Source organism: Cotesia glomerata, linkage group LG2, assembly GCF_020080835.1.
Source record: "Cotesia glomerata isolate CgM1 linkage group LG2, MPM_Cglom_v2.3, whole genome shotgun sequence".
Taxonomy (NCBI): Eukaryota; Metazoa; Arthropoda; class Insecta; order Hymenoptera; family Braconidae; genus Cotesia; species Cotesia glomerata.
In genome coordinates, this window is record NC_058159.1 from 7048546 (window position 1) to 7336903 (window position 288358).

The 288358-nt window shown below is 30.8% G+C and overlaps 9 protein-coding genes and 5 long non-coding RNA genes across 18 annotated transcripts in view; 9 read left to right on the top strand and 5 right to left on the bottom strand.

Moving 5' to 3' along the window:
- Positions 1-9861: 9861 nt before the first annotated feature.
- Positions 9862-130394, bottom strand: LOC123259864 (probable G-protein coupled receptor CG31760). 2 transcript variants are annotated; one of them, XM_044720636.1, is made up of 13 exons: positions 128420-130394; positions 77893-78076; positions 64596-64719; positions 63816-63959; positions 53879-54079; positions 42094-42162; positions 41566-41675; positions 36288-36502; positions 34256-34394; positions 26947-27052; positions 26624-26791; positions 24104-24751; positions 9862-9873 (listed from the first exon to the last, which is right to left on the bottom strand). In XM_044720636.1, the coding sequence occupies exons 1-12, from the start codon at positions 129792-129794 to the stop codon at positions 24116-24118; spliced, it is 3471 nt and encodes a 1156-aa protein (XP_044576571.1). In that variant the 5' UTR covers positions 129795-130394; the 3' UTR covers positions 9862-9873; positions 24104-24115. The 2 variants fall into 2 exon arrangements, with proteins under 2 accessions (XP_044576571.1, XP_044576570.1); XM_044720635.1 differs by lacking the exon at positions 9862-9873 and having other exon boundaries at positions 23629-24751.
- On the top strand, positions 124866-127958 carry LOC123259869. The gene is made up of 3 exons (XR_006508332.1): positions 124866-124878; positions 125233-125238; positions 127857-127958. It is a non-coding gene; the product is annotated as an uncharacterized LOC123259869 (long non-coding RNA).
- Positions 130395-141811: 11417 nt separating the features above from the next.
- On the bottom strand, positions 141812-145880 carry LOC123259866 (unconventional prefoldin RPB5 interactor-like protein). Its single transcript, XM_044720639.1, has 6 exons — positions 145612-145880; positions 145003-145252; positions 144774-144923; positions 144550-144700; positions 142041-142797; positions 141812-141967 (listed from the first exon to the last, which is right to left on the bottom strand). The coding sequence occupies exons 1-6, from the start codon at positions 145669-145671 to the stop codon at positions 141830-141832; spliced, it is 1506 nt and encodes a 501-aa protein (XP_044576574.1). The 5' UTR covers positions 145672-145880; the 3' UTR covers positions 141812-141829.
- Positions 145881-146642: 762 nt separating this feature from the next.
- Positions 146643-147259, top strand: LOC123259868. Its single transcript, XR_006508331.1, has 2 exons — positions 146643-146867; positions 146968-147259. It is a non-coding gene; the product is annotated as an uncharacterized LOC123259868 (long non-coding RNA).
- On the bottom strand, positions 147167-163851 carry LOC123259867. 3 transcript variants are annotated; one of them, XM_044720640.1, is made up of 7 exons: positions 163615-163851; positions 162698-162919; positions 162403-162612; positions 162126-162335; positions 148353-148454; positions 148066-148278; positions 147167-147367 (listed from the first exon to the last, which is right to left on the bottom strand). In XM_044720640.1, exons 1-4 carry the CDS (start codon positions 163766-163768, stop codon positions 162193-162195), a joined length of 729 nt encoding a protein of 242 aa, XP_044576575.1. In that variant the 5' UTR covers positions 163769-163851; the 3' UTR covers positions 147167-147367; positions 148066-148278; positions 148353-148454; positions 162126-162192. The 3 variants fall into 3 exon arrangements, with proteins under 3 accessions (XP_044576575.1, XP_044576576.1, XP_044576577.1); XM_044720641.1 differs by lacking the exon at positions 148353-148454; XM_044720642.1 differs by lacking the exons at positions 147167-147367; positions 148066-148278; positions 148353-148454 and adding an exon at positions 161248-161388.
- Positions 152318-158946, top strand: LOC123259865 (protein artichoke). The gene is made up of 8 exons (XM_044720637.1): positions 152318-153559; positions 155232-155400; positions 155925-156058; positions 156568-156829; positions 157046-157318; positions 157393-157638; positions 158013-158214; positions 158438-158946. The coding sequence occupies exons 1-8, from the start codon at positions 153057-153059 to the stop codon at positions 158668-158670; spliced, it is 2022 nt and encodes a 673-aa protein (XP_044576572.1). The 5' UTR covers positions 152318-153056; the 3' UTR covers positions 158671-158946.
- Positions 163852-168085: 4234 nt separating the features above from the next.
- On the top strand, positions 168086-169319 carry LOC123258850. The gene is made up of 3 exons (XM_044719092.1): positions 168086-168273; positions 168350-168421; positions 169005-169319. The coding sequence occupies exons 1-3, from the start codon at positions 168169-168171 to the stop codon at positions 169233-169235; spliced, it is 408 nt and encodes a 135-aa protein (XP_044575027.1). The 5' UTR covers positions 168086-168168; the 3' UTR covers positions 169236-169319.
- Positions 169320-174315: 4996 nt separating this feature from the next.
- Positions 174316-175007, top strand: LOC123259495. The gene is made up of 2 exons (XM_044720046.1): positions 174316-174399; positions 174469-175007. Exons 1-2 carry the CDS (start codon positions 174349-174351, stop codon positions 174841-174843), a joined length of 426 nt encoding a protein of 141 aa, XP_044575981.1. The 5' UTR covers positions 174316-174348; the 3' UTR covers positions 174844-175007.
- A 570-nt stretch (positions 175008-175577) lies between these two features.
- LOC123259493 lies at positions 175578-176178 on the top strand. Its single transcript, XM_044720045.1, has 2 exons — positions 175578-175678; positions 175746-176178. Exons 1-2 carry the CDS (start codon positions 175626-175628, stop codon positions 176161-176163), a joined length of 471 nt encoding a protein of 156 aa, XP_044575980.1. The 5' UTR covers positions 175578-175625; the 3' UTR covers positions 176164-176178.
- A 1358-nt stretch (positions 176179-177536) lies between these two features.
- Positions 177537-178023, top strand: LOC123259496. Its single transcript, XR_006508248.1, has 2 exons — positions 177537-177755; positions 177825-178023. It is a non-coding gene; the product is annotated as an uncharacterized LOC123259496 (long non-coding RNA).
- Positions 178024-186060: 8037 nt separating this feature from the next.
- LOC123258790 lies at positions 186061-187427 on the bottom strand. Its single transcript, XR_006508143.1, has 2 exons — positions 187240-187427; positions 186061-187068 (listed from the first exon to the last, which is right to left on the bottom strand). It is a non-coding gene; the product is annotated as an uncharacterized LOC123258790 (long non-coding RNA).
- Positions 187428-192567: 5140 nt separating this feature from the next.
- Positions 192568-200565, top strand: LOC123259321 (large proline-rich protein bag6-B). 2 transcript variants are annotated; one of them, XM_044719687.1, is made up of 10 exons: positions 192568-193052; positions 193146-193263; positions 193359-193571; positions 194741-196412; positions 197563-197695; positions 197773-198076; positions 198153-198274; positions 198366-198563; positions 199700-199801; positions 199898-200565. In XM_044719687.1, the coding sequence occupies exons 1-10, from the start codon at positions 192990-192992 to the stop codon at positions 200318-200320; spliced, it is 3348 nt and encodes a 1115-aa protein (XP_044575622.1). In that variant the 5' UTR covers positions 192568-192989; the 3' UTR covers positions 200321-200565. The 2 variants fall into 2 exon arrangements, with proteins under 2 accessions (XP_044575622.1, XP_044575623.1); XM_044719688.1 differs by having other exon boundaries at positions 193359-193565.
- Positions 200566-209868: 9303 nt separating this feature from the next.
- LOC123259322 (protein groucho-like) lies at positions 209869-246182 on the top strand. Its single transcript, XM_044719689.1, has 11 exons — positions 209869-210303; positions 226472-226569; positions 227437-227500; positions 229270-229314; positions 231605-231742; positions 237335-237614; positions 239201-239226; positions 241051-241188; positions 242265-242800; positions 243340-244222; positions 245326-246182. The coding sequence occupies exons 1-11, from the start codon at positions 210241-210243 to the stop codon at positions 245431-245433; spliced, it is 2379 nt and encodes a 792-aa protein (XP_044575624.1). The 5' UTR covers positions 209869-210240; the 3' UTR covers positions 245434-246182.
- The window catches only part of LOC123259325, a 103909-nt gene continuing 44029 nt past the window's right edge, over positions 228479-288358 (bottom strand). Inside the window, exons 3-4 of the long non-coding RNA XR_006508219.1 lie at positions 278379-278460; positions 228479-228567 (exon numbers count right to left, since the gene is read on the bottom strand). This is a non-coding gene — a long non-coding RNA (uncharacterized LOC123259325). The remainder of the gene's footprint in view (positions 228568-278378; positions 278461-288358) is intronic.

The following is a 288358-nucleotide window of genomic DNA, read 5'->3' on the forward strand; positions in this document are numbered from 1 at the left end:
TTAAATCCTTTTACTCTCTTTTCCATTAACACTTTGAATAAAAAAGTTTATGGTATGAATGCTTTTATTCCACTATTCACATCAATTATGACTAAGTTGGTTTCACTTTTTTTGTTTTATTATACTTATTTTATCGTTCACTGCACACTAAAATTTATTCACCCGTGTACATGATTTATTTATTTTAAGAAATTTCTTTGTACAACCCTATAATAATAATAGTAACTAAATTTCTATCCCATTGTTACTGTGATATAATATTTAATAAATATTAAATGCCTGAAAGAGTAAATGCCCATTTTCAGCTTATTTTATTTTTCTGGTCGAGTATAAAAAATATAAAAAACGTATGCTCATACACAGTAATAGTATATTACAACCCAAGGCCAGAAAGTTGGATTTCCTGGCCATCATATCACATACGTCAGGGTATCCAACATTCTGGTCATAGGTTGTATACTATTTTTCTTGCTCTCCAGCCGAAAGTACGTAACCCCGTGGAAGGGGTTTTGCAAAACCGAGGCGAAGCCGAGGTTTTGCCGGGCGTGAGGGGGGCGCTGCCCGACTTTTGCAAAGCCGAGGCTTTGCTGGTCGGGGCAGGTATAAAAAAAAAAAAAAAAGTGAATGTTAATAAATCGAAAAAAAATGTTATTTTAAACTTTACTAACAAATGCTCTGATTAAGAGTGATATCATGCACAGAATTTGTCACAAATATTTAAACTCATTCTAATTACAGAATTTATTTTTTTTAGTTGATTAAAAATTAGTTTTTAATTAGTAATCGACGGCTAAGAAAGATTGAAATTAAATTATTACAAGTTTGTAGAGTACATGGATCGTTTTATAAACATTGCTTTACTAACTATCAAAATATAAAAAAAAAAGCAAATAAAATTCACAAAACTATTATGTTTTATTTTTTAAACTTTTTATATAAATTATTTGTGCAGTATTATTATTAAATATTTTATTAACAATGATCTAGTTGAAAATTATTTTTATTTTTTTGACATTTTTTGGTTAGTTTATGCGCTGACATGTTACATACAGACGATGTTGTGACTGTTATATATACAGTTGAAACTCGCTGTATAGGCCGGTCGCGCCACGAAAATACGAAAGAAAGCAAGGTTCTGTGCTGCCGAGCCAGAAAATATGCGTAGCGCGCATGCGTTAGTGCAGGCCATAAAAATTGCTCTTCCTGGAGTAAATTGCTGCTAGGAAGAGCGTACTTTCGGCTAGGAGAGCAAGAAATAGTATATTACATACCTAGGCCAGTAAAATAAGAAAAGTCTTAGATCACATGTAATTGTTGGCCGAGGCGAAGCCGAGGTTGACAAACATGTGATCTGAGGCTTTCTTATTTACTGGCCAAGGTGTGTATACTATTTTTCTGCTCGACGTAGCCGGAATGTGGCAACTTTGTTTAGCGCAGCGGCCATAAAGTTGCCACTTTCCGGTCGGAGGGCAGAAAAAAATTTTTCGTCATTTTGTAGAGTGTTAAAATTTGTGTGTTGAATATTACACTCTAGTATGTAGAATTTACCATTCTTGTGTGTTAAAACATTAAATCAACACATGAGAATGTTAAATTCTACACACTAGAGTGTAATAATCAACGCACAAATTTTAACACTCAACAAAATAACGAAAAATTTTTTACTGTGTAGATATATTTACAAGGTATCACAAGCATTATAATATATAACACTACTTTCACCATATTTATATACAATATATACCATCAATAGGATTACTTTTTTTTTTTAGGTTGATGATATTGGAGTACTTGCATTACAGTAAATGCATGAGATAATCTGAGCGAAAGCTTTCAGATATTGAGCATATTTATATCGGTAAATCTTATAAATTTATTATTAAAATTAGTTTTAATGAAAAAAAATATTTTTTTTATCCGGAGTAATATCAAGTACCAAGTTTATTTGCATAAAACTTTACAAGGTTGAATTTTTATTATATTTAAGAAGATAAATTAATAATTTTAATGAGTTTTGGTAGACTTGTATTAGGACGAAAATAATTATGCAAATTGTACTAAATATTTGTGCATACAGTATCGACGGAAAGTTTCCGGACAACCTTCTTGTTTACTTTTTAATTTAAATATGAGACATAAATAAATTAACTAGATCTATAAAGAAAATGCTATTTTATTTTATAAAGTATGTGCGATCGTGTAATTGACTTTCTTCTTGATTTATTTTACTTATAATAATAGTTTTGATAAATTTTCATCTTGTTCGGAAACTTTCTGTCGGTATAGTGTATAATTGAAATAATTTTTATTTTTTTCTTAAAAATTAATATCAATTTTTTTATTCATAAAAAATCACCGTCCGAAAAATCACTTAATATATTTATAAAATAAAAACAAAAATCATGAATTTTTTCTCAAATATCATCTTTAAAATTTCCAATAAAAATTTTATCTTCAATAATTATATTTTTTACTTAGAAAAAAAAAAATTCAACTAATAATTTGCTTAAAAAGGATAATAAACCAAAAACTAATTACCGCGTCTAAGAGCTAGTAAAAATAGTAGTACCTTAAAACAAAATTATAAAACCACGAAGACCTTAATGTAACTTAAACTAGCGAGCGGTGACTTGAAGTATTAAGCAGCTTAAAAATACTTTATCGATTATAGAAGATCGATGCATTAACAATGATTATGTATACCGGATATCTGAAAGTGTCTAAAAGTTCCTTTGTTGCACATGAGACACTCGAGGGATATCTACGTTTCTGTCTGCCAGCAAACTCCCCTACCACTCCGGCAGTAACGCCCGACATACTCCATAAACCACCTCTAATTATGCCTAGGAGGAATGCAATTGAAGACACTGCATATTATACCAGAGACCAGCACAAGAGCTACCTCCACTTCACCCTCAATCAACATCTCTGCGATCTGATACCCGCTAAATGTCAAACACACCGCATGATTTCCGACCCCTTCCCTCGTTCTTGGTACAATATTTTTTTTGCAACACTAAATGTGCGTCTCATTAATCATTCAAAACCTCGCTTGGTGCTCTATGAATTATTAATACTGAGACATTATACGCACAATCTTTCATTTACATACTACATACATTCGTACGTACATATGTTAATAATTTTATTTAACATCAACCCGCGGAGAAAGTCTCCCGAGTTTTCGCGAATATTTATAACTATTTTTCCAACTTGTCATTTACATTGTTTTAACCTTATACTCGTACAAATATATACAATATACACATATGTTTTTTGGTAGAGATAAATGCAAATGTCGGGTAATGATATATTTAAATTTGAAACATCTTTCCAAGTAAAAGTAAAGTACTCCTTCTTATTTTCTTGCTTTTTTCTCTGACGATTTTCTCCATCTTTTCGTATAAAACCGTGTTGTAATTTTTTTATATTATTATTAAGGTCTACTCTTCCTTTTTCCTTGGCTTTTACTGCGAAATTTTTTCTATATATAAGGAAATAAAATAACTGTACTAAGTAAACCAGTTAATAAATAAGTTAAATTAAATATTTAAGTAAAAATAGTTGTAGTAATTTTTGAAAATATTAACTTGCTATTTATTAAATTCAAAGTATACATTTTTTTTTTTAATAAAAAGATATTATTTAGAATTAGAAAATGTGAAACTATATTAATAAAATTATTCAAATTAAATTTGAGGATAATGGACAGCTGTACGAAATAAAATTTTATAAGTATGTTATTAAAAATCGAAGGAACAAAATTTCATAAAATTTATCAATTTAAAAAATTAAAAGTTTATTGATACCATTTTAATAAATAATTTCAACAGAATTGGAAAAAAAAGTACACAGTAAAAAATTTTGCGTCAAAAAATTTTGTGTTAAAAATTTTTATGTTAAATATTTAACACTTTTTTGTGTTGATTTAACAGAATAAATGTTAAATTTACACATAAAAGTGTTAAATATTCAACACAAAAATTTTTACACACTAAATTTTTTGACGCAATGACGCAAAATTTTTGACTGTGTAATATTGATAAATTTATTCAAATTGAAAGCAAAATAAAAGAAATAGGGTGAAAATTTTGAGAACAAAGGACGGCAGAGTGCGACAGCAGAGACTGCACTGTTTGTATATATTATGCATTACATGTACGTTGTATATATTGTACGATGATAGTCTCCAGTGTAAAAAGTCGGGGATATGGATATTCATGAATGCTCATTTGCGTGCATACGCTGCCGCTGAATTAAAGTTGTTAAGGCACAAAAGAGACCGTGGTAAAAAACGCTCTTGTCCGCATAATACCGCAGCGATGAGCCTGAAAACACTCCCGTTGTTTTGGTTTTAGATTTTTCGTCAGAAGTGTTGATTTTAAAATAAAGTCACCGAGGCGTAATTGGCTGTAAAAAACGCCTATTAGCTGGAGATTAATCGGCGTGGCTGTGAAATATTTCTAATTTAATTTATGGGCAGAGGGAGCCCGTATATATAGACATCTATAGACATGTGTGTGTGTTTAAGGTGGCGAGTTGTACAGTTTGAATTTCATTAATCAGAATTTATCCGTGTGAAAATTATAAAAGCCATTGGGCTTTACGTGATGCGATAAATCTTGCCTCGGTAAATCTCGGTGAGTCATTTTCCTTATTCAGTCTGAACACCTACTACCTAGTTTATTAAGTACTCTTGAGTCAATTACCCACCTTCTGCATGTTTCCTCACTTCATATTATATATATATATATATATATAACTATACTATTCCTAATTTATTTCGACACCTTTATTCAAAAATATCTCTATTTAATATTCTCCTTTGTCGGTAATTATTTTCTTAATAATTTTTTTTTTTTTTTTTTATTAATTAAACTAATTTTCTCGCTGCAATTTTCTAATAAAATTTTAACGAAATTTTAATGAGAATTCTTCTGGATTTTAATTAAATTTGTTTATAAATTTTTCTTTTAAAAATTCATTAAAAATATAACATTATTAAATTTAATTGGAAAAAATTGATGTGACCTGCCGGAAAATTTTAATTATTAAACAATTAATTATTTTTGAACTTTTTTATTAATAAAACTCTCATCTTACCTAGCATATTTTTGATAAAATTTTAATGAACATCCTTCTGGCTTTTGATTACATTTATTTATAAATTTATGAATAATAATAATAATAATAATAATAATAATAATAATAATAATAATACCCTTATTAAACTGGAAAAATTGTCGTGCACTGTAGAAAAATTTTCATTATTAAGTATTTATTTTTTTAATTTTTTATCGATAAAACTCATTTTATGTCGCAAATTTTTAATAAATATCCTTTTGACTTTTAATTAAAAGTTTTTTTATAAATTCATTTATTAATAATAATACTATTATTAAATGAAATTGAAAAAACAACTGTGACCTGTAGAACAATTTTTATTATTAAATTTTCAATCATTTTTGAACCTTTTGAAATTTGACGAATTTAATATTTTATCACTTAATTTATTTTAAAGTAGACTCGTGAAATTAAATATTAAAAATCCTTGAAATTTCAATATTTGAGCTTTTCACATACAAGCTTACATCGTTGCCTTTGATAAATATTAAAAATTCCGTTTCATCATATCTTATTACAGCGAACAGATAAAATAAAAAATGAATATTAATAAAATAGCAGTGTGCTGTATTGTATGCTGAACCATGCATCGACTATTGAAAGGTCGTTTTCGTTCTAAATAAATTGAACATTCCCATAATAAATTGCGTAGTTCTTAAACAAGATCTCCAGCATTTCCGAGGGTCCAAAATAAAAAACAAGGCAGCCATTTACCCGGAAAACTAAATAAGCTTTTGAAAAAATCAAACCTTTCATTTACTTTCCCAATGAAGGTTTCCTTCCGGAGTTCTACTTTCAGAACATTACTCCTCACTTTCCGGTAAAAAAGACTTTTATAATTTACCGTGCAATGATTTTTAAATTGGTAACTACTAATTACTTTTTAAATGAAAATTTTAGTCGATAAATAACCGAGCTTTAATGACTTTTCTGAAAAACCATCAAACTTTGAGATGAAAATAATTTCAGGCTGATATTTATTTTAATATTATAATAAATTGTAATTAAAACGCGAGCGGAAGAGAGTAAGAGTAGGTAAATTTAGTAAAATGTAATATAAGGTTGGGTGATTTTATGAGGATCTCTAGCATAGAAGATGTTCCGAGAGTTACAAACGTGACGGGGATAAAACGGGAGATTCCAGAGCTGGCTGAAGTAAGATAGTCACGTTTCTCTCAGTAGCAGTACCCCAGCACTGAGTGCGGAAAATACCGCGGGGATGGATATCATATTAATCGCTTTCGTTTAGTTTTATTTTATAAAGATCGTTACGATATCGTGTTAACACGTGATAAAACTTGCTAATAAAACTTCACGACATTGTACGGCTGCCTAGTCTCATTACATCTGTTCCCGTCGCTCATACTTCTGATTATACAAAGTCACTATCAGGACTCGGAACTTATTTCTCACAATTACTCAGAGATATATTAGATCCACGTTCTACCGTCTCAGTTGATAAATCTTCCGACATAACCGGGAGAATAGAACTCATAAGCGTGGTATTATATTTTAAACTTAAAATGATAATATTTTTACGTTAGACAACTTTTTATCCGGCAACAGAATAAATAATGAAAAACTATTTTTATGCAAAGGCATTAAATAAACCAGAAGAAAGTGTTCATAACTTTTCATTATTTTTCAATAACTTTTTGTTTATTTTGATTTTTCTTCAGGTTCTTACCGGGAAAATATATAGTCCAATGATATTTTAAGATATTTAATTTCATATCTCATTGAGCAATAGTTTTTCAATATTTTTCTTCACATCAAATTATTTATTTTATTACTATTATTATTATTTTCTATTATATTTTCTCTTCAATTAGTATGGAATTATTTTGTAGTTGACTTCGGGGATTATAAATTTTAATAGACGGTAGATTGGAAATCAAGTATGAATGTATATAATAGCTTTCTTGAATGATATCTTGAATTTATAAAAAAAAAAAACTTCTTCCTTTTATAGCTATACTAATTATTTGGATATAAAGCTCCACCGTTTTTCGACCATAACTGGCCAATTAACTAAATATTAAAAAACTATATAGCTGTTATTCGCTCGCTCCGCTGAGCGCTTTATAGAATTGCATTTTTGGATCTAGACTTGAAATTTAATTAGAGTATTGTTTTTACTTGCACAGATTTCCAATTCTATTGAATTGGCATGCACCTTTTATTCATGTAATTATTCTAGCTAATATTCGTTGTAACTTTCAATGGGCAATCATTATAACATTCCCGTGTCTTTCTTACAAAAATGAATAATAATTGATATGAGAAAAAAAATTTTTAATGAGCATTGAAAGTTTCAGTTAAAGAAGTTGCAGGTCTCATAAGTGAAGAAATCTGCCTAGTATGTAAGCATAACCAATAGAATTAAAAAATTTTTTAAACAAATGACAACCGAATAGAATAAATTTAGTTACAATAAATTCATTATTTCTAAGTCAAAAAAATCTATGTTCCGGATAAGTAATCACCACCATATCATATACTAAAACTTTCTCCGAAACACGTTGCATCTTATATATGGTATAAGTATTATTCCGATCAGTTCAGTAGTTTTTTCACACTATAACCGGACAAAAAAAACCGGCTCTCCATTTATTGCTATAGAAGGTATTAAAAAGTATTAAAAATATTAAAAGTATTAAAAATATTAAAAAATATTAAAATATTAAAAAATAATCGTACACGGAAAGAAAAATATGGGAACTGTTCCCATAATTATAGGAAATTTTCCCAGAATTATGGGAACATTTCCCATAACGGTGGGAATAATTCCCATAATTGTATAGGAATGGTTTCTATAATTATAGGAATGATTCCTATACAATTATAGGAACCATTCCCATAATATTATAGGAAATATTCCCATAATGATATAGTAATGGTACCTATATCATTATGGGAACTATTCCCATAATGGTATAGGAAGGATTCCTAGAATATTATAGGAATCATACCTATACCATTATGGTAATCATTCTCAAAATAAAAAAAAGATAAAATCTTCGTGCGGAGTGAGTTCGAAATGATTCCTATAATATATACACGGAAAAAAAAAATGATACATTCCTGTGGCAGCCACATGATTTTTTCATGGGGCAGCCACATGATTTTCATGTGGTAGGCAATAATAGTTAAAACAACAATAATAATTAAATAATAATAATAATAATAATAATAATAATAATAATAATAATAATAATAATAATCTATATTATTAAGAGAATAAGAAAAATTTTCTGGCCAGTGTATTTTTATGATGAAATGGGTTTTTGTTTGGAGTTGTGCCTTTTCAAGGCTTCATATCATTCTCACCAATAGTCAATTTATTATAATAAGAATTTAGGCTGCATTCGAAAATGCTCTGTGTCTAGACACATAATGACGAAATGACCTTGTATCTGGTAAACTATTGACATTTTTGAAGATATAAGCTCATCCCGATGTTACACTCATCAAGAGCTTTCATTTGAATACCCACATGCATTTTGATATATTTTTCATATATACATATATATAATATATATAAATATATGAAAAATTGATGTAGGTACTCAAATGAAAGGTCTCGATGAGTGTAACATCGAGATGAGCTTATTTCTTTAAAAATGTCAATAGTTCACAAGAAACAAGGTCATTTCTCAATTATATGTTTAGAGATAGAGCATTTTCGAATGCAACCTAAATATCTATCATCATAAATTGAATATCGACAAGAATGATATGAAACCTTAAAAAGGCACAAATTCAAGTCGTCCTTTGCAATGACACTAAATTTCACTAAAAAAATCGATTTCATCATGTGACTATCCCGGAGACAAAATTGCTCTTATTCTCTTAATAATATAAATTATTATTATTATTATTTAATTATTATTGTTGTTTTAACTATTATAGCTTGCCACATGAAAATCATGTCGCTGTCACATGAAAGTCATGTATCTTCCACAGGAATATATCATGTGGCAGCCCCAATTTTTTTTTTCCGCGTAGGATTTAAACCTATATATTGTGGGAACCATTCCTATACTATTATGGGAATGGTTCCCATAAATTATGGAACCATTCCTCTAATAGTATAGGAATGATTCCTATAGCATTATGGGAACCATTTCCATAATATTAAAGGAATAGTTCCCATAATATTATGGGATTAGTTCCCATAATGATATAGGAATAGTTTCTATAATGGTATAGGAATAGTTCCCATAATTTTCTTTCCGTGTATGAATTTTTGAACATCAAAACTTTAAAGTTTTTTAAAAACCTCAAGTATAAAAATTTATTTCTTAAAAAAAATAAATAAAGCCGTCTAATTTTAGAAACTCGTTTTCATCAGTTGTCTGGGATTTGAAGTGAATTTTAAACTACTTTCAATGTACGACTGAAGTTTATTAGATGTAATACTCATATCTGGGAAAATTCAGCAAAGCTTTTAACCCCCAGCAGCATATAAAGTGTACCAAGTGCCTTAAGATCGACAAACAGAGTAAAAAACATAAAAAAAGTAGCAAAATAAATATAAATTCGAGATCCGAGATGAGTTTATTATTACCACCCAAGTGGTAGCAGTAAAGTACTTGTCGGTAAAAATCAATAGACCAAGTGGAATCAGGTCTATGCATCTCTGAAAGAAAGTAGTAAAGTGCAAAGCACGTATTGATGCTTTTATACTGATCGATAGACAAGTTTTAGTCTCCAGTATTAGTATATATTCACAATCTACCTAAAACTCTTTTATTAATAGTTGCCCAAACCCATTGTTCGCTCATCTTGTGCTGGTTAGTTAAGACCCATTACTTTCACACCTATTCACCAATACACAACTTTAAAACTTAACATTCTTTTCGTACATAAAAAAATAAACTCAACTCCAAGTACAAGAGGTCCAAATACTATTAATTTATTCCTTATCCCATTTTTCGACTCCTATTTTATTCGATTCACGTTCTCAGTTTTAAAGTGATTTTTTAAATTCATTTTTAAAGAACAAACAGAAAACCCGACATCATAATCACAATAAATGTAATTCACTTTTTTTTTGTTTTTGCAGTCCTTCAGGTTACGGCAGTTAATTAGTTTGTTTATTCATGAAAATTTCGTTCTTTTGTTATCAAACAAAATAAGTCAACTCATCATAAATTCATATTCCAATTCAAACTCACTATTTTCATAAATGAATGATAATTTTGAATAAACAAAATTTAAAAATCACTCTATTAAGAGCAAAAATACCGAGTCAATTTTTATCTCTTCAAAGAATTTAATTAGCTAAAAAATTACAATAGAATTTTCGTTGGTTTTTTTTACGTGGAAAGTTTTTAGAAAAAGTTGTGAAGAAGTTTCGAGTAGATGTACCACACATATTTTTCTCTTGTTGAAAAGATCTTGTAATTTTATTTTTATTCAAAAGAGTTTCAATTTTTCTTAATAAATTAATACTATGCTAATAATTTTATTTATTTAAAAACAATTTATTAATTTTTAAAGTGTAAAAATTTTTTTTTTTAACTTTTGATAAAAATTTTTTGGAGTTAATTATATTAATTAAAAATTAACACATATTTATAATAAATATATTTGAATTGTTTATTTGAGAAACCCCATAAGTCAAAAACACTAAATTTTTCAGGAGAAGCAAGAAACATTTTTCTCGGTTAAGTTTGCATTAACATCATGAACCAATGATGAATAATAATAATATTAGTATCCCGAAAAAATATTCGAGCATGAAAAAATTTAATTGTTAATCACTTCTATTCATTATAATGATTTGAAGTTATGAAGTTATTGACTTATGCACGGAAAAAAGTAAACTGTAATATTCACTCGGATTCCGGTTAATTTTTATAGTTTCAAACAGTAAAGCGGACATCGGGGTGGCAAAAATATAAATATTACAGAACTTAATGTAGTAAGTATAAAAGCCACAATTTATAATTTAATATCCAAAATAAGTGATTAGTAGCTGTCACTATTGTAAATAACGACTCTTTCATCTTTAAAAATTACAGTTTCAAACAATAAAAATTGCCATTTCAATATATAGTCCATATTATGAGGAGAAAGGGAACTTAGATGAAAGAGAAGGGGGTCTCACTTTGGGAGAATTTAACATTTCAAACAGTAAAAATTATACTTTTAAAATATACATTTTACCAATCCAAGCAAGTCAATAATTACAGTTTGATTTTTAGCGTTGCGTTTAAAATTTACCATTTTACTTTGTAAATATTGACGTTGCTTGTATTAGAAATTTACTAACTTTATTTTATACTTTTTACATATCATAAGATCATTTTTTAGGTACGAAATGATAAATATCAAAGTCTGAATTCTTAATTATCATACTTTAACATTTTAGACATTTACATCGCGAATATTACTATTTGAAATAGTATTTTCTTCCATGTAAAGAGTAAATTGTAACGTTTAAATGGTAAATATTATATAGTGAATAGTAAAATCAGAATTTTAATGTTTGAAATGGTAATTTTTAGCAGTTGATCATTACTTATTATGTATCGACTGTTATTTATTACAGTTTACTTTTTTCCGTGTGGGGTTTCTCAAATAAACGAACAAAATAGTAATAAAATCATTAATTTATTAATTTTTCTCCGTCAATCATTTATTATATTTATAAAATAAAGTACAAAATATGTATTGGAACCAAAATTAATGAAAATTATTATAAGTCATCTATTTTTAATTTCGAATTAGTGAACTGAGAGTCAACAATAAAACAACATTTTAAGTTATCACAATCTAACTTCTTAATACTAAAATTGCAAAAATTATTAAAATTAAAGTATTTAACAGTAAATATAATATATTTTTATTTGGTTATCATTAATTGCAGAATTTAAATCAGTTAAATCAGAGTCAACAATAAAACAACATATTTTTAATTTTAATTCATCAAGCTAATATTATAAAACTCATTGAAATTCAAGTATTTAACAGTAAATTTAGTTTCTAATTATCTAATAATCAATCATTTTAAAATTATAGTCAATGAAATCGCATCAAACAATAAAACAATAATTTAATTTAATTTTTATAAACCCACACTGTGAAAATTATTAAAATTTAAGTGTTTTGCATTGAATGTTTATTCGAAAAACCCCTTAAGTCACTGATTTATGGGGTTTCTCAACTAAACGAGATTTTTATCGACCGATTGGTTAGGTCTTGAACACGGATTTAATATTTTTTTGTGCTGGTATAAGTGAGGGGAAATTCAAAGAATCGAAAAATGCAATAAAATCGATTTCGAAAAAAATATGACTTATGGGGTTTCTCAAATAAACGATTCATTTAGAATGAATGGTTCTTATTTATAAAATTACCATTTAAAAAATAATTTATTGAATAAAAAAAAAATAAAATTAATAATTTATCACAAAATTCCAAATAATTATTTTAATAAAAACAATATAAATCGTTGAAAGAACAAGATATTTCGATTCACTTGGCATAAACTAGTTGACTTAAGTGTTACCCGAGGGATCTATTCGTGAACCGACAGCTTTTCCGGGTGACTTTTATAACAACTCGACAGGTTAGATAGCTTCCAACAAAGCAGAAAGCAGAGAACTGGAGAAGGAGAAGTTTGATACGCCGAGTCGAATATAAGTATGCAACTTTTCGAATTAAAGAGTTAACATTTGTCAGTCGGCGGCTGGCATCTTCGACCCAATTTCTTCCCAGAGTCTACTGGAAGCGGAAGAGGGGGGATCTGATATTTTTCACGGGGAGTTAAAAGCCGAGGAGTCATTAGTCAGGTAAAATTTAGTCGATATTACTTAGAGATATTAAAATAGTCTGGATGGGCGGATGGCGGATGGTGAATGGGTAGACGGGTGGTGATTCAATTAAATAGAAACGGTCGCCGGTGTCGGGATTAACTGAAATAATCCGTGTATCAAAGCCGATGGGGTGTGCAAGGACGTAAAGCCAAAAGTAAATTAAATAGGCCAACAGCTTTATAGATTTACACACAGGAGAATTGAAAGTAGATCTCGTAAATCCCATACAAAGACAAATTGTTGATCGAGTTTCTGCATCGAAGTTCATTCCAGTTTCCACCGGCAGTATTATACGTGTATGCCCGATACATACCATCACTTTAGTCGCTTCTCTTCTATTGTACTCTCTTCTCTCTTATTTTAGTTAATTAATTCAAACTGCTCACTTTGTATCTTTCTGATCTGCTTTCATGAGTATATCGATTTCCCGATGTTTTTACTTGTCATTCGAGATTTAGACACCCTCTATCATACTATAACTATTTACATTTATGCTTTTGGTTACAATCAGAGAAAGGATATCTTATTTCAAAAAACAGTAACTATGATATTAAAGTTCGCAGTCACTTTACAATTTTTTTTATTTTATTTAAGGGGCATTCCATGTGAAATGGGAAAATGACTAAAATTTTAAAATTTCTCTAATTCATTCTAATTTAGTCCTAATTTATTATTAAAAGTTTATATTTTACTAATTTGTAAAAAAATTTTTTGTAATCAACAAGAAAATCGATTTTTCTCTCCTAGTAACTTTTCAGCCGTACTAACTTATATCCGGTACAAATTTTGTTTTAATAGTTTTAAGAACAAATTTTTTTATGTTCGTTATTAATTAACACCTATAAGTTTATCAAAATCGTGTTGTCAGCATGCTAAATCCTTTATTTGTGTTTTTTAATTAGTTTTTTTTTAATTGTCTTAAATAATTTATAGTTAAATATATAAACTATAATGTTTCTAAGGTTGAAATAATATAAAATTCTTTTTAATAAACAACTTCATGTAGACATTTTGTACTTGTCCCACCAGTCACAAATGCCTGTCCCAGCAGTATCAATAAAAAAATTTTTTTAAATTGTTTCTACGTAGGTAATCAGTCTAATTCTTCATAATATTGAATGCTTGTAGGATAAATTTTGTATTGCGAGGGAAGTATTTTTTAAAAGTTTAATGGTCGAACTGAAATTCGACTTTGAGTATACCGCGGTAAAAGAGAGAAGGATTTTTCGATGTCCCACCAGTCACATTCAGTCAAATGATAATTATGAGAAACTTAAAAAGTATTGAAGGTTTTTGACAAAGGAATGTTGTTAATTAGTTATTCTTCTGTATTATAAGATAAATTTTACTATAGAATAAGTTTCAGTCACATAATTAGAGCTTATAATTGATGAAATTCCAGAGTCAAATGTCCCACCAGTTACTATGGAATGCCCCTTTACAAAAAAATTTATTCGAAAAAATTATTTAAAAAAAATTGCATTTTTTATTTTTTTTGCCCTAATTTTTTTGTTCTAAATTTTTTTTAATTATTAAATATATACTAAATTAATTTTCATTCAATAACTGCAAAATTTTGTACTTTTTTTCGGTATTGTATTTTTGAGTATTTTCAGTAAGCAATTTTATGTTTTTGTTTTATTTTATTATTTTTAAATATAGTGTTACTATAGTATTATAATACAAAAATATCAAATTTATACATTTTTATATTGTAAAAAAATTTTTTTACCAATGTCCTGGTTTTAAAAAATTTTTATTAATAAATTCAATTCACCCTATGAATATTTCTTAATAATAAATTATTCTAATAATTTTTTTATTTCATGACTTGTAAAATAAAATTTTTATTTATTAAATTAACTGGAAAATCTTAAAATAATTTATTTTTTTATTGGCAGTATCGGGAGAAATATTTCAATTAAAGTTAATCCTCAAAAAATGATTTTTCATTGTCACCAACAATCTATAAAATAAATATAGAAAGTAAGTAATCAAAAAAAAAAAAAGGTAAAATTGTTCCAGCAAAAGTCACGTAGAGCCTGCCATTTCTAGTCGCGTAATTTTATCTCCAACAATAGCAGCACGTACAATAAAATATAGCCAAAGTAATCCAGTGACTGGTGCACTAAAAGAAAATGGAAAATAATTCAAGACTAAACTTTAATACTTTATATGAATTTGTTTTTAATTTTATTGTTTTATGGCTATACTTTGTTGCTGACAAATTTTTTACAATCATTAATTTATGATTTTTAGTGCAATAAATTTTCAACTCAGAATAATAATAATAATAATAATAATAATAATAATAATAATATGTTCACCATAATTAAAGGAATGTAGCTGTAAATAATACAGTGTCCATTAGAGATTATGATTGAGGAGATCTCTTGGGTTTTCAGTAGATAGTACGTAGTAAACATGAGCTACGATGCTTACTTGGTTAAACTAAATTCATCACTCATAAGCATGTTTAACATAGAAGGAGTGATCAAACACCAGGCGGACATATATATCAACTGTCAGCTTAAATAATTAATTGATAGATTAAAACTATTTCGAGGAAATTAAAATTAATAATTAATCAAACTAAATCTCACCGAAAGATCTATTGAATTTAAAATTTTCAAAAGTTTATGGCTTGAGTAAGTACAAAACATAATAATAATAATAATAATAATAATAATAATAATAATAATAATAATAATAATAATAATAATAATAATAATAATAATAATAATAATAATAATAATAATAATAATAATAATAATAATAATAATAATAATAATAATAATAATAATAACAATTTCTAAAATATTTCAATAACATAAATGACTATTATTATTATCATTATTAATTGTAAATACATATCGAACAATAGCAGCAATTGAGCTTGAGCTAGGAAATCATTACGTTCGTCAATGGATTTTGCGGTGATTAGATAGTATAGAGAGAAGATCAAAGTACCCTTATACACCAAATTAATCTGTATGCAAATGTAATCGGATATACATAGTGTTATATCTCTAACTTTTTAATTCAGGTAAAATTTAAAAATCGAACTAAAAGTGAATATACGTGTAATAATTGGAAAAATAAACAAGCAAAAATAATCCGTAAAAAATCTTTAATTGAAGCAAAAAACATTGGTGAGCTTCCGAGAGATTTTCTCAATTATCGTAATGTAGAAAGTAACATTAAGGCGATTTATTCCGAGACCGGAAAAGCTTATTGAATTTCCCGGAGGATAAAATAACTATAGACTAAAAAAAATCAAGAGCTTTTGTAATTCTTGTGTTTTCTCTGAAATCTCTCTCAAGATTTTAAGAATTATAGTTATTGTTATTTAATGATATTCTTTTTAGTGAACAATAAATTTTATTATATATATAATACCTAGGCAAAAATATGTACCTTGAATCAGAGTGCATGCCTGGCTTTTATGGCTTATCGATCTATATTTAGTACCAATATATTAACATATTAATATAACGCTATTAATAGAAGCAAGCCTTAGACACGATTCACCTACGCAATCCTATAACTAAATTTCAGAGAAGTTGCTTGTAGGATTTCCGTTAGCTGATACTCCGTCGGACTATTAATTAATGCCATATTATGCGACATACTAGTAACTAATACAGAATCACTAATAATATTATCAGTAATAAATTACTATGTCGATGAAAGCAACATAATTTCATTTATACAAAAAAATCCTGCACAATAATCAGCCTAGATTTCAATAAAATTTTATAATAATTTGTTTCAAAAAAAGATCATTTATTTAATTGGCCAATTAACGCCTCACATTACTATCTAAGACCCTAGATATTGCTCAACTCTTTATGATTCCATTACACCAGTAAAAAATCTAAAACGATAAAATTTAATCAAAATTATTTGGATCGTATATGGTTTATGGTATTGCATTGAAAGTAGCGCGTATGTTTCGGATGTTCTCTATTGGAAACAAATTATCTGGAACAAACGCAGATTGGTTGACGGATAAGCTATCAAGTTCAACAAATACAAGCACAGGACTCTTGCTGAGAGAATTCCCGAGTATAACCAATCAACACATAACTGTGTACACACAATATTGCAATTTTTATTTAAAACTTTAGTTTTTGTCGTATTGGAAGTATAAATTTTATCGGTAAAATCCATTTTTGATAGAGTGCTCAAGCTTCGGACCGAAAAACACCGAAATCACTGGTAGCACAAAATTAAAACAGAAACGTCAGTGGTGTTGAATTTTTTTATGACTTTCAGCTGGCAGAAGTCCCGATCAAAGAGAGAGAACTCTATCGATTCGGGGAAATCGAAATATCACTGCCAGCTGTCACGGATACAACAAATTGTCAAGCCTCGGTGTATAGGTACAGTCTACAGTGACGTGATCGAAAATAGTTAATGGGCCACTTTCGATTGAGTAACGTTCACCGCTACAATTGCGGTTACAATATACGATTATTATCATTCCCAAATGACCTGCCCGCAGCAATTTAATATATTAGCACATGCATACTCCGGATGTCAAAAACTGTTTAATTAATATCTTCTTATACAATCGTTTCAATTAGATTTTTTGTTTTATTGTTCAACTAGTATTGATTATAGGGCATTTTGTGACGAATCAGGCAATTTGAAAAATTTTTTACACACGGAAAAAAGTAAACTATAATATTCACTCGGATTTCGGTTAATTTTTATAGTTTCAAACAGTAAAGCGGACATTGGGGTGGCAAAAATATAAATATTACAGAACTTAATGTAGAAAGTATAAAAGCCACAATTTATAATTTAATATCCGAAATATTATATGTGAATAACTATAGTAAATAACGACTCTTTCATCTTAAAAAATTACAGTTTCAAACAATAAAAATTGCCATTTCAATATATAATCCATAATATTAGGAGAAGGGGAACTCAGATGAAAGAGAAGGGGGTCTCACTCGGAGAATTTATTTACATTTGAAACAGTAAAAATTATACTTTTAAAATATACATTTTACCAGTCCAAGTAAGTCAATAATTACAGTTTGATTTTTAGCGTTGCGTTTAAAATTTATCATTTTACTTTGTAAATATTGACGTTGCTTGTATTAGAAATTTACTAACTTTATTTTATACTTTTTACATATCATAAGATCATTTTTTAGGTATAAAATGATAAATACCAAAGTCTGAATTCTTAATTATTATATTTTAACATTTTAGACATATACATAACGAATATTACTGTTTGAAATAGTATTTTCTTCCATGTAAAAAGTAAATTGTAACGCTTAAATGGTAAATATTATATAGTGAATAGTAAAATCACGATTTTACTGTTTGGAATGGTAATTTTTAGCAGTTGATCATTATTTATTATAAATCGACTATTATTTATTACAGTTTACTTTTTTCCGTGAATCAAAAAACTTTTCCTGATAAATTTTTAGATTTTTTTTAATTACCGAAAGTGTTTGCATATGTGATTTTTGAAAAGTTGATTAGTTTATTATTTTTTTTAGAAATTTAGAATTTTTATAGTTACATCCCCACGTGTCCTTAATGAGAGATTATAAGAAATGATACGGGATTATAGGCTTTAAAACTCTCATTAAATTAATTTTCAATGATTACTTTAATTATTATTATTATAATATTTTTTCTAATTATTCACAAATATTTAAGACTTTACTCAGCAAACTGAGCAAAATCTGTCAAAAAATTGTTGAGAGCCCTCTGTCTTTTTTAATCAACAAACTGGAAACTTATCCCTTATTTATACAAATTAAAGCACGCAAATGAAACCTCTACATAAAAAAAAAATTAACCTGAATCAAGTAAATCATTTTGAAGAACTTGATCTTCTTGATTTGAGTAGAAAAATTTTTAAATTAAACTAAAAAAATTTTCTTTATTTAAATTATTTAAAATTATTTTCTCAATTCAAGAATTTTTCTCTTGATTCAAGTTAATTTCTTTTTTCAGTGTAGTGAATAAATAAAAAAAAAACAAGGCCAACTTATAGAGAAGAATCGCGTGAATTATTTCGTAAACGCGCGTGTGATTCCGACGCTCGCCCCGAATTCACATCACCGGACCTCACTGAATCGGATGAAAAGTAGAATCGGATTATTGCGTATATATCACAAATGAAATATGCATAATCTATAATCCGACATTCAACAATGATACTCAATGGATCATCATGTGTCTTGACGATAACGCGTCCCTCTGCGAGCAGAATCCTCATAATCCTCGGTACACGTTATATAGAACAGATAATCCGATGTATTCATCTCAATGTTGCTTTGCTTCATATCCACATATATCATTGGCATCTTGGTCAACCATACCTTCACGGTTTCTATCGACCGTGACTCTGTTCCATAGTGCTCTGGATCAAATCTCGGTTTGCATTTCTCGCATAATCAATGCTCTCCCTTCTCTTGTTTCAATCGTAATTTTGTAATAGTCTAAATGTACTCTAAAATTGTCCCAAAAAAATATTTAAAAATTTGCATTTTTAATTTTTTTAACTTTCTAAATGTCAATTTTTTTTGCAATAGGGTAGGGCGGAGCTAGTTGATCGTAGGGGCAAGTTGTGCAATCGAAATATCTCGAAAACTAAGCAACTTACAACAAAAGTGTAAATGATGAAAAGAAAGGGTTACAAAAGGAGAACACATCACGCGAGAGTCAACTGCTGTCCGATGTTTAGACCAACTGACAAAATGTTTTCTTTTTTTTTGCGTTAAAAAAAAAAACAGGTCTTTAGAATTTTTCTCCTACACTCGCTTAAAAATGCTATTTCGTGATCACGAAAGTATTCAAAGATGACTTAATGTTTGCCCTTTCGATTATATATGAATCGTTTATTTGAGAAACCCCATAAGTCATATGAGGTTTCGATATAACTTGTGGGGTTTCTCAAATAAACGATTCATATGATTGTTTATTTTTAATTCTTATCATTCTTTTATAACCTTACTTTTATTTTGTTGCCTCAATTGGGGCTAGTTGAGCAAAGCGCTGACTGCATGTTAAACCAGCCCTACTAGATTTTCAATTTTGAAAAATGAAATTTTTCTTTAGTAAAATAATAATTATCAATTGATTTATACATGTGATGATTTAATATAATGTGTAAAAATTAAAATAACTCATATTGATATTATATTAATAAATATATAACATAATTATAATTAATACTATTATGTTTATAATTATTATTATAATCATAATTATACGTATGTAGAATTATAATTAATTAAATATTTGCTTGTTAATTACAATTTTATTTTGTTTTCATATCATTCTATACAGTCAAGTTATATACACCTAAGTTACACCTAATTACTACTTTTTTTTTTCTTTTTTTTTTTTTGCTACTGACCGTATACCTGTCCCTGCATGAAAACACACCGCACGGGAGGGGTATACTGAGGTGGACCTACAACCCCGCTGTCCACCTTACAGCAACAAAGAGAGTTTATTTCTAATGTATTTTTAATATTAAGTAGCAAGTAACAAGTAGCAAGTAGCAAATTTACTCCTAATTTACACCTAAGTTACACCTAATTACTACTTTTTTTTTTTTTTTTTTAGTCATTGCACAACTAGCCTCATACCCATGCTCAACTAGCCTCACTAGTGGGGCATGTTGAGCAATTTGGAGCACTCGCGTATTTCCGGGAATAACTTGAAAATTTGGACTCGGATCGTTTCTGTGTTGCTAGACCTTTTAAAGAAGACTAAATTACGAACCTAACAGTATATGACTTGATTAAATCCAATACATCGTCTTAAAGTTATGGAAGGTTGAACCAAAAAGTGATCAACTAGCCCCGCCCTACCCTAATTTATTTGTTAAAAAATTATTAAATATCTGCTGAATTAATTTTTTTAATAATTTTTAAAAAATTTTCACATTTGGAATTTTTTTATAATAATAATTGCTATAAAATTATAAAAAAATTCTTTATGTCTGTCAACTTCAGTATTAATAATAAAAATTAATAAATAATATTTAATTTTTATTTCAGAATAGAAAACTCCAAAATATTAATTTTAGCCGCAATAGTGATAACTTTAGTAAATAAAAGTAAAAATGAAAAAATTTTTTGAATTCTCAAAATATTTTCTTTGATTTTAAAATTATTCTCAATGCTTCTCGACCAATATCAATAATTCAATTATAAACACTATTTTTTTACTCTTTCTAGAATAAATATAAATATAAATTTGATTTTGATAAGTAGTGACCTAAGATCGAATAAACACGTTAACTTGTCTCGAGTAGCAGCTAAATTTGAACATTCGGAATTTTACGGTACTGTCGATACCACAACTATAACTTACAATATTTATTTATAACGCTGTTACATGAGATATATTGCACATAAATATTGCTCTATATCCCGTCTACAAGTACTTTCCTTCGTATTTTCTAACGATTTACGTTCTGTATGTATAAAATAAAAATAGGTGTTACTTTTTATAAACTGTCTGAGAACTTTTCCGTGTTTTTCATTTTTCGACCAACATTATTTATACGTTTCTTCTAAATAATGACTTTTTAGCCGAAAATTATTTTTTACTTACCTTCTTTTCCAATAAAAAAAAAATCCTTAATCAATAAAAAGGTAAAAATTTGAAAAAATAAATTTTTTTAATCGTATCGATAGAGTTTTATTTAAATATTTATATAATACACAATAAATCGGCAATTATAATTATTATGCCAGTTAACATTTCATAAATAATTCAATTATTCATCATCATATCAATAATTACAGTATTTCAATGCCTCGATAACTTATACAAAGATATCCATTAGCTTTCAAAATAACATAAACACTCCCAGAGTTTCGTCCAAAATGTCCGATATCGCGATCGCATCAAATAGTATCGAGTTTTCAGAATAAATCAGCCCGAGCACAAATTCTACATTGGCTCCCTCCAGCTAAAATTACTCATTTTAAATTCCAAGCTTTTAATTTATTTTTTAAATCACCAAATATCTCGTTAAATTCTAGTAATTGATTGTTAAATTTAATTTGCCTATTTATTTACAGTATTTGAAACAATTTACAATTTAAATTCAAACGTTTGAATTGATATGAATTTGATATTTCAATAAAAGTAATTTAATTTAATTTTAAATACAATAACTGATTGTGATTTTAGGCGTAAGCTAGTCGTCATTATACACTTATTTACATTTTTATTTTTATTATTAGCATGAGCAATCATTAATTAAATATCTTAGTATCACTAGTGTAATTTTATCTCAAATATTCGCGACTTAAACCTTTACAATAAACTCAATATTAAACTTCAAAATTATCACAACAAAAATAAAAATCTCTAGCCGGCGAATTTAAAAATATTAACAGTAATAATTTAGAAAAATTATTTACAATTACTTAATTTATTTACAGCTAAAATAATCATGAAAATTTTTAAAAACGGGGCTCAGTTTTTATTTTTCACGATTATTTTATCCAATCGATAATATATTATATATGTAATTCTTTAAATTCCAAGTCATGAGTCACTTTAATGTTAGTGATAAGCTATGACGTATATAATTGTTTATTCAACCGAATTCGAAGAAGAACAAAGTTAGACTAGGTCAGACTATACCTTACTTTTCTTTTCCTCTTCAGCATTGCATGTTATACATGCACGTATGAATAATACTTATAACAAGCACATGCCCTGTCACCAACAATGCCGTCATTTAATTTAGACTTTCAACAAACAAACTAAACTGAGCAACTCCTGTCCGACCGAATAAAGTTTGCTCTACTCAGATTTTTCCATTAATTATTTCCGCTCATTCTTACTCCACAAATATATATTAAGAGAGTTTTTGCTTTAAGCAGACGTCAATGTAGTTTAAAATTTTTTAATTATCAACTGTCCACAGACCAGATATATACAATTCGGTTTATGTACATGATATATACAAAAATTCTAATACGCTAGCAAGCAAATTAGTTTATTTTATTCATTTTTTTAAGTTAAAGCAGTTGTAGGTCTTTATAAAATTCTGCTATGTATTTACAAATAATACTGATAACTAATGTATGTACACTTTTCACAAGCGTGAGCGTTTGCGTATTAATTATGTAATTTTAATTGTAATTATGATAATGCCGAAATAGAAAATCAATGTAATTTAATCAAGCTGAAATTTATTTAAAGGTTTAAAATGATGTTTTGGTACAAAATCAATTTATTAATAATATTCGCGTTTCGTGCCGCGATTCTGTAGATTATTAATGAAACCATTTTGATCACGTAAAATATCAATTTATTCACTTTAATTAATTAGCATGGTGGTTTAATTAGCAAAATTGAAAACAAATATTGTATTACTGTTAGTATTATTATTATTAGCAAGAGAATATTTTAACTCCTCAGTTTAAAAGTATTAAATAATTTTTATTTTGCAATTAAAATTTTCTATAAAGCTCAATTGCAAAAAATTTAATAAATTAAACTAACAGAAAGATTTTTTATAACTTAGAAAAAATATTTTTTTTGTTAAAAATGTTAATTTTATTCAATTAAATATTTTGAATTAATAAAAAAATGTTTATTTAAAAAAAAAGCATTTAAATAAATTACAACAAATTAATTAATCAATCTTTAAAAAATCCTTCTATCAGCATGTATAAAAAGCCATAGCGAAGAATAAAATAAATTCAATAAAAAATGATTAAGTATATAAATAAAGAAAAAAAAAAATTGGTAAAATCCAAGTGCTTAATCTGACCCAGCCGGATATTTTTTGGGGTTATTCTGTAACAAGGTTACTTTGTGCAAAGGTCAGTTGTGCGGTCACTGTAATTGTGTACAAGCGTAAGCGACTTTTATTTTAAAAAAAAAAAAAAAAATACTTTAATTTTATCACATCGTTAGAAAAATGAGTTAGAAAAAAAATTTGGGCGTTTAGCAGAGTATAAATTATAAATAACTACTAGTGACCATTATTCTGCCTAGTTACTGCGCTATTGGTTAATTATCAACCCTGAAGTTGATAAATAAAAAATATTTATAGAAAAAAGAGTTGAATTTGAAAAAGTTTTTGTCGTAAAATTTAAAATCTGATGCATTTAATTAACAAGTTAATTATAAACGGTACTTATAACTTAGACGGTAACTTCTTCGGAGCATCTACTTTTATCATCTAAATTAATAATGATCGCGTGAGTACGGGCATGCCCGGATTTGTTTTTATTTCTGTCCTTGTCCTTAACTTTATTTTCATTATTTTTAGCGGGTGACAAGTTCCCGATATTTTCCTCCTTTCTATCGGCGGAGTCTCTGGCCTGGGGCTCGTCATCAATATTCCTGTCACCGTCGGTGATTTTAGAATTTTTAAAATGCCCCGAAGTCGAAGGAAAAGGAATTTCATTACCCGAATCAGTTATCAACAAACTATCGGATTGCGGAGTTATCAAATCTCCTCCCTCTGCTAATTTTTTCCCATTTGTTTTTGTACAATCACTAGCACTGGTGGGTCCATTGTCGTGATAAACGTCGACGTTTAATTTACTGACGTTTGTCTCGACTACTGCTGTCGGAGTGGATGTTGACGACGTCGTTATGTTTAAGTTACTTAATTTAAGCGTCGCTGAAATACCCTGTATGCTGGGTACCGGTGTTATAGAACGGTTTGACGCTTCTTGCATCGCCAAAATTTTAGCCGCCAAGTGACGGTTTCCCAGTCGCATGTTTTTTTCTCGCAACATTTCTAATTGTGTGTAAAGGCGACGAAATTCTTCCTGAAATATTAAATAAAAATTTTATTATTATTTATTTATTCATTTTATTTAAAATATGACCATAAAATTTATTTAACTCATTCAGAACTATTTACATTATTTATTTTTCCAAGAGTAAATCCTCTTTATTTTACGAAACGGGCTTAAAATAATTAAAAAGCTCGCTTTTTATAAATAAATGCTAAAAAAAAAATATTTAACATCGGAATGTCAATAAAAAAAAATCCATCGCTTCAAGCTCGCAAGCTACTTAGTATTCTGTTGAAATTTTTTATTCAAAAATAAATCCCCTGTTTACTAAAAAAAAATAATATTATTAAAGGATAAGTATTTTAAATGAAATAATAAAGCTAACTCCATTATCTAGAGAATATATTTTTATAAATTTTTCGCTCATTAGCCCTAACAAACAATCCTGTTTCATTGTCTGGATAATTATACTGCTGTAAGCTACTGGTCATTAAATACTAAATACATCCCTTTGGTCAGTTGAAATTACTTCAGAATAAAATTATTCAAACATACTGAAAAAACAGTTTATTAATAACTGCTTATGAATTTATTTATAGATTTTTAAATAATTATTTTTTAACTGCTAATAAATATTTGTTTACTTAAAAAAAAAAAAAAAAAAAAAAAAAAAAATACTACACTGTAAAAAATTTTTTGGTGTGAAAATCGCACTAAGTATAATGTTAAATTTGAACGGTGTGAATCCTAAATTTTACACCACCAAGCGTGTAAATGTATTTCCTGAAAATTTCTCATTAATTAATTTGATTGTTTAGTTTCAGACTTGTACGAAATTAGATTATAAATATAAACATGTTGAAATAAATATTCAAACTGTTAAAAATTTATCTAATTATATGGTGGATCCTATGTTAGAATCTATTGATAAAAATGCGAATGTTTATAGTGTTAAATATATTTTTAAAGATATAAGCTCTTCCCGATATTACACTCATCAAGACCTTTCATTTGAATACCCAAATACCCACATGCATTTTGATATATTTTTCATATATACATATATATGTAATATATATAAATATATAATAAATTGATGTGGGTACTCAAATGAAAGGTTTTGATGAGTGTAACATCGGGATGAGCTTGTATCTTTAAAAACGTCAATAGTTAAAAAAGTACAGTGCAATTTAACAAAAGTCATTATTTAAGAAAGCAAAATTTTATTTATTTGTAGTTCACAAGTCACGACAGTCACATAGAGACTCCAAGGTTGCTAGTAATAGTTATTAAATTTTTAAAGCTATGAATAATAACAATATGAATAACACGGAATAGTGTAAAACAGTAAATTACACCGTGTTAAATGTATACGAGTGAAAATTTCATACGGAGGAAATTTTACACCGACATTTCACACTTACACGGCGGTGTAAAAGTCCCTGGGTCCAACTTTACACCGAAATTTTTTACAGTGTATATATTGTGATAAATTTTGGCACGTGTCTTGTAAAAAAATAGTTTTATGAGATCGTAAAGTTAATTGATGATTAAATGGAATGAAACAAAGAAAGTGAGTGTAAAGGAAAATAATAAGGAATACGATAATATAATAAGTAAAAACATTTATAAAATCAGTGTATGGCAGTACGCCAGGCATTTGTATGATAATTAATCATCAAGTCAACGAGGCGTGGCTCGTTACCTCTTGCTTGTGGTTTACAAATACATTGTATTTTAACAACTATACTGTGTCGTGTCATGCGTTATATATACCTAGAGGCGGTGTACCTACTAAATTGCTTAAACTTTAAAGTACATGTACGTATAGAAGTATATATCAGCAGTAAGTAGAAACAAAAAGAGCTGGGGAGTAAAGAAGTCGCATTAAATGTTTCTTACCATAACTCCGTCACCTTCCTCTGTGAAATTGGCCTGTTGCAGAGAAATAGAGTTCGTTTGGTTGCTGGATGCTTGCGCTCGACACGTCTTGCCAATAAATTTACCCGTTGCACCCGGAAGCTTCCCAATAGCGTCTTCTTTCCCACCACCGCGAAATACGACGTACGCCTGTCATACAAATTACAACAAATTTACTGATTTGCTTCGTCAACAGGAAAGTCCTAAATAAATAGAATGGGACAAGGATATTCTATTCATTGTTTACTTTTTTCAGCCAATCAGCTGTTGTTTCAATAAAAATATCTATTTAGGAGGTTTTTTACCTTGCTGCCGAAAATCAGCCCCAAAAGCGGCGTCACCGTCAATTGAGTGTGACAGAAGAATATTATGTACATCAGGTCGGGATTTGCCGGTGACTGGAGGAACAACCTGTTTTTTTTTGGTATTATTATTATTATTATTGTTAAACATTATTCCTAAGATCGGTGATTTTACTTAATAAAGAGAATTGTTATTATTGTAAGCCAACTTTCCCGATCCAGTTGATGGTAGACTATAATTTAATAGTAGACTAATTTAATTTTCATTAAATTTTTATTTATTAACTATTTTCATCACATTATTGTCGGTTATCGAAAAAAGTTTCACTGAGTAAAAAATAACATCTTTAACTTAATCTTAACAAAAATTGTCAATTAAATAAAAAATTTTTAATTATTGGATTAATTCACCCGAGGATGGTATGAGTGCTCATACCGACGATAATGTGGTGAAAATAGTTAATAAATAAAAATTTAATGAAAATTAAATTTGTCTACCATCAACTGGATCGGGAAAGTTGGCTTACAATAGTAACAATTCTCTTTATTATTTATTATTATTAATAAAGTTTAACGTGTAAATATAAATAATAAAATTTTTTTATATTTTGCATTTTATTTCAATATTCTATCTAAAATGTGAAAGATATGAAAAAATTGATAAGAACCTTTTTTATAAAAAATTTAATTTCCTAGAAAAAAATTCTCTTATCATTTTGAATAATCTGTCCAAAATAATTATAATAGTAATAATAAGAATAATGATGAAATTTTTGATTTTTTTTTTTTTTTTTAATATCGCAATACCATAAATTATAATTATTATTCTTATGAATAATTAGGAATAAATACATATAGTTGTTATTATTGTTATTAAATCCACCTGGATATTGCTCGTTAAAATGATACATTTACATCGGTGACTAAATAATCTCCCAAGAGTGTTACATACTGCACAATAAGCCAATTTAATTTACCATTCAGGAAGTATAAAATTCGAGTACCGGTCATTCAGTTAATTGAATATAGTTAATTTAGATTTTAGAATATAATTAAGTGGTCAACGTGTGTTAATTGTTTTAATGTCGCGGTTTCCGTAATTTTACTGTAGGGGCATTCCATAGTGACTGGTGGGACATTTGACTCTGGAATTCTATCAATTATAAGCTATAATTATGTGACTGAAACTTATACTATAGTAAAATTTACCTCATAATATAGAAGAATAACTAATTAATAACATCCCTTTGTCAAAAACCTCGATTAGTTTTTAAGTTTTTTCGTAATTATCATTTGACTGAGTGTGACTAATGGGACATCGAAAAATCCTTCTCTCTTACCGCGGTATACCCGTGTATAAAAAAATCGTCTTAAAATTGTATTTCATTTAAGATCTTAAACGTGACACAAACCAAAACTATTTTAAGACTCTTTTAAGACGCCAAAAAAAAATTTCGAGAGCAAATTTTTAGAAATTTGGTTTTCGAAATTGTTATGAAAATTAAATTTTAGACATTTTTTAGACGATTTTACGATTTTCTAACCGCATTTTTGAGTACGCTCTTTTTAAATTGAATTTAAAATTGTTGAAAAATTATTATCGGACAATTTTAAGGCTTTTTTAAGATCATTTTGAGACTATTTTAAGACGCTCTATAATAATTTTCTGGAGCTGTCACTGTGATATTATCTTAAAACAGTCTGAAAATTTTTTAATGATTTTTTTAAGACTATTTTAAGATTTTTTCAAGACTATTTTAAGATTTTTTAAAGTCTATTTTAAGATGTTTTTCAAAACTATTTTAAGATGAGCTTACAGCCACAGAGCCTCGTAACATTAAAACGGATCGTCTTGAAATAGTCTTAAAATAGTCTTGAATAAATCTTAAAATTGTCTTGAAAAAATCTTAAAAAAGTCTTAAAAAAATCTTAAAATAGTCTTAAAAAAATCATTAAAAAATTTTCAGACTGTTTTAAGATGATATTACAGTGACAGCTCCGAAAAATTATTATAGAGCGTCTTAAAATATTCGCAAAATGATCTTAAAAAAGTCTTAAAGTTGTCCGATAGTAATTTTTCAACAATTTTAAATTCAATTTAAAAAGAGCGTACTCAAAAATGCGGTTAGAAAGTCGTAAAACCGTCTAAAAAATGTCTAAAAATTAATTTTCATAACAAATTCGAGAACCAAATTTCTAAAAATTTGCTCTCGAAATTTTTTTTTGGCGTCTTAAAATAATCTTAAAATAGTCTTGGTTTGTGTCACGTTTAAGATCTTAAACGAATGACAATTTAAGACGATTTTTTTTTACACAGGTACTTAAAGTTGAATTTCAGTTTGACCATTAAACTTTCAAAAAATGCTTCCCTCGTAATACAAAATTTATCCTACAAACATTCAATATTATGAAGAATTAGACTGATTACCTACGTAGAAACAATTAAAAAAATTTTTTTTATTGTGACTGGTGGGACAGGCATTTGTGATTGGTGGGACAAGTACAAAATGTCTACATGAAGTTGTTTATTAAAAAGATTATTATATTATTTCAACCTTAGAAACATTATTGTTTATATATTTAACTATAAATTATTTAGGATAATCAAAAAAAAACTAATTAAAAAACACAAATAAAGGATTTAGCATGCTGACAACACGATCTTGATAAACTTAGGTGTTAATTACACCGGCACACAAAAAAAAGTTGTCTGTACTTGGGACGCGCCACATATATTCCCATGTAATTTGACCCGCTGAACCCGAATTTGAGGTCCGTTTGGCCCCTACACCCTAGGATTTTGAGAAAACTGTAAAAAACCGAAAAAAAACGGGAAAATTGGGGGTTTTGGTGATTGAAAAATTTTTTTAGATTCTAACTATGCATGATTTTCATGTATTTCGATCTGCTTTATACTTATCTGAAGTGTACTCAGACCAGCAGCCATTAAAAGTCTAAGTAAATCCCGAAAAACCCATGAAAATTGCGAAAAAAACAAAAAATTCCCAATATTGTGATAAAAAATGTATTGAGCTAAATATATGATGATTTTCATGTAGGTTTATCGACGACATATAAATCTCCAACTTTTATAACTCAGACGTCTCGAAAACATCAAACAAATGTGCAAAAAACCCCGAAAATTGGAAAAAAATCAAATGTAATATAATAAAAATCGAGTTATTATTCAAAATAAATAAAAAAAATCATATCATTCGATCTGTGGTGCATAAAAAAAAAGTATTTCGTCCTAAGACTTAAAAAAAATTAATTTTTTCGGAAAATATCATCAAAACCCTTTGGATTTGAATTTTAATTCGTTCTCCGCTTATATCTCACCCTTTTATCTTCAAACGTCCTGCATAAAGGGTTTCTCTTTCGTTTCCTCTCTTCTTCGGGTAAATCTCTCTTCAGAGTCCAACAATGATCTGCCATCATATTTACATCCCACGTTCCTTGATATCGTTTTCCATCACACTAATGTCTTGATGGAATCTCTCCTGCTGCTCTTCACTAAAATCACCAAGATTTTCAGGAAAGTGTGAAAGATGAGAATGTAAATAGTGCAATTTTGTATTCATTAAGCAACCTAAAGTATTATAGTTGTATAACAACTCGTCAACTAAAGTTGCGTAGTTATCACTTTTCGTATTCCCTAAAAATTGCTGTGATACTTCCTTAAAACTTCCCCAAGCTGCTCTCTCAATCTCGTTCATCTCATATTCAAGATTAGCATCCTGGAATAGAGTCCGAATTTGGGGTCCATCAAAAATTCCTTCTTTTAATTTAGCGTCACTTATAGCTGGAAATTTTTCGCCCAAGTACTTAAAACAGTTTCCATCTTTATCCAGAGCTTTGACAAATTGCTTCATAAGGCCAAGCTTGATATGAAGTGGGGGCAGCAAGTACTTGGAAGGATCAATTAGAGATTGTCGCGTAACATTGTGAGAACCAGGATTCAAATTTGTTCTTGTTGGCCATTCTTTTTGAATGTAATGATTCTTTCGGTCTCGGCTATCCCACAAACATAAGAAGCAGGGGTACTTTGTGAACCCTGATTGTTTGGCGAACAATATTGTTGCAATTTTCAGATCACCACAAACCTTCCATTGATGTTCTGAATAGTTTATTTTATCTAATACAACCTGTAAATTGTCATAAGTCTCCTTTAGTTTAGTCGAATGAGCTACTGGAATCGGTGCCAATAAGTTTCCATTATGAAGAAGCACAGCTTTAAGACTTCGCCTAGAGGAGTCAAAAAAAGCCTCCATTCTTCGTCTTTGTAAGTGTTTGGCTTCAACTCATCGATCAGTCCTTTTACATCTGAACAGTACACAAATGAATTTTCGCTGTCTTTTGTAAAATACTTCCGGAACTCTTTTTCCCTATCACGATAAAAATAAGCTGTTGTATTTTTAGCTAATAAATTTTTCCTTAAAGCTGAGGCTAAATGTTCAGCTTTTACCTTAGATAGTCCTAAGTCTCGTACAAGGTCATTCAATTCAAGTTGATCGAAGACTTCAGGGTCTTTACTTCTAGGAACACCACTCGGGATGTATTCTTCATCCTCAGAATGGATCTCTTCGGGTTCAGGATCGATTTCTTCAAAGTTATCTTCAACTTCCATCTCTTCATGTTCATTCACTGGTTCAGGAGCTGCAGGTTCTTCGACATTCAAAACTCTTTCTGCTGGCACAACTGATGTTACGTTGGCATATTGAATTTTATGTTTGGTTGTCGAAGAAAAACCTGAAACTTCCGTCGTGCAAAAATAGCAGTTTTGACTCGTTGGTGCAGACCAAATCACAGGTTTTGAAAATTTCAAGCACTGTTTACTTTTCGTCTGCTCCCAACGAGTAAGCATCGTGTGACACCGATTGCAAAGTGAATGTGGTACCCAAGTTGCTTCCCAGTTCGTAATCTGGATACCGAAGCAGGTTTCGTAGACATTTTTCAATTTGTTTGAAAAAGATCTACGACTTTTCGTTACTTCAAATTCTCCACATATGTAACAGAAGCAATTGGAGTTTTTGTTACATATGTGAGAGACACTTCTTGTCATATTAAACGCTTCAGAAGCCAAGTCACCCACTAATGAAGAGCTGCAGTCACTTGATGACGACGCCTGCGAGCCTGCTTTCTCACTCTGACCAGACGCCGATACTGGGATTCCGGGTCCCTGCATCGTAAAACACTTATTACTTGTGCCTGCCATGACGGCATTCAAGCCGTTAACCCAGGGACTATGCCAGACGGTCCTGTTGCCCGCCGTCACCACGTGGAGGTGCCCTGGTTACAGGCACAAGCATTTAAGCAAGAAATCGATTCTGAGCCCAAAAAGTTCCTAGAAGTGAAAACCCTGAAACATCAGCTTAAAGAAAAAAAAAAATTTATTAACTAAAAATACAACAGCTTATTTTTATCGTGATAGGGAAAAAAATCTGATAACATTTTTAAAACGGCGAAAATTCATTAGTGGACTGTTCAGATGTAAGAAGTTTGATTGATGAGTTAAAGCCGAACACTTTCAGGACGAGGAGTGAAAGTTTTTCATTGCTTTGTCTAAGCGAAGTCTCAAAGCACCGACTCCAGTAGCTCATTTGACCAAAAATCATTGAAAAGTTTGTGGTGATCTGAAAATTGCTACACTAGTTAAGCCAACAATCTGGTTCACAATATATCCCTTCTTGTATGTTTGTAGGATAGTCACGATCGGAAAATTCCCTACAGTAGAAAAAGAACGGCCAACAAGAAAAGAATTTGAATCATGGTTCTCACAACGTTATGCGAGAATCTCTCATTAATCCTTACAAGTACTTGCTGCCACCACTTTATATCAAGCTTGACCTTATGAAGCATTTTGTCAAAGCTCTCGATAAAAATGGCAACTGTGTTAAGTACTTGGACGAAAATTTCCAGCTATAAGTGACAATAAATTGAAAGAAGGAATTTTCTTGCCCCAAATTCGGACTCAATTCCAGGATGCTAATCTTGAGTATGAGATGCACAAGATTGAGAGAGCAGCTTGGGGAAGTTTTAAGGAAGTATCTGAAACAGGGAATGTGAATACAAAATTGCACTATTTACAATCTCATCTTTCACACTTTCCTGAAAATCTTGGTATTCAGTGAAGAAAGAGAAGAAACATTCCATCAAAACATGAGTGGATGTCAATATGATGGTAGATCATTGTTGGACTCTGAAGAGAGATTTACCCGAAGAAGAGAGGAAACGAAAGAGAAACCCTTTATGCAGGACGTTTGAAGATAAAAAGGGTGAGATATAAGCGGGAGAACGAATTAAAATTCAAATCCAAAGGGTTTTGATGATATTTTCCGAAAAATTAATTTTTAAGTCTTAAGACGAAATACTTTTTTTATGCACCACAGATCGAATGATATGATTTTTTATTTATTTTGAATAATAATCCTCGATTTTTATTATATTACATTTGATTTTTTCCAATTTTCGGGGTTTTTGCACATTTGTTTGATGTTTTCGAGACGTCTGAGTTATAAAAGTTGGAGATTTATATGTCGTCGATAAACCTACATGAAAATCATCATATATTTAGCTCAATACATTTTTTTTTATCACAATATTGGGAATTTTTTGTTTTTTTTCGCAATTTTCATGGGTTTTTCGGGATTTACTTAGACTTTTAATGGCTGCTGGTCTGAGTACACTTCAGATAAGTATAAAGCAGATCGAAATACATGAAAATCATGCATAGTTAGAATCTAAAAAAATTTTTCAATCACCAAAACCCCCAATTTTCCAGTTTTTCGGTTTTACAGTTTTCTCAAAATCCTAGGGTGTAGGGGCCAAACGGACCTCAAATTCGGGTTCAGCGGGTCAAATTACATGGGAATATATGTGGCGCGTCCCAAGTACAGACAACTTTTTTTTTTTTGTGTGCCGGTGTTAATAATGAACATAAAAAAATTTGTTCTTAAAACTATTGAAATAACATTTGACCCGGATACAAGTTAGTACGGCTGAAAAGTTACTAGGAGAGAAAAAACGATTTTTTTATTGATTAAAAAAAATTTTTTTTACAAATTAGTAAAATATAGACTTTTAATAATAAATTAGGACTAAATTGGTATGAATCAGAGAAATTTTAAAATTTTAGTCATTTTCCCATTTCGCATGGAATGCCCCTATAATTTTTTCGTTTATATTTGATTGGTTTTATTTTGCTAGTATTTTAAATTACCAATTACCGTCTCTGATATTGAATAGTTAATTTTTATTGATAATTGTTAAAAAAAAAAATAAAAAATTTGTTTTAATAAATAAAAGTACTTACATTGAAACATTTAAAAATACAGAGAGTAAGAATTCATTGTAAATAGCCATTGAAATGAATCTACTTTCATTGAACTCCGAGGGAGCTTTCCTGACAACAATGCAGAGTCGTATTCCCCAGACTAGAAACATTACTTCCACTGAAAATATAAAGTTAAATTATTGTTTTAATTCCGGTCACAATAAATATATTCTAAGGAAGATCTAAAGTTCTTACAATTAATTACTTTTTATCTTGAAACTTACAATATCTTTAATTAATTAAATTATAATCAAGATGAAGGATAAAGCGACGACTCTGAAAATTCTGATAGATTGAGATTAAAGTTGATTAAAAATATATCCGAACAAAAATAGTTTCACTGTAAAAAAATCGCGCCAAGTCCACGTTCATAAGACTATTAAGAATAAAAAATTTGTTTTTTTCTTTACAAAAATATATAAAATAAAAAAATTAAAAAATCCATGTAACCGATATGATTGTTTATGATTTTCGGAAATTAAAAAAAATTTTGTTACAAATTAAAAAATTAAAAAAAAAATTTGGAACGTATTTAGTGTGCGCGGTTGCAAAATATTTTACTTTTAATAAAATTCGTAAAATCTATTTACTAGGACTTTAAAAAAATTGAAATACACAATGACGCACACTAAGTACGTTCAAAAATTTTTTTCTTAATTTTTAAATTTATAACACAATTTTTTTTAATTTCCGAAAATCATAAACAATCATATCGGTTACTTGGATTTTTTAATTTTTTTATTTTATATATTTTTGTAAAGAAAAAAACAAATTTTTTTTTCTTAATAGTCTTATGAACGTGGACTTGGCGCGATTTTTTTTACAGTGAAACTGTTTTTGTTCGGATTTTAGTATTTTTTGTAATTATAATAAAAATTTACAATTGGTTCCAACTAAAATCTCGCGTTGGTTGCATTTTTTATAGCAAACTATCCCCTTGAAACTACAGTTTATGTAAAAATAATTCCAGCGCACCTTGACGGGTGTAGATGCAAGCTGTGAAATATCTTTTTTTAACTGTAGTTTCCCATCTAATAAAGGATTACTATGCATTCTCGAATTATTTAGTCTGTGGCAGATCACTTTGCTCATCGAAAAAAAGTCAGGATCGAAATTTTTGCGTTGCTATAGTTTGTGCGGATTAAATTTAATAATTTCAAGTAGATTAATTGTTATAAGTGAATATAATTAATTAATAACAGTCAAATAAAGTATTAATTACTGTTATAATATACAATTTAGGAATAAAAAGTACCGTAGAATTAAATAAAATTTTGCAACCTCAAAATACCGTTCTGCTTACAGTAAGCACAGTCGGTAGTCTGGCGCTCCGTTTACAGCAGATTTGAACGGAACTTGGCGCCAGATTCTACCGAATCTGTGGATTCCAAGGTTACTAACTTATAAAGTTATTTTTAATATTAAAATAATAATGAACTTTCAGAGTTTTATGATCTTTACTTTAAGACTAGTAATGAAAAATATTTAATAAAATAACAGTGTCTTTTCTTAGAGTTTTTTGCTTGGAGAAACTATACAGAAGGTAAATTAATTATATAGAAAATATAATTCCGGAAAAAATTCAAATTAAATCTTGACAATAGCACCAATTTTATTCTATTGAAGTTATTAAATGCACTAATAGAATTTGTAAAGAAAAAATAATTATAATTTTATCTAAATTACAGATGTAAAAATGAAAAAAAAAAATGTTCCCGAGGTAATAATAATCCTGAAAGTTAATGAATATCATTGCAATGCAGTTAATGTTTTTTATCTCTCTTGTTACCCGATGGAATCAGCAAACGATTTTATGGGCGCACTTGTTGCACGAAACAGATCTGTGAATATCCATTTTAGTGATGTTTGGTTTTAGATGAATTATATAACTCTATTCGGTTATTTATTGACTAGTAATTTAATAAAAATAAACTACTATATTTTTTGGCCTTTTTGAGACCCAAATAATTTATTCTCAGAGTAAAAAAAGGTAAATTACATAATAACTTACGTGTAGTGAAACTATGATCCCACCAGTCTGTTTTACATAAATAGGCTTTGAGATCATCAGCAGTTCGGCCGACGATAACAACCGGCGGTGCAACGATTGTTCGAATTCCCAGAAAGACGGTGAATATCGTGACTATTATCCCCAGACGTTTCAATAAGTTCATGTCTGTTATTTTTACTGCTTTTGCTGATTTTACTCGGAATATCACTGATATTCTACAATAAAAAAATTTTATTAATTATTTTTTTTTGTTTTTAATCACAATATATAAATTTTAAAAATGATTCACTATTATAAGATCAATTTTTGAAAATTAATTTTCTTTACTAAAAAAAAAATTTTTTTTTGTTCTAAAATTGATTAAAATTTTTCGGTGCAAGTAAACTTTTTTTTTGTATAAAAATTATTTATTTTTACAATAAAAAATTCAATGAATAAAATATTGCGATAAATAAATATCAGGATTGACAAATTTTTTATCGGAAAAATGTTTTACCCGTAAAAAAACAAATACACAGCTAAAAATAAGGTTAATTAATGCAATTTTTTTCAGTACAACAAACAACCAATCCATTATTTGGATACGAATAAAATCAACTGTGCTCGACAATATTTGAACTTTTACCTCTCATTAAAATTAATCCCTGGGAATCAGAAGCTTTTTATAATATAAAACGTGATATTCACTGGCTGTTTGCTTTCTGAAGCAAGCATCCCACTGGTTAATTATGCTATTTTTTTTCGTAAAAATGATAAAAGGAGTATTTGTTTTAGCATTGACGCTGCGAAGGAAAGGTCGAAAAGTGGAGGGGTGGATGGGTGGGATGAAATCCCGTAAATATGTAGAATCCAGGATGTAGGGTATCGGGAGGGAAATAAAATTAAAATTAGTTAAGTCTACGACAGGAGAAGTATAACCAGCGATACGTGTGACGCGATTATCACCGGTAACGTTGTTACTGTCAGTTAATTGATTACCAGTGCCGGCGGGCGAAATGGCTTTAAAGATATCGCCCCTCTAACTTTCACTGAAATTCGATTTACTTTAGTAATAAATTAACGTCAGTACTACCCACTAACTTCATAAATCACTAACTATTAATTTTTTCATACCTTCGTTTTTGCTCTTACATTTATTTCACTTCTAATATAGTCAACAACGCTACAATCATGCGAGAATTTTTTGATATTTAATAAGCTTCATTGCCTGTTTTATAAATGGGCGATTCCGTACTCGCAGGTGCAACATTTAGACTCACTCAAGGCTTCTTACTAAGAAAAAAATAATAGTTTAAAAAAACTAAAAACACGCTTTTTATAGAAAACCAAACTAAAAAATAGAAAATAAATTTAAATTAAGAATAGTGTAAATAAAAAAAATGTATTTTATTTTAAAAAAAGCGTGAGGTGCATGGTGTCAATAGTTATAAATATTTTATTGACAGATATGAGTAGAGTGATTATCATTTTGATAATATCTTAAAAAGCACCCCATGCTTTTTTTAAAATAAAATACATTTTTTTTATTTACACTATTATTAATTTATATTTATTGAAATTTTTAACACTATTCTTAATTTAAATTTATTTTCTATTTTTAGTTTGGTTTTCTATAAAAGCGTGTTTTAGTTCTTTAAACTATTATTTATTTTTACTTTTAGTTTGGTTTATTTATAAAAGCGTGATTTTTAGTTTTTTAAACTATTATTTGTTGATTATCAAAAATATTCAGGCGCGCAAATTACCCACGGAGAGTTACATACTGACATACTGACATACTGACATACAAGTGAAGCTAATAAAAAATAATTATTTATAAATATTATAAATACGGGGAATCAGAGTTCGATTTCGGAGAGCGAGCCTGAGAAACGGCTACCAGAACCAAGGAAGGCCGCAGGCGCGCAGATTACCCACGGAGAGTTACTGACATACTGACAAACTGACATACAAGTGAAGCTAATATAAAGCGTGTAATAAAAACTCTTTTTAAAGAAATGACTGGTCGCAGGATTACATTGTAATCTATTTTACAAAAATTAATATAAAAAACATTTAATAAAATGTCTAAATAGACACAGGAGAGGTTCAAAGTGCTATCGCGGGTGCAACGAAATCGGCCCACCATTAAAGGTCATGAAGCTAGAATGAAAAAAGTCTGTTAATTATGGAATATTTATTAAATTATTTTTACATTCTTTAAAAGAATACAAAACAAACTAATTTTTAATTTAAATAAAATTATTAAAAGAAATAAATGTTATAAATTATTCACTTTTTATCCAGTCGCGGGTGCACGTAAACTATCGCGGGTGCAACATGTCTCACTGTAGTAAATATAAACATTTCCATGTAACTTTAAATTAAAGATATGAGATCATAGATGCTGTATCACTAATTAGCACTTTCCTATGTAACTAAAATAAATTATTTGTTTGGAATGGTCGGCGATTTATCAGACTTAAGGTTCATCTTCAGAATCGCTGTAAACATCAGAAACGCGTAACTTTTGCGTAACTTTTTTTGCAACTTTTCTACGTTTTTTTTTTAGTAGCAGTTATCAAAACTAATTTGCTTTTCAAATTAGACTTCGACGTTCGTGCAACACAAATGCTCTTACCCTTCTCAAATTGAAAAAAATTGGTATAAAAAAAGTAACAAATACTGTGATTTAAAAATTTATGTCAAAAATCGTCTCCCGCGGAATCGCCCAAATGTTTATTAATACTTAATCAGTTATTTATTAAATTAAAATTATGAAAAATTCATAAATTTTATTAAAAATAATATATTAATTGATAATAAATATTTATTTGAACTCTTGAATAAAAAATTAGTGTCATATTTCCGTATAAAAATTTTTTACAACCCCATGATTCGCATGTAAATGTAAATTAATAATTTTTTTTTCTAAAATCTATTAAAATATGTTTTTTTCCAGTACCCGAGTCGAAAAAATAAACTTAGATGAGCTTAAATCAATTATTTTAGTATAGCAGTGAGATTCATTTAAGTTAATTTTTTCAACTCGGGTATTATTGTATTTTTTATCACTTCAAATAAACAAACTGATATTTCTTTTGTTTAAAAAATTTTTTTTGTATATTTTTTATGTACAAATAAAATTGTTTTTAATTTGTAAACTTTTTTTTTTGCCAAAAAATTTAAGAAAAGTCTCTTATTTAATTAATTATTCAAAGTTAAAAAAAATTTCTTATAAATAAATTTATCTAAAAATCAAACTTAGATAAATTAAAATTTTTTTACAGAATTTGATTTTTTTTCTAATTCCTTCTCTCACCAAAAAGTCCCCAGAGAGCATTAACCCCTAATTTAAATATTCAAAAAATTTCAATAAATATTCCTTACTGACTCGCGAAATTCCCCGAAAAGTGACAAGTAATGCTTCACCCTTTGAACTAACTGTCAATCGATCATCTTCGTCTCGCAGGCACATTTTCTCATTTTAATTTCTGCCCTCTCTTCCGTCCGTCAACCGAGGAAGTTATTGTCGTGACAGGAGTACCAAAACGCACGAGGGATGTCAAAAACCCCAGACATAATAAAATGGGCTTATAGTCCCTCTTCCTCTTTATTATTTCTACCCGTCTGACACTCTATCTCGAATACGTTTTTCCTCCCAAATATCCAACGAGTTTTTCCAACAAACCACACATAATAATGATAATAATAATATATATCTATATAAATTATGTTACCACAGTAATTTATATTCACATCTATCGTTCGCTGCAATCAGACTCACCATGAATTTAAATGTCCTCATAAAACTACATTGTCCCTTTTTATTTAAACTTTAATTTATATTTTACTAATTCAGTAATTTTAGATTAAAAATTTTATAAATTACAATTGTGTTTTATTCAGTCCGCGACTTTATCAGCTTATTTAAATTTCCCTAATTTTATATTTAACAATCATAATTATAAAATTTTAATTCTATTAAGCGTTTAAATAAAATAAGAAAAAAAAATAATAAAATTCACTTTAATTCCCTGTCGAAACGTTACGAATTATTTATCTCCATACTTTTGATAGAATTTTTTTATTCATATTTATTTTATATATTTATACTATTATTTTTCACATTTATATATTTTTTTTATTATCTGATTCGTAATAAAACTAAATCATTTATATTTATCTTCATTCCAGTATTTCAGCCCGCGCAATTTAATAAAAAAATAAATATTTCCCCAATAAAAATTTAAAATAAATTTTATTTTTCAAGGCTCTAAAGCTTGTAGTGCTGAAATTTAATTTTTTACCCTTCAGAGTTATAAAAAAAAAAAAATCATGTGAAGTTAATTACATATGCGTGACACTGCGCAGCGAATTACGAATTTTCTTTAGATCTCGGCAAAATACGTCTCTACTATGTGGCGAAACTCAAAGAGTAGTTGATGAATAATTATAAAGTCGGCTGTGCTTTTCCTTGCGAGTCTTATTTTCTCGGTACAATTTATAATTATATTAACTATTTTTTATTTTATTTCCTGAGTCGACACCTCTTGACAGATAGTTTCTCTCTCAGAACTTGAAAGGAATATCAAGCTCACTAAATACTCTAATAAAGGGTACGGTTCAAGAAATTCAAGACAAGTGTCTTTATACGTGTCGCTTTCTGCTCTTTCACTTTTGCTCTCTACTCATAATTTATATCACATTATATTACATTCAAGTCTATGTTTTAGTATGCTAGTTGAATTCATGAGTATTTTATCTCAAAGTTAATGCACCATTGCGTCCATTATTTCTCCGACGAATTGGTTACTCTTGTCTTCTCAGATATCTTGAACTTTATAGCTTTTTTATTTCCTCCTAAATAAAATTCGAAATAAATATTTATCGCAACTTATTAATTTTTTTTTATTTTATTAAAAAATGCGTCGAATAAAATTTTTTTCTTAAAACGTGACCTAAAATAATTAGCTTTTTTCAATAGAGTATATTTTTTTTAAGCTTTCGTATTTTTGTGAGATGTTGAATAGAATCCCAGAAATGTCTTTTATTTTCATTCAAGCAATTTTTTTTCCATAAAAAAATAATCCAACTCTTTTGAATTTTTTTTTCTTAAGTACGAGAAAATATTTTCTAAAAAAAAATTACGAAGGCTAATATGAATTAATCTTTAAAAATAAATGAATACAATTAATAATATTCAAAATAAAATGAGATTCTTCTTATCTTCTAATTCTTGGCTTCAAGAATTTTTCTCTTGATTCAAGATAATTTTTTTTCGTGTATGTTTACATACCTCCAGGTTTTGAGCATCAAAGCGCCATAAGTAAGAGAAAATCCGATTTCCCTGAGCCAAACGCGGATCGTGCAAGTTACCACATTTGGGCGGGGGTACATCACAATTGTCTGAAAGTTTTAAATTAATTGATTACTTTTTTAATAATAACGGTAAAAAAATTTTTTTATTAAAAATTCCAATGGATTTTTTGATCTCGAGTTGCGACGATTTTTTTTTTATCAAGCAAAGTATATTTTTCAATCAAACGTTTAATAGATATTCATATTGAAAAATTTCATGCCTCGCAATTATCAATGAAAGTCACGAGAATTCTATTGGATATTCCATATTATATTTTAAATATAAAAGATTTATTGAATGTTATTACTGGGGCTTGTAAATACGGTAGAGATATTTCAAAAATTAAAAATAAAATAACGGGTTCGGTCTCTGACTTTGAATGAGCTTTAGAAGATTATTACTTTTTCAACAGTTCTCCAGCCGGATAAACAAACATATTTGATAAAAAATTCAATATGTACTTACTGTGAAGTAAATGAAAAATGCGCCGAGAACAATGACACGCAGCAGAACCGGGCTCGCAGCTTTCACCACCTGGAATTTCAGTTTTAAATTTAAATGTTAATCGTTTCGGGGAAAACAAGCCGGCTTTGTTTCATTTTCAGCGAACGGGAATCGATAAATGACCGGTTCTCCAGATAGTTTAGTTTCTTGAAATCGGCGATTATATATATGCATGCATAATGGATATTATATATATCTAGGGGTATCGATTTCACCCGGCGGTAAGGTAAATAATTGAAGGAAATTGAACTGACTGGTAGTACGGCTACGGCTATGGCCACGGCTACGGTCGTGTGGTCAACAAGTAGAGCTTCTGTTCTATTCTAGTTTGTACTACTCCCAGTACCAGCAAGTAGAATTACCTGACGGGGTTTACTGTCGTCGTTCGATACTGCTGACCATGCTATATATAATTATGTCTCTTGGTCATTTTATTGACCCTTTATACCAAACTCAAGAATTCAATTAATTTCATATCAATTAATATTCATTTTAGCTCCGACTGTTTTATTTTTTAAAAAGCTTTTATTTTTAATCAAGTAAAATTTACTTTTTTCTTTTGATAAATTTTAAAATGTATTTAAGAAAACATTTTTTTTTTTAAGTAAATCAATCTTACACGGAAAAAAATTTCTGGGAAAATTTACGATATAACTATTGTAAAGCTGGACTATACTTTAATTATTATTATGAATCGTCAAATATTTTAGAAGAAAATTTACTATTTATTCATGAAATTTTACAACTTACTATTGTAATTTCACCCAATAATTATTGTATTAAGGAAGTTCGAGCGTAACTAATGAGTCAAAATAGTGTTAAAATTTTTTTTAAATTTTAGTTTTCCCAATATTCGTCAAAATTCTTTATTTTAATTTAAAATAATTTAAACAATTCAATAATTGATGATTTTTACTTATTTAATAAAGTAAAGTACTAAAATGACTTTCGTATTTATTTCAGCCGTTGACGCAATGTTGTCAAATCTTTATTCGAATAAATGGCTGACGATAAACGAGTTACAAACATAAAATTTGGCTTTAAATAATTCCAAAATTATATCGGTAATGTATTATTATTAAATTGTTTTTATATTTTGCAATAATCCAAGTTTCTTATGTATACCCGACTAGAAATTTCAGTGAGGCAGTGATTTGGTGCAAGTAAGGCATGCCGAATTCCAAACTTGCGGTAAGTGAGGCATCTAAACCAGTCTTGGCCCAACGATATTTCACGATACTCGGCCGATACTTAAAGATCGGTTACCAGTCTTGGCCCAGTATCGGGCCGATCTTCATTTTTTGTATGGCTTGCATGAAATCACAGTTACCAAAGATTTGCCGAAGTACGGTTTACCGAATTTGGGCGTAGCTTGGAAAAACTACGGCAGTGCCGAACTTTGGCTTACCTATATTGGAATTAATAAGGCGTCAATTAGGCTTGCCAAAGTTCAGAAAGCCAAACTTGCCCCGAATTGATTGTTCGGCAATGCTTCACGAAATTTCTAGTCGGGTAGTTTTTTATCCGTTAAAGTTGGGAGATTAATATTGAAAAAAATAATTAAAGTCTCGACAAAATTTTGTCCGCCATAAAAACCCGTGTATAAGGAGATAAAATATGTGATTTTTAAAATTTAATATCTAAGTAACTAAATGGTGAATCTTTTTTAAATTTTGAGATTAGATAAATGACGTATTTATTTATACGTATACTTAATTTCAAAGCTCAAAGTTGGAAATTATCTTTTACATTAGATTCGCTCGAACCTCCTTAAATTTGATTAGAAAAAATACGATATTACTATTGTAAAAAGTAAGAAATTAAAATTTCCAGTGCTGACTCTGTTTCTTTCCAATAGAAGTATAGCAAATTTTGCAATACTTGAATTGGAATGTTTTTCAATTAATGTAAATGATGGCCGTGCACAGCGCTAAATTTTGAATTTACCTAAATGTTGAAGGACATTGATAGTAGTTTACCTCGGATAGCGTAGAGGGAAAGTCTCTGACTGTCAACAAAGAGTTCTGAGTTTGGTCCCCGGATTGGACGAAAGTTCTGATTCCTTTTGTCGGTTACTGTAAAGGTACCAATTAGTCCAACCTCCGATCTTTCTCCCTCCCCAAAATTTCTTTTAAAAAAACCGATTGTAAATTTTTACAATAGTTCAATTGTAAAGTTCACAAATACATATTGTATAATTTTCTCTATAGTATTTGACTTTTTAAGTCTCTTGCTAGTCTTGTTTGTTGGATAAAATTTACAATAGTAGATAATAAAATAGTAAAAATCCCTTCAATTTTCTTTCCGTGTACATTTGATTTATTTTGTTAAATTTTTTACCTCAGTAATTTGATCATAATTATTTTCTTATTAGCAAAAAAATTATTTATATTATTTTATTTTATTTTAATGGAAATTATTAATGCAAAATATAAAATTTTTAATAATTATATAATTTTTTAATTAATATTTATTTTAAAATATTAATTTAAAAATTTTATTTTATTGTTGAAATAAAATTATTATTAATATAAAAGTTAATTATTAGGCAATGTATCAATTTAAAAAGAGTTAATATTAAATATTCAAAAGATGTAAATTAAAATGTAAAATTCCCAAAGCGCTGAGAAATAGAGCCATAATCTAACCGAAAATAACAAACAGTATCTACAATAGAGTAAAATATAAAGTGTACGGTGGTCAGAATTTATATCCTTAGGATTGGAGATAACTCTCACGAGTAAAGGCGTAAATTAAACGTCTAATAAATTCCAAAAACAAAGATTTAAATTCAGCCTATTAAATAACATATTTTTCATTCTAAAAGTAGTTAATGTGCATGGGTTACTTTTAACAAGAATGTGATCATAAATCGCTCGACGAGCTGGCTCATAAATAACCCCTGGATGTCTAATATTTTGATAATTAACATGTAATTTATGCGTATAAATATATGGAGGTTAGTGTAATAATAATTGGAAACAAATGACGTCGACATTCTCGGGGTTACATTGCAAGAGCGTAAATTGGGTGTCATCCCTGATTTGATAGGTAGCATTATGATCTGCCCCAGAATATAGCTGACATGTGAGTGCACTCGACAGTAGTCAAACAATAATTCTGTTAATGCCAGCAGACGTGCGTCAAATTCATATTAGTTTGACGAATGTTCATTACGTATATAAATAACTTGTAAGTGTTATCCATTTCAAATGTAGATACATCAAACATCATACATCTCGGTTAACTTCAAATCAATACACGTATCAGTTATAATTAATCGACTATTGTATCAACAACACTTGCCGTCACTCATATGTCGGTTTTTAAGTGTTTATACGCTTATAAATTACAATTTCAATTTTTAACTTCCCGCTAAGAAAATTGAAAATTTTCAAAAATCGGGAAGTTATTGTTTTAACCCCGTTTTTCGAAAATCAAGTTTTCATCAGATCTCGACATTTTGAGGTCCTAGGAAGCTTTCCTGACTATTTTCGCGGTGATGTCACCGTGTGTGTGTGTGTGTGTGTGTGTGTGTGTGTGTGTGTGTGTGTGTGTGTGTGTGTGTGTGTGTGTGTGTAAATCTCTCATAACTTTTGAACAGATCATCCGATTCGATCGAAATAAGCGGCGTTTTGAAGAGTTCCTTTGCCCCTAAAATTCTGATACTAATTTACAGAATTTGAGTCGATCAATTTTGAGAAATCTCAAAAATAAAATTTCCAAAAATTCGTTTTTTTGAAATATCTTTTAAACGGCTAAACCGATCAATTCCAAAAACTAATCAGCTCTTAACCTCAAAAAACCACGTCAATTGCCACTAGCCCGATCAAAATCGGTTAATTTGTTCGTGAGATATCGTTGTCGACAAAATTGAAAAAAATTTTTTTTTTTCAGAATTTCTATGAAATTTTTAGTCTGATCAGTTTACGCTTAAAGATTTTTAAAAGAACTAAAAAAACTGCGTTGAATGCCGTAAACCGCGAGAAAATCGGTTAATTCATTCAAAAGTTATTGCGGTTTGAAAATTCAAAAAATAGTGTTCTATAAAACTTCCATTAGCCTTTTGAGCTCGAAGAGCTCAAAAACACAGAACAGCGGTTTATTTGAGCTCGGAGAGCTCAAAATTACACATAAATTATATTTTTGAGCTCGAAGAGCTTAAAAAATAAGTGAATTGATGAGCACTTAGGTATGAAGGTAGCGGGAAGTTGCAGGGATGGCCTTTAGGGTCAACCGTTTTCCTAATTTTTTTTTATATAAAAAAAAATGTTTTTTAATGGTTCTACTTTTGAGTAATTAAAAATATGGTCTAAAAAATTTTTAAGTTTAAATTCTGGGTTAAGTTTTGATGATACGAAAAAAATATTATGAGATCTTTTTTGTAGAAAATTTAACTCTCTATACAAAAATAGTACTTGTCAATTTTTTTATATCTCGTAGTCTTGAGCTGGAATATTAAATCAAACTGAAAATTCCATGAAAGTACTGAATAAAATTTTGAATATCCAAAAATTTTTACGGATTAAAGTATTTAAATAAAAAAAAAAAAAAATAATTTATGATAAAAATGAAATTTATTTCCATATGAAAGAAAACCCTCGGTTGAATTCACCAAATTTTTTAGCGTTGTTAAATTTAACGTGAATTCAGAAGCGGCAATAAAAATATAAGAGGTTCAATATTATATGACGATATAAAAAAAGTACAAGAGAATCTCATTGATGCACAGAGCAGCTATCACAGTTCAAAGATCACTCAGATGTTACCGGAGCTCACTTATATCCTAAGTGAGTTTCTCGAAAGCCGCAGTACAAAATAAAAAAATTCTAAAAAAAGTTTAAGCCCGTTCAGGAGTGTGAGAGTGTAGTTGGGTGTGTAATGAAAAAGAAAGTAAATAGCGGACCAACGGGAAAAGGGAAGCTCGATGCTGGAAGATGGATAAAGGGCGAAAGAGGAAAAAGTACGTTAACCGGAAACTATCCGAGACTCTGTGGAGCCAGCCGAGAGCAGGTGGCTTCCTACTGAACTTATTAGCTGGAAGCCGGAGTCGAGTAGTGACGAACGATGAGAGCCCTCTCGACACAATGGGATGCCATCAGCAATGTAAAACGATTTTCCTCCAAGTTCATTGTCGAACCGCGATCAATTCTACCCACAAGAGACTTTTAATTTTTTACTCTCCGTACTTTTTTAAATTTACCTTCATTAATATTTATTGTCTTTGCTTTCTTCCTATCTGTGAATTTTTCCTGTCCTTCTCTTTACGCATCGCCCTCTTCATTATAATTGCAATTACCAATTATCATTTAGATCGACACTGAAATTTTTATTTTTAAAAATAATCGTTTTTACAGATTGTTTATTTACAGGAATGAATTATTGGAATCCTTGACATTCCACTAAATTTCCCAGAGGACTCTGCATAACATTATCTTTTATTACAGCTTATGTGTCGTTTATTTTTATTACTTATTGTTTTTATAATGTCACGACGCATAGACTCGGTTTAAATTTCCTTCTTTTAAATGAGGGTGCTTTTATTAAATTAAAAATTTTTATTTTTTTTAAATAATAATTTTAATTTTAAATTTTTATCGAACGTTGAAAAAAATATTTCGCGGTATTAAGGTAGTACCCTCGCCAAAGTCGTTTTCTTAGGATTTTTTTTTTAATTTTGGCAGATTAATGTTCATATAATTCTGCGTCGATTGGCGCAATTTGAGAATTTTTGACCATCTAGTTTCCGAGATATTTAATTTCAAAGTTTGAGTTTTGAACGCTCTCATACATTACAGTATACGGGATATCGAAAAATTTACCTACAAATATTTTTATATCTTAGAAACTTTTCTTAGGATCTTTTTAAAAAACTAGAGTAACGTTAACTAACAACTTAACAATTTAAAAAAAAAAAATTAATTGATAATTACCACACAGTTTCAGAGATATTTATTAATAAGTAATGAAAAATTTACCAGACTTTAACCGAGGAGGGGATACGTTAATAAAGCTGTGGCAACAGCGCAAGTTTTGTGAGCCGCAAAAGAAGTATGAGACGCGCATGCGCTGACAAATTTGAAAAGTTTAATTTACGTTAGGTGTAATATTATAGTTATTAATTTTATTTATTTAAAAAAAAAAAAAAACTATGATTATTTTATGAAAATAAGTATTTTTTTATGATACTAAAGTTAGTCGACATTTTTAATTTTTTTTTTTTTTTTTTAATAATTAAATAAGAAAAAAATTTTTTTTTTATATTGTATTTACAGTTTTTCAAGTTTTTTTCAAGTGAAATTTTTTTTTATTTTTTTGTAATCATTTTTTCAATAAAAAAAAATTCTAAAAATTTTTAAATGTCGGCTGAATTATTTTAATTTTTTTATATTTATTAAAAATTCAAAAGTTAACAATTTTAATATAATAATATATATTAATCTTTCATAAGTTATAAAAATAATAGTCAGATGAAATAATAAAAAATACTTAAATTTAAAATCAGTTAATACATATAAACACAAAAATTTAATTACTTATTTTTCTGAAAAAACAAAACAATATTGTCAATTATTTTTTTTCTATTTGTTATTTGTATAGTTATTTCCATATGTGCTAGAGATTTCTGTCGTTTTTCAAGGACTTTTTTTCATGAATCGTCTTTTATATGTCGATTTTTCAGACATTGTTACTATATTTCCAAATAAATGTATGTAAATAAATAAATAAACGCATGTATCAAAACAGAGGTTAGTCTACAGCTAGTCCAAAACACTACAGTATAACCACTATAAAATATCTTAATGCTCACGCAGTGTTGCCAGATTTTTCAAACGATCAGTTTTTCGTTCGTGATTGGCTGAAATAAGTACATAAACAGCAAAAAGTTTTAGGCTTGTCAATAATGACTATCCGGTATGTGTACCGTATACTCTAGCATAAACTTTTGACGACGGAAGTCGCGAGGGTAATACCTTAAAGCAATAATAATAATAAATAATATTTTTTTCCGCAATTACTTCAGAAATATTAAAATTTACTGAAATAATTGAAAACAAAAAGTTTTTTCAATGTGTTGAAAAAAAAATTGTAAAACAAAAATTATTTTTAAGAAAAAAAAATTTTGAATGTTACAATTTTTTTTATTGGAAAAAAATTCTACTATAAATCATTAAAGAGACGATTTAAATTTATGAAGAAAAAAATCTCATTAAAATAGCAAAAAAATAAATGACATATAGTTTAAATAAATGGTTAAATCTGAATAAAAAAAATTAATAAACCAAAAGAGTTTCTTTGAGTATTTGATTTAGCCTGGGGCAAGTTTTTTTTACAATAATTGAATACTCTTGGCATAAAGTTTAACCCAGGAATTCAATTTCAGTTATAATCAAAAGTTATATTAAATATATATTCAAGTACAAATAACGTTTTTTAGATTTAAATTATCCATTGTATCGATTATTTAGTAAGATTAAATTTAAAAAGACAAGAAATAAGTAGGACAAACTGGTGGCTCGAGAAACTGGGTGAAAAGTTTCCGTAAAAAGTATCGGTTATTTTAAAAAACAGAATAATAGAAGATTAACAGAGAATTCAATAAAGAAAGGATAATTAGAAACGTGATTAATTGTAGACGGAAACTTTTTAATTTGCTCAGGTTAACTTTTATTTCTTTAATTAAATTCTCAGTGAGAGAATACACTATCTAAATATATTCTTAAATAAACTAAAAAAATATTGAGCAGCGAAAGACCGAATCGATTTTAGGTCACTCTCGCTGAGACCCGAAGAAATAAACTATTATTTTTATTAAGAGCAATTAAATTGTCAGCGGCAACCGGATGCATGTGTAGATTAAATGTTTGGTGTATTTGTTTCTCCCCCCCCCCCCCCTACTAAGCCCTGTTAGACGTTACTTGTAACGTGTAATGCAGCCAAGTGCACCAGTCTTATGCAGAGACAAACCTTTCGTGCTAGACCGGCTTTTCAATTTCAAGAAGCGTGAGCTAACATTAATTATCACGACACCATGCTCGTAAAACTTACTTTTACATAACACCTTCTTTGTACATATATGCACAATCTGTCCTCTAACTTTTCATCGGATTTGTTCCTTCAATCCTTTACTTAATAGTTAACTGATAATCTCTTATCACTTATTCAATATTCCTTGATATCGTTATTAATTAATAAGTATAATATTTATTTAATAATATGGCTGCATAAACGCGGAAAAAAATTAAAAAATTAATTTTACAGTTTGAAATAATATTTTTATAAATTTAATTTTGAATATTTATTTTTACAGTTTAATTAAAATATTTTTTTTATAGAGTTGGAAAAATTATAATCCAAAAATTTAATAATAATAAAAGAGAGTAATTTTCAATACAAAATATTATTAAAAAAATTCTAGAAAATTTTTTATTTATGTTACAATTTAAAAAAAAGTAAAAATTTTCATAATTTAAAATAATTTTATAAAAAAAAAATTTATATCAATTTTTTTTCACTAAGAATTCAGTGAATATTATTTTAACTACTAAATTAGGAATTTTTTTTTTGTAATTTTCGAAATTCTGTCAATAAACTTTACCGAGCCTACCATAAAATGAATAAATTATTATTTTCTAACTTTAACGAATCAGAAGTCGCGCAATTACCATAATAATTTTTATTAAAAATTTCTATTCATGTACGTTTTTCTAAAGCATCAAATAACTTTCGATATTTTTTAACGAGTCCTCACTTCTGAATGCTGATACCTGAAATATTTTCATATTTTTTTCCAGCTCGATAAAGTATACTCTGCACATCATAGAATATGTCACTAATGCGTGTAAAATTTTTTTCCAAATTCAATGAGTTCACGTCGACTCAAGCTTCAATATTCAACATTATTTATTATTTAAAACTTTTAAAAAGTTTCGCTTATTAAAAATTATTATAAAACTTGTTTCTAGCGACGCCATTAATCATACGAAGTAAAGAATTGATGTAGCATTAACAAGTACCCGAGAAAACTGTAATGTTTTCCGACTGAAAAGGGTGAAAAAAAGTTTTTCAATAAATTACCGTCCGATTGAAACTCCAAACCTGAAACGTATTACACAAAATTTTCAATTACAATGTAATGAGAGAAACGGATTGTCAAGTTCTGCTTAACAATTTGCAATTTACAATTCGATTTCCATTTCCCTTCGCGCACTCATTACATTACCGAGACTTTTTCGTCATTCTCCTTCGAGAAAGCAATTGTTCACCCGGTAATTCTATAAGTTAAAAGTGTGACAAAAGGAGCCGTCATACCCAAGAAAATGCTTCTCAGAAGCATCCAGTCGAGTGAAATTTTTTGTTGGCTCAACACTTGACACATAAATTCGCCGCTGCACTTTTTAAATTCCTTAATTGTTTAAATTTATTATTTTCCTCGGTCTGTGTTTCACGATGGTGCTTTTAATCAAGAAAATGATGTAAAAAAAAACCAATACAATTTGAAATAATTTTCATGTATATTTCATCGTAACAATTCCAAACGATTGAACAGGAAATAAATATATCCTTGCTCGAGAAAGTAAAATGAAATAAGACAATGTATTTGTCTAGTGGACTGTAACTGCTTATAAAGTACCGGTCCTTTTACTTTGTCTTTTTCTCCCGAGTCCTGAGAAAGTAAAGCGAAGGAAAACTCGAAAAAAAGCTTACCTCTACTCTCCAGTGACATAACTCTCGAGAAACCTCACCGAGTTAACTATATTTATTTTATTTATTTTTTAACAGTATCAACCAGCGAGTTTTCTGGTTCTGACATCCCAGTAGTTGTCACCGCTGTGTGTGGTCAACTGTGAATTACCGGAATTAATTCAACCAGTACACAATGTACATCCAACCAAACCGTCCAGTGAGTCTATGGATGGACTGTGAGAGATATACCTCCGATTACTTTAATTCAACAAAAAAATCAGGAACAGTTACTTATAAAATAAAAAATCCTTCCAACGTAATCCCACATAAATTTTTTTCATTTTAAAATCCCCTTTGTAGCATTCGTATTCGTGTATCAATTCGCTCCGATGCACCATTTATTTTAATATTCTACATCGTAAAGCCGATTCTGAGTGAACTAAAAAATTTCATCAAACTCAGCGGTTCTATTCTCTGTCGGCTTAATTCTCCAGCATTTTCCTCATGGATAAAAGTGAAAAGTAACGTATAACACCGGTTATTTAATAACCGGAAATTAGTAGTTGAGAGCAAATAAAGGAAAGGAAAGGATTTAATGATTAATTTGTGAGGAAAAGTATTAAGTTTCGATAAGCACTTTTAAAACAATCGCGTGGTATCGGGCTCGCGGATCTAAACTCACCAAGGTTAACCCGGGAACCTTGACTCGTTTAATAATCAAATAAAATTCATCACCTATCAACTCTTTAGATGGATTATATCTCGACTTACATACTGGTTATCGATAAAAGCTACCCGTTAGGAATTATTAACAACTAAATAAATTTTATTTTTTAATTAGAAGCGTGAAATGTTCGATTTTTTTTTATTTAATTCTTGAATTTTTTAATTTTGGTTAATTTTTATTTACAAATAATTCTTATGATCGGATAAAAAATTAATAAATATTTATTTTGTTAATTATTGACATTGTCTTTGCCAAAATCATTTATTGTAAAAATACACGGAAAAAAGAAAACTCGAAAAATTACAGTATATAATGCAATGTGGCGCTTCGTGATGAAAACTGGAAAAATTACAGTTTCAGATTGTAATTATTACAGATTTTATAAGAATCACATTGCAGAATGTAATATTTACATTGAAAGCTCTGAATATTAAATTAAAAAATTAAATTTAGAAAAATGTTATTTCAAACTGTAATTTTTTTACACAGTAAAAAATTTTGCTTCATTACGTCAAAAAATTTTGTGTTAAATATTTAACACTTTTATGTATAAATTTAACATTTATTGTGTTGAATTAACACAGAAAAGTGTTAAATTAACACAAAAAAGTGTTAAATATTTAACATAAAAATTTTTAACACAAAATTTTTTGACGTATTGACGTAAAATTTTTTACTGTGTCGTTTTGATTACGACGGGGCCGATTTTACATTTTATACTGTAATTTTTCGAGTTTTCTTTTTTCCGTGTATATATTCAAATTTTGCCTAACTTTTTTGTGTACATTTTATATATTTTTAAATATAATTGAAGTATGTAAAAAATACAAATATAAAATTATTAAAAAAATATATTTTATAAAAATTACAATAAATATTTTTCATAGAAACAAAAAAGCTTTATTAATTAAATCATCATTTTTATAATAATAATAATGAAAAAAATCAAACCGTTGGCACAATTAGATTACATTACATTGCAAACTCGTCTAACAAATTTAATAAAATGAATAATATTTACTCTATTAGAAGCAGAGTTGTTAATAAAGCTGTAAGTTAGTTAAAGCAAATTAGTATTCGGAAATCTATAGCCAACCGGAGTAAGTTTGACGAAGTAACCGGACACCGGACAGGAAAACATAAGCCATATATCTATAGCTGAATAGAAAGAACAAGGTAGACGTCAAGTGGATATTTGATAAGAGCAAACATTAAACGCCGGAGCTGGCGTGAATTAAAAATAAGCATATGCATAAGCCAGTCTGTATGAATGTTTGAATGTCTGAATGTATATATAATATATAAATATAGAATAGATGTGAGCAGACTGACCTTAACATTTCCATACTTCCACGTGAAAAGGATAACAACTGGGAGACACGCTATGACACAGCATTCCAGAATAAGCAGCGCCGTCCTCATAAGCCAATTTAAGGATACCACACACGGAGACCCATTTTCGCAGTACTCGCAGCCTTCTGCACACGGAAGACACTCGAAAATTCCGTCCATCGAGTACTGGCTGTGCTCGCCCTGTGGAAACAATTTAAATAATTAATTATTTCCCGACTGGAATAACATTTGTTCTCAGGCTATGTGTCTCCTTACCACTACTACTATTCTGGTCTCTATTTTAGCAACAGAAGCAGAGAAGAGGTTACTCTATAGCTTGTTGATTTTATTAAAAAAAATTTTGATCAAAACTTTAATTTTTTTTTTTATCAATCTCATTATAATTATGATTATGATTGCTATTGTCTAATATTTATTATTAAAAATCTAAAAGGAGCTTAAGCTTCAGGAGCAAATAAAATTATTTATCAGAACTAATTGCGGGATTAATATGTTTTATTTTATTAACTTGAGTGAAAATGAATCCGAGATTTGCTGTCTCTGTCTGCGATAAATATTTCGGGCGAACTTTAACTCGTGAAACCACCGCTTAAGATTCATAAATTATAACTCATTTGACCTGTGTCCCTCCAACTCTATATCCGGCGGTCGGATACTCACGTATATTCATTAAACATCCTATCACGAAAGCTTCTCTGGTTCATGCGACTGTTGTTTAGTTGTATTCCACCACAACGGCACAACGCCGGACAACAGTGTAATTATTTTGCCTCATGTACTCTGTTATCGGCTATATTTACATTTTTTAACGTTAAATATGTATGATAATAGAGTTTATAACTTGCTATTATTAATGAGAAAGAGTATAACTATTATTCCATGATATTATCCGTTTATAGTTAGTTGTTCCGCTTTTTTATTCCTCATTATATTTTTATAAGGGATAGTTAACATTTGTAATTATTTATATAATAGGTTTAAATTAAAATTCCAGATTAAATATCAAACAAATGATATTGTAAACTACCAGTTGACCCGTCTGAACATTTTACACGACACCGTGATCAAATAACGAGTGAAAATTTTATACTAGAGTAATGAAACTGCTATTAAAAATAAAAAACTGTTTTAATAAATATTTACATCTAATTATTTTCTCCTAAAAATGTTATTTTAATTTTATTTTAATTAATCTATATATATATATATATATATATATATATATATATATATATATATATATATATATATATATAGGAGCTATTCTATAGATAAATTGACTCATCACGATATCTCTGGAACTATCAGACCTAGAGACTTGAAATTTGATAGGAATATTACTTTTGCCATGTAGAGGTCAGCTAAGAACGGATTTAAAGAAATTCCTCCCCCAAAGGGATTTGCGGGGGCGTTAACAATGAAAAATTCCCGTTTTTAAACTATAGCTCCTATCGACTCCAAATTTGGTAGGAATCTTCTGTAAGAGATGTAGAAATAATCTATGAAGGAATTTTACGATATCTCACCTCCACAGGGGGTTGCGGGGGTGGCTATTAACAATGAAAATTTTTAATTTTGAGGCTATAGCTCCTATCGACTTAAAATTTGATAGGAATCTTCTGAAAGTGATGTAAAAATAATTTATGAACGAATTTCACTATATCTCACCCCTACAGGGGGTTGCGGGGATGGCTGTTAACAATGAAAATTTTTAATTTTCAAGCTATAGCTCCTATCAACTTCAAATTTGGTAGGAATCTTCTGTAAGTGATGTAAAAATAATTTATGAACGAATTTTACGATATTTTACTCCCACAGGAGGTTGCGAGGTTGGGTGTTAACAATAAAAATTTAAAATTTCTGAGCTGTAGCTTTTATAAGCTCCAAATTTGGTAAGAATCTTCTGTATGTGATGTGAAAATGATCTAAAAGCGGATTTTATGACAACCTACTCCCAATATGGATTGCGGAGATGGGTGTTAACAATTAAAATTTTAAATTTCCAAGCTATAGCTCCTTTAAGTTCCAAATTTAGTGAGAATCTGCAATATGTGAGGTAGAAATCATCTAAGAGCGGATTTTATGACAACCTACTCCCAATATGAATTGCGGGGGTGGGTGTTAACAATGAAAGTTTTAAATTTCCAAGCTATGGGTCCGACATGCTCCAAATTTGGTAGCCGTCTTCTATATGTGATGTAGAAATAATTCATGAACGAATTTTACCGTATCCCACCCCAAAAAAGATTGCGGGGGCGTTAACAATGAAAAATTCCCGATTTCATACTATAGCTCTATAGACTCCAAATTGGGTAGGAATTTTCTGTAATAGATATAGAAATAATTTAGGAACGAATTTTACGATAGCTCACCTCACAGGGGTTTGCGGGAGTGGGTGTTAACTATTAAAATTTTTTAATTTCCAAGCTACAGCTCCTATAGTCACCAAATTTGGTAGGAGTTTTCTATTTGTGACTTAGAAATGATCTAAGAGCGGATTTTACGACGAACCACCCCTAATAAGAATCGCGGGGTGGGGGTGTTAACAATAAAAAATCTTAATTTCGAAATATAGCCTCTGAAAACTCAAAATTTGGTAGGAATATTTTATTTCTCATGTAGAGATCATCTCAAAATGAATTACAATAAAGTCTACTCCCGATACGGATTGCGGGGGTGGGTGTTAAAATCTAAAATTTTAATTTCCAAACTGTAACTTCTACAGACTCTAAATTTGGTAGAAATCTCCGTGTATAATATCAAGTTCAACTGAGAATGGATTTTCTCGAATTCTAACTCCAAAAGGAATTGCGGGGGCATTAACAATGAGAAGTTCCCTTTTGTAATAGCTCTTATAGACTCCAAATTTGGTAATAATCTTCTATATGTGATGTTGAAATAATCTAAGCAGATTTTACGATGAACCACTTCTAATAAAGATTGCGAGGGTGGGTTAATAATAAAAAAATTTTAATTTCCAAAATATAGCTTCTAAAAGCTGTAAATTTGGTAAGAATCTTTTATTTGTCATGAGGAGATCATCTCAAAACGGATTTATATTAGCAAAGCTTGAAAAAGTAGTGATATGACACATCCCGAGGCAATACCGAAATATTTTCCGTAAGTGTTTGACGTGTCGAGATGAAAAAATTTTCGTTTATAGTTCTGTATTGTTTTGTGTCGATATTATATTTCACTCGAGGATATCCTGCTCGCTTTTTTAAATACAAATACGAAAAAGTCATTTCGACCAATATTTCCATCTGCTGATATAAATTATCAACTTTCAATCAAATTCGTGATTAATTGAAGCATGTGTGTAATTATTACGATTTATTGACTGGCATGAATAATTATGAAATATGTCATTTTCATTTGATCTTCGAAACAAATAGATTAAGATTAATAAAAATTCAATTAGTGTAAAATGAAATTATCGTCGCAGGATTATTATAATATAAAATTAATAATATTTTGTCAATGATTAAACAGTTATTTCAGCAATTCACATACAATTATTGATACAATTAAACCCACATGAGATATCCCATTTTTTTTAACGATTAATTTCTATTGATGAAAATTTTAAATGAAAATAGCAGCTATTTAATGTCTTTTTCATTAATTAACTATTATATTGGTAAAGTCAATTGAATAGATATTTTGCAGTTAAAAGTACACATTGCAACATGTATGATTAAATAATGACCAATTAGCAGTAAAATACTGGTCAATTCACATGAATTTTGACAGGTTCAATTCAAATAATACCAATTCAATATCAATATATTTAATTGCCGAATAATTCACATTGACAAAATGATCAAAGAAACTTTGAATTAAAATTGAATTAAAATTTTTATAAAAAACTATCAATTAGTTTTTATTAATAAAAATTAATTAACCTTTTGATCAATTAAATTCAACCCCATAAATATTATCGACATCCGGGAAACTTTCATTACTCGGTAACTTTTAGAATATCAGAGAACTAATGTAATATAGAGAAAGTAATAGTAAATGACGTTAACAATAAATAATATATATAAAAATCTGGAAAAGTTTGATGTGACTAACCCACGAGAGGTTTCTCGAGTAGATGAAATCACAAAAGTTTCCTTCCTTTCTTCTCAGATATGTTCCAATGAAGTGGAAAGTTCGGAGTGTAACACACTTGAGGTTGGGAGCCCAAATGGACTAAGGGATTAGCTTTTATTGCTCGGGGAATTTGATAATTACTGAGTAGCCACTACACTCTCTGTCTTTATCTCGACGTGCATGCAGTCTACACCTACGACCACGTTTCTAGATTCTAGACTCTGGATTCTCTGCTATACTGCTATGCGACTCTCTGCCTGAGAGTAATGTTGATCCTGAGGTGTTATCTCCAAATTACACCGATAGAATCGCTGGTATAAACAAGCGATTGATTTTATCCGCCACGAATTTAAGATCTAGGCTCGAAAGCTCGTCTGTGATTAAAGACAAATTGAATTTTATTGCTGAGATTTTGAATTTATATTTGCAAAGATTAATCGAGAAAATTCCCGTAAGCTAAAGCTTTGAAGTTTTTACTGAGAAATTTTTTTTAAAAAATCGCTGCTCATAATTGACAAGCCGTTGAATGTCTTAGCACAAAAAAATTTTTGATTCAAGTAAAGATTGTCTGACAATGATAAAATAAATGTCAGAAAAAAAAAAAGAAAATCCTGGAAGGCATTACGTGAAGAATATCATGTCCGCTTCATCTGTGATGTTATTATGATTTTTTTTATTGTCTGTGTATGTAAAGAATAAAAAGCAAAGGAGATTTAAATTCCCGTGGGGTTTTTGAAATGTGGAAAATGACTTGAGGCAACTTGGCAGATTTATATTACTCGACTCAGCAGTCTTACCTACTAAGAATGAACTTTCTGACGTCTGACAGCTCCTTTACATGTACTACTCTTTATCGTTATCTTATTATTTTAATTTTGAATTACTATACTATACAAAAATTACTATACTATACAAAAATAGTAACTCCTACTATCTAAAATGGTAATAAAATTAATTAGTAACAAAATAATAGGTGGTATCATTGACAATCGTAATAGTTACTATTAATAATGGTAACGATTACTATCGGAAATAATAATTTTAATTATTATAAATTATAACTGTTACAATCAAAGATGGTAACTGTAACCACCTCAGATTGTAAAAATTCTGAAAGAAAAAATAATATAAATTTACTTAATTAAATTCTTTATTTACATCCATATTTTAGCTATTGTACATTTTTTTCTTTGAAATATTAAAATATTTAAAATTTCCTTCAAAATTTTTTTTTGAAAATTTGATTTTTTTGAGGATTTAAATTTTTTTTTTTAATTTGAATTTTATTGATAATTTTGTTTTTTTTTGAAATTTCAAATTCTTTTTGAAAAATTTGGCGTTGAAACTTATTTTAGACAAATAAAAATTTATAAATATAATTTAAATCCGAATTTAATCCCGATTTTTTGTGCACTACACTGCACTACAGCTGCTTTTAGTTTATTCAGAAATTCATCCACGGTAACGCAGACTCTTAATTTTTTAAATATTTTTTACTAGCTTAAATAGTAGTTATTATTATTACTGATGGTAACTGCAACCATCAGGTTATATTAGGAATTACGATTTTAATAATAGTAGTAACTAATTAAAATAATAACAGTTATTATTACTGATTACCATCATAATAGTAGTAGCTACTATCAGGATTGTAAATACTACAATTCAGATGGTTTATTTAATTATTTAAATAATATTTACTACTATCGAATTCAGTTAATAGATTTTAACATAACTAGATAATAAACTCTACTATAAAATTTTCTCCGTGTAATATTATTATTATTATTATTTTATGAAAATTCAATTGATTTTATTATATTTATTGGTAAAGTTAAACAGTAACATTATTTAACATAAACATTATGATTATAATAGATCGATACTCGATTATTGGTTAAAGTTTTGACAAATAAAAACGTAAATTATTATTTGAATTCTTGGCGTGAATCATTTTTGACCTAACTTTATTTTTGTTGAACAAGTCGGAAACAGAAGACGTGGATGGAGCAAAAATAAGAATAAAGCGAAGTTTGGCAAGCGAAGAGCGGAAAGTGAGTGAGAATCGAGAACATTGCATGCCGCGATTTAAATTTTATACACATATATGTATATTATGTGCTTGTAAACTTTCTGTCATCGTGGATATGTTCGTGAACGAGCAGTCTACTATTGTGAGTAACAACCAAGGCAAAATAATAATAATAATAATAATAATAATAATAATAATAATAATGATGATGAATTAATTATTTGAGATGAATATTAACCGATTTTAAATTATGTTAATTTAATTCATAATTAAGGGGGCGTCCATAAATTACGTGAGGCATTTTTGAGAATTTTTTAACCCCCCCCCTCCTCCCTTGATAAGATTTCGTCAGATTTTTCTCAACTCCCTCCCCCCTCCCCTAATCTCACGCGAGATTATTCAAAATTTATGTTTTGGCTGTAAACGGGTTGGATTATTGAGAAAAAAAGTGCCATTCGGCTACACCCGACATGGATAGGTAGATTTCTTGTTTGAATATTGAAAAAAACACGTTATTAAAAGGCCGTGATGTCCTAAAATTTATTTTTTATTATATTTTTGCAAATAACGATATGAGACTGACTACAGCAAATAGATATTTAAAGACATCTACCTAAAAAATAGGATTTTTTACATATAAAAGTCATTTGATGATAAAAGCTAAAATTTAATTTATTATTGATTTTTTTTTAATTTTCTCAACTACGAAATAAATTGAAAAAAGTATTAAAAGTCGACGAACAATAGTTTAAATTGAAGATAATTAAACATATTATGACAAAATTGCATTAAAATTACGACATGAGACCGGCTACCACCGATAGATTTCTAAAGAAATCTATACCAAAAAAATTAGTGAATCCTATCGATCAATAATCAAATTAAACAATCGAGCGCTACTTTGCTGCTCTGCAGGGTTCAGACGAATACGACAAACACTATTGTGTCAAATTTGGCCATATTTTATTATAGAAATACTTTTTCACGCAATTTTACACTATTTTCTGCTAGAGAAAAAATTACGTGATATTTGTTAAGATCCCCCCCTTCTCCCTAAGTGAGATTTGGTAAGATTTAGCATGATCCACTCCCCCCCTAGAACACCTCACGTAATTAATGGACGCCCCCTAATACTCTATTTTATATATTTCAATAATCGGTAGTAAATAAATTTAATTATTTTATTATTAATATGAGCTTTACTTGTATACCGTTTTCTGGTTTTTACAAGGTTACTTTCCGCTCTATATTATCAATTCAGTTTTTTCAACCCTTTTTTATAATCACCATATTCTCCGCTCTTTTTATACTCAACCAACATGTTCTCCACTTTTTATTATCAACATGTTCTCCACTTTTTATAATCAACATATAATTTCATTCCAATGCGGCTGTGGACCGACTTGTGCTTTCTGTACTGCATTTACTCTATTCCTCACCCCTTTCTATCGGTTGTTGGAATAGTGGCGATGGGGAAACCACTGAGAAAACCCATACCAGTACAGTTCAGCTACTGGAGCGACCCCCGACGGTTGGTGTTGAAACTATTCGAACAACCGTCGGGGCTCGAACCCTCGCCTCACGACATGATGCACGAACGAACTATTGGGATAATGACTTAGTCCACTCGGCCGTCATGCCGCTTTAGTAAATAAATTTAAATTAATTTTATTGTAATAACTATAATAATAATGAAATTTTTAAAAAATAATTTATTCAGAAAAAAAACATTTTATGTGACTGTATTAATTTTTACATGATTTTAGATAATTATTTTTTGCAATGTAAAATTTACATTTTTAGGTTGACCGTAACTCTGTAAGCACATTATTCGCATCTATTAATGTTAATTGCATATGTAAATAGCAATGCTTTGATAAACATTATTTGTATAATTCTCCCTCAATATCATAATTTCAAGAGCGTTTACATAAGGGTTATATTCTCGAAATAAATATACATTTGAATTTGATATGTTTAATAGAAATTTGTTCCCTATACGGTAACTGTTCAATTAATATCAATATTGGGGTCTAATTGAATAACATTATTGACAGACATCAGTTGTCTATATTGTTGAAATCTGCGTCCACTAATTTAGTTCTACATTAATTAAATATTCAACCAATTTATTTTTATCCAATTAATGCAAGCCTATTGTATTACTAAAATTATTCATATCCATATCAGTGAATTAAAATAATTATAGGAATATTTTAGTTAATAACCCGCAAATTAAAGTAAAATTTAACTTATCATTATTTATACAAATGATGTTTACTGACGGAAGAAATTTAAATAAATTATTTTCCGGGGTAGAATTAAAAGTTACAAATATATTGATTGGAAAAATTTTTCTGTAAATTCTTCAGTGAAAATAAAATAAAATAGTTGAGTAAAAATTCTATCGATTAAATTTTACATTAAAAGTTAACTTTTACGTGCACTGGCTCATAAGTTTATCGACCTTAAGCAAACTTATAATTTATTCCCAACATTTAAATTGGACTTTTCCAATTCAGTTTATTATATAACCACTAAATATAATCTTGAATTAGTTACAATGAAAATTAAGAAGAATTCTTATATTATGATTTAATAAAACGGAGTTTAAACTCAAGAGAAACTTAAAATTAAGCATGCAGTTTAAATGAAAGTTCGGGAGAGTATGAAATAATTTAATTATATTTGAATCGAATAAGAAAAAATACTCTTTAATTTACTCTAGCATTAGTTATAGCTTATAGTATATTGTGCAGCAAGTACGACAACGTCGCACGAGTTGCACATACTATTTTGTATTACAAATGCGGTGATGTATGTAGGTACAAAATTGGGGTCCCGGGGCAGAGCCCCCCCCCCCCAGTCCCTAAAACAAATAAAAATTTAAAAAAAAAGAAACAAATGTAAATCAGATAATAAATGCAAAGTAATTAATATTAATTAACAAAAAATAAATTTACACACTGAAATAATCAACACATAAAATTAAATGACATTAAATTTAGCTGCCACTACAATTTTTTAATTTTCTTTAACAAACAAATTTGTTCCAAAAAATTATTCATAAAAATTGTATTATTTATTTTGTAAAATTCTTACATGTCAATTTAAAAAAAAAAAATTTTCATGTCATTAATTTATTTTTCACCAAAATTATTAAAATTATCATATTTCTGCTAAATTAATTTTCGTCACAATTAAACAGCTCAATATTAATAAATTATTTTTACTATCGTTAAAAATATTGAAATGTCAACCTCACTTCTTTAATATTGACAGTTAGATTGTGTTTTTTTTTGTTATTTATTTTAATTTTAGCAGTTTTCACAGTCAATTGAATGCGACAAGGATAGTTTGAGTCGGCCAAGAATAATTTGCGTGCGACAAGTAAACTTGTCGCACTCAAATAACAGTTTAATTTATGAAAAAACTCACGCGTAATTTTAAAATGGGCAAACGGCTCTTTTTCAGCCGCAACAGCGAGCGTCAAGATACTACTTTTCCCGCATGAGTAATACAAAATAAATTAACGACGTAATTAAAAGTTGGCGGTTGAATTGGCGATCGAGTGAATGACTCAACTTGGTTGTTATTATCCATTATTCATTATCCATTCCAATGTCGTATGAGTTTTCAACAATTAAATGGAGCTTAAATGCCAGTGGAGATGATAAGTTACTTTTAGTTGAGGGAGTACAAAATAAAAATACCAGTAAGGTGTATGTGTGCGCTGTTTAAGCTTAAGCTCCTTATTATATTTGAAAGTTGGAAAAGTGTACTTACCAGCATGAGCTTTTCAAATTCCTCTTCCACAACCGTACCGTTATAATAACGTTCTGTAGACTTAATATCTGGATAATAAAAGCCACGTTTGCAAATGCAGCGATAACTTCCACGGCGAAATCCCAGTCCTGGTATTGCGATACACTGTTTTTTCATTAATTTATTATTTTTTTTTTTTTTTTTTTTTTTTCAAGTCATAATAGTAATTTAAAATAGATTAATAAAGGTAATTGCAGGGTTGGGATATTTTTAATGAGAAAATAATATATTAAATTATTAAATTTAATTTTATAATGAAAATATTTGAGGTTGAAAAATTAAATTAAAAATTAGCAACAATATTTTGCATAAAAAATTGAATTTTAAAATTACTGGAAATATTTTTAATTAAAAAATTCAATTGAATAATTAATATGATTATTATCCTTTGAAAAATTAAATTTAATAATTAATAAATATATTTTTTATTAAAAAATAAAAAGTATGATGAATAAAAATATTAATTTATTAATTAAAACTCTATTTAATTAATTATTAAGATTTAAAATTAATTAATGAAGCAATTGTCGGTCTACAAAAAATTAATGATTAATAATAGTAACGTAAAAAATTCACGAAATAAAAAATGTATGAGCATTGTTAGTCAAGAACCAAATTTATACAGTCTCAAGTAGAACTATTTTTATTTTAATAATTTAAAACTTTCCATGAAGAAAAAGAATAAAAATTAAGTAAAAAGTTTGAATGAATTTTCCTTCCTGAGAAAAAATGGCAACTTACTTCAGTCGTACGTTTCTTGCATTTATCACTGGCTGCAAAAATGTTAAGTTGAAGAGACCCAGGCGGCAGCGGACACTGATCGATGTCTACTCTCCGAAGGTCAATATCGATTCCGCTGGTGCCTCTGGCATAAAACAAACACAAAAAATAAATCTTTTAAAAGTTATCTCTCCTCATTATTTCTGGAATCGAAAATCCACAATACGCAACCAGTTTTTTTTTGTAAAATACGATGCGAAAACCTAATTAGTCTTTACTTCTAAAAGGTACATGTTACGCCTGAAAAATTTATTGATTTTTTTTTATTTTTTAGAAAATAATTTTTATTTTTCTCTCTTTCATTTTTTTTTATTTTAGTTTAAAATTCCCGGTGATCATAAAACTTAATCTTTATTTCTTTAAACTTAAAATAAGAATCTAAAATAAACACTTAATGCACTTTAATGACTCTCGTCTAAGATAAAGAACTTTTTTTAAGCCCCTAATGAAAATTAAATCGATAAAGAAAGGCCCAAAAGACGAAAAAGAGCCTTATCTAATAGGGGGTAATAAAAGTCTCAGGCTAAAAGGACAGGATATTTCCTCGAAATAATAAAACCGAGAAAATATCTTTTTTGCACTCCGGCGGAAAGTGGCAACTTTCGTCCCGCTGCGCTAAACAAAGTTGCCGCTTTCCGCCTTCGTCGAGCAAAAAAATAGTATACACTCCACGGGAAGTAAATAAGAAAGCCTCAGATCACATGTTTGTCAACCTCGGCTTCGCCTCGGCCGACAATTACATGTGATCTGAGACATTTCTTACTTTACTTCCCTAGGTGTGTAATATACTATTTCTTGCTCTCCTAGCCGAAAGTACGCTCTTCCTGGCAACAATTTACTCCAGGAAGAGCAACTTTTATGGCCTGCTCTAACGCATGCGCGCTACGCATATTTTCTGGCTCGGCAGCACAGAACCTTGCTTTCTTTCGTATTTTCGTGGCGCGACCGGCCGATACAGCGAGTTTCAACTGTATATATAACAGTCACAACATCGTCTGTATGTAACATGTCAGCGCATAAACTAACCAAAAAATGTCAAAAAAATAAAAATAATTTTTAACTAGATCATTGTTAATAAAATATTTAATAATAATACTGCACAAATAATTTATATAAAAAGTTTAAAAAATAAAACATAATAGTTTTGTGAATTTTATTTGCTTTTTTTTTATATTTTGATAGTTAGTAAAGCAATGTTTATAAAACGATCCATGTACTCTACAAACTTGTAATAATTTAATTTCAATCTTTCTTAGCCGTCGATTACTAATTAAAAACTAATTTTTAATCAACTAAAAAAAATAAATTCTATAATTAGAATGAGTTTAAATATTTGTGACAAATTCTGTGCATGATATCACTCTTAATCAGAGCATTTGTTAGTAAAGTTTAAAATAACATTTTTTTTCGATTTATTAACATTCACTTTTTTTTTTTTTTTTATACCCGCCCCGACCAGCAAAGCCTCGGCTTTGCAAAAGTCGGGCGGCGCCCCCCTCACGCCCGGCAAAACCCCTTCCACGGGGTTACGTACTTTCGGCTGGAGAGCAAGAAAAATAGTATACAATCCATGACCAGAATGTTGGATACCCTGACGTATGTGATATGATGGCCGAGGCTACGCCTCGGCCATCATATCTCATACGCCAGGAAATCCGAATTTCTGGCCTTGGGTTGTAATATACCATATCCAGATGTCCATCCAAGATAGCATTAACAAATATGATAAAAACTAAGACTAATTTTTTTTGTTCGTTTCAACTATCTAAATAAAAATAAATTTCTTTATCTCACTAAAATTACTAACTAATCAAGAAAAGAGAAAGGTTCTACAAACGAAATTTTATTTTCTAAAATAATTAAAATAAAATTTTATAGTACATTTCCAATTTCCAAAAAAAACAAAAACAAAAATTCTATAGTAAATTTCTAATTTCTAAAATAACTAAAATAGAAATTCTATAATCTCTAATTTCTAAAATAACTAAAATGAAATTTTATAGTAAATTTTAATTTCTAAAATAACAAAAAAAGAAATTCCATAATAAATTCCTAATTTCTCAAATAACTAAAATAGAAATTCTATAACAAATCTCTAATTTCTAAAATAACTAAAATAAAATTCTATAGTAAATTTTTATTTCTAAAATAATTAAAAATAAAATTCCATAATAAATTTCTAAAAGAGATGATTGACACCCTAAAATTTAAATTTCACAATCGTTAATAATTGATATTAAAATGTGAAATGAAATGAGGGAATTAAATAAAGTCAAAAGTTACACTGATCACAAAAATTAATAAATTTTTGTTTAACTAAAAAATGTAATTAATTTTAAGATTTTATAATTTTCATAATATAAAATAGGATAATTTCAACGTAAGATTTTAAAATAAATAAATAAGTATGTACATGTCGGTATGTGTGTGGTTGCGTACACATATAGGCTTGCATTAGGGCGTGTCCTATTCGCTTTCCCAAAGAAAATGGGACTAGAGTCTGGAAAACTGTATCCTCATTGGATAGAAGTTTCCCCCGGAAAATATACAATCTGGGTCTGACTTCAAAACTATAAAAGGGTACGTTTCCCTCAAAAGGGGGGCTTTACTAATATATTCTTTTTCGAGTTCTGAGTGACCAGCTCGGTCATCCAGTTTAGTCATTATGTAGAATTTCTAAAGAAGCGTGGCTACCCCGCTCGTACTATGTCTACTAAAATATTCGAGCTTCTAGTGAGTGGTTCGATTTATACTAAATTCAATTTTGTCTAAAAGCGTGGTCCTACCGCTTATATCTAAAATTCTATAACAACGTGGTCATTCCGTTTGTGTATTTTCAAAAATTTAATAAGTGATTAGTGAGAACTAAGAGGTACTGTACTATTTGTAATCATTTATAAACCGTTCATTGTTTTCTATCTCAATTTAATCAATTTAGTTTTGTATTGTATACTTTCACCCCCACGAAAAAAATTTATAATTAGAATATAAAAAAAATATATTTCATTTTATACACAAAATATATGTGAAATATATTTGAATTATATTCAAAATATACTTGCATATATTTCAAGTATATTTCAAATATAAGCAAATTATAATCGGTTTACTGAACTTTTGGCTGTTTTTGGTATATGAGAAATATATTTCAAATGAAAGTAAAATATATTATTAATATATTTTTAAGCCTGGGCGGAAAGTGACAACTTTCTGTCCCGCTGCGCTAAACTAAGTTGCCGCTTTCCGCCTTCGTTGGACAAAAATAGTATACACTCCACGGGAGTAAATAAGAAAGCCTCAGATCACATGTTTGTTGACCTCGGCTTCGCCTCGGCCAACAATTACATGTGATCTGAGACATTTCTTACTTTACTTCCCTAGGTGTGTAATATATTTATTTTATATGATAAATATAAGTTATGAAATATAATCGGAACATATAAGAAACATACTTACTGTGAATGAAAAATACAAGCTGCAAAATAAATTCAAAATATATCCGAATTATAATTTTTTTATATGAAAAGTATAATAAAAATATACGGAAATTATAGTTAGAATATGTGCGTCATGAGTCGTGCACTTGATAACATATTCATTTAAATAAACATTAGTTCTGATCAGTTTCTGGTGCATCCGAAAATTTCAGACATTTAAAATTTTAATACATATTTCAAATATATAATTTTCGTTTATTTTTTATATAAACAAATTATAATTCGAATATATTTTGCAGCTTATATTTTTAATATACAGTGAGTTTATTTCTCATATATTCCGATTATATTTCATAACTTACATTTATCATATTATATTATTATTATTATTATTATATTATTATATTATATTATATTATTATATTATATTATATTATTATATAATAATATTATATTATTATTATTATTATAAATTATTATAAATTATATAATATTATATTATATTATTATAATATTATATTATTATTATTATCATATCATATTATTATCATATCACACGAAGAATCAAGAACAATAACAATAAAATTTTTTGTCATTATTATATTCATTAACACTTATTATATTATGTTATTTATCATTTTACTTATCATGTTATAATTTCTATAATTAATCTATTATATTCTATTATCCTAATATTACATTAATTTATATGTACTCATTATGTAATGTACTTAATTCTGATGGTCCTTAGGGAGCACTTGCTCTAGGATCAAAATTTAATAAATAAATAAATAAAAAATCATATAAAATAAATATATTAATAATATATTTTACTTTTATTTGAAATATATTTCTCATATATCAAAAACGGCCAAAAGTTCAGTAAGCCGAATATAATTTGCTTACATTTGAAATATACTTGAAATATATGCAAGTATATTTTGAATATAGTTCAAATATGTTTCAAATATATTTTGTGTATAAAATGAAATATATTTTTTCTATATTCTAATTATAAGTTTTTTTCGTGGGGGCAATTTCATTAATTTGTGTTCAATATATTTTATAATTGAGAATTCTAATCGTATCATTTATAATAACCTTTCCAGACAAAATTAAATTAAGATCCCGGTCTATAGGTCGAAAGACTTGAGCCGAAATAAAATTAATTAATTAAGTCCGATCTGGACATAACATACAATTGAATAAAAAATTGACAATGCTATCACGACGATCATTATCGTGAACAATCGTATCTCCATTCATTTCATAAAAATCTGGATTGTTTTGAGGAAACATTTGCTAACAATTTTTTATATTTTTTTTTTTTTTATGAATAAAACTTTTGTACGAATCCTGTTATTTTTTTCAAGAGAATCGTTATTTGTCGATTTCGTTATTTTTATATTGGAACGTAATATTTCAATACCAATAATAATAATAATAATAATAATAATAATAGAAACGAATACAGTATAAGTTAATTAAAAGGGGAAGATATTCAGGTAAAAACGAATTTCATATTCAATATACGAATTTTAACAAGCAGTAAATTGAATTTTTTCCATTATAAAATATTTTATTTTTATCATCCCGTATTGATACCTTATTTATTCAAAAATAATAACATTCAATCTCAATAGAACTAAATTTATTATCATTGAAATACAAATTTTTTTTTTTAATTTTTTATCTCAATGTTCAATTTTTGAAAGAATCAAGCGACAAAATTCTTCGAGCACAGTTTTGAACCAGGTCAGAAATCCAAAAGAATCTTACAAATGGAAAGCATTTAGAGAACTATCAACCTGGTCCAGAGATTTCGGGAATTGTTTGAATTACTCGAGGAAATCCGGTAACTTCTTGGAATCTCAATTAAGACCGTGGAGTACTGGCCGAGAATTCGAAAGAATTCTCGTTGAATAATTTAAATGTTTCGCCGCATCCTTGTTATTGTCTTGGTGAATGATTGCGCTTCCTTACAATTTTAATTGCCGCTTCAATGGCCTCAAAAAAATTTTTTTTAACACTTTAAATTTTCATTCTTTAAACAAAATAAAATTCTTAAATCAAACTCATAAAAAATTTATTGTTTACTCTACAAAAACTTTGTATCTTCTAGTTCTCCAATATTTACTCGTTAGAACAATTATTTCGAACCTGAGCAACGATTTATCTGGGTAATTACCATTAATCTCCGAGACACCGGAACTGATTGCCCCATCCGAACTTTTCTTCCCATTGGCGGGTCTATTATACCGAGGAGCACTGCAGATCAGGGTCTTTTTTCACCCATCTTATATGCACAGCTCAAAATATTAATGAGGACAGCAAACTGCATTATTATGTACAACATTTATTTGTCTTCCATTAAATTTTAAGTATCCCAACATTGTTGGTAATTTACTGGCTTATTAAATAGATAATTTTGTCGGTTAAAAATCTCCGACGATAAAATGTTTTTAAAAAGTTGTACGTTTAAAGTTTTACGAAGCCGGAAAAAAGTAATCTTTGATGCTACTTGATGAAAATAATAACGAGAGCAAAGCTTGAACATTAATTACCATGTAAATCTTTAAAAAGAATACAGTAACTTTACAATATTTATATTAAACAACTTTTATAATATTTAATCATGCGAAATTTATGGCATACCCCCACCCTGGTAACTTTTTTTAAAAAGACCGTCTTTTTTAGAAGTATTTTTATTTTAGAGTATTAATCGCTCTTCTTTTTTATGTAATAAAATATTTAAACTCGGTAATTATACATTCGTTTCAGAATTTTTTAAAATTACAAGTAAAGTTTTAGTATAATTCAAAAGCGATACTAATGGAACATCAAACGGATTTTAAATTAGTATTGAAAAATTTTCTGAAAGTTTGTAAGCAGCTTTGGATTTGAAGCTAATTACTCTTCATCGAAACTATAGTTTGGAATAAAACTTTCGATAAAATAAACGCTCTGGTGCGTTAGCATTTCGATAGAATGAAACTTATAATGCTCTAATGGTCAAAATACTTGCTAAATCCACGGGTATTAAAATCTAAACACTGGCTCTGTTATCGCGAATAAATCAAAAGCCTTTAGCTAGTAAAATAATTTACTAGGTGATAAAAAAAGTCTCACAAATAACCCTTACGCCGAAGATGTGAACATCTGGCAAGATAAAAATTTTTCACTTTCGGACTTGTCGCAATAACTTTTCTTTTTCTGGTTATCCTTATATTTACAACCCGAGAAATTGAAAACCTTTTTTTATTAGCTCCGTCCGAGGGGACCATGCTTTTTCCTCGCTTTTTTATCAATCAATTTATCTCGTTGCTAACTTTGACAAGTTATCAATTAAATCGCAATCTCTAAAACGACAAATTCGTCATGTTGGATATTAATTAAAATAAACAGTTTCAAATTAATTAAACTGACAATTAATTAAACTTCCTAAGGACTTTAATGCCAGTACTTGGACATAAAAATCACCTTCGCTTCAACTTAAAACTAGAATTTTTATTGAGCCTGGGAAAAGTCGATAAATTATTTTTACCTTCGTATAAATATAAACCTTAAAAATGTTAAAAAAAGTTTTAATATTCTTATAAATTTATTTCCAGCTTCTCTTTTATTCTCGGTTCAAATATTAATATAAGAATTTTAGCATTTCACTCGCCGGTTGTAGGGAAGAAATGAAATAAATTATTCATTGATTTTAAAAATTCGAAAATAATATATCCTGTTCCTTTGATTTAAAATGTTCAACTAATTCCGGTTATCTGAATTATTTTTTAAATTTCTTATCACACTGAAAAGGATTTTTTAATATTTAATGTCTTATCAACTGTTAATAAATATTTATTTAGAATGTTGAATAAAAAGTGAGTGTAAACATTGAACTTTGAAATTTTTCATAACTTTTTGACACGAGAAAGTTCTGTTAGATAAAGTACATTAATAAATTTCGAATAAAAATATATATAAGATAAAATAAATTATATAACAATGGTTCTCAGAAGTTATAAACATTTTTTTTTATTTTTTAGTGATAATAATTCAAGTATTGTCTCTTTAGTGTAAAAAATTTTTGCTCAATTTATTTATGAATAATCTTCTCAAAAAAAATAAAAATTTATTACAATAAATAATTAATTAATTATATTCAATAAATAAATTTATATAAATTAATTTTACTAATCAAAAATTAAAAAATAAATTTTGCTACTAATAAATTGATAAATTAATTGTTACAAATAAATTTTTAAATAAAAAAAAATGAAAATGTTAATTGTAAAAATGACACGTCCTAGAAATAGATGTCCAAAAAATAACATCCTGCATATAGAAAATGAAACTAGAAAGTCCTTTTGTTAAAGTGAGGAATTTAATTATCAGGAAATTAAATACTAACGACTAAAATGTGAAGTTAACTAAAAAATATTGAATGACACTGTAATTAATAAAACGTCACGCGCATATAATGTTTACCGAGAAAGGAATAAGTGTTAGCTACAAATGAGGTCCTTTGAATCTGTCAGGCGTCTATATAAGCATCAGCCAATAGAAGCGAAAAAGAAGTTTTTAAATAAGCCAGAGGGAAAAGTAACAGGAGGTCGTTAATCCAATGTTAAGCCAAGCCAATCGGAGCGTTACTTTAAAGGATCATGAATACTTTTAGTGTCTTTACTTGTATATCTGCCGGAAGGGCCTTAAACCCCAGCTCACCTACACAAACACCACTGTGAGAAAATCGCTTTTTATTTTATCTCGATAAGCTTCCATGGATAAGATTGACATTTGAATACAGATTGAGGTCATCATACGTAACGAGTGACCTGCTGGATTTAAATAAATCGGATCTATTTTTTCCCCGAAAATCTTTCAATCAATCTGTCTTTCAGTGCTAGATTGCATCTCGAGCAAATTCGCTTCATTTTTTTCTTCTTTTAATGATTCGGCCAATAAAGTAATTGGAAACTTTTTTAAAATAATGCGTCAGCATTCATAAATTCGAAACTCTGACGGAAGTTAATTTACACTTTTCGAGAGTAATTTATTAACTGTCAATAAATTCATTTATTTATTTACCATAAGCATTTTTTTTTTTCATTTTAATTAATATTTTTTTCAGAAGGAAATTATATTTATTGATATTAAAAAAATATTTTTTAATAGTTAATAAATATTAAATTAATAATTTACAACATTAATTAATTTGTTCATTATAATTTTTTTATAGAAAAACTATCAACCTAAGGATGTATTAAAATTTTTCATTTTTTTTTTTTCAAGTTATAAATTTATAAGAAAACACTTATTTTTTATTCAAGGGTCTAAATTTGTAAATTTTTATTAACAAAAAATAATTATTCACCAGTAATTAATTTATTGTGTTTAATAATAATATTGTGTTTAATTAAAAAATTTTTATTTGTTACTAATTATTTTTCAACTATTAAAAAAAAAAACTGCATTTAAAAGACAAAAATTATGACGCTTAATTAGGTATCTAACAAGATGAAGATATACACCAAAAATAAATTACAGTCGCCAGTTGTCTCGTCAACAACTGTAGTCAAGATAACCCCAAATTAGTGTAAAGTAAGGACAACAGCAACTTGTCGTAACCTTAATAACAGGTTGTACTATTAATATAGTATCCAGAACGACTATTTGGGAGCAGAAGAGCCTCAATTTACCTTCCATGACTGTCTTGACAAATTGCCTAATCCAAGAGATCAAAAGGATCTTTAACTAATTTGTAACACCCAAGACGTTAAGAAAGACATTAGAAAGGCTGTAGATGCGACCAGCGAAACAGAAACTTATAAATCCTCGGGGATAATTAAAAATGAATTGGTCGGTTCGTGAAACACGAGGATCAGAACCGCCTCTGCAGTGTCGACAGAACGTTTATTTCACTTGTGTTCAAAGTGACATAAGCAGAACTCATAATTCTCCGGCAATTAATTAACAGCAGAAAAAATTAACTAGTTTTTTAAATTAATTCTGGCCGATAGTTTGTAATTTGTACAAAAATTTAGTAAATTTATTTATGTTTATTATGTTTTTCCGTCATTTTTCTTCAACGCTGATCTAGACATAATAATTAAAATTCTGTCGATATCAGATATTACAGAAAACATTGGCTATTATTAGCTTGGAGAGCTTTATAATTTTTAATTTATTCATGAACATTGATCCGAGTATTTTAAATATTAAGTTGCCCGACGCTCGCAGTATTAAATTCCATTTTCCATCAATAATAATCAACGCCGATGCTGTCTAAGTTATATTGAGAGGATTTCAATTTTTTAATTCATTTTATGCAGACTTGAAAACAAATAGTGAGCATTAACAATATTTCCAATATTAATATTGCTCATTTTTCTTAAAATTTAATTATAATTATTAATTTAAAAATAAAATTGGCAAATTTTTTTTATTAATAATTTTAGAACATAAATTATATTTTCTGTGATGAATAATTTTTTTAAAAAATTTATAGCACTAAATTTTTTTACCAAGAAATTTTATTGTCTAACTATTTTTTTTTTAAACAATTAAAAATTTTATTTTTTAAATCTCAATTTTTTCCAACCATTATTTCGTTAGAAAAAAAAAATATTTTTTCCCAATTTTAAATTCACAAAAATTTATAATTATTTTTCTAATTCAATAATAAAAATTTTATTTGCTTGGAACTAAAGTCTAAAATTTAGTCACTAGCTTTTGAGAATTACTGGGAACAACAAGCAACACAATATTAAATTGTACACCTGATATTTGTCGGATGTAATGCAACAAAGGAGTGAAGCAAAGGTGAAGACAAATCATGTCGCTGTGGAATTATTATGCTCTAATACGAAACTGTGAAAATCTAAATGTAATAGCAAGATGCCGTCAGTTGGACAAACTTTCATGATACGACACAACTCTATCCTAAAAGACTTTGTACTCTGGAGTACCAACACACGTCTTTATTAATTCACCCTCCGGTGACTGGATCCACGCTCGTCGTTCCAGATTTTCATCTCACACCTACTATTGTCTTGGACTGAACCTTTGTGCCAACACAAACTAAACTCTTTGAAATAGTTTCAAAACATCGTGGATTTTGTTCCGAGCTCTTGCACGCGGTAATTTTGTAACCTTGTGTTTTCCTCTTAATCCATTAACTCAAGTGTTTTTTAAGAGCTCAATGAAATTTCCTCCGAGTTTCTGTTTAATTTTTAACGACTTTATTTATTTATGACAAAAAAGCGTTTGTAGTGCCGGAGACATTTTAATTAAAAGTTACATCGAAAACTGTCCTTCAAACAACTGAAAAGTACACTTTTTAATTATATAAATTATGTTTTTGCAATTTTTATTTTTATAATTAATCTATTATTTAAGTATTTTTCCGCTTCAGCGCGAGTTATTGATTAAAAGTTATTTAAAACTCAATCTCAATTATTGCTATGGTCGGTAGACCAATAATAGAAAGTCTCTACATTGCAAGCTTAGCCACATAATTTTAGAGATTAATCAATGAAAAATAATTAATATTAAAAAGAAAATAATAATAAGTTAATTTAATAAAGTAATTAAAAAGTCTCTTATAAAAATATTTAAAATTATGCGGCAATTAATAAATCCCCAAGAAGTCTGCGCAATAAAAAACCGAGATTATATTTCTTATACCGGTTATATAATTTAAAACTGATGGACTTAATCTTGAGTTTTATTACGACTATTTTTCACGTATAATCCTTGAAATTAATAATCTGGGCGATTAGCCAGAAGCAAGTATTAAAAATATTATTCACTCGGTTCATACATAATAAATAATAAATAATATAAATAAAATATTGTTCGGTAGTTAAACTTTTGGGTAACTAAAGTGAACATGAGATCAGCTCAGGGCTTTATTGCATTATCCACTCCGGAGTTTTAGCTTGAAAACACGGTGACTAACTTTAATGCTAAGTAGATTTTTCAATTAAATTCACAGCTGATGAGTATGAGCCATTGTATCTGTTATCTCCCCTATGTACTGTTTTTCTGGTTAATTTTCAAGTACTAACCTCTTTTTTAATAAAATTTTTTCACGATCTATTAAACCCTCGGTTGTAAAAATAAAAAAAAATTATTAAAGGATTTCGAGATAGTAGGCGAGTTAATAATTATTGATTAAAGGTAATTTAATTTTTATTCCATTAATCCTCGCTATCACGCTCAAGGTTATCGAGTTTACTTCATTTATAATCAATTATCAATTTTTTTGCTGAATTGAATTAATTTAACGATGATTTGTGTTACTTTTTTCTGGCGAGTCTGCCAGAGCTCCGTGCCAATTTTAAATGATGACAAAATTACTTTTTTATTCTCCTGCAGATTACTTATTTTTGGTAAAATTATTATTATTAAAAATTCAATCAATTTATATAAAATAAATTAAATCTTGAAGACATTTTTTTTATAATTAAAAGCGATATCAATTTCGTGCAGCTTAAAAAAAATTAGCGACAATATTTCTGATCAGTGAGCCATTATTTATTTATAAAATATTTCCTGTGGTCATCATCTTCTCTACTGACTCAAATAATCTGCAGACAGATAAATCAAAGCTCCGAGCTACAATACTGGTATATTGTGAGACCAGGGATGAAACAAGAAGGGTTCAGATAAGGGTGAGTTGACGCGCATCATACTCCTCTGTTTCCTTTATTTTGCGTCATATTAAATTTTGTGCTAGTGTTTGAACTCCAAGTCCGATAACTCCATGCAAAAAACCTTCATGAATAGTTGTCAAAGTTTATCACTTTGTACTTACTAGGTGAATGCAATTCTACCAGAATTTATATCCGAACATCTTTTGAAACTTATTAAAAAAAGCTGATTAGTATTTGGTCTTGCAGATTAATTTTAAAATATTTAATTAAAAAAAAAAAATTAAATTTTTTTTGATTTAAAAATGGCTCTCTTGAATCGAGCTAATTTTAACAAATTAATAAATAAATTTTTCTCATAAAGGTCATCATTTTTGGCTATCAGTGAAAAGCCGTCGAATGTACTATTTAGCATGTTATTTTTATAAATTGTTGAATATAGGTAAACCTAGCCAATTACGAGAACTATTTATTGAAGATATTGATACTAGACATTCTGTAAGACTTGCAGCAAAAAAGAATTATGTAAATTTCAAGTTACCTAAATTTACGACAGCTATTTATGAGTTATCATTTGTAGTTACTTGCATTCGTCTTTGGGAAGATTTACCAATCGATATGATAAATGCTCCCAGTTTAGAAATTTTTAAAAATAAGCTTTATGATTACCTTTTTAATCTAGACTTCTAAATCCAAACTAAATTTTCAGTTAAATCTCTAAAATTATTAAAATCAGTAAAAGTTATTAAATCACTAAAATTATTAAAATTAAAATCTTTAAAATCATAATCATAAATATTGTAATCTATTAGTTCTAATTCTCACTTAAACAGTTTCTTCATAATTAGCATATAAGCAATATTACCTTTACTAATATTTTATTATGTATAATTATATATAAGTTCTAATTATTATGTTTAGATTAAAAATTTAAAAATGTATTGTATTCACAAAATGTATATTTTTCTTTTGCCATCTGGCCAGTGAAGACTTTGGCATAAATCAATAAATTCAATTCAATTCAATTCAATTTTTAGATCACCAAATTATTAAAATCTCTTGAAGCGCTGGTACTTGATGCAAGATTTATAATGAGGACCTAGATGTTATAGAAGTGCTGGATTTTTGAATGCTCAGAAACAAGAAACATATGTGTATTTATATACTTAAACTTACTTGAAAAAATATGTATCATTAGCGTAGCCGAAGAAGGGCACAGTGTAAGTGAGCATCCAGATGTTGCCTCCACCGCAATCATAATAAGGCTTTGACCATCGACCGTCCTCGTATCTCACTGTTAGAATTTCGTCTTCAATGCGATCCGTGTGAGTGCTTTCGTTCAAAGTGTAGCTGTGGTACCCTGAAACGAAGTTTTTAATTTAACTTAATTAAAAATATCTCGTTAGATACTGCAAACTCAAGAGGAACAATTAAAAATGGTAATTTAACGCTTCTCTGGAAGTGCAAGCCTAATTTTGATTTCAATGCTACATTTTTTAAGACGCATTTTTTCTGTGGGTAGAAAAAATAATTGAACTTTCGAAGTGGAAGGCTCGAAGGAAGTAAAATGCACTGAATATTCTTCATTCAAAAGTCAACAGCATGAACGAACAAAAGTTCGTGAGAAGAAAAGAGTGATGCTGGAGTGTGTGGTATAAAAAGATTCCAAACAAAAGAACATACAGGTCTCGCAAAGTGTGACACGGTATTGAAATTTGAACCCGCGTAATATCGCGGTAAATCGTCGCAACTCGGGGAAAATAAATAAACAAAATGGAGGGTTCAACAAAAAAAAAAAAATACTGAGATAATGTCACACTGCTGTGGAATGAAAGTTTTAATGGGATCGCAAGAAGTTCTTTCAGTAAATATAAACAACTCGATATGAGAATTTTTTTTTCACAAATGCTAAACAACCTGTAATCTCGTTTCATTTTATTATTATTTTTATTATACTTTTTCCCTACAGAAAGATTTTTTTAATCGTCCAAAGTGTTTGTTACAATTCCAATGTTTAAAATTTTGAAGTGAAGATATCTTTATTTAATTCGAATAAATGTTCACAGAAAAAAAAATTAACTTGAATTAAGTAAATAATTTTGAAGGACTTCATCTTCTTGATTTAAGTAGAAAAATTCTTAAGCTAAAAAATTTTTCTTGGCTTAGGGGAGAAGGGGGTCAATTGAACCGAAAAAAGTTTAGTAATTTTTTACTATTCGAATTGAAACTGAATAATAATTTTTAACTTCCCGCTAAGAAAATTGAAAATTTTTAAAAATCGGGAAGTTATTGGTTTTACCCCGTTTTTCGAAAATCGAGTTTTCATCAGATCTCGATGTTTTGAAGTCACAGGAAGCTTCCCTGACTATTCCCGCGATGGTATCCATGCGGCTGTATGTATGTATATATGTATGTATGTATGTGTGTGTGTGTGTGTGTGTATGTATGTATGTATGAATGTAAACCTCTTATAACTTTTGAACGGCTAGGCCGATCGGATCGAAATAGGTGGCGATCCAAATAGTATCATTGCCATTAAATTTCGTGAAAATTTGAATCAATTCGGTTCGCTAGATTTTGAGAAATCTCAAAAATAAAATTTTCAAAAAATCGTTTTTTTGGAATAACTTCTAAACGGCTCCACCGATCAATTCCAAAAAACTAATCAGCTCTTAAGTTAAAAAAATTACGTTGATTGCCACCAGTCCCGTCAAAATCGGTTGATTCGTTCGAGAGTTATCGAAAACGAAAAATTTCAAAAAAAGTGTTTTTTTCACATAACTTCGACATTTCTTTTTGGATCGTTTTTGACGAAATAAAATAATCATAAGAGTCCAAAAAATTACGTCGATCGCCATCAAGAACTTGAAAATCGGTTGATTGGTTCATGAGTTATCGTTGTCGAAATAATTCGGAAAAAGTGAATTTTTCAAATTTCTCTAAGATTTTCGGTTTGATCAGATTGTGTTCAAAAGTATATCATAGATTCTAAAAATCTGTGTGGATGACTGCCAACCGCGTGAAAATCGATTCATTCATTCAGAAATTATTGCAGTTTGAAAATTCAAAAAATACTGTTTTATTAAACTTCTATCAGACTTTTGAGCTCGAAGAGCTCAAAAGCTTAGAACAGCTTACTCTGTGAGCTCAGAGAACTCGAAATAACATATAAATTATATTTTTGAGCTCGAAGAGCTCAAAAACATCATAGGTGCAGTTTTAAGAGCATATTTATGGAATTAGCGGGAATTTGCAGGGATGGCCTTTAGGGTCAACCGTTTTCCAGATTTTTTTTCTCTTGGAATAGTAGTTTATTAAGTCTACTATCATTATCAATATATAAATTAGTTAATAAACAACGTGAATTTTAAAAAATTATGAATCTATCCAAACGCGTCGAATGGTTCAATTGACCCCCGCTCGAGGGCAATTGAACCAATACTATTTAAAATTCAAACCCGAACTTTTAATAAATAACATATTAATTGTTACTTGCTAATATTACTATTGCACATTTTTAATGCATAGATGTTATATTAAAAAAATTAAAAATCAATTTAAAAATAATTTTCATTATAAATTTAGTTCATCAAATTGTTAGGTTATTTCCTTAAGTATTTTTCACGCATAGTCAAGGTGCGCGCGCATGTCCCATGCTTCTCCGTACGGTTCAATCGTCCCCGGGACTGCTGGTTCAATTGACCCCATATAATTTTAAAACAATTAATAGTAAATAATAAACAAATAAACTATTATATCACTATAAACAAAGTTGAGAATTATAAAGTATTAGTATATACAACTACTACAATTCAAACTTTATCAATTAATTAAAAAATTGATATATTATTAAACAATTTGTCACCAGTCGAAAAAAAGTGTACATGCCTAAAAATAAAAAAATTTCAATTTTTAAAAATTTATTAATCGCAATGATTTCAAATTTTGATCATATCCGAGTTTAACATATTAGAATCTAATTCTGAGAGCATGAAGCGTTTTTTCAATTCTTTCGATTTTTTAAGTCGAGTGGTTCAATTGCCCCATGGTTCAATTGAACCCTTTCTCCCCTACGTAAATTTTACTTGATTCAAGACAATGAAACTCTTGAAAATAATTTTTTTGTTTCAAGAATATTTCTCTTGATTCAAGTTAATTTTTTTTCAGTGTTGAAAATTAAATGAAGAAACAGTAACTCTAAAATCCTAAATCCATTTTATCTGATGAGATAAAAGAATAACAATGGTTTGTAGAGAATAGTATGTGGGCACATAATTTGGGAAATTGGAAATAACGTTACTGAAACCAATGTCGAGTGTTAATTAACCAAATTCTCAACAAAAGCTTACACGGAACTTGTTCGATTAACTCGCTTTGCGGAATTACGTTTGTGGGTTTTATCCGCTTTAAAATCTCCTGGATTTGAATCTACATCCGGTTTATTGTAAAATGGTTTTACCTTACAAATATCATGAGCTCACTGGTGAGCTTGTTACTCTGGATTTATTTTTAAGTAACATAATATTGTATAATGTATAATAAATAACAGCTAATGCACTATAAGAGTTTCGCTGTTATTATGAATTATTTAGACTTCAAAGAGCTTCTTGCTTGGGAGTGGATAATCTGTAAGCGTAACATCTGTATCAGTTATCGCTGACGCTACTTCGCATACAATCGTATCAAATTTATTCATGTTTTGTTTATTATTATCAATTAGACGGAGCTTCTGTGGCTCACTTGCTCAGTCGCATTTGTTTCATTTATTTTTTAGTTTCAATAATATTTATTTTACTAATTTTAAACTAATTACTCATTTTATTATTATATGCCTGTAAGTATTAGTTGAAAAAAATATAAGATTATTTTGGAAGATACTCGAGTAGTTTTATCTTCACAACTTCAGAAAACATTGAAAAACAGAAGAATTCAATAAGAAACACTGGAATACTTTCGATAACACTCGAAATCACTTGAAAAACACTTGAACATGTCAGACAACGACGAAAATATTTTATAATGCCAGAATTTAGAGATAAATAACAAAGTACTTTGGAAAATGCTTCAGAAAAAATTTGAAGAAATTTTTAAAAGTTAATTGTATAGATATATAAAAAATTTAAAAATTGTGTTTTTACATTTTTATTTTATTAGCAAATTTTTTTTTATAATTTAATTGAATTGTGTATTATTGATGAAAAAATTTTTATTTTATTAAATTTACTTTTCAGAGCTTGCAGCTTCAATAAATAGAGATATAAACTTAAAATAAAATTTTTGGATCAAGAAAATTATTCTTAAAAGTTAATCTTGGATAAAATAAAATAATTCTTTAACTAAAAAATTTTTCTTACAAATTTGATGAATCTTACTCAAGTTTATTATCAGTGTATGCATTATCCAACAAAGCTCCTTAACTTGAAAACGAGGATTATTTTTTTTGATAAATCCGTTAGCTTATGTAAGTATTAACGATACTAAAAAGCATACATTGCGAGAGCTTATGTCCCTTAAATTAAATTAATACCTTAAAGAACGAGACAGCTGGTAGCATGGTAATAAAAAAGAAACGTAAAAAAAAAAAAAAAAAATAAAATAAAAGTTAAACAGACGGTATTGAATTTGAATCGGAGTTTTCGATATTGGCGCTACATGAAAATGAAAATATACGAGGTGGTGTTGAATGAAAATTTATAAGACAATAACAACGATACCAATGCAACAGCTCGCTATAAATACAACGTCTGTGGAAGTAAATTCCAGTTAAGTTGGGTTCTTTATTTCAGTTGATTAATTTTTTCAACGTTAGATTCATATTATGGGAATTTTATTAAGCGTGTCAGTATATAAAATTATATTACAGCAAATCTTTGTCAGAATCCAGTTTATAAAGCGGTCAAGAAGCGCTAAAATCAATCCCAGCTTGTGAATAAAACACAAAAATTCAATTGGTTTGACGACTATTACAATAAAAGTCGAATCGATAAAAAGGACAGTGCGAGGATGCTGTTACCGGTAAAACTGTATAAAAAACGTCACGTCGAGAACGAGAAATCAATTCTAGTGTAAAAATAAATGAAAAAAAGTATTTGAATCATGGCATTGTTTTATTTTAATTAATACCCAGAGTAATTGGATCGAAATATTGGGAACTAAATTAGCCGACTGTTTCTCTTTTAACCGAACAAATACTTTAATTTGCGACTTATCCTCCATGAAATAGATATATAAATAATTTTTCTACACGGAGAGAAAAATATGGAAATCATTCCTATAATTTTAATGAAATGTTTTTCTATACCATTTTAGGAGCGATTACCTAAATTATGGGAACTGTACCCATAATTTTTGGGAAATGTTACTATAATTATGGGAATGATTCCTATAATTATAGGAACGATACCTATAATTATAACTGTAATATCGGCATGATTCCCATAACATATAGGAATGGTTCCCATAATATTATAGGAACCATTACTATAATATTATAGGATCCATTCCTATAATATTATAAGAACCATTACCATAATATTATAGGAACCATTACTATAATATTATAGGAACCATTCCTATATTATGGGAACCATTCCCACAATATTATAGTGATGATGCCTAATAATATTGAGATATTTATCATTACAACTCAAGTTATTTGTGACTCGATGACTACTTTGAAGCATTTGAAATTATTAGTAATTTCGATAATTTTACTTGCTTCCCAATAACATCATTTGAAATATGTAAAATAAGTAATATTGTACATATAAATAATAAAAGTTACATACCCAAAGGGTGGATTTAATAAATATTCAACGTATGTATTGTAAATAAATAATTTGTTTTAAAAATAAAATGAAATTGTAAAAATAAACAATGAATTTCCATATCTACTTTGCTCCTCTAATTGTATAGTGAGAAAATATCCCTTTTATTAAAAAAACTTTAGAATTGCTACAATATTTTTCAATATTATCTAACACAATAATAACTGAGTTAGAATAAACAATTTAAGATTAAGTACACACGTGAATAAAAATTATGAAAGAGAAATTTTTTCACTCTAGTGAAAGATCAATTTTTATTTACAAAAAAAAATTTATTAGCAAAAAAATATATGATAATTACTTTATATTTTTGATGTGATTGCTTCATTATTATGAACATAAACATTTTCCTATTATTATGTGCGTCATTCCCATAATATTATAGGAACCATTCCTATAATATTATAGGAACCATTTCTATTATATTATAGGAACCATTCCTATTATATTATAGGAACCATTCCTTTAATAATATAGGGACCATTTCTATAATATTATAGAAACCATTCCCATAATATATTGAAGCTATTCCATTATTGTATAGGAATGTTTCCAATAAAATATGGGCATGGTTCCCATAATGAGTATAGGATTGATACCCATAATGATCATTTTATTATAGGAACCATTCCCATAATTTTTATACATTATTTTTTGTAATTCTATCCAAATTAAAAATTCTTAATAGCACAATTTTTAAGATATTTAAGTTCAAAGTTTTATCAATTTACAACACTGAAAAAATTATTATTTTTTATTTATTTAAAAAAAATTTTAATTTAAGGAAAAAATTCTTAAACAAAAAATAATATTTTAATTTATTCAATAATTTTTTACGGTTATTTAATATACTAAAATTTTTTTTAGTTCGACTTTTTTAAAAATTTTTTTTTTTAAAGTCCTTGAAAATTTTGATGAGTAATGAGCTAATGAGTAATAATAAAAATGACAGTGAAAAATAGAATAAGCAATAATTTCTTAATTTTCCACGATTTTTTGAATAGATATAATAGATATAATACATAATAGCAATGTATGCTTAATATTAGTGCATAAGAGGATAATAGCTTTATAAGCCATTCATGTTTATATTTATTTTTATACTTGTCTGGCAAAACCGATATGTTTTCAGAGTTCATGAATGGAAAATGGTTTCTCCATCTCCGGTATTGAATCGCTTGGAGTATCTTGCTGAAATCTCCGAATTATATTTTAAGGGGCTCCGGGTTATCATCCAGTCATCGCAAACAGAACTATTTTATTTTTATCTCTGATAAATATATCCTACTCCATACTGGGAAATAAAAAAAAGCATTACTATTATTATTATCCTTACACTGGATTTAAAAGTTTAGTGCTTTTAACGTTAAGTTTATCATATTGCATGCTATGAATTCCTCTAGCCTCTAGTAATATTTATTTAAGGCGATTGCTTCATAAACAGCATAAATATGTCACGATAACATGTATTTATTGATCGTAACATTTGATATCATTTCTACGCAAGAAAAAACGGAGCTTTTTTTCCTGGAAGCTTATCAATTCTGGTTGTAATACTTCTATTCATTTTTCCGAGGAAAATAATTAATTGGACGAAATCCTGTACGCTTTTGAATAAATTATTGTTGCGCAATTTTTCGCGGTCCATAAATCTCGGCAGCAGTGACGAATAGGCAGTAGCATAAAAATCCAATTTGTCAATGACTCAAAACTTAAAATTTTAAATTTTAAATCCGGGTGCATTTGGTATTAAATAACACTTATTCTTGTTGGCACTTTCAGATATACTATTTATATTTATTTAGCTGAGTTGCGACAATGCGTCAATTGAAATGCGACTCTTCCGAAAAAGTAATGCGCTCCAGCTTTATATTCAACAATGCTGTCGTATTATCTGGCGATAAATAAAATGTCTGGTATAAAATGGAGAATATTATTCGCAACCTTTTTATCGGGTTTCGATTATTTGAGACATTAGCTTAACTGATTCAACCATCAGCTTTTTACGGTCGATCATTGTGAATAAATGCACTAGAACTCTTAATATTAAAGTACTCTTTTGAATGGACTCATAACTTTAACGCTCGATAAGTTCCCTTTAAATTAACTCTATTCACCTTTTTATTCATAATTAGCTATTCAACTGTACATATTTATTAAAATTCGTGTGATAAATTGTTTCTGAGAGATGTCATGCTAAGTTTTTTATAAAAATTGACAACTGAAGAGTTGCTGGTACGGTGAGTTTGTTTGAAGTTAAAACGTTTTAGGTGAACCTTTCAAAGAGAATTGTTCTCGAGGAGAAAACTTTTGAGTAGACTTTCAAGTAGATTTCCTTTTTTACCTCTTATATTTTTTTATAAATATTTTTGTTAAAACTACTTTGACAATACTTATGAGATCAACTTTTAACTTTTTTTTAATAACTATTTTTTATATTTTTTAAAAATTTTTTCAAGTTAATAACAAAAAAAAAGAATGAAGCTATAAATTATCCAAAATCCATTTTCTTAATAAAAAAAATTCGATAGAAGCTTGTTAACCAAAGCCTCGACAGCATAAAATTTCGAGACCAGCAAATCAGCATTCAGACCAGGAAGTCATAAACAAGTTTATCGTAAACATGTAAACCAAACAATTCTGCCATAAAATAATTTCCGACTGTCATAAACTCTCGGATGAAGAGCACATCTCAAGAACAATGTCCCTCTTTTGCATGACGTCATAAAAGCATCACCATAAACAGAGACATAAATTCTGATAGAACTTCTCGAATCTGCAACCTCCTTACTAACGATTTCAGAATTTTTATTTCTTTATTTCATTGCTCTAGACATACAGTGATACTTTTCTTCGTCTATTATATTACAAATAACATTTACCTCAATACAGATCGCGCGAATCATGGATTTGTTTGCATTACACTGCACCAGCATATTTACTGGTTTACCGGCGGGGTTTTATTGCTATTTATGCTGCTTTGAGGGATGAATAAATATAAATAAAAATATAGAACAGAAACGGGGGATAAATAATGTCAACGGAACGATATTGGATGAAAAATGATGTACGAAAATTGAAGATTGATGGCAGTGTTTATAAAATTTTATAAGCTGTTTTATGGAAACACATATTCGGGTCGTTATTGCTGTGTTTTAAGTGTGATTTATTGAACAAATGCCTCGGCAAGCTGTTACTTTGGGGGATAATAAACGTTTGTCGGTGATTTAAAACCTTTATATTGCTTGTTAGTATTTATTCATTGATATTCAATAATATTGAGAATTAAATATCGAAAAATGATTTTTTAAAATCAGATGTCAGAAATCAGATCAAAAATTATGTGAATGGTTCCTATAATAAAATGATCATTATATAGGTATCAATTCTATGCTCATTATAGAAACCATACCCATAGTTTATTGGAAACGTTCCTATAAAATAATGGAATAGCTTCAATATATTATGGGAATGGTTCCTATAATATTATATGAATGGTCCCTATATTATTATCCTTATATTATCCTATAATTTATGTTCATAATAATAAAGCAATCACTTCAAAAATATAAAGTAATTATTATATATTTTTTTGTTAATAAATTTTTTTTTGTAAATAAAAATTGATCTTTCACTAGAGTGAAAAAATTTCTTTTTCATAATTTTTATTCACGTGTGTACTTAATCTTAAATTGTTTATTCCAACTCAGTTATTATTGTGTTAGATAATATTGAAAAATATTTATTTATTTATTCATTCATACGCCAATCGGCTTTATACATTAGATTTACATCAATTAAATTTGGTTATGGGTGAAAAAATAAAATAAAAATAAAAATAAAGTAAAAAGAGTATTAACATTTCAATAGAATTAAATTTAAATTAAATTGAATTAAATCAATTTCATTTACTTTATAAGTTTAAATTATTAGTATTATATAAAAATATTTCTAAGAGTAGTTGTTACAAGATGAAATGAAATTGTACTTTTTAAGAGGCTAGTGGTTATTGGTTAGAAGCAGTCTTTTAACCGATGATACAAACGATGTGATCGAAGTGTCAAATAATTTGAGGTGCGAGCAATTATCCATTGATTAGATTAGCGATCCTATTTCTCGGGCTATTATATATATAACTTTTGGTAGTTTTAATTGTCTCTATCAATCGATTTGCTCTTAAGTTTGACCTAAGACAGATGATTCCTACTTTCTCGAGAATCTCTGGAGAGTCGATGTGCCCGTTAATAATTTTGAAAGCAAAAATTAAGTCCGATATTTGTCTTCTCTGGGAAAGCTTGCTGATCTGGAAGTTACTGTAGGCTTCCTGAGCTGTAGACAAAAACGTACGATTTGCCAGATGCTTGCACAGTTTGTATTGTATTATTTCTAGTCTATTAGTAGCTTGTGTCGTACTTGGTGACCTGATTACAGTGCAATATTCTAAAATCGGTCTGACCAGGGTATTGAATAGACGTATTAATGTTCTTTCGTTCTTGAAGTCTTTGCCTGATCTGATTATGTACCCTAGAGTTTTATACGCCTTTGATACTGTTTTATCTACATGCTTATTGAAGCTTAACTTGGTGTCAACCAGCACACCTAAGTCTTTCATGACAGGAGGTTTAGGTAATGGCTGGCCATTTATATTGTAGTCGACCGGGAAGATTCCATGAGATCTATTAAACATCATAACAGCGCATTTATCGATGTTTAACTTTAACTTATTTTCTAGGCACCATTGGTAGAGCTTATCCAGATCTTGCTGTAGTGCTCTTATATCATCTTCAGCAGCTATTTTTCGATATATCTTCATGTCGTAGCAATTCTAAAGTTTCTCCAATAAAAGGGATATTTTGTCACTATACAATTAGAGGAGCAAAATAGATATGGAAATTCATTGTTTATATTTATTAAATCCATCTTTTGGGAATGTAATTTTTATTGTTTATATGAACAATATTACTTATTTTACATACTTCAAATGATGTTATTGGGAAGCAAGTAAATTTATCTAAATTACTAATAATTTCAAATGCTACAAAGTGGTCATTGAAGTCACAAATAACTTAAGTTGTGATGATAACTATCTCAATATTATAAGGCATCAACACTATAATATTATAGGAATGGTTCCTTTAATATTATAGAAACTTTTCCTATATATTATGGCAACCGTTCCTATATATTATGGGGATCATGCCGATATTACAGTTATAATTATAGGTATCGTTTTTATAATTATAGTAACCATTCCCATAATTATAGTAACATTTTTCAAAAATTATGGATACAATTCCGATAATTTAAGTAATCGCTCCTAAAATGGTATAGGAAAACATTTTATTAAAATTATAGGAATGATTTTCACATTTATCTCTCCGTGAAAGTTAATAAATATTTAATCATACAATGAGAAAAAAATTATTGTCAAGACAAAAATTTCTTAGCTTAAAAATTTTGTGACATTAATTATTTAAATGTATGTTTATTTTTTTATAATAATAATAGTAGTTTTTTCTTTTATTCAAGTTTTAAAATATTAATTAACAGTTTAAAAATCGTTTATTAAGCTAACATATAAAATATTTCAATAAATCAAGTGGGTCATTAATAAATTCAATAAACAATTAAAAGAAATAATGAAAATTGTTTATCAAAAGTTAAAAAATAATAAATTGTTTGCATAAATCAATTTAATAATTAAAAAATTCTTCCATCAGTGTTTCTTTGTAAAAATAAAACCTCAATTGGAAGCGTAGTTAATTAGCTATCAAAAATTGGAAGCCGATCAATTGATGAGTTGTTGGTATTGCATATTGGAGGGAATTTATTGCCTCAGGAATAAAAAGACAATTACCAATCGATAATTATTGAGTGGAATGAGGTGTTTTAATGAACAGGTGTAATTTACTAATAACAATAAGTATAATATAATAAAAGGAGAGGATGCAACAATGTAGGCGCAATATACGCATAATGAAAGGCGTATTATTACAACCGAAAATCCATCTAACTACCATTAAGTGCTACAGTAGAGGGCCATTATCGCATACGGATACAATGCACCGTTGGTTATCCCAACATGAGAGTACATTGTAGCTACGATCTGCAGTAACTTTAATAGGTTCCAACCTACACACTCCCCGCTGAGAGAAACACTGTGCTGAAATGCGAGTAGTCAAAGGTTTAATTTAATTTATCCTGAAATTTCAATTCTAGTTAGTGGTAAGGAGAATCTAATATCTTATATATTCCACAAATATGTCCACGAATATTTAAATATTATACACAGCATGATTTTATCAAATGTAGCTTTCGTTTGTGGGATAAGATAAAACTCACGCGGAAAAACTTTTACGCCTCTGCTTGAATTCGGGCGCTGACGAGCCTCTCGGCAAACAAACATCAAATACACTTAAACATTCGTCGAGTGCTTATGCAAATTCTGGAAAATGGCTTAGATTTGTTGGGAAATATTAATCAAACAAAGACAAACTTAAAAAATAATCTTTCCTGTCATTTGCTTTTAAAATTTTACTATAATTTTGTCCAGTTATATTTTTTTAACTCCGTTAATTTATTTTAAAAATTATATATGGTCAAAACTTTTTTAAAATTTACAAAAATACTTTTCAGTTAATTTTCATTTTTAATTTAACAAAATGAAAAAAATTATTGCGAAAACGTCGATTAAAATTTTCAATTAAAAATTGTATAAAATTAAAGTATTAAAAAAGCTTTTAATAATTAAAAAATTAATGTTACAAATTAAAAATTAAAAATACGACACAAAATAGCTGTGTAATGTTTCCACAATTATTTTTATAATTATTTTTATCTGGACTACATAAATATTTACGTTAAATACAGTGAAGCTTTAACCAACAACAATTAAAGTTTTGGTTAGTAGATGAAAATTAGCATTTACTGTAAGAGGTCAGAAGATCATTGACTTAATTAATTCGAGAAGGAATAGGGTCGACCGAGTTGATCAGAATAGACATGTACAGGTTGAGTAAGAACAAGGACGTCTAAGTGACTTGCTCTCAAGAGAAACTTAGTCGTCGTCTTTTGAGTATTGAACCTGTCATTCAATAGCTTTATTCCGTTGCTCTCCGGCATTTATACCCCACTTTGACTTTATATAAACTCCTATTTAAATCCAGTACCTTTATGAAATTCTTTCTATGCCCGAATTCCAATTTAATTCGACATCAACCGTTATTTAATTTATATACTTCCAAACTTTTAAATTTATTTCTTTCAAGATCGACTTTTAAATTCCAGGCAGTTACCAATTTACTCCTATTGTTCTTCGCTCTAAAGTTGTTTGCTTCCCCTGAAACTTATCTTCATCATCATCATCATCTTCATCTTGATTTAATTAATTCAAATAGAACCCCAAATAGAATAACAACTGCATCGAAGCATTCTATAACGTGAGTAAGTAATTCACGTGAATAAATACCGATAAATTGTTCGTGATAACGAGGGAACTTTTAGTCACCCAAGTCTGTTCCATTGTTGCTGCTTTAATATCTAAAGGATAATGCGTTTTTCCATAATTTTCATTTTTTATCCCCTTTAAAAACATTTTTATTTTTATATGGAGCATTTCAACCGGCACTAAGTTCCTCAGAGCTTTCTTTGATCTAAGTGACAAGTAATACACAATATAATATTTCAGTTGTCATATCCATCTGAAGCTAAAATGCATTTCAGTTCTTTGTCCAAATACGCTGACAATTTACGCTTCGTCAACTCTTATACGTCTCCTTTTTTTATTATTTTCACCCTTTCATCTTCGGTTTTAAATAAACTTTTATTAAAATTCTGATTAAATTCTATTCATAGAAATTAATACTCCTCACTAAGTATTTTTAATTGATTTCTTTTCGGTAAAATAACGGGCTTCATTATAATAAAAGTTGAGAATATTGAAATCAAACTTACCATACATTCATACTTTTCAGTCATTTATATATTTTTCCTATTTGTATCCTTCAATCATTGTTAAAATATCATCCAAAAAATAAAAAGAAATTTTTTTACCTTAAACTCTTAAATTATTTTTTTAATTTGAAATTTTATTACTCAATGACGGATCAACGGATTGTAAAAAATGATGTATATTTTTATAGAAAATTGAACGGTCTACAAAAAAAGTCTGATACAGTGTAACCTCAATATACACAGAAAAAAAATTAGGAAAACGGTTGACCCTAAAGGCCATCCCTACAATTTCCCGCTAATTCCGTTAATACCTGGCCGCTTTTTTGAGCTCTTTGCGCTCAAAAGTACAATCTGTGTGTTGTTTTAAGCTCTCCGAGCTCAAAAAGATACCTTTTCTATGCTTTTGAGCTCTTTGAGCTCAAAAGTCTGATAGAAGTTTCATAGAACACTATTTTTTGAATGTTCATACCGCAATAACTTTTGAATGAATGAACCGATTTTTACGCGGTTGGCGGCATTCTACGTAGTTTTTTAAGCCTTATAAATAATTTCTAAGTTTCAATTGGTCAAACTAGAAATTTCGGAGTAACTCTGAAAAAAAAACCCTTTTTTCGGTTTTCTTTCGTTCACGATATCTCTCGAACGAATCAACCGATTTTGACCGGATTGGCGGCGATCGACGTGGTTTTTCAAGGTTGAGAGCTGATTAGTTTTTGGAATCGATCGATTGAGCCGTTTAAAAGTTATCCCAAAAAAACCACTTCAGAAAAAATTTTTTTTCCTACTTTTTTTTAGATTTCTTCAAATTTCTCAAAATCTATCGGTCCGAATCGGTTCAAATTAACAGGAAATCTAAGTTTGGCAAAGCCCTTTCGAATGGCACCAACCGCGATGAAATCAGTTCAACCGTTCAAAAGTTATAAGAGGTTTACACACACACACACACACACACACACACACACAGACATAGTGACACCCTCGCGGGAATAGTCAGGAAAGCTTCCTAGGACCTCAAAACGTCGAGATCTGATGAAAACTCGATTTTCGAAAAACGGGGTAAAACCAATAACTTCCCGATTTTTGAAAATTTTCAATTTTCTTAGCGGGAAGTTAAAAATAATTATTTGTCTCAAATAAATCAATTTATTTGAGTCGTTTTTTTAAATATTTCTTTATGACAACTATATACATTTGGTACAAGTAAATATAACAGTTGACTCGAATTATTTTATTATTTATCAGAAATATATCATTTATTTGTGGTAAAGATGCTAAGTTTGTTAAGCTACAGCGATGTTTCAAAAAATAGTTTATTTGCATACATAATAGTGTTTGCATAAATAATATTAATTAATAACTATTCATTAATTGGGGATTAAAAAAAGTAATATCTAACATATAAGGTAAGGTGTTTAAAACATTATATTTTACGAAAACAAATCTAAATTATCCTTAACCTACAATTAAAACTTTCATTCAAATGATAGACATGGAAAATATTTCATTATTCAACTAAAAGAATAGAAAATAATTTTTTTTTTAATTTTAAAGCCATTATAATTTCTGAAAATTGATAAAATTAATTTAGCAGATATTTAATCATTTTTAGAACTTTTGTTAACAAAAAAATAAGAAAAAAAAATTGACATGTAGGAATTTAAAAAAATAAAAAATGCAATTTTTAAAAAATAATTTTTTAGAATTAATTTATTTGTTAAATAAAATTAAAAATTGGTCTAAAAGGTTAAAAAGTGACAGCTAACTTTAATGTTACAATAAATTTTAAAAGTTCATTAGTGTCGTCAACTATGATTTATTTGCCACAAATAAACCATATCTTTACCATGAATAAACTATTTATTTTACGCAACTAAATCGCTCAAATATATTATATATTTACCAGAAATAAATATTTATTTGGCCATATCCCAATATCTTATATATTTGGCACAAATAAATCTTATTTTGATCAAATATTTCTTTTTTTCTGTGTAACGAGCCTCAATGTAACGAATTCCTCGATTTAACGAATTTTTCAAAATCCCTCAAAACTGCCCGTAAGAGTCTATGTCAAATATACCTTTATATTACGAATATATTTTTCAAACAACCTCACTATAACGAAAGTTCAATCATTGCAAAATATAGATAGAAACTATTATTGACTTTTATATAACGAATTTTGCAGCTATAACCTCTACATAACGTATTCTACAAATTATCCCCACTTAATTCCACAATAACTAATGTCTTAACGAGTGCTGAAACGTTTAATTTTTCATAAGTCGATATAGCAAAAAAATTTGAAATTCCCAGTAGTACACTGGTTACAATTTTGAAGCCTAAAGAAAGATTTAGGAAAGATTAAGCTAATATCATTTTGACCTTAAACTGATTTAAATGTTTTCAAATAAATAATTCTGTGTTTTGATTTAAATGAGTTGTTATTCATTAGTGGAAATTTTCTTACCTTGTTATAACGAATTAAGTTTAATCTAGTCTCTGTTGAGAATATTGAAACCAAATTTATTATACATTCATACTTTTCAGTCATTTATATATTTTTCCTATTTGTATCCTTCAATCATTGTTAAAATATCATCCAAAAAATAAAAAAAAAATTTTTTTACCTTAAACTCTTAAATTATTTTTTTAATTTAAAATTTTATTACTCAATGACTGATCAACGGATTGTAAAAAATGATGCATATTTTTATAGAAAATTAAACGGTCTACAAAAAAAGTCTGATATAATTTTTCGCTAAATTTATTTGTTCAAAAGTTATCTAGAGTCTAAAGTAAAATTTACCAAATTTAAGCTTTATTTTTTGATTTTACAAAAAAATTAATTTTATGATAATTGAAGAAAATAAGACCTAATTTTGTTGAACATGAAAATAAGGCCCAATTCACAAGAGTGCTTAAATTAAATGTAACTTGAAATGCCCGCGAATGAAATGAGCAAATAGACAGCTGATAATTAGCAAACATTGACATGATAGACGGTTTATAATAATTGGTAATCAGAGATCGGGCTTTAGGATAATTGTATAATTGTACGTGAAACACCTGTATCAATTGGCGTGAGATGGAAAATTAGGTGTGATGTGTGCATACTTTGTATGCTTCCAGCCAGAGATACAGACGTAAAATGGGAGGTGAAACGTCGCTAGCAGTTAACACAAACACGTATCTATATCTCGACACACACCCACGTCCGCTGGTGTACTCTATCCCCGACAGTCAGCGCCCAGTATAAGTGGCGTCAGTGTGTGCTTACGTCGGGAAATGTGCCATGTGTTGACAATTATTTATTTAAGCCCGTACGATTGAGGCCGCTGCGATTAGACTGACTATCCACGGCATTTGAACAGAGATAAATGCCTTACGCCCGATCGATACCACTCGATTCCGCAAACAGAGACAAAGGACTTTACGATATTGTTTTCCCATCGATAAATGTCAAGGAAAAACATCCCTGATGAGTAGTTGATATCATCCATCACTTATCACTTATCATTTATTAAACTTAGTACTTTGCTTGTTTATTTACTAGTTTGTTGTTTATTTATTTATTTATCCCTTGAAAAAACTTTCTTCGGCCTGACATAGCTACACAGAAAAAAAAAATTAGAAAAACAGTTGACCCTGAAGGTCATCCCTGAAACTTCCTGTTATTTTCATAATTAAGCGCTCAAAATTGCACTTATTACGTTTTTGAACTTTTCGAGCACGAAAATATAATTTTCGTATATAATTTTGAGCTCTTCGAGCTCAAAAGACTGATAAAAGTTTAATAAAACACTATTTTTTGAATTTTCAAACCGCAATAACTTTTGAATGAATAAACCGACTTTCACGCAGTTGGCGGCATTCGACGCAGTTTTTCGAATTCTATGATATACTTTTGAACACAAATTGATCAGACCGGAAATTTCAGTGTAATTAGAAAAAAAACACTTTTTTTCGTCAACGATAACTCACGAATGAATCAACCGATTTTGACCGGCTTGGTGGCGATCAACGTGGTTTTTCGATGTTAAGAGCTAATTAGTTTTTGGAATTGATCGGTCAAGCCGTTTAAGAGTTATTAAAAAAAAAACCACATTTGAAAAAATTTTTTTCGTAGTTTTTTCGAGATTTCTCAAAATCTATCAGTCCAAATTAGTCCAAATCGTATTCAAAATTTAAGTTCAGTCAAGCCCTTTCGAATGGTGTCAACCACGATGAAATCGGTAAAGCCGTTCAAAAGTTATGAGGTTTACATACATCCATACACACACACACACACACACACACACACACACATACAGGCACCATCGCGGGGATAGTCAGGGAAGCTTTCTAGGACCTCAAAACGTCGAGATCTGATGAAAACTCGATTTTCGAAATACGGGGTAAAACCAATAACTTCCCGATTTTTGAAAATCTTTCGATGTTTACCAAACTTTAATAATTGTTTTCATTCTGATCCTCATTTATTTATTAACTCATATTTTCGCTTAAATGAACCCCTAGCTTCGCATAAACTCCCGAGTCTTTAAATCTACTTTTGCAGACTGAGTCGAATACTTTCTTTGCTAATTCAATTTTTTAAATTCTTTTTCTCTGTGATTTTATATAAAAGTATGCAATAATTTAATTAAGAATGGAATTTATCTCTATAATTGACATAGAGAACTCAATAAAATAAAAAGTAATGTACGATAATTATCGCATTTGCATTCCTCGCTAAATATTTACCTCTAAAAGTAACGAGTTCTATTAAAACAATATTTTACATTTAATAAATCAAAATGAAAAATCTCCATGCTGTGTAGTTTAGCTCCCATTCAAATCATAAAAGCTAATCAAAAGCTTTTTTCCGTACAGAAATATCCGAGTATTAATTTAAAAATAAAATTTTATCAGAGGAATTTATCTTCAATATTAATTAACAAAATAATAGCAAAAATCGAATGCAATATATACCACGTGAGTCGATTAAGATGTCGTGGAGTATCCATTCATATCAGAAAATTTCTGGACTGAATTAAATTTCACATTTTTCTTACCGTAAAAAATTTGACACGTCCAGCGAAGCGTGTCCGTCCCTAAGGACCGAATTCTATCGGCATAATCAGCAATAAATTCAGTTCATGCCTGAATAGTGAAAAATCGGGTTTATCACTTATCTGAGTGCCGATGCATCCACTGTTGACCCAAATTTCCAACAAGGTAAGCCCATGCTATTCCTGTTGAATATTTTTATAAAGTCACTCGTGAGAAGAATATTGCATTTGCAGTGGTAAGAAAATGTTCTGTAAGACCCAAATTGAGGGGAATAAGGAGGTTTATTGGTTTTATTTCCGCACACGAAAAAAAAAATCCATTTAATTAAATAAAATTTTTTTTGCTCGACGGGCAGAAAGCGTCAACTTTCGGCCCGCTGCGCTAAACGAAAGTGCCGCTTTCTGCCTTCGTCGAGCAAAAAAATAGTATACACTCCATGGGAAGTAAATAAGAAAGCCTCAGATCACATGTTTGTCAACCTCGGCTTCGCCTCGGCCGACAATTACATGTGATCTGAGACATTTCTTACTTTACTTCCCTAGGTGTGTAATATACTATTTTTCTTACTACGCCGGTCGAAAGTACGGGGTTCCCGCTGCGATTTCACGGCAGAAAGCCTCAGTTTTACGCCGTGATCAAGTCACGCATGCGCCCTACGACGGGGAGCCGAAATAATGTATTCATGCACTGACAACGAGACACGAGGCGGCCGAAAGTCCGAAAGTCAGTAGTCGCGCTCACTCTATTACTTATGTTTATAAGCCTAACCTTACTTGTGATTGTTATGAATGTATCTGTCTTGTTATGTGTCGATGATTTTAGGTTGAAACTAAGTTAATTAAAGAAAATAAATATTTATTTTAATGAAATGAGACTTATTAAATATTTATATTACAAAAAAAAAAAAACGAGAAATATTTTTTATTCTGATAGATATTTTCAAATAAATTAATTCATTATTGAATAAATAATTATTTGAAAAAATACACAGATTTTTTTCTTAATTTTTTTTTTCCATGTATTTTACGATTATTATTTCATTTTTCTATTTTTTTTTATTTTTAAAATCAGAGTTAATTTATATTATATTTATAATTTTAAATTTATTTAATTAAATTAAGATCTTTTCTCAAAAGAAAGTAGTAATATGATAGATTATAAATTAATATCTTTATTGACAGGTGTATTTGATGCCTGCCCCCCCGCCCCCCTCGACCAGCAGCACTCGTTTCGCTCGTGCCGCAAATGTCGGGGGCAGGCATCAATTTTTTTCAACGCAATTTTTTGCGTACTTTCGACCGGATAGCAAGAAAACTAGTATACACTACGAGGGCAGAAATTTGAGAGCCCTGAACTGCCCGCCATGATGCCCTCGGCTTCGCCTCGGGCACATGGCGCGCAGTGCAGGAATCTCAACTTTCTGCCCTTGTAGTGTAATATACTATTATTTGGTTAAGAAAAATATGATTCAATTCTCAAACTAACAAAAATATTTTCAGAATAAATTTTTTTATACTCATTCAAGTGTAACGTTTGCTTTAATTAAAACATGTAAATATTTTGAAACAAGACTAAAATTTTGAAAAAAAAATATTTACTTTAACTAAGTTATTTTTTTCTCTGTGTATCAACTTTCCGCTCTCATGTGCAGTACAAGGCAACTTTTTTTAATGTTTCCATATTTTTATTATTTTTATGTGTATAACTTATCAACTCTTCATAATCGACAGATAAAACTTTTATTTTGTTTGCTGAAAAATTTTTAGTTTTGTAGTTGACAAACAAATTTAATGCTATATACATGTTTGCGAAAGCTCCTCGTTATTTCGTGATTTTATTTCACTCATGAGTTGCGCTACATAACGAATTAAAGTAAACAAAAATGTAAATGGAGTTTTGCTACTGCAGATAGTTCCAGTCCAAAAGGACATTCCGCTAAAAGGGATATCTAAATTAATTGAATCGCAGGACGGTAATAGTGAAATAATTTTTAAGTTTTAGCTGTGACAAATAATAAAAGTTCATTTAATTTTTTAAATTTGCTTATTTCAAAAATAAAAAATATTATTTTTAATAAAAAATTTAATGCTTCTACACAGGAAAAATTTTATACACAAAACTGTTTAACGATACATGATAGCTATATATTTTTGAGTATTTTTTGAATAAACGCTTAATCTATTACACATAAAATTTTTTGTCGGAATATTGAAAATATTTTATTGTGTATTAATAGACTGTTGAAATAAAAAATAAATTAATCCGTCAATATACTCGACGAAAAAAAAAAATTAACATTTAGAGAGATAACTCTTGGAAGTAACAATTAAATAATAATAATAAAGTTAAAAAGCGTAGAAAAAACACTAATGGAGAGATAATGGATGATAATCCATCTGCGTAAAACCAAAAACGGTGAAATAAAAACAAAAATGGTCTAGAGACCAGAGCCCTTGGAAAAGTATCCCCCGGAGTACATTATCGTAAAAAAGTTGCTGACCAAAGTACATAAGCCTCAGCTGCGCGTGTTCGCTATCATTATCACAGTGGCGTGGCCCCTCCTCCTCCTCCTCTTCTGGCTCCGATATAACCAAACCGAGACAATTCGCAAATAAAACCCACCGAGAACTTACATATAGTATAGAGTATATATTTACAGATATAGATAAGATTTCTATTCTTCCCCCGGGAAAAAGCTCTCGGTTAACTTTTAACCAAATAATCCGAAAGGATATAAATAAGTACAAATACCAAGCAAAGGTTGACGATCGTAAATACTCTCACCGCAATAAATATACGGATTGATTTTTTTATTTAATTCTACAAAAATATTACTCGTTTTTTCGGCTAACATATCATGTTAAATATATACAGTACATATTGTAAAATCGATGAAAATTAATATTAAGTTAGATGAAATTTTATTGAAAAGAAAAATTAAATAAAATTTTTTTATCGCGACCCAAAGAATTTTGTTATTAAATTTGATTTTCTTTTTTATTTTATGTAATATAATATTTAAATTTATGACTGTGATATAAGAGTACATTATAATATCCCTTAAAGTTAAATTCAAAAAGTTAAAGTAAGTTTTAAGTGAATAAATTCATACAGGAGTTTATATTTATTTATTATTATCGTCGTAAATTTATCCCAATTTATATTTATATAGGTAAAATATGTTGACAAAATAATAAAGGGTAGATATAATTGAATAATGCAGATGAGTTTCAATAAAGGAGTTTATAAAGCTTTGCCGAGCGGTGATTTAAATCATACCCATCTGCGTTGATATCTTTTTGAAAAGGTCTTGCATTTTATCCTTTCTTTACTCTCCTTCACTTTGTTATTTTTTCAGCTCCTTTACTTAGACTTAGACTTTTCTTTGTTGAAAGTTGATTGTCTTATATCCGGAGATAAATCACCGGAGTCCCGGCTCCATAAATTTGTTACGGATTCCGAGGGTTTTCTATGATATTTCCATTTAAAGTATTTTCACACGCAGATAAAAGAAATAAGTTCAATCGTTTGTTTTATTTTAGATTTTTTACCAAATAAACTGCCTGGATTTTCCAAATGAACACATTTAAGACTGTTTAAAATATTACTCTTTTTTTTATAGATAAAAAGTATACTAATATACTCAAAATTTCTGTTTTAACATTAATTTATTTACAACTTTTTTTTTTTAAATAAAATTGACTCAATTTTAATAATTTTTTTCAATGCTTGAAAAATTTGAAAAAAAATTTTTTTCAAAAATTATTTCGGGTCTTTATTTTCAATTAACTTTTAAATTATGCTGATATTTATTTCTTTAATTAAGTGAGAGACAAATTATTAATTTGAATTATTATTAAAATTAATTAAATTATGGAGCGACTGCCCATTATTTATAATCAAAGCATTAAACACAAATAAAGTTCAATTATTGGTATTATTAATTAATTAATTAATTAATTAATTAATTAGTTCATTATTTAACACGCTGTTAAAAACCACAGCCCATGGCATTACGTAAATGTTGATAGAATAATAAATTATTAATATGCATATATATCTATAAATATTATACTTTTACAAAAGTGAATGGAATATTTAATTGAAATAACGTAGACAAGAAAAGTAATCTAATTAAGTAACAAAATTTTGATCTGGCTTCTCGTTGTTTCGCATTGCATTCAATTAATACAGAAAGATTGGAATTTGTATCCGGCAGAGAGTAAGAAACTTGGAGAGGAAACAAAACAAAGTTAATTTGTGTATAATTTATTATTATAAATCGCGAGATATCGAGTAAACTGAAAAGAAATGGATGCAACGAAGCTAGTTGGCTTCCAGCCAGCAACGACAACTAGATTCTACTCTATTGAATATACGAGGAACTTGAACAAGCTAAATCCGAGATTATCTCTACAATATAATCCTATCAAACATTGTACAAACAATACTTGACCTATGATTTAATTCTGTGTTTATCGAACTTTAGTAATTGTTTTCATTTTGATTCTCATTTATTTAATGACTTATATTTTCGTTTGAATGAACCCTCAGCTTCGCGTAAACTCACGAGTCTTTAATTATAATCTACTTTTGCAGACTGATTCGAATACTTTCTTTGCTAATTCAATTTTTAAAATTCTTCTTCTCTGTGATTTTATATAAAAGTATCCAATAATTTAATTAAGAATGGAATTTATCTCTATAATTGACGTAGAGAGCTCAATTAATTGAAAAGTAATGTACATTAAATAGCGTGTTTGCATTGCTCGCTAAATATTTACCTATAAACGAGTTCTATTTAAAAAATATTTTACATTTATTTATTTCGATTTTTACTTGTATACCGTTCTTGGTTTTTACAAGGCTGGGTAGATGGTAGCTGTCGCATTCCGCAAGTTCGCCACCGTCCTGTGTTTTTATACTGTCCTTGTTTATTCAACGCTTTTTTGGACCCCAGCACATCCTCTTTTCACTCCTGTATTTTCACTACATAATCAACCTTATTTTTCGCACATTTGTATACTCAACTCTTTATTATTATCACGCGGCTGTCGACCGACTTGTGCTTTCTGTACTGTATTTACCCTATTTTTCACCCCTTTCTATCGGTTGTTGGAATAGTGGCGATGGGGAAACCACAGAGAAAACCCATGCCAGTACAGTTCGGCTACCGGAGCGACCCCCGACGGTTGGTGTTGGAACTATTCGAACAACCGTCGGGGCTCGAACCCTCGCCTCACGGCATGATGTGCGAGCGAACTAACGGGATAATGATTTAACCCGCTCGGCGATCATGCCGCTAAAAATATTTTACATTTAATAATTCAAAATGAAAAATATCCATGCTGTGTAGTTTAGCTCTCATTCAAATCATAAAAGCTAACTAAAAGCTTTTTTCCATACAGAAATATCTGAGTACTAATTTAAAAATAAAATTTTATCAGTGGAATTTATATTCAATATTTATTATCAAAAAAGAAAACTACATCTTTACGAATTTCATTTTTAAAAAATATTCTTTATTCCCAATAAAAGCGTTTATTACATAAATTTCGCCCTTTGATTCCAACTCGAGTTTATTGTTCTGTACAAAATATCCGAAAATTAAATTAATAATGTCCTTTTTGATACCCACACTGAAAAAATATATATGCGCATATATGCTGACAAAAATACATATACGTCGCACATATAAAATATATACGCCACATACTTTTTTTTTGCCCCCGTATATGCGGCATATATTTTTTTTCAGTACGGGTATGACTTGTCGTCCGATATTAATAAGCGAAATTTAATATTGACAAAACTACGCATTCTTGTTCAGTACAAAAATCCTAGTTCCCTTCAAAAGCATTCTTTAGCAAACGAGAATTAACTCCAATTCAATAAATAAACCCAGCGCTGCAGAGATAATAATTTTTATAAAATTTAATAATTTTGTTATTCAAATATAAAGAAAAAAAATTGCAGCAGGTATTCAATATTAAATTCTTTAAACAAAACCGTAAAAATTCGCTTTATGAGTAGGATCGTGAAATAAAAGCTCTCAGCAGGAAATTTTTCCACCCGAAAAATCTAACGAATTTGTAAAACCGTGGAACAATACCGGGAAATTCCTCGTAAATGAATAATAAAAAGGAGTAAATAAACAAAAATGGGCTTGCGGAATGAAAAGGCATGAAATGACAAAGTAGAATACGAAAAATACATAAATAGTAAAAACCCCGCAATCTTTCCCTGCCGGGCCGGGAAATCCTCAGGGTATGCTCAACGTTGGTTGCGTTGCCAACTCTACACACCATTTCTCAAGTTAGCAATCCTATCCCGCAACAATTTAGCATCATTCTTCCTTACTTTTATTTCTGAATAGAACACATCCGGCGTTTTAAAGACCGAGAGGTATTTAAAACTACAAATCTTTATTTTTTTCTTTTTCTGCTCCTTATTTTTCTCTTTTCTCTCTACTTCTACTATTATTAAGCACATCTTAAAGTTGTATTCTCCTCACCAGAGCTTTTAACTTGATTTTAACCTCAACAGTGCTCGCTGTTGATTTTCCAGCGGCGTTCTTGGCGGCTGGTGGGTAAATAGACTTAAATTATAAAAAAAGTAAATTATTTTAAGCCGAACAGCGGCTGAAGGTTCCACTCCAGGCATTCATCCTTAGAAACTAAAATTTAAACAGCATTTCTAGTGCGGTAAATGATAAATGGGTTTCTTTGTTTAGACGGAGCGAGTAAATTTTTAATTGTTCTCACGGGTTCAATTTATTTTTCCCTTTCCGGGTGTAGGGAGTTCTCGGAAAACAAAAAAATTAAATAAATTGGACAATAAGTACGCCGGCGGATAAACAGTATTTTATTGTAGTTTAGTTTATTTTGTTATTTCTTTGGGGTCTTCCGTGTGAAATGAACCGTTGTAAAATATAAATTGGCTCGTCCGATGAGATCGTTTATTGTTCCTCTAAAAAGTTTACTGCTCACAAAATTTTGCTATTCTCGGCTGGATTTTAAACTACTGAGAAATGATATTGGAACGTTTGCTGGTTTACTTTATTTTTCCGTTTATGTGTCTACTGTGTGTGAGAATAGAATTTGGATTCGTATCGGTGGATGGAAAGAACAGGCCGAGAGATAACAAATATCAACGGATATTCGCCTGTGGGTTCCCAACCGAACTTCGTTTTTTATCCCTTACTTTACCCTAAGAGCCATTTCCTCATTAACATATATATACTTGACGTTTAATTTATAATATATAATTAAACTTTTAAAATTAACTTTTATATTATTCCGCTATATTTTACTCCATTTGTTATTAAATTTAAATTTATGAATTATTTAATATTTAAATTGAATTATTTTATGATAAATTTAATTTAATGTCCGTACAAAAAAAAATTTATGTGAAGATGACAAAAATGAGTGTTTGAAAAATGAACGGTCATTTTTTTTTTAATTTCAAAAAAAAAATGTTAATTTATGTTAATTAAAAATTTTTTAATACATACTAAATTTATACTTTTTGCAATGTAAAATTTACGTTTTTCTTTTAATGGAAAATTAATATTTTTCAGTTGAAAATTTTTAGAATGTAAAAATGTAATTTTAACAAATTTTTCTGTAATTTTTTTTCCGTGCAGAAAAAAATTATATTGTAATAAAAAATAAAATTCTACGACTTATATATTTAAAAAATAATTTTGAATTATATTTGATATAAATTTTTCACGCTCAATTAAGAGGTAATAAAAAAAAAAAAAATAACGGGAGCATTAAATAATTGATTGGTAACACTTGATCACCCAATTATCAAGAATTAAGATGAAATGTAGAACAATAAATCCGCTGGGGAAAAATAATATTTTCAACACATTGAAAAATAAAATATGAATTGATTGGAAAATACTGACGGTACCGGTTGGAAAATTTAATGGAAATTGCTGGTGTAGTAATTTCCAAGTAATCTCCAGGATTCACGTTCAACATTCATTTCCAACAACTACATATACAGGCACACCTGACACATACATACCCGGCAAATCACCTCGCGTAATTTCTCGGCGGTAAAGAAATATTAAAATTATAAAATATTAAAATTTAAAAAAACATTATCCCCACTGAAAATATAAATTCACAGATGGAAATTAAAACTCTAATTTACTGCGGCCCTTATTACCTTAATTTACGCCCAGGGATTAATTTTTTTTATTTTATTTTTTGATTTAAATTACTCCGTAAATAAAATAGTATTTACGAAATACAGTTAATAAACAGACTGATAAAACAAATAAAAATATAATAAAACCAACAAAATACCACCGGCGATTTACTTTTTTTATGGGGTTTGTGTAACATCTAAATCTTACAAACGTGTTACGCTTGTAAAACGGTATATACTTTAAGGATAAAATTACTCGAAAGTAGATTCACAGGACCTTTATTCAGACCTGCGAATAAAAAACCTTGTAAACTCAACAATAAAAATAAACGTGGCTAGAATTTTCTATCAGAAAATTTCCATTAACGAAAAAACCGTGGCGAAATTTTTTTAACGATAATCTTCAGCTGTTTTTCCTCGAGTAAAACAGTAAAAAAAAATTTTTTTCACCCACCAGATATTGTTATCTCAATGAAAAATAATCTGTATTAAAATTTAAATCACCCGAGGAAGAGCAACAGTCCAATTTGATTAAAGTTGTAAATCAATTTAAAATTTCATTACGAACAAACAAAAACACTTATTTAAATTTCACCCCACAGATCTATTAATTATTTTCGCCTGGCATTTTTTAGGGTTGGATATCATCGATTTTACACGCCTCAAAACCAGTCCTCGAACTTCGTAACACTTTCTCAAGGTCATGAGATAAAAAGTTCCCAAATATCAATTTTAGTACAATGTATCTCCAAAAATTGAATAAATTTGCATGATTTTTTTTATTATAGCTCGCGATTTTTGTTTTGTAGAGAACAAACAGCGACATTGATGAAAAATTCCACAATCGATGATGAAATCTTTTTCACATAAAAAATCTTTCTCGTTTCTTTTAATGAAAAACTTTAAAGCGTATCCTTGTGGATTTCTCGGACAAATTTCACCGAAGCATAAATAATTTGGACTATTTGAAATTTTATTAACTCTGATCAAACAGATTATGCATACAACAAGATCGGAAACGAAAAATCCGTGTCAATACGTCCACGCTCGAGAGCTCGGGTTTCAAATAGATATTTCGTTTTATTTAATAAATAATATTTACTTTGAATAAAATCGTTCCACTTTGAGATGAGCTAGCAAAGCTATTTTTTATTTACTTTGCTACTAAAAAATTATCAAAGCGAATTTCAATATCGAAAATTCACGTCTGTATAAATTCAAATCACAGAAATATCAAAGGCTTAAAAGGGTGACTTTAAAGGGAAGAGAAATTCGAGGGCTTAATTTATTGGACTGGAGAGTTATCGGATATGGCGTGGAACAAAAAATCATGGAGGACGCAAAACACGAGGACTCTACACTGGCAGGTGTCTGTAAACTATATCCAATTAATAGTTAAAAATTATCGATACACGTCAATTGTGATTAATGGTTTTATTTGGCAGATATATAGATATATATCGAAGAGCCATCGTAATCGGACAAATTTGACGCACAAAGGCCTGCAAAACCGGCGACTGCAGCGGCATGACTCAAATCGAATCCAACGATCGTCAGATTAGAATAGGTAGTAATGGTTCGGTGGAGCTCAACCACATCCGATGTGTATGCGTCCGAATGCCTTAACCACGTTTATCCAGTTATTTCATAATAAACGTTACACACAGTATTTATATTATTTTTTTTTAATATTTTTAAATGCACAATTAAATTTACTTTTTGTAAATATTCTATGATGCTCGAATTCTGACACTATTTACCTTTCAATATTTCAATAAATTCACTAAACTCACCAAAGGGAACATAAGACATAAATACATAAATTTACGATAATAAAAAATATTTAAAATCCCCCGCAGATAAAAAAAAATTTACTATTGATATTTGCACGAATATTTTTATTTATTCAATGTTATTTTTAACAAAAATATTTTACTTTTTATTTTTTCTGTAAAAATAGTACAGTTTTAAATTAAAAAAAACATCGTCGCAATTTATTTATTATTTACTCAACTATCCACATTTTCTTATTTACTTTATTAAATTAAACAGCTAAACGCAATTACTTAAAATAATTTTTTTTTTACCTCGTGTAAATTTATTTATTAATTTCTTAATATTTTAATTTAGCTAATGGACAATTTTGATTATTTAACAATTCAATTTACTCTTGAAAAATAAACAATTAATTAATTAACGGTGTAAACGAATATACATTTATTTAACGAGTTTTTTTGGCACAAAGTAAGACGTATCTTACGAGACAAGCCCAAAAAATCTGCCGCAAATGAGTAGTAATGAATTGTCAGTGAAAAAGGAGAAAAAAACTATCAATGTTGCCTAATCAGGTGGTCGTTGATTGTCGAATTACCGAGAAAATTGTGTTGTTAGCTCGGGTTTGGGGCTTCTCCAGTTCCGGGGTTAAAAGGGCCAGCTTTGTTTCAGAAATAAAAGCCACACAGCTAATCGACCTTAAATTTACCGAAATAAATGTTTTATGCCGTCGGGAAATTACCCAAAGCCTCGCCGGTTTGACTTGGCTATATTTTATCCATTCATTTCTCAGGGGCAGGATGAAATATATTTATGAATAGAAAAAAGTACTGTGTACTATTACTGAGTCGCGATAAAACTTTAAACTGAAATCTGCGGCTGTCATTCATATTCACGGTCTATTTTCACAATTGTATCCTTGTTACCTCCATGCTTCGCATATTTATACTCTCACCACTATAAGGGGTAATATTACAAACAATAAATCCGCGTGAATGCACCAAGTGGCTTTATGTTACTCTAGCTGGTTCGCTGACTGGCTTCATGCTCTTTACTTTCTCTGCAGTGTGTATATTTGTTTGTTTATTTTGTTACTAAGCTACTGTTTTAATTTATATTAAAGATAATATTTTGTTAACGATTATTATTAATATTCTCATTTTTTGAAGTAAAACTTCTTTAGGCGACTAAAACATATTAAATTGAATAATTATAAAAATCGTACAATAGAATTAATTATTTATTAATTATACATACACTGTAAAAAATCCGGAGTGAATCGGGAGTGAATTTCACTCCCATCACTTGGAGTTCCGGAGTGAAGTAATTAATCACTCCGCGTAGGGAGTGAATCCGGAGTTTTTATTTGCGGAGTGATTTCAGAGTGATTTCGAATTTCACTCCGAAAAACATCCGCGTTCGGAGTTTTTAAAATAAATAAAATAAGGATGAATTTTCGTTCTATAAAAAAAAATCTCCAAATTAATCTTTATATATATATTTCGTCAGTGCGTGTGTTTGTCACTGAACTCTTCCTAAACGGCTGGACCGATTTTAATGAAATTTTTTGTGCGTCTTCCGGTGGATTCCAGAATGGTTTAGATTCACAATTCAGTCCACGGGAAAATGTTTATTTAATAGATTTTTTATTTATAAATTGTTGTTGACCTTGACTACCCACATGCACTTTTCATATATTTTATAAATATCATGTATATAAGATATATGAAAAAATTCATGTGGGTACTCAAATGAAAGGTCTCGATGAGTATAAAATCATAATGGACTTATATTTTTGCAAATGTGAATAATTAACGAATGATAATGTATTTTGTTAACTAATAATGTTTTTAACGATATAAGTTCATTCCGATGTTACACTGATAGAAGGATTTGTTTATAGTTAAAAATATTTGTTAATATTTAACAAATCATTTATTAGAGACCATTTTTTAGTCCTTAACAAATATTTCTTAGTATTTAAAAAGATTTATTAATATTTAATAAATGAATATCTGATTTATTAAATACAAACAAATCATTTTAATTACTAAGAAATATTTGTTTGATACTAAAAAATGGTCTCTAATAAATGATTTGTTAACTATTAACAAATATTTTTTTAATACAAATAAATCCTTCTATCAGTGTACACTCATCAAGAGCTTTCATTTGAGTACCCACATGCATTTTTGATGTATATATATATATATATATATATATCAAATATATGAAAAATTGATGTGGGTACTCAAATGAAAGGTCTTGATGAGTGTAACATCGGGATGAGCTTATATCTTTAAAAATAACATTAGTTGACAAGATACAATGTCATTTCTTAATTATTGAAGTTTTTAAAGATATAAGCTCATCCCGATGTTAAACTCATCGAGTTCTTTCATTTGAGTACCCACATAACATTTTTTGTGGCACCATAGTTTTCACGTGACAAATGAGAAAAATTCGTTTGTCTTTGTACGGTTATATCGTAATAAATTTTAATAAAAATTCAATTAAAAAAAAAAATACGTAAACTAGGCTACTGATATGAAATACGGACCCAGTTCATCGCATTCGTAAACTAATAAAAAAGGTCCGGTCTTGAAATATCAATTTGTTCGAGAGTAATCATTGGTACATCCAAAATGGGGTGACATCCGGACGTCCACGTAAAATTTTTTTCAAAACGTTTTTTTTTTCAAAATAACTACATAAAATGATTTTAGAAAGTAAAAGATGGTTTAATTTAAGTGTTTTCTCCGTGTACATCTACTTATATTATTGTATAAGTGTAATATGGTTGTGATAGAGACATTTAAAGATCATAAAATTGCTTGACCTTGACGAGTCGAGTATAAAGCACAACCTCACGCGCTTCGCGCTATGAGGCGTGCAAAAAAGTCAACATTATCCGTTTTGCCCTACCAGAGCAGGCAAAATGAATACTCAGGTCACGCAAAACGAATACTGATTGGAAAATACATGTTAATCAAAACAATCGTCGCAAAAATATGAACAGCGTCCCGAATATGAAGAAAAAAATCAAATCTACATCGTCCTTATAACAACATTAAAATAATCACTGAATACTTACGATTTAAAATTTTAATTTTTTTCCTAAATTTCAATATTAATTAAAAAAAAAATCTCACAAGTGTGCAAAACCAATGCTTTATCGATAACGGTAAGTGTAGTTACATAATAGATTGATAGGTTGCAGTCTAAAATGTTTCTATCGACCGACCAGCGATTTAAAACGATTATTCATTTTACCCGCCCTCTCCGTCTTGCCCGTCCGTCCCCTATGAATACACGTGCAGCTGACCCAATATAATCTTGATTTTATAGCATTAGACATAATATGCTCACTTCGCTCACCTTCATTCTTTCAAAAATCCCACCATTATCTCAGTCGACCGATTAACAACAAAAATAGTCACAGAAGTGACGTAAAACGATACGATAACCGGCCATCAACTTTTTAGAAGAGGATTAATATATTGTTTTATCCTACACGGAGAGAAAAATATAGAAATCATTCCTATAATTTTAATGAAATATTTTCCTATACCATTTTAGGAGCGATTACTTAAATTATGAAAATTGTACCCATAATTTTTGGGAAATGTTACTATAATGATGAGAATGGTTCCTATAATTATAGGAACGATACCTATAATTATAACTGTAATATCGGCATGATTCCCATAATATATAGGAATAGTTTCTATAATATTATAGGAACCATTCCTATAATATTATAGTGATGATGCCTAATAATGTAATAATATTAAGATAGTTATCATTACAACTCAAGTTATTTGTGACTTCGATGACCACTTTGAAGCATTTGAAATTATTAGTAATTTTGATAATTTTACTTTCTTCCCTATAACATCATTTGAAATATGTAAAATAAGTAATATTGTTTATATAAACAATAAAAGTTACGTACCTAAAAGGTGGATTTAATAAATATTCAACGTATGTATTGTAAATAAATAATTTGTTTTAAAAATAAAATGAAATTGTAAAAATAAACAATGAATTTCCATATCTACTTTGCTCCTCTAATTGTATAGTGAGAAAATATCCCTTTTATTAGAGAAACTTTAGAATTGCTACAATATTTTTCAATATTATCTAACACAATAATAACTGAGTTGGAATAAACAATTTAAGATTAAGTACACACGTGAATAAAAATTATGAAAAAGAAATTTTTTCACTCTAGTGAAAGATGAATTTTTATTTACAAAAAAAAATTTATTAGCAAAAAAATATATAATAATTACTTTATGTTCTTGAAATGATTGCTTCATTATTATGAACATAAACATTTTTCTATTATTATGTGCGTCATTCCCATAATATTATAGGAACCATTTCTTTAATAGTATAGGAACCATTCCTGTAATATCATAGGAACCATTCCTTTAATAATATAGGGACCATTCCTATTATATTATAAGAACCATTCCCATAATATATTGAAGCTATTCCATTATTGTATAGGAATGTTTCCAATAAACTATGGGTATGGTTCCCATAATGAGCATAGGATTGATACCTATAATGATCATTTTACCATAGGAACCATTCCCATAATTTTTGGAAAGGTTTTTATAAATTTCTCTTTGTGTAATAGTAATTAAAAATATTGATACAGGTTCAGAAGAATCTCGACTATTTCTCATTTCAGATTTATCATAAACGAATCATATCATATTTGAACCCGAGAAAAAATATTTATATATAATTATATATATTTATATATAAATTGGTTATATATGATTATATATGAAAAATGGCCAAATATAATCAGATCTAATCATATATAATTATATATAACTATATATAATTATATATAACAATATTTAATTATATATTTATTACATCTAATTAATTATTAGGTTAATTTTATGGATAGAGTATTTGATATGGTCCTACGCAATTCTCTACAACCAATTAAAATGCAAAAAAAAATATCTAGCTATAATTTTACGGCTATAACACCAGCGGTCACCCATCCAACTATTAACCCTGCTCAATGCTACTTAACTTTAGTGATCTCCGTGCGTCTTGAAGTTTCTGTCTGCTCTGTTGCTGTCTTAGATGACAATGATTCTATGATCTACATAATGTATCATATGGGTTTATCATAAATATAATATAAAAATTGATTTTATAATATATTTGGATAGTCATAATTCATAACTTATTTATTTTACCGAATCTCATTATAATATAACACTTATTTAAATAATAAAATAAATAATGATTTTACTATTAGGTAGTAGCAGAGCAGACCAAAACATCTCATAGGAAATGTAACAAATTTTGTAATTACAGAATTATTTAAACGTAATTATAAACATCATTTTACACTTTTTGTGATGACCAAAAAAAAATTTTTTTTTCAAAGAAAAAATTTGTATATATGTTAATTATATATAAGCATATATAATTATATATACTTATATATGAGACTATATATAATCTTGGATGGCTGTATATTGCTCCATATATAATCATATATAATTATATATGATTATATATGACCTCATATACAATTCCATATATAATCATGTATGATTATATATAACTATATATAATTATATATGGAACTATATATAATCTTGCTTGGCTGTATATTGCTCCATATATAGTCATATATAATTATATATAATCTTATATACAATTCCATGTATAATCATGTATGATTATATATAATTAATAATTATTAATTATTAATTATATATGATTATGTATAATTGTATATAATTATATATGTGATTCCATATATAATCATATATGATTATATACAATTATATATGATTATATAGAAACATTTATTCTCGGGAAGTATGTATGCCCAGAAAAAAAATGTTCTTGAATCAATTATATAATTTTGAACAACTTTATCTTCTTGATTTGAGTAAAAAAATTCTTAAACTAAAAAATTTTTATTTGGTTTCAGTAAATTTTATATAATTCAAGAATTTTTCGTCTTGATTCAAGACAATTATCCTCTTCAAAATTATTTTCTTGGTTCAAGAATTTTCCTCTCGAATCAAATTAATTTTTTTTTTTAGTGTGACAGTAATTAAATTATTATCTTAAAATGTATAGTGGTCGACGATAATAAATGTATGTATTACTAGTGTTACATCATCATTAAATGCCTTTTTAAATTCTCATATGATGTATCTATTTTTAACTTAATTTAATCGCCATCTTTTATGATGCCAAATAAGTTTTACTTTAATCGCGTGTGGCGGTTACACGCACTTATTTTTTTTTATATATAAATTATGATTATTGTAGAATAGTTTTATCGAATAACATAACAGGATATTTACATCAAAATATAAATTATTTGATACAGTTAAATTATCAACGTATTATTTATTAACCATTTCTCAATTTCAAAATTGTTTTTCCAAATAAACAACATCCTCTATTGAAATAAACAACTTCCTCATTATAACAGAATTGATAAAAGATAACAATAACTGTTGTAAACTGAACCGTATATCAAAACAACATCATTTTGTTTACAAAACATTAAAATTTATCATAAAATACCCAATAAATTGAAAAATAATTTTATTACAAACATTGGTCAGTACAAATGATTAAAAAAAAAAGAAAAAAAATACAAACATTCCTACTACAGAACAAGTCGATCGGAATTTGACAGAATTTAAAGAATTTTTCATTATACCTTTGACTTAAAATTTAAGCGACAAAGCTTTTTAAATTTAAAATTCAAACCTAATGATGATAAAATTCTCGGTAAATTTCAAACATAAATATTCAAATAATTAATTTAATAATTTTAATCTCAGAAATTTATTAATTAATCCGTTCTCATTAGTGTAAACTCGAGGAGTTTACAATGTATACACGAGGTCACCAAGAGCAAATCGTGTTACACATATAGAAGCACTTCTCAGCTTGAGCAAATATTAATTAATGTGAACTAGTCGCGATGTAGTTTACGATTTCATCGGCGAGACAAATATTTGAGTGAAAAAAAGTTTGTTTTAACGCCAGCTGGAAAGTGATACAAGAAAGAGAGGTTGTAAAAAATAATAACGTCATTTACCCTTGTTTTTTTGGGTGTTAAACGAATAATGAGATAACCGAACGAATATGAGAAAAGTTATAAGCGATATAATCGTAATACTGAAAGCTTGCATGATATGATTACATACAGACCGATCAACATTTTTGCGACGGGTTTTCCGATAATCTCGCTCATATTCATCCGTTCCTTGTTTTTTTCATTTACTATTATTTTTCTCGGTTCTCTTTTTCTCCCCTCAGTATCGCTGTTATATATATATTTTACAGTTTCCACGTAACTCCCGTGATAACCTATAAACCTTTCACCTTTCGACCTCTCACTACTTCGACACAATACTCATGAGGATTATATTCGACTGACGTCAATGATATTTAACTCCATCGACTGTTTTACACCTATTTCTATTCCATCATTACTTTATTACTTTTTTTTGAACACCCTCAACGCCACCTCGATAACTCATTAACTTTTTTCGAATTTTACACGTTGATTAATTTTTATATAACCTCACGAATATTATTTTATCAATCAATGTCAATTATTTTAATGAAAAAATTCATATAAATTATATTATCTTTTTGCTAATTGGAAATTTGAGAATCAATCGGGTTCTTTACAAACTTTTGTATCGTAATCATTAGCATTGTTATCACTCATCGTTATTTGTAATTTTATATTCAATCATTTTTCAAAAAAATTCAAACATCAATTTCTTTTCAGAAGATAGAAGGTAAAGATGTGATATTTAGACACATCAAGCACAATAAATAGTAGGAAGGGACGTAAAAATCCCACGTGTCTAGGCCAGAAGGCTGACGCGTAAGATTCCAAAAAAAAAAAAAAAAAAAAAAAAATTTCTTTTTACATGCGTATTGATAGATCAAAATAATTGGGAATTTATTACTCTTCAATGTAATTGTCAAAAAAGTGCCATTCGGCATATTTGGCATATTGGTGCTTTATAATATCATAATTAAGCAGTAAAATTTTTGGAAGCCTGCACGCATAAAAACGATTTTGTTGAAATAACAAAAGACGGGATAACTGAAAAATATGTTCTGGTAACAAATGAGTGTAGTTATAGTAACAAATCCATTAGTCGCATTAACAAAATGTTTCAAGTTGTACTAACAAACCAGTCTGTTAACTCACCAAATCAATTTGTTGTCCTAACGAAATCACTTTATTGCAATAACAAAACTAATTTGTAGCTAAAATATTTTCCAAATCAAATATAGCTGATTATAGTGTAAGACTCAAGGTTTATATTTTGTATACCACTCATATTTATTTATACATCTACAAGTAATAACCCGACAATGACTACGGAATGAGACATCTAATAAAAGCCAATATAATTAAGGGATGACAATAACTGGGTGGTGTTGTACTAGGACCCATCGCGTGAGGTCCTCATGAAGGGTGGCGTCGGAATGCCCCTAACAATCTCTCTCGTAGTCCTCTCAACCCTCGTTGAGTGGGGGCGAGTCTTGTCACGGGCTGGGGGTAAGACCTTACGTCACAGATCTCGGGCCTCACGATACTCGACAGCCGTCAGCCTCGGCAATAAGAATAGCGTTGCTTACAATAGCATATTTTTAAATTATGAATTCTTACAAAATTTACTGTAACAAATTTATTTGTTATTTTAATAGAATAATTTTGCTTTTTCAACAAAAAAATTTGCTATACCAACTAAATTATTTTGTCGAATCTACTTTCAGATTTTGCTATAGTAACCAAATTGTTTTGTTGTTATAATATCAATAACTTGCTATAACCTAAATTTTGTTATTTTAACATATAATTTGCTATCCCTATGTTAACAAATTCATTTGTTACTAGAACTTATCTTAGGTTATTTTAACAAAATTTTTATTCTGCGTGTGGCGAATCCTGAAAAAAAGATATTAATATTTACATATTTTTGCCTTTACCATTGAACCTTATGGAAAATCAAAGACTTTATTTTATTTCACAAAACTGGACGTTCAGATTCTTATAAAAATTAAGACAACGAGAGAAAATAACATCTAGAACATATTTAATAACAATCAGTATGGTTTCCGAGCATATGAGAATATTTATTAATAAAAAACATTCAAATTTTATCTCTGTCTCTCTTTCTCCAACGTGATTTAGTACAGAGAAATCTACTACGTTAATTAAATAAGGTTAGGTTTTGGGATTTGACTCTTGTGGTAACGGTAGTACTACCTTAAATAAAATCACAACACTAATAATACAAATACTTCCATTACATTGATGGAATCCCTTCTTCCTAAGTTAAAACGAATGCAATAGTAAAATTTCATTAAATATCTTCAGACGAATAAGTTATTTTCAGTTTAAGAGAATAAAATGACATGAAAATTAAAGCTTGTTTAATGGGCTTTAAAATGCAATTTACAAAAATTCGATAAGTTATTTCATGAAGGGAGTATGAGCGCTAGGCGGGGTGGGGATAGGTATCGACTCTAGCGCGGTAAGGGGAGAGCAGTAACCATATGATTTTTCTCAATATATAGATATACATTTAACATTTGCTAATGGCGGCATTTATTTTTCTTTTAATTAATACACTGTAATTAGTCGGGCAAGTGTCAATTTTTTTTAGTTAAATTTATCACTAATATATTTACTTTCACCCATAAGTTTTTTAAAAATATTCACCGACAGTTTTACGAGAAAAATACAGAAATGTATCAATGTTTGGAGGTTACCCCATAAGACCAATGTTAAATTGCTCAACTTTGAAGTTAATTATTTATTTAAATAATCGGGCAATCTCTTTCAAATTTTCGGAATTTGTTTAGACATATTTAAACTTCATATTAAAAAAAAAATCAAGCCTTTTATCGAAAGTTGTCTTGGTGCTCGTACTTCCTTAAAAAGTTATCCGTGCACTGATAAAAAAAATCAACTTGACTCAAGAGCTAAAATCTTGAACTAAGAATACCATTTTGAAGAAAATGATTTTCTTAAGTCAAGAGAATAAATTCTTGAGTCAAGAAGTTATTCTTGATATTTAAGGAAATTTTTCTTGTCTCAAGAATTTATTCTCGTGACTCAAGAAAATCATTTTCTTCAAAATGGTATTCTTGGTTCAAGATTTTGGCTCTTGAGTCAAGTTGATTTTTTTATCAGTGTGAAAGAAAATGCCAAAATATGAATTTTTACAATTTTGAAAATTTTGAAACCCTGTAATTTCTAAACTACTTGACCAATTAAGCTCATCTTTGAACTTGACCTTAGTATTCATCTAAAAATTAAGTATGTTGAGTTTGAAGAAGATCCATTATGAATTAGAGACGCTATCGCCCGGACAAGCCGCATTATATCGTATATATATATATATATATATATATATATATATATATATATATATATATATATATATATATATATATATATATATATATATTAAGGGAGGTTTAATTGGGCACTTCCGGCCAAATTTTGAATTTTCACCGGAAATACCCAAACTAAGCTTTTGTTAAAAAATTCTATGAAAATCAAATACATTGTCTCACACTAAAATATCTTAGGAAATGCCCAAACACAGCCCCTGTCAAAAGCGGAACTCAAAATTCCAATTTTAAAAGCTTCTCCACGGGAGTTACATTTTGGCATACCCTAATATATATATATATATATATATATATATATATATATATATATATATATGTATATTAGGGTGATTCAAAAAAACTTTATATTTTTTTTTTAACTCTTACCCTCTCAAATGTTTCTATTTGATATAAAAAAAATCCTCACCAAACACGAGCCCTATAGCTCAACTCTAAGGGGTCGCTTTTTTTACTTTAGTTTCCCATTTAATTAACATGAGAAAAATTCTTTTTTGTTTTAAATTAAAATTTACACATAGTTTACGCAATTTTTTACAAAAAATGATTTTATATTCTTAAAGTAGAGTCTTTGAGCTTTACAAAACTCTAAAATAAAGTATGATTATCTCTACAAAAAGACTAGTTACAGCTATTTAAAAATGACTAAATTTCGAAATTTAAAGAAATAGTTGGCAATTGGGTCATTCCATGTCAGATCGACAAATAGTTGGAATCGATCTCTTTCGATTTGGATAAATTTTTATCAGAAGTTTTCGTTTATCATAGAACGAAGTTCTGCCAAAGGAAAAACAATAAAAAAATTTCTTTCAAAAGATATGCGAATTCAAAATTTTGTAATTTTTTCAGTTTTTCAATTTTGTTTTTGTAATATCTCGAACGCTATTGTAGATATAGGAATGGCCTTTTGTTTGTTTAAAAAGGGACACTTAGGGTTATTGAAAAAAAAAAATATTTTGGAAAAAAATTTTCAAAAATGCCAAATTTGTCAAATTTTGAATTTTTGAAAATCGTTAAAAATGACGATCGAAGTTAAAATTTTAGCTCAATTTTTTTTTGTATAATACATAGTAATCATCTTAAAAAATTCTGAAAATTTTAAAAGGGTGTTTTTTTTTTAAAAAAAAAATTTTTTTTCGTTTTTTGCAACTTCTAATTAAGGTAAAGTTATGCAGATACATAGTATTGTAATTTTGAGGATTAAAACTTGAATTCATCACGTGGAAATATTGAATAATAAATTAATTTCAACTTTTTTTTATTTTTTTGACATGATCTCAAAGTCATCCTTAACGCATAGAAAATAAATTAATTTAAAACAAAAAAGAATTTTTCCCATGTTAATTAAATGGGAAACTAAAGTAAAAAAAGCGACCCCTTAGAGTTGAGCTATAGGGCTCGTGTTTGGTGAGGATTTTTTTTATATCAAATAGAAACATTTGAGAGGGTAAGAGTTAAAAAAAAAAATATAAAGTTTTTTTGAATCACCCTAATATATATATATATAAATACTAGCTGTTACTCGCCCGCTCCACTGGGCGCTTTATAGAATTGCATTTTTAGATCTAGACTTGAAATTTAATTAGAGTATTGTTTTGACTTGCACAGATTCCGAATTATATCGAATTGGCATGTACCTTTTATTCATGTAATTATTCTAGCTAATATTCATTGTAACTTTCAATGTGCAATCATTATAAAATATCCATATCTTTCTTACAAAAATTAATAATAATTGATATGAAAAAAAAAATTCGTAATGAGCATTGAAAGTTTCAGTTAAAAAAATTGCAGGTCTCATAAGTGAAGAAACCTGTCTAGTATATAAACATAATCAATAGAATTAAAAAATTTATCTTAAACAAATGACAATCGAATAGAATAAGTTTAGTTACAATAAAAATTCATTATTTTTAAGTCAAAAAAATAAAGGTTCCTGATAAATAATCATCACCATATACTAAAACCTTCTCCGAAACACGTTGCATCTTATGGTATAAGTATTATTCCGATCGGTTCAGCAGTTTTTGCAGTATAACCGGACAAAAAAAACCGGCTCTCCATTTATTAGTATAGATATATATATATATACATACATATATAAACTTTTGGACCATATGTATTTTCTGAATCAGCTCGACGAACTGAGTCAGAAAATAGCAAAATTTTTGAAAGTTCCGCCATGAAGACAAATGCAATAGTTAGATTTTTATGAAATCTACTAGAAATACTTTAGACGTGGGTCCTTCCGTACAGTACTTAGCAAACACGATAAACTAAGAAAAACAGGATCGATTGACCTGATTATTTTTTATTAGCTTCGCGTTATTGATACAAAAGCTCCTTTTGAAAGACACTATCGAAATTATTTCCGTTTAATTAATACCTGTAGAAATTCGCAATAGGCCTCGAACATGTGTGTAACTTTTTATTATTTGACATGGCGTGACAACGACGTATTGTACAGACAACAGTAACATTTACAAAGCGAAAAGGACGAACAAGACTATATATTTTGACCTTAGAAACACGATATTTAATAAACTGGTGAGATCGATTTTCAATGCCTAAGCGGATAAGCCCACGAAGAAATCTTTCCAAGCATATATGAGCCTTTTGAATTTATCTTATGAAAAATCCTTTAAAAATTTAAATTCAATTTATAACTCTCAATACAATTTTATCTAAAGCTAGAAATTACATTTTTTTTCTACATAATAAAAGTAAATTATTTTTAATTTTTAATAAATTAATTAATTCGCCAGATTTATTAAATTTTAATGTTTTTCAATAATTAAAAAGAAAATGCGGTAAATATTTGAAATGTGTTGGCGCAATTCCGCAGTGCAATTTAGCAGTAATTCCCGCAAGCGCTAATACTAATACTAATCTTCTCTTCTATTGTTATCTGGTTTTGGATGTTGATTACTTAAGTTTCGCATCTAATGTAAAGTTCTTCTCATTTCATGGCGTCTTACACTTAATACATTTCCTCTACTACTTTCCATAGTACCACTCTAATTCTTATTAGTCTAATTCCACGCCAATTATTATTATTGTAATTATAATTACATCAACCGCATCTACAGTTTGTTATCATCATTATCATTATCTTTATCTCATCTCGTAAATCACCTTAATACAGTCGCATAAAATTTAGGTAAAAAATTCACTTTTTTTTACAAAATATCCGTAATTATTTCTTTTTTATAAATTTAGGTCAAGATAAAAACTTGGAGAGTGCCATTATACATCTCGCACGGGAATTCGATTACTCAACTCACCTAAAAAAATATTTTTATTACAATTAATGTTTCCTACAATGTGTACATTAAAATAACTTGAAAAAAATTGTCTCATTTTTTTAAAAAGATTTTTTTTTTCTGTGCTATAAAAATTATGACTAAGATTTATTGCCTTCGGATGATTCCGGTCATCATTTTTGCCTTGACGTTTTTAATATGTCTGACATAAACTCGGCTACTCCACTTAATAGTCCTCGGAAAAACTTACAAATGAAAAGTAGAATAATAAATTAATTAATTATTTCAATATAAATAAAAGTATTAATTAAAAAAAAAAAAAATGAAAATGATTTTGTAAAATATAAAAGACACAATGAGCATTAAAATTAACTCCCGAGGGAGTTTATATTAAATATGAAATGCCGCATTATTAAATAAAGTGTATAACAAAATTAGTTGGATAAGTAAAAATTAATTAATGCAACATCTACATTCTGCATACGCGAGTAATTCAATAAAAGTATCAAAAGCCCTGCTTTTAACAGTTGTTCTCAATATTATTATTATTATAACACGTAACAAGACATAAACTTTTATGAACATGTAATTAAATGCAGCACTTTAATTATTATTTATGCAAAATCATGCCAGCTAATTTTACATCATACTTTGTTTTTATCGCTACAGAGTATTAATTAAAAAAAAATTTTTTTTAATCAAAATTATTCCTACCGAAAAAAGAAAAAATTTGGAGATTTATCATAAAAGTTGGATCGGCGTGATGTCAATATTTATTACCAAAAGTAATGTAATTAATCGCAAGTAGATTAAATGTAAGGATAAACATATATGAAACATTTGACATGGCAACGGTGTAATTAATAGAGCGACATATCTCAACTAATATTAGCGACACACAAAACACCGACGGAAGTCTATATTTGCTCGGCGTCATCGATTTGTGGTAAAGAGCTCCTATCCAGCTTATTTCGTCTCGACTTTCCGCGCTAACCGTTATATTTTTGAATAAATCCGTTATTAACTAACAAGAAGTTCACTGAAACGTGTTTAATACTTAACGTGCCTTTAGGATATGGCTGCAATTAAAACTATTTTAAAGTTTCAATCTCTGCCGGTTCTGGGATAAGCAGTGGAGGTGGTTCGTATTTTATATGCATTCGTACTGTATTATAGTTATTTATGCTTTCAGTTAATTATTCAGATTCCATTTTACAGACGATAGAATTCATCAAGTTTCCCGGGAGTTTTTAATTGACACCGTAGAGGGGGCGTCAATTAATGCCAACCAGTCTATCATTTATGGTTTTTATAATTCGCCTTTTTATTTATTCATTGGTCGATTTATTGGCCTTTTTCGAGTCACTTGTTTTAATTTATCAATTCTTTATTTGATTATTTTTGAAAGGTCATTTTTAATAATTCAAAAGAGTATTTGAAATAAATTTTTTTAATTAATTAGGAGACGATACCCAGCCAGGATTCGAATCCGGATCTCTTAATTATATGGTAAGCGCTTAACCATTTAAGCTGCCGAGACTCACAATTACATAATTTCTAACTTAATTTTAATTTTTCTTATAATTGCATGACTCATGATGCGAAGCATCAGAGAGTGCTTTACGATCGAAAAATTTTTAACTACCCGCTAAGAATATCGAAGATTTTCAAAAATCGGGAAGTTATTGGTTTTACCCCGTTTTTCGAAAATCGAGTTTTCATCAGATTTTGACGTTTTGAGGTCCTAAGAAGCTTCCCTGAATGTTTTCGCGATTGTGTGTGTGTGTGTGTGTGTGTGTGTGTGTGTGTGTGTGTGTGTGTGTAACTCTTTTATAAATTTTGAACAGCTTGACCGATTTCATCGTGGTTGTCGCCATTCGAAAGGGTTTGACCAAACTTAGATTTCGAATACACTTTGGACCGATTCGGACCAATATATTTTGAGATATCTCAAAAAAACTACAAAAAAAAATTGTATGAAATGTGGTTTTTTTGGAATTACTTTTAAATGGCTTTACCGATCAATTTCAAAATTTAATCAGCTCTTAAGATAAAAAAAAAACCACGTTGATCACCGCAAGCCCGGTCAAAATCGGTTGATTCGTTCGTGAGATCGTTGTCGAAAGAAAACCGAAAAAAGTGTTTTTTCGGAATTACTTCGAAACTCCTGGCTCGATCGATCTAAATTTGAAGATTCTTCAAGGGGCTTTAAAAACTGCGTTGAATGCCACCAACCGCGTGAAAATCGGTTCATTCATTCAAAAGTTATTGCCGTTTGAAAATTCAAAAAATTGTGTTTTATTAAACTGCTATTAGAGTTTTGAGCTCGAAGAGCTCAAAATGACACAAAATAGTATATTACGACCCAAGGCCAGAAAGTTGGATTTCCTGGCGTATGGGATATGATATCATATCACATACGTCAGGGCATCCAACATTCTGGTCGTGGGTTATATACTATTTTTCTTGCTCTCCAGCCGAAAGTACGCAACCCCGGGGAAGGGGTTTTGCTGGTCGGGGCGGGCATGATAAAAAAGTAAAAATTAATAAATAAAAAAAAAAATAAGTTATTTTAAAGTTTACTAACAAATGCTCTGATTAAGAGAGATAACATGCACAGAACTCGTCACAAATATTTAATCTTGATTTAATAACAAAATTAATTTTTTTAAGTTGATTAAAAATTAGTTTTTAATTAGACGGCTAAGAAAGATTGAAATTACATTATTAGAAGCTTGTAGAGTACATGGATTGTTTTATAAACATTGCTTTACTAGCTGTCAAAATATAAAAGAAAACAAATAAAATTTACAAAACTTTTATATTATTTTCTAAAATTTTTACATAAATTATTTATGCTGTATTATTATTAAATAGTTCATTAACAATAAGCAAGAAAGCAATCTTGATTCAAGAAACTTTTTTTCTTCAAAACTTGAACTCTTGAAACTAGATATAGATATATTTCTTTCAAGAATTTTTGTCTCTTGGTTCAAGATAGGCGATAACATTGATTCAAGATGTTACCGACTTGTGTTAAGAATGGCTTTTTTTTGAGTCATTAATTAATTTACTTATTTCCAAGAAATAATTTTTTTTGGTATAACAATTAAAGACTATTTAGTTTTTGAAATATACTTTGATGAATTATTTTAAGTTTTTTAAACGATAATGTTATTTTGATTAAATGTATCGATTGAAGATAATATAGCTCTTAAGCCAAGAAAATCTAAATCAAGACAAAAAATTCTTAAAGCAAAATAATCATTTGTCTTCCAAAATGAATTCTTAGATCAAGAAAATATCTCTTGAGTCAACATAAATTTTCTATCAGTACATCAACTTTTTAATAAAAGATTAATAATACTATTCGCCAATTTTACCGTATTTACAAAATAATAATAATAATAATAATAATAATCCAAATTTGATGTTTTTTAATTTTATATCAATATTCTGTCTTAAATATCAAGGATATAAAAATTAGGAAAACTTCTCGCTAACTCTATACCTAAGCGCTCAACATTTCACTTATTGTGTTTTTGAGTTCTTCGAGATCAAAAATATTATTTTTGGTGTGTTTTGATCTCAAAGTGATAACTATTCTATGCTCTTCGAGTTCAAAAGTCTGACAGAAGTTTAATAAAATACTATTTTTTTAATTTTTAAACCGTAATAACTTTTGAATTAATCAACCGATTTTTTCGCGGTTCACAGTATTCAACGCAGTTTTTTGAGCTCTTAAAGAAATCCTAGAACGCGAACTGGTCAGACCAAAAATTTCATAGAAATTCTGAAAAAAACATTTTTTTCGACAACGATATCTCACGAACAAATCAACCGATTTTGACCAGACCGGTGGCGATCGACGTGATTTTTTGAAATTAAGAGCTGATTAGTTTTTGAAACCGATCGGTCAAGCCGTTTAGAAGACATTTCAAAAAAACGAATTTTTGGAAATTTTATTTTTGAGATTTCTCAAAATTTATTGACTCGAATTATTTGAATTAGTATCAAAAATCTAAGGGCAATAAAACTCTTTGGAACGCCGCTTTTTTTGATTGAATCGGATAAGCCGTTCAAAAGTTACGAAAGATTTAAATACATACACATACAAACATACATACAGACACGGTGACATCATCACGGGAATAGTCAGGAAAGCTTTCTAGGACCTTAAAACGTTGAGATCTGATGAAATTCGATTTTCGAAAAACGGGGTAAAACCAAAAATTTTTAATTTTCTTAGCGGGAAGTTAAAAAAATTGACAAAAACCTACAAAAAAGGTTTCTTTTAATTTTTTCATATTTTTAATATTTCTCCCAAAATAATAATACATTTGAATTATTATTATTTTATAGAATTAATATGAATGTAACGTAATGAATATAATATTGATACGAATCAAAAATCACAAACTGAATACAAGATACAGAGAAATGTTTGTACGCCTAGGTCTACTTAGAAATTTAATAATAAAGCGGATGTCTTTGATAGCACAATGCACAGTATACAATGTACAATATACAATACAGAACATACTATAAGCGTAGATAGATACAAACACAGTGCCCTGACTCAATAAACTTATTACTCACAGTAACTATGACAAAATATAATATTAATATCCGTTGATATAGGTTCATTATCATTAAAATAATTATTTGTAGCATTAAATACAACAACTTTGCTCAACAGTCTACTTCGCATATTATCTATTATCCTGCCTTATAGATATATGTGATATATATTACTCGATTATCATTATCATTCCAACATAGAACTATTCCGGGAATTATATATACACGTATATCTGATTGCGGCTTACGGCCTTCATGAAATTGATTAGCCACATGAAAAAGCATAGGTCACTTAATTATCTTTTTACTTTTGCCTATCACACATAACTTTTGCATAAATGCTAATGTTATATATGTCTTCTGTCTACCCACTTACAATTAAATTACTGTCGTTCTAAAAAATCTTTTCTTCATACGAAAATTGTCCTACAAAAGAAAAGAAAAATGTCTCTACAAAGAGAATAATCTGAATACTTTGGAGTTTGAAATTTCCTGTCCTAAAATATGACAAATAGAGAAAGCTCTTTTGTACTTTTACGACAAACATAAAATTACCACCTCTAAAATGCTTATTAAGGAGCGTAACAAGTAACAAGGGATTTTTTTACTGCTTACAAAATGATTTCAAGTGTCAAAAAATTTCTGTTAAATTCTAACCAAGAACTAGCCTTATAAATATTTATAAATTTTTTCGAACAATAACAATATTATTTATGCCAGATAATAATATAAACGATAAAATCAGAGAACAAAAAAATTTATAGTATAAATCCGAAAGATCATCTCGCTTGTTCTATGAGAAAAGTTTTCAATGAAAAAGAATCTCGTGAAGCTTTTCTATCTTGAACAAACTTTGAGTAATCATTTAAACTGTCAGCCAATCAAAGTTACAATTAGTTGATACATTTTTTACCAAGAAAATTTCATTTTTTCTTTTTACACACCTTGCAGTTAAATTTTATTAAACACTAGCTGACCCGGTGAACTTCGTATCACCTACAATATATTTTAAAACACCTTCCGAACAGCGATTATCAATCTAAACTCTAATCTACTTCGATAAAGAATAAATACTGGCTGCATGAAGCGCGGTTAGAATTTTGTCAAGTAATTAAATGAAACTCGCTTCTCATTATCGCCTGAAAATCAAGATCCTAAAAAATGAACACTGAATTTATGAAATTTTTTTTTTGTCCATACATACAGAAGATAGACGTTTAACAATTTTAGATCTGTTGATTTCCTTAGCTAAACTTTCGGGTTTTTCAAAAATTTTTTTCTTTCGAAAACATCCCTGAACTATAGCGAGATTAACGCACAGCTATTCATTTTTATCTATATATATAGATAGACTTATATAGGTGACAAATGAAATACTGCTGTGAAGCAGGAAACAATTGATGTTACTTGATATTTTTGATTTCTTAATATTTAGGATTTTTTTTTTCAACTTTTTATTTTTTTTTTCTAACCATCCTCTAACTATACCTGATGACGTACAAAATAAAAAAAAAAATTATCAAAATCGGTCCAGTCGTTTTTGAGTTTTAGCGAGACTAACGCACAGCTATTCATTTTTATACATGGGGTATTCCATGCCAAAGCGACCACATTTGAACTTTACCCCTTTAGATTTAGCTGAAACTTTATCATTCTTTTCTACCTTTTGAAAAACATTTTTGAGAATTTTTTAAAATTTATTTGTTCAACCCAAGAAAGGTTATGAATTTTTCAAAAAAATGGCTTTTTTGAGCTAGAAGAGCTCAAAAGCATATAAAACCTATCTCTTTGAGCTCGGAGAGCTCAAAACAACACATAAATTGTATTTTTGAGCTCAGAGAGCTCAAAAACGGCATAATTTCGATTTTAAGCGTCCAGATATGGAATTAGTGGGAAGTTGCACGGATGGCCTTCAGGGTCAACCGTTTTCCTAATTTTTTTTTAAATCATCCCTTAACTATAGCGAACAAAACAAAAAAAATTTTTTCAATTGGTCCACCCGTTTTTGAGTTTTGGCGAGACTAACGCACAGCAATTTATTTTTATATTTTTTTATTATTCGATGATGATTGATGATAATGATTTTTTTAGCTAAACTGTTGGGTTTTCCAAAAAAATTTTTTTTCTGAATCATCTCTGAACTACAGCAAACAAAACAAAAAAAACAATTTTGAAAATCGGTCCAGCCGTTTTTGAGTTTTAGCGAGTCTAACGCACAGCAATTTATTTTTATATATATAGATAAAACCAGAATTTCTATTAAAATTTATCGATTAGATATAACTTTTTTAATTGATCTCGGGACGAGGAAAAAATATTCCACTCGGTATCACTGCTTGCAGTAAACCTCCGGCTGTTGAATTACTTTTTCATTCTCATGCGATAAAACCTTATCAATAATTTTTTACACGAACAGACAGAATAAAAGAGAACACTAAGGCCATTCATATTTTAAATCCTTTCTTAATCATTACTGACTTTCGTTTTAAAATGAACCGATTCTGCGGAAATTTTTTCCAAAGATAATATCATTTTGGTAATAAATTTTGGTTATTATCAAACTTCTCAAAGTCGGAATTTTGAACTTCCACCGAAGTTATGTAAAGTTTGTGTCGCTGAAATTCAAGTACTTCGACTGCATAAACTTAGATTATATTATATTATATCAGAGATGAATGTGCTTGATCAATACTAATAAATAACTTAAGTTTATTTGGGCAGAAACTGATCAATACATAGGAAAACATGAAATTTCTCTTAAATCAAACACAAGTATGCAAATAAATTTTATTTCTAAAAGTACTTCTGTTTACTTTAACCAAACATTCTTTATACGAAAAAAAAATATATATGTTTAATAAATATGAAAACATATCGAAGTTTCCAAATTGGCATACTTCACATTTTTTAGGAGGTTTTTTCATAGTTTTATATAGCAATTGTTTGAATATTATTTGGACAACCTCAATAAAAATATAATATATATATATATATATATATATATATATATATATATATATATATATATATATATATATATATATATATATATATGTATATATAGAAGATAAGAGACCCTATTAGTGGCACCTTTAACCCCTATTAGTGGCACTTTTTCTTTCAATGAAAAAATGTTCTACTTGAAATAAAAATTGAAAATTTTTTTGATCTAAAGCTCTTAAAGATTAGAAATTATATATTTATTATTGAAATTAATGATTTCATTAATTCAATAAGTACCAAAATCAAAGAAAGTGTCAGTAATGGGGATCCCGCCACTAATGGGGTCTTTTACCTTAGTAGATATTGAATTTTAGACAAAAAAAATTTTTTAATTCACTTTTTGTGTAAGTGAAAATTTTCTGAAATTGAGCTAGATAATTTGCTAATCAAAACTTCAATTTAAAATATGTATCTATTTTCGTTGAAAACATGTTGATGAATAATTTTTCATATATATTGGATATATCCGTTCTGATAAAAAAAAAAATTATTTTTATCAAAAGCGAACTAAAATTGGCAATTTAATATTTCCAATAATTAATTTTTACTTCTTTCCAATTTTTTCACAAATAAAAAATAATATTTTGTTTTATAAAAGACAAAAATAAAATATCAAAAACTTACCATGACTGAACTGATTATTGCTAGCAATAACTCTCTCAGCATTTTTCCTTGCAATGTAAAACCACTCACTGCTGTTGCTCAAATACTTGTACTCAATGGCCAAATCCTTGACAAGCACGCCGTCGTGATCAGGGAGTCTGTGTGCAAAGGGACAATAGAGCCAGTGGTCCTTGTACTGCATCTTGTCGTAGCAGTTCCCGGCCGCAAATATGTCCTCATCAAATTCCACCATCGACAAGACACTCGCGTGGAGCAAATACTCCGAGGACAGCATCACTTCAGGCGCATACTTCCACAACCGAGTCAGCATATTTGCCCGATTCACCGCAAAATTCGCCTCCAGCCTGAACCTTTCCTGGGCGTACTGATCGACGACGCCCTCGCCGAGGTTCAGGTCAGTCCCCGCAGTACAGTTCTCCCCGAGAAGATGCTGGTTCTCGATGATCCTCAAGAACCGCGTGACAATATCGTCTTGGACAGCAGGTTTGTCTTTCTTCACCAGCTCCTCCAAATTTTCCCTCTCCTTTTCCGAGTCATTGAAATTCTTCTCCAGTTCTTCGTAGACGTAGTCGGTGTCCACGCGCTCGACATATTCGTCTCCCCTGAGATCCGTCGGGTGGTGAACCAAGACTCCGTACACATCATGAACCCTCGTACTGCTCTCGTGAACCAATTCCTCGTCCTTCTCGCTTTTCCTCGAAATTTCAACAAAATGCGGCTTTGAATTTCTATCAAGGTTCCTCCCCAATTCGGTGCGCCTTACTTCGTGGTCGTTGTCTCCACTTAAAAACTTGCTGAAGTTACTCACCCTGAAATCGTCGACGTCCACATAGAGGGTGTCATTCGGGCCGACCAGTTTTGAGTAAATCGGCTCGACGTTTTCGTAATTATATCCATCGCTCTTGAACAAATTAACATCAACATACCCCTTCAATTGATCGAGGGCGACCGAGGAGAAAGTGCTCTTGATTTCAGGCTCTTCGATTTTCCTGGGCCTGCCCAAGTGCCCGCGCGACCTTCCATGTCTTATCTGGGGCTTCTCGACACCGGCTTTCGTAAAGTGTCCTTCATCAGCGGCTTCCACCTTGACTAGCTTCCCCTTGTCGACTTTGTCCAGCTGGTATTCTTCAGGACCAGGCTTTTTGTTGTACTCGTAAAACTCTTTATTTTTCGCCAGAGACCAGAAGGGACCAGACGAGGGAATCTTTGGGTCGTGCTGGATCAAACGCCGATCGATGAAGAGCGGTCGGTGCGTCTGCTGATGACGAAGTATCTCTCGAGGCTTCTCGATTCCTGGCGAAGACAGCGTCAGGACACTCGATACGGTTATTGTGATAGATAGATGTATTTTAATTATAACACCCCAGATCTTCATTGTTTTTTCTTGGAGATAGTGCTGGTACCTGCCGGAGATTTTCCTTCGAGCTCACAATCGGTCATTATTCATTATCAATCATCATTAAATGATATCTAATGACAATGATTTTTCGTTATCATTCTCTGCTATTTTTATCGATATCAGTATTAATATTCAAGGTCAGGCATGACCTTGAATAAGCTTGAGAGGTACCAGGTGGTAGATTCATTTCATTCCTTTGCCACTTGTCTGTTCAGTATATATTTACACATTCGTGCTCTAAATATATTCATGAACAAACTATTACACTCGCTGGTACTCGTGTCAAATTAAATTCCTCTAGCTGCCGAGGGACCACAAATCACCGTGACTAATGTTCCACTTTAAATTATTTACACTCGATTTTCCTGATCGATAATAATAATAATTGTTATTAATTAGAGTAATTTTACATCATTTTTCAAGTGGTTGCGTGGCTGGTGGCTAGTAAAAGCAAAGCATAATTTTAAATTACAAATTTGAGTGGGTACGAGGAAAAGATCGGTTTATTTTCGGGCTGAGCAGTCGGATCCGAGCTCTCAGAAGGTTCGCACGCGGCGCCAGACTGAAGGGATGAATACAACCACCCTCGGTGGCGGATCCCACGGCAAGAACTGTCCAGAGCGCAGGTCGAGAAACTATTACCGGTATGTTTTATTTGGACTAACAGCTGCCTGTTTTTACGTGCGATGCAAACACATTGTTTTATCACTGCTCGTCTTTACTTTATTTATTATTATTACAAGTATTTCTCTTAATATCATTGTTGTTATTGTAAGCACCTGCTGATAATAGTCGTCAAATTTTTATTTCTGGAGTACGTGGAATTTTTTTTAAAAGGTTTTTTTTTTTAGTTTGTCTCGTAAAAATGGATTATTCTTTGAATTTAGAATTTTTAAATTATTTATTGACTTTTTACTGTCACTTTTCTTACAGTAGAAATATAATTGAAGTTTTTAATAATTAATTTATGTTTAAAAGAAATATTTTTACTTGTCATTTTAATCTGCTTCTGGAAAAAAACTCTTAATGGATAACTAAATATTTAAGTATATTGATATAAAGCAAAGGTAAGTAGTAAAATTATTAATATATTAATAATACGTTACTAATGTTAAAAGGGCGTGTCTTAAATTAGAGGCTCTTTAGGATCTGCAGAACTAAAAAAAAATTTTTTTTTACTCAAATCACTTCAGCAATATTAGAAATACAAAAATTTTCTGAAAATTTGAGAATTAAAAATTTTGTAAATTTTTCAAGCAAAAAGTTTTGTCAATTTTTTAAACAAAAAGTTATAAAATAAAATTTTTTTTTATAAACTCCTTTTTGGTAAAATTTTTTTTTTCCATTATCCAAATTTTAAAATTTATCAAAAAAACAAAAATTTTTTTATCCATCCTTTGGCATTATAATAATGTAATCTATTTCTCAAAGTAATCCGTTATTGAATAATTAAAATTATTTTCACTGTGGTAAGCTTTCAACATCCAAGGCATTATTAAATAATATCAAATATTAACCATAATTTATAATGTACATATTTAATGAAAATATTTATAAAAGATAATATTAGTTAACTAAGCTTTATGGGCTCTCTCATTCAATACCACACTGATAGAAGGATTTATTTATAGTTAAAAATATTTGTTAATATTTAACAAATCATTTATTAGAGACCACTTTTTAGTATATATACTCGATTTTTACTTGTATACCGTTTCTTTGGTTTTTACAAGGCTGAGTAGATGGTAACTGTCGCATTCAGCGAGTGCGCCACCATCCTGTCTTTATACTGTCCTGTTTTTATACTACGTTTGGACCCCAGCACATCCCTTTTCACTCCTGTATTTCACTGCCATAATCAACCTTATTTTTTTCGCACATTTATTCTCAACTTTTTATTATTACTGCGGCTGTGGACCGACTTGTGCTTTCTGTACTGTATTTACCCTATTCCTCACCCCTTTCTATCGGTTGTTGGAATAGTGGCGATGGGGAAACCACAGAGAAAACCCATGCCAGTACAGTTCGGCTACCGGAGCGACCCCCGACGGTTGGTGTTGGAACTATTCGAACAACCGTCGGGGCCCGAACCCTCGCCGCTCGGCTATCATGCCACGTCACTTTTTAGTATTAAACAAGCATTTCTTAGGGCCAGTTTATCAATCCGAAATAAAATTTCATCCGAGGTAAAAGTACTGCCAATATAATAATAAAAATAAATAATTCAGCACAGTGATATTGCGTACGAGTAGTTCTCCCTGAATTCAGTCACTTATTTTTAATTAAAATAAATAAACATTAGCCGCATGTCACAGAAATATTAATCTCCAACTGTGACAACTTGCTGATTGTAAATAAATAAAATAAAAATTAGGAAAACGGATGATCCTGAAGGCCATCCCTGCAACTTGCCGCTAATTCTTAGACATATCTAAGCGCTTGAAATTGCACTTGTAACGTTATCGAGCTCTTCGAGTTCCAAATTACAAGTTATGTATTATTTTGAGCTCTCCGAGCTCAAAGCGGTCACTGTTCTATGCTTTTGAGCTTTTCGAGCTCATATCTTGCGTTTGACATATCTATTATTAATTTATAATTATGTTAATTAATTTTAAATGATTAAAATGACACAATAAGAGGGTTCCCAAGCGGCACAAAAATTTTTTTGGCAATATATTGTTGAATTTAAGTTGACAATTATTAATTTTTGACTTCTTGTTAAATAAAATTTACCAAAAAGTCAACAGTTTTTTGTGTGACGCTTGGGTTATTATTATTTTTATGATATATTTATTTTTTATTTAAATTAAATAAATGACCAAATTCATGGAGAACTAACTGAGAGCAATATCACGTCGCTAAATTATTTATTTATTTTTTTTTTTTTTTTTCATTATTAATAAAATTTTATCCCGGATTGAAAAACTGGCCCCTAGTATTTGAAAAGATTTATTAATCTATATAGATAGATATATATATATATATATATAAGGGATTTCCACGTATATAGTCACTCATCACGATATCTCTGGAACTATAAGACCTAGAGACTTGAAATTTGATAGGAATATTCCTTTCGCCGAGTAGAGGTCAGCTAAGAACGGATTTTTCGAAATTCCACCTACAAGGGGGGTTGCGGGGGCGTTCACAATGAAAAATTCGCGTTTTTAAACTATAGCTCCTATCGACTCCAAATTTAGTAGGAATCTTCTGTAAGAGATGTAGAAATAATTTATAAACAAATATTACGATATCTCTCCCCACAGAAGGTCGCGGGGGTGGGTATCAACAATGAAAATTTTTAATTTTTAAGCTATAGCTCCTACAGACTCTACATTTTGTAGGAATTTTCCGTAAGAGATGTAAAAATAATTGATGAACGAATTTTACAATATCCCACCCCACAGAGGGTTGCGGGGGTGGGTATCAACAATGAAAATTTTTAATTTTCAAACTGTAGCTCCTACAGACTCTAAATTGGGTAGGAATTTTCTATAAGAGATGTAGAAATAATATATGAACGAATTTTAAGATAATTCACCTCGCAGGAGTTTGCGGGGGTGGGTGTTAACAATTAAAATTTTAAATTTCCAAGCTATAGCTCCTATAAACTCCAAATTTATTAGAAATCTTCTATATGTGATATAAAAATGATCTAAGAACGGATTTTACAACGAATCAACTCCAATAATGATCGCAGGAGTGGGTGTTTAGAGATCATCTCAAAATGGATTTCAATGAAGTCTACTTTCGATAGGAATTGCAGAAGTGGCTGTTAAAGTCTAAAATTTTCATTTTCAAACTGTAACTTCTAAAGACTCCGAATTCGGTGAGAATCTTCGTGTATGATGTCAAGTTCAACTAAGAATGAATTTTATCAAATTCCAACCCCAAAAGGGTTCTCGGGGGCGTTAATAATGAAAAATTTCCGTTTGTAAAATATAGCTCTTATAAACACCAAATTTAGTAAGAATCTTCTATATGTGATGTAGAAATAATTTAAGAGCGGATTTTACGACGAATCACCCCTAATAAATATTGCGGGGGTGGGTGTTGACAATAAAAAATCTTAATTTCTGAAATATAGCTTCTAAAACCTGTGAATTTGATAGGAATCTTTTATTTGTCATGTAGAGATCATCTCAAAACGGATTTCAATAAATTCTACTTCTGACAGGGATTGCGGGGCTGGGTGTTAGAATTTCAAATTTCCATTTTCAAACTGTAACTTCTACAAACTCGAAATTAGGTAGGTATCTTTTATTTGTCATGAGGAGATCATTTCAAAGCGGATTCCAAAAAATGCTACTTTTGATAGGGATTGCGGGGGTGGGTGTTAAAATCTAAAATTTTAATTTCCAAATTGTAACTTCTGCAAACTCTAAATTTGATAGGAATCTTTGTGTATGATATCAAGTTCAGCTGAGAATGGATTTTCTCGAATTTTAAACCCAAAAGGGATTGCGGGGACGTTAACAATTGAAATCTCTCATTTCCAATCAATAGTTTTTATGGACTCGAAGTTTTGTTGGAATCTTTTATTTATAATGTAGAAATCATCTCGAATAGGATTTTACGAAATTCCTCCCCAACATAGAGTGACAATTGTCAAAAAAATCATATTCTTTAAAAACAGTTCCTACAGATATAAAATTTGATAGAATCTCAAGAAAAACAGGCAATTACCGGGATGGCCACCAAAGTCAACGGATTAAATATTTTGCTTTCTTAATAATTATATTTTCTTAAAACAATCGTCTCTTTGGCAGCGGCAAATAAGTCATTGTAAGGTTTTCAAAATTTAACATTACATGTAGCTATTCAGTCAACGGACTAAGAATTTTACATACATTTTATTGTTGCTGATCACATAACCGATAAATTATTCTTATTACGGGATCGCGGGAATGTAACAGATTAAAATCAATGCATGTTCTAAACACTTGAAATATAGAAAAAAAATTTGGCTACTTATTATGAGAAAATTCGTAAAAACCATGTACAAATAATTTTCTATGAATAATTGATGTCACGGAGGAACTTTTAATTAACGGCAAAATAAGTCGCACTTTAAGCTAGAAAGATTTCAACGACAATCATGAGACCTCCAATTACTTTAACTGAAACTTTCAATACTCATTTCAAATTTTTTTCTTCGTATCAAATAATATTCATTTTTAGAAGAAAGCCACAGGAATATTATAGTGATTGCACATTGAAAGTTACAATGAATTTTAGCTAGAATAATTACATGGATAAAAGATACAGGCCAATCCGATGGAATTTGGAATCTGTGCAAGTCAAAACAATACTCCAATTAAATTTCAAGTCTAGACACGAAAAATACAATTCTATAAAGTGCCCAGCGGAGCGGGCGGGTAACAGCTAGTATTTAATAAATGAATATCAGATTTATTAAATACAAATAAATCATTTTAAATACTAAGAAATATTTGTTTAATATTAAAAAGTGGTCTCTAATAAATGATTTATTAACTATAAACAAATATTTTTTAATACAAATAAATCCTTCTTTTTGCAAAAAAAAATAGACGATAATTGAAAGAAAATTTTTCCTCTGAAATAAAACGTAACTAACCATTCGGTATAGAATATGATAAATTAAAAATGTTCATTATTTGTTTTCCGACTTACCGAAGTCATATCAAGAGAAAACTTTATGTTTTAAATAATCAAATTAGATAACTTTTGATGAAGATATTGAGGAAGAAGTTAGATAAGAAAAAACTTTCAATTGCTGTAAAACGATAATTATATTTCGTCTAAATTCTCCGAGTTTTGTTTTTCGTACAAAAAATTGAAGGATAATTGTGTAAGTCAATATCTATTATTTTGAATTCCAGATCATGTTTTAAAATAATTGATAGCCACGGTTCAATTGCAAGCATAAATATGAAATATGAGCGGTAGCAATAAATGAAATAGTTTAATACCGAAACACAAAAATCCAGAGTATTTGTCGGAAAAATTTATAAACAAACAGTAATGCGGGCACCAGCATCTCCAGTACCACTTGTCAAATATCCCTTGAGGTCTGTTGTATCGTATTTAGTTGGGTTTATCTTTTGACCATAAGAGCACATTCTGGGGTACCAAGTTTGTAGCATGTCAAAGGTTTTAATATCAAAGAGTTCTTTTCGAAAGCGCACTTCATAGTTTCGTACGAACATTCTGGTTCTGATCAAACAATTGCTCTCACATATGATCACCGAATTTCTCTGGTCGACTATTTTTGTTTTATAGATCACGGGCAAAGAATTAAGCCTTCGAATATGTCTCTCCCAACTACTATTAACACGGTGTCAGCTTCTGTATCAGCAATAAATCATACGCATTGACATATCTATAATAATCCTAATTGACATATTCGAACACGAAAATCTCATTAGTTTGATTGGTTATTATATCAGCAGATTAATTGTCAATTATTTTAATGGAAATTACAGTGTTAGTTGTATTGATTATTTATTGATCTTATATAGATTTTATAAAATTTCTTCTTAATATTCTTTTTTTCATTTTTACAAGTGTCTCTTAATTATTTAATTACTTTAGATTATTTTTATTTCTCAAAGAATGTATCGAATTAATAATTCAATTTTAATCCCGCTAAGAAAATTAAAAATTTTCAAAAATCAGGAAGTTATTGGTCTTACCCCGTTTTGCGAAAATCGAATTTTCATCAGATCTCGACGTTTTAAGGTCACAGAAAGCTTCCCTGACTCTTCCCGCGATGGTGTCCGTGCGGCTGTATGTATGTAAACCTCATAACTTTTGAACGGCTCGGCCGATCGGATCGAAATAGGTGGCGATCCAAAGAGTATCATTGCCATTAAATTTTGTAAAAAACAGAGAAGAAAAATTTATTTTAATTTTTTTTTTGGGATGAAAAAAAAATTTTATTTTAATTTTTCAATTTTTCATTGTAAAAATTGAACTTTTGAGAATGATACTTAAAAATTTTCAAAAATTTGAATTATCTAAATTTGAAAATTTTCAATTATTTAAAAATTAAAAATTTTCATCGAAAACTTAGAAAATGAAATTTTTTGATTCTTTTTTGGGATGAAGAAAAAATTTTATTTTAATTTTTCAATTTTTTACTATAAAAATTTGACTTTTGAGTATAATACTTAAAAATTTTCAAAAATTTGAATTATCTAAATTTTAAAATTTTTAATTATTTAAAAATTAAAAATTTTCATCGAAAACTTAGAAAATAAAATTTTTTTGATTCTTTTTTGGGATGAAGAAATAGTATTTTTCTTACCTAGGGCAGGAAAATAAGAAATGACTCAGATTACATGTAATTGTTGACCGAGGCGAAGCCGAGGTCGACAAACATGTGATCTGAGGCTTTCTTATTTCCTGCCCGTGGTGAGAATACTATTTTTCTCCTTGACGGAGGCGGAAAGCGGCATTTTCATTTAGCGCAGCGGGCGGAAAATTGACGCTTTCCGCCCGGAGGGGAGAAAAAATTTTATTTTAATTTTTCACTATAAAAATTTGACTTTTGAGGATAATACTTAAAAGTTTTCAAAAATTTGAATTATCTAAATTTTTGAAAATTTTCAATTCAAAAATTAAAAATTCAAAATAAAAATTAAAAATTATTCAAAGATTAAAAAACTAAAAATAAGTAAAAAGTTTTATTTTATTATTATTTTAATAAATTTTTACACTCTTCAATTTATCGGAGATAAAAAAAATGTTTATGCGCTCTTCTGGGACTACAGAAAAATGATAAGTCGAGGGTCAATATTAATATTAAACTCCGAAATAACGAAACGATCGCAATAAAGTTATTTTGAAAAATTTATGGAGCTAATGAAAGCGGTAACTTTAGGGCGAAACCGTTCAATTCGGAAATTTACAGCCGTTGGGATCTTCATGTATAGTTTATGGATTGTTGACTCGGTGGGACTATCGACGAAAGTTTACTCAAGTGAAATGGTCATTAGACCCATAAATTTGATACATGTCCGAGTTATTAAAAAAATATCCTTTTTAAGTGCTCGAGCGTTAAAATTATCGAGTAAATATTGTCTTTAAGTCAAAATACACAACCTTTGCACTTACCAAGAGAATACGCTTCTCTTCGATTAATAATATTTATTTAAAATAATCTTTGACCATAATTCAGTGGAAAACTAATTAAACTTTATAAGAATAGCAATTTTTAATTGAAACATCAGTCTAAGTCCGTAAAAAAAAATTTTTTTTTTATTTTTGATAAAGAAACTTTATAAAAAATATGAATGATTTATTTTTCAGTGGATCTGAAGTTTAATTTTTTTTATCACTCAAGTTGCCGTTAATAAAAAACCTAAAAAGTCCTCTCGGGTTGGGTGGAATCAAAAAAATAAGTTTATTTAACTCTGGGGAACGCTTAAACTTTTTGAAGAGACTTAAATATAAGTTTGAATGAGTGATACGGAAGTTTTTAAGGAACAAACTCACAGTAATACTGCTTAGTTAAAATACTTGTGTTTCAACTATTAACAATTCCCTTTATTCACCGGGCAAAGTTATTACATTCAATAAGGTACAAAAAATCTCTCCCTAAAACTTTTTTTATATCAACATTTTATTTTATATTTTAAATGTGGCTGTAATAAAAATATAATTATCTTAAATAAAGATGAAATAAAATATACTATATTAGTCTTATTAATTAATATAATTTATTTGCGTCGTAAATTCACTGAAAATTTATCGACACGAATTTTGTAATGAATATAACTTTGATGGATTCAGCCCGCAGCTTAATTGTGCTCTAAGTATTGAATTTTGGAAATCCCTGTTAATACACTATGCAAACTCGGTAATCTTGTTTAATTCCAAGTTTCTAACAACGCCAGTTAAGTAAATAATCGAGTATTTAATTCAAGAACTAATATTTTACCAGCAAGCTGAACAATTGAAAAAAAAAATTAGGAAAACGGCTGACCCTGAAGACTCTAATTGCATACCTGGGCGCTTAAAATTGCATTTACGACGTTTTTGAGCTCTTCGAGCTCAAAAATACAATTTATATGTTGTTTTGAGCTCTCCGAGCTCAAAAAGATAACTTTTATATGCTTTTGAGCTCTTCAAGCTCAAAAGTTTGATAGAAGGTTGATAAAACACTATTTTTTGAGTTTTCAAACCACAATAACTTTTGAATGAATGAACCGATTTTCACGCGGTTGGCGGCATTAGACGCAGTTTTTTAAGCCTTATGAAAAATCTTTAAGTTTGAATTGATCAAACTAGAAACTTCGAAGTAATTCTGAAAAAACACTTTTTTGGGTTTTCTTTCCTGCACGATATCTCTCGAACAAATCAACCGATTTTGACCGGATTAGCGGTGATCGACGTGGTTTTTTAAGGTTAAGAGGTAATTAGTTTTTGGAGTTGATCGATAAAGCCGTTCGAAAGTTATTCCAAAAAAACCACTTTTGAAAAAATTTTGTTTTACAGTTTTTTTTAGATTTTTCGAATTCTATCGATCCGAATTGATCCAAATTGTATCCAAAATCTAAGTTTGGACAAGCCCTTTCGAATGGTGCCAACCGCGATCGAATCGGTCGAGCCATTTAAAAGTTATGAGAGGTTTACATACTTACATACTTACATACACACACACACACACACACACACACACACACACACACACACACACACACACACACACACACACACACACACACACACACATACATACAGACATAGTGACAACCTCGCGGGGATAGTTAGGGAAGCTTCCTGTGACCTTCAAACGTCGAGATCTGATGAAAACTCGATTTTGCAAAACGGGGTGAAAACAATCCCGATTTTTGAAAATCTTTGATTTTCTTAACGGGAAGTTAAAAATAGAATTTTTATTATATGCCTTTATGGCATTCGAGGTAGATCCCGCGAGTCATAAGGGCGTATGAAATTTTTTTTTTGCATTTCTGCACATTTCGGACGAAACTACGTAGATTCCCGAAAAAAAATTTTTTATATGCCCTTATGGCATCTGAAACACGATATGTCTAAATAAATTCTGAAAATTTGAAAGAGATTGCCCGACTATTTAAATAAATAATTAACTTTGAAGTTGAGCAATTTGACATTGGTCTTATGGGGTAACCTCCAAACATTGATACATTTCTGTATTTTTCTCGTAAAACTGTCGGTGAATATTTTTAAAAACTTATGTGTCACTATGCCAACCGCGTAAAAATCTGTTCATTCATTCAAAAGTTATTGCGGTTTGAAAATTCACAAAATAGTGTTCTATGAAATTTCTATTAGACTTTTGAGCTTGAAGAGCTCAAAAGCATAGAAAAGGTATCTTTTTGAGCTCGGAGAGCTTAAAACAACACACAGATTGTATTTTTGAGCTCAAAGAGCTCAAAAAAGCGGCCAGGTATTAACGGAACTAGCGGGAAGTTGCAGGGATGGCCTTTAGGGTCAACTGTTTTCCTAATTTTTTTTTTTTTCTTTAATTAGTCATATCGCCGACTTTAACTGTTGGGAGTTGTACGATGGTGTCTTTTTGGTTTGTAAAAATCTCAACCAAGCTGGTTTCTAAGACCAGCTTGGGATTCGAACCAACGCCTGGCAGTTGATTCAATGAAATTATTAAATTAAAAAAAATTACTTTTTCTATATTATGCTTGATTTTTAGTTCATCTCGTGATGTATTTTTATCAATTATTGTACTAAAAAAAAAAAAAAAAAAAAAAAAAACTCATGGAATTTTATTTTGAATAGTAAAAAGTCGCTCGAAAAAATCTAAACTAATGCACTAATAAATTGAAAAAAATTATCAGCAACCTTTCAAAATTTAAATTTTGAACTGAAATTTTCAGAAATTTATTTTTTTTTAGTCTATAAAATTATACCGTGACGAGAAAAAAAATAAAAAAAAAAAAAGTTCGATTTTTGAAATTTTTAAAAATTTGGAGCGACCTCTTAAAAACTTTTTTTTGAGCTATCTTTTGGAGAGGGCTCTTAAAATATCAAAAACTAAAATTTTTTAACTCGAAACTTAAAAAAAAAAAAATAGTCGGTTTTTTTGGGCCACCCTAATCTATATATTAAGAAAAATCATATGGTTACTGCTCTCCCCTTACTGTGCTAGAGACGATACCTATCTCCACCCTACCTAGCGCTCGTACTACCTTAAGGAGGTTCGAGCGAATCTAATGTAAAAAATAATTTCCAACTTTGAGCTTTGAAATTAAGTATACATATAAATAAATACGTAATTTATCTAATCCCAAAATTTTAAAAAGATTTACCGTTTAGTTACTTAGATATTAAATTTTAAAAATCATATATTTTATCTCCTTATACACGGGCTTTTATAGCGGACAAACTTTTGTCGAGACTTTAATTATTTTTTTCAATATTAACCTTCCAACTTTAACGGATGAAAAACTATACACAAGAAACTTGGATTATTGCAAAATATAAAACCAATTTAATAATAATACATTACCGATATAATTTTTGAAATATTTAAAGTTAAATTTTATGTTTGTAACTCGTTTATCGTCAGCTACTTATTCGAATAAAGATTTGACAACATCGCGTCAACAGCTGAGAAAAAAGAAAAGGGTAGAAATATAGTTACAGAGAGAGAAATGTTTAACTCACACACTCATCCACGTCTCTGTAATGGGTATAATCGAACGCGCTATTGCCAAATCTGTTTATTTAATCCGGCAAGTAATAAATACGAAAGTTATTTTATTACTTTACTTTATTAAATAAGTAAAAATCATCAATTACTAAATTGATATAAAGAATTTTGACGAATATTGGGAAAACTAAAATTAAAAAAAAATTTTAACATTATTTTGACTCATTAGTTACGCTCCTACTTCCTTTTTTTGATCCAAATAAATTTGTAAAAAAATAGAAGCTTTATTTTATAATCAAGGAATCAAAAAAAATCTAAACTACTCGATAAATTTTCAGTGAAAAAAAAAAAAAAATTGAATTAAAATTTCGATTTATTTCTTGAGCCCAGCTCTTTCCAATTTGAATTTGCTAACCGGTCTTGCTTGTCGCGGCTGTTCGGCAGGTTTATCTGTAAGCTCTTCGGGTTGAACTTTTTTCTCTGGCACGTGTTCTTTAATCCCCTTAACAACCTACGGAAGAATAATTAACATTCAACACAGAACTGAAACAAGGAAGCTCAACAAGTAAACTTTTAAAACTTACGTTATCATAAACGAATCCATGTTCGATCTCTTCCTCGCTCTCGTCGGCAAGACTTGTCAGGTGACTTTGTTTATCGATAATACTGACATTGTCGCCGTCGGACTTATTGAAGTCAGGCGTCTTCTTGAGAATAGACTTAGGCCCCGGGATCGTCTTGTAAATATCTCTGGGAGTAACGATCTGGTCGCCTTCGGAAACTAGTATGCTAGGCGCACCCTCAGAGTGCTTAAAGTAAATTCTAATTGTATCATCTTCGTCGCTCTCGTCCTCCGAATCGTCGTCTTCTTTAGAGTATTCGTAGAGCTTCTGCTCAATAACCGAGATACGCCTCTTGTCGGTGCCAACCTCCATTTCTTCTTCGTTACTGAAATATTTGACTTGAGGCTCAGCAAACGCGACCTTCTTCTCCTTGACCCTCACCTCGTCCTTATTCTTCTTACAGTCTATTATCTTTGATTCTAATAAATTATCTTTGCTTGGACTACTTTTTTCTTCGTTATTTGTCACCTTTTTTTCAGCGGCCGATTGGTCACTGCAATTTTCTTCTTTTTCTTCATATTCAGTATTAGTAGTTAATTGACCCGTATTTACATTATTTAATACTTGTAAACGATAATTAGCTTTAGATGATTTCTTCTCTTGGATTTCGTTAGTTGCTTCTTCAGAATAGTCTGAAGAATATGATTCTGAGTCTACTTCTGATTCATCATAATATTCATCATCTTCTCCTTCAATATCTTCATTTTCTGTTTCTAATCTAAAAATATCATAAATTTTTATTATTATCATTATTATTATTATTATTATTACGATTCGCCAATTTTATCGTATTGACAAAATAATAATGATATTCAAAATTTTTTGTTTTTTAATTTTACATCAATATTCTGTCTAAAATATCAAAGATATAAAGAAATTGATTAAGGTAGTTGTCGTGGTCAAAACCTAGGGTCAGAAAATTATGAAATTTTTTTTATCGAAAGATAAATATATTAATAATTCACCACCAAAATTTCAGATCAATTCACCACACCGTTTTTGAGTAATTAATTTTCTAAATTGCATCTTTTACACCTAAGCTAAAGAGAGATGGTAAAGTTAGTATGAAATCTATTTACATCACTTGAGTGGTACGAAAGATTTTATACTAACTTTACCATCTCTCTATACCTCTACGTGTAAAAGATGCAATTTCGAAAATTAATCACTCATAAACGGTGTGGTAAATTGATCTGAAATTTTGGTGGTGAAATATTAATATATTTATCTTTCGAAAAAAAAAATTTCATAATTTTCTGACGCTAGGCCTTTACCACGACAACTTCCTTAAGACCTTTCTAATAGAAAATTTAATCCTCTACAAAAAAGGATTCCTATCATTTTTTTTTTTATATTTTTAATATTTCTCCCAAAATAATGAAAATAACAATACTATCTTAAAAATATGGGAGTTTGAGTTGAGCGCGCTACCTGTCATGATCACATCCTATGTGCTCTACTATTTTTTAGTGTTTTTATTTTATAAGTTCTCTAAAAAATTATTGTGATCATCTGAAATTTTCTATAGACTTTGGTAATTAACTTAAATATTTAAATAATAATAATAATAATAATAATAATAATAATAATAATAATAATAATAATAATAATAAAGAGTTCTATATTTCAAAGTCATTATCCCCGATCCAAATTGATGTTAGACTAATTTTTAAATTTTTACATTAAATTTTTTATTTATTAAATTCTTTAAATTTTAATTTTTACTAATTATTTATTTCACCACATTATTGTCGGTATGAGCACTCATACCATCCTTGGGTGAATATATCTAACAATTAAAAATCTTTATTTTAATTTAAGATTAAGCAAAGATGTTATATTCTTTACTCAGTGAGACTTTTTTTCGGCCACCGAAAAAATAATAACTCGGAAATGCTCAGACCAGGAATCGAACCTGGATCTTTTGGTGTCGCGCCAACTGTTCTACCCTTGGCGCGACACCAAATGATCCAGGTTCAATTCCTGGTCTGAGCATTTTCTGAGTTATTATTTTTTCGGTTACCGAAAAAAGTGTCACTGAGTAAATAAATCTTTCTTTGAATTTTAATTGTTAAATTTCACCTGAATTTTCTCTGATGGTATGAGTCCTCATACCGATAAAATTATTATGGTGAAGAAGTAATAATAAAAATTTAGTAATTCTTCAAAAGAATTTTCGGATCGGGATTCATGGCTTAATTTACTAAAAATATATTAATAATAATAATAATCAAAATTTTACGTTTTTTAATTTTATATCAATATTTTGTCTAAGATATCAAAGATAAAAAAATTGATAAACACTTTTTTGATAAAAAATTTAATTCCCTACAAAAAAAATTTTTATCATTTTTTCATATTTTTAATATTTCTCCCAAAATAATAAAAATAATAATACTATCTTAAAAATATAAAAATTAAAGATTTTAATAAAATAAATTATTATCATTATTAAAATAATAAAAATTACCTAAGAAGTTCATCTTCTAATTCTTCTTGAAGTTCTAAAGCATCAAGTCTCTTAAACAAATCATCCTCAGTTTTGATTTTATTTTCTTCTTGATCTTTCTTCAATTCCCGTAATTTCTGCCTATACTCCTTTTCACGTTGTCTATGCTCACCTAAAAAACCACAATTATAAAAAATAATCAGACTATCACCTCAACTGTAATAATCGTATAAAAAGCAACTCACGTCTCCAATCTTCTAGCTTCTTATCATCCCAGTGCTCATTGAAGTCTTTTTTATCCTCACTATTAAATATGTCGAAACAATTAGGTAGCATTGATCGAGTTTCATACATACTACGCTCCTTATCTAAATTCTCCAACATTTCATCCGCTTCTGCAAGTTAATTAAATATTTACAATTAATTTCTAAACTGACATTGAAGAAGCTATAATATTAATAAATTGATAATTACTTTTAATCCTTCGATTGCACAGATCTTTAGCTTGAGCGGCAGTGTACTTGGCAAAGTACCCATCACCCAGACAAACAGTTATTTCATTAGTATGGGTCAACTTTCCTGGCATCAAAGCACGTTTTCCAATTGGAACCATGCAGTTTATTGATAAATCCTGAGGCAAAATATCCAGACCTTCAATAACTTTCTCGTGTCTTTTTTTGTAGTCGCTCCATGTTTTTATTTGCTGGTTATTTGCTTTTAATCTCTGTAAAATATAATAATAAATAATAATCTATTAAATGAAAAAATTTGACAATAAAATTAGCAGACATTTGCCAATTTGTTTTTTTTTTATTACAAAAAAAAATATGAAAAATTTATAGATATATAATTTTTTATGAAAATCAAAGTAGCAGATATTTAATAATTTTTTTAAGAAATAAATTACTGCATAAAAAAATGCAGTTTTTTAAATATAATTTTTCAGAAAAAATTTGTTTGTTAAATAAAATTAAAAAATTACCAAATAACTGCTAACTATAATGTCATTAATTTTTTTTTATTAATTTATTAATAAAAATCGAAAAAAATTGACAGTTATTTTTAGTATAATAAAAAAATTACCTCTGAAAGAACTTGATTGAATAACTGCTGTGGGTTGAATTCTGACAGTGCATTTTCCATATTAATTTATCGTACAATTAACAAGTGATTTATAATTACAGTAATAATTTAACAAAACAAAATAATGAACTTTTTTTAAATTTATAATTTTACCGGTTTAATCTCAGCTTGACAACACTTTGCTCATTTTTGTTATTTTATTACAAAACATATTCTTCTCACTAATAAATTTAATTATTAATAATTATCGTAAAAAAATAAATTATCTACAATTTACAATTTATTTGTTTATATTTAAATATTTATTTTAACACTTATTACATCTAGTTATTTGGAGAAAATTAAATTTTGTAGGTTATGGATAAAAAAATAACTTTTTTTGCAGCGCTACCTAGTGGAATTTTTGTCATTAATTGGTAAAGAAGAAATCATATTTATCATGTCACGCTTAAGGTAATTTTTATTTTATTGACTTAAATTTTATTTTTAAAAATTTTCTAAAGATTATTTTTAAAAATTTTCTAATGATATATATATATATATATATATATATATATATATATATATATATATATATTTATATTTAATTTACGATATATATATTTAACAATGATTCATAAAAAAATTTGTCATTTAATCCGAAAAAATTTTAATTAAAAAATATGAACTAACATTTCTTTATTTTTCTGTAGAATTATTTTCTACATAAAAAAAATAAATTTAACCCTTCGTTGGTCGCGTCTTTTTTAGTTTCTCGCTCGCACTATAGCGAGTCTCTATAGGTTGAGTAGTTGTTAGGCGGCGATTCGCTTATAGCGCGACCAACGAAGGGTTAATTATGTCACAAAAAATTTTCATCGATTATTTCCGCCGTATTTTTATCAATAAGTATAAAAAAAATTGGATTTTTACACTCAATTTTATGACCAATAAAACGGTGATGTACTTTGAAAAAAAAAAAAATAAAAAAAATTACTAATGCTAAAAATATAATTGTGATTAATAAATTTATAATTTTAGAAGAAGAAATGTTAATTTATTAAAAAAATTTTTTTGAAATATTATTAAATTACAAAAATTAATTAATTTCTCTTAAAAACTCCCCACTTACACCGCATCACATGTGACACCAATAATCAAGATCAATTTTCCATTTTGACTTGTCATTCAAACTCAACAAATTTCACTCCAAACTCACTAAATTTATTTCTTTACAAAATATAGATTTTAATAATTCTACAAAAAAAATATTCAATGTAAGTACTACTTATTTTTTCAATAAAATTTATAATGAATATTAATATAAATTTTTAAAAAATTAAATAAATCAATTAAAGGTTATGTTTATTTTTTCAGAATGGCAATAAAGTTCTCAAAAGTGATAAAAGTGGTTGTCGCAGCAAAAGTGGGAATAATTTGTGGAATCGCCGTGTTCAAATTACAACGAGAAGATAACACCGATCACAATAGACCTCGATATTAATATTAATTATTAATTCATCAATTAAACCAGTCATCCAAATGGCGGGAATTTTAAAAGAAAATATTTCGTCAATTACAATTTCAATTAAACCAAACTTTCCATGCGTATTTATTGATAATTACATTATTATAATTAATTAATAATAAATAGAGAAATTATTCAAAACCTTGCAGTCGTTTAATCATAATTTTAAACGCACTTATTTCGTTTTTTGTGTGGGATGTCAGAGTTTCCAAACAATCCCGGAAATATTCTGACGTGAAGCAACTTTGTCTGCAATAAATTCAAATAATTATAAAAAAAAAAAACGTAAAATACTAATATAAATAAAATTTGACAATTTTAATAAAAAATAAATTTTAAAAAATTCGCACTTTTAATTTTTTTTAATTTCTTCTTAAAATTTTTTAAATAATAATTTAATAATTATAAAAGATAAAAAAATAAATATTAATATAATTAAAATTTGAAAATTTTTATAAAAAATAAATTTTTAAAAATTTGCACTTTTAATTTGTTAAAATTTCTTCTTGTAATTTTAAAAATAATAATTTAATATTTTTTTTTTTTAATTTGTTTAAAGTCGCATAAACTATACTAAGGTAATGAGCGACTACGGTAGGGGGTAGGTAAACTTTTGAGATTAGAACTCGTTTTTTATTTTTTGGGCTGAGCAGAATAATACACTTAAATATTGAAAATATTCATTGGTGTACGCCGGACTCGAACCCGGTCCAATGCTTTAGTAAGCAAGGGCCGGATCCGATAGGGCTACTGCGCGCCTCTAATTTAATAATTATAAAAGAAAAAAATATTAAATATTAATATAAATAAGATTTGATAATTTTAATAAAACATAAATTTAAAAAAAATTCGCACTTCAAAATTTTTTAAAATTTCGTCTTGAAATTTTTTTAATAATTATAAAAATAAAAAAAATTTTAGCTTCAAATATAAACTAAAAAAATTACCTGCAAGTATTATAAACGATAGCTTCTTGGTACAACCCATGGCACTCTTGACAGACATTATCTAGACTCTCGAATATTTTTTTATCGTAGAACCCTTCGCAGCCGATTTCCTCGAACGACCACTGCGAGAGTTTATCGTTGTCTGCAGCCTGACAGCTGGATACTGCGACCCAAATAATAATCACCAACTGGATCAACTTTCCCAATATTTTCCTAGAAGAAAACAAAGTGAAGAATGAAAGCGTGCGATAAGGGAAAATTGGAGCCGAAAATAGAAGAATACTCACTGCATAGCGACCGGAGGTTGAAAGATTTTACAGAAAAGACTGTAATCCTTATGTTCCTCCTGGCGAAGGATTCCCTCTCCAGAGAAGAAACTCGTTTGATTACTATTGTTATTATCATAATCGTTGAAATGCCGGTTTGATAATTTAAGATATGTTTATTTAAAGTTTATAGATTTGTTATTTTTAACTTCTATAAATAAATCCGGGTATTTATAAAAGAAGGTATTTGAACGAGCAAAAGTCCTTCTGACTCCAGGTAATCCTCCGCAGTCCTTCCAAACAGGTATCCCCATAGTACAGTCCAATCAAATTGAATCGAATGGACGTGAAGAAATGCCTTAAGTGCACTCAACTTTCACAAGGTCACTTTACTAATTTAAATTATTGACTCCATGTCTAATTGCCAGCGGGAATTCGTTATAATATACGGGAGTTAATAAATTTATAAATAGAAACTCGAGTATATTTTTAGTCACGGTCCATTCAAACTAACCGAGAAATGTTTATCTACATCTAAACTTGTGTTTTTTTAGTATATTTACGGACTAGACACGGACAAGCTTTTTTTGACAAAACGTTTTGTTTGTCGAGTTATAGATTTTATTTTATATATTAACCCTCGATGTCTGTACTTCGAATGGAGAAGATACCGAGGTATAGATAATGTAGCCCGGGACTTTATGGCGCCAATAGTTTGTACTACATTTAATTAAACTGTTTTTGTTTTTATGGGTATTCATTTTTTTTTTAAGAATTGTTAAACTTTGACAACTTAAACTTTGATAAAATTAAACTTCCGTGAATTTTATTTTTATGGTTTCTTCCCTTCAAAGTCTAAAAATTAAAATTTTTTAAGGAATAAAGTGAGGATTTTTTTTTACAAAAATTAAAAAAGTTTTTAAAGAAAATAAAATTAATTTAAACTTGGAAAAAATTTGTTTTTATTTAATTCTATACTGAGAAAAATTATTTTCTTGAGGAATAATTTTTATTTAATTTAGTTAAAGAAAGTGTCTATTAATCCGAATGTCAGATGATTATTTTTTTTTAAATAATACGATTATCGTATAAATAATTAAAAATTATTACTTATAAAAAAGAAAAATTTTTACTTATAAAAAATTTATTTATTTACTTAAAAAAAAAAAAAGTCTTGCTTGATTCAAACTAATTAAATTTTTGAAAATAATTTTTTCAGTTAAAAATTTTTTTTAAATAAAATTAATTTAATTAAAAATTTGATTTTTTAAACCATAATATAATAAATAAAAATGAATGCAGTGAGTAAAATCGGTAAGTAAAATTGAGTATTTAAATTTGTTATGAAGTACCGCGATAAATTTCAAGAGATAAATATATATATATATATATATATATATATATATATGTTTATTGGTAAGTATTGGTGAATTAATGTTAACATAAAATGTTTAAGACGACAAATGTAAATGTAAACGGGAGAATGCAGCCTGGCGCCAACGCACACTACTATTAATGTAAAGTGTACTTCACTTATACTTATTACTGGGCGCCTCGCGGACGATCGCGCGTAACGAACGTAGACGGTACCCGCAACGACACGCGCCCACCCTCCTCCTCCCAGCTTGGCAAAAAATCTCAACTAACGATAACTTCAATAAAAAATGTATTATTTATGTTTAACAGTATAAAAATAATGAAATTAAGACAACCCTCATTGGATAAGTTGGGAGCCATGAGCCCGCATCTCCCAGCCGACTATTTAAATATTTGTATTCAAATATTTATTACCACTCAGCCGACCGACAATCCTCCTCTGTGGCTGTTCCTCTATCTGTCTGTGTTATTAATGGAAAAACTAAATCTTCGAGGAGTATTAATCGAGACAGATATGTTATTATTAATATCTGCGTGACTCCATCCGATCCAGCATCCAGCTAATTTATTTATTTATCTTCTTTTCTTCTATACGTATTATCTACATCGTAACCTTTTTATTACGATTTCGAATAATCCCTGGCGCCTCTAAGAGCTACTTGCTAGCCTCTTACTTATTTTACATTTTTATTTTCCATTATTATCAACTCCGGACTCCGGTTTTGTTGTAATAAATCGCGCAACAGCTCCTATACTGCCACAGGCGCCAGCCGATTCTCACCAGGAGACTGAATCACTTCCTGCATACAAAACTCTCTACCTGACAGTTTTATTCTTTACGTGTATGTGGTAAAAAATCTTCTTTAATTAATAATTAATATAATTATTTGTACTGCTGATTATATCGATTAAAAAATTTATTTTAATGAAGCAAAAAAATTTTTAATTAATTTTTTTATTTATTTAAAAAATTTTTATAAATATTTTTTTTGCGGAATTATATTTATTTAAAATTAATTTTTTATAAAAAAATTATTAATATTTTTGCAGATCTATTGGAACTTTTTTTTTTAAGTCTAAATATAATTTTGACACTAACTCTTAAATTAATAAAAAAATTCAAATAAATTTTTATTATTAATTAAAAAAAATTTATAAATGCCGATAAATTAATTTAATTAAAGAAAAATTAATAAAACTCATTAAAAATTAACAAATCCTTCCAATAGTCTAAAAAATTTTTAATCATTTTAAAGCTTTAAAAAAAATAACTTTGCAAAAAAAATGAGTTGCAATAATAAAATAAATGTTTATTGACCGAAAAAAGTGATAATAATACGCTGATCTTCCTCGTTGAGGTGGACGAACCATCGGGCGTCCCTGGAATGCCGCAACGAGTCTCTGTACCGAGGAATGCAGCACACTCTCAACTTGAGCTGAGCACATGAGTTATTTTTTTTAGTTTATCTTTTTTTCTATTTATTTAGTTACTTGTCCCCTAATTCTTATTTATCTCTGACATTTGTTTTTGTTTTGACAAAGAGAGCCAGCGTCACGTGGGCTCGAGAGGAGAGAGGCCCGCGCTCGGACCAAAAAAATAAAAAAAACCAGAAATTATTTATTTCGGGTCCGAGTTTCCGAGATTCCGTCTCAGGCTGTCTCCTGATTCGGAGATTCTGTCATGTCCGGAATTTTAAAAAACTAAACCGAGTCGCGTTTAGTTAAAAAAAAAAAATTAAAATGAAAATGAATTGAATAAAATTTAATGACTTTTTGTCAGTCGAAAGGTGGACGACACGACAAACGTCCCTGGAATGTGTCGCTGCTGACGTGATCTTGCACATCTCGTTTTATATTTAAATTATCCAACTCTACAGTAGAACTCTCTTTGTAATATATCTCTATCTAAATAAATAAAAATACAATCGGATTACAATTAATGAGATTAACCCGAAGCCGTACTTTAGCTACAGCACCCTCGCGGATTACTCAAACTCTAAAAACTCCCACATATGCCAATTACAATTACGCTTACGCTTACTGCTGCATGTACAAGTCAATTCACCTAAAGAGATTCTACTTTCTATTTTTTAGTTTTTTTTTTTTTTTAGATATCGCTTAACATTGACTCGCTCGATTTATAAGGTAATTAATATTGCTCGCGAGTTATGAATGTGTCATTTATCTAAAATATCCGTCATTAAATGGTGAGTCTGCGTAGGGGGACGTTACACTGGCTATAAAATACCCGGTAAGACTCGCTCAGATTCGATAGTTACTGTGAATTTTGTTGTGTTAACATCTACTTTTCTTTTTTTTTTTAAATCTCAAATATTTTTTTTTTACAACAAAATTTCAAGTAATTATTTAAATAAAAAATATTTTGAATAAAATAATAAATATTTTTAAAAGTGGGAAATTTGAATAAAATTTTTGAGCTTAAATTATTTTTTTTTTTATAAATTATAGAATTTTGATTAAAAAAAATTTTTAATATTTTTTTCAAGCATAAAATAATAATTATAAAAATTAAAAGATAATTTATTATTAAAAATAAAAAAAAATAAAAAAATAAATTAATTAAAATAAAATAAATTATATCAAATAATAAAAGTCAATATGAATAAAATGTAAGCCAGTAAAGTGTAACATCTGTGACAGAAAGTATGGGTTTATAAAAGTGAAATCCTGACAACTTATACGTATATATATATATATATATATATATATATATATATATTAATAAGATTAGTAAGATCGACGTCGTGTAAACTGTAACTGACATTTCGAGGAGATTATTGTTAAGCGATAAAAGTAACTATTAGACTATTAGTATAGCTATTGGGTCTTTTAAAATAGTGTAGATGTACTAGCACGATATTAAAGAGCGAAGAGGGAGGAGTGATTGATTATGAGCCGTAGTTGAGGGGGGAGTTACGAAGGACGTTTCTCGTGGTTGTTACTTATTCAAGTTAATGTATTAAGTCAAGTCAGTCGGCAGTCCAAGTCCGAGTGTTGTTGCCGTTGCATTGTTCGCTCTATTGGGTCCAAAAAAAAAAAAATATTTTTTTGACAAGTGAGGGTTAAAGTAATTGAGCGTAAAAGTGACAAATAGAAAAGTGGGACAAATAAATATTATCGTAAGAAATAATAATCAGTGGGAGGAAGAGGAGGAATAGATCCAAGTCCAAGATTAAGATTAAGACTAAGAATAAGAAGGAAGAACAAGAGTAAGAGTAAGAATCTTAGTACGCGCATGGTCTGTCCCGGATCGGATTGCCGAGTGGGGTATTTGGATGGTGATTAGAAGAGTCGGCGCGTTCCTGGCTGCTGGTCAATCGCAACACAATGTCGGGAATACTATACACACTGCTCGGTATCGCAGCGAGCGCGAGTCTTCATTGTGCGGTCAGACGCGAAATAAGTCCCTGCACTTGTAGACAGGAAAAGTATTCACCCCCGACGGGGATCGTGACATCCTCCAGCAGTGTCTCCGAGGCCCCGACGATCGTCCCCCAAGGTGTTGCTGTTTTAACCAGTCTTTCCACTCGCACCGCGGGCGATGGGGGAGGGGGAGGGGGTGGTGGTGGTGGTGGTGACTCTAATTCTAATTCTGGTTCTGGTGGTAGTGGTGCTGCTAAGCCTCCCAAGTATGGGGAGAAAATCTCGGTTATGTGTGAAAAAATGGAATCCTTTGGACAGGTCGCGGACGCCCTACGTGGCAAATTTACCCCCGGCCAGCAGATCGTACTCAAAATATCACATTCACAGCTCAAGGATATCTCCAGGCACGACTTCAAGGAACTACAGATGTCTATTTCGAGGCTCGAGCTCAACTATGATCACCTGAGGTACTTTTTGTTATTTTTTTTTCGTTTTAATTGCTTCAGAAAATTTTTTTATAGACATTGAAAATAAAAAAATTTATTTTACTATTTTATAATTCAATTTTTTTGCATTTATTATTGTTGTGATTTTTTTTTTTCAAAAACATTAAATAAAAACTTTTTTAATTTTGACGTTTAAAAAGAAAAAAAAATTAAATTTTACAATTTTTTAGAGTAAAAAAAAAGGAATATTTTATTAATTTTAATTTATAATAATAATAAAATAAATAAAAAAATTTTCGATTTTTTATGATTATTTAAATAATAAAAAAAAATATGGACGTTAATAAAAGTTATTTAATACTAGACCAATAAAAAAAATATTTTTATAAAAATCAAAACATATTTATAATTAGATAAAATTTTAGCATACTTCTTGAAGCACGTGGTAAAACGAATTTTTTTCTGTGAACTGAGCGTGTCTTTTAACTAAAAATAAAAATAAAAAAGTGTACTATCGCATCGTAATCGGGTTTGAAAAATTCCACGACCCGGGTCAACAGTTGTTGGACAAGAAAAAGCAGAAGAGAAGAAGAAGAGTAGTGAATATAATAGTTGAGAGAACTTTAATTATTGAATCTATAAAATAATGAAAGGGTGAGCACGTGGGTTTACTATTGTCTGACCAAATCAGAGCGTAACTACTTGTCACGCGATCCGATAAAGTTGTTTTACAGAAAACAAGCGGAATAACAAATACGAATGTATTAAATAAAATAAGAAGCTAAAAAACGACAAAATGCACATGGCGGGTGACCCGTGATAGCTTTTAATGCCACACCGAGTTAAGATTGATCGATTATTTCTCACAAGTGGGAATTCATGAGGGAGATAACAACAAAGGCGCCAGAAGTGTCGAAACAAAATTATTTTTACTCCTACTATTTTATTATTTTTAGGGTAATCGGTGATTCATTCTCGATACCCGTTTATTGTCAACTTTTCCTCGAGGTGAACATTGTGACATAGCGTTGGTTAGAGAAGAATAAATATTTCGTATGATGATTGTTCGTATCATCCGAGATGAAGTTTTAATAAGTAAATAAATAAATACGAGATAACTCCGGAGTTGTATTGACCTCCTTGGCGGAGAGGAGCAATGTGAAATATTTAATCGTCTGTGCTCGTGTGCATCCTTAGCGTTTATCACTGAGAGTAATTAAATAATAAATTGCATCGACCTGGTATATTATTATATTTTATTAACTTGGTAATTAATTATTAATAACCCTTCAATAATGACAGCTTTAGATAACTTAAATTGTTGCTTATCGGAGATTATTTTTTTTTTTATTTAATTTAATAGTTTTTGAGTATTAAAGTTTATTTTTGGTTTTTATTAATTTTATGTGAGTGTCGATTAAAGATCAGACGATTTTAATTACCTAGTAAATGTAATTTTTTTTATTTTTAGTTGAAACTTTCTATTTGATCATTTTTAATGGCTCATAAAAATTTAATGATCTAATTTTGGTAAATTTGAGTGATTTTTGAGGTGTGAAAAAATTTATCGATGATTTTTTAATAAAATTTTATGATAATAAATGGTAAAAAAAATGACTTTAAAAAAATGTTTTTAATTAATTTGAAAAATATTTTTAGTAATAAAAAATAAATTTATAAAATTAATTTTCAGTAATATAGACGGAGAAGTATTTGCTGGTTTAAGTAGAACAATGTATTTAAATTTAGCAGACAATGAAATCCCATCGATACCGCGACATATATTGTCGCACTTACCCCTGCTGATAACACTAGATCTCAGCAGGAATCGGATAACTCGGATCGATGTCAATGACTTCAAGGTATATAAATATTATTATACATTTAATATCATTATATCATATCGTTATACAAATATTTTATTTAGCAGTATATATACCTATAACTAAACAAATAAGTGAGCTCTTTATTTGTTTACGATAGAGTAATCTCAGACTGAGAAAAATTGATAAACATATTTTTCTTTACTACAAAATAAAAATAATAATTATTATTATTATTGTAAAAATAAATAACTGTCTGAAGCTATTACCATTATCCGTAAATAAAATAACAATCCGAGTATGTCAATGAGCAAGTGGTTTTATTTAATGAAAGCTAATGATGAATGTAGTTGTTTGTAATTATTTTTACACGTGACCAAACATCATCACGCTACAGCCATGTGCTCAATAGAATTATCTCATATTCATTATTTTATTTTTTCTTTATCAAAGTGTTTACAATTTTTCTCAATCACGCTGCATTTATTTATTTAGTTTGTTACTTAAGATATATATTTATGTATCGAGTTTATTGTTAACTCAGTTTTCATTTTCGTTTACAGTACAATCCGTCATTGCAGCAATTGTTGTTGGCCGGTAATCCAATAACTGAAATGATACCTGGATCGTTACCACCCAGAATAAATAAATTACATGTTGGAAGAAATCATTTACGTACATTAAATCGTACACTTTGGTAAGTTTTATATTAAATAAATTATTTTAAATATTTATCATACAAAATAATTTTTTTTTTCTAAAAACAACAATAATAATAATAATAATAATAATAATAATATTAATATTAATATTAATATTATTAATATTAATATTAATATTAATATTAATATTATTATTATTAATATTAATATTAATATTAATAATATTAATATTAATATTAATATTAATAATAATATTATTTGGTAGAATAATAGTGACCTTGTAAATAAATAAAACCGGAAGAAATGTCAATCAAATAAAAATTTTAATAAAATAATTGTCAGCGACGTACGTCATTTAAGAAACAATTAATCATTTATCTTCTCCTGAATCATCAGTATGATATTTTCCTAAAATAAATATAGTAACATATATCCGTGTATTTTTAGAGTTAATAAAAATTCCAAATAAATCTAGAGCAGTGAATTCCGTAAAAACAAAAATATAAATAACTTTAATAATCATTCCCAATCTATTTTTTTTCAGTGATCTAAATCAATTGGAATGGTTGTTTATAAATTCCAACGAGCTAACGTCTCTCGACGGGGAATTACCCACGTCAGGCCATAACTTACGCATGTTACACGCCATGGAAAATAAATTGACTCATCTACCGCCGGAATTTCGTCAACTACATCGGCTAGAAATGTTATTCCTTCAGCACAACAAAATACGTAGCCTAGATGGTACGCTTCAAAAAGCGTCAAACCTTAAATACTTGGAGCTATCTTACAACGAGCTACAAGAAGTAAGAACTAAGTCAGTAATATTTCCTCCGAAATTAGGATACATTAATTCCTCAAGTAATTTATTATTTAATTATATTATTAAACAAATTATTCATATTTTAAATATTCATTTCAACCCAAGACATTATTACCCAAGACATTATTATAAAGATCGACGTCCGGTTTCTTAAATAACAAATTACACGATTAATTTCGCCTCAATTTTAATCTTACAGCTCACGGCTGAGGACTTTGTCGAGGCCGAGCTCCTGGAGGACCTTGAACTGGGTCACAATTCCCTAAAGTCGCTCGGAGGCGACACTAACGGTAACGGGGACGGAAACGGCAGCAAAAGCGCTCTGTGGCCTCTCAAGTCTCTCAAGAGTCTCAATTTGACGCACAATGAGCTCACCGAATTCTCCTTTGTCTCACTTCGCGGGCTTAAGGAACTTCGTCTTATTGATCTCTCCAGCAATCAAATCGCGCGCGTTTATCGGGGTCCTATTGAAGTAAGTCACTTGTAACAATTTTCTTAAAATTAATAAATATAATTATTCTACTGAAATATTTATATTTATTACAGAACTTGGTTGACGAAGACGGAGAAGAAATACCTGGCGCAAGTATTCAAGAGCTTCGTTTACAAAACAACAAACTTCAAACTTTAGAAGATTCATTGTTTGTCGGAATGCGAGAATTACAAAGATTAAACTTAAGTCACAATGCTTTAGGTCCAACAATTGGCTCACAAAAATTCCGTGGGCTTGAAAATTTACGTAATTTAGATTTGTCACACAATAAACTTACAACTCTTGACGATATTTCTGAAGTAAGTTGTATTTTTTTAAAATAATTTTTAAATTTATTTAAAAAATAATTGTAAAATTTATTTAAAAAATAATTAAAAAAAATTTTTTTTTTTTTAATTTGTTTTAAAGTCGCATAAACTACTAAGGTCATGAGCGACTACGGTAGGGAGTAAACTTTTGAGATTAGAACTCGTTTTTTATTTTTTTTTTTTTTGGGCTGAGCAGAATAATACACCTAAATATTGAAAATATTCATTGGTGTACGCCGGACTCGAACCCGGTCCAATGCTTTGGTAAGCAAGGGCCGGATCCGATAGGGCTACTGCGCGCCTAATTTTAAAATTAATTTAAAAAATAATCTTAAAATTAATTAAAAATTTGATTTTATTTTCAGGCAAGATTACCAGCCCTTGAAGAATTAATAGCTACACATAACAGACTAGTAACCTTATCAGATCGGGACTTCCGCGGTTTTCCAATTCTTTGTTCCGCGGACCTAACAATGAACGCTATTCGGTCGTTAACCGCGGAATTAGTCGCGAATACGCGTTGTACAGTCCACGGTGTTCCTGATATTCTACGAATATATCTCCAAGGTAACTTATTTATTTATTTATCAATTTCATGATAAGCTTAATATAAGGAATGTAGTAAATAGTAAGATAAGAAAAAAAACGATAATAAAATAAACTTTTGACATTGTTTGCGAGAAATTAGACGGCGCCGTCGATTAATTAGCTTGCTACTTTGTTTAGTCTGGGATTGCATGTTGACAATTTGTGAGTCATCTGTAATAAATTTGTTAATCTGTTTTATTAGACAACCCGGTGCTGTGCGACGCAGCATTAGTGGACCTGACGGTCGCATTAGAGGTAAACTACGCAAAGGTGTACGGAACGGCCAAGCAATGTCCCACAACAGTGGAAACCCCCGTTACCGAGGCGACGTCTTTTGTACCGATCCAGCCCTCCTCGGATTTGTTCTACGTTCCAGCGATCGCCGTTGCCGATACCTCCGCTAATATTTCATTCGCTGCGACACTCGAGCAATAATTAGTTGTAAACAATTTATAATTATAATTATAATAATAATAATGTTAATATTGATATTAATAATAATGATAATAATATTGAAAATAACAGCTAAACAAACTAAAAGGTTAACAGATAATAAGTGTCCCGTGATAAAAAATAGATTAAAGATTTAAAAAAAAATTTTTTTTCACAACTGAGTCACTGAAAAATGATTAGATTAAATTGAGTTTGTTTTTTTGAATAAAAATAATTCGGAATATTTTTGAGAACCCGCGGATAAATTTGTATTACTAATATTTAGAAGTTATTAATTATTATTAATAATAAATATTTAATAAACTAATTATTTGCTTTAGTTTAAATAAGGTTTATTAACAATGACTATTGAGATTAATATCGTTGATCATAAATAGTAATATATTATTGTTTAAACCACGTAATTAAATTGTCTTAAGACTTGAGACTCTAGATTAACTTAAACTAATAAATAAATAAATAAATTAATTAATTATTATCATCATTTAATTGTAGGCATTGTATGCATTGTAAATAGTTTTCATTAATATTGTTCTTTAACTACGAGACCAAACATTTTAAATTAGCTGCCATTTTAATAAATATAAATCCATTTAAAAGTATAATGAGCTGATTATTAAAATTAATTATTAATATAAATATTATATAGATTTTAAATTTATTCATTAATTTAGTTTATAATCAATCAGTATATTATTTTATCAATTATTATTATTATTAATATAATTGTAATGAAAATTTAAATAAATGTAATATTTTTTGACTTACAAATTGTTATAATAAAATAAAAATTCAATAAATAACAATTATTATTAAGTTATTTACGGTTTTTTATCGGTAAATACTTTAAATCTAATTTACTAATAATTTAACTCCTAATATAATTAAACTTATCGTTAGTATTGTTATTTAAACGATTATTATTATTACTAGTATATACAGGGGTCAATAAAGTGAATAGAATTTGTTAAATTGTACTACTTACTCGTGGCATTTACAAATGACTAATTCGATGTGGGCGACTCATTGACCTATCATTTGACTTTTGCCAATCGACTATTCTTATTGACGTATATATTAACATCCATATATATAAAAATAATAATATATGTTTTTTTGTAACATTAAACCATAAATAACTTTTCTGATTTAGGAATAAAATAAAAAAAGCGCCATTCGGTCACACCCGACATGGATAGGTAGATTTTTTGTTTGAATATTGACAAAAACACTATTTAAAAAATAGAAATTGTAATATATGAAATTTATTTGACGATAAAGCTAAAAATTATTTCTTTTTTTTAATTTTCCCAACTACGAAATAAATTGAAAAAAGTATCGAAAGGCGACGAATAATAGCTCAAATTGAAGATATGTGAATTTTAAAATAAATTTTATAGATTTAAGCTATCTTTTACGGCTTAAAAATTATTTGAAAAAAAAAGGGCTGAAATACGTTTATTGAAAAATTTTCGAAAATTTTCAAAATCACGGAATTATTTGAAAAAATCATCAAAACTAGACAAATGATAGTTTGAATTGACGGTAATTAAATGAAGTTTAACATAAATTTGATAGATTTTATCTATTTTCTACATCTGGAAAATTATTTTCACAAAATATACGAAATTCAAAATTTTTTGAAAAGGAAAAAATTTTCAAACACCCACAACTCTAAACTAACCGGCCGATTTTGCTCATCTACGAACTTGATCTTGGTATTGATCCACAGAATGAGCCCAAAAAATTTCATAAAGATCGGTTGAAAACTACGGGCGCAATCCTGCTGACATGGAGCGTTATATCACATACTAGCTGTTACTCGCCCGTTCCGCTGGGCGCTTTATAGAATTGCATTTTTAGATCTAGACTTGAAATTCAATTAGAGTATTGTTTTGACTTGCAAAGATTCCCAATTCTATTGAATTGGCATGCACCTTTTATCCATGTAATTATTCTAGCTAATATTAATTGTAACTTTTAATGTGCAATCATTATAACATTCCCGCGTCTTTCTTACAAAAATGAATAATAATTGATATGAAAAAAAAATTTGTAATGAGCATTGAAAGTTTCAGTTAAAGAAATTGCAGGTCTCATAAGTGAAGAAATCTGCCTAGTATATAAACATAACTAATAGAATTAAAAAATTTATTTTAAACAAATGACAATCGAACAGAATAAATTAAGTTACAATAAAAATTCATTATTTTTAAGTTAAAAAAATATAGGTTCCGGATAAGTAGTCACCACCATATCATATATTAAAACCTTCTCCGAAACACGCTGCATCTTATGATATAATTATTATTCCGATCGGTTCAATAGTTTTCGCAGTATAACCGGACAAAAAAACCAGCTCTCCATTTATTAGTATAGATTACTTCAGATTTTTTCGAATATTCAAATTAAAATTCTATGCATTTTTTTTTCTTTATTTAACACAATTATCGATAAAAATACATCACGAGATGAACTAAAAATCAAGCACAATATAGAAAAGATAATTTTTTTTCAATTTAATAATTTTATTTAATCAACTACAACATTTTAACAATATTTCAATAACTCACCGGCTAGACGTGGATTTGAATCCCAAGTTGGTCTTAGAAACCACAAAACTCACAAACCAAAAAGACCCCAATGTACCACTCCTAACAGTTAAAGTCGGCGATATGACCACAGCAGTTAAAACCGACTCTAAATAATAATTAATTAAAGAAAAAAATAAATTATGAGCGACCTTTCAAAATTTGAATTTTGAACTGAAACTTTCAGAAACTTATTTTTTTTCGGTCTATGTAATTATACCGTAACGAGTAAAAAAGTAAAAAAAAAAATTCGACTTTTAAAATTTAAAAAAATTTGGAGCGACCTCTTAAAAATTTTTTTGAGCTATTCTTTAGAGAGGGCTCTTAAAATATCAAAAACTAACATTTTTTCACTCGAGGCTCAAAAAAAAAATAGTCGGTTTTTTTGGGCCACCCATGATATACATACATAAATACATATATAAACTTTTAAGCCAATGCTATTTTTCGACATTACTCGATGAAATGAAACATAATATGACAAAATTTTCTTAAAATTACGACATGAGACCGGCTACAATAGATAGACTTCTAAAGAAATCTACCTAATTATCTCAACGAAGAAAATCATAAAAATTATTACGACTTAAAAAAAACCAGAAAAACTAGATAAATGCAATTACTAATTGATTTTCAATTGAGACTAAATTCAATTTACAGATGACGGCATCAATTTAAAACAAACCAATTGATTTTTTCTATTTAATAATAGATTATATTAAATTAATCACACTAAACTGCGGATAAAAATTTAAGAACTGAAAAAAACTACTTTCATTCATAATAAACCTTAATTTCATTTTTATTTTTATTAAAAAAAAATTACTTTGTTTATTTATTACTTACAGTGGCCTCGTACACGAAAGATCTTGCTAATATAACTGTTAAGTAATAATTGGAGAGTAATAATTACTCAGGGACTCAAATAATGCTCCACAAAGAGATGACGTAATTTTGGAATTAATTTATTTATTTCCTGGATCTCGTAATCTTTGGTGAAATCCAAGTTCAGATATTCCAAGTGTTTGCTGTCTAATTCCGGTACTATTGACTCAACTAGAAAATTAATATTAATACAATATAATATAATAACAATTAAATAAATAAATAAAAATAAAATTACCTTTCCAGATAATATTATTATAATTAAGAAGTTGAATACAATAATAATCTTTTTTGGGATTTTCCTTCTGGAAATAAGTTATCTTAACACGATCAAAGTCCTCGAGAATTTCAACCATGAAATGTATGTTTAATTTCTCCTTGTACAACCCAAGAGCTCTTTTCAGAGCATCATAATTTTTTATTTTTTCATTTTTTAATGTTTCTTGATCTGAATTCAAAAAAAAATTATTCGTTAGAATTATATAGAATAATAATAATTAAATGAAGGCTGAAATTATAAAAAAATAAATTACCAGTTTCCAAATCAACTAATTCAAGTGTCAGTTCTTCTTTTTTATTTTTCTCAAGCGCGATTTCTTCTTTTAGCTGATCGATTGATTTATTGTTATTGTTAATTTTTTTCTGCAAAACTTTTTGCTCAAGATCCCATTCCTGCAATTGGCGCTCTAGGTCTTTACTCTGGTGCTGGAGTTGATTGATAGTTTCATGGTTTGTTTTTATTTTGTTTTGTATTGCTGGAAATAAATTTTACAACATAAATAATTTATTTAAAAAAAAAAAAAACAATTTTATAATTTTTGATTTTTAAATAATTAAATGACATTAAATTTAATAATATTGAAGTTGACAGACATAAGAAATTTTTTTAGAATTTTATAACAATTAAATTATTATGAAAAAAATTTAGTAAAAAAGTTCCACATGTAAAAATTAAAGAAAATTATCAGTGAAAATTTTTAGAAGCACTTTTAGTTTTTTAATTAATTTGTTATAAGAATAATAGTAAAGTTAGCCGACATTGTTAATTTTTGGAATTATTTTTTAATTATTAAATTAGAATTAAATATTATTTTTAAAAAATTGCACCTATAGTTTTTTAAAAAATTGAATTTTTTTTTTAATTTTTTTGTAATTTTGTTAATAAAGAAAAATTTTTTTAAATTTTAGATGTCGGCTAACTTAATTTTCATTTATAAGAATTTAAAAAATTGACAGCTGTCAGCTAAATTCAGTATTATTAAATTTAGCAGTCACTTGATCATTTTTTAATTTTTCTTAACAAACAAATTTGTTCCAAAAAATTATTTTTAAAAAAATGCATTTAATTTTTTTTTATTTCTACATGTCAATTTTTTTGCCATAATTTATCTGTTACAAAAATTATTAAATGTCTGCTAAATTAATTTTCATAATAATTAATTAAATTTACCTTTTTGTTTATTGACATAATGAGTTATTAATGTTTGTGCTTTAGTCCGAGATTCGACCATCATTTCAGATAACCTCTGAAACATCAAGTCCTCATTTTCACGAGACATAAGAATACTTTCAACATCTGTCATTTCAAACTCGCTTGACGCCATTTTTATTAAATAATTTTTTAAATAAACCGAGTAAATATTTATTATTTTAATAACTTTTAGCAAAAGCCGAAAACATATAAATATAAATCATAAACACAAAAAAACTAACGTATTTTTTTTTGAATGTGTCAATTTTAACAGCAAAAATATCTCTAGTCTAGTTACTTTTTTTCCGCTAGAAATAGAAACCGACCGCAGCGCGTCTAGCGCGGCAATTTTTAAATACAAAATAATTCTTGACAAATTTAAAATAAAATAAATTTTTATATTAAAGAAAATAAAATATATTTTGTTTTTTTTATTTTTAAACGTCAAATTCATCATTCAGAATGTAACAAAAGTAAAATTAATCACTTAGGAAAAATTTTCAAAATTAATTTAGTAGATAGTTTATAATTTTAAGAATTTTTTTAACAAATAAATTATGGCAAAAAAAATGATTTAAAAAAATTGGGTCGACTGCGTATTGGTCCCAAGACAACTCATCCCTGTGACAATTCATCCTCTGACAATCAATCCCCGACTACCTATCCTTAACAACAATGAATTTCTAATAATCAATGTCAATCTCGTTATCTATACTAATAAATGGAGAGCCGATTTTTTTGTCCGGTTATACTGCGAAAACTACTGAACCGATCGGAATAATACTTATACCATAAGATGCAGCGTGTTTCGGAGAAGGTTTTAGTATATGATATGGTGGTGATTACTTATCCAGAGCCTATATTTTTTTGACTTAGAAATAATGAATTTTTATTGTAACTAAATTTATTCTATTCGATTGTCATTTGTTTAAAATAAATTTTTTAATTCTATATTGGTTATGTTTATATACTAGGCAGATTTCTTCACTTATGAGACCTGCAATTTCTTTAAATGAAACTTTCAATATTCATTACAATTTTTTTTTTTCATATCAATTATTATTAATTTTTGTAAGAAAGACACGGGAATGTTATAATGATTGCACATTGAAAGTTACAATGAATATTAGCTAGAATAATTATATGGATAAAAGGTGCATGCCAATTGAATAGAATTGGGAATCTGTGCAAGTACAAAACAATACTCTACACGGAAAAAAGTAAACTGTAATAAATAACAGTCGATACATAATAAGTAATGATCAACTGCTAAAAATTACCATTTCAAACAGTAAAATCGTGATTTTACTATTCAATATATAATATTTACCATTTAAACGTTACAATTTATTCTTTACATGGAAGAAAATACTATTTCAAACAGTAATATTCGCGATGTAAATATCTAAAATGTTAAAGTATAATAATTAAGAATTCAGACTTTGATATTTATCACTTCGTACCTAAAAAATGATCTTATGATATGTAAAAAGTATAAAATAAAGTTAGTAAATTTCTAATACAAGCAACGTCAATATTTACAAAGTAAAATGGTAAATTTTAAACGCAACGCTAAAAATCAAACTGTAATTATTGACTTGCTTGGACTGGTAAAATGTATATTTTAAAAGTATAATTTTTACTGTTTCAAATGTTAAATTCTCCCAGAGTGAGACCCCCTTCTCTTTCATCTAAGTTCCCTTTCTCCTCATAATATGGACTATATATTGAAATGGCAATTTTTACTGTTTGAAACTGTAATTTTTAAAGATGAAAGAGTCGTTATTTACTATAGTGACAGCTACTAATCACTTATTTTGGATATTAAATTATAAATTGTGGCTTTTATACTTACTACATTAAGTTCTGTAATATTTATATTTTTGCCACCCCGATGTCCGCTTTACTGTTTGAATCTATAAAAATTATCCGGAATCCGAGTGAATATTACAGTTTACTTTTTTCCGTGTAATTGAATTTCAAGTTTAGATCTAAAAATGCAATTCTATAAAGCGTCCAGCGGAGCGGGCGAGTAACAGATAGTAAAATCATAAACAAAGGACTATCATCAAACGAATATATTCTTATACCGTGTTGCGCCCTTTTAACATGGTTTTTGTGTGTGTTTATTCGAAATTAGACCAACCGGACGCGGGTAATCGTGTTGTACCCTTTTAAGGAAGTCCTTTCGCTCCAGTTGAGTCATAACAACTGTAGTAGTAAATTTTCAATAAATTAAAATACAAAACCCATAAAAATTCCTAAAATTAAAAAATAAATAGTATATGAGGCATTAATCGTTGAAATTTTGAAAATTAAAAAAAAAAAAAATAGTTAAATACAAAAATTAATTTGACTGTTGTAAATCAGCTGTTAGTAAGCTGTCCGTGATTTGGCAACGCTTTATTTCGGTTGTTTACATTTTTATTTGCACAATATAACCTTAACCGTGTTTAACTTTTTGCAGTCAGTGTAAATAAATAAATTAATTAAAAATGTTTAGTCACAAAACCATAACATTCTAATGTCTCATGGCAGGAATGCTAGTATTTTTTAATTATTGTTTTATTTTTCAATTATGAATTATGAAAATTTGTTAACAATAAATTAACTAATAAGTATGCATGAAAAACATAAGCGCGTTAAAGTTTAGTTTGAATTTATTGAATGGTCTGAAGCTCGCGCGCTACGCAACGTTGCCAAATCTTTTGACTTCATTTTATTGTAGGTAACTTGAGAATTTTTTGTGATTTTTAAATATTAATTTCTCAATAAATATCTCGGTAACTGATATATTTTATTGCAAAAAAAGAAACCTGAATATTTCGAAAATCTGATTTGTAGTTTTTTTTTACTTCATCTAATCCATGACTGATAGTATAATTCGAGAAATACTGCAAACGTCTGATTTTCTCGTAAGACTCTGAACAAATACTAACATTTAAAAATTTTATTTTTTCAAAAATTTGTCCGGTAAAGTATAATTTAAACCTCACTATAAGATAAATAAGGACCTTAACTATTAGAAAAAAATTAAATTTACTCATAATCTAATATTTTTTATTTTACATTGGCGGCGAAAGGACCTCCTTAACATGGTTTGAATGTGTGTATTTATTCGACATTAGACTAACATATAAGCTTATTACCGTGTTGTGCCCTTTTATCATGATTTTTGTGTGTGTTTATCTGACATTATTAAACTTAAAAAGATTGTTTATATGCTTAAAATTATTTAAAAATTTTCTAGAATATATCGCGATCCAGATGCCATAAGGGCGTATACCGGTAAAAGGTCCTGGTGAAAAGCCATAAGGGCGTATAAAAAATTTTTTTCGGGAATCAACGTAGTTTCGTCTGAAATGTGCAGAAATGCAAAAAAAAATTTTATACGCCCTTATGGCTCCTGGGACCCACCTCGGATGCCATAAGGGCGTATAATAAAAATTCTGTATTTTTTTTCCAAGTCCAAGAAAATTTTTAGTTAAGAAAAAAATTTTTTTTTTGCATTTCTGCACGTTTAATACAAAAATACGTCGATTCCCAAAAAAAAATTTTTTGGTACGCCCTTATGGCATCCGAGGTGGGTCCCGGGAGCCATAAGGACATATAAAAAAATTTTTTTTCGAGAATCGATGTATTTTTGTCTGAAATGTGCAGAAATGCAAACAAAAAATTTTATACGCCCTTATGGTTCCCGGGTGCCATAAGGGCGTATAATTTTTATACGCCATTATGCCATCTGTAACGCGATATATAATGTGAACGGAAAAATGTTTGAAAACCAAATTTTCACAGGGACGAATTATCGGGGATGAATTGTCAGAGGATGAATTGTCGCGGGGATGAATTGTCGGGGATGAATTTTCTTGGGACGAATACGCGGCACACCAAAAATTGACATGTAAAAATTTTTTAAAAATAAAAAATGCAATTTTTTAAAAAATAACTTTTCAAAATAAATTTAATCGTTAAAAAAATGATCAAGTGATTAGTAATTTTAAAGTCATAAAAAAATCAAAATTAATTTAGCAGATATTTTATAATTTTTTTAACAAATAAATTATGGCAAAATAAATTGACATGTAAAAATTTTTAAAAATATAGAATTCTATTTTTTCGGAACAATTTTTTTTATTAAATAAATTAAAAAAATGATCTAGTGACGCGTAACTTTACTGTCGTAAAAATTTCTATTTATCAATTCATAAATTATTGCAATAATCAATAAATTATTGGACAATTCAATTGTTAACCAATGCTACCTTCTGCCAGGATGTTTCCAGACAATAAAAGCGTCACTTTAAATTGTTTAACAAGTCATGACACACTGAAGGATGAAAAATATATTGGCGTGAACGTATAAACAAGTGCGTCCTAATTTCTTCATTATTTGCTCGATAAAAACAATTTGTGGAATCAGATATGGATATATAAGCCTGCGAAATTTAGATCAGCTTCAATACCTACAGACTCATATAAGTACATAAATATTCCTCCGAATAATACAAAATATTATCAACTGTGCTCAAGATGAATCCTCAAATTATTTGTCTTGTCCTTCTTCTGACCGTCGGATTTTCGCATGGCCAGTCTTCGATGTTCAATCAGTTCAATCCAATTGCAGACAACTCTTCGGTAAGATAATTCGAAAATTTTATTTTTAATTAATGATTATTTAAATTTTTATTTTAAATGCTGTTCGGAACAACAGGCACAAAATGACAATTCAACTTCTGAAACTAATAACGCAACTAATTCAACCAATGACCAAAATCAGCAACAGGTAAAAAATTATATTGAAGTTAGCAGTCCCTGTTTAAAAATATTAATTGAAAAAAATTAAAATAATTCGTTCTATGATAATTATATCTATAAATATATACTGAAAAATTAAAATCAATTGCAATTATTAAAAAACATTCAAATCTCATGATAGTGAATTTTTTTCAATGAATATTTTTAAACAGGGGTCACTTGATCATTTTTTGATTTTTTTTTAACAATTAAATTTAATTTAAAAAATTGCATTTTTTATTTTTCAAAATTTCTACATGTAAATTTTTTTTCTAAATTTATTTGTTAAAAAAAAAATATCAAATATCTGCTAAATTAAATTTCATAAAAATATGACATTAAAATTAGCGGTCACTTGATTATTTTTTAATTTTTTTTTTAACAATTAAATTTATTCTAAAAAATTGCATTTCTTATTTTTTAAAATTTCTACAAATCAATTATTTCCATAATTTTTTTTTTTTTTTAATTATCAAAGATCTGCTTAATTAATTTTCATAAAAATCATTTAATTTATAGAACATAATGTGTAATAATTGGTACTTGGAATAATTTGAAATTTTTATTAAAAGCAACCAAATATGGGTAAAACTTTCGAAGAAAACAACGAAGCTATAAAAAAAACCATGAACTCAATGATGAACGTCGGAAAAGCCCATGTTGATGCCGCTAAAACTATAGCTGAGACAGGAATAAAAGTGGGAAATTCTTTTCCGCAACTCGGCTCAAAACTTATGGGACAGATGAGCAACAGTAATAGCCAAAAAAACGGACCCATGGGGGGTTTTGGATTCTTTAAATAAATTAATATTTCAATCACGTGAATAACTAATGTACTGCTCTGTTATAATGCGATAAAAATAAAAATACTTTTCTTCAAAATTTAATTACTAGTTCTGGTTATTCCAACCTATACTTAAATAAATTTTTTAATTACTAAATAAACTGTTAATAACAATTAAACTTTAAACTATTTTTATATCTTTTTTTTTATAAGCCCGCCCAATACTGAGAATTAAATGATAATTGATGATATATTGGGCAATAAGCTTATAAAACTATTTTTAAAGGTTTTATTATTAATTTTTTTTTTTAATTACTAAAAATTCAATCAAAGTTCAATAAATTTATACTACAATAAAAGACAATAAGTTTGATGGTAACTTTCTATTGAAAAATAAACAATTTAATTGCTTGGAGTCAGTATAAAAAGACGGAGAATCTTTGATTTTTTATATAGTACTGATTTTCTCTTAGAATTAATAATCTAAGAAGAATAATGAAAGCTACAATCGTCGTTGCCCTTGTATTGGCAATTACTGTCCAATCGGTAAGTTTTTAAAAAAATTAATTACTTTTTCAAAGTTTTTGAATTTAATTATTTTGTCATCACTTATTTCTTCAGGCTCATTCTCATCTGAAATTGAATTTGGGATTAAATACAGAAAATTCGCTTAATATTGGTGGATTTCTTGGAGGCGTCTTAGGAAAAGTTCAAGCTGAAAAATCATTAAATGTTAATGTTGGTCACGGAAATGGAATCAGCATGCATAAAGAAGGAATGGTCAGCCTTGGTAGTAATAAATGGGGCTTTGAAAAATCAGGATCAGTAAGTATTGGCGGTAGACAAGGAGGAATGAGTATGACTGGTCATAGAGGAGGATCCATTAATATTGAAGGTCAAGATGGTTATGCGCAAGGTCAACAAAGTATTCACAATGAAGGACATTTGCACCAAAACGGCGGATATGAAATTGGAGCGCAAGGAAGCTTAACTCAGAATTCAGGACATTATGAACAGCATTCTTCTGTACAAAATAACCATCTTGGAAATTCAAATAGTCATTTTGAACAACATGGATTCCAACAATCAGGTTCAGACCAAATAAACGAACATGTACACATTGGCCATGTCGAAAGTCCAAATGTTCATTTTGGGCAAAAAGGATTTGAACAATCTGGTCATGGTCAGATAGGTGATATTTTTTTGGTAAATCAGGATAAAAAAAGCGGAAATGTACACATCAGCAGTACTGAACAATCAAAAATTCATGTTCAGCAACATGGAATTGAGGAATCTAATTTAGGCCAAACAACTGGACATTCTGCACATCAGACAGGTGGTATAATTTATGAATTAAATACTCAGGGTCAAAAAGGTGAAAATGTACACACTGGCCATGTCGAAAGTTCAAATGATTATTTTGGTCAGCAAGAAAGTGGGGAATCTGATTATGCTCACGGAAAAGTTGAAGGTTCTAAAAAGGCAGGTGATATTATTGTGGTAATTAAGGATCAAAATGATGGAAAGATATACAAAAACAATGATATAAATCCAAATATTCATTTTGGGCAACAAGGTGAAAATGTACACACTGGCCATGTCGAAAGTTCAAATGATTATTTTGGTCAGCAAGAAAGTGGGGAATCTGATTATGCTCACGGAAAAGTTGAAGGTTCTAAAAAGGCAGGTGATATTATTGTGGTAATTAAGGATCAAAATGATGGAAAGATATACAAAAACAATGATATAAATCCAAATATTCATTTTGGGCAACAAGGTGAAAATGTACACACTGGCCATGTCGAAAGTTCAAATGATTATTTTGGTCAGCAAGAAAGTGGGGAATCTGATTATGTTCACGGAAAAGTTGAAGGTTCTAAAAAGGCAGGTGATATTATTGTGGTAATTAAGGATCAAAATGATGGAAAGATATACAAAAGCAATGATATAAATCCAAATATTCATTTTGGGCAACAAGGTGAAAATGTACACACTGGCCATGTCGAAAGTTCAAATGATTATTTTGGTCAGCAAGAAAGTGGGGAATCTGATTATGCTCACGGAAAAGTTGAAGGTTCTAAAAAGGCAGGTGATATTATTGTGGTAATTAAGGATCAAAATGATGGAAAGATACACAAAAACAATGATATAAATCCAAATATTCATTTTGGGCAACAAGGAATTGAATCTAATCATGATCACATAGTAATTGATGGTTCTAAACAGGGTGATATTATTGTGGTAATTAAGGATAAAAATAGTGGAAAGGTACATGGCAGCCATGATGAAAGTTCAAAAATTTATTTTAAAGATGGAGTTGCACAATCTGGGTCAAGTCATGTAATTGGAAGTTCCGAACATAAAACTAATGATCACAACTTGGTAATGACTGGTGAAAGTAGTGCAACTGTACACAACAGTCAAGGAAGTATTAAAACTGATTGGGATCAAGTAACTGGACATTCGGAGGATAAGACAAATGATTACGATTTTAAGCTCCATGGACAAGATGGTGAAAGTGTACGCAATATTCTAAGTCAGAATTCAAAAGTCAATTCTGAGTATGGTTTTGTAAGAGGTCAAGGACAAACTCAAGGTCAATCACAACTTGGACAAAATCAAATTCTAACACCATTTGGGAAGGGACAAGTTCAAAAAGAATCACAATCTGGAGACAATCAAGTTCAAAGCCAAGTACAATTCGGTGAAGAAAAAGGTTCTGAAGGAAGTGGGCTTAACAAAATTTTTGGATTCCACAAAGCAGGAGAAATTCTTTTTGGGTTCGGAAAGCCAATAGGACATGATGGTCATAATAAAATTGAACAGAATTCTAACGGACACATAAATGTTAACAGAGAAAGTTCAGAGGAAGGATCAATCAACGTAGGATCATCTGTGACTGGCAATAAGAACTCGTTAATCGTTGTAAATGAAGATGACCACACCTCCAACATCAAAGTGGGTGTTAATAACCAAAACTCAGCAAAGGAATCAGTCAGCGGAGAATCATCTTTAAGTTTTAGTCATGGCAGTGAACATTCTTCAATTGTTGGAGTTGGGCATCACGCAAATGTACACGACTCGACCGGACAAATAGAAGTCACCAAAGAGATCTTGAATTTAGGAGAAAAATCGCATCACAGTGAATCATCTGAAAGTAATACTCATCTTAAACAGGGTTTATGGAATTCGGATTTTGGATTTAATAAAAATGCCGAGAAACAATCGAAAGTTGAAATAAACCGCCATCAAGAAAGCTCATCTTCAGCGAGACACTCTCAATCATCTGTCCAACACGGTAGTCATTCTTCTCACATTTCATCTTCACACATCTCTTCTTCCCACGTCCAATCTTCTCACAGCTCAAGTAAATTCCATCAAAGTATCAACAATAGCAACATCGGCAAGCTTGAAAACAGTGACAACTCTGGAGAAGGTCTAGTTGATATAAGAATTGAACCTTAAATTTTCAATGGCTCATAAACCAATCACAGTTTTCAATAATTAAAAGTCTGATGAACCTTTTTGATTCTCAGGTTAAAGGTTTTGACATAGGCTAACGTATTTGGATTTGAATATTTTTTTTTGCGTAATTGCAGAAAAATTGAGTAATATTTAATAACAAAATGCAACTATCAAAATTGTTAAATAGATTGAAATAACTTTTAAGTTCAGTTCAACAATAATTATATTCTTTTTTAGACTTTAAATTATCCATTATGTATGAAAATATTTTGATTAATCTACTTTGAATAGTAAATAAATTGGCATATAAAAAAATAATGTGTATTTTATTTTCTATAATAACTAGTCTTGGTTTATCCAATTTATACATTATTTAATTTTTTAATTATTAAATTAACTAAATATAACAAATTTTAGTATTTTCGTTTAAGAGCAGTTGATACAGTTGATTTTCAAACGAGTTTTGCTCATGAATAAGATAAAATTAAAAAAAAAAACGCCTCGCTCTTCGATAGATAATTAACTTATCTATCGAGGAGCAAAGCGCTTTTTTCGAAAATTTTCATTTATTTATGCATAAAATGCGTTTTAAGATTCCATAAGTTGTACAAGTATAACAGAGATACTTTCGTTTGTCCAATAGAGGGCGAGAGAGAGAAAAAATGTAAACCCTTCTTAACTAAAATCATTTATGAGTCAATCAGACATAACAATCTATCCATCTTTATTTTTTGATAAACCAGCGCAATAATAAAAGTAAGATGATGATTGATAATATATCGGATAAAAATAAGTTTAACCCGGTAATATTCCATTGAAAAACAAAAAACTTTATTACTCGGAGGTAGTATAAAATAATAGTTTAAAAAAACTAAAAACACGTTTTTTATAGAAAACCAAACTAAAAAATAGAAAATAAATTTAAATTAAGAATAGTGTTAAAAATTTCAATAAATATAAATTAATAATAGTGTAAATAAAAAAAATGTATTTTATTTTAAAAAAAGCGTGAGGTGCATGGTGTCAATAGTTATAAATATTTTATTGACAGATATGAGTAGAGTGATTATCATTTTGATAATATCTTAAAAAGCACCCCACGCTTTTTTTAAAATAAAATACATTTTTTTATTTACACTATTATTAATTTATATTTATTGAAATTTTTAACACTATTCTTAATTTAAATTTATTTTCTATTTTTTAGTTTGGTTTTCTATAAAAAGCGTGGTTTTAGTTTTTTTAAACTATTATTTATCTTTTACATTTTAGTTTGGTTTGTTTATAAAAGCGTGATTTTTTAGTTTTTTTAAACTATTATTTGTTGATTATCAAAAATATTTAGGCGCGCAAATTACCCACGGAGTGTTACATACTGACATACTGACATACAAGTGAAGCTAATAAAAAAAAATAATTATTTATAAATATTATAAATACGGGGAATCAGAGTTCGATTTCGGAGAGGGAGCCTGAGAAACGGCTACCAGAACCAAGGAAGGCCGCAGGCGCGCAGATTACCCACGGAGAGTTACTGACATACTGACAGACTGACAAACAAACTGACATACAAGTGAAGCTAATATAAAGCGTGTAAAAAGACGGAAAATTTACGAATTTTTTATAATACTGATTGTTTCTCAGAATTTAATAAGCTAATAAGAATAATGGGAGCTACGGCTATTTTTGTTTTTGTATTGGCAATGACTGCCCAATCAGTAAATTTTTTAAATTAATTACCTTTTGAACTATATCTTGAGTTTCATTCAACATAATTATTTTTTCAGATATATTCTCATGTGGGATTGTCTCGTGAAGGTGTAATTGAACGAGACAAAAATCCTGAGCACACATCAAACATCGAAGTTGATATTAATAAAGAAAACTCAGCAAAGGAATCACCTGTGAGAAGTTATAATCTTTACGATGGTTTATCAAGCTTTGGTTTTGGACAAAGTAAAAAAGCCCAGCAACAATCAAAAGTTGAAGTAAAACTCAATGAAGAAAGCCATCCCGCCAAACAATGTAGTGTTAATTGTTATTGTGGCCCCAACTCTTGTAGTTGTAGTTGCAGCGGAGACTGCTGTCGCAGCTGCTGTGACACCTGCGGTTGCTGCTGCCATGGCACAGTAAATTACACTGACATGCAAATTAAACTCTAAATTTCTAATGACTTGTAAACCAATCACAGTTTTCGATGGCTGGAAGTCTGATAAACTTTTTTGATTTTCAGACTAATTTGACATAGGCTAACTCATTTGGATTTTAATATTTTTTTTGGCAACAGCAGAAAAAATGAAGTAATATTTAAAGACACTGAAGTTAACTGTCGTTATAAATTTTTTTATTATTTTATAGCTATAGAGTTATTGTAAAAAAAATTTAATAAAAAAATACCACATAATGTAAAATTAAAAAATAATTATTAATGGTAATATTTTAAAACACTTTATTAAAAAGACTGAAATAACTCTTGAGATTTATTCAGTAATAATTATATTCTTCTTTAAATTTTCCAAATTATTCAGTATGTATGCAAGTATTGATTAATCTGTTTTTGAGAATAAATAAATTGGCATCTGAAAAAACAATATATATTTTATTTTTTATGATAATTAGTCTTATTTTTTTCAATTTATACTTTAATCAATTTTTTAATTATTTAATTAAATATTGATAACTACTTTGAATCTTTTCGTTTAGCTGAAATCATTTATGAGTCAATCAGACATAACAATCTATCTTAATTTTTTTGATAAACAAGCGCAATAATAAAAACAAGATGATGATTGATGATGTATCGGATAAAAATAAGTTTAACCCGGTTATTTTTTATTGAAAAACAAATAACTTGATTAGTTCGAGGTAGTATAAAAAGACGGGGAATCTATGAATTTTTTACAGTACTGAATTTCTCTCAGAATTTAAGAAGCTAAGAAGAATAATGGGAGCTCCGGTTATATTTGTTTTTGTATTGGCAATTACTGCCCAATCAGTAAGTTTTTTTAATTGATTACCTTGTAAATTATGTCTTGAATTTCATTCAACATGGTTTTTTTCAGACATATTCTCATGTGGGATTGTCTCGTGAGGGTGTAATTGAACAAGACAAAAATCCTGAGCACACCTCAAACATCAAAGTTGATATTAATATGGAAAACTCAGCAAAGGAATCACCTGTGAGTGGTTCCCATTTTTACCATGGTTTATCAAGCTTTGGTTTTGGACAAAATAAAAAAGTTGAGCAACAATCAGAAGGTGAAGTGAAATTTCATGAAGAAAGCCATCCCGAAAAACAATGTAGTGTTAGTTGTACTTGTGCCGCCGGTTGTAGTTGTAGTTGCAGCGGAAGCTGCTGTGGTAGTGACGGCTGCAGTCACAGCTGCAGCTGCTGTTGCCATGGCAAATTCAGCAATTACACTGGCATTGCTGAAGATTTAATTGGCATGCCAATCAAACCTCAAGTTTATAATAACTTGTAAACCAATTTCAGTTTTCAAAGGCTGGAAGTCTGATAAACTTTTTTGATTTTCAGACTAATGTAACATGAGCTAACTCATTTAGACTTGAGAATTTTTTTTGCGACAGCAAAAAAAATTAAGTAATTTTCAAAGACATTGCAGTTAACTGACTTTATAAATTTTTTTATAATTTTAAACCTATGAAGTTATTATAAAAAAAATTAGGAAAACGGTTGACCCTGAAGGCCATCCCTGCAACTTCCCACTACTTTCGTAACTAAGCGCTCAAAATTGCACTTATTACGTTTTTGAGCTCTTCGAGCTCAAAAATATAATTTTCATGTAGTTTTGAGCTCTCCAAGCTCAAAAGTCTGATAGAAGTTTAAAAAAACATTATTTTTTGAATTTTCAAACCACAATAACTTTTGAATGAATGTACCGATTTTCACGCGGTTGGCGGCATTCGACGCAATTTTTTAAATTCTATGATATATTTTCAAACACAAATTGATCAGACCGGAAATTTTGGTGTAATTCGAAAAAAACACTTTTTTTCGATTTCGTTCGTCAACGATAACTCACGAAAGAATTAACCGATTTTGACCGGCTTGGTGGCGATCGACGTAGTTTTTCGATGTTAAGAGCTGATTAGTTTTTGAAATTGATCCGTAAAGCCGTTTAAAAGTTATTCCTAAAAAACCCTATTTGCAAAAAATTTTTTGTTGTAGTTTTTTTGCGATTTCTCAAAATCTACCGGTTCGAATCGTTCCAAAGTATATTGAAAATCTAAGTTCAGTCAAGCCCTTTCGAATGGCACCAATCGCGATCAAATCGGTCAAGCCGTTCAAAAGTTATGAGAGGTTTACATACATCCACATCCACACACACACACACACACACACACACACACACACACACACACACACACACACACACACACACACACACCATCGCGGGAATAGTCAGGGAAGCTTCCTAGGACCTCGAAACGTCGAGATTCGATGAAAACTCGATTTTCGTAAAACGGGGTGAAAACAATAACTTCCCGATTTTTGAAAAATCTTCGATTTTCTTAGCGGGAAGTTAAAAATTAATACGAGTTCAATTTAGTAGTAATTGTATTCTTCTTTAAACTTTCTAAATTATCCAGTATGTCTGTAATATTGATTTATCTGCTTTTGAAAATAAATAAATTGGCATTTAAAAAAACAATATATATTTTATTTTTTATAATAATTAGTCTTGGTTTTTTTTATTTATACTTTATTTAATTTTTTTATTTTTTAATCAACTATAGATAACAATTTTTAGTATTTTCGTTTAGCTGAAATCATTTATGAGTCGATCAGACATAACTATCTATCTTCATTTTTTTGATAAACCAGCCTAATAATAAAAGTGAGATGATTTTTAATATATCGGATAAAAACAAGTTCAACCCGGTTATTTTCCATTGAAAAACACACAACTTCATTACTCAGAGATAGTATAAAAATACGGGGAATCTATGGATTTTTTACAGTACTGTTTTTGTCTCAGAATTTAATAAGTTAAGAAGATTAATGGGAGCTACGGCTATTTTTGTTCTTGTATTGGCAATTACCGCCCAATCAGTAAGTTTTTTTAATAAATTATCTTTTAAATTCTTTCTTGAATTTCATTCAACATAATTATTTTTTCAGGTATATTCTCATGTAGGACTGTTTCGTGAAAGTATAAATTTTTATGAAGATAGCAATCCCGACGCACCATGTAGTGTTAGTTGTACTTGTGCCGCCGGTTGTAGTTGTAGTTGCAGCGGAAGCTGCTGTGGCAATGGCGGCTGCTGTCACAGCTGCAGCTGCTGCTGCCATGATCAATTTCACTGACATTGCTGACGAAGTCTAATTGGCATGCAAGTTAAACTCTAAATTCCCAATAACTTGTAAACCAATCACAGTTTTTAATAGGCCAACTCATTTGAATTTGAATTTTTTCTTTTGCAATAGTAGAAAAAATTAAGTAATATTTAATTAAAGACACTGCAGATAACTGACATTATAAATTTATAGAAAATCTTTGAAATTAATAAAAATTAATAAAAAAATATTATTAGTGGATATTTTTCAAAACATTTTACTATTCTAATTGAAATTCTATACACTGATAGAAAAACAATCTTGATTCAAGAAACTTTTTTTTTCCAAAACTTGAGCTCTTGAAACTAGATATAGATATATTTCTTTCAAGAATTTTTGTCACCGTAACCAAGTTGGCGCCGAATATTAATTTTTTTTCAAAAACCATATGCCAAAAAATTGCTCATGAATTGCTCTTTCGATATAAATAATTGCTCTACTGCTATAATTAATAATTAATTAATTAATCGTAATTAAAAAATCAAAAATTAATTTCCAATTATCTCTGATTGTGAGAACTTAATTTTATCGTAATAGGCGCCAAAAAATTGCTCATTCTTTTTTCTATTAAGAATGATAGCTATTTTGTGCATAAAACGGATTTTAATTAATTAATAATATAAATAATTATTTTGCACCTTTGGACCTGTGAATGACAATTGTGACGTCATCGTCGCGACAATTTCATTGTAGTTTTACATGAGGACAAGCCATAGTGAGACATACTAAGATACATGCGTATATGTCCATGTAAACAAACTTTTTATGGTTACTCTATTTGGGCTAAATGTTTAATTATGAAATAATAATTATTATTTATCTAATGCTAAAATTAAACAGTAAATTTTCTTTCATGAAGTTATCTAATACTAATAGAGAAAAGCAGTTTTTTTATCGTATCCAATAATTGACTAGAAAAAGGTACGCATTTAAAAAAAATATTAGTAATTAATTTTGCAAATTACTAATAAAATTATTTACTTTTTTAGAATTATTTGTGTATGAAAGTGATGCTAACTGATTCAACAGTTTTATGATCCCCATTTTTTTTTTTATATCGGAGTATTTACAAGTGAATATTATTAAATAAAAAAATCAATAACAATTGTGGATTCTCTTCAAGTATTTACAAAAATAAAAACATTGTTATAATTCAGTTAATTAAATCATGGATGACACGACATTAACTCTAGCACCTGAAAATATTGTTAATTGAGTTGAATTTATCCTTCAACAGCAGTGGAACATTGAGAAAGAGATCTTGGAATGAATACTTCATATTGGCGAAGAAAAATCAATGAAGGATCTTGAACGCGAGTACCCAGAAGACCAAGTGTATTTGTCAAAAACTAAAGTGTTGAGGGTTATATACTCGTTTATAAGACAGATTATACCTGATGGCAACTGCTTATTTTTCGGGCATTCCGCTATGCTTATCTTGAAAAACTAATCAATAATAAAGACGAATATGACAAGTTCAAAGATTTTGCTATTAAATTAAGTGCTGAGACAATTTAATTGCTCTGGGATTTCCTAAATTGACTGTACAGAATTTTCATGGCATGTTTATGGAAGTTTTTAATAAAGCCGGGGACGATCCTGAAACCAGCAATACAAGTCCCACTATTTTAGCTCCAGTGCGTCACAACATCCTAGTGAATTTAATTAATTGTCACTTAATACTGTGATTGACAATGGAAGTCCTAGATCTAAAAATTACTCACGACGACACGCCACTCTTTATCAATGATTCTATCGAAAAATGTACGTATATTTATAAACATTACATCAGTTCTGACTATGAATTTATGTATCGTCTGTTAATGCTAACATCTATCGCCAATATATTAACACCCTGGCAAATTTTTTTATATTTGATCACATCACAGCATATCACAATTACTTTTCATAACAATTATTCACGGGTATATCCAATTCTGTTGTCACTATTCAAATACAGAAATATTTTTTTATATTTTGACCCATTTTTATTGTTTTTAATTTATTAATTATAATTTAACTAATTTTTGCTTATTTTTTGACAGTGACATTGAGGCAGAGACCAGAAGACACAAAATCCTTTGTGAAAGCGAGATACACATTAGAATTTCCAGGATTCGCGCTGGTGTATGCTATGCGAGTTAATCTTCGGCTGCCATTGTATCGATGGTTAATCAGATGGCCTACCCTGATAATAATGACCTCAATTATTCCTCTCTTGTCAATGATACATTTGTACCTGTAAGTTTTTTTTTTTTTTTTTAATAAATAATTCTATCAAACAAAATTATTCTATTGAAGATTTTAATTGAAGTGAATATTCAATTTTTGACTATCTATAAGTCACCCATTTATTTCAGCAGATCTTGTATTAAATTTCTTTATTTTACTAGTCATTTTATAATTATTTAAGCATTAATCATTTAATATTGCTGTGGAAAATGTCAATTTAATTTTTGAATATTAACAAAAAATTTAATATGATTTATTTTTACAGATTTCAAGAGAGTTCAATTAGGATAATATAACCCAAGGAATAGTACTGGGTTCGTTTTCCCTCGGCTATGTAATCACAAACGTTTTGGGTAAACAAGTAGCTGAAATAATCGGTGGTAACTTAATTTACAGTCTCGGCATACTCCTAACTGCTCCATGAACCGTAAGAAGTCCATTTGTTGCATACTGGGGTATCTTAACTAAGGATTTACTAAGGTATTTTTATATCGACGTTCTAATTAGTAAATTGTCTAATTCCATTTTAGAGAATCTTCTATTTGTACGAAAAAACAATTAGTTTAAAATTCATTATCACTTTAAAAAACCATTTAATATCATTATTATCTATTAGAAATATAATATTTAGATTTGAATCATTCAAATAATTTATAATTCGATTATGGCTACATCAAAATGTTAAAAAAATCACCCTCTAAAAAATATGGAGTTAGACAAATTATTAATTAGACCGTCGATATTTCATATTAAGACTTTTCTTTTTACTTGAATTTAGTGTATAAACTTTCTAATATCAATTAATTAAGTAAATTTTTTAATATATTAAGAACAGGTGTACTCCTAACCTGTCAGTGCATAAGAAATGTTAACATAAAAATGATCGAAGAGTACCAGTTGGTTTAATGGGGAACGTTATATTTGACTTGACTTGCCAGGAGTGTCATCCCCTGGAGTACGATATCTGGCGCGTTGTCGCACTCCTCAAAGAAAGGTCAGATTTTTTTCTCGCGTAAACTCAATGAGTTTGGATATTGGAAGCTCACCATTCAAAATCTTTCGGAGCTGCTGATCGCCAGGAATGAGCAAGCGATCAGCGACAGCAAGCGCTTAGCCAAGTCCCAGTAGGTCCAGGAAGACCAGTAGCACCTGCATCAGAGCAGCGCCAACTCTCCCGCTGAAGAGTCCAGCTCTGACAACTATGGAGACTCCTCCATAACCGTCACTTCGTCTATGTTCTCACGTAAGTACGTTCAAGCCTCCGAGATTTTATCAGAATTTTTTTTTTGCAGACGACGAGGCTCCCGGGAGTCGGGAACCAGACCTCAATCTCGAAAACCGCAAGTTTGTAGTGAAAAACGAGCAGGATCTGGACCATATACTGATCGACAAGGACCAAGGTTTAGATCTGGTTATTTATGTCCATTAGAATTTTGGACTGGCTGGCCGTTAGCTTTTTACCTATTTAGAACTGTAAGTATAATGTGGTACGTATTTTGGAGAAAATCAATTAAAGGTGTAATAATAAGTTTAAATCGCATTAAAGATAGATTTGTAAATATATTTACAGAAAGATTTATTTGTACCAAAAAATATTTGTTATTAGTTAACAAATCATTTATTAGAGACCACTTTTTAGTATTAAACAAATATTTCTTAGTACTTTAAATGATTTGTTTGTATTTAATAAATCTGATATTCATTTATTAAAAACTAATAAATCTTTTTAAATACTAAGAAACATTTATTAAGGACTAAAAAGTGGTCTTTAATAAATGATTTGTTAAATATTAACAAACATTTTTAACTATAAACAAATCCTTCTATCAGTGTAGACAGTCATTTAATCAGCGGAAAAATGTGGGACACTTTTTTATTACTATGAATAACTATAAAAATTTTATTATTATTCATTTATTTAAACTTTGTTTTGCCGCCAATTTTTTGTACTTGCGCATCTCGACGCACCATATTTAAAAACAATTGAATAGCGAGCTCATAATGAATAATCAGTTATTTGTCGAGTATTATTGCTGTTGTTGTTTAAATTTGGTGCTGTTCGATTTATTTAATTATTATGACTTCTTGGGCGGCAGTTTCTCATTTTGAGATACTTGAAACTATTCAAAAATTTGAAATATGTGAAAAAAATGGTAAAGTAAAATCTCGGTCTAATCCAATCTGGAAGGAAATTTGTGCAAAATGGAAATTGGATTCGGGAAGTTACAGCATGAAACCTTTAAATTTGTATTTTTATATTTCACAAAATCGAAATGCGATTCTTACTAGTTACATTAAATGTCTAAATATAAATGAATCTGAGGCTGAGGTCAAAGAAACTTCTGTGAATGACAAGTCACCGTCAGCAAGCGATGATAGTAATATTTTAGACGATAAAAATGATCCTGATTTTACACTCCACACTCAACGGAATGATCATCCGTGTAAAGATAAATTATTGACATTTCTCATAAAATTTCCCACAGATGTATGGACTTCAATTAAGCCTATCCAAAAAAATGACAAAAACGATCGACCATACTTGACATTGCAGGAGAATTGGACACATGCATTAGCAGAATTAATTTACTGTGAAACGAAATTGCCCTGTGCATTTAGTTTTACAAGCAATAAAGTTTTTCGTGTTGAAAACGAAGATAACGGAAGTACTGAAAATAATTATAGAGTTAAAGTGAATGGTGTTTGTGCTGAAAATAATTGTCAAGCTGCGATTTATGGTGAATGCAATTATAATACTGATGATAATAATGCTGAAATGATTATTTACACTTTAAATACTAAAACGATTCCTCATTATAAAAAACGTTACGTATCAAAAGGTAGAAGAACAGAAGTGAAGAAAGAATTAAAAAATAAAAAAAGTACTATGTATCGAGAGGCATTGATTTTAAAATTTCAGGAATATGGAGATCAGGTGTCACCGCTTATCCCGTCAACTAAGGTTTTAAACGAAATCAAACAGGAAGCTGAAAACGAAGATTTTGGAATACAAGGAAATTTATGGGAAAATTTAAATCGAGTAAAATATGATCCTGAATTTTATCCTACGTTAAGACAAATTGGCTTCGATAAATTTTTTGCATTTTACTGGAGCATCGAACAGACTGATGTGTATAATGACGTTCTTAAATTAAACCCTATAGTTTCTATAGACGCAACTGGAAGTTTAGCTTTTAAAATAAATCATGATGGACGTCTTTCAAATGGACCAATATTTCTATATCAAATAGTGACTCACATAGACAATTTAATAGTTCCAGTATGCCAAATGCTTTCGGAACGCCATGACACTATCATTATTACAACTTGGCTACGGGAATGGATTGCAAGTGGTGCTCACATTCCACAGAATATTGTGACTGATATGTCCAAGTCTTTACAAAATGCGATTTGTTTAGCGACAAATAATCAAACTTATGGCGAATATTTAGAAAGTTGTTATCAATATTTAATAGGTAAACGCCAGTCTGTGTCAAAGCCATACTTAAGGATCGACATTGCGCACTTAATTCACTGGATATCTTCTTTAAAATTTTTCACAAATGCGAAACCAGGTATTAAAGATTTTTATTTACGTGTTATTGGTTTAATGAGTACGATTGAATGTTTTGATCAATTAAAAAAACTGATGACAGCCATTTTTAAAATTTGTCAAAGAAGCCATGGCTGTAAAGAAGATATTCAGTGGATTTTATCGAAAATAGAAACTTTCAAATTTGATAGTACTATTGACTATAAAAGTCTGCGGGAAACAACTTTTTGTAGCAAAGAAAAAGAGTGTGACCAACATTTAGCTTGTAATGACAATGATAAAGAGGAAACATGTGATCAGGAACTTGACAACTTTATTGATAATCTTGCTAAAGAGACATGTATTGCTAATACGAAGTTTGATCCTGCAGTAAGTTTCGATGATATCAATCCATACCATTTTCCCAAATTTCTGAAAGAATTAAAACGTTTATTTAAAAAGTTTCCTGCTTGGACTAATGTAATGCGAACAATTTTTGACTCCGATATTATCGTTCCAACATCTGCAAGATCAGAAAATTATTTTAGGACAGCTAAAGAAGAGTTGTTGAATAATCATCGACCTAGTAGTATAATTAAAATACTTATAAAACACATGCGATCCTTAACAGCCCGAATGATAGAAGCTAGATCTGAAATTGATAAAAAAAAACCATTAGTGCAATCAAAAGTTAATGTAAAAAACAGTACCAAAGCAAATAAAAAAAATAATGATGTGTTGAATGCCTGTGAAAATTGGAAAAACAAACTGAACGTTGACAAAAACACAAATTTAACTTCCAAAGACAATGACACTCGTGAAATAACTAATTCGATTAGTTCACTTCCCATATCTATTGGTGATTCAACGGCGTCTAATTCTTCACTAACTGACTTGGCATCTGTAGAAAAACCTGAAGACTCACCTATTTTGGACTCATCACTTTTATCTTCTCCTAAACAAAAAAACAATTCTCCTCTATTAAAGTCTGGGTTATTCAAATCAATGTCTGAAAATAAGGTAGAAGATTCGTATCAACTTGAATCTCCATTATTTCAATCGACACCAGTAAAGAATGAACAAAATATTTTAATTTCATCGACTTCCAATGCACTTTCTTTCACTCAAAACGCTGACGATAGTTTTAGTATTATATTAGAATCACCTAAAAAATTTAATTTGAAAACTGAAAAACTACCAACAAAACGGAAAATCGTGCAGTCTGAGCCAATGGTTCACAAAAAAAGAGGTAAATATGTCACTCCATGTCCTGATGTTCAAACTCTTCATGAAAATATTCTTAATAAAAAACTATCTAAAATGAAGAAAAAAAAAGAATTTATTGAAAATGGCAGTAGACAAAAACCACGAAAAGTTAATAATTCTAAATATATGTTACTTAATACGTGTGGATTTGATAGTCTCTGTGAAATTTTTTCATTCGGGTACTTAAATTTTAAAAATCTAAAAAATTATATCGATTCACAGAGTCAATCCAAGTGTTTCTTTTCATGCATTATAAATTATGCTCAGTTCGGAGCCTTAGCAAAGTTTTATCAAAAAAGAATCGAATTATTATTTGCTTTCTATCCGGGTCGAAATGGTACAATTAATTGTGCGGATGATATTAACTTATTAATGCAGCGGCTATTCGATAACGTTCCATATAACTCAAACATTGTAGAGTCTATTTGCACAAACTATTTATGCAAAAAAAAATTAATAAAAACATTTGCAGTATTGAGCGTATCAGCAAAAAAAGTCTGGGAGAGTGGGATCGACATGTTACAAGACAGTGTTTCAGATGCATTAAAAGTAGAATCATCGATTCACTGCAAATCGTGTTCACAAAACTCTGTAACAAAATCTCTTTCTATTAATGTATTTTTATGCTTAGACATAAGTCATTTTTACATACCTTCGACTTCTCTCTCAAAACTTCATAACAATCAACGTTTAACGGAGAATTTAGGTGACATTCCAATAAAATTAAAGATACTTGATAAAAATTATTTATTATTTGGTGTAGTAGAGTTTGTGCCACCAGTATATTTGAATAAAGTTGGTCATTATGTAGCTTACACAAGATCAATCAATAATAATTGGGTTATAATTGACGACTTAGTTTCGAAACCTATACCTTGTAATTCCAAATCAACTAATATTCAAATTGCATTATTATTTTATGTTTTAATTTAATAATATCTGTTATATTTTATAAACTGAATTATGGTGAAATGAAATAAAAATAAAGAGTTAACCTGTTTAGATCAAATTTTTTTTTTTGATTTTATGCTTTATTAGTGATAAATTATAAATATTAACATATCTACCAAAATCTTTCTCACTAAACCTATGATGCCCTGAATCCAAACCTTGATCTTTCCTGATCAGCTGATCAACTCCCTGATTCTTAACTGGACGACAATCATCAATATAACTCTCGAAATTTTGGTCAGGAACAATGAACCGGTGGTGATTATCATCAAACAGCTGATCCAAACCTTGGTCCTTGTCAATCAGCATGTGGTCCAGATCCTGCTCGTTTTTCACTACAAACTTGCAGTTTTCGAGATTGAGGTCTGGTTCCCGACTCCCGGGAGCCTCGTCGTCTGCAAAAAAAAAAGTCTGATAAAATCTCGGAGGCTTGAACGTACTTACGTGAGAACATAGACGAAGTGACGGTTATGGAGGAGTCTCCATAGTTGTCAGAGCTGGACTCTTCAGCGGGAGAGTTGGCGCTGCTCTGATGCAGGTGCTACTGGTCTTCCTGGACCTACTGGGACTTGGCTAAGCGCTTGCGGTCAATGATCGCTTGCTCATTCCTGGCGATCAGCAGCTCCGAAAGATTTTGACTGGTGAGCTTCCAATATCCAAACTCATTGAGTTTGTGCGAGCCCGACTAGAAAAAAATCTGAACTTTCTTTGAAACGTGCGACAACGCGTCAAATATCGTCCCCTTCCAGATTTTTTTCTGTTTGACGTTTTTCAGGAAGAGGATGCTCAACGAAGGCGTAAGATTCAGGTTCCAGTGGAAGTACCTCCGGTTACTAATACCTACAGAATTGGCTCACAAATTGTATAGCGTTAGGATCGATGCCTAACCAAGACATCTTCTGTCTCACCAAGGTCTCTTCCTTCAGAAGGGTTGTTGTGGAGATCATATGTCAGCGAGCAGTACTTGAGGAGACTCGGTTTGTATTCTGGCGAATCTGATGAGTCTTTGGATTCTTCTATCATTTTTACGTCAATATTTCTTATGCACTGTCGGGTTAAAATTAAAAAATTAAAAATTTTAATATTAAACATAAAAAATACCTTAGTAAATCATTACTAAAAATAAATAATAAATCATTGAATATCCACTTCAATTAAAATCTTCAATAGAATAATTTTATTTGATGGAATTATTTATTAAAAAAAAAAAAAACTTACGGGTACAAATGTATCATTGACAAGAGAGGAATCATTGAGGTCAATATTATCAGGGTAGGCCATCTGATTAACCATCGATACAATGGTAGCTGAAGATTAACTCGCATTGCATACACCAGCACGAATCCTGGAAATTCTAATGTATATCTCGCTTTCACAAAGGATTTTGTGTCTTCTGGTCTCTGCCTCAATGTTACTATCAAAAAATAAGCAAAAATTAGTTAAATTATAATTAATAAATTGTAAACAATAAAAATGGGTCAAAATATAAAAAAACATTTCTGTATTTGGATAGTGACAACAGAATTGAATATATCCGTAAATAATTATTATGGAAAATAATTGTGATATGCTGTGATGTGATTAAATATAAAAAAATTTGCCAGGGTGTTAATATATTGGCGATAGATGTTAGCATTAACAGACGATACATAAATTCATAGTCAGAACTGATGTAATGTTTATAAACATACGTACATTTTTCGATAGAATCATTGGTAAAGAGTGGCGTGTCATCGTGAGTAATTTTTGGATCTAGGACTTCCATTGTCAATCACAGTATTAAGTGACAATTAATTAAATTCACTAGGATGTTGTGACGCACTGGAGCTAAAATAGTGGGACTTGTATTGCTGGTTTCAGGATCGTCCCCGACTTTATTAAGAACTTCCATAAACATGAAAATCTTGGAGTTAATTTAGGAAATCCCAGAGCAATTAAATTGTCTTAGCACTTAATTTAATAGCAAAATCTTTGAACTTGTCATAATCCTCTTTGTTATTGATTAGTTTTTCAAGATAAGCATAGCTGAATGCCCGAAGAAACAGTTGCCATCAGGTATAATCCGTCTCATAAACGAGTATATAACCCCCAACGCTTTAGTTTTTGACAAATACACTTGGACTTCTGGGTACTCGCGTTCAAGATTCTTTAATGATTTTCTTCGCCAATATAAAGTATTCATTCCAAGATCTCTTTCTCAATGTTCCACTGCTGTTGAAGGATAAATTCAACTCGATTAACAATATTTTCAGGTGCTACAGTTAATATCGTGTCATCCATGATTTAGTGAACTGATTCATAACAATGTTTTTATTTTTATAAATACTTGTAGTGAATCCACAATTATTGGATACGATAAAAAAACTGCTTTTCTCTATTAGTATTAGATAACTTCATGAAAGAAAATTTACTGTTTAATTTTAGCATTAGATAAATAATAATTATTATTTCATAATTAAACATTTAGCCCAAATAGAGTAACCATAAAAAGTTTGTTTACATGGACATATACGCATGTATCTTAGTATGTCTCACTATGGCTTGTCCTCATGTAAAACTACAATGAAATTGTCGCGACGATGACGTCACAATTGTCATTCACAGGTCCAAAGGTGCAAAATAATTATTTATATTATTAATTAATTAAAATCCGTTTTATGCACAAAATAGCTATCATTCTTAATAGAAAAAAGAATGAGCAATTTTTTGGCGCCTATTACGATAAAATTAAGTTCTCACAATCAGAGATAATTGGAAATTAATTTTTGATTTTTTAATTACGATTAATTAATTAATTATTAATTATAGCAGTAGAGCAATTATTTATATCGAAAGAGCAATTCATGAGCAATTTTTTGGCATATGGTTTTTGAAAAAAAATTAATATTCGGCGCCAACTTGGTTACGGTATTTTTGTCTCTTGGTTCAAGATAGGCGATAACATTGATTGAAGATGTTACCGACTTGTGTTAAGAGTGGCTTTTTTTTGAGTCATTAATTTACTTATTTCCAAAAAATAATTTTTTTTTGGTATAACAATTAAAGACTATTTAATTTTTGAAATATACTTTGATGAATTATTTTAAGTTTTGTAAACGATAATGTTATTTTGATTGAAAAACTTAAATGTATCGATTGAAGATAATATAGCTGTTAAGCCAAGAAAATCTAAATCAAGACAAGAAATTCTTAAAGCAAAATAATCATTTGTCTTCCAAAATAAATTCTTAGATCAAGAAAATATCTCTTGAGTCAACATAAATTTTCTATCAGTGTAAAAATTTTAAAACTTGACAATTGTCAGCTAACTTCAGCATCATAATACTTAGTCAAAGAAAGTAGATGTAAAAGTTATTAAATACATTTTAATTACATTTTAATTCCATTCAGCAACAAATGTCAGTTATAGTTAATGAATTCCTAATTGTCATAATTACTTTTTTCCATAGACTTCATCAATAATCTATTATATATATATATATATATATATATGTGTACACAAATTTTGACCAATTTGCTTTCCAAAATAAATAAATTTGCATTAAAAAAAAACAACATATATTTTATTATGAAAATTAAGTTAGCCGACGTCTGAAAATTTTTAGAATTTATTTTTTATTGAAAAAATTATTATAAAAAAATAAAAAATAAATTTCATTTGTAAAAAACTCGAAAAACTGAAAGTGCAATTATTTAAAAATATTTTTTTATTCTAATTTAATTATTAAAAAAAAATAAAAAAATCAAAAACGTCGGCTAACTTTATTATTATTATTTTATTTATTATTATGAGTATGAATTCAGCCGACATCCGACAATTGAAAACTTTAACAATCGATATCTTCATGAAAATATCGGTTAGCACAATTTTTCAAAGTGATAATGGCGTGTATTTGAATTGTCTGTAAGACCATTTTTTCGAAAATTTATTAAATTCGTTAGTTGAGCTGCAATTTTGAAATTAAATTTTTGTTTGGAAATATTAGAAATATATATTTATCAAAATCGATGAAATTCAACTATTTTAAAGTTTTTTCCTTTATTTTCAAGAGCATTTTTTCATATTACTCCCGAAATAGCTAGAATCGATTTTAAGCTTTCACGACTAAAAAAATGGATAAAACTAAAAAAATAAAAAATGCTCTTGTAGATTTGATCAAAACCTACAAGAGCATTTTTTTATTTTTATAATCTCTCGTGGAAATAATAATTTTTTTCTTATCCGACAAATTTAAATTTTCACATATAAGCGTGCAAACACTCTCTAAAAATATAAAAATATATAGATTTTGTTTATTTTTTGGAAACTCAAATGAGCATTTTTGGAAAAAAAATTTTTTTTTTATTTTAACAAAAATATATCAAAAAATGATTTTTTTCCGGTCAAATACTTGTGTATGGAGACTAGACACAAATTGGAATTTTTTTTTTCTGAATATTTGCACGTTTCAAGCAAAACTATGTCGATTCCCGAAAAAAAATTTTTGTTTACTCCCTTACGGTTCTCAGTACCCACCGTAGGAGCCATAAGAGATATAACAAAGGCAAATTTTCCATGGAATTAAAAAAAGCGAAAAACCCATAATTGTCCGGGAAGTAACCGTTTGGTTACCCCTTAAATGAAAATTGACCACAATCAGAAAAAAAATCTCAAAATTTCTACAAAATCATCGTTTGGAGCTTGCAATTTTTTGTGACACGCTAACATCTACGTTATTCAATGAAAAAAATCAACAGACCCCTAATTTCCCCAGAAGTAACCGTTCAGCTTACCGTTGAGACTAAAAATTGGCATAAAAGTCCTAAAAACATCTTTAAAATTTTTCGTTGATACCAGAGATCTTTTATATTACGCAAACAGCTACTCCACAAATTTTAAAAAATGAACAGATTCCTAACGACCTGTTTTAACTCTAAAAACTTTCAGATTTTTTTTTCTGATTGTGGTCAATTTTCATTCTTAGGGGTAGCCAAACGGTTACTTCCCGAACAATTATGGGTTTTTCGCTTTTTTTAATTCCATGGAAAATTTGCCTTTGTTATATCTCTTATGGCTCCTATGGTGGGTACTGAGAGCCGTAAGGGAGTAAAAAAAAATTTTTTTTCGGGAATCGACATAGTGTTGCTTGAAACGTGCAAATATTCAGAAAAAAAAATTCCAATTTGTGTCTAGTCTCCATACACAAGTATTTGACCGAAAAAAATCATTTTTTCATATATTTTTGTTAAAATAAAAAAAAAATTTTTTTTCCAAAAATGCTCATTTGAGTTTTCAAAAAATAAACAAAATCTACATATTTTTATATTTTTAGAGAGTGTTTGCACGCTTATATGTGAAAATTTAAATTTGTTGGATAAGAAAAAAATTATTATTTCCACGAGAGGTTATAAAAATAAAAAAATGCTTTTGTAGGTTTTGATCAAATCTACAAGAGCATTTTTTATTTTTTTAGTCGTGAAAGCTTAAAATCGATTCTAGCTATTTCGGGAGTAATATGAAAAAATGCTCTTGAAAATAAAGGAAAAAACTTTAAAATAGTTGAATTTCATCGATTTTGATAAATATATATTTCTAATATTTCCAAACAAAAATTTAATTTCAAAATTGCAGCTCAAATAACGAATTTAATAAATTTTCGAAAAAATGCTCTTACAGACAATTCAAATACACGCCATTATCACTTTGAAAAATTGTGCTAATCGATATTTTCATGAAGATATCGGTTATTAAAGTTTTCAATTGTCGGATGTCGGCTGAATTCACACTCATTTATTATTGCATCAACTCACCTATATAATTAAAATAGTTTTTCTCACCTCCGGGCGGAAAGCGGCATTTTCGCTTAGCGCAGCGGGAGGCTTCGCCTCGGCCAACAATTACATGTGATCTGAGACTTTTCTTATTTTCCTTCCCAAGGGGTGTAATATACTATTTCTGCTCGACGTAGCCGGAATGTGTCAACTTTGTTTAGCGCAGCGGCCAGAAAGTTGCCACTTTCGGGCCGGAGGGCAGAAAAATAGTATACACACCTTGGCCAGTAAAAAGTAAAGCCTCAGATCACTTGTTTGTAAACCTCGGCTTCGCCTCGGCCAACAATTACATGTGATCTGAGACTTTTCTTATTTTACTGGCCTAGGTATGTAATATACTATTTATGGGATACTTACATTGAATTTTGTCTTTAAAATCTCATAATAAAATTGAGATGAAATGTATGTGGCATCAAACTATTCGTAACATGATTGGTCGAATATATCATAAGCATGAAAATATATGCAAACCCTATAGTCAGGCGCGCGCTTGCGCGCGCAAATTTAAATTCTAGTCAGTTGATAAAAATTTAATTTAATCGCTAAAAATGGAGAAAACGGGATGCACAAAAGAATAAACAAAAAATAAAAACCTTGTTGATAGAATAAAATTCTACTTAACCATAAAAGTACTAGATCGTCGCTCTACCAATCTAAAATAAAAATATAACTAGACAAAAATCTTGTGACATTAATTTTTCTAGTTGGCTAGAGTGTAAACGCCATTGTAAAATATTTTCTCACGTAAAAAAAAAAAAAAATGAATTCTGGGTAACAAAGTTGTGTGTCGTTAATTGTGGTGATTAATTTGTCCATTTATAATACATACGTGAGCAATCAGTTATCCGGAATAGATTCACATACACATAATAACGTAACCAACAAACCCTCTGATTTTCATTTAATATTTCATTGTTTTAATACCTAAATGTTCGTTGTTTAATTTAACACTAAAATATCGATTTCTCAAGTCAAGTTATAAAAAAACTAATATAGACACATATACACATACTTATATAGTTGCACATCAATATTTGTCTAAATAGATAGATAAAAACTCGTATAAAAACGCAGTTTAATCTAGAACCGGACAAAATAATATATTTGTAATTAATAAAGTGTATTGAACTATTATTTAATATTGTGTAACTGTCACCATGATTGATCTAACTGTTAAGACTTTAGATTCACAAAATCATACATTTTCAGTTAATGATGATGTAAGTTAACTAATTTTCATTTTCTCGTTTGTTTAATAAATTTTTTATTTTTAATAATTTAAAATAATAAATATTTTTAATTTTCAAAACCAGATAACAGTAAGGCAGTTTAAAGAACATATTGCTGAGACTGTAAACATTCCCGACACTCTTCAAAGACTTATTTACTGTGGGCGAGTTCTTCAAGATGAAAAATTACTCAACGAATACGGTACGTCAACAAATTCAATATATATATATTTTTTTTTTTATAAAATAGCTCGGTGATAAATAAATATTGACTTTAATTTATTTATTTTGTCCTAGATGTCAATGGAAAAGTTATACATCTGGTCCAACGAGCCCCACCATCGCTCAGCCAACGCAGCAGCAACAGTAACCAAAACCATACCCAGAATTCAATCCCGGGCAGTGAATGGCCACCGATGCCTCGGATACACTACCGTCAAGCCCAGTTTCACGGAAATCCGATGTACGTCAGCTCAGTTTCATTCCCTGCTGATGTTCTAGAAGGTTATGGTATGATTTAATTATTTTGATACTTAAATCTGCAGACATTTGATTTTTAATTTTAATTTTTATATCAATTAAATTATGAAAATTAATTTAGCAGATATTTATTAAGGGGTTAGGGGTAGTCAGAGACATGAAAAAATGAGAATTTTCAATAATTTTTTTTTGCCAGTAAATCATTTTACTTTATAAAAGTAATAATATGGTATCATTACACAATGTTTTGACTTGACTTCACGAAAATTTGAAAAAAAAAAATTGATAATTTCAAAAGTTATGGCTGTTTGTGTTGACCCAGTCATGAAAAAAGCTCCTTGCGGTGATCATCATAAATCCTTGGAGATTCATCGAAAATCAATCGGACAAAAAAATTAGTTTTGTTAATGAATAATCTTGTGCCTGATCGAAGCTTTTTTTTTTTTTTTTTTGAAAATTAACAAAATGGCGGCCTTAGGAAATTTTTCTCTAGATTCTCGGGAAAAAATCAACAGTTAATTGTTTATAAAAAATCGAAATTTTTGAAAAAAAAAAAAAAAAAAAAAAAACATCCTTCAATCAGGCACTAGATTTTTGTGTTTTTCCAAAGCTGTATAAATTTCGTTGAAATCTAATAAGCGGTTTTTGAGTTACAGTGATCACCAGTTCAGAAAACATAATTTTGAGAAAAACGCATTTAAAGTTTTACACTCTCGAGAGCTAGCTGCTCTCTAACGTTCTGGAGTGCCTGAGCGCCCTTCATTATTTGTCCAATAACTCGAAAAGTATTTGTCGAATTTACTTCAAATTTTCAGAGAATATTGTTAATATATTATACTTAAAGAAAATGTAAAAAATATCGATTTTTTGAAAATTCTGACTACCCCTACCCCCTTAAGTTTTAATCATCTTTGTGAAAAATAAATTATAGCAAAAAAAATTGGCATGTAGAAATTTTTAAAAATTAAAATGCAATTTTTTAAAAATAATTTTTCGGAAATAATTTATTTATTAAATAAAATGAAAAAATGGTCAAATGACTATTAACTTTAATATCATTAAATTATTGCGAAAAAAATTCCACTGGTAAAAATAAAAAAAAATTAACGCGATTAATTTTATATAAAAATACTAAAAATTTTCCGATCTCTGCTATCAGTATAATTTTCATCCCAATAAAATTTTTATTTAAATTACAGAATTACCAATTCCCCAACTGAACACTTCATTGACCAACCGCCACGTCTCTGTGATCCGGCGCATGCTGGACCAAGCGAACCGCATAATAGACCGCCTGGACAACCCGTCAAGCTCAGCAGACTCCGAAAGTGCATCCTCAACTTCCCAGACTCCTCCACAAGCTCAACAAGAGCCAGCAGCAGAAAGCTCGTCATCCGAGTCAGCAGTTACTGAATCAAAACCTCCGACCCCGACTCCGAGCGCGTCGACCTCAACTCCATCAGCGTCCACCGAGTCAAGCTCTACCAACGGTGCCCAGCCGGACGCTCTGATTCCTCGTGACCTAGCAGAGCTTCTCGACAAGCTTCTCACTACTCAAGACCGTCTTCGTCCTTACATCCGCGGTCTTCTTCAGAGCCCAACATCCGAGGCCACCTCTTCGCCGGAAGAAAATCAGCGCGAGTTAGACGGAGTTAACGAGTGCTTCCACTTCCTATCTCACGCCCAGCACGCGCTCAGCAACCTGAATGTCAACATGCAGCAACCAGCACCGCGGACCTTGCGTTGCAGACCGATCACCATCCAGCCGTCGGCAATCCTGCAAGCCGGCTTACCCATTCAGGTCGAGGCTCACATTAATCTTCACGGCCAGGACGCTAATTCCGACAGCGACGCTGCTAGTACCACCAATGTCACTGCAAGTACCACCAATTCTTCAACGAATTCTACTCTCAGAGCCGAGCCAACCACCACCAGTGACACTTCTACACCTCCTTCGTCGGCAGAACGTCCAGCGGAAACAAATCCCGCTGCTGCGGTCGCAGCAGCTGCTGCCGATTCGCTCAGCTCGATGTTCAATTTTTCCAACAACGTCGAGGTCGTCATGGAAATGGGACCTCAGGCTCCAAGAGTCTGGACCTTCTCTACTGGAGATCAAAACCAGAACAGCAGCAGTAGCAACAGCACCAATAACAACAATAATAATAATAATAACAATAATAATAACGCAAGCACAGCAAACAATAACAACAACAATAATAATAATAGCAGCAGCAACATGACTAACGGAAGCGCCACCACTGGTACAAGCGGCAACGCTGGAGCTTTTCCTGGAGCTTTCCCTCCACCTTTGCCTGACATAATTCGCAATGTGATGCAAGCTGTTGCTGGGTACATGGCTCAGACCAACGTCACTTCTTCGTCTATTCCTGTTACTCAGTCGGTACCCACCACCACTCCAGGAACTGGAACCCCTCCGGGGTGTCTTCGTCATCGAGGAGTCGCTGTTACTGTCGGAGAAACGACGCCGTCTTCTGGACAGAGCTCCCAAACTCGCGGAAGCACGGAAACTCACCCCACGACCTCGACACAAACTCGCACGACTCCCCGGACTCATGTCATTCAACACGCTCAAGCTCTCGGTCTTGGAGTTGGACTTGCTTCATCGTCCAGTGTTGACTTTGATCCTTTCTTACCTTGCAACTCGCATCATATTAGACGTGGCCAGACTTCGACTACCAGCACCGCGGCCTCCACGCAAACTGGACAGGGAATTGCTGATGGAAGTCAACCCAGTCAGTCTTCTGCTGGATCTTCTGCTAGGACTCGGCTGACCACTCTCGCTGGAGTTATTAATCCTGATAATATTTTTAATAACACTCCGCTTACTGACAGTCTTAACAACGCTGCAATGTGAGTTTTATTTTTTAGTGAGTCAGAAGTTGGACTATTTTTTAATAAGTTACATATTTATTGATATTAATTTATTTAAGGAGGTATCACGGCAATAAAAGACACCAATAGGTTATGGCTATTGGTATCTTTTTCATATTTTACTCATTTTTTACTTTCTCAAATTTTTTACTTATTTTTAGTTTTTTAATTTTTGAATAATTTTTAATTTTTGAATTTTTAATTTTTAAATTAAAAATTTTCATATTTAGAAAATTTAAATTTTTGAAAATTTTCAAGTATTATACTGAAAAGTCAAATTTTCATAGTAAAAAATTGAGAAATTAAAATAAACTTTTTTCTTCATCCCAAAAAAGAATCAAAAAAATTTTATTTTCTAAATTTTTGATGAAAGTTTTTAATTTTTAAATAATTGAAAATTTTCAAATTTAAAAAAATTTTTAAGTATCATTCTCAAAAGTTCAATTTTTACAGTGAAAAATTGAAAAATTAAAATAAAATTTTTTTTTCATCCCAAAAAATAATTGAAATAAATTTTTCTTCCCTGTTTTTTCAGTAAATTTTTTATTTCCAAAATTCTTGAGGTAAAAGACCCCTGTTATTGGCACTGAAGTACTTATTGATACTTGCAGCTTTATTTTAATCAAATAAAACAAATCGACTCTAACAAACTAATAAATACAATTTTTGAGTTATGAATTTTAAGATAATTGATTTTTTGAGAACATTATATTTTTTTAATATTCTCAGTTTTTCAAAAAAATCCTAAGAAAAGTATGGTTGTTATTCAATAAAATTTTCACTCTAACTACGGTCAGAATAGGGAATACATGTTAGATGTACGATTTTTAATTGCTAATATTTCGAAAATTAGCACCGCAAGGATTATTAAAAAAAATTTATTCGTATAGAGAACACTTAAAAGTACGCGTATTCAAAAATTAAAGAATATTGTAAGAAAAGTGATTTTTCACGATACCTCCTTAAAAAATTAGAATTAATTTTTTTAATTATATGCTATTTATAATTAATTTTTACCTACAACACATTTTATTAAATTTTTATGATAGGCTACTTATTTCTGACTCATAATTTTTTTTACAATATTAATAATAAATAAATTAATGGATTATTTTAATTTTTAATTTAGAATGAGTAATGACGATCGACCATTGTCATTTAATTCAGTGTTGCTGGGTCGAGGAATTAATATCATGCCTGATAATATTTTATCAACTGCTAGATCAACTCAAGTACTCTTTTACATTATTTACGGCATTTTGGTAATTACTGTTATTATTATTTATTGTTATAATTAATTTTTAATTAAATTGAATAATAATTTTTTTTATAAATTTAGGGAAAAATACCAATGCATTTGTGGATAAACATCGTAAATGGTGATACAAGTTCTCTGAGAAGTGTAATGCAAGAATTGCAAGAAAAGCTGCGCGCTCACTACCAGAACCGCGAAGAATCCGAAATTCCCGATGCAGTTATCGAGGATGTCTTTGCGGAAATCACCAACATCCTAGACGAAGCCTTTCGCCTGCCTCATATAAATTTCACCTTTTTTGGCAATAGACCAATAGATTTAAGACAGACTGTCGAGAATTTAATTCGCAAACGCATTAAATCTATCATCCAAGCTATTTTTAGCAACGGTAATTATTTTGCTTTCAATTTTAATTTATTCAAGTTGGTTAATTTTTTTTTTTTTTTTTTTTTTTTTTTTTTCAGCTGATGATACTGTTGAGACAGTTCTCCAACAGCTGAATGAATTTTGCAGTCACTTGGGAGCTATATTGCGCTATTCATTGCGTCGTGATATTGATTTATTAAAAATGAAATCGAGATTTTCTGTAAGTTTTATAAAAAAAAAAAATTTTATTAATTATAAATTTATAAATAACTAATTTATAAATAACTAATTATTATTTTTTTTTTTTTTAGAGAATGATTACGCACGGTTTCCCGAGATTATTACGTGAATTTGTTTTTCAAACAATAGATAATTTATTCACTAAATATTCACGTCAATCAGCGTTACCATCGCAATCAGATATTATTCCAATTCTTGTTCATAAAAACGATTTTAATCCAATGGCTGCAACTTCATCTGCACTCAATGAAATACAATCATCATCTGAAGTATGTTATTTATTATTATTATTTTAAAAATTTATTTTATCAGATTAATGATAACTAGCAACCTTGCAGTCGCTATGTGTCTGCCGTGACTTGTGAACTATAAATAAATAAAATTTTCCTTTATTATACGATGATTTTTGTTAAACTGCACTGTACTTTGTTAACTGTTGACGTTTTTAAAGATATAAGCTCATCTCAATGTTACACTCATCAAGACCTTTCATTTGAGTACTTACATGCATTTTGATATATTTTTCATATATACATATATATAAAAATATAAAATATATGAAAAATTGATGTGGGTACTCAAATGAAAGGTCTCAATGAGTGTAATGTCAGAGTGAGCTTATATCTTTAAAAATGTCATTAGTTGACAAGATACAATGTCATTTCTTAGTTATTGGCATTTTTTAAGATATAAACTCATTTCGATGTTACACTCATCGAGACCTTTCATTTGAGTACCCACATGGCATTTTTCATATATTTTATATATATGGTATTTGTGAAATATATAAATATATAAAATATATGAAAAATTGATGTGGGTATTCAAATGAAAGGTCTCGATGAGTGTAATGTCAGGGTGAGCTTATATCTTTAAAAATGTCATTAGTTGACAAGATACAATGTCATTCCTTAATTATTAAAATTTTTGAAGATATAAACTCATTTCGATGTTACACTCATCGAGACCTTTCATTTGAGTACCCACGCGGCATTTTTCATATATTTTATATATATGATATTTGTGAAATATATAAATATATCAAATATATGAAAAATTGATGTGGGTACTCAAATGAAAGATCTTTGCGAGTGTAACATCGAGATGAGCTTATATCTTTAAAAATGTCAATAGTTCACAAGATACAAGGTCATTTCTTAATCATGTATCTAGAGATAGAGCATTTTTGAACGCAGCCTAAATACTTATCATCATAAATTGACTATTGGTGAGAATGATAGGAAATCTTGAAAAGGCACAACTCTAGGTCAAGACCTTTTTAATGATATCAAATTTAACTATAAAAACCCATTTTATCACATAAATACACTGGCCACAAAATTTTACTTATTCTCTTAATGATATAGATTATTGGCTGTTATTAATAATTTATTTTTTTTTTCAGCCGATGGATATCGATGTATCCTCAAACGAACAATCATCAGACACGCTTTTAGATAATGAAGAAGTTCCTTCCACATTCCCAGGTCACAATAGTTTAATACCGGTAAGTATTTTTTTTTTCCAATAATCAAAATTAAAAAAAAAAAAATTTTTAATTATAATTATAATCTAATATTAAAATTTTTTTTTTAATCCCAAGGACTGGGTACCAATCATCGCTCGAGACGGAATCAGACAACGTAGACAATTAGCGTTGGGTTTATCAGACAACAGCGTGACGAGGTTGAGCGACGCGTACCTCGCTACTATGCCCAGCAAACGCCGCAAAATAGTCGAGCAGCAGAAGCCCTCATTGCTCGTCAGCCCGTCGAGCAACAGCAATTCCGTAGTAACAGCCTCGATGGAACGTCTGGTGAGGGAGAGCATTGGTCGCGCCGGTTCCGAGGAAGTCGACGGTGCCATCTCAGCTCTGATTGCTGAACCGACAGTAAGACGCGCATTTGGCGAAGCGATACGCGAGAGTCTTAATCCGCGGAGATACGAGACGCCTGATTTTCCAGACGCTCTGCGTTTTCCCAACGCCACTAAATTTTTCACTGATCCAAATACACCACCGAAGTAATTGAATTTATTAAAATGATATCACTAATATTAATATTAATTGATAACGTAAGACATAACTTGCTTGTAATGATGGTTATGGATTGGTTTATATAATTATTTACTTTTTATTAATTAATTAAATATGTAATCAATCAATCGATCAATAGTTGGTTGACAATTAATCAATGTAACACGTTTGTACGCGTGTTTATTAAATTAACTGTAATGTTGCTAAAATTTAATAAAATCTCTAGTGAATAAAAATCTATAAATATTGTTATTATTATTATTATTATTATTTTCAGGGAAATATTGAAGATACCAACAAATTATAAGAGACCTTTTTTGTAGGAAATTAAATTTTATTACTCGGAAAGAACAAGATGACACTGGATATCATCTCAGATTATACTCAGTGATATCTGTAGTGAAAAAAAGTTTCAGATTGTAGCTAAAAAAATCCAAATTATACTGCGAGATATCTGGATTATACTCATTGTAATCTGGATTATACTAGCTACTATCTGAAATTTTTTTTCACTCAGTATAATCTGGGATGATATCCAGTGTCATCTTGTTCTTTCCGTATACGGCAAAAAAAATTAACCCTATAAAAAAATTTATTGAACAAAAGTTGTTGAAAGTTCAATTTTATAAAAAAAATTTTTCTTATGATTTAAAAAAAAAATCCAATATTTTCGCTGTAATTCCAAAATTACAATTCATAATCAAAGGTTCAATTTTTGTAATAATTATTAATCTTACTTTTGAAATAACGGTGATATTATTGATCCTAAGGAAAGAACATGAAAAAAAATTTTTTTATGAAATTAAATTTTGAACTTTTGTTTGAAAAAATTTTTTATAGGACCAATATTTTTGTCATGGTATAAAAAATTTGAATCATTTCTTATGAATTGTTACAAATATTATTATTTCGGGCCAAATATTGGAGATACAAAAAACGATAAGAGACCTTTTTTGCAGAAAATTAAATTCTCTATAAAAAAAAATCTTTATCATTTTTTTTCATACCTTTGATTTTTTAGACAGAGTATAAATATAAACAAAAAAAAAATTCAAAAATTTGATCATAGTAATTATAATTTGTACCAAAATTTGAAAAAATATTTATTAAATTATAGATCTCTATTTTTGAGTCAAAAAATAATAATTCAGTCGGTAACTTATCTTATTTTTATGAACATTATTTAGCGCCTCTAACGGCTAAGAAAAATAAATTTATTTAAAAATATGAAATATTTATAGTCTGAATTACTTTACAGGATTTGAAAAAGCTCGATAAATAATATTAATTTATTTAAAATTCCAGGGACATGACCATATTACCCCGAATTTTTTATTTAGACAGAAATAAATGTATACCAAAAAAACAAATAAAGTACTTTAAATAACAATGTTATATATAAAGTAATTCAGTAAAATTATTTTTAGAAACCGGAAACACCATATGGAGGCTATTAGCTGAAGAATATTAATGTGTCAACAGAAGTATACAGTCACACTTTACTCATGTTTAGTTAGTGTGATGAAAAAATAAAAAAGTATAGGCGTTAAATGAATTTCCGAGAAGATTCACGAGGTATTATAGTCGAGCGTTGTCAAGCATACGATAATTGCCACCTGACGTTAAACTCCGTCTTACCGAAACTCTAAGAGAACATAAAGCCCAACAACCGCAGCTTTATATTGCATTACACATTACGCCATATATATATAAAATATAATAACTAGGGCTTTTACTGGATGCGTCTTTGCCGGCAAGAAAATGAATACTCATATTTAAGTTGATGCGGCTTCATATGCTGTCACTACCCGGTGACTCATCAACATTTTAATTATCCGTTGTAAGCTCTCCTATCCATCTGTCCGGGTTTGGTCGACGGATTCCTCGATAGGTTGTTATTACTCGCCTAGCAGGAGGTAAAACTAACTCATACAGATTAGCCGCGATGATCATAAATAGAAATATCTAGATCCAAAGATAAATAAAATAAATTACTTTTCAGTATAATGAGACGTTAAAATAACAAAAAAGGTAATTCCCAGGCTTTGTGATTATAATTCGAGATACAAGAGCAAGATAACCGAGCGTTTGCTTATGTGATTGCGATTTGAATCTTTAATGGGCATTTAACCAGCATTAACCGCTCAGAGAATATTAGTCAAGGAAATGGCGCCGCGAACGACCAAAATGGCAAGCTTATCGATGGCATTACTTACCCGGATGTCAGGTGCCCAACTACTCAGACTAGGCCCTGTAAAGTCGTCTAACGCTTTCATATAGCGTAGAAACATCTATTTTTTATTTATACTCCATATTTCGAATTTTTTAAAAATACTCCACAGAGAAATTTTTTAAAATCCAAGACAGACGCGATAGAAAGATATATAAAGCAGATTCCCACCAAATTTCAAAGGAATCGGTTGGATAGAACTTGAGATATCATGCCAACCACTTCAAAAAAAGTAGTTTCGAGAAAATTGCGTTTAAAGTTTGAGAAACAATTTCAGTAAAATAACTCATAATAATATTTAATACTCACTTTGGATTAATCGGCGATCCCAGATCCATAAATTGGGCCTTCTTCTACTTCATACTCGATGTTTTGCGAAGTTCTTTCTGCTAATCGAGCTGTTCTGCCTTCTTTTGAAGAAGCAGAATTAGCTGCTTCACAAAATCCACTTTATCTCCGAAAATAATTCGAATTTTGAAAAATCCATTCAAGGACATATTTTTTTTTTTTTTTTTTTTTTTTTTTTATTTATTTATTATTATTTAGAGTCGATTTTAACTGCTGTGGTCATATCGCCGACTTTTAACTGTTGGGAGTGGTACGTTGGGTCTTTTTGGGTTGTGTAAATCTTAACCTACGCGGCAAGGGCCGAATATCAACCAAGTTGGTTTCTAAGACCGGCTTGGGATTCGAACCCACGCCTGGCCGGTAAGTTAGTCCGAGTTCTCTATGGGCCATGCGCCTTAGACGACTCGGCTAACGTCACCGGTTGACATATTTATAAGGATCTAAACTGAAAATATGCAAAAAAAAATTCGAATTTTTCAAATTTCTAGACTAGAATACCCCCTTAAGTCATATATCTTTCATTTAACACAGAGACTCTGTTTAAAGGTCAGATGACGCCTTCTTCGAAGGTGCGCGGACATTTTCCTCTTGAATAGCGAATCAGAATCGAGAAATTTAGCGCGCACTTCAAATATACGTGGAAACTCGCGTTTTTTATTGCAAGTAGGGGGAAAAACCTCTAGAAAGAGCGAACTGTGCCTAGAATAGCGTGGAAATAGAAATAGAAACAAAACTCAAGCCCTAGAAAGTGTGTTCAGAGGATGGCAAAGTGAACCAGAGACCAGGGGCTACAATAATGTCCTTCTTTTTGGATTTTTTGTGTATGTATGTTGGATGTACCTATATACCTATTTTCAGGACACTCGGCATGGCACTGACTCTGTTCTCAGTTCTCAGTGGGGTTGTTCGTCCCCGTATATATCCGTATATAAAGCATAATAATAATGCTCTGCGTAAAAGTCCGCGCGGACTTGAAGGCTCCACGTCAAGAGAGGGTTCTTCTAGATGTGTTGGCGTGTACATTCATTCAACCGGAGATGTGTTGGTCGGTAAATTTCGAAAATAAAAGCTCAAAGTCGGGCTGCGATTGGCGTTGGATTGTTGTTGCCAAGAATTGGATTCGAGTTTTTTTAATACTCGCTACGCCTCTTTATTCCGGCTGGGCGTGGGTGTTGTTTTATCGGGACGGTTGTTGGCTGAAGCGAGCAGCCGGGAACTCTTATAGGTCCTTAAATATAAACGCGAGTCGCGGTCTCGAGTCCGCGCGGACTTTTCATCCAGTGCATACTCTTACTCACACTGATCCTCATGTAGACACTAGACACCATAGAAGACAGTGTGCCAGTGGTGGTTGTAGCTTGAGTCGAGGTTAAGATACCTTGGCAATCAAGTAGAACCTTCAGGCAACCAGGGGCGGTTATGGGTGGTTACCACTGGGGTTCTAACGGTTCTCAAATACTATTGAGCTTCTCGCTATGTACTCACTCACTCTTTCACGACTACACTCTATTACAACTCGTCCGACGGGCTGCTATTATATCCTCTATCTCTGTCCCCAATATAATACCAATGCCAGCTACAAGCTCCAAGCTTATATCCAGAAAGAGAGAGAGAGAGAAAGAAAAAGAGGAAGAGGGTTTTGTTGTCGAGACCTGAAGAAGAGTAAACTTTTAAGGGGATGAGGATGAGGTGATGTTTTTTATGCCGAACTCGAACCCGCTACGGGGAAGATAGATCGAGACGATGAAAAAAAAAAAACATTTTTAAAAAACCGGTCATATTAAGAGCCAAGGAAATCAGTATAAGGTCGACGAGCATTTCGAGACCTTTCTTTAAATTTACTTTTTTTTTTTTTTTTTTTTTTTTTTTATACTTTTTACTTCATCTTTTATCTTCCTCAAGCTCCTTATCCTCCAGCAGCGAACCCGTCCTTGTCTTATCTTACTCTGCTTTCTTCGAGATTATACTTGACTTATTTTTATTTCTTTACTCTTTTTCGCTGCACACTATAAGGTATACATTATTGTATGGATTGTACTTTTAAAAGTACATTTCACTGGCAAGTCAAATCTTTTTGTTATTAAATTGTTATCGATTATTGATTAATTCGACATCAATACCATGATTTTACTCCTGCCCAATCTTTTAAATTCAATAATATAATTTGCACTTAGAATTTATTTTTTTATTTTTATTTGTAGATGCATATAATGTCTTTTTAGAAAAAATATTGCGGAAAAAAACTTCACATATGTATGTTATCATTAGTATACAATGTAAAAAGAATAAGAGACTTTTGACACGCTACGAATGTTGGCTCGTTGAGGAGCTTTTTAAGCTCGCTTTTTGACATCTTGTTTTACTATTTTATATAAACATACATGTGTAGACAGAGAGTTTTTGCAGCATTTTTGCAGTGAGACATATTTCTCAACGTCAAAATTTAAAAACTCAAAAGTTTTATTATTTTTTATCATATCAGTGAAATTATTTTTTCACTAATAGGTATGTTTAATATATGTATTATGTATACACATACCTAGCGACACTAAATTTACACAATATGTACTCATTTTATTTAAACAGATAAAAAAATAAAATGCTCGATACTTATAACTAAAATTATAATTTTAAATAGATAAAATTTTTTTTTAAACCTATCAATTTAACTATCGCGTTAGCTGATAAACTATTTAATTCCATTTAATGTCGCAACTGCTACTAGAGCAAGTGCTAGTCTTGAAAAAAAAAAAATTTTTTTTTTTCAATAAACATTTATAACGATTAAATCCATGCGTGTATTATTGTTTAATTATATTTTTAATAGTTCTTATGGAATTATTTAAAATGTTAATTTTAAGTGTAATTTACCCGGTGGAGATGGAAATAGTGATAATAGCCAATATATCGGACGTGACAGATGGAACGGCGATAAACGAGGGCAAAGTGGTTTACACAATTGAACGCAAGCATGAGGGGAATTATCAGAAGTGTAGTCGTACATGTACATTTTAACTTTAACATAGATAACTGTGTATTTATACACACACGAGAGGGTAAGAGGAAAAGTGTCAAGTAGAGAACAGAGTATAGATTTTTTCCACCGATTCATCCAGTTGAAAGATTATTTTGGCAACGCGGTACAATTCTACGCAGTATTGACTTCCGGTGAAGTCACCAATGGAATCGATTGTCATGTCATTCGTTTTGGTTTATACACCCACTACTACGGTACATAAATATATATTTTTTCTATGTGTGCGAAGAATGTGTTGATGAAAAACGGTTTACATTGAAAAATATCCACGTCAGCAAATGTCGATTGAGTGGACCGGCTAGTCCGATTGATGACCCTGCCAATTTGAAACTATGTTTGGCAAGAATTATGCAATTAACAAATAAATGCCAGCTCGCAAACGGTTAAATACTTTTATATAAAAATAATAATAACAATAGTATCAATAATTATATTTACAACGTTTGCGCTTTTCCATTTGCACTATTATATGTTGTATTCTGTATTTTAGCGTTTTCGCTGGCATATAAATTTATAAATATACATCGTACTCATACATATGAACACACATAACAGCCGTACAATTGATGCCGATATACAACGTATTTATGTTTTAATTTACATCAATGTAATATTTGTATTTATATTTATACTACACCGCGTTTCTATCCATGGGTCCGTTTAATATGTGTTAACTGTTTCAGTAAACATATATGTTTATATTAAGTGTGATACATACAGAAATATATATTTTTTTTAATCATTCATACTATTCACTACATTTACAGTTCTTTGTTGTTTTTAATAATAAGTTACTTTTATTCATTGTCCAATAAATTATTTATGTATTTTATACGGTTCGAAATTTATTTCAAAAGAATTATTATTTGTTTAATAAATAAAACTAGTTATATTTATATATTATACGCTAAATTTGGAAATAATGTTCTCTACATTTATTGAATCAGTTAAATTTTTATTAAAATTTTTTCAATTGATTTTTATTAATATTAAATTGATAACAAAATTAACTTAATTAAATAAATTTTTTCTATCAATTAAAATTTATTTAAACTAAGACAAATTTCTTAATTAAAAATTATAAAGTTTATTTTAAAGTCAGTAAATGAAAACAATTTATTCTATTTAATTCTTTGTCGCTTTGAATATAAATAACTTTAAATAAATAATTAAAATATACAACGGTCTGAATTTCATTAAAAAAAAAAAAAAAAATTATAATTGAATAAATAAAAGCAGCAACACAAACATTTATATTTATCCATTAAATAACATAAAACATAATCCATGACTTTGAAGTTAATGGGTTCTCTCGACTTTTCACCAGGTCAATTATGCCCGGCCGCGTTTCTAATCCAGGGCTATTTGCGAATGTTTTCATTGGCCTGCCAACACACGGTTACTACTCACCATTATCAGAGTTGTACTGAGCAGTGAGTACCGACTACATATATTATATCAGTACATTAGTACCAGCATACATACATACAGAGCAAGTACAGAGCACCCAACTAGACGTGATTAAATGCTATAAAGTTACGTACGTTTGCCGCGCGCGTACACCGCGAGCGGCTAGCCAACAACTGCGACCACGACTATTACTGCAATCGACGTACCGTGAACCTTCACGCCCTACACTGGTCAAGCTCCAAAGCACATTATTAGAATTCATTTTATTTTATCTCTCTTTTTTCCGATTAAACATTATTAGACATAACATTTTAATTTTAATTTAAAGTCCTTTAAACAATTTATTTTAAACGAGCTAACACCAAAAAAACTCCTCGATAATAATAAACTATTTATTATGTTCCTATAATTTCTTATCGCGATGACTATCATCAATCTCTTGCAACAAAGGTATCATTAAAAAATTTTTAAATCCCAGTCAACAATGAAATTATTAACGCCGTCCATCATCATTAGTTAATTATTTTTTTTATCTAATTACAAATAACTTAAACTTAAATCCTCTTTTTCTTTTCTTCTTACATTCTTATTCTACCTGACCAGTTTTCTCCGGGCCAGCTCGGGCTCGTAAGCCAATGTAATTATATATAATTATATATAATTACGGTAATACGAAAAATAAAATATAATTAATTAATAATTAACCTTGTGAAAAAATTTATCAAGCGTCAATCACATGAAAAATATTTTTTGGCTCTGTTATATTATACACTGAAAAAAAAATTAACTTGAGCCAAGAAAATATTTTTCTTTCTAATTATTTTCTTGAGCGAAAAAAAATTTTTGTTTGACACAAGAAATTTCTCTTATGCCACACTGATAGAAGGATTTCTTAGCATTTAAGAAGATTTCTTTGTATTTAAGAAAGATTTCTCAAACATCATTTCTTAGCATTTAAAAAATATTTCTTAAATACAAAGAAATATTTCTTTATATTTAAGAAATATTTCTTAGTAGTTATATTTCTTAATATTTAAGAAATATTTCTTTGTATTTAAGAAATATTTTTTAAATACTAAGAAATGATGTTTAAGAAATGATTTCTTAAATACAAAGAAATCTTTTTAAATACTAAGAAATCCTTCTATCAGTGCAACAAAATTAATTCTCTTACTTTAAGAAATACGTATCTTGATCCAAGAAAATTTATTTGAATTAAGAAAATCTTGTTGTTTTGAGAAAATTCAGCCTCTTGCTCCAAAAAAATTAGTTCTTGATAGAAAGAAATTTTCTTGTCTTGAGAAAATTTCTCTCTTGCTCCAAAAAATTAAATATAAAGATAGAAGTAAATTTTCATTAATATTTTTATTGATTAACATGCCAAATGGGAAGATAAAAAAATATTGAATGATCAGAAAATTTTTTCTCAGCTGAAGTGGGTGTACGGAAAAAAAAAACTCGAAAAATTACAGTATAAAATGTAAAATCGGTCCCGTCGTAATCAAAACTAGAAAAATTACAGTTTGAAATAACATTTTTCTAAATTCAATTTTTTAATTTAATATTCAGAGCTTTCAATGTAAATATTACATTCTACAATGTAATTTTTATAAAATCTGTAATAATTACATTAGAAACTGTAATTTTTCCAGTTTTCATCACGAAGCGCCACGTTGCATTATATACTGTAATTTTTCGAGTTTTCTTTTTTCCGTGTGACGCTGCTTCCCTAAAGTATCTAAAAATCTTAATCAAATATAAAAATTTATTGTATCAAGTATTGATGAAAATTTGAATTAACAAAAAATTACTTTTACCATGAATAAAATTCAAAGAAAAATTTTTACTTCAGCCAACACAACTTTGGTCTTTTCTTATTATCATTTTGGTCTTATTATCATTTGAGTCTTATATAATATATAATATAATGGCAAAAAGACAAGATGCGCTGAAAAGCATTACATGTCGAGCACGTAAGTGTGAGATAGAGCAAAATCTAAGTACTTATCCTCTTATCTTAAAAAAAAGTTTTAAAACCGACGACCGGCGACCGACAACTAAACCGTGTGTGTTCATATGTGCTGATATCTGTGTACGAGTCTGTGTACATACTACTGTTATATTACTTGGTACTCTGCACTTCACTTGGCCTTTCAGAGTGTGAGGAACGACAAGTATGTGAGCTGAGAAGTAAAGAGTTGAGTCAAAGCTGAAGAAGATTGTGTATGTAAGGGGAATGGAACGGAATGGAATGAAAGAGTTCCGTTGAATTTTAGTCACTAGAATATATATATATATATATATATATATATATCCACATATGTGATGAGTATATATTTGTAGACTGAATGTTTTATAAGCAAACTGTGAAGAATAAGTAAAGAAAGAGATAATTATTTTTTCCTTGGCTAAACAGAGATAAGAAGAAGACCACGTGGTCTCAGAGAGGGCGCTACTGGTACAGAGAGCGGGGAGAAAACGTTCCCCTGAGCACCCGCCAATTCGCCGCCATTTGAATTAGTTTACACCGAACCGCCGAGAGAGCAACTTCGTGCCTCGTGTTTTCCCTTTTTGTTAATTAAACGGTGAAGATATGGTAGTATTTGTTCTAAGGTGATGATTTATATTAATTGATTAATAAGTGAAGTGAAATTAATATGGAATAAAGTGGTGAGATGTGGCAAAAGTGATAAGTGATTTAAATTTGTGGATTTGATAATTGGAGATACAAGTTGATAATTAAATTATTATTGTAAGGAGAGAAGCTTGCTAGGAATAGTTGTAGTGGATAGTGTGCTGACGTGTCGAGGCTTAAGCATTGTCTTGAGAAAGTAAAAGACCTTGGCGGTAATTTAAAGTGATAAAAGAGAAGGTGGAAAGTGGAGGATGTACCCCAGTGCTGGTATTAATGCAGCAGCTGTGGCTGCGGCAGCTGCTGCACGTCACCCGGTATGTACTATCATTTCGCTCACTTTGTTTTATTGGTTTTTAGTTTAACATCTTTTTTATGAACGATTCTCGTGACACTTTTCGGGGTTTAATTAATTAAATATCGCTGGAGGGGATTTTAAATTAATGATAACATTTATGGAGTGGTTATCATTTTTTTATAGAAATTAATTGCTTCTTTTTTGTCTAATTTTTTTTTATTATTTAATTTGGTTGAAAAAATTAAAATTGCATAAAAATATTTTTTAAAAATTGCAATTAATTTGAAAAAAAAATTTTTTTTAAACGTTCATTAATTTTAATGACATGATATTAAAGTTAGCAATCATTTGACAATTTTTTTATTTTATTTAACAAACAAATTTGGTCCAAAAATTTATTTTAAGAAAATTGGATTTTTTATTATTTTTAATTTTTACATGTAAATTTTTTTTTGCCATAATTTATTTGATAAATACATTTTTAAAATTATCAAATATTTGCTAAATTAATTTTAATTTTAAAACACTTAAATTAGCAGACACTTTACAGTTTTATAATTTTTATAAAATAATAAACTACACTCAGAAAATAATTTTTTAAATAAATTTTTCTTGCTATAATTTATTTGTTAAAAAAATTCATCAAAAGTTTGTTAATATTAATATTGAAAAAAAAATGGCGGGAAATTAAAATTAAAATAAAAAAAAAAATAATTTAAATTGCAAGTGATAAATATTGATAATAAGCAAATAAAATAATAAAACATGTGTGAGTAATTACTTCTGAAAATATATAATAAGTATATACATATATTTTATTATTATTATTATTTGAGTGATAAATCATTAAAGTACTAACAAAATATATATCAAATGAAATTCATATCTCGAAAGATAAAAATGGAGTTATGTGGATTCTAAATACTTATATTTATTATTACGAAACGATAATGAAAGTTATAGATAAATTTATTTATATTTAATGTTGATGTCCACTTGGCATGATTGTAGATTTTATCTCACCGGTTAGATTAACAATAAAAATCCTCCTTAAGATTTACTTCTATTATTATTTTTTTTTAAATGCTTCCTACATAAACAGTGTTTATGTTATTTAATATGCAAATAAAAACCACCGGAGTTTATCTTGTCTTAATAAAATAAAATAAAATAAACCGTTGATTAAGTATATTGAGGATCTAAAAATAAATATTTTAAAAAATCATACTGTATTCGTCAAATATTTTTGTTTAAAAAAATTTATAAATAACGTGCACGTACATTGTAAAAATTGTAAATTTAAATATTATCACCGGTGATACTAAACAGACACACTTTTAAGAAAAAAGTATTTTATTTTTTCACGTTTGTAGATATACCGATAAAAAAACAATGTTTAAATATTAATTTTATGATTATGTTCTAGTCTAGTAATAAAAATTAATGACTGACTTTATTTTCCTTTTTTACCTTCATATTTCTAAGTATTTCAATTCACCTAATTGTTCAATGCGATATAATATTGCTTACAATTTTTTCCCTGATAATTGACGGCACTTATGGGTAGAAAAATTTCCCAGGTAAAATTACTTATAAATTAAAGTTAATGTAAAAGCAAATATATAATTTATTGTCTCTATTTTTTAAATAACTGTAAAAAAAATTTTCATTGTCAGGAATTTTAGTTCCGGGGGTCATTTCAAATTCGTCACACCAGACGAACATACATCAATAGCCGATGAGTATCTTCTTCGGTTTCACTTTACAACTCTTGTCTTGTACTGGAGAAAAATTACCTGGGATAGAATTTTGTCCCGTGATTAGACTGACGTGTAAAAGTAATGTACAAAAGAGTCTTTAAAGAAAGGACAAAGACAGCAAGACTGAGTAAACACAGGTGAAAGATAACCCGGCCAAAAACATTTTATACCTTTTACCTAAAGAGACATTACGGTCCGGCTCATTGTTCCCGTATTTACCTCAAAATCTCTCCCTCATTACCTCTCCCAATTCTTAGCCAAACAACCTATTTCCCGTTAGGGTATTAATAAATATAAATTGAAACGAAAGACACTTAACAAATATACAGCTGTTATTAAAAACAAATTTGCGTTAATGGCCGTAAATTACAAGATATTTATTTAAATACAAGATAAAGCTACTCGGAATGCAGCGTAAAATATTTATTTATTACACGTGCACGCATTACTCTGAATACTGAATGATAAATACTGGAGTTAATTTAACGTCGGTTATTGAGCCAGACTCGGAATTTAGTCACGTACTTGCCTCTCTATTTCAATTATTCCAGTGTAATCTCTGTGAAGGAAACTTGGGCTATATATCGACGTTTAATCTCTGTATTTAGTCACAGGAGCATCGAATTTGCCTTTAAACTACCGAGTTATGTCTTATGACTAGCAATTTCCACTATTAACTTCTATTTGATTAAGTAACCACGTTAAATTAATTAGAGGACTTAATTTTATAGAGAAACGGAAAAATTACTGAGAAACGGTAGCCGAATTATAAAATTTATTAGAATACTCACCCGTGTATAATTTAGGAAATATACACACATGAGTGGATATATGTGAAGTGTGTGATGTTTACACAAAAGCTGATCAAATATTTGTTTAGTTACGTGACTAAATAGATATACAGATGTTGATGGATCTTGTGATATATAGAAATGATAATAACAACAAGAATAATAATAATAAATATATGTGTACCAACAGACGTCAAAGAGATAGTATAACTGAATACACATTCGATCCAGGTCACAGAATCGTTATTTTTAAATAAAACGCAAACATTTAATATTAATATTCTTATAAATATATAAACTAGTGGCTATTGAGGGGTTTATGTGTAAATAAATACCTCTATTGATATATTAAGTCAAGTGATATAAGTAAGCGCTTCCGTTCATACTAGGACAGTGCTGCCAACATTTTTTGAGCGTCTAAGTCGCTAATTTTGTAGTCGGCGCCTCGGAAAATGTTGGCAAGTCTTGTAAAGATCCGCCGCGGGAAAATTCGCTACAGTACAAAGTATATTAAAGCATGAATTATATAATAAAACGGTAAATTAGTGTGTCTATTATGTTTAAATTTAATTCTAACTCATATAATGGATTAATTTATTTAAATATGTATGTTTACAAGACTGTAATCTCGTTCCAACGCCCGCAGTGTTGTATTTAGCATAATGGGCCTATAAATAAAATAATATATAATAAATTGTGGAGCTATTTGGCAAAAAGTTTTAATTACTTAGACAATTGTTAATGTCGGAAAATAAATATTTCTGATGTGTATCAAGTATCAAAGGAGGAAATAAATAATAATTGGACTTAGTTTTATTAGAGAATTAGGAGTAATTGCTGGCAAGTGGATTTGGCAATTGAGTCTCGTTACACTTTTATTATTATTTATTATGATAACTGACGAAAATAAATGTTTATTTCTGGGAGTTTCTCGTTGGTAAATTTAGCTAAGCGTGAGTTTTACGTTGTCTGGTTTAAATTGCTCGGGTAATTTGTTCTCTCATCTTATTATACACTTAAATTATCATTATGTATTAATGTATGAATGTACGGTACGGAATAAAAACTTTTATACTCACAACACATACACATACACCTTTCTAATCTTTCTTACTTTAATTCCCGGTTATTATTATAATAACTACAAGTATATTATACACATTAGTGATTAAAAAAAGGCTTCCTTTTTATTTTTTACTTATGGTACAAGTTATAACATTCTTATGCCTTTTAACGGTCTCACAATGCTCCTCAATGTACAAGTCTGTCCGATTATTTTTTTAGGAATAATTATGGATCCAAAGTGTGGGTAAATAATAACAACAATGGTAATAATCCAGAAGAGCATTAAAAGAAAGAGATATATGTCGGATTATTGTTGAGAAGAATAAAGAAAAAAATAGAAACAGATGCTATTGTTGCCTTTGGGTTTCGCTTTCGTAGAATATATATAAAAACAGTTAGTTGTTTTCTTGTTTCCTTCAGTAACAATCAAGTGCAAGAGAGAGAAATGTGTGTAAGAACGAAGCAAACTTTTAGGAATTTGTTCTCAGGCGTTTTTCTTTTTGTACAATTAAATTAACTGGCCATTTCACGCTACTTTAACGATAAAGAGTTTGTGATAACTTTGTTTTATTTTTATACACATTTTTTCCTCCTGTTTTTATTTATTTTTTTTATTCACAATACTCCAACAGTCGATAATTACCACATTACACATGCAACGAGCTTTTTTGATTATAAAATACAAATTAAACATTCATAATCCATCAAAAGTTCAATTAAAATGAAGTAGTGGTTTGTAAAACTAATTAAATTTTGTTAAAATAACTCCCTGTTTTAATATGTGTATTGTAATTATTAATTATACGATAAAACAGCGCGCTTATTGATAGAATTTTAAATTTTAATTTCAATTACATTACAAGTGCTGGAAAAATAATGATTTTTAAATGAAAGTTTTAGAAATAATTCACCAACAGTCGCACGGTATTAATTTCACGTCCTTGTGACTAATCGACGAGAAACCTTTAGGATCAAAGGTGAAAGTTACACAGGAAGTGATGAATGAGGTTCGGTCACCCGGAATCAAGTGCGATGGGGTGGAAATATGTAGGAGCGAGGGTAAAGCGTGAAGGTGTTGAGTACTACCCCCGTTCGATAAACGGTATAGAGGGCTTTACGGCTATATATCTATACATATACACTATGCTATACTGTGTGTTGGACTTTGCACTATTTTCAACAGTAGAATTTAACAAGTCGAAAATTTGTTCTTTTACTAAAAAAAAATTTTTTATACGGAAAAGTTAAATTAAAAAAAAAATTATTTTATTAACATCGAAAATTTATTAAATTATTTTCTGAGCTTAAGAAAAAATGCTAAATTAAATATATTTTATTTGAGGATTAATTTTTAGACAAATTAAAAATAGTAAGAAAAACGGCCAAGCCCGGACTCGAACCCTGTTTGGTACGCGCTCATACGAAAGAGTGATTTCACTTCGCCAACGCAAAATTCTCATACACGCTCAAATCGATTGGAAAAAAATGTTACTTTCAATATCAAGAAATCTTTTTTTATTCGTGTGATAAAATAATAACAGAAAATTAACCACTACCGCAAAAATAAACAATTGGTATTGTTTGTTCGTTAAATACAGATGTACATTATTTAATTTACTATATTTCTTATCGTGCATATTGACGTATAATAAACAGAGTATTATAAACGTCGACATGGCTCTTGAGTGTTCACAATGAGGAGTAGTTTATACATCTCCAGCATCCTGATGGCATTCTTCAAACATAGAGAGCAAGGATAAACAAACTGAGCGTACGTACAGACCCAGAACACCGGAGCGCACAGACGGTCGAGCAAATACGGCTTACCGCGAATTCCCGGAGTCTGGCACCCCCTCAAGTTTGCTTTCACCCTCCGATCTGTTGGATCCTCAGTAATAAACCATAAATATACGGCTATGTCTGCGATTTAAATTATGCATAATAAAAATCGGCTGTCGAAAATATTCTACTTTATTACATTGTAATTTATTTATTTATTAGTACGGAGAAAAACTTTAAAATTGATTTACAGCGCACCGTTAAAAAATAAAAAAGTCAACAGATTGCTGAATGTCAGACGGAAGGTGAAAGGTATAAGTTAAAAATTTTGAGATAAGACAGAGGAAAGAACCGCAGAAAGTTGTAAAAAATAATAAATATTTCGAGGGCGGAGTACAAGAAGGAGCAAACAATTCGGTATAAAGAGCAAACCAGAGAGAAGCTGAGAGGAGAGATCGCGGGACATCGAAAGTGGCCACGGGAGGAGGGAAGTCGCGGTTTTGTGGTGACCGTGGTTGCGGGAGCAAATTGAGATAGTTCGCAAACCGCCGACGGCCGCGCTGACCGAACCTCCCGCTCGCTCGTGGCTTCGGCTACTATGCTGCTACCTACCTATATTATATGATAGTATATATAAATATATTACTACTATCCTATGTAGCAAATAAACTAGTATGCTGTTTATTTTTTATCTAACCTGAAAATATTCCTGATTAAATTCCACTGATCTCGTAAATCATTGCTGATAAATTTTTTATTTATTATTATTCATCAACTTACAAACTATTATGGACATCTATATATATACATTATAGTATAGTATAACAGCAATGAATATTTACAAATTGTTAACTTTTCGATGTTATTTATTATTCATAAATACAAAGCTTAATGAATTATTTAATATTATTTATCGTACGGTTACTTTAGTTGATAAATAACTTTCAAATTCCCGCGGTTTTTATGCCCAACACTCGGCTGTTAATTTAATAAATTATTGAGAGAGCATGGATAACGATCTAACCGCATAATATGACCGCAATTTTTTTTTACAAGCTCAACAACTAAATTTATTATAATAATATTAAAAAAATATTTCAATAAATCATTATTTAATATTTAATCGAGATTTTGTTTCTACAAACAAATGTCCTCGAAAATATTATTATTATTATATTCATTAATGCGAATTTTAGCGAGCGATAAAGAAATAAAATTTAAAAAGTAGAATTTCTGGTTTAAAACGAGCCATAAAAAAGGTGATTAACGCTAGCAACACTAAGTATTTAGCACGTAGATGCGAACTGAGATCGAACGCAGCTTCTAGTGTTACTCCTTTATTTATATATATATTGGTATATAGCTACAGGTATCTCGATTCGCCCGTTATGTTTTTTAACTGCATTAGCTTTTTTATTCAACGTAATTTTAACTCCCAGTTGTTTTTAGTTTTTATTTTTTAACTGGGTATTATTTCACTCCTTTTACGAGGCTCGCAACCTCGAAAATAAAGCAAAACGCCAAACCAGGCATGCTAAAATTTATATAGTTTTTCGTTTTATTTTAACCGCGCTAATAAACAGTAGCCAGCCTTACAACCAGAATCGATTACTATTAACTGCCTAGAGAGAGTTATTGCCGTTTTAACGAACAAAGAAAATTGGCTTCCTAGAATCGTTAAAAAAATTAAATTCTCATATTAAACAACAACAATAACAATAATACTGATGATTTATCGCAAAAATCTGCAGATGGACAATCCCAGTTTGTTAACAAAAATAATGAAAATTATAACAAATAAAGGCCTCCAGATCGTCGACAATATGACCTGATTGTTATCGGGGTCACGAGCTCGTCACTCTTATCTGGTGTATATATTTTAAATTTATAATACCTTAGAGTTAGTCTCAGCTCCTTATTATCTCGTAAGCACTCAGCTACCCTGCGAGTAATTATCTGTCCCCGTCGACGTAATATAAGGTAATTTCACTCTTCGATACACTCTAATTGTCCGGGTCACCTGGCGAGCTCACCCTCGACATTCAAACAATTAAGTCATTCGTCCGAGACGTTATTAATCGCTCACGCACCAATCGTGCAACCTAGCAAAACCACTGACATTAATTCTATGCTATACCATTGACATTTTTAATGTCGGGAATAAAATTTTTATTCGTGTTTTGTCGTAACTCTAGTTTACGACCATTTCAAGGCGGAAACCTGAAATATTATTTCAAGGATACGCTAATTTTTAATAAAAACGATCTCATTTTTTTCATTTCTTAATTTTCGGAGAAAAACTAATCTGGAGAAAGGGAAAAAATTTTTTTATTTAAATTAAAAACATTTTTTTTTTTTTTTTAATAAATTAATCTCTCAGCTCAAAAAATAAATGCTTAAAAAAAATTAATGTTATGACTTTCATATCGATGGTTTTCTAATGCAACCTCGTATCTCAAAAATGACGATTTTAGAGATGAGGTAAAAAATAGCTTATAAAAAATTAATATTCATCTAAAAACAGTATTTATACTGTAAAACATTATTAATTGTATTTTCTAAAAATACTATCGTATTTATTATTAATCCGGTTAATATTTTTTTTTCAGTAACGCGTTTATAATTAATTATTAATTTTTCAATTGAACCCTTTCATCTTCAAAAATCGAGATACGTGGTTGCGTTAGAAAACCCTCGATATAGAATAGAACCTCAATAACTCAAACTCTCGATAAGTAAAAAACTCGATAACTCAAATTTTTTTATGTTCCCCTTTTGAATTTTAACTTATTTAGGTTCTACTGTATAATGTAAAAATAATTAAAAATTTACTCAAGACCGGACTCGAGCCCTGATTGCTCCGTACTCTGAAGAACGAGTGACACTTCTCAGCCAACCTCGTACACGGAGAAAAAAGTATTGCTATTACCACGATACAGTATAGTGATGATCACGATCCCCGCATGACTATACTTTAGATGCGCATATGCCCAATCTAGTGGATCGTGATTATCACGATCCACATGGATTCGGATATCGAGTGTCTATATTGCTACACTGTAAAAAAAAACCGGTGTAAGTCCGGTGTTAAATTTAACACCGAAATCGGTGTTATAATAACACCAATGTAACACCGTTAGCGGTGTAAATATTTTTTTCGGTGTTAAAACGGTGTTATAAATTTTCCGGCGGTATAAATTTATTTTAATTAACACAATATTTATAATCGAACCGTACTTGTTTAATAATTAGAAATAAATAATAAAAGAGGAAGATATTGATATTTAAAATTTTTTTCACTTAAAAAAAAAAAATATCCGTTTAATCGATTCAATGTTTAAAATATTTTATTTTCATAAGCAAGCGCCATATTAAAACACGTTAATATATTGATAAATTTGAATTTTGAAATGACACTAAGCTAATACATGAGTCGTCCTCTCGTGATATTATTTTACATTATGTCATCTGAACAGTAGCCATCTTTGTTGACTGTTCAATGTTTACAATCATCATAAATCATAACATTACTAAGGTAATTAAAAATTGTAAATAATGAATAATTTTGAAAATATTCTCAACTCACCACTTGGAATCAAAATCGCTGAACCTGTTCTAATGAATTGTCTGCGTCGAGTTACTTATGAAGACACCAAAAAGTGGGTAAAAATTGTCTCAGACGATGTGACATTAAAATACAGTGACATGATATGTGCTGGTGCGTTGATAAGTGAATTTTTATTAATTTCCTCACTATAATTATTCTTATTAAGCTTGACTATATGGATTTTTAATATAAATAAACAATAAAAGTGAACTTTTACGTTTGAGAGTCAAAGTAAAAAAAAAAGTGATTGGGTGAATCCATTTATTGATACTTAGGTTATAATAAATTCAATTTCAGCTAAAAGATCTTTTAATATTGATGAGTCGGTGACTGTTGGTTTACGTGATAAGGAGGGAACAATAATTGATGAAGAAGTTTTTGAACTGTTTGCTAGCAACAGTTTTACCATTACGACGAAAAATCCAGCACCAAAATCAACGGCAAAAACTAATGATGGAGCCAGCTCTAGTAGTTATAATGATGATGATTTCGAAATACCAGTAAAGAAAGTCAAGTTGAATGAATTTGTAAGCTTTAAATTAATTTGAATACGAGTACCAAATTATATGTACAAACACTTAATATTATACTAATATTGCACTCTAGGATTTATTTCAAGTTTTGGAAAAGTCCAGCGTCGGTTTAAATATTTTAGATGCGTATGCTAAACAACAAGCTCTAACTCCACAAAGTCGAATAACTTTAATTCAATTGTGTGTGGATGCTCTGAAAGAGGCCTATGGAAAATATCCTTCAAAAGAACACAAAATAATCTGTGCAAAAGAAATTATTCTCGTTTTTCCAAATTTAAAAGACAAATATTCTTTGGAAGGCTGGGTAAATACGTCTTATGATTAAACATCTATGTAGATGTTTGGAAATATATTTAAAATTTGTTATTTCAACTTGCAAGTGATATAATTTAATTTTCATCTTTAATCATTATAGGAAGCGTACTATGATGTGGAAACCCGTGGTGGATTTTTAGGCAATCGTCTCAAAAACAGTAACAGAGGAGAGAAAAAATCACTTAAGAAGGTAGACTGTGAAACTACGGATACTGTTGGTGCTGACACTGGTAATTCTGTTGATGAAACTAATCAATCAAATGAAAAAACTCGATGCTACAGTTCTGAAGAAGTTGAAGTGAACAAAATGTTTCTACAAAATGCTGATTGTACGAAACAAAGAAATGAGATCAAACAAGCTATGGAAATTACTTTAGAAGACAGGAGAAAAAACTGTGTTGAGATTTTTTCGTTATATCCTCGATTTTTAGATATTCCATATCTTGTAAGCAACTAAAACTAGAATATGTTTGTCTATTCTTATTATAGTTCATAATTTGATTAAAATTAATTTATGTTTTTATTCAGATTGATTTAGAATTCAGTTTACTTTTTCAAGAGCTTGAAATTAAAGAATTCTGTCCTTCTAAAATTTTTCTTGAAGCCGAAAAACATAAAATAGAATTTAAAGCAAATGAAAAGTCAGGTAAGGCAATTGATAAACTTGACACAACATTCAATATAAATTTTTTACAAGTTTAATTTATTAACAAAGTAACATATTTAGTTGTAGATTGGGAAATAACTACAAAAGCATATTTAATGCTCCTTAAATTTCTTCCTGTCGCATCTAATTCTAAGAAAAAAACAAAAACTTTTTCGTCTATTGTGGATCGTTTAATCTTATTTCACAAGTTACAGTACAAATCCTCAGCCATTTTATATAAGATTGATCTAAAAATTTCTAAGATACCATTTTTTATTTTAGCAAGGCCAGCTTTTGTCAGACATTAAACTTGAAGGAAAGCAACCAGTATTAATAGCAATTGGTGAAAATAAAACTACTATTAGCCACTATTTTATTGCTATAGATAGTCATTTTATACCAATTGATGCTATAACTTCCAAGGCAGCGTTTGACATTTTTTTTTAAAAGCTTTTTTGTTTTTAACACAAACTTTGATCCTGCTTTAAAAGTATTTTTTGATTTCATTCAAAGCTTTTACTATAATATGAAGAAAATCAAATTTACTGCCAAGATGCGCGACGTTCGTTCTTGGTTAAGCCAAGATTAATTGATAAAATTATTTATATCAACTTATGTTTTTAATTTATATTCAAGTTTTAATTTATTAAGTTATTCATTTAAGGATTTATTTTTGTAATTTAAAATTTTTGAATTACGATATTAATAAGTAGTTGTAATTAAATATGGAACTGAAGTGTTTTATGTGTGGAGAAAAGTTAACAGCGATTAATATTTTAATCGGTCATCTCCATAAAACACATAAACTATCACAAAATGTCGATTTACGTTTGTCATGTACTGTTGGTTATTGCAAGAATACTTACAAAACATTTAGTGGTCATAAAAGACATTTGCATCACCACTTCAATTCGAGGCCAAGGGGGCCAAGTAATCAACAATTACAAACAAAGGCCATCAGAAGTAAAAATGACTCAGTAATTTCAAAAAGTAAAAATATTAATTCTTGTTTAATGCGTAATCGATTAATTCAAAAAATATCTGACAAATTATATCAAAACAATAAATTAAATCAGAACAGAATTGTCAATAATCATAAGAAAACTTCCAATAAACTACAAAAATCAATTGGTGGAAAATATGTTCTTCAATTATTTGCCTCCGGAATCCCGAAATCATCGCTACAAAAAGTAGTAGAAGCTACAAAAAAATTATCAATCAATATTGTTGATAATATTGAAAATGAACTTTCTGAAAAAAAATTGTTGGAGCCAAACTCAAGTTTACATAAATATTTAGCTTATAAGAGATTATAAGAGAGATAAATTCTATGAAAGCTTATCTGATTTTGTTCATCCTACAGAAATTATTGTCGCGGTTAAACGAAAATTAAAATTTAATTATCGATTACGAAAATATGAATCTATACCTGTTCCATGTAAAATAACATATATACCTATTTTGAAACAAATAGAATTTATTCTATTGAACGGAAACACTACATTTCTTTTTAATGAAGGCAAAAATGAAAATTCAAATATTTTATCTTCTACGTGTCATGGAACATATTATCAAAATAATAATTTGTTTAAAGAGTGTAAAGATGTTTTACAAATTCAGCTTTATTTTGATGAATTTAAAGCTGCAAACCCTATGGGTAGTAAAACAAAAAATTATAAAATTGGTGCTATTTATTTTGTTATAAGAAATTTACCGTCTCATCTGAACTCAAAACTTCATCATATTCATTTAGTCAGTTTATTTCGAACTATTGATATTGTAAGTATTGACCAAGCTCTCAAGCCTTTAATGAGAGACATAAAAATTTTGGAAACGACTGGTCTTACCATTGGCAATAAAAATATCAGAGGAACAATAATATCGTTAAGCTTTGATAATTTAGGTGGTAATACTTTATTTAATATGGTCAAATCATTTAACGCAACATATTTTTGTAGGATATGTACATCAACTAGCGAAGAAACAAAAACAATGACAACTGAAAATGAATCATCACTGAGAAAAAGAGATAATTATGACGATATTTGTACAAAAATTGATAAAGAAAATTTAGAACATTATTTAGGAATTAAAGGGAAATCAGCATTAAACTCAAATTATTTTCATATTTTTAATGCTTATTCTGTGGATATAATGCATGGTTTGTTAGAAGGAGTGGTTCAACGTGAAATTAATTTTCTTATTGAATTTATTACTAAAAATAAAATACTTACTTTAGATACAATAAATGCTCGAATCTATGAATTTGATTTTGGAAGCATTAAAATTGAAAATCGACCGAGTCCAATAGTATTAAAGCAATCTGGATTGATCGGTCAGCGAGCAGCTCAGATATGGACTTTAATTAGATTTTTACCACTCATTATTACTGACGTGATTTAGAAACCTGAAGTGAGTCGAATTTGGTACGTAATTACTTTACTAATACAAATTTTGCTGATAGTGTTCTCTGCTTCGATAACTCGTGGAAATACTGGTTATTTAAAAGGACTTATTGAAGAACATCACACACTAGTCTTGTCTGTATTTGGAATGAAGTTGACGCCTAAACATCACTTTATGCTTTACTACGCGACTGTCATTTTACTTATGGGACCTTTAATTTATTTGTGGTGTATGAGGTTTGAAGATAAGCATAATTACTTCAAGAACTTAATTTCTATATACAAAAATTATATCAATGTTCCAAAAATGTTGGCCACTCAGCACCAAAAATTCATTTACTACAAATGGAATGACCCGACTAGAAATTTCAGTGAGGCAGTGATTTGGCGCAAGTAAGGCATGCCGAATTCCAAACTTGCAGTAAGTGAGGCATCCAAACCAGGCCGAAGTTTGGGACGTAACGCAGTTGCGAGGCTCAGTCTAACTTGGCTTCCTGATTAGGTTGCAGTTTGGAAACCAAATTCGCAACGAAAAATCCGAATCTAATTCTTTCTTGATTTTTAGCTTTTTTATTATCAAGCGAAAATTAATAATAATAAATGCTTATTTTTTTATCTTCTTTTACTATTTTAAGTATCAATATTAAATTTAGGACTAAATTTTTTTAATTATTTCATGAATAAAAAAAAAAAAAAATTCTTTGTTGCTTTTATTTAATATTATTTTTATTATTTAATTTTATTTTTTCTGTAATTTTTTTTTTGTTTTTTGGAGCGTTTTTTAATGTGAAGAGGTTTTTTTGATTGATAGATTTGATAAGTCAAGGGGGAAGGAGATGATGGAGGAGTTAGATACACTAATCACACATAACACTTAACTTTACTTCACATTCGCCTTAATAGTAATTATAATTAGTAATTATTAATTATTGAAAATCGTACATGTCGAACGCGAGACTCGAACACGGTACCCGACGCACGAGGGCCCTATACCATACCGCGACGCTACGCCGATGATGAGCGACCTCTTACTTCAAGATACTTATAAGCACAACCAATGTTCGGCTTGCCTAATTTAAAACAAATAAGATTCAAATTGGGCTAGCCTAAGTTCGGAAAGCCAAGTTCGCTCCAAACTAGCAAAACTCAGGTTATCGTTACTTGAAACCAGTTCGGCGTTCTCATGATATATCAGACTTAAGGAATCCATGAAACTTTCCTAGTTACGTTCAAATATGGCAAGCCAAACATTTCGTTCTGCCTACCTTGGTTTTTATGAGGTACAACCTAGGCAAGCCTAAGTTAGGCAAGCCAAACTTGCCCCGAATTGGTTCTTCAAATCGAATTGGTTCTTCGAATTGGTTGCGCACATTGGAATATTAACTTCAAATGAAGATATTTATAATTTTCCAGAAAATATTCTTCGGCTAGAATATTATTTTTGTGTGTGGAGCAACAGCTAACAATTTATATCATCGACATTAATGTCAGGTGATGATGACGAGAATTAGCTCTTTCGCATTCACCTCACGTCTATCTTAACTGATCAGACAAGACGACAGACATAACATCGCTTAGACAATGCAATTTAGATGGATCTCGGAGAGGGATCTATATAGGCAACTTAGTTAGTAGTCGCACCTGTGGTGCAAACGGGATGCGTAGTGTCAGCATGCATCGAGTTCAGGAGTGCAGAGTAGAGTACCAGCGAGCCCATAGTTTCGGTTGTAGCGTGTAATCCTCGCGGACACCGCAAACATGTAATTAACACTTGCTGCGGGCATCTCTGTCCGTTGAATTGGTCTCACTTGTATCATGTACAGGCCACATACCACTGCTTCGTATACCTGGCTCTACACATGTTATGTTATATGTACATGTATATATCTGGTGCATTGCATATGTGTAGTTGAAACAGTGTAGCCATTGGTTGCGTGCCGGTGCAAATGTGCGGAGCGTCAGTCACTCGAGATCATGTTTTGTTGGCTACACTGTGTGCTGCTCGAGCGTAAGTCGTGTTGCCCCTATCCCATAATATTATACACACGCGTGTGTGGCATGCAAAGAACCCGTGTCTCTACCTGAGTCGAATACATCCGAGAATTAAGGTGGGGAACATACCGGTTTCCACCGCGAATCTTTTTTCTTTCTCTTTCCTTCTCTTACACCTCCTTATTGCTATTACGTTATCTCTATCTGGTTCTTCTTGTGTTTGTTGAGCCCCAGTCTCGGTTCTTAGTCCTCAGTCTTCACTTTTGCTCATTTGGTTCTGTTTATTTGCAGCGACTCGTGTATATATGGATGTATTTTCCTCAGATTTTTTTTTTAAATCTTTATTTGCTTTCCTACTGGGCTGCAGCTGCGTCAAGTTAATCATTCGACACATGTACATTCACCGGTTGTATGATGTACGAGCTGCACTTACGTGACTTCTGTAAATATTACTAGGCTTGTCTGAATTATCGAGCAACTCATTATCAAAAAAATTTATTTTTTAAAAATAATTCAAACTATATAAAATAGATTTTTAATAGCTAATTTTTAGATATTTTTAAATTTATTTTATCAACAACTAAAATTCATTAAAAATATTTTTGATATAAATTTTTCTATAAAGAGTATTGTTTTATTTTGTCAAAAGAATTTTTATTTTTATTATAAAATAAAGTGTGTAGCGATAAATAAATAATTATTTAATTACACCGATAAAAAATGATAAATAAAAATAAATCTGACAAAACGGTGACTAATAATGTTGGACCCTTCAGGCGAAAATTCCAACGGAGATAAGCCCCGAGCTTGATCGGCACTACCGGCGACAATAATAATAAAGGAGGCGCCATCTGGGTTACAAATGTCCAAAAATTCAAGACCCCGTAAAACGATTTCCGTTTCTTAACTTCTCCAAGTTGTTCCTCCGGTTCCTTGTAACTTAAAGCTTGTAACCGGCGTGTTTTAATTTTATTACTCCCTTTTATTTTTTTATCCTCATAATATAGCCTCCATATATATAGTTATTTCTCTGTCTAGCCGAAAACATCGTCCAAAGGAGTGTTTTATTTAGTTATTTTGTTCTTTCGAGCCTTTCTCGCTGACCGGCCTTCATTCGCGGATAATTTATTGCATCCGGTCTCTCTTTCGTCGGACAAACCTTGTCCCGCCTTAAGGCCGTGTTTATATATACATCTTACTGGACATTTTATTTTTTATTTTATTTTTCCTTAAGGCTTCCTTTTTTTGCCTCAACTCTACTCACCATTTATTTAACTTTTTATTGTCGTTTCAGGGCCCACCGCAGCCCGGGCAGCCGTTCAAGTTTACGGTGGGCGAATCCTGCGACAGGATTAAGGAGGAGTTTGGTTTTCTTCAAGCGCAGTACCACAAGTAAGTTTTATTATTTTTATTTTTATTCATCATTATTATCATTATCCGACACTGCCTTTTATTTTACAATCCTTTTATTTTATTATCTCGTACAACCGACAGCTAAAAAACAACCAGCTGAAACTTGCTTGTAAAACATTAATTAAATGATTCATAAGATACTTTAACATGATATATATTTTTTTATTTATTTATTTTTAAAACAGCTCTTATTCTCCATCTCGGCAATTAGTTGATTTAATAATTATTTTAATCCCTCAGCGGATTACGAGAAAGAGAACTCGAGCATATTGCACATGAATAAGTAAATAATAAATGGCAAAAGCGAACCCGTTGGTATCGATCATCACCCCGGAGAAATATATACAAAGAGAACATCATATGTTACCAATGTTATTGTAGTTTGTATCATCGATTATTCATCAGAAGCTTGTACTTGCACTCGCGTTATAGAATTGCAAGCTCAGAGTTTCCTTTGTCTAGTTTCCTTTCTTCTATTCGTAGAACAAGATATACATCGCGTTAATAATTCTATAGACGATTTGTTTCTTGTACTTTACCGTCTACACTTCACTCCATTATTTTATTATCATCTATATATACTCTTATCTGCATACAATTATTATTTTATCGATGTCTTTGTACGCTTGCTACAAAAACCGGGAAAACAGACTCAACTTAGCCACTGCAGGGTATATGTTCAAATAAATTACTAAAATTATCTTGTTATGTTTCTTTAGTATTTTATATTCTTACAAATAAAAAACAAAATAAACTATCGTACAAAAAGGTCAACCATTGCCTGCATTAACATTGCAAATTTTAAAAATAAAAACATTATTAATTTTTTTTTATCATTTTTTTCAGTATGAAATTGGAGTGCGAAAAATTAGCGACTGAGAAAATTGAAATTCAAAGACATTATGTGATGGTAAGTCATTTTTATTTATATATTTATAAATATAATAATTTTTTTTTTAATTTTATTTGGGCCAAAAAATAAAATTTAAACTCTTTATAAATTTTTACACTCATTAAACCTCGCTCTTAATTTTTAATCCCAAGACCACGCTTTAAGAATTTAAAATAAAATCAAATAGAGCGCAACGCTTCGCGCTTGAGGTGTGCGATTGTTTTTAAAGCCAATAAAAAAATAAAAATGATAATCGAGCGATTTGTATTCGAGTAATAAAAAATTTATGACTGTATTTTTAATAAAAATGAAATACTTGGGAGCGTCGTTAAAAATATTTGATTTTTAAATGCGTCATTAGTCATCTGTATCCATAAAAACAAATTTTGAAATAGAATATACGTATATTTAACAGTATAAGTTAACTATCAATAAATTATAATTCATTAGACGATAAATTAGAGACTAACAAACGGAAATTTCCAACACATATAATTGATATGTCTTGTGTACTATAGACTAACAAATGTACAATGTATTTAAGTAGATATAATATTTTGGATTAGCGTAGTCTAAGTCTTGTGTACTTGTCTACTTGTGTAACACTTTTTAAGTATAGAGTAGATAGATATCGCTAGCAGTTGCTTAAGTGGATTGTTGGGTGTACTGGCATATAGGAATAGATATATACATATATACTCACATTCTGTACGTAATATAATATATATTAACGGACAAGTGTGAGTACGTGTGTATATTAGAGGCATACTCAGTACAGAGACTGTTTGCTCGGCACGTCTCAGCTTCTTTGCTCGGTATATAGACTTAATTGGCGCGGAGGCGACTAGTTTAAGCGCTATTAATCAACTTTGCCAACTAAAGGAAGTCGTTGGTGTGATTTATCAAGAACTGACTATTAATTTATTATTTTTTATCACATTGTAACTCTACTTTGTTTTAATAGTTATTAGAATTATAATTTGAAAATAGTTTTACTCACCCGATAGAAGACAAAATTACAAAATTATCACTCTTCTTATTCTTTAAAGTGAGCTCCTATCCGCCGTAATAGCTCGTTGCTCCTCCTGTAAAACAAGTTAGAGATTATTATATTATATATTAGTTAGATCGGAAACTGGTTCGTCGATTTTATCTCATAAACTAATAATTTAAAAGTTATGCTCGAGTAGTAAAAAGATAAAACCCTTGAGCGGACTATTTTCTTAACTAAATATTTTTTACTCCTATCCTCTATCTCCACTTACTCGCTTTACTCCGGAGTTTCTCGCTTACTACCGACTAACTCACTTACGGCGCAATTAATTCCCCGGGTAATTACTAGGCTAATGGCCCGTAAAATTAAGAACCTGTAAGCTGTAGTTTGGTCTTGTATATACGCTCTCGGAATATCGATACTCTGCTTCCTTCTTCGCCTGCTCCCGAGTTCTCTTTATCCCACTGGTAAACTCCTATCCTATCCTATCCACTCAACTCGCGAACTGTCTTACCCAACTCACTTAATACATATCTATACAGATAGTTGCTCAACAATTTTCCATTTATTTCCTTTAACAGTTGTCTTTCCTCTACAATCCGCAACACTAACAACTACTACTACTTCTCCTTGTTCTCCCATTAAGTTTTTTTTTCTTATTTTATTCTCTGCTGTTACTTCTACTCGGTACAACTTATTCCGTCCAATCCAATTAAATTATATGGTATTTTAATTTCCAACCAATCACCAACTAATTAACCATGTATTTTATCGTATTTTTTTTTTGTTGCAGTACTATGAAATGTCGTATGGACTCAACGTGGAAATGCATAAACAGGTGAGTTTATTTATTTTTATTTTATGAATTTTTATTTAAATTATAAAAGTCATAAATTTTATAAGAAATTGACGGTAAGTTTTTTTTTTTTGCTTACATATTTAATTTCGGTGTTCATTTTATAAATTTATGATTTTTTGGTCCTTTAATTATCTTATTTTGTAGGAAAATGTATAAAAAACATATCTTTCGTAAAAAATCCGAATTTTAAACCCTCGACTGGGATCCGGTAGCGTAACTAGGAGAGCGTCCGACTTGTAACCGGACGGACCGGGTTCGATTCCTGGCTAGGTTTCGACCTCCGAATTTTTTAATTTAAATAATTATAAACTGCTGTAATTGGTCATTATTATTATTATTATTATTGAATAATATAAAATTATTTATCATAAATTCATTTGAAAAAATCGACTGAGTTAGTAATAAAAGTATACAATTTATTTTTTAATATCAATATTAATTAAATAGATAAAGAAATTAATACTGAAGATTAAAAAGCGTTGAATGAGGATATTCTTCCCCTCGGTTAGCATAGAGATATCCCTTTCATTGTTCGGTGGCTCACAGTTAATACTCCCCAGTGATTCTCTTGCGGGAAACGATAACGGGGTAATTACTTTTACGAGGTGCGGCTCGGCAACCGCTTTCCTCAATTAATAACAATGGCCCCGCTTACACCTGTGAATTAACGCTTCTACTCCTCGCAGTTACAACCAGGCTCGAACAGGTGTGCGCTAATGCCATCAGACTTTCCTCACCCCCTTCCGAAAATTCAAATTTAAACAATAAATTTTTAAACTTTGTCCAGTAGCGCCGACATAACTTCCGACTGGGTATCTATGCGTGCAAATTCTCTTATCAAGGTCACCCCAAGCCTCGATAAACTTGATAAAGCAAATATTTTTGTTCGCTGAGAAACGACTACTAATAATTTATAACCCCCAGCAATTACGTAAATTATTTATAGTTAAATAGCGATTAATTTAATTGGGTTTCCAGTCAGATTGTGTAATATTAATTTGATTATAATTTAAGTGTCGTAACAATATTTTATATTAAATATATTTTATTAAATACATGACATTTGTTAATGTAACTTTTAATATGAATGCTTTATTAATTTATTAACGTCGTTATGTTTGATGAGGATTAATGGTAACGAGTTTGTTGGATAGATCTGCTAAATGAGGTGAGAATTTATAATGCGTAGTATTATTATTAATTCATTATATGTATACTCATCTGCCGTATAATTAAAACACCAGATGGATTAGAGGTATTAAACCGTGTAAATGTTTGGTTTGTCGTTTGATAACCCCCAAGACCTTGCAGTTACTTTAAATATCGTAGAACTTTATCTATAACTAAACTTTGTCTATACACATAATATATTATATGATACATATCATGATATTTTATTCTTGTCGGTGCTTATATATCAAATATGTTGTAATAGAAACAAACTTTAACTTTATACAATTATATTAATTACAATAAAATCGATTATTTGTTTTAACTTTATTATTATCATTTTTTAACTTTTAATTGGCAATCTTTTAACTTTTTTTTTTTTTTTTAATTATAAAAAGCAAAAAATTTGAACCAAGAAAATTATTTTTAAAAATTGGACCAAAAAAAATAATTCGAGTTTTATTATAATTTTAGTGTTGGAACTTTAAATATCCATAAATATAAATATAAATACTGTAAAGGCTGATGTGATTATTTAACGAGAGGTTTTAAAACACCTCACGCGTCGCTAGATCTCCTGCTGAGCATAAAAGTCATTATATCGTTTTTGTTGTACATATATGAGCTGGCGTATAGTAACAAGAGAAAATAATGTAAGAGAGGCAAGTGACAAGAGTCTTTTAAAAAACATAAGGCGTTAGTTTAATGAGGGTATAGAAAATAAAAAATAATAAGTTTGTGGAATATATAAAACCTGAAAAAAAGAAGCCAACGACTGAAAAAATATTACGCTTTCAGGAGTAACGTGTGAGAATGAAAAAATATGGCAAGCGGCGTATAGTCGCCTGGTGTAAATAAATGTTGAGATATAAATAATTCTCGTTTACCGCTGGAGAGTTTAGCCCACGCGAGAGACTCGTGTTTACAAGCTAAATGAGCCACGATTACCGATTGACCTTCCCGTGCTCCTCCTCTATTCGCTCTTCCATTCATTGCGGGTCTTCTTGTATCTTATATATTACATATATATTGTGTTCTTTGTTTTACGCGATAAATTTTACGGGATGTGTAATTTAGAGATATCTGTTATTTTTTTCAGACGGAAATATCTAAGAGACTGAATGGAATAATTGCTCAAGTCCTGCCGTTTCTATCCCAGGAACACCAACAACAGGTACTCACCGCCGTCGACAGAGCCAGGCAGGTTTCGATGACTGATCTCAACTCTATTGTCGGGGTAATGTATCTTTATTTATTTTTTTTCCGTTAAAAATTTTTATAAAATAGCCAACTTCCATATCAAGCTTAATAAAAGAGTAAAAATAAATCTTTAATTTTATATATCTTCTAGAAAATTGGTACGCTAATTATTAGGCCTTGTAAGAAAAAAATTAGTCTAATAGTTGATTAAGCTTGATAGAAAATACTGACAAATAAGCTTCTAAAAAGTAAAAAAAAAAAATTATTTGTATTTGAAAAATTAACTTTTTTGAAGCGAGACGAATCAGCGACCATGCGCCATCTGTCGGAAATTTTGACACTATTTTGATACAACAATTACATCTGGCTTAATATGGCCACATTGTATGTCATTTTCATGACAAAAAAAAATTATATGTCGACATTTTTCCGTCTTTTGGATTTTAGATTGAAGATAATAATTATTGGTAGTCATTGTTAATAAATTAAGTGGAATAGAAGAGCATATTTAGCAGAAGCTTGAATTATAATAGTTACTAAGCGTCAAAGAGCGTAATTGAACGGGTTTAATTGTGTTTCCCAACACGCACCCGCCACATCCGCGGACAGTAATAATTGTTAATCGATTCACGAACCGGCGAAAGAGAGAAAGACGCGAGTAATAATAATAACAATGATTATGACGATGATAATAATAATAAATATTTGAGCTTGAAAGAGAAAGCGGGGGGTGGGTGGTAGGGGTTGATGTTGTTTCCACCGTAGATAGAATAATATCTGCATATAAAGTGGGAGCGAGCGAGAGAATGAGGGAGGACATGGATGATGTGCTATCGGGCATGCATTGAAATTCAGTAGCGCACGTTATTCGACACCCAACGCGGCCAGACTTATTTCGTAGTGTGTATTACACCGATAAGCGTTGAAATTGGCATTCAACCGTGGTCCCGTATAATTGAGTTCCGAGTTGGTACTCGGTACTGTCGCTACTCGCTACTGCTGTAGTTGGATGGCTGTGTTGTTCGACGTGAATAATTTCCCGAGTTTCCATTCCCTCTGTCTCTTTCTATTTCAAGCGCACTCTATTCTGTACCAGTTATTCTGACGCTACCGAGTCATCTGTATCTGTATCTAGCTTCTGGTAACATTCCTCGTCCTTGTTTCTAGTTTGTCGCTTCTCGTTTCACCTATCCTGCTACTTGCAAATAGAAGGTACATGCACAGCTAGCTATCAGTTGACAATTCTGTTAAATGACGCCTTAACGCTCGTTGGGAACTTTGAGTGCTAGACACATTAGATGACGGCACCAGGGATTGCCGTCAGTGTCACCTTTAACGTGCGACAACCTAAACCACTTCTTACTTTTCGATATAATCCCACTCCGTTTTATCTTTACACTGAACCAGCATTAACAGACACCTTGTTCCTACAGAATAAACAATTATTATCTTAAGAATTCCTTTTAAGCTTTTGTTTTTTGAGTCAAATTTTGGTGAAAAAATTTTCTGACAATGTCTAAAGCGTTTATATATCATTTTTAATATGTTATGATATAAAAAGTGGTCTAATATTCTTAAATACGGTTTTTTGATGATAATTAGTGCTGAGAATTTCCGACAGGTGGCGTATGCTCACTGAATCTTCTCAATATAAGAGAATTAACTTTGAAAACTTAAGTATTAAAATAAAAATCATACCTTTCGTTTTTCCAAAGATCTTAACTGTATTTTTTTTATTTTAATCAAATACTAAACCAACTTTTGTTGACTAAAACATGATAATTTACACCCATTTTCTATAAAGTATATAAAAATAAAATTTAAAACCATCATACTTATAGTTAAAATCTTTAATTACAATATGATTAGTATGAAACGAATGAATGCATGAAAATTTGTTGATAAAGATAGTAAATAAATAATAAAGAGTAGAGTAAAACAAGGAAGCAAAATTAACGCCATATCCTATGAAAATTGGCTCTTTCAACCGCACTACTCTCGCCCACTGAACTAAACATAACCACCCACGCCGCAGTACAGGTAGAATTCAGCGTAGAGAATGGCGTTATACGGTTGTATGTATGAAACAGCGAACAACCGAGGACGAATAACAACAACCATCCGGAATCCAATTCGTGTTTTCGCTCTCTATCTCGTCGCTTGGGAAATTTAAACTTGTGCCCCTGCACAGTTCTCTCTTTTTCTCCCACGCTCTCAACTGGCAAAACAAATACCAGCCGCTTACAACATACAATCCGTGATGGTGATCCAACTAAATCGCTCGGGAATAACAAACACATATCTCTATATGTTATATACAAACGTTGACAACTTTAACAATGCTAATAATCACCCAGAAATACTTTGAATTATTAACCGGAATCATTTGACTCGGGTCAACTCTGCACAACTGGGAGTATTTTGCAGAATTTATCAAAACAATGTCTACCATCCAAATAAGTTATACCATGAGGTTTAGTTTTTCTCTCGGCAACATACGAAATTACTCAAGCCAACGATTCATGTTCCGGAGTAACCAGCTTACAAAGACTTAGCAACCTGACAGATGAGAGACAGTGATATAAACCGCATGAGATTGGCAGAAATGAGTAATCAGAGCAGAGAGCAAGCCCATATGCCGACTAAAACTCGTCTAATTGCAGAAGTGGATGTACTCAATAGTGGCAACAGCGACACGTCTGTACACGTGTAGAACTGCCACGAGGCGTTGCTCGGTTGCACGAAAAGCCGGAACAGAGCTGGCTCTGTTCATCCTCGAGAGCTTAAAGGGGTGCAGGGTGAGAGAAGCCGTGTGATAGCTGTGTATGTCCTAAGGGGTAAACGCCGCTCGCACACCGGAGAGAGTGAGAGGACAAGTAGTTGACGGGGTTGATGCTGGTGAAGTAGAGTAGGGTGAAGCAAACAGACTGAAGCGCCAACTCCATGAATATGTATTACTCAGTAAACAGGGGTTGAATCAATATTTCGTTTAATAACACTGCACATCAGCTCCGTCTGAACTCCCAAGCCGAAGAAGGGTGTGGGTATACACAGAGGGTTGCCGGAGTTTAGTTGAGTTTAGTTTAGTTGCCTACCCCCTGGATCACCCGGTCCTTCATCGGCAAGATCTGCAAAACACACGGTACACTAGTCATCAGCAGCTTCATCCAAGCCATGCATCATCTAAAAAGGGGAGCCACTTTTATTGGCGAAGGGCTTCTTCACAGGTTGGATAACTTTGTATCCTCAAACTTAAATTTAGGCAGTTGGCTGTATCTATCTATCCATGAATTGGATTGTATTGTGTTGGATGTATAATATAAGTTTACCCCGGCACGCTTTCACCACCGATGCGCCAGATTATTCACGGCGCGTTAAACCTCGTTTGGGACTATTACGTTCCGTTTGGTGCGCACGATGCAATCCCCATCACATCAGTCCCTATTATATATATATGGAGTTACCACTGAGTGGAAGAGACACGTTTTTGGGGGATTAATTTTTGCTGATTGTGACATCGGCATGAGTGGAAAAGAGGGTAGCTTTTATATTTATAAGTATTATATTATATACATACACAGTGGCTGGGTTTTTGATGAAAAGATTTTGAGGGGTAGAAATTCGGAAGGGGAATATAATATAATATAATAAATACTACACTTTCATGATGGGTGATTTATTTGATGTGGGGATTTACTCTCAGATAACTCAACAGCTGGTATCATTCTTGGATTTATTTGGGTTATGCTAACTCTGAGATATCGTCTCTGGATTCGATGATAGCTTGATTTACTTGGTTTTGAGTGTTTCTGATTTATCAATAATTAATTCTGTTATTATGTAGTTTTGGTACAGACATTAATTATCCGGGATTTAGATTTATACCAAGATAAATGGCAATATTCATCGGATCAAATATTTATCATCATTATCCAGTTTATCACAACATTCCAGCAGTTTGCTATAAAACCCTCTTTTTTATTTGGAAAAATAAAAAATAAAGATTATTTGATAAGAGTGAAAAAATTGGCGAGTAAAAATACCAATTATTAATGATTGAAAGCAAAGTAAATATCTAAATTGGTGACACAATATTTGCAGAACTAACCAACAGACAAACAAATCCCTTGTCCATTAGTTCGCAAAAACAAAGAACAAAAAAGATAAAGAAGAGCTTACACGCCTTCCTCAAGCGAATACAATCCTCGAAATTAATTTGTTCTTGTAGCGTCAGTGCATTTTGCAGAGCAATAGGCTTAATGGACTCGGAATCCTCGCCAGAAGTTAATGCCAGAACGAATTACTGAATTCGCTTCGGGGTTCATTCTCCATACATATATCTAAGCGCTAAGGGCGTTTTCTACCCTTGGCGAGTATTATTGTCCTGGCGAGAGAAACATCTCTGTGGAGATCAACGAGGGTTCAGCCGGGCTTCCGGTGTGGCCACCAACCCTTGGCTGTATCACCAAAATAACTATCACAATCGCCATCACACATATATAACAACCCGAGGGATAAAATTTAGGGAGATTTCGGGATTTGTTTTCACCCTAACGAGTAGTACCATTGACTACCACTGGCGGCTTACAGCAATATATAAGACTAAAAACTACTCGACCCCTTATTTCTTCCCTCGACTCATAACCAATTCTTCCTTGGCAGAAGTTCGAAGCCAAAAGGGGGATCCAAGAATGGTAGGCTATATTTCGTTGCAGAACCGAGGGAGACCTTCCACTAAATGCCTAAGTGAAATCCACGATAAGCAGAATTCGCGCCCGTAACGAGTTTATCGAGTTTTCTGGCAGAGCTCAGGGTGGTCAAACCATCCCCAGCTATAGTTACTTTCCTGTTTTTAGCTACCATCGCTCAGTGGTGGGTCTCTGGAGCCTCAGATACCTAGATCGTCCCCCGATATTATATCTGTATCTGGCGATCTACATCCCCATTCACATCCTTTGTTGAATGGTAAATGAGTACGATGGGTCCCTGGCTGGGGGATTAATATACATACATGCCCTATAAATGCAGGGAAACCCCGACCCTTTCATCCAGGGTATTAGTCGCTCTCTTGGTGTGTGTTTGTCAAGCGCAAGACTACTCAATAGGCAATAGGGTATAGACTGGAGTCGAGGGAGGGTTCCTGGCTCAAACATCATGTCAGGTTATCTACGACACTGCGGTTGCCACTATCCGAGTGCAAATTGTCCACGTGCTAGACATCGACGGAACACACTGTTGCGTTTAATCGGACGCCCCCTCGAGAAGGACCGACAGGGGAGTCCCTGAGCCTTATTAGTCGATCCCCATTTGATATTCTGTTACTCCGACTCCATAGGACTATATTGAACCAGTGTGTTGGGGCTTTTTTCTCCTGATTGGGATGACTAATACCCTAATCCCTAATCCCATTCAGATATATTGGACGTCTCATTTTAATGACCTTCCAACTATTTTTATATTGAGTGGCTGGTTGTGATGGGTGAAAGCTCTTGAGTGATTTATGTTTAGAAAACTGTTAATCCTGTTAAGTCTCCAGACTACCACGCTGGAAGATATAGGGGCTGGCTTATTTAGTTTCCCTAATATGTAATTAAATTATAAATTAAACTTTTGGTTTTTGATTTTACAGCAACAGAGGCCAGACATACCCAGGCTGTTACAGCAGATGCACGCCCAGCAACTACCGCCTGGAACTGCGATGGGGCCTCATCCAGGACTACCTGGACTTCCTGGTTTAGGTCAACCTGGTGGACTTCAGGTCCCTACATCCGCTTCCGCGGCGCTTCTTGGCCTTGGGCTTACACCGGGTGTTGCTACAACTGCTGGTAGTAATTCAGCTCATCCACTTGCCATACTTGGAAAACCGGAACATCATCGGGGCCAACCGGATGATCTCAAAAGCAACGGAGGTATTATATAAACTCATTTATTATCATTTTTTTTTTGTTTTTTTAACGTGTTTTACAACAATCTCATCAGTCTGATCGCGAGCCCAATTTAAAATTAACATTTACAAAGCCAACCATTTATTTTTATTTACAACGTTATTAAACGCGGGAAGGCAAAAAACGTAAAGGCTGAATGGATGAATATGAATAATACATGACGAAAAAAAAGGTTAAAGTTAAATAATGTACGCGATTAAAATCAAATCACACACTCGAGATTGCTATACGGTAATTTAGTGGATCGGAAATTTTTTGTCGCCTATGCCGGTTTTTAAATTTTTATTTTTAATTTTAACCAGAGGTCTCTCGCGCTGGCGTTAGCATTCGGTTGTTCGACTGGATTGGAATGAGGGGAAAGGAAGGGTCTCTTTTTTTCTATTAAAATTCCACCCCTTATATAACTGAGTTGAGCCTCAGCCCTTTTCTATCCGAAATGGCTGGGCAAGAGAGCGCCGCCAATTAATCGTAGCCAGGTGCACCATCGCCAGAGCAACCAGCAGAGACCCGTGCAAAAAGTAATATTTTTTGTCTGCCATTCCCCATTGGCTTTTTTCATTTTTTCCCCGTTCTCACTGGCCCGCCACCCTTTCCATCCTCTCCATCTCGTCGACGAGTCTCATCCTGTTTGATCTCCCAAACGAGTGGTGGAAAGTGCCCGGGAGCAAAGAAATAGAGTGCTCGGATCGATCAGAGCCCACCCACCGCTGGAAGGGGATTCAATGAATAAAAAAATTTATATACGTACGTACCCGTATAAAGGGGTTGAAGAGGAAGGGCGCATGCCGAGGGTGAGTGGGAAAAAAGCGCGACCGGCGAGAACAGTAGAGAGTCGAGGAAAAAAGGGAAAAAGTAAAAAGCACGTTCAGGTGGAAATTTTCAAAGCGATATCCGCTTTCGAAGCGAGTTTGCCGCCAAGCTGTGTTAGCGAACACCCTTCACTTGTGTGGATCATTTATGTGTGTATGTATGTATGTATGTATATATTTACGCGAAGGGAGAAGAGAGGGATTATAACGTACGGATGGTTTTGTAAAAATCGCGGGCATAAATATGCATGAAGATCATTTATACAGGCACTGACGGGCGAGTACACCATCGTTATTGGTATTCTCGCCGTTACTGACGCATCCATGCGCTGTCGACGCCATATTGTCATCGTTGTTCACCAGGGAATAATAAATACACCAAAAACTCATGATAAAATTTATATACATATATACCCATTCCGGTTTGTACATCGACTAAAGTCACCGCGACAAACATAATTGATTTTTCATTATTAATCTCTGTCTGTTAAATGATTGATGTTTTTTTTGTAAACATGTTTTGCTAAAACTTACTCATATTTTTACACTAAATTTTTATCGTTAAATCAATCAAGCCTATTTTTGTTAAATGATATTTTTTATGAATATTATTCGCCAATTTTGGGGTATAAAATTTTTTAAGAACATTTTCTATGAAATACTTATTTAAAAAAAATTGTAATTAAAAAATAGTTGATTAAAATTATTCAGTACTAACCCAGACCTCTGTTTTTGTTGCAGGGCTCAGTTCGACAGAGGAACGACACGTGAGTAGTCTTTTTCTTTTATAAATTATTAAAATAGGCAAGTCCCAGATTACTTTTTTTTCTAAGACGAAAAATGAATCTTTAAAAGTAAATAACGCTCGCGATTTACGTCCGCGGTTCTATAAATGGCGTAGGAAGCGTTCGAGGAGGCTACACCGAAAGAATAAGCGTAATGTAATATATAATAATAACAATAACAATAACAACAAGTATAAATAAAGCGAAAATGAAAAGAAAGAGGTTCCAGGGTTGTAAGTCTGAAGTCTAAAGGAGAAGAAGCGAGCAGTAGATATAGGGGTGAGAGAATAGCCTCGAGCGACACACGAATAAGTAAAGTGAAGGTGAGGATGAGTATTATAGGTTTGCCAACTCTGTAATCATCGTAGAACCGCGTAACCGCCCATCGACGCCCTCTCATTCTTTTCCCATTTTATTTTATCCTCTTGCACTTCACTCAGTATCTCAACCTCTTACATTTATTTTCTCTCTTTTTCTTTATCTTTCTCCTCTTTCTGTTAATACTCCTCCGGGTTCCCTTTGGCAATTCCCTCTTGTATCTCGACACCCTTTTGTCTTCCTTTCCACCCTAAAATTCTCATCGCGTGCTCTTTTATTCTCCGTCAACCCCACACTATTTTTATCTCAGCACACTCATGCTGCGTCGCCGTTATAAAACTCGGTACTTATACTTGTACTTTTGCACACAACACTCGACTCTCTGTAATCACCGTCCCTCCATTTTTTTTATTCCTTTTATTACATCATATTCCAACCGAATATTGTAGAAAAATATTCTTTCTATTTACACAATAGTCGATCTTAATAATCGAATGATGCACTGATAGAAACATTAGCTTCACTCGAGAGAAAAAATTTTATAATAAGCCAAACAAGAAATTTTTAGAGTCGAGAAAAAAAAATCTTGGTTTAAAAAAAAATTTTTTTCTCCCAAGAAATTTATTTTTTTCTTTATTGTAATCTTGGTTTAAGAATTTTTTTCTCGAGTCAAGCTAACCTTTCTACCAGTATGTCTATTTTAATCGACTAACTGATAAATTTTCATTCTCATCCTCGTATCAATTAATTAAATATTAATAATTATAATTAATCCATAGCAATTATTTAATTAAGTCAAGCGATTCTAATAAACTTGCGATTTATCGCGTTATCTATTTAATTATACATACTGTATAACTATATCAATTAAATAACTCATTAATATTCCATATCTCACTTTCTCTGTAACGAATACTCTTCACATCGCAATTATAATACATATATACGTAATAGTAATGTAACATTCACATTGAGTACTAGCACAGCTCACCGCGTAAATTTCAATCGGCAATCAACGCAATTACAACTAAATTCAACTCGCCGCATTATGTACAATAATTGAGATGCATAAATACACATTTACGTCCTTGTACATATATAACGCAGGCACAGAGTGTAGAAGCACAACCTTGCTAGTTGAAAAGAAAATCAATTTCAGTAATTAGTACATCAAAGCGATTATTAATTACGTAATTATAATGGAGTCGGAATAATATGCGATAAAACTGTGACTCAAAATTAATAAGTCTGCAGTATATGGATAATATCTATATTGTATAAATATAAATGCAATTAGTTGTTTTGGATTATGATACACGCGAACGGTAATGGATTGCATTTTAATAACTCAGCTCCTTTTTTGGCTCAGTTTTAGTATCGCTTTGATTGAGGAATTTAATATTCATAGTTGCCCGGTATTCGGTAGTCGGCGTTTTTAATAATTTTGAATAAATTATAAATAATTTATAATGTGGTTGTTTTTTGCAGCGAAGCTCGATATCGCCAGGCGATAAATACAGCAGACCAAGAACACCCCAAGATTCACATCACGGACATTCACAGAACCACCACGACCATCCGCTGCATAAAAAAATGAAAAAGGAACAGGACAAGGATATTGGACATGTCAGTTATTAATTTATTTACTTTTTTTTTCGCTGATAGAATTTTTAATTGTTAATTCATTAATTTACACAGAAAAAAAGGTTCACTTGAGCCAAGAAAATATTTTTCTTCCTAATTATTTTCTTGAGCGAAAAAAAAATTTTTTTTTGACACAAGAAATATCACTTATGCCAACAAAATTAATTCTCTTACTTAAAGAAATACGTATCTTGATCCAAGAAAATTTATTTAAATCAAGAAAATCTTCTTGTTTTGAGAAAATTCGGCCTCTTGCTCCAAAAAATTTAGTTCTTCATAGAAGTAAATTTTCTTGTCTTGAGAAAATTTCTCTCTTGCTCCAAAAAATTAAATATAAAGATAGAAGTAAATTTTCATTAATATTTTTATTGATTAACATGTCAAATGGGAAGATCAAATGATATTTCATCATTTTTTTTCATTCAATATATATGATTGCACGCTAAAATAATATAAAATAGGGATCAAATACTCAAGAGAAAAATTTTCTCAAAGTGAGATAATTTTTTTCTCAGCTGAAGTAGGTAGCGCTGCTTCCCTGAAGTATCTAAAAATCTTGATCAAATATAATAATTTATTGTATCAAGTATTTATGATAATTTTAATTAAAAAAAAATTACTTCCATCAAGAATAGAATTTCAAAAAAAATTTTTACTTCAGCCAACACAACTTCGGTCTTCCTTCATGCATCCAAAAATTTTCTGGAGCCAAGAATTTTGTTTTCCCGTCAAGAAATTTTTCTTTCTGTGTATTTTTAATAAAAAAATATTATTATTAATAATTTATTAAATCTCTTGAAATTTTTATTTGTTCAAGTAATGAAATATCAAATAAAATTTTGACTTTTATTTTTTATTCAAAGTTCCAAATTAATTTTTTATTAACAATTAAAAAATATTTATTATTATTATTTATTTAATAAATATATATTAAATCATCGGATGTTAAAAAAAAATTTTATTGAAAGTTTATCAATTAAATTAAAAAAAAATCTTATCAATATTTTTCTTTAATTAAAATATTAATAAAACTTTTTAATTTCTAATTTTTGACACAGAGTGACGGTGAAAAGAGTGACCAAGATTTGGTAGTAGACGACGCAAGTGAAGAGCCAACGAGCCCTGTAGTAAACGGAACCACGTCGCCGCGGGAAAACGGCCTCGACAAGGTTTCCTCGTTGAATTCAAACGCCCAAGTTAAAAAAGACATTCCACCTCACTCTCCCAGGAGCGGAACGAGCAGCAACGCGAGCACGCCCTCCGCGAAGAAGATGGAGGAGCGCGAGAAGCCAACGACGCCGATTTCAAAGCCAATGACGCCGACCTCAGCCTCGGGGGGTGTAAAGGCCACGAGCTCGAGCAAGCTTCTCCAAGGACCACCACCCCAGGGAGTTGCTGGAGGTTACCCCTCGCATTACCCTCCGGGACCTCCTACGCATCATCTCCCACCCGCGGGGCTCCATCCTCATGTAGACATGATGGGCTACAATGGATACGCCGCGCCACGGGGACCACCTTCGCTTCAGCAGCTCTACGATCCTCATAATGCCATCAGGGCACCCGCTGGTGCTGTTGGAGTTCATGGAGGCAAACCGTAAGTTTTATTTTATTTTTTTTTTTTTTTATGATCTACTAATATTTTTCTCGGTTGTTAATACTAAATTTGTACGCTGAAAAAAAAAAATTAACTTTTGATCCAAGAAAATTATTTTGAATCAAGTAAATTTTTTTTTTTTTTTAATTTTTTCTCTTTAATAAAGTTGATTTTTTTAAATAAAAATATCAACTACAAAATAACATCGATAGCGATGGAAATATATAAACAAATAATCAATAAAGGTTACTGACTAGCAACCACTGATCAAGTTGAGCAAAGTCGATCAGTCTTGACAGTCCCAAAACATGTTGTGAATAAGTAGAACAAAGTCGAGCAATCTTGAACAATCTCGAAGCTATACTGATTGCCAGTCAATAGCCTCAACTGATTTGTTTGTCTGTAAAAAAATTCACAAACAAACAAATCAGATTATTAATAAAAAAATAAATGAATATATTGATTTATTAAATGACATTTGAAATGATATTTGCGCGACTAATGGGTAGTAATGTACGTCTGTTGTTTGGTTAATGTAGAGCTTACAGCTTCCACGTGCCAAGCGAGGGTCAAATGCAGCCCGTGCCATTTCCACCTGATGCGCTTGTCGGACCGGGAATACCACGGCACGCGCGTCAGATAAACACTCTCACTCATGGCGAGGTTGTATGCGCCGTAACCATCTCAAACCCCACCAAGTACGTTTACACTGGGGGCAAGGGCTGTGTCAAAGTCTGGGACATCGGTCAGGGAGGCCGCAGCACCGGTCTCAATCCAGTGTCCCAGCTGGACTGCCTCCAGCGCGACAACTACATCAGGTCGGTCAAGCTCCTCCCCGACGGAAGAACGCTCATCGTCGGAGGTGAGGCCAGCCAACTCAGTATCTGGGACCTGGCGAGTCCCACGCCGAGGATAAAGGCTGAATTGACGTCTGCTGCGCCAGCCTGCTACGCTCTCGCGATATCTCCAGACTCAAAGGTCTGCTTCAGCTGCTGCAGTGACGGAAACATCGCCGTCTGGGATCTCCAGAACCAGACACTCGTCAGGCAGTTCCAGGGACACACAGACGGCGCCTCCTGCATAGACATCTCCGCAGATGGGTCGAAGCTCTGGACCGGCGGGCTTGACAACACCGTGAGGTCTTGGGACCTCAGAGAAGGCAGACAGCTCCAGCAGCACGACTTTACCTCCCAGATATTCTCACTGGGGTACTGTCCCACCGGAGAGTGGCTCGCGGTTGGAATGGAGAACTCTAACGTCGAGGTCCTCCACGCGAACAAACCCGACAAGTACCAGCTTCATCTCCACGAGTCTTGTGTCCTGTCACTTAGATTCGCCTCTTGTGGGAAGTGGTTCGTCTCCACCGGCAAAGACAATCTACTTAACGCTTGGCGTACGCCTTATGGTGCCTCCATATTCCAGGTGAGTCTTCTTTTTATACTGCTTTTATCATTTATTTGTTTGCTCAGTGTTTGGAGGTTGAAAAAAATTTCCTCGGCAATCACAATATTTTTTGTATTTTCAAGATAGTACTCTTGATACTGTAAGAGTCAAATGTCAAATACAAAGTCTCATTTGATTTACGTAGCAGAAAAAAACAAATAAGTTTTTTATAAATTAGTACTATCACAATGAAAATAAATTTAGCAGATATTTAATCATTTTTTGAATTTTTTTTTAAAATAAATTACGGCAAAAAAAATTGACATGTAGAAATTTTAATAAATAAAAAATGCAATTTTTTAAAAGTAATTTTTTTTAACAAATTTGTTTGTTAAAAAAAAATTAAAAAATTCTCTAGTGATTGCTAACTTTAATGTCATACTATCACATACTTTAATTATATTATTTTTTATTAAAATCTGAACGGTACTTTTTGTAAAATAAAGTAAAAAAAATTAACGACCTAATATTCACAATCAAAAAAAAAAAAAAATAATTCACTTGTACGTGAAAATAAAATTTATATTCATATTTATAAATAAACAATCACCTTAAATGCATATTAAAAAAAAACGTAATTACATTGTATTGGAATATAATGAAAATTTGGTCAAGAGGGCAAATCATTAAGCGTCCTCATTTCTGCACAATTACGTCCTTGAGTGAATGCTCATGCATTCATGTTTACATGCATGTTCCTCGACCCACGTTATGTTGCAAGTTGAGTGCTTGATACATATATCATAAATTCTATTTACAATTTACAATACGCCAGATTAAAACGTACAAGCGAATTAATATTTATATTTATATTAGTATTAGTATTGCTCGCCCATTTAACGTTCGTTTTATTTGACAACATTGATATATCGATAAAACGGTAGTGTTTGGAGTTGATAGAGCCCAACTTGGTTAAATTAAACCTACAGAATATTAAGCTCGGCTTTGATGATAGTTTTCCACGTTTAATATCAATTAAAATCCACCGGTGAAAGCAAAATAAATAATAAATAATAATATTTGAATGAAAAATTTTTGATCGGGCTTGAGTGTCAATTAAAATAATTTGTTTGTAATTTCAGTCAAAGGAATCATCGTCAGTATTGAGCTGTGACATTTCTGCTGATGACAAATACATCGTTACCGGTTCGGGTGACAAAAAAGCAACTGTATATGAAGTCATGTATTAATAATAATAATTATTTATAAAATTATATTTAATTGTAGGATTATTATTTTAAAAGTTTTAAATTTTAATCGACGCGACAGTTACGTTTGCCTTTATGTCATTGTAAATATATTTTTAATTAAAGTTTGTTATTGTTGTCGGCAGGATGATAGTGAAGTGTTCTGTGAAAAGTTTTAGTATTAAAATGATAATTACTTTAATAAACATTTAAATAAGGTTAACGGCAATTTGCATTAATATATAAATTAAATATTAAATCATTGTGAGATTTAATTTACCTTTACTTTAATTACACATTTAGATTTTTTTTATCCGAATTTAAATTTAAATTTAAACGCTGACATAATAAGAAAATTTTATTTATATTTTAGCAATTGTTGGATTTTGTTTCTACGATAGATTAATCTTTTTTTTTTTTTTTTCAAATTGTAGTTAAAATAAACTTTACATTTAAATAGTTTTAATATTAATAAAAAAAATAATTATAAAATTATTAATAAAATGATATAACAATAACGTTGTTACTTAGTGTACACATTGTATGTATATATATATATATATATATAAACGTTACACATACTGTCATATTTTTATACGTTATAAGGTGGATAAATAAATAAAATACCAATCTCTTTTTTCTTATTTTATAAATGTAAATATTATAAATTTGTTTCACGTGTATTGTTTACTGTAAGATGCCGAGTAAACGAAAGATTTTAACGAAAATAAACAATTTTAACACTTAAAAAATTTTTTTCCTATTTCTTTACACATCCTAAATCAATATTTACATGATAAATAATTTTAGTATTGTTAAAATATTTTTTAAAAATTAAATATCCATTTTTTTGACTAATTTTACTATCGAAAATTACTATAAATATTTTAGGACATTATATACTCACTGACGGAATTTATTGAATCAGCAATGAGTAAATAGATCATGGAAGAAATATTCCCGCTTTTGATTAATAATAATAAATCCCAAACTGTACAATAACCATCAAGCCCATTAATATAAATCTATTTACCCGGAATCAGCATAAATAAGTCAAAAAATATTCTCGCTCATTTAGAATAATATTTACCGTACAATAATTCAGTCTAGTCTAAAAACAGAGAGTTAAAAGTGAATAGAGTGATAGAGTAGATGTAGATGAATCCTAATAAAATCCAATCGAGATTAATTTGAAACGATAAATTGGCTCTCAGCATAATACACACACATACATAATATGTGGTCAAAATGGTGTGATTTGTTCATCTAGTAGATAATTACCAGCGATGGGATTCATATGTGTAGAACGAATCAGCATCATTCCAATGTAGCGCACACCCAGAATAGTGGAAATACCTCGGCGGCGGTTTATTGATAAAATGTTATTATAATACCACTCTCGTCTACTCTGCACTTCTATCTCTGTATACATTTTGAATATGCGAGTATATCCAAGTACAGACTACATGCAGCGAATTTGATCTGGCCTCTGCTCCACACCGTTCTACATTTTGCCTGTGTAGATATATTTGTATGGCAATGTCATATGCGAAAATAGCAAGCGGAAGTGGTTTTTAACCACGGGGGAAAAGAGATAGACTATTTTGTCGGACGTAAAATATCATACATGTGTGTTGGGTGTATAAATATACGAGGGGATTTATTCACCATTTTCAGTTAGTTTCAAAATATTAAACGCGTCAATTACGATTGCACATTTACGTATAATTCGGGCAGCAGAAACCCGACAACCGACAGCCGACACCCAAAATATATATTCGTAATTTATATAGTCGTTGATTGTCGTGTAAAACGATTGGTAAAAGCGTATACACGCCAGCAGATGATTGTATTGGCTTATGGATCAGTGATATAATTCGTCTAGCCCTATCCATTCATTTCTCATTCAAATATATTCTATTCAAACAATAATTCCATCATTATTCCCTTTTTCAATCATTTTAATTCACAACTATTCATTATATTATTATTACTACTGATCAATATCATAATGATCCCAATCATGAGAAAGTTATTATTGCTATTGATGTAAATAATTGAGGTTATAATTGAGGATGGTTTTACTTGTATCACTGTAGAGTGTTTTACAAGGGAGGGTGGGGAATTATTGTCTCTCCACTTTTTTCTCCGCATTATAACTCTCAACCACTTTTTCGTCCCCACCCCCCTGCATGTCGGGATTTTTTCTTTCATGCCCGACACACATGTGCTGCGACTGTGGCCGACTTACGCGTTATAATCAGTACCTGCATTTGCATTACGGTCTTAAATAGTATGGAGGTACTTCTATAATGACATTTTACCTCCATAACTATACGGGAAAACCACAGAAAACCCGACCGGTACAGAGGCTGGCAATGAAACGCACATATTCTTAGTTTATAATCATTGAAAAATATTGGTGCGCGCCGGAATCGAACCCTGGTCCCACTCTTTCGAAATGCAGGTACCGAGCCGATTAGGCTATTGCCAATCCTTATTGATGTAAATAATTGATTCAAAGCAAACACAAGTGGAAAAGCGCATTAATTTACCAAACAAAAAGATATTTCTAAGCGCGCAGTAGCCCTATCGGATCCGGCCCTTGCTTACCAAAGCATTGAACCGGGTTCGAGTCCGGCGTACACCAATTAATATTTTCAATATTTAAGTGTATTATTCTGCTCAGCCCAAAAAATAAAACGAGTTCCAATATCAAAAGTTTACCCCCTACCGTAGTCGCTCATGACCTTAGTAATTTATGCGACTTTAAACAAATTAAAAAAAAAAAAAAAAAAAAAGATATTTCCATCACACGATAGCCAGTCAGTCATTAAGCACATGTTAGTTTTTAAAATAATACTCCAACACTGCCGCTTAATAATTTCGTCAGATGAATTCCGTTCTATCAGCTAGAGACGTAAGCGTGTAGCGCATCTGACTGGAGAATAACGAACCGAGGATCGAGGATTTAAATTGCACGTCTAATAGCGGCTTTGTATCCTAATAATTAGTACCTTCATGCCTCGTGGCTACATAATATTACTCCGTCTCTGTTGTAAATTTTTTATTTATCTATTATTATTATCATCATTATTATTATTATTGTTGTTGTTGTTATTACTCGTGAGATAGTCATGAGTCACGATTATAACGAGTCAATTCAACCATCTATTCAACTTTACCCACGAGACTTCGTGACGGACTTTTCTATCTTCGCGTCGTGTCTAATCTTCCCTCGACAGACTCGTCATTATCTTCAGCCCACATATATATACAGTCATTTTAAATCGAAACATCCGTTCTCCAGAGATTATTATTATAACTGAGATAGAGATGGGAAAAAATATTTATATTTAGATTTTTATACTCTTATATGTGTATGAAATTGATTAAGTACAACAATAATGTTACAGCCAGTAATTTATAATTTATAAAAAAAAAAAAGAAAATAGATTATATCTCAACACACAGAGGTTATTATTTCACATGTCAAGTATTTATTAAACTAATTATCTGAGCATTAACAAGAGTGTATTTTTGCAGGCATTAAATAATCCAGAACTTTGAAATATATGTATATATTTTAGTGTAAAGTAAGTGTTAATTATTGGAACATCGTACACAAACCAGCAGGATATCACAGTCAGAGGCAATCTCCTGTTTCTCACTCGCTTACATCATATATATGAGCATATATAACTCGATTTCCAGCAAGTTAAGTTAAGCATACAAAGCATCCACCGGTAGTACATATAGAATATATCTAACTTGCCTCTGGGTTTACTTTCCACAATGTATATACTGAAAATATATTGTATAAACATGAAACCAAAAGCGATTTGCCCTCCCGCTAGGGTAAACTCAGTTCTTGACGTTATGCGCGACGAGATCACGCGAGCAATTTACATGCATGCTAGTAACTGCTGATGGTTGAAGGCTGATGGTGGTGCCAGTGTTGTTAAGTCTTAGGACTGTGAAAATCGTTAGGAACCGAGCTATTCAAAGCGTATGCTAAATGCAAATGCAAATACTAAACCTAAACGTCAAACCGGTGAATTAGTATAAAGGGATGTATAGTGGAACATAGAACCCGTCCAACTATCACGTCATAGGTTTATTTTTTATTTTTTTTTTTTCGACATACTTTCACCGACAAATAAATTTAAATTTTATTCAAATTTTCCCGCCTTGGCTTTACTCTCACTAACCGATTGTTTTATTCGGCAAACTCATGTCACGTATCGAGTAAAAATATTTCGCCCGGAATAATAAAATCCTTATGCAAATTTTTAGTCATATATAGATATAGATATATTTATAAATTTTATCCGTTTATAGCGTGATAATGTTATTGGAAAGCCTCGTGCGTACAAGCAGTTACAGTTTTAGGAGGCAAGTCAGGGTGGAAAGGGAGTTGGGAAATTGGCACATTGTATTGAGACAGATAGAGCCTGTAGGCAGACAAAGGGTGCGCGGCGTAAAGAGACAGACAGGAATATAATCTGAATAGACGAAATACAAGTGGGAGAGAACGATTTAGTACGTGCGAGAAAGATAAAATAAGCGCGCTCTAGCGTCCCTCTGCGGTTCTCACGGCGGCATACTGCGGGAGCGCCAGCAAATTAACAGCCACGCAAATGAGCGAGTTCACGCCGCGCAATCTACATACTATAGTATATAGTTTCGTCTCTCTACTCTATATATACTCTGTTCGTGTTGTTACTCGACTCTGCCGTGTCTCTTGATACAATTGGACACTAATAAACGCCCGTTTGGAATTCACCACCACTGTACCTTTATAACCCTCGTTATACACACACCTCTTTCTCTTTATCTCTATCCTGCTTATTCTCACTTTGCACACTCTGCACACCCCAAAGCGCAGCTGTACTAACTAGAGCAGGATAGACGACCCCTTTAGGTGGTCCGTCAGCCAGTAAACCCCGATTCCCCTTTTCAATAAGCAATACCCGGCGCTGATTCACGTTTAGCTCCAGTCATGTATGTATATCTTTAAACATAACATCATCTAACCATAGAAATCCACTAGAGCTCCCCATCCGTGTGTGTATGTACAAGGTACACACCTTGTTCGGTGGTTGTTTGATTTAACAACGACAATTATAGGATATTTTGTATGCGTGAATAGCAGAAGAGCTGTTACGTAATACACTGATAGATTTACGCTAATAATGTAGTACTTGCTAAATATACACACAATCATATAGATGCGTATATGTTTTTAGAATAATGTGTAGGAGCTATGTGTAGAATCTACTAACCAACCGGCAATTGTTTGTAATCAGTTTGCCTTTGTGCTCTCATCGACTCCATCTACAACACTACAATAAATACCCTTTCTATTAACAACAAATTTGTATCACTGCTGATGAACAACATATCGAAACTCATAATTACCATTGAACACGTAGAGCAGATGACTCGTGATTGGCTGTCATGTTCCGCGAATTAACGGAATGTCCTCCAATGTGTCGGCATTACAGATAGATCTATTCTTACAATTAAACCGACTAAATTAAAATAGTAATTGAAAAAGGCCATCATTTGTAAATTTCCCTTGAATTAAAAGTCAATTGTTTTTAAAATCAATCTTGCTAGTATTTAATGAGAAATGGAGAGATAAAAAAAAATTAGAAAAATGGTTGACCCTGAAGGCCATCCCTGCAACGTCCCGCTAATTCCATACCTAGGCGCTTAAAATTGCACTTATGATGTTTTCGAGCTCAAAAATACAATTTATGTGTTCTTTTGAGCTCTCTGAGCTCAAAGAGATAGCTTTGCTATGCTTTTGAGCTCTTCGAGCTCAAAAGTCTTATCAAAATTCGATGAAACACAATTTTACTAATTTTCAAACTGCTGTAACTTTTTAATAAATCAACCGATTTTCACGCGATGGGCGGCGATCGATGTGGATTTTTGAGTTCTATAAATGATTTTGAACAAAAAAAATTGATCTGATGAAAAATTTCGGAGTTATTACAAAAAAACACTTTTTTCGATTTTTTTCGACAACGATATCTCACGAACGCATCAACCGATTCTGACGCTCTATGTGGCGATCGATGCGGGATTTCAAGGTTAAGAGCTGATTAGTTTTTGAAGTTGATCGGTTCAGCGAATTCGGAGATATTTAAAAAAAATGAAAAAAAAAACAACTTGTTTTGTCATGTTTTTTTCACTTTTTTGCAATTTCTCGAAATCTACTGGTCCGAATCGGTTCCAACTTACAGGAAATCTAAGTTTGGCGAAGCCCTTTCGAATGACACCAACCGCGATGAAATCGGTCAAGCCGTTCAAAAGTTACGAGAGGTTTACACACACACACACACACATACACACATACATACAGACGTACGGACATCATCGTGAAAATAGTCAGGAAAGCTTCCTAGGACCTCGAAACGTCGAGATCCGATGAAAACTCGATTTTCGAAAAACGGGGTAAAACCAATAACTTCCCGATTTTTGAAAATTTTCAATTTTCTTAGCGGGAAGTTAAAAATATACACTCTGGGTTTTAAAAATAGACCACTCATCGTATTAAATCGTATATCGTATTAAAAATAAAGACGCTTAAGACTTATAAGAGTTAACATTAATAAAGACCCACATACTGATTAGATTAAATACTTAGTTATTCCAAGTGCTTCAATAGGTTTAGTGTTATACCCACATGACGAGCGTTGAAACATATTAAGAGGCTTACTCGAGTTTCAGTCCGGTATAAAAGGGTGTTCGAGGCATTAGTATGATAAAAGCGTGTTACACATTATACCTCTGGATATTATAAATACCTATATGTAGTTAGTTGGTTGGTCGGTTGGCACAGCACAGATTGGAGGTCTAGGGGATTTGAGTTGGAGGATGTCGATGATGCCAGAGTCGAGAGTCTACGGAATAGGGATTCTCGGTGGTGTTGGGTGTTGGGTGTTGGGTACTGGGCGTTGGGCGTTAGTTGCCGGGGTTGGAGACCTGTTTCAGTTCCTGGTGGGCTGGTGGGCATTGCCAGTAGCTGCATCAGACAAGACTACTACGTTGATCGTGGTAGTAGATAGTAGTGGTGGTTATCCAGATAGCAGATAGCTAGGACCGTGGTCTCGTTTGAGGTTTGACCACCCTTGTGGTGCTGGTGCCCTAACCACCTTAACCACTATACCGCACCATCCGCAGCTCCACTACACTACTACTACTACTACTGCTGCTAGTGAAACTATTGGTGTAGCGTGCAATGAGCGAAAATGTCGCCTCTTGCTGTTGGTTCCAGTTTCTGTGGAGCTATATCGCTCCCTAACCTCACCAAACCCCTTCCCCTTCCTTTGTACATACATATACTGGTCTTCTCTTTTCTAGAGCTTTTGTCTGGCCACTTTTAGCTCCATTTTATCCAGCATTATTATTATAACGAATATAACAGTTTACATTTTCGATTTTGCATGGATGAAAGTGTATAAGTGGATTTTATTTCGAGTTTATACAGAATGATTAATGGTACTGTGATGTTGAGTTTTTTTAAAACTGTTATTAACAGATTTAGAGGCAGTAACAGTAATTAATTCCGATTTTGAGGCTCATCATCATCATCATCATCGGGCTCTTGGTAATGATTTTTTGCTGAGAGAGTAATCTCCGTGTATATCTGCCGGAGGGATTCCGGTTGGATCGCGTGTAAATCGGCAGTCGATCGGCTCGTTCATTAAGTCGCGGAAGATTCCGGTAATGAGACGATTATACAAGAGGGGATCGAGAAGCCGAGAAGATTGAGTGTCAGAGTGAGAGGATGCATAAAAAAGGATTATTCCGGAGCTGAAGGGTGACAGAGGAGGAAGCGATTCAGGATGAAACAAGAACGTATCAGCAGAAAACAAAGATTAAGTGGCAAAGTGATCGACTGAGTCGTTGAAGCGTGAAAGCAGCTACGAGGAAGACACTCCCGATTCTCTTTTTATTTAGCTCTTACACTCTATAATATAAGTATGCGTATAAGTATTGTACTCCTTTCTTTCTAAATGTGTTTGACTGTGTGTGAGTGTAAAGTGACGGGTGTACTGTGCAGATAATAATATTGGATGCAAAATGACAAGCGTGTGCAGCCGGTGCATACTTATAACACTTATGGCCCCCCGGAGGATAGCCGGGTGCTTGGATTGGGTGTACAAGCACACTTGACACGAGTACCGAAGTATGTTCCACCGCATATGTGATACATGCTCATGATGATGTACCTAACGAACCAAAATGATACCAATTCTTGATTCGCTTGGCCGAGGATGTATTTTGCGATAACATCTGACTGAAAATAAGTGATAAATAAAGTAAAAAGGCCGAGAATGGAGTATCCAATATGGAAGATACGAGGGAAGAGGAATAAATAAAATCCGGGTACAACACGTAATTAATGCTAATTGACGAATATTTTTTATTTTTATCACCTCGGCTGGCTGTGTAATAAAGAAAAGTTGTACGCTGTTAGTGGTGTCAAGAATACTACCTCTCTTCTTGGCATCTTGCATGGTGGGCGACAGCGTGTGTACACAAATGGATACATACATTATATCCTCTGGCAGACTTTCTGAGGGTAAAGTCTTCTCCTTCTACTACTTCTTATTCTTATTCTTATTCTTTTGAGGAGGTAAAGAATGTGTATATGCATCTGTCTGTATGTGTGTAGTGATGCCGAGAAGTGTACTTTAATACAAAGAAGAGTACGTCATCGAGGAAGAAAGAGGACATTAAAGGTCTGGGTAACATGTTTGAGTAGGATAGAGTTTTGAAGCGGTGAGAAGTGCTGAGGATGAGAACAAGATGAAGACTCGAGTGTGAGAGAGAAAGATAAAGAGGGAAGAGAAGAATGATGACGACGAGACTCGAGGACACGGAAAGGTTTGATTGTGAGCCAAGTCTGAACAAGTTTTGCGAAGGTGCAGAATAAGAAGATGGTGGTAAAAGAGGGTAAATGTATAGGATAGTATAGTGTGGTAGGGTATAGATATATGGATGGCATAATAGCTCCACAGAAGGACAGAGACCGAGAGATTGAAGATGGAAATGAGACTGAATAAGCAAGCCAGCGACGACAACGAGTGTGGAATGAGAAGTGCTGGGTGAGATAGTAACGCGGCCGACTACACATACGGTAGTCGCAGATCGGCGAGGCAGACAAGGGCCCGAGCAAGCAAAATGGAGGGCAGGCAAGCGTGGAATATAAAAGAAAGAGAATTCATATCTCGTCGGGGGATCTTGCTGCTTTGCCGCTGAGAGACTGTTTTCTGAAGGGGAGCGGCGAGGTCGAGAGACAAGAGACAAGAGACGAAGAGGAGTCAGCTCCAAGAATTATAGTTTGTCCACGCGCAAACGAGATGGCGCGCCACAGTCAGTCTCCTGTTTTCTGTTGGTGAAACGAGGATGACACTAGTGCTGAGTTTATCCGTCAGTCCGTGCGGACTCGGCTCCAGCCAATGGGAGGACAATCCCGGCCAATCGGACTCGAGTTCCAACAGTGCCACGGCTTGTTCTTCGCGGAACGGGGAGCTACTCTCAGCCGAGACTCTCAACTGACGAGCCACCCAAGGAGCGAGCTCTTTTGTTTCCTCCAGCCGTCAATGTACCCTGCGTACGCACAATAAGGGTCAGGGTGTACCTACCTACCTCTAGATCTTGAGTGTACGCTTAAACCTTAAACGTACAGCACTATACTATAATGCGTATTTATATTATGTATTATGTATTATGTCTTATACTAAGATGTATATGGTGGATCCATGGCAAGCAAGGTGTGCTTTCTGTCCGTTGGTTTGTTCATCGGGGCTCCGCTGCTCTCGGTGTGACAGGTGAAGCGGCTGCAAGATACGACAGAAGGTGGATTACAGGTAAAAGGAACAGAGACGAACAAGTATTAAGTATAAAGTGAGCAAGAAGATGTGGGGTTATTGTAGGCGCGTGACTTTACAAGCGTCCAAGTAGCTCACCGGTGAGGTTATATATATATATATATATATATATATATATATATATATATATATATATATATATGTGAGCTGAGTTTAAGTTATAAGCCGAAGTTGGGCTCGAGACACCGATCAAAGCTGACGTTTTTGGCTCAGGTGGAGCAGCTGATCAATCAAGACGGATATGTCAAGCTTTCACGCCTTCGGATTTGTGTAGGAATAGAATTCTTGATGTTGATAGTAGGGCAATTGTGATTTGATTATCATCATTATTGTTATTATCATGATTATTATTATTATTGTTGTTGTAATGATGAAGATGATGATGGGAAGATACAATTATCAAGCGATACGTGAGTCATTTGGTTCTATAATTAGATATTATATCTCGGATCAGAGTGGTTAAAAGTCAGGAATGGGCTCGAGGAGTTTATGTATGAGTTTATGCGAGTATGTAATATATAATATCAGCAAGACGTATCTGAGTTATGTCTACTTAAAGTATACAGTGTGCGCTAACCGGAATGCTCCTCGAGTCTTGATACTTGAAGACAAGTGCGTGGAGAGGTGCCAAAAGAGGGTGGAACGGTCGAGTACGAAACACTACTTGTCTGACCTGTCTTCCAGATACAGCACTTGATTCTTTTTCCACTCTCAGTGGAATCTATCTGTACATATTTATACTTACATGCTATGTACTTGCTGTACGTGAACAAGAGGATACTTGCTGGCAAGACTGAGCCACGTACCATGTACTCCATCGCTACCACTGTAACACTCCCACGAGTGACAGATGTCTGGACAAAAAGATTTTGGCAGACTCGGCAACTGAACCAGATCAGAGGAATAACAGCAAAGAGAGGAAGAACGGATAAGAATAAGAAAAGATAAAAAAGATGTGTCAGATACGTCAGCACGATTGCACCACTGGACAAATTATTAATCCTTATATAACAATTCTCGAGTAGTCCGAGTATCTCGGGTCTTAATTCCGGCAAAAAGAGAGATATTGCTTGGACGGGAGTAAAAAATAAAAAGTAAGAAGGAAGAAAAAGAAAACTCTAAATAGAAGACTGCACTTCTGGCACTACACCGTACCACCGGGATACTTTTCTTTCCGCTACATTGTTTTGTTCCATTCTTGTTTACTTGCGCTCCCATCAATTTTATTCTTTTACTCTATTTACTTTTTATTGCTTATATTCCTTTTTTTTCTTATCCTACCCGTACACCAGTATACAGGCATCTTTTACGGCCGACTGTACAAACAGACCGCACTTTGTTTCGTTTAATCACTTTTGTCAAATCGTAAAATCTAACGTTTATCTACTGGTTCTTTTATTTGTTTTTTTAAACTACTTCTTATACTTTTATTTCTATTTGTACTTATATTATTATTCCTATCACTGTTTTTTATTTTTTTATAACTTTTATCGAGTTAGCTCCGACAGATAAACGCGCCACTCTAATGTAAAAGACAAAAAATGTCTAACACTAGCACTATTACACTGAATTAGTACGTACTAATGTATGTATGTTCTGTTTATTGGACTAGAGAAAGATTGATGTAATAAAAGTTTATTATTATTGAAAAAAAAAATAAAAAAAATAAATGTATATCTATTACTGGGCTGTGTTATATTTATATATGCAATAAAATGGTTTATTATGAGCAAATAGCGTATTCATACTTTTAAACTTGCACAATGATCGGGCAACACATTTATATATCATATGTACATGTTTAAGATTAACTGGCTGCGTATGCCAAACCCAGCATGATTATTATTAATCTTCGATAATCAATCTTAACGTTTGATTGTGTGATTAGTAATAATACATTCGATGGTAAAAAAAAAAAAATTTACCAAGTAATTACACAACCCAGCTGCGAACTCGTGTTTATATAATCCCACACAATACACTAATCAATATTTATTTCCCAACAGAAAATAAAACAATTGAGCTAAAAAAATATAATTGTTAATTTTACCGAACAAACAGACATTTTAAATACATATTATCACTACATATATCTCTTACTGGTATTTTACTAAAAATTACTTCTATACATAGATAATTAAAAAACGGAGAAGAGAGAAGAAAAAAGGACTTAGCAGTTATCAACCAGTGAAAATAAACAACTAGAGTTTCAAAAGTCCAAGATAATTTGAATTGTTTATGCGAATGTCGCATTAAGTATTTCTGTAAAACCCTGGCAAGATAGTCAGCCGGCATAATCTCGTGTAATATTTCGAATTTTTAAGAAAAAAATATATGTATAAAGACAAATAACGCAGCATAAAAACCCAAGCATTGATATGATTACAAGTTGCAATGGAAAAAGTGTCACGAGATACCAGCACAGAGAACTTTGAACAGTCAACATTAACCATATTGCAGTGGACAATAATATCCGTCGACATGAGCTTTGTATGCATTATATTTGTATATAAGACCATTAAAAAGTAACAATCTGAATAGAGGGAGAGATTATATGTCGAGGAACACGCATGCTAACCAGCAAATGGGTAATTTTTGCGGAGCCACAACAAAACAACGTCCAGCGTCGGTAGGTTACCGAGGGAGCTAAAGAGGTTAAACGCGACAGCCGATTTTAATATCAGAGAGCCACTAATGCGGTCGATATACGATAAGCTTCTCTCTCTGTCTTTCCTCTTTAGTTCCTCTGTAACTGTGTAGTTGCAGTAGGTGGATGGATAGAGGGTATATAACACATTAGAGAATACAGAACAGAGAGACCACATCCTAGCCTTGGCTACTTAACGCCAACTGAAACGTTAATCCCGTGGCGACCCTCACACGCAGCTCATACAAGTGTGTATCCTCCATGCTCATGCAACAGCTCCTATCATATGCGATAGCCTGGTGGTAACCACGTACGACATGCATGCAATGCCTATGCACATGACTAGCTATGAATTTGTGGGCAGTTAACACGAGCCAACTTGGGCACCAGAACCCGAGATAGACCAGACGGGAGGAACGAACGTGCGTGCTTGCTATTACGGGCAATAAGTGGACTCTAGCCAAGCAATAGAGGGTCTTAAGTGCTACTGCATCAGATTCCGTTCAATTTCAATCCATTTGGAGCCATTTATATGTCTGTGTATTCATTAAATGTTGGCCATTTCAAGTTTACTGGACACCGCTTGATGGCCTTCTGCATCTGGTTTCACTTCTGCGATTGCCATTCTGCTCTCTCTGCTGAAGAATTGCTCTCAGCTGACTCTAAATCCAGGATCCAGTTTACTGTGTGATAATAATGATGATGATTGTGATGACGGTGATGTGATCGTGGTTCAGGATGCTCGGCACTAGCTCCAATGACAACTGGAGCCACGATGCCTGGTCTGGTGCATGACCACTTACAAAGCACCCAGTTGGTCAACCAACTTCGCTGACGTTCATAAACGCTCGCGGTCAACTTCTGCGGGTACGCTTTGGACACTGATCCGTCATCATTCCAACGATGAGAATTATCTGGTGCTTCATTGTTTATATAATACTACTTGTTTGATTTATTATACTCACTTCTATTCTATTCAGTAAAAAGCGTCTGTGTGCATCATCCAGAGAGTTATCTATCCAGCGAAAATATATGTATTGTTGAGTGAGTGGTTGTTAAACAGTAGCGGACATTGAAAAAGTGTTAGAATTGTACTACACATTGGTTAGTAGGTGATTCTAAATTTCTGTTGGCTTTGATTATTATGACAAATAAAGATGCATTTGTTGGAAAAGATCCCAAGACATTTGAATTCATCGAATCATAAATTCTAGCTGAGCTCACCATACCGAACTAGGGCCGCTGTTCTATTACTGGCTCATAAATTTCATTTCTTCTCACATTTCAGGGCTCGTCGATCCGAGGAAATATAGTATTACATGTCGTAAAAGAAATAAGTTAAGTAGAAAAAGTTTTGAAATAAAACAGCCAGGAATGGATATTAACATTGCTATGAAGACTTTTTGAATTATTCTTTGCTTCTACGCCATACTGACTCTTGATTATTAGACTGCGTGGCAAATTTCCCCTTTTGCCTACAAACAGACCCATTATCTGGACGTTTTCGCGAGTAATTACTTCAAGAAACAGACACTGAGTTGAGATTTTCATGAAAACGGCAATAATTTATAGCGTAAGAAGGCTACCATCAAACAGAATTAAACTTTTAGTTGAAAAGCTATGAAGTTGGACAGGATCCCACCCACTTTTTTCCTCCTCCTCCTTCTCCATTTTCTTCATCATCATCATCTTATACTTTAGTCCCTTCTCCAGTACTTTTCCTCGTTATTTACGAGGGTCCTTGTGACTTGCGTACAGAAAGTAGAGTTGAGTATAAACTATCTGGAGCTGGAGAGTAAAGAGCTGAGTAGTGAAAGAAGAAGAAGAAGAAGAAGAAGAAGAAGAATAAGACGTAGAAGGCCAGGAGGGAAGTAAAGGGTTCTCTCGGGACTCGTTCGAATTAATATTCTCCGGGTGAAGCTCAAGGACTGAAAAGGAAAGAATAATCTTTTTTTCTTAAACTTGAGCTTGTTCTTCTTCTTAGCCAAGTTGTGCCATTGTCGGTTCTACCGCAACTGGAATCTAAGGCTCTACTCCTAAATGGTCTTTTGAGAACTCAAGACTGGACTGCTACCAGCTACCCGCTCGCTAGTTACCAGTTACCGGTTTACTTACTTACCATAACTATAGGTATACACACATATTTTTAACTACAAGTCTTTACCCTTCCTTCCCACCAGTCTAAACTCAGCTATCATCTTATGAATGCCCAACTTTTAAAGTTATTCTGCCCGGTATTTACTCAGTACTTAAGCTTTTGAAACATCTGAATTGTTGATAATAACCGTGGTTATAATAGAAGTCTCAACAAATATAATATAATAAAAGGGAATATATTATAAAACTTATAATGTAAAAAAATTAGTAGGTTGATGTGAATGGAAATAGGAGAAGAATAATCGAGCTAAGTAAGTATTAACCATTCTATTATAAATACCTTTTACAACGCTGAAGAATCCCGTAAAGAATCCATACAACATAACACATAATCCCTGTTTTTCCAATTGAGAAACCAGTTTTTCTCATTCATTTATCATTGATGGCCTTATAGTTAAACCAAGATCCAAAGAAGCCATACTAATACAAGATTACTAAAAGCATAAACTCATATTACCAATATCACTAAACAACACATTTTAGAATAGCAGCGTAAAAGGAGACGCAGGCACCTAAATGAGAAGAGTAACATCAGCATCACACCGCATCAGAAGACGATGTTCTACGGGCATAAGCCATTACCAGAGGACTCAAACCGTACAAGCAGAGAGCTCTAACTTGTCTGCCGGGGTGCCAGATAACATTGCTGGATGACACCGGAGTTCTTGGTGTCGCTGGAGTGCCGGAGAGCCTCTGCGATTCCAACCAGAGACAGAGTTCCAGTGTCTATACAGTCACAGAGGTTGCTTTGGTGTCTCAAGCAAATACTAGCTACCAGTTTTGTCCTGCTTGCACCAACCAAGCCTGAGTACCGGCAGAAAGCAGACAGAGGGAGAGAGAAGCTGCAAAATGATGTCCATAACTACGACTTCCAGTGCATTAGGACTGGGTTTACGACAGTAAATTTTCACTACTGTGTGGATGTTCTAATAGCCGAGAATGCAGTCGGTTTCAGTGGCCACAAAGCAAGCCGTCTGTCTGTGTGTGTGTTGACTTGTGTTACCTCGCTTTATAGAGATGGCTCTCCCTTCATCTTTAGCAGTTTCCGCTGCTCTTTGATCCTTGTTCTGAGAACACCAATATCAGCAAGCTCCGTCCAAGGACTAGACTGAGTAAGTTGTTGATGGTGTTTAGTTGGAGAAATTTGCCCATACAGATAGTTGGGAGCTAGCTCCTTTTAATATGGTCTGAGGACTTGCTGTCTTTTTCGCTCTCACCGACAAATGGAATGATACCAGCTGTAAGAGAAGAAGTTGGCCATGTTCAATGCTGAGCATGTGTTGTTGAACTCCAAGACAGTATTAGTGAAAGTAGAAGTAGATATTAGAGAGAGAGAGAATTTGCTCGGGTTGGCCCCTGTAGACCTACGACTCATTCGTGATTGCTCACCCGTACAAATGCGGTGGGCGAGTGCGCTGGGGATTTAAGCTATAAGCACTAGGGCGTACTCTAAGCGACGAGATGAGAAGTAGGAGCAACAAACCCGTGTTTCTCAATCGGGTAAATCGAATTCCCGAGCCCGTTCTCTCGTTCCGTGGAATCTTACGGATGAGAATCAAGATCGGGATCTGACAAGAGCGAGCTCTCATTCGAGATTATTCGTCTCCATCGAGGATCTGTATCTGGTATTGGTATTCTTCTCTCTGTTCCTTCATCCAAAGGCTAAATGCTCTTATCTATCTACTGACTCTGCTTGATGAAAGCATCCTGCTGAATAATAACCGGGAGATTCGATTCCTCCTCTTGGGGTTACCTCGTTTTCCACCAAAATTAGATCCGTTTGGAATTTTGACCGCGAGTTATGTACATATATACACTGTCAAAAATTTTTATGGTAATTTTACAAAAAAATGTATATATTATTTGCCACAAACTGATTTGTAATTTTACGAAAATTTTGTTTTGCAAAACATTTGTAATTTTACAAAAATTTTTAACAGTGTATTTTGCCGGTACGGGTGTATAGTGAGTAGTGACTCCACTCGTTTCCACTCTTTTTATACTCAACTCCCTATCCTTGTGCCGCAGTATATTGACGTACGATCCGATATACACGAAACACCGGACTTTGTTATACCGTAATAGCTTGGGTGCTCGAACGATACGAAAAAAGCTCTGGGAGAGCCTGATGAGTGCCCGGAACCCAGTACCCAGGCCCGGGCTCTTAAGCTTTGTTTTTCTCCCTTTTTCTTGGCAGTCAGAGGGGCCACCGACATAAAAGGGGGTACACAAGAAACCAGACAAGGGATGCCGAGGGGTCGACAGGGCGGGTGTGTACATCCCGTCTCTTACCGCCATAACACAGACAGTCCGTGCGGACTCCAACTGAGCCGTCACTTTCAGCCTCGGTGGCTCTGGCAGTCCGCGATTGGCCCGAGCCAGCTTCCAATTGGCCAGATCTCAAAGTGAGCGTCGGCAACGGTAAAAGAGGCGGGATTGTTTAGAAATCAGGCGCAATCGTTTGTCAAGTCGCGATTCGGGACTTCGCGATTGGCTTGCCGGTCCGCGCGGACTGTTGTCTGTTCGCGGCGACTAAGAGGGCTATATTTACCCTACGGTAAGGTCGTCGTTGGGGTGGAGAACGCTCAAATGGGGTGGTTTAACGCGAACCTCGGTGCCAGAAGGACTCACGAGGTTCGTTCCGTCGGCAGGCTTAAGAGCCGGGGATGGGGATCAATTTCTGTCTTGCTCTTGGGGTCTGTCTGCTCAAAATTAGTGTCCTTGTCTTTTCTCACTCTCGGGGAACCAAATTCCCGGATTTAAACTCTCTCAGTCCCTCTATCCCTCTCAGTCCTCTATCTCCCTCGTGGCAGAACGGCACCTGATGGTTTTCTCCGGCGTCGCGACCGCGCTACCGTCACCACTGGCACCCTCACCAAGCTCGAGCTTCCCCGAAACAACGTAACGACCAGCGAAATTAGGTAATTCGGGCTCGTAATAATACGAACTCCACCCGGTAATGAATCGGGCCGTGGAACGTGGAAATTAGGGGCTGCTGACCTTCCACCACATTCTCTCTAGTTATTCTTCGCTGTAGTTCCACTTGTACGCTCCATAATACTATATTTCTCACTCGGTTCTGCTACTCTTGATCTTGTTCACTCCTTTTCCGCTGGTACTTCGCACTTGCGATCTGTTATACACTCCCCAACCCTCCTCCTTCTCCCATAAAGGCGTACTTATACCAGGCGTCTACCCAGTATTACACTATTCCACTATTTCTGATGATGGCTCATCTGCTATGTTCTGCAGATTCTTAACCGACAAAAGCTACACTTTTTTCTCCTTCTTTTTCTCCATTGAAGGTTGAAACAGTGGAAATTTATTTTTCGAGATTTGTCTCCAAGATATTCCCAGATCTCGGAAAGACAATCCGTTAGCTTTTCTATTCAATCTTATGCTTTTTTTTATAAAAGTTTCTTTATTTGCTGTCTATATCTCGCTTCTAGACCATTTATCGACTCTTGCCAGAGGCTCTGATGTTACTGATGTCTGTTGTTGGGTTAAAATAATAAAATGAAAAAGAAAAAGAAAAGAAAAAAAAACAATCCCTCGTGACGAAGGATACTATGCGACAGGAATGAGAATTCCTTGTTCACATTGGACAATAGAGAATCCTTATATTATATAGTTAAGTATATAACTTTGCTTGTTAGTAGTCTTTTGATAACAGTTACAAAAAAAAAAAAAAAAATGAATAAAATAACACAGTTATACACAGCGCCGAGTCTAAAAAATCAAATATTCTTTTTACCATAATTTAATTGTTATCATAATCATTATTATTATTATTTTATAAAATTTACATTAAATTCTATTTACATAATTACAGTCAATTAAAATTAATAAGACAAATAGAGTAAAGAAGAAAATAAAACATTATCTCTGAGACGATAGTTAGTTTAAATATTCTTCACTTAAACTTTTATAAAGCATTTTTAAAAACTGTAGCATCAGGCCAGAGATGAGAATAATAAAATAAAATAAAAAAAAATATAAAAAAAAAAACAACAACCCATTTTCCAATATCATCCAGAAATGAAGACTTTTATCGTTCTGGTATAATTTTTCTCCAGATAGGTAGACGTTATTTTATCAACTGTATAGATATAGCCGAGTGTAACGAAAAAAAGCGGTTATAGGTAGTAGAGGGTGAAGGTGGAGGGCGTTATTAAATTGAAATTGATCGAGAACGAGCCAGTGGGTGGCTGGGGAGCGGAAGGATAACGAGCATCAACCAGAGGAGGAGAATGGGCGCTGAGCTTGTGGAAGAGGGCGTACTGCGAATCGTCGTCGAGGGCGAGAGTGCCATGAGGAAAAAAGCAATTTCCCCGTTGAACTGAAAAAAGAGCACACCCAGCGGGAGCACCAGAAGAGAGGGGACTCGAGGCTAAAAAAAGAGTGTGCTGACAAAAAAAGGAGCTAAAATAGAACGAGAAGTATTTGAGCACCCCTGATGATGGCTGATGTGTGAGTGAGTGTGTATGATAGAAGAATATAAAGATGTGGAGCTCTGTGTGAGTGTGTCTAAATATGTATATAGTCCACAGACTCCAGGGGAGTGTCTCGTCGTCCGTCCCTCTTTCGCCGTCTGCTCGCGGTGGTCTCACCGCCCTCTTTTTTGTCCTTTCACCCTTTCCATAATCTTTTTTTAGCTTGATCGTGGCTGGTTTTTTGCCCATCCACATGCCTCTGCACAAATACTCGTCTGGCGTGTGTGAGTAGAGAGCTCCACTCGTACTGGGGAGCAGAGGAGCAGTCCCTCAACGAAAGCTCTCGAGTCTGCAGGTCGGATGATAGCACAGGAGTGCAGCGGCCTCTACGACTGCGAGGAGCCCGTTTTTTGTCCCTCAGCGCCCTCTACAACCGAGCTTTTATCCCCGACAGTCACTGGCTGTTACACTGAGAGAACAATTTATTTAAATCCAATGGGACTCGTTTATTAAAAAGAAATCTCTTATTTAAATACCACCAACTAATACTTATTTGACACAATTAATTTAATTTATTTCAGACAAAGATATGGTTTATTCAGTGTATTTATTTCAATCAAATAATTATTTGTTTATAGTTAACAAATATTTCTTCAATACTTAAAAATCAGATTTGTTAACTATAAACGAGTGTAATATTTTTGAGTTATTTTAAATAAATTTATGAATTTAAATCAAACAGACTGTTTTCTCAGTGTAGGCTCCTCGTTAGTTCCCACCGTTGGCATCCACCACCTCTGTGTACCTATTTCTGACAGACTCTTTCTCCGCAAATACATAGATACCGAGAGAGGGTGGGTCTTCTTTCTCCTTTTCCTTTTTCTCTTTTTCTTCCTCCCTGTCGCCGAAAAAAGTTTATCGCAAAATGGCTGCCTGTATTTACGCGATTCGGGGCGGAGGCTTTTTCCACCGCCGCGACGCTGCTCCAAAGCGAGGGCGAGAGTGGAGGTTGAGGAGTTGGTGGTAGGTTGTAGGTTGTAGTGGTACAGAGCTATACAGAGCACAGAGCGAGTATCCAACAGCCGCGAGAGCTTTTGCATAATAAAACAGGCAACTGGCTCTACTCTGACTCTGCACTTCCCCTTTTCTCGTTTCTCTCTCCTCCGAGCTTCGCCGCTTTGTTCTTTTCCGGTAGATATATCAGTACAAGGCTCTCCTGGGTACATCTCTTGATTTCTCTCAACTCTTTTCCATTCCTGCTCTTTCAGGGCAGTTATCTCTGCCTATACTCTGGCTCTGGCTCTTTTTCATCCTCTTTTTCGAGCATTGTGTGCAAATGAGAGTCTCTTACATACGTTACCAAAAGTGTGCTAACGATCTGGCACCAGCTTTGGAATTCACTTTGGTACGGCCAACTTGTGACGACAAATTTCAACTGATTATTCTTCCCAGAGCCTGAATATATATACATACGGGGGGTATTATATTATATTATATTTGGGGGGGAAAAAAAAGTCGGAAAAATCTCGAGCTAAAATCGCCGATCGTTTGGCCTTGTGAACAGCTCGTTCAAATTGCCCTTTCCGTACATAACGACTCTACTCAATCCATATTACGGATATTACTCTCGGTGTAGATATATTTTATATATATCTCTATCTATATAAACCTTTGCTTGAGCACTTATTCCGGTAACTAAAACTCTATAACTATATAGACGCAGTACACTACATCACTAGAGCGCGAGCAGAGTGTACTTGTACCAGCTCTGTAATAAAGATGTACTTTCTCAAGTTGTAAAGTTCCCTCGTGATTTAATTTTTCCGCCTTGTTGAATTTTCCTCACGTACTGAAATAAAACTCCCGGTATATATTTGTACTCATATTTATGCAATAAAAAATCATTAAAATAAAATAACTTTTGTCTTTTATAATTTTATTTTTTATATATGAATTACTTCAAAATAATGGAGACGTTTATAAATGGTTCACATAATGCTATAGGAATAATTCCTATACTATTATAGAAACTATTCCTATATCGTTATGGGAACTAATCCCATAATATTATAGGAACTCTTCCTATAATATTATGGAAATGGTTCCCATAATGCTATAGGAATCAATCCTATACTATTATAGGAATGGTTTCCATAATTTATGGGAACCATTCCCATAATAGTATAGGAATGGTTCTCACAATACATAGGTTTAAATCTTACGCGGAAAAAAAAAATTGGGGCTGCCACGTGATACATTCCTGTGGAAGATTCATGTGGCAGGTAATAATGGTTAAAACAATAATAATATCTAAATAATAATAATAATAATTTATATTATTAAGAGAATAAGAACAATTTTGTATCTCGGATAGTCACATGATGAAATCGATTTTTTCAGTGAAATTAAGTGTCATTGCAAAGGACATGACTTGAATTTGTGCCTTTTCAAGGTTTCATATCATTCTCGTCGATAGTCAATTTATGATGATAGATATTTAGGTTGCATTCGAAAATGCTCTATCTCTAAACATATAATTGAGAAATGACCTTGTATCTTGTGAACTATTGATATTTTTAAAGATATAAGCTCATATTAATATTACACTCATCGAGACCTTTCATTTGAGTACCCACATCAATTTTTCATATATTTTATATATTTATATATATTATATATATGTATATATAAAAAATATATCAAAAATGCATGTGGTTACTCAAATGACAGCTCTTGATGAGTGTAACATCAACACGAGCTTATATTTTGAAAAATATCAATAATTACGAAATGACCTTGTATCTTGTGAATTATTGACATTTTTAAAGATATAAGCTCATCCCGACATTACACTCATCGAGACCTTTCATTTGAGTACCCACATCTATTTTTCATATATTTTATATATTTATATATATTATATATATATATATATATATATATATATATATATATATATATATATATATATATATATATATATATATGTATATATGAAAAATATATCAATAATGCATGTGGGTACTCAAATGAAAGCTCTTGATGAGTGTAATATCGGGATGAGCTTATATCTTCAAAAATGTCAATAGTTTACCAGATACAAGGTCATTTCTTGATTATGTATCAAGACACAGAGCATTTTCGAATGCAGCCTAAATTCTTATTATAATAAATTGACTATTGGTGAGAATGATATGAAACCTTGAAAAGGCACAACTTCAAGCAAAAACCCATTTTATCACATCAATACACTGGCCACAAAATTTTCCTTATTCTCTTAATAATATAGATTATTATTATTATGATTATTATTATTATTTAATCATTATTGTTGTTTTAACTTTTATTGCCTACAACATGAAAATCATGTGGCTGCCCCAATTTTTTTTCCGTGTATATATTATAGGAATCATTTCGAATTCACTCCGTACGAAGATTTTATCTTTATTTTATTTTGAGAATGATTCCCATAATGGTATAGGAATGATTCCTATAATGTTCTAGGAATCCTTCCTATAACATTATGGGAATAGTTCCTATAATGATATAGGAACCATTACTATATCATTATGGGAATATTTCCCATAATATTATGGGAATGGTTCCTATAATTGTATAGGAATCATTCCTATAATTATAGAAACCATTCCTATACCATTATGGGAACCATTTCCATCATTATGGGAAATTTTTCCATATTTTTGGGAAAATTTCCTATAATTATGGGAACAGTTCCCATAATTCATGGGAACAGTTCCTATAATTACCTGGGAACTGTTTCCATAAAATTTTGGGAATGGTTCCCATATTTTTCTTTTCGTGTACACAAAAATATAATAATATAAAGTATTAAATTTTTTAACCGAAAGCCACCTCAACTTATTTTTGTAAATTTAACGGCAATTAGTTATTGAACATTGTTCATAAACTCATAAATAACACTGTAATATTCTTGGAAATGTGTGTATGTACGTAACTTTTCCTTAAACTTTTTCGCTCGAGCGCAATATATAATAACACACAACATCGATCAACTTTTTTTGCCGACTCTCGTTTTACACCATTACCACAACTTACAGTCACGCCTTATTTACTGGGTTATTTCCTCGGTTCCTTTTTGTCTCTCAGCGTCACTTGTTCGAACGCTCAACAGCACAACTTAACATTTTTTTATTTTATTATTTTGTAAATATATAGATATATTTTGTTAAAGTTTATCCAGTTGTAGAATCAAATCCAATCAATTTTATTCCTCGTTTCCGCGAATGCTTCTCACGTTCTTCAAATTCCTGGGCCAAATCAAGCCAATCGACCATACCCGTGACTTTGGTTTTATAAACGACCACTAGATGGCGAGGAGAAAGATTTTTTTCCATACACTCAGTTGCCTTAATAGACTATTAATATAGTCTGAAAGCACTCGTTTATTTTATTTTATTTTTTTTTTTGTTACATTATCAAGTACATTAATTGTACGCTCGAGTAAATTCCAAAGTAAACAGCAGGTAAACTGAATCCACACTCGGATACTCTGGTTCCACAAAACAGGTATAAATAAATCAGTTTTATCGTCACACAAACTTGACAAGTTCCTCGTTCTTAAGAGCAGTTTTAACACACTTTAGGCTCTTATTGCGTTTTCCAGTTAACAGCACACGAGTTTACACCCATTAGATAAATACATATATATACATATGAGGTCGACAAAAAAGAGTCAAAAATAAAAAACAGCAAGCACTCTTCTTCAAGATATATTGTTTCTTCCTCCAGTATCCTTTTCTTGACTAGCGGCTGGCAATTTTTTGGTTTATTTCCCAGCAAGTAAACTTGGCGAGGGTCAGAAAGTCGATCCCCCAACAACAATAATTTATATAAAACTGATATTGCAAGCCACTATTCAAAATCTCTGGGTTTCCTGCATCCGACAACAGCCGCTTTAAATTTATTCCCGATCCAATATCGCAAGAGTCGTGTTTCGTAATATATATCAACACACAGACATACACACATTCGCGATGTCCTCGAATTTTTCAGTCCAGCCCAAGGTACCGGTAAACTTATATATACATACATTGTACCAATGTACAAAAAACAAATACATAGAAAAATAAAAATAAATCAATAACATGTTGCATATCGGTGTTTTTTGTGTTCTTGGCCCTTTTTTTCTCGTAAATGCCTCAGTAGTACTTCCTACCGCAGCTCGACTCCTGCCAACGACAGTTCCCCGTTTTGTGGAATTTATTCCCAACCGATATTACGAAATTTATTCCATATATCCTTTTTATCCGGCTATTTTGCAACATATCCTACAGGATACATGTATATATGATTATATGGACCTATATATATATATACATGCATCGAGGGAGATAACCAACGAAATAACCTTCCAGTTATAGAGATACCGACTATACACATATTTGCATGTTTATTCAAATTGATTTGCTTCCAATGATTGTATCGGCTGTTGATTTAATTCTCCTGACAATAACTGCAAGATCATTTGAGTATGTTATCTATTCGGCTTATGTATTCGCCTAGCATATTTCCTACATCCATCTACGCTGACCTCTATCTCTGGCTCTACCTCCTATTTGACATTCTACATAGGTAAATAAAGATAGAACCACGCGTATGTCCATTCCGTGCACACGAGAGCTCTCAAACAACCTAACGACTGAATAAAGATAAAGATCCAACATAAATGCCATCACGCTTCGTCGGTATGATGGCTCGGGCAAAGCTAACCCATGTCGTTATCGGCCAAACACTCTAATGTATTTTATTCCCGCTTTATTACTCATATGCAGATTAAGATATACATTGAGATATCAATAATATACCAAAATATAGATAGGTGAAGCTTTCGCGCTCATAATCTCGCTCTTCCCCAATAGATTACTTCCCAGGCCAGCCAACAGATGGCGCTACCGGCCAATGCCTCTCAAAGACTCGTGAGCTCATAAGAGAAGCGACTGGTAACGGCTGATAAATATGAATGAACAAATAATAAAAAGACAATTAAATGTTTAATCCAGGCGGACACGTTCATCACATTTTATCAGTATAACCGAGTCCTGGACGATAAATCGGGAAAGTTGCGTGCTACAACACTACTCGTGTAATGTCGAGGCTGATAGATGTGTGTGTATGAGGCTGTTAAATATTAAACACTATTTTAATGAGCGTATACGTGTGCTCGAGAGTACAATGTACTTGAATTGGTGTGGGTTATGTGTATAAATGTATGCATAATAGAGTCCCGCTCAAGTAAGTACCCGCGAACGGGTGAGCTTCTGTGAAACCGGCAAGCAGAACACCGCAGTAAATTTATAGCCCCGGAACTAATTAAGAGTCCCCTTAAAACGCAAATGGCCCGCGTGAGAAGTGCTTTACGAAAACCAAATTTTCTACCTGTTTGAATATATATATGTATGCATGTATGTGTACTTAAGGAATACTGGTGTGTTATTATAGTGTGCAGTTCTCCTATTCACTCTATTTCATTATATTCATACATAACAACCGACATTTAACCAACTAGTCGTGCTAGTATCACATATCTCTTTGTATAACATAATCCTTTTCTTCCTTTATTTCTTTATCGCAATCTTATTTTCATTATTATTATTATTATATTTATTCAACCAGCTAGCTTTTAATAAAACAACCGAACCTTGGAGGGATTCACTACAAAAGGCTGATAAATCATTTCCGGATACAGATTGGAGAGTAATTGGGTCGTCGTATATATTATTATATATACGATAATAGAATTTTTTAAGAATTGGTTATGCGTCATCAGCGAGAAGCTTAGGGTGAAACTCGTTGAATCTCTCCCCTATTTTTCCACTCGAATATTCTCCTCAGTCTTATGATTTTTTTGGTCCTTAACCTCGCACCCTTTATCCATTACTTTCTCTCGGCAGTATCTCGAGAAGCAGGAACTCCCGGTCTGGGGAATTCGATTATTCACCGCCCTTGGCAAAAACTAACGCTCGAAAATTCGTAGAAAATTAAAAGTATAATTTTCTCGTTGAGACTTTTCGACTTTTTGTTCTTCCCGCACCGAGCAGAGGCTAAGGGGCTTAGCTGAATTATTTATATCTGCTTGACAAAGGAGCCTGCCCTTCTACTTTCTCCCTTCCTCGCTCTAACCTCCATCTAATAGTTTATTTTTCTGTTCTGTGTAACTTTTAAATATTTATTTAGCTCAGTGGAAAGACAAACAATGGACATTAGACGGGTGACACATGCTTGTAATTAACCCGGAGAATTCGTATTTGACAAAATGAATAAAGATAAAGCTAAGTAAAAGATAAGGGTATTAATTAGGGCCGGTTGTCCAAGCAAATCACCACTTGCCTCATCTCTGAGCCGTCATGCCCTTTACGCCTTGTTTTAGTTTTATTTTTTGCCTCAAGCTCTTCTTCTTCTTCTTCTTCTTCTTATTCTTATTTTTCTTTTTTCATTTCATTCCATAATGCCCGTCTCGATTGGTGAATAATAAGAAATCGAGGCGAGACCGTAAGCAAAGTTAATTAGAGATCTACCCGCCGTGAGGCGCTCACAAGAGTCCTTACATAATTCATGACGCATGCGAAGACCTCTTTGCATAACGCGTAACTATATCCCCCTGAGGGATAACACGAGATATCAGTGGGGAATAAAAATAAACCCATACGCTAAAAAATAAGGAAGAAATAAAGATGAACAGTGATGATCCCCATGCTGACTTTGAGGTCGTAAAACCCCTAAGAAATGATAATACTGATTATTTCTTATGCACGAGCTGCTAGACACGCAACACTGATCACGCTATTTCAGATACTTAAGCTTTTTAGCTCACTGTTGTTATTACCTTTTTTATCCGACACATTCTTCAGCTCTATCTCTTTACACTAATTGCGTGTGAACATAGTCAAAATTAATTCTCCACTAAAAGCTTGAATTCCCAAGCCAACCAGTAGTAGAAATAAAATTCTCTAATATTTTAAATTCACATGGATCAGACCTGAAAGGCAATTCTTCGAACCAGTTAAAGAATATTAATCCAGAAATTCTGGTTTAGCTTTGACCAAATAGAAGCTGGATAATAAACCAGTAGTTGGTTGTTAACAGAACAGAGGAGAGAATTAAAAAAAAAAAAAGAAATAAAAATCAAAGGACAAGTTGTTTAACTAGTAAATAAGTCTATTAGCTTAAAACAATTTCTTGAGTAAAAACACCAGCAGGCATTAACCTCGAGCGAGTTTATTGATTAGTTAATTAGCCGCAGGTAATCCAGTTCTGAGATTGTAAGCCAGAAAGAGGCGAGAGGCGAGACGTGAGACGTGAGACGTGAGACCCAGTAAGTAGTCACTATAATTATCTTACTTAAAACTCGATAAAATGTTTTAATTAAACTGGTATCGAGGCTCCTTTTTACCGAACCAGCTTTGGCTTTACTTATTATAACTTTAACTGGGACTGAAAGTATACTAATCAGAGCAAAGAGCAATTAATTAATGCGATACGATGTGTGATATGATTATATTATCAATGACCGTCACGAGGCGAGTATATCAATTTACATCATCGACATGTCGTCCTCGATATGTATATACACATGTTAACTGTTCTTGTATGTATATCTATGACGTGTGAAGTGGGTTCCGGAGGATCATCGCCAAGGAGGGAACGAGAAAAGGGCGAGGAGATCAAGAGGAGCATTCGAGACAGCATTGTCACCATTGAAGCTCGAGATAATCGATTAATGATTATCCAATCGCGGGTAATGCGGAAACTATCCGTTTAATTACGTTCGGCGCCTCGAACCGCTGGCTTAAGCTCGACACGATTCCTGTCACAGCTTCTGGTGATGCCACTGGCAGTCCTGCTCAGAATATAGATGTAGATGCTTCTGGTTCTGCATTAGACCAGCAACTATAATATAATACAGAGTAGATGTTAGTTAGCCAAAGTTAACTATACACCCAACAATTACTGTAGCGCTGTTCTGTGTACCGTTGTGGTTTTGGTCTAGGATCTGAGGCGGAGAACCAGGAGAATGAGGGTGGGATGAGATGAGGAGTCCTCGGCAGCGTGGGAGCATGACAGAAGCCAGTTCCAATAGTAGACAGAGCACGGAACACAGAACACAGAACACAGACGTAACCAACCCACGTCGAGAGCCAGGTTTGAGGAGCTACTGGACGACCGCTTCACTCTCTGATGGCCTCATACCCGGAATTTAACCGGGACCACCTAACTGACGTAATCAAGTGGTCACCCCTCACTTCTCGTCCCGCCGACACGGCTCACACCCGAGAGCAGTCTGACGGTCACTTGTATTATTTCCTCTGTGTATCCGGTTCAATTCGCGAACTTCCTCTCGCGTCCCTTGCCTTCGGCTTTGGCTTTAGAGCCTCAGCTTTACCTACCCAGTCATCCCCTATCAGGTATACCCAGAGAATTCCCTCTGAAGCGATTACACCAGAGCTTGAGCTATTATTCTATTGATTAACTTTATCGATTGTTCTTGGGTTGTCAATCAAAACGTCACAGTTTGTTTCAGTAAAATTATTTTTATTTACAAGCTAACCCTTTGGTTAGGAGAAATTTCAGCAACCATGCGACACCTGTCGGAGGTTAGAAAAATTACTTGATCAAAAAATTGTTTCAAAACATACAAGATTTTTTCACGGAGAAACTGTTGGGATAAAAATAAAAGAGCATAATATGAGTGTTTTTTATTAGCAACCGCAGCTAATCTACTTTAATTAGTTGTTAAAAAAGTAATGGGGTAGTGAGTGACTAATGTAGAGTCTAATAAATCAGGAGACTCGTTTAATTCACCGTATAAAACACGCGATAATTTCTGAACCAGTGGGTATAAGTAGTTTAGCAATATATAAAGGTATAGTTGGGTACGAACGTTACATTGAACAAATGTCGTGATACGCTCCAATGAAACGTAAAAATTGTGTACGAGTGCACAAAGGAAACTGGCTATAATTCAGTCAGTGAAATCGCTTGGCAAGTATAAAGTTGATTCGCTTACGTATCATTTTTATTATTTTTTTTTCTTTTCATTCGCTTCTAATACTTTTTACGGTACACTTACCATCTCTGCTTTACTTGCTCTCTGCTCTTATAATTCTATATACTAGAGCAATATATTAACTACAGCACACATAAGACGCGTTTATCAACCTACCAACCGGCCATTTTTGTACATATTATTTATTTATATCTATAAATTATCCCTCTTTGCAATTCCACAAACCCACAAATCACTCGTTATCTCCTACCAAGGAGATTTTAATTTGCCTGAACAAAAAAACCCAATCAATTTTCAACGACTCTGACTTTTTTTTATTTTATTACCAAACAAAGCAAAGGAGAAATCGATCTATTGAATTTGTACTAATGATTCTGATCTTAGTGTGTCGCTGAAGCGTAAACTTGTCTTGTAACTAACTGTAACTTCAATGCTCGAGGATCGGAACAACAGGTTATGGGCCCGGCTTGAGCAATTACATCAACATTGGTCGTACTTAAAAAAATTAATAAATAATACGCTTCGTAAATAAATAGAACAAAAAATATGTGTCCTGCTGACAATAATTACTTATCAATGAGTAATTAATACGTGTTAACGTCCAACATGTGAGAGTTAACATCCGATCACGACGCCCAGCAGGGAACAAGCGAAGGCGAACCAGTAAAGGGGATAAATTAACAGTTATTAATTAAGCTTTATTGTTTCTGTTGGATAGACGTTAGACGGGTTTACAAGTCGCGTATATATATTAAATATCGAGCTAGAGAAGATAAGTGGTCGTAACTCTGGTGATTATCGGATACTCAGCACACCTGGAATAGACACACATTTATCAGGATTGCTAATTTACACTCATGTTTATAACCAACAGTATTTAATATCCAACACAATAATAATCGGTGTCTATCCACGAATTTCTGGACTCCCACCCCCGGAACTGATGACTGATACTCCCGGTGAGTAAATACAGATATAAATCCCAGCATAGCTAATTTGGTAACATTCCCCCCTTATATTATTCTCCACGGTATTCACATCAATATACTGGTGGGTGTTCTACTCTGTATAGGTGTTTATAACCATTCGTTTCTATCCGCGTTTACCGGTCGTTTGACAATCGTGACTGCTGCGTGTTTATTTTGGCTTGCATATGCTCGTTATTTGCTGGCGATCAACTGATGGTCATGCTGGATGATGATGCACTAACAAATGGGGTGGCTAGTTCGTTTCGCCCCGTAACAGCAAAACAAATGTCTATGCCGGGTACTCTACAATGTGTGATGATACCAAGGTGAAATATATATTGTCACCAAATCCACTGTCCCTATGTTTATATATTAAACATTTGCATTTATATTCATAACAATCATATTATCGGTTTGAATTTATGTTTGAAAACAATTGAGTAAATAGTTACTTTGCGGGGTTGAAAAAAAGTTTTAAGTTATTGTTGATTTTATAAATCGTGAAAAGAATTTTTGATTTGATCATATATGGCCAGAAATTAATTTTTTTTTCTGTAAAATGTATATAAGTGATTCTCTGTAAGGATGTTTTTTGCTGTTCCGGGCATTTTTTTTTTTAGAAAAATTGTCATTCTGTTACTAAAAAAAATTTATTACGAAAGTAAAAAAACATTTCTACTTGGAGTATTAAAAACTAAACTAAAATAAATTTTAGTTTTTTTGCTATAAATTCGTAAACTACCGAAATAACAGTCACCGGGGCTGTCCCTTTCCCAAAATTGAAGCTTTAAGATTAAATTTTGAGTTATTCGTCTAAAATATATCTTTTATTCATAATGTTTATAAACTTAATTAGTTAACTATCAATCTTCTTCAATAAAAAGTATCGAAAATTAATTTGTTTCGTGAAATTCATTAAACCAAAGTTTATCCCCCGCGTTTTAAGAACAGTTCCCTGCCAGAAGTTCAAAGCCAAAAAAAAATTCAGCCTGCTATTTTATGTTCTGTAAGGTTTATAAGGACCTAACTAGCCTTGAGTTAATAACCATAGGGCTGTTAGCGCTTTATCGCCATTTTATTTAGTGGCAAAACACCGTTTGTGCTGAAACATGTGTCTGGGCCACGAGATACTCAGTCCCTTGGCAACTATTTTTATGTATAATTTATTTATAAAATTGGATCCACAAGTCTTAATATTATTCTAATTAGTGTAAATATTCATTAAGAACTTGAAAAGTTGAATACATAGAAATAGTTTGCTTGATTTCTCTCTATTTTATTAAAAAAAAAAACAGTCCCCTGGCAAACAGTTCCCTGTCATGTTATATGGCAAAAGATACGCAAATATCGAAAAAACAAAAATTAAATTGGCTGTTTATTTATTATCATTAAGCTGACAGTTTCGTAGCCCTTGTTGATTTTTTTTTTTTAAGAAAATTAAAAATAATTTGGTCTGGCAATTTTGTACAGATTTAAGACGTCCTTACAGAGAATTACCCATATGTCAAGCATCACATCGGATTAAACAAGAAAATTATTTATATTTTAGAATTTAACTCTCTTATTACGAGAAAATTCAGCGGTCATGCGCCATCTGTCGGATATTTTCAACACTATTTTTCATCAAAATATTATATATGAGAATACCAGATCATATTAGGCTTGATATAGGTGTATCAAGTTATATTAGGACATATCAACTTATCAGAAAATTTTTTTACAAGTTTCTTTTGTTAAATACTTAAAAATAAAATGATTTTAGACCAAACTCGGTTGGTAACAAATGTAATCCCAGTGTAAACTGGGTTTGTGGTTTTGGGTGCCGGGAGGGCCCAAAACGAAAAACGAACCATACAGACACGTAGCTGTACACTTAGACACGTGAAACCATTGAGCTGTCATGACAGACTCGATCGGTCACGGGGATTGAAATAAACAAACAAGGATTGGGAGCAATATCCCGCTCTGTAAATATTTGCCGGGTGTTTAGTCGACTCAACTCTACACTCTACACTCTAGTGTCTACATTGGTGGATCAGTGTACATATATGTGATGTGGACTTACATACATTGCTCATATCTAGTCTTTCCGCTGTAGTTTCTAGTATCTGGGTCTATATCTATTGGGCTGAGTATGAGACGCCTACGGGTTCGAATGGAGGCGAGGGGAAGAGCCCCTGGTGGCGTATCCTCGCATATTCCCTTCCTGATGGAAAGGGAGGCTGCTCGAGGGGAAAAGTAAACGTCAGAGCAAACGGCGTGTTTACATAAACGTGTTTGCCCAAGCAACTCAAATATTTCGTGGTGCTGGGCGATCACGAGGCCTCGAGCTTCGTCAAGCCTCTACCACTTTATCTCAGCACACACATCCACGTAACACCAGTAAGGAGTCTAGGGCCAATGGATACGCGAGTGTAAAGTACTATTATAGATACTCTGTCGAAATAACGTGTGCAAGCACCAAGATTTTGGATTAGTGTTGCCAATACTGTAATACTCAGACCTTGTATATATTATTAATACAACTCAAACTCGCTGTGGTATATATGTTTCGTCTCATCAGATTCTCCAAACATTAAACAGCACGGATCCACCATCCAACATCGAGTATCCCTCTTGTTGCCTTATTGCGCTGCGTTGCGCTCACGAATTGTTGGTATATGTTTACTTAACAACCTGCAACGCTGCTTACTCTTCACGCAATGTTTGTTCAACTAAACCTCTTTCTCCTTCCTTATATCACATATTATACCTTACACTCTAATAATGCTCAAGTTCAAAACTCACCTTCAATTTTTGGAGTCATCTTCTGAATTAAAACTCAGTCAGGAAAATATCTTTTTTTGGTCTTGAATGTTTTTGAGTCACTCTGAAAAATATCGAAAAAATGTTTTATTAAAAATAAAATTATATTAATAAATATTTTTACAGAAAAAAAAATCTATTAATTAAACTCGATCGAAAGCTTTTAGCAAATTTAATAATTAATAACATTGATTAAAAATTGAAAGTAACTAAATTAAAATCAAAAATTTCTGACTAATTTAAAGTATGAATTATTTAAGAGTGACATTTCCATCGTGATATTAGTAATTAAATACTCTGGAGTTTAAGATCCGAAATAACGAGTAATTAAATAATTCCATCAAGTTATTGAATATTAATATTCGAAAAAGACTTTGCCGTATATTAATGGCGTAAATGTTGAAATAGTAATCGATTCGCGTATTATTAACACCGTTATAGACGTCACTGTAACTTTAGCTTTAACTGTCGAGGTCACTCACCCGAGTCGATCATTATACGCGACATAAAATTAATCTATCTATAAAAAATATTGATCGATAACATTAATAACTCATTTTGACAAGTTATTAAATAAAACTCTGGAGTACTGAAATAATCGGCATTTTATAGCTCACCGTTTTGTGGTAACTTATAAATTAGAAAGGAAGGTTTATCATTATAATAAGGTCATAAATTTACTAATTATTAAGTAAATTTTAATAATACATGGTAACAGTTAGTTAAAACGAAGAAGGTTAATAATTATAAATATTCTCGGGTAGTTGAATAACTTAAAGGTAAATCTGGGAATTTATATTTGTATTTTATTTAAAATAAAATAATGGTGGAAGAGATCGCCGGAAGAATAAAAGTAAAGAGTATAAGAGGGAAGAGCGTAATGCCTTCATGGAAAATTCAAGGTTTTTCATTAACACCCTCGCCGGGTGTGTCCGTGTTAGCGTGTCTCACAGATGCAGGTTGAACGCCGAGGGCGGAAGTCTCTGCATAAAGTCAGTGAGGGTATGGAGATCAAGTGAAATACTAGTGAAAAAAGAATAAATATAAGCTCGAGCAAAAAGTACAGATAGAAAAAATGTAATGGCCTGGGATCTGGGATGAGATGGAAGAGTGCTAGCAGAACCAACCGGAGTAAAAAAGCTCTAAGAATAAACTTGAACCTCGGTACTGAGTTTACAGGGAAAAACTTTTATAAGAGAAAATTTTGTTGAATAACCACGGTGCATATTTCATATATTATTTACAACAGCGAGGTTATTCGCCTGCTTTTTCTTCTGTTTTACATTTTTTCACTCCCTCCTCTCTCTCTCTCTCTCTCTCGATCTCTCTGTGCATCTCGGGATTTTTCTCACTCCTGGCAGCTCCACCCAAGCACAGACATAAACTTTGAGTGCTCGGTGTTGGAGCCTGCTATCAACTACAGTATACATACTTGTACATGTATAAGCTCCGCAGATGGAGAGGGTGAGGGTGAGAAAGAGTGCTCGCGTACCACGTACCACGATCCTCCCGTACTGGAACAAAGAGCCCTCCATGCAAGCGCCTTCGGCGTTAATATTTTAAGCACACTTTTCTATCCACCGTTTCAACGTCGAGCAACTTCCTCTCTCCTATCTTCTGTCCTGTATATTCCATTTCCATCACCGTTTTTACCTCGCGCCATCTACCGATTCAACCTTCCTATGTATATTTTATCCTTTTGCAAACGTACCAGCCTAAAACTCCCTCTATTTCTGTTACACCCCTCCCCAGATCTCGAGCAACTACACTTTGCAAGGCAAATTAAGTGTGTGGTTTTACTACTACAGCTCGAGGTTCGAGGTTTATGCCCAGAAACTTTAAACGACTTGGTGGTGCTGATGCTGGGTAGTTAAGTGTAATGCTGGCACATCTCTGGCTGCTAAAAAGACGACAGTCTGTTTTATTCAATGCTCAATTTTTCCTTTAAAAAATTTATACTACCATTTTTTTAAGAAATTCGTTTCTTCGATAAAAATCAATAGATTATTGTGCGAGTCAAAGCAAATTTTTCCATCCCTTCTCTTTAGACTTTGGATTTCCACTGAACGAACAAAGGTTTTTTCTTCACTCATATATCTTCTGGTTCCCCCGAGTCTCTTGAAACTCCGTAACCCTACCGTTTTTTCCCCTAAAAATTCTTCTGAAGGATTTGGAGATTAATGATTTGCTTATTAGAGCTCTTACCGTAAATTTCCATCTTCCGGAGGATAATTATTTTTGGTATTCTAAAAGTAAGAGTGTTAAGTGGTAAATTACGGAATGAGATATGAATTATAAATTAGTAGTCAGTGGGTAGGAGTGTAATCCGGCTCAGTATGATCGGAGATAAACTCGAGATAATGGGACAATCAGCAAACAACGTCGGATAATCGTGCCCAAGTCTCTCTGTATACCTATAACCGTAGTCCCGAGTTGAGTATCCGAGACCGCGGATTAACTTTTTAAATAATGAGGCTTATGTGGCTAGAGATTAAGAGTTTAATATGTTATTGGCGTCGCTCTTGGCGTTTATGTTGTGTTATTTTACACAGCTGCTTGTGCTTATTCACGTTCGAAGAGTTTTCATTCCTGTTTTTCATTATATTTATGATGCATAAATTTTGTAATCAATTACCGAGAAAGCTGATTTGACATTACATTGAATTATTTGTTTGACGGTATTGTTTTTCTGAATAGGTTATATGTTGAAAAAAAAAAAAAAAAAAAAAAATTCCGAGCTGAAAATTATTGACTCGTTTCATTTTGAATAATTTTATTATTTTTAGTTGAAACGAAAAACTATTAAATCAATTAAAACAATTAATTTTTTTTCTTCAATAAAGAAAATATTTATGTAAAAATGATTTTTATTGTCTATAAATGAAAGTTTGATTTTTAAAAAATAGAATCAACGAATGAAAATAATAAAACAAACAGGAAACCAATCAACTTGGAGGTTTTTTGTGTACAGAATTTTTTTTCTCAGTTAAATAAATTGCAAGTTGTTTCGTGTGTAAATCCGACGGTTGATAAAAAACCCGCATTTATATTTTTATAAATGGAAAATCATTAAAATAAAATTATTGCTTATTTTATTTTTTGTCAACAAGAATAAATTGATTATGTATTTAGTACAGCAACAGCAAAGGTCTCGGTAATTTATTATCGAGAATTATCGTCAATAATTGTCAGTGACGATTAAAAATATTTGGCTTGTCGTTTGAAATTTTAATTAAAGATTAAGGTAACAAACAAAAAATGTATGTAAATATATGAGATTTATTATCAGTGATTATATTGCAGAATTTGCATGAGAAAATACTCAAATTCCATTGGCGAGTTAATTGCAAGGTTTTAAATTTTAAAAATGACGATGGAACTGATCGCGTTGATGTTGCGCCTCGTATAATGCACCGTCATTACAAAATAATTGCATCGTAATTGCTTGGAGCCTGTGCTCGGTGTACTCCCCTCGTCATCATCTCTATCCCTGCTATACATACATATATATACGTAAAGCCTCGGCATAACAACAAACAACATCAACATCACCACTAGGCGGTTTCGCCCGAGTGCAAGTGAGCAAAAGGCCAAACATAGCTTTACACTCGGTCGCCCACAATAAATTATTTTTCTCGTACGATTTTTTTTTTCATTAAACCGTTTTTGCACACCTCAATCTGCCTCAATATTTTTTTATAAAAAAAAATTCTCTTGATAACTTTAATAGGAATTATTTCAATAGAAAATTTAATTATCACTAAAAAAGATATCGGACTTATTATAATAATCTTTATACAAAAAATTCAAAAGCAAAAGCATTTAATTGTATAATAAGACTGAAATAAAGATCGAAAGAATAAAAAATTTCCGTAGCAGTAGCAAGGAACATCACGGAATAATAATAAAAGAAAAAAAAACCGTTCTGGCTGCTTGGTTCGTTAACTTTTGGCAATTTTACACTCGGCTACTTGCTATCTCTACCACCCGGTCTTACTTAACGATTATTCTCGTCTCACATTTTTATTCATTATACAAAAACCCTTATTTTTAACACCCTCGAGACTTTTCCTCCATTGAGCCACCATTTTATATTCAAATATTATCTCAGTCATTAAGTGTTTTTTTTTTTTTTTTTTTTTTTTTCTATTATTGAAATCCTAATTATAATTCATAATACATATTATACATTCTAATTTTAATTTTAATACCCCGCTTAATTATGGCCTGCTCACTGAATCGCCGCAAAATTTTCTAACCTCCAAGAAAAGTAAATCCATTGAATTCCCGAGTGTGGAAGGAATACGACGAGCAGACATAGAAGGAGCTTTAGCCCGAGGCTGCTATTCCAGTTACTGGAAATGAAAGCGCCAGTGATGACATCGCACATACATATACATATACATATCCATCCAGTATAAGTTTTCAATAGGACCGGGAGAACGAAGGAAATAACGGAGACTAGAAGTTACACTTGGAGACACAAAATGGCGGGTCTCCCTGGTGTATAATGGCGACGTGTTCCGGTTTTCAGGTCTCGCTCGTTCCACAGCGCCCTCTTGCCAGTGGACTCGACACTTTGCAAATCCTATATTCTATATCCAGCTATCCTACTTTCATCTCCACTTCCTGGTTGCTCGTCCCACGCTTCTTCACGTATATGTATAGTATATGCAGCCGAAAAGCTTCGCTTCTAAAGTGAAATTCCCGCCTGTGCATTTACGCTTCCCTGCACGTGTTTCGTATAAAACCACTGCACTATTCACTGACGCTTGCGTGTCTACCCTTTGATCTCTGACTCGTTTCACTGTATAACCTCACTATATATATATATATATATATATATATATATATATGTTCTATGCGACAGTACATACAATACAAATAACTGTATACTGTTGGTATATATGTGCATGAAGACGAAGAGAAAAATAAAGATGGAGGATAATGTGAATTTGTGGGTACAGGAGTAGAAGATGTTAGTGACTTTGAGCAAGGGCGTGGAAGCATGAACCAAGTGTCTGATGTGACGTTTAAGCTTCACGGATTTGTAGAGTACCGCGTACAGAGTTGAGCACAGAGGACGGAAAGCACACGGGATGTTACCGCGACAAGAACTCTAAAGAGATAAAAGAACTCGATGAAATAAAACCAGTATGTGTATAATAGTAAAAAAGGAGCTCGTTTTTTGTCCAACGGCGAAAATAATGATACATATATGTATACATGGAGGTGTCGAGCCGTAGATGCTCTTTTCTGTACTCTTTACGCTCTGAGCAGATATAAATACAATACAGTAAAAAATAAAAACAAAAATAATAAATGTAAAGTCTACTGGCAAAGGGGTTAAAACATGTTTGCATCCATATAATTATTCGTACTCGCCAGAATAGAGTTAATGCGTGTCAAATTAAAAGCAAAATATCTTCTACATAAAAGAGTCTGTTCTGGGTTTAATTTAAATTGTTAATGAGCAGAGTTACGGAGGGACGTAACAGCCGATTTATATTTAATTAAGAGATTTTAATATTTAATATTGTGAACAAATTTCTTATTCTGGTTTTTGTATCACAATATAAATTTATACACCGTCTCCTGGTGAGTAAGACTGCAAGACGGAAAAATTTATCGCGGTGAATCCGACAAATTGCATTATTGTAAATATGTAAGAGTGTGTGTATATGTGTGTTTTGAATCAGAGAGTCAATACAGCACGAGAGAGCCAGTGTCACGTGTGTAGCAGTATATAATGGTGTGAGTTGGTGTGAAGGGGCTGCAAAACGTTTTCTGGCACGTTTCGCATATCCCCTGGCTGTCATTTTGTAGAATAGTAAAAGCACCTCTGGGGTTTAGCCCTTACGACCCTTGTTTACGTTTATGGCTTTTGGGCTCGACGATCACCCCGAAGTTGTTGCATGTTATCCCCGTCCGCCTGACCCACTATAATACATATACACTGTTTCATATTATGTATGTAAGCCCCGCACACATAAATGTATGAATGTATGTATGTAGATAACGTTAAATTAAATACAATGGAATATGAAAAGGAACAATTGCCTGCAGACGTCGTCATATCGAGGGACAACGATATACGACACCAAAATCGTAAAGTTTAGGGTTATATAGGTATAGATGTTTCTGAGGGGAATACAAAGCCGAAGGCGGGATGAGTGTATGCTAGTAATAGGGTAGTTCACGCGAGGGTTTTAAACCGGTAGATACCAATCTGGTAGCCACAGGGGTTGAAATCGCTCGCGATAACCTAACCCTATAAAATCCAGGTCTCTTCCTACTTGTCCTTCTCCCTAGTTGCCGCTACCGGGAGGTTGATGTGATCAGCTACCCCTTACCCAAACCCGATGATACTAAAAATCCTCTTCCTCTTCCTCTCTCCTGCCCCTCAATCCCACAAAACTTTATTCGGTTGGGGCAGATTGAGCAGGGGTCGTAATAATGTTCAAGGGTTTAAAATCAAGGGTGTGACGGTTAAAGGGAATGGAATTGACAGCAGAAGGACAGACACCGGGAGTGTAGAGCGTACCGGCATTTATGGCCATTTCAGCGGCAATGACCATCACCCATTTATTGGTAATTTGCTAAATGAAACGTGACCCTCCGGATGCTAGTGCATCACTTTGATTATTAACGATCTGACCGCTGATTCATCCCCTCGATCCATTAATGTATTCTCTCCTTTTTTTCACCTTTTAACCTCACTTTTTTTAAACCTCATAGTGTTTTTAAAATAAAATAAAACTTAATTTAGCTCACCCATTCTCTTGACGGAAAATGTAAAAGTTTACTTTTGAGGCAATTATTTAAAGAGTTATAAGCCTTGTAAAATGAGAGGCGGGTAGCCGCCATTTTTTTTACACTGTCGGAAACTTTTGGAGGATAATTTTGGGTGGTTTTTATTAAAAAGCTCGCTCCGGCTCGGTTGTAATTTTAAATAAACGACCGGGTAAAAAAGGGTATTTTAATTATTTCTCTGATGAGTGGAATAAAGTTTTTGGATGTTTTTTTAAAAAAGCTAGGGAGAAAAGGGAAAAAGTCGAGGAGGGTTCACCTCAATGAAAAGTTAAGAAGAAAAAGCTTTCGAGTGAGTTTGACTCACTGTACTCTAGCTTTTCTCATCTTCTCTGGATTCTGGTGGATGCTGAATGAAAAGATTAGGTCAGGTTAGGTTGACGTTTTACTTGCACGCATACATATTTGTATGTTTATTTGATATTCACAAACATACACCGAGGTTATATTAGTGTTGAGGTGTAAGAGAATGGAAATAATAATAAAAAGATTTATTCTTCTCTTATCCGAGAGTTATTCACTTCTTTTATATTTCATCCTTATTCTCGTAGCTTGTAATATAAGCTATAGTCTTTTTCCCTCTTTTTAAAAGTCTACGCTTGCGTGTGACGGCTTAGCGGAATAAGAAATAAAAGGGCGAGTAGATGGGAATTGGAAGATGTTGAAAAAAAAAAAACGTATAATAATAATAACAATAATAATAGTAGTAGTAAAGGAAAAAAACAAAGAAGAGACGAATGACGATGGAACACAAGCTCTGATTGAAATATACGAGCGAAATCTCGAGGATTTTACTTTTATATTGGAGTGTTTTGTGGATAAGTATTCAGGGAATTTATTTTCCTTCCTTCTCCTTTTATTCTTCCTTATATATACCTTCTGCTGGTGAGATGAAGATTGAGAATGAGAACGAGACGATTCACAAATGGGCAATAAGTTCAACATTTCCGATGAGACCTTTTTTATTCAAAGGATTTTCAATAGAACTATTTTAAGGACTGAGATAACTTTTACTTAAAAATAATTCCAATTTCCGAGCTCTGATATAACAGATAATAGATTATTAATTAAACAACTAATTGCATTTAAGGTTAAACGGATAATGAGATAGACGTTATATTTTATAATCGAGTTGGACCGTAATATAATATCAATATCATATCGTAGTTGTAGCACAGAAGCGACTACCGATCGGGATTGGTGTATACTCTGGTGCTGGCTGCTCGAGGTGAGTATGACGGAAATAATTGACGAGTGAGCGGGTCGTAAACCACATCGTCAGCTTCGATTCCATTTAGCACCGCCGCGAGCTATCGCGATAGATGGATAGAGATGAATATGCCATGCGATTGATATCCCGTCTATCACTATTCAAAAACACAATACTCACGGCCGAACACTGTTGCACTGTCGAAAATTTAAAATAAATTCAATCCCTTCAAGAAAAGCAATAAATATATTTACTGGAATCATTGGCTTTTCACAATAAACTAGTTTTTATTTGATTCAATATTTTAATTTAATAATTATTATCTGTGAAAAAATTTTTATGGCCAATCTCTTTATGAAAAAAAATAATTTTTTAATTATTGTCATTATATAATTTGGATTTTTATACAAGTAGAAAATTTTATAGTAGAGTTTATTATCTAGTTATGGTAAAATCTATTAACTGAATTCGATAGTAGTAAATATTATTTAAATAAATATGTAAACCATCTGAATTATAGTAGTTACCATCCTGATGGTAACTACTACTATCATGATGATAATCAGTAATAATAGCTTTTATTATTTTAAATAGTTACTACTACTATTATCAAAATCGTAATTCCTAATATAACCTGATGGTTGCAGTTACCATCAGTTATAATAATAGTTACTATCTAAGCTAGTAAAAAATTTTTAAAAAAAAGTTTGGAAAATCCAAAAGTGCACGACTCATAATGCTCATTTAATTATGAAATATAAAAAAAAAAAAAAAAAAACTTAAGTCGTTCAAAATTAATTGCCGAAAAAACAGCGATAGTAGGAAGGTACTGCACAAGCGCCCCTGGTGGAATAAAATGTACATAATATCTATAGATATAGATATATCACCATCCATGTTAATTTTACATGGATATATATAGATATACAGTCTTGTATATTAATTTTATTATTTTTATAATATTTATAATATTTTCGTTTTTTATTAATTGCAATTAAACGACACTGAATTAATTAATCATTCGCATTCAGTGACCTACAATCGTCGATTAGAATTAAAAAAAAAAAAATTTCCTCAAATAATGGATTTTTTCACAAGTTACAGTGTTTCCGGGTTTCACACATGACGGACAGGAAAATTTTTTGACCTATTTTCGTGTTTTTTACCAATTCTATTGCAGTAAATCAATTTTTAAAAAGTACGAAATTAATCTCCATTAAATTATCTCGACAATAGTATGCAAAATATCTTGATTCCGTGAACTAACAAGGCTATAATAATAAAAATAGCCGCCAAAATGAGGCGAAAAAAAATTTTCGATCGTAAAGCACTCTCTGATGCTTCGCATCATGAGTCGTGCAATTAAGAATCTACGTTAGCGTGGATGCATCTCTGAATTAACTAAAAGCAGTTGTAGCGCACTGTTGTGCACAAAAAATCGGGATTAAATTCGGATTGAATTTATATTAAAATTTTTATTTGTCTATAACAAGTTTCAACGCCAAATTTTTTAAAGAAAATTTGAAATTTCCAAAAAAATCAAAATTTTTAATAAAATTCAAATTTAAAAAAATAATTGAAATTTCAAAAAAAAATTTTAAATCTTACGAAAAATTTCTAAAAAATATAATTTTCAAAAATTGTGTCATTTAAAGTAATCAATAACAGCTCTAATATTTGGAAATTTTTATCATAAATGGATTTAAACGATTGTGTTATTACTTGTTTTAATATTTTAAAGAAAAAAATGTACATAACTAAAATATGGGAGCAAATAAATAATTTAATTAAATAAATTTATATTATTTTTTCTTTTAGAATTTTTTGACAATCTGAGTTACAGTTACCATCTTCGATTATAGCAATTATAATTTTTAATAATTGCAATTATCATTTTCGATAGTAATCGTTACCATTATTAATAGTAACTATTAAAATTGTC

Coding starts and splice junctions, on each gene's coding strand:
- LOC123259864 (XM_044720636.1), bottom strand. CDS start 129,794: ATGAAGATCTGGGGTGTTATAATTAAAATACATCTATCTATCACAATA. Junction 36,503..41,565: donor TTGATGCTCAAAACCTGGAG/GTATGTAAACAT, acceptor TTTTTATTGTAG/AATATCAGTGATATTCCGAG. Junction 27,053..34,255: donor GTATTTTTAAATGTTTCAAT/GTAAGTACTTTT, acceptor AAAAAAAAACAG/GTTGTTCCTCCAGTCACCGG.
- LOC123259866 (XM_044720639.1), bottom strand. CDS start 145,671: ATGGAAAATGCACTGTCAGAATTCAACCCACAGCAGTTATTCAATCAA. Junction 144,924..145,002: donor GTGCAATCGAAGGATTAAAA/GTAATTATCAAT, acceptor ATTAACTTGCAG/AAGCGGATGAAATGTTGGAG. Junction 142,798..144,549: donor TTAGAAGATGAACTTCTTAG/GTAATTTTTATT, acceptor TGATATTTTTAG/ATTAGAAACAGAAAATGAAG.
- LOC123259865 (XM_044720637.1), top strand. CDS start 153,057: ATGTCGGGAATACTATACACACTGCTCGGTATCGCAGCGAGCGCGAGT. Junction 156,830..157,045: donor CTTACAACGAGCTACAAGAA/GTAAGAACTAAG, acceptor TTAATCTTACAG/CTCACGGCTGAGGACTTTGT. Junction 157,639..158,012: donor CTCTTGACGATATTTCTGAA/GTAAGTTGTATT, acceptor TTTTATTTTCAG/GCAAGATTACCAGCCCTTGA.
- LOC123259867 (XM_044720641.1), bottom strand. CDS start 163,768: ATGGCGTCAAGCGAGTTTGAAATGACAGATGTTGAAAGTATTCTTATG. Junction 162,920..163,614: donor TTATGTCAATAAACAAAAAG/GTAAATTTAATT, acceptor ATTTATTTCCAG/CAATACAAAACAAAATAAAA. Junction 162,613..162,697: donor ATTAGTTGATTTGGAAACTG/GTAATTTATTTT, acceptor TTTTGAATTCAG/ATCAAGAAACATTAAAAAAT.
- LOC123258850 (XM_044719092.1), top strand. CDS start 168,169: ATGAATCCTCAAATTATTTGTCTTGTCCTTCTTCTGACCGTCGGATTT. Junction 168,274..168,349: donor CAATTGCAGACAACTCTTCG/GTAAGATAATTC, acceptor TCGGAACAACAG/GCACAAAATGACAATTCAAC. Junction 168,422..169,004: donor ATGACCAAAATCAGCAACAG/GTAAAAAATTAT, acceptor TTTTATTAAAAG/CAACCAAATATGGGTAAAAC.
- LOC123259495 (XM_044720046.1), top strand. CDS start 174,349: ATGGGAGCTACGGCTATTTTTGTTTTTGTATTGGCAATGACTGCCCAA. Junction 174,400..174,468: donor TGGCAATGACTGCCCAATCA/GTAAATTTTTTA, acceptor TTATTTTTTCAG/ATATATTCTCATGTGGGATT.
- LOC123259493 (XM_044720045.1), top strand. CDS start 175,626: ATGGGAGCTCCGGTTATATTTGTTTTTGTATTGGCAATTACTGCCCAA. Junction 175,679..175,745: donor GCAATTACTGCCCAATCAGT/AAGTTTTTTTAA, acceptor TTTTTTTCAGAC/ATATTCTCATGTGGGATTGT.
- LOC123259321 (XM_044719687.1), top strand. CDS start 192,990: ATGATTGATCTAACTGTTAAGACTTTAGATTCACAAAATCATACATTT. Junction 196,413..197,562: donor AGTCTTAACAACGCTGCAAT/GTGAGTTTTATT, acceptor TTTTTAATTTAG/AATGAGTAATGACGATCGAC. Junction 198,275..198,365: donor AAATGAAATCGAGATTTTCT/GTAAGTTTTATA, acceptor TTTTTTTTTTAG/AGAATGATTACGCACGGTTT.
- LOC123259322 (XM_044719689.1), top strand. CDS start 210,241: ATGTACCCCAGTGCTGGTATTAATGCAGCAGCTGTGGCTGCGGCAGCT. Junction 229,315..231,604: donor ACGTGGAAATGCATAAACAG/GTGAGTTTATTT, acceptor TATTTTTTTCAG/ACGGAAATATCTAAGAGACT. Junction 237,615..239,200: donor TGATCTCAAAAGCAACGGAG/GTATTATATAAA, acceptor TTTTTGTTGCAG/GGCTCAGTTCGACAGAGGAA.